At 39.7% G+C, this 288,358-nt stretch overlaps 4 protein-coding genes and 2 long non-coding RNA genes across 52 annotated transcripts; 2 read left to right on the plus strand and 4 right to left on the minus strand.

Moving 5' to 3' along the window:
* Positions 1-5,936: 5,936 nt before the first annotated feature.
* TANC1 (tetratricopeptide repeat, ankyrin repeat and coiled-coil containing 1) lies at positions 5,937-70,584 on the plus strand. 10 transcript variants are annotated; one of them, XM_069021418.1, is made up of 27 exons: positions 5,937-6,101; positions 23,647-23,721; positions 34,995-35,198; positions 41,412-41,585; positions 44,387-44,508; positions 45,448-45,637; positions 47,850-48,107; positions 48,686-48,805; positions 49,815-50,096; positions 50,967-51,121; positions 52,365-52,596; positions 53,607-53,773; positions 55,122-55,729; positions 57,075-57,183; positions 57,399-57,521; positions 57,658-57,750; positions 58,354-58,590; positions 59,194-59,379; positions 61,244-61,322; positions 62,623-62,756; positions 63,504-63,627; positions 63,748-63,923; positions 64,948-65,080; positions 65,901-65,992; positions 66,423-66,569; positions 67,065-67,165; positions 68,047-70,584. In XM_069021418.1, exons 2-27 carry the CDS (start codon positions 23,661-23,663, stop codon positions 69,401-69,403), a joined length of 5,664 nt encoding a protein of 1,887 aa, XP_068877519.1. In that variant the 5' UTR covers positions 5,937-6,101; positions 23,647-23,660; the 3' UTR covers positions 69,404-70,584. The 10 variants fall into 10 exon arrangements, with proteins under 10 accessions (XP_068877519.1, XP_068877510.1, XP_068877511.1 ...); XM_069021409.1 differs by having other exon boundaries at positions 5,937-6,007; XM_069021410.1 differs by having other exon boundaries at positions 6,021-6,101; positions 50,970-51,121.
* Positions 70,585-70,785: 201 nt separating this feature from the next.
* On the minus strand, positions 70,786-88,755 carry WDSUB1 (WD repeat, sterile alpha motif and U-box domain containing 1). 7 transcript variants are annotated; one of them, XM_069021423.1, is made up of 12 exons: positions 88,077-88,123; positions 87,637-87,687; positions 85,511-85,924; positions 82,060-82,244; positions 79,115-79,207; positions 78,316-78,409; positions 78,019-78,052; positions 76,279-76,319; positions 76,081-76,187; positions 74,976-75,155; positions 72,466-72,606; positions 70,786-71,195 (listed from the first exon to the last, which is right to left on the minus strand). In XM_069021423.1, exons 3-12 carry the CDS (start codon positions 85,906-85,908, stop codon positions 71,041-71,043), a joined length of 1,428 nt encoding a protein of 475 aa, XP_068877524.1. In that variant the 5' UTR covers positions 85,909-85,924; positions 87,637-87,687; positions 88,077-88,123; the 3' UTR covers positions 70,786-71,040. The 7 variants fall into 7 exon arrangements, with proteins under 7 accessions (XP_068877524.1, XP_068877521.1, XP_068877522.1 ...); XM_069021420.1 differs by lacking the exon at positions 87,637-87,687 and having other exon boundaries at positions 85,511-85,754; positions 88,077-88,755; XM_069021421.1 differs by lacking the exon at positions 87,637-87,687 and having other exon boundaries at positions 88,077-88,163.
* A 1,720-nt stretch (positions 88,756-90,475) lies between these two features.
* Positions 90,476-214,875, minus strand: BAZ2B (bromodomain adjacent to zinc finger domain 2B). 25 transcript variants are annotated; one of them, XM_069021385.1, is made up of 38 exons: positions 213,750-213,884; positions 184,428-184,470; positions 182,661-182,856; positions 155,730-155,885; positions 147,785-147,946; positions 147,220-147,413; positions 143,150-143,353; positions 142,070-142,468; positions 139,239-139,848; positions 137,778-138,074; positions 135,392-135,452; positions 134,723-134,831; positions 134,356-134,457; positions 129,378-129,588; positions 126,596-126,688; positions 126,419-126,480; positions 121,050-121,115; positions 120,259-120,324; positions 119,547-119,591; positions 119,269-119,301; positions 118,021-118,086; positions 115,446-115,586; positions 114,441-114,695; positions 113,451-113,665; positions 111,970-112,044; positions 106,647-106,890; positions 104,967-105,029; positions 103,600-103,744; positions 100,296-100,957; positions 99,508-99,784; positions 99,194-99,349; positions 98,562-98,722; positions 97,350-97,660; positions 96,827-96,962; positions 94,917-95,063; positions 93,926-94,188; positions 93,100-93,243; positions 90,476-91,935 (listed from the first exon to the last, which is right to left on the minus strand). In XM_069021385.1, the coding sequence occupies exons 4-38, from the start codon at positions 155,881-155,883 to the stop codon at positions 91,782-91,784; spliced, it is 6,483 nt and encodes a 2,160-aa protein (XP_068877486.1). In that variant the 5' UTR covers positions 155,884-155,885; positions 182,661-182,856; positions 184,428-184,470; positions 213,750-213,884; the 3' UTR covers positions 90,476-91,781. The 25 variants fall into 25 exon arrangements, with proteins under 25 accessions (XP_068877486.1, XP_068877488.1, XP_068877509.1 ...); XM_069021387.1 differs by lacking the exon at positions 213,750-213,884 and adding an exon at positions 213,166-213,239; XM_069021408.1 differs by lacking the exon at positions 182,661-182,856 and having other exon boundaries at positions 139,668-139,848.
* A 2,035-nt stretch (positions 214,876-216,910) lies between these two features.
* Positions 216,911-222,044, minus strand: LOC138113270 (uncharacterized). Its single transcript, XR_011152068.1, has 4 exons — positions 221,815-222,044; positions 221,105-221,189; positions 218,152-218,196; positions 216,911-217,083 (listed from the first exon to the last, which is right to left on the minus strand). It is a non-coding gene; the product is annotated as an uncharacterized lncRNA (long non-coding RNA).
* Positions 222,045-222,541: 497 nt separating this feature from the next.
* LOC138113271 (uncharacterized) lies at positions 222,542-223,487 on the minus strand. The gene is made up of 3 exons (XR_011152069.1): positions 223,406-223,487; positions 222,806-222,875; positions 222,542-222,622 (listed from the first exon to the last, which is right to left on the minus strand). It is a non-coding gene; the product is annotated as an uncharacterized lncRNA (long non-coding RNA).
* Positions 223,488-244,690: 21,203 nt separating this feature from the next.
* Positions 244,691-270,475, plus strand: MARCHF7 (membrane associated ring-CH-type finger 7). 8 transcript variants are annotated; one of them, XM_069021429.1, is made up of 11 exons: positions 244,691-244,777; positions 250,225-250,375; positions 254,459-254,617; positions 256,719-256,890; positions 258,499-258,663; positions 260,275-261,069; positions 261,160-261,391; positions 261,650-261,819; positions 263,033-263,142; positions 264,534-264,647; positions 268,331-270,475. In XM_069021429.1, the coding sequence occupies exons 2-11, from the start codon at positions 250,235-250,237 to the stop codon at positions 268,544-268,546; spliced, it is 2,274 nt and encodes a 757-aa protein (XP_068877530.1). In that variant the 5' UTR covers positions 244,691-244,777; positions 250,225-250,234; the 3' UTR covers positions 268,547-270,475. The 8 variants fall into 8 exon arrangements, with proteins under 8 accessions (XP_068877530.1, XP_068877535.1, XP_068877534.1 ...); XM_069021434.1 differs by having other exon boundaries at positions 261,238-261,391; XM_069021433.1 differs by adding an exon at positions 266,459-266,507 and having other exon boundaries at positions 260,275-261,391; positions 268,331-268,441.
* The last annotated feature ends 17,883 nt before the right edge of the window (positions 270,476-288,358 follow it).

Genomic DNA, 288,358 nt, shown 5'->3' on the forward strand with positions numbered 1-288,358 from the left:
GTACTTGCTTTTTGTGTCAGTAGCACTTACTAGTCTTTGGAGGGTTTCTGAAAGATTTGTGTAGAGAACAAACTAAACTGTTCTGTTTAAATGTTTTTTATAATTAAGAACTTTATATACATAAGAGCACTTCCTTTTCAACCAAGGCAGTCTTTTACTCTTCTGTTGTATTTTGACAGGGGCACTGTCAGGTGCATTATTTTCTCTAATTTATTTCTGTTCATTAAGGTTTCCTTCTTATAATAGTATGAGTAATAACAAGAGCTAAGCAAGAAACAAAAACTGTATTTTGAACTTCTAAATAACAGACAACTTCGTTTTTCATCCTGTTGGTGCCTTCCATTCTGTATCATTTCAGTTTGTGTTTGCACCGTCATTGATGATACTGTGATGAGGCTGTTGTGCCTTCTGTTGCAGGGAGTTTGTTTTATTTAGTTCAAGCCTTAATACTTTGCTTTCATTATTTAAATATGAATTGCCACCAAATTCAGAACATAAAGAACAAATACAGTAGGTTTGCTAGAAAAATCAAACCCCTGCAGAAAGACTGTTTCCAGGCTTCCCATGGACTATTTCAAACAATGCAGGCATTCAGTGAGAAGGACATGATTTCAGGAAAAGTATTTCTGCGGCTGATCTTCATTTCACCATGTTGGAGGACACAATGTTGGTTAATATGCAGTTGTTTTTAGCTGTAGCCCTCAAAACACCTTACAAAGACGGGAAGCCAAGGGATGATAAAAGCTGTGAAAAGAGATTTTGGTGCATGTTGGTTGGCTTAATGTCTTTGTCAGCTTGGTAATGTTACATGTGCTGTTTGATGGCCTGAGACATGCATGTTCTGTTGGACTTCTCTGCAGGGAGGAGTTTCCTCTGGGGCAAGGAAGAGTCTCTGCCCTTAAGCTCTTGGCCCTCCTAGGTTGGGTGGTGCTTGACAGAGCTGCTTGGGAATTTGGGAGTGCGCAGCTTGTAACATGTCCAGCAGGAGCTACAGTATGTGCTGTTCAGTGCACAGACCAAGGCCTGAATTGAGATGATGGGATTCCTTACTCTTGTGTGAAACTGCAGCAGATGAAATGGCAAAGAAATTACACATGGCAAGACTGGGAAGTTGCAATAAAAGAGAACTATACAAGACTTAATGTCAATAAACAAATATTAGCTGTTGTTTAAAGCCTTTGTGCCTTCCAGGATGTACTTGTTCAGCCTGTTCCTAAGTGGTATGCATAAATCTGCAAATCATTTCAAGCACAGTAACCTCTGCCTAGCATATAAGCCCCAGAAGTCCTGGTAAGTGGTGCATGCATAAGCCAGATAATTTCCTGAGTTCACCTTTACTTCCAGCAGTAGAAGACTATATTCCTACAGTGTAAAAAAAAAAAAAAAAAAAAATCAGGGGTCTAATCAGTGTCATCTGCCATACTCGTATGTTCCTGTTGTGTCCAGCTCCCACACCATGTTCCCAGGAAGACCCCTCTTGGTTTTGAAAATCTTGCTGTTGTTGAGGACCCTTGTTTCCACGTGTTGCCATTCTTCCTCTTCCTTCCCTACACCTTCTTGCTGCCCTTTCCTCCTCAGCCTGCACAGGACAAGTATTTGCAGCTGATCAGGTGGCTGGAGGAATGTGTACCTTTATAGTATGTTTATGGTTCTTGTCATATATGGCCACAGATTCTACTCCTGGCCATTATGCCACACTTGCTTAATTATAATGAAAAACTTCTATATTATATTATTAGCAGAAATTTCAGTCTGACACTTCATTTATAATGGGCTACCAATGTTTAATTCATTCCAGAATTGAAGAGAAGGACTATTACAGCTCTGAAGTCTGAGTCTTGCTGAGTGTCCAGCAAACAGAGACTCTCCAATTCTCCAGTTGTTTGTTAAAGCAATTTTATAGAGGTTTATAACTCATATCAAGAGTAGCTTATGCAGTTTCAAAGGTTATAAATTATTACATGTGTACTGGATTTGCCACAAGAGGTTGCTGTATGCCTACAGTTTGTTCCAGCTCTGCTAGCTGAGCTGCCCTCAGAAATGCAGCTGTTTTCTGCCAAGGAGGTATATTTTAATCTGCTGGAAAATTTTCAAAGAAAAAGAACAGATAAGTTTATGAAAACATCATTTGGTATTTCATGGGGGACATGACTACCTAGAAGCTGTGAAGATACAAAGGGCATAATTCCATGGTAACAAAAAGACTCCCTACCCTTCCTCCGGTCTCTGGGTTCCCTGCTGGAGTCAGGTACAAGTGAGACTGATGCCTTAGATTTTAACTTTCATATTTTTCAAATCCTGTACTGCCTAGTGTGTAACTCTGAAGTTTCTTGTAGCCTGTTAATTTCTGCTCTCTCATGCTAGGTAGACATAACAAAGCCTCTCCAGGCTTGCTCTTCAAGGACACCCAGACTGTCCTAGGCCCACAAAGTATAAACCAAAAGCCTCTGAGAGGGGGTAAGCTGAGGGGAAATTACATCATTAAACTGAAGCTTTAATTGGAGAATTAACCCTGATATGCAAATGAACTTATAAAAGTGTGGAGAACTCGTGACCTGTTGTCCATCTTGGGGTCCATTCTGAGGATAGCCTCTGGCTCCCCAGGGTGTACCTTTGAAGGCCTTTCGAATAAATACCTACCATTATTCCCTTACTCCTGTCTAGTCTCTGTTTTTAGGTGGCTTCTCAAGGCATCAAGACAGCACAAGGAACAGAGGTACCCAGAAGGGCCTGTCTAGGTTCAGGAAGGGGGTGGGTCTGGCATCATTCAGCCGATGGTGAGGAATTGCATTGTGCATCACTTGTTTTTTCCCTTTTTATTATTTACCATTATTATTGTATTTTACTTTATTTTCAATTATTAAACTGTTATCTCAGTCAATTGTTTTTATTATCGATTATTAAACTTGTATCTCAACATACAAGTTTTACTTTGATTCTCCTCCCCATTCCACTGGGCTGCTGTTTCATCTCCAGGTGGGTTTAAAACTATGACAATCTACTACTTAAAATCTGTAAATTAAGGATTTTTCTACCAAATTATTATGTTGCATGAGAATGAATCTGGTGGGATAAAAGCAGCTACATTGAATGGAAGCTTCTAAAATTTACAAATTGCCTTCCTTGAAGGCACCCTCCAAAACCAAGAATTGGAATAGTAGGTTAAGATGAGAAGCCTGAACTAACATAAACAACACTGAAGCTGAGCTGAAAAAGGGAGAAGTCTGATTTCTAATTTCTCTAGCCCCCAGAATATATGTTAATACAGTGAACACTGCTGCCATTATATTTCAGTGTGGTCTGATTCCTGTTTTCCAAAATAAAAAAGCTACTAGAAGCTTGCATGGTAAGTGTGAGACTGAGGAGAGCCATAACCTTTGTGAGAAGAAAGAAGGAAAAGCGGAAGAATTTCAGTGGCTAGGAATGGATAAATCATCTGAACAAATGAGTGGGAGGAGCAGAGGGCAGAACACTTAAAGTAGAGTAACAGCTGTGAGCTAAATTATTCCCAAAAGGAAGAATTGATGATGAGATGCTGATGAGAGCAAAAATCTTTACATTCCTGATATCAAAAGCATTGCTCTACTGAGACAAATAGGGAAGCACCAGAATCAATTGTGAGCTTTACTGTGAAGCAACAGGAGCAGGACCTAAATCCAACTGACTGTAAATACTATTTCAAAACTTTTGGGTTCATATCTAGAGGACAAGAGTGCAAGCACTGGACCTGCTGAGGAATAGATCCCACAATGGTGGAGTCATAGCTCTGTTTCTTGTCTCAGATTTCAGAGACAAAGACAAAATCATAAAATGTTGCCCAAACTTTGACATTTCCTCTGAGAAGGAAAATTCCTTTATTTCCAGATATAGGCCTCATCACATTGGCAAAGTGTAGGGAAGAGAAGGTGATTAAGAGGATTCTCCATTGGAGAAAAGACACTGGGCTGCTGGCGGCTGAGGTGCACACAGCATTCTCCCCTTGTTTTGGAACCAATCTTCAGCTACCAAGCTGCAGAAGTGATGGTGAAAGAAGAGTAATGTCACTAATTGCTGTTGCTGTTGTCACCCTGAGGGCTTTGTCTTCGGTTCCTCTGCTCTTCTGACACCGGGCAAGGCAGTTATGGCCAATGTTCTGTAGAGAATGTGCTGCTTGTGTATCAGCCTGTCACTTCTTTCTGAACACATACATGGATTGTCTTGTGCCCCTTACAGACACATTGGAAGACATTCTGTGAAATGCTCACATAATGTAGAAAATGTTCTAGAATACTCTGGCACTGTAATTTTGCAGTTAAATTCAGATTTAGTTTTTCATGATGAATTACATATGAAAATCAGTCAGAGTTTGTACAGAAAGCAGCAAATCCTTATTTATCCATTTATAAGTGTGTTTTAGATTGTCCCTACATTTTCTTTTTTTTGGTGTGAGGAAGATTCATTTTTGTATTTAATTATGTGAAATTGTAGAGGTTGTGCGTAGCAAGGCTAAGCACTTTGTCCTCTATGCAGGGAATAGCTGCAGTATTGGACACTTGGGGTGGAAGAAGCAAGCAGCTTCAGGCTGGGAGAGAAAAACATGTCAGCTGACTGTTTCTGCCGAAATTTTTGATTGATGTGCTCATAACAATGGCATGCAGATCACCACTGGTAAACCTATGTTGTACTTAACATAGTTAATACTTAAAACCACCAGGCACTTCAGTGCTAACCCCATTGATGGGAGACTGTAATCTACGTGTGACATTCCCAGCCAGAGATAATGCCCTTTGGTGGCTACTTTGGGGTTACCATGGGTGCCTCACAGTAAAATTACCAGTACCTTGGGTGTTTTCTCATAAGCTGCCATCTGAGCTTTTTGAGGAGTTAAATGTTTTAACACTCTTGCTGCCTGGCATAATCTTCAGCCTTCAGACCAGTTTTGTGGATTTCTTCTGCACTCTCTCATTTTTCAGTATCTTGGAAAAGATGGATGGATAAACTGAGAACAGCGTTCACTGCTGTATTCAGAGGTAATGCCACCTCTACACATGCTTGCTGATCTCTCGTTTGTACAGGTAAAGAACGCACTGGCTTTTTTTGGAGCAGCAGCATTGATGTCGTGTGGCTTTGCCATGGCAGCCCCAAAACCCTTTCAAAGGTGCTGCTTTCCAGGACCCAGTTTGTCTTTTTCTGTGTTGTGGGCAGGGCCACACTCCTTGTGCCTACACCTGGCATTTCTAATCCGGCTGTCTGAAATGTCTCGTGTGGTCCAGTTCAGAAAGTAACTTGGATCAGTCTGAGATCTTCACAGAATCGGTCAGTTTGAAAAGGACTACAGTGGTTCATCTGGTCCAACCTCCCTGCTCAAGCAGGGTCATCCCAGAGCACGTGACACAGGATTGTGTCCAGACGGTTGTTGAATTTCTTGAATACCAGCACCTGTGGAGGGAGACTCAACAACCTCCCTGGGCAGTCTGTTCCAGATCTGTCGTTATTATTGACAGTATTTATATTATTTTTATTCCGCTCATCTTTTGCCGTGAGCAGCTTTTATAAGCTCCGATGCGATTACTTTCATATTCCTGATGGAAGGCTGCTTTGGTGGAAGTGGATGGCCTCCGGTGCGGGGCTCGGGGCAGGAGCCCCCAGCCCCGAGCTGTGCCTGTGGGCTCTCAGGAGCGGAGCTCAGCCGGGCAGAGCCCACGGATGGTGGGGCGCTCCGAGCAGCACACGATCCCCGGACCTGGGCCCGGCTCTGCGGGGCTTTGCGGCCGGTGTTTGTGGAGCGGGACCTCGGCTCGCTGAGGGGCGGCCCGACCAAGCGGGCGCTGCCCTGTTCTCTCACTGCACGCTCCGGCCCGGCCCAGCCCCGCTCCGCCCCAGCCCGTCCCGCGGGGGGCGGGCGCTGCCGCCGCCCCTCCCGTGAGCTCATCCCGCCGACGCGCCTGCCCAGCCCGGAGGAGCCCGGAGCAGCCCGGGCTGGGCCGCGCCGCGGAGCCCGAGGCGAGGGGTTGGGCCCCTCCGCTGGGTGAGACCTCCCTGTCTCTCCCTCTCCTTCCTTCCTCTGCCCCGCGCCCGGCCGGGCCGGGGGCTGCGCGGGGTCGGCGAGCGCGGAACCGCCGGTAAAACTTTCTGACGGAGGAGCGTGTGCGGGCATGTCGGGCAGGCCGGGGCCGGGGCCCGGGGGCGGGGGGCAGGGCAGGGCGCGGAGGGGTGCGGCCTGGGGCCAGCGGGGGCGGCCCACGGCCCTTGAGTGGCCCGGGGTGGCCGGGGCTGGTCCGGTTCGGGGGAGGCGCTGCCGGGGCGAGGCCCGGCCGGGATTTCCGCCTCCCCGCCCTACACTGTCACATTTCGTTGACTGGGGCGGTTTTCGATCCTTTAACAGTAAAGATTTGGGGGAAAAAAAAAAAAAAAAAAAAAGCTGCTTTCTGGAAAACTTGGTTTCTTGGTGGTGTTTGGTTTTGGTATTAGAAGGTGAGGAAGAGCCGCTTGGAACAGGCACACGCCCGGGCAGAGCCGGGGTGCGCGTTCGGCCGTGCGCGGGCTGAGGCGGGAATGGGTGCGCGACACGTGCGTGTCTGTAGCCAACGACCTTGTTTTGACGGCTGGAACAGAAAGTCCTGCCCTAGAGGTCATCGGTGTTCCTGCTGTGGTCTCAAGCATAAAATGATAAAACGATAACTTAATTCGTTTTTAATATGTGAGTTACTAATAGTATATAGTAACAGTGTATTTTAAATCATGCTTTCTAAAGCTTTCAGATTTCTCAGTACTTGTTTGCCGTAGCCTCATAATGTCTATTTGTTGGATAGGGGACTGGGTCCTGAATTACTGTTTTCAGAAATAGAGTGTGACTGGAGACATCTTTGTGTGAGGGTGAGCCCCCGGGGGAAGAAGGAGGTTTCGATCCACTTCAGTGTGCTGCGGAATGTGTCCCCTGCCCGTGTTCCATGTTCTGTAGCCCCGCGGGGCAGGGTGGCAGTGATACTCGCCTGCTCTGCCTCACATGATGCTGCTGCACCATTTGGAAAGCCGGCAGCTGAGGATGTGGGAGGTTTACTTTGGGCTTCTGTGACTACTGGGTGTAAAAACAGTTGGCAAGAGGTTCATTCACTGGTGTGGAGTATTTTAAATGTTTTACTCACCCAGCCTACTTCAGAGTTTTGCAGGATTATTCAGTACATGCAGAAGTCCTATGTTACCGTGTATTTTTGATAGATGTTGCTTAAAAATAACCTGATACTTACAAAATTGAAAATATCAGGGAATAAAGGAAATAAATGTGATACCTGAGATCCTAGAAAGTTTTCTCCCACTGTTGTTTAATATACAGTGGCCAAAAATGAACCTTTCCCATTTGTTCTGATCTGCTGTTTAAGTGCTGTTTAAGTGAAAAATGGTAATACACTATTAAATAATGCCAGTGAGCAAGGTAAACAAAAATACTGTTTCTTTTTGCCACTGCTCAGGTAGTGTATTTAGAGCTTCATTTACATGGATGCTCTAAAGTGCTGGTTGCCTTGCTTTCTCAGTGTAGCTAACCATTGGAATGTCCAAATGGTGATGAATTATATCTGCTTTAGAGCCAAAACATATTTGGTTCATGGCCAAAGTTGCTCAGCTTCCCGTAAGAGTCTGTAGGAAAAAGACATTTTGTGTGTCTGACCACAATCCTGAAGTTGATGCCATGGCAACTTTGTGATCTGAATTATATGTTGGAAGGCAGCTGAGCAGTCTTAGCAGAGGTGTTTGTTTTTCTTTAGCTGAACTTCTTCGTCTTATGAAGATTAAACCTTTCTTTGAAGGTGAAAGATTATTTAGCAAGACTTCAAACTCTTGTGCATATGAGAACATCAGCCTGATCTGTTAGTGATTTGTAATGACATCCATAAATATGTAAATTGTAGTTTATATCCATGATTTTAAAAGTAAGGTTTATCTGTAGAGATGCTGTTTTGACTAAAAAGTGGTATTTCAAGCTCTGTCAGGAGCTAGATCTTCATGTTTTCCAGAAAAATAGAGAAAGGTCAGCTTTAGGTTTTGTGTGTGGGAAAGTTTGAGAAAACTGGGTTAGTTCGTGTCTTTTGATTGCTTTCAGCTCCAAAGGCTTGATGTGGAGGTTGGTGAGTTTTTTTATCACAAAGCTGTGGTAATGGAAAAAAAATCTCAGCATATGGCCTAACAAATGTGTAAGGTCTTACTTCTTAACAATACATTTGTGTATAGGAAGCACCACTGTTAGAAAAGTGTTTTCTGAATGTATTGAAGGCATAGTGTAACACCAGACTGAAGAAACCCCAGAAGCAACCTCTGAAACATTACGTGATCCTCACTGCATTTGGTTTTGTGTTTTAGTTTGATAAGTGCCTCTTTTTTTTTTTTTTTAATAAGTTTGTTTCTGTGGAGCCTTGACCTCTCTGATCTTATCCTGAAGGGAAGTAAATAAAGGGATCAGTTGCTCATTAATGCAGAATATCTACTGTGTGGTCTAATGTTAATGTGTCTGCTTGCTCTACTGTCTCCTACTATCCTTTCCTTTTAAAATTCTTTGTTTAGCATGACTGAATTAATCCTTCAGTATTCATTGTACTTGAGAAGTTCTGTAAAGCTATTTCAGCATGCTTAATGGACTAGATTATTTATCTAAGTATAAAACTCTAGAGCTTGTGGGATGATCTCTGTGCTGTATTTGGGCTCTCCACAGACATGTCAGAGTCTCCTGTGGTGTCCGTCTCCTGCTCACAGGGATGCAGGAGAGTCTGAACTGGAGCACAGGTTTTCTTTCACTCAGTTTTGTGCTTCAGTCAGACAGGGTGCTTTTGGTCTCCTTTCTTAGCTAATATGTCCTCTTGCTCCCCCTCGCTGTCTTTCAGCTTCATAAACCTTCGGAGGTTTATCCAGCGTAGTGATTTCAGATTTCTGTGCTGTGTAGGTGATACATCACTGTGTAGGCTTTTTTCGTCCATCATTGTCACTCCTGCTTCTTGAAGTGTATGCATTCTAGTTCATGTTCATGGAATTACCTTAACTTTTGAAAGTCCTGTTTCTCTTGCTGTGCTTCAGGAATTCTGTTTTTGCTCTCCCCCTCACCGAGAGGATGCCTGCTAAGCTGTAGGCTTATTCTGTAAAGGTACTTTGTTACTAGAATGTTCAGCTGTGCAATATCTTAGCTTCAGTGCTTGGCTTCCCTGTGTAAAGTATGGAGATACTCCTGTACCTGAGGGTTGTTCATTAGAGTGTAGAAGCAAAGGGCCAGGCAACTGTGCCTGCAGGAGTTATTTTTATACTGCGTGACTGGGAGCATTGCTGGGACATGGACTGAAGTAGTATCACCAATTTAGTATTTTGCATCTTTTCTCCTCTTGATCTGGAATTCTAATTTCTGATGAGGATGCCGATTTGAAAGCAGAAGTTCCTCTGGCTTTCAGAATGAACAGCTGTGCAGATCAGCCAGCTTGGCAGATGTGAGGTGTTTCATTGGTGTCCTGTCCCACGGGATGTCAGTCCTTGGCTGTTGGCAGAGAACAGTTTGTTCTCAGCCTCACAGGCGGTGTAATGCCTCAGCTTGGGATTCTTGCTGGGCTGCAAAAGTGATGTTCAGTGATGGCAGTGGCGAGTTCTGCCACAGCCCTTAGCAGAAATTTAAATGTTTGCAGTCAAATCAAGAGCTGCCTTTACAGTCTTGATGCTGTTGCAGTTGGTGGCAATGCTCACTGAATTATGCCTATCTGACCTTCTTCTGTAAATACTCTGTGTCAACAGGTGCAGGGCTTATGGTTTGCAGTGTTTGTGAGGTGATTGACTTGGTGAGGCACTCTTTGTGAAGCACTTCTCAGGCACTTTTGCAGTCTAAATGGCCAAAATAATTTTGGGAATGCAGCTGATCGTGAAGTCATCTAGTTCTTCCTCATGTGCATTAAGGAATTCAGCTGTATCTAGATGTGTATGAAATTGGAAAACTACATGCAGTTTAGAGGTCTAGTGATCTTAAATATTATAACTATGTAATAAATATATACAATATATAAAATAGATACAAAGTTACAGGTCTGTATTTTGAATATCTGAGTATTTTTTATCAACTGCCTTTAATTCATAGTGATGTTTTAAAGTTAGAACTTGTGAATTATCATTACATACAGATTTCCTCCATGTTTTAGATTTCTATAATATAAGGTGGTGTTAAAAGAGAAAAAAACCTCCACAGCCTACAGTAGAATTGTTTGCAGTGTCATTTTGCTCTGCCGCAGAATTTCCCCCTGATTAGTGATCCAAGCGTTACTCGAATTTATCACCTTTTTATTTTTAAGAAAAGATGCCTGGTGGCCCAGCTCTGTCAGAATTAACCCGTGTAGAGGGTGTGCCAGGTGACAGTGGCACGTATCTGGCCTGGCACACAGGTGTCACAGCTGTGCGGAGGCCCAGGGATGTTCCTGAGGGTGACTCAGGACAAGCTGTTGGCACGCAGAACATAGGGCAGTGGTGGAGTGTGTATATGGGAGCTTGTGGCCTTGCAGACAGGAGCCTGAATGCTGAAGCTCCTTGTCTCTGGGTTGTTTGTTACCCTTCTACCTACATACACCCCTATCTAGCTCAGACAAATCTGTAATTAAAATATTCAAGAATTAGCATGTTTGCAGCAGAGCCTGAAGACTTCGTAAGGAACCTTTTTGGCTTGATGCAGGCTGTGGTGCATCCTCTCATTCTGATGGCCTGGCACCCTTGGCCACCGTGGAACCTCTGCCTGCCCAGTGGAGGTCACTAGCTGTTGCATACACCTACTGAACAGTGGGAGCTGGTGTCACCTGTGTCTCGGAGCCCTTCAAGTGCAGTTTCTGAAGTGTGTAGGATGAGAGGGTGAGGGGCTGCTGCATGTTTGCTGCCTATTTCATATATTTGATAGTTAACCGCTTTAAGACCAAAGGGTTCTGTAGAATGTTTGCTGCATTATGCTGAAGTTGTGTAAATGGTGTGGGTTGGTTTTTTTGTGTCGTTTCTGTTTGTTAGTGGGGTTTTTTTGGCTGGCTTGTTTTTTTTTTTAAGGCTCAATCTTAGTCTTGGTTAAATTTAGCTCCAGCAGGAGAGAAGCTGGAACTTGTTAGTGCACAGGAAATGCCCTGACAGGAGGTTTTTGATGTGTGTGTTTGTGTGTAAATGTGAACTCTGCAGCTCCATGATGGAGTTAGACCTGGGGACCTTTGGGTAGGTCACAATGGTTTTACATCTTTAAATGTTGTCTTAGTTTCTGGTGGAACTTTGCTACCTTAAGTATTAAATATCTCTTAACTTGTCAAAAGCTGGTAGTTTTAAGTTAAATCCAAAGCTATTGCTCTTAAAACAGCAGAGGTGTTTAATTGCTGAAAAGACAGTTCAGATTGAACTGCTTCAGCTCTGTGTGGAAAAATACTAGAATTTGTGTAGTCTAAAGATTGTGCTTTTTTCTTTTCAGTCATTTACAATTAAACGAATCCATTTCTATCTTAGCAGACGTCTCTTCTTTAGAATCTATATTTCTGACCATACTTTAACAATTAAGTATTTGAACAATATCCAAGTAAGAGTAAACAGAAGCACAATATGACCTTTGCTTTTTGAAGTTTAAATCAGGTGGAAGTTGGTAGATACTTTAATGTGTGGGCTGGATTTGATTCTTTTTCTGTGTTGTGTGGGGTTTTTTGTTGCTTGTTTGTTTTTGTTGTTGCTTTTGAACAGGAATGACAAAACACAAAATATTCTTAGTGTGAGTTTTAGAGGGAGACTGGTTTTGTGTTTTATACCAGAAATGCCTTTGAGTTCAGTTGATTACTTTGTTAATATGCTTCAAGATCTGTTTTACACTGGGCTGAATACCAATGATGTCACAAAGGGATTTTTTTTGTGTTAGTAAGGACTGAATTCCTGGATTTTTTTTTTACGAAATTTGCCAGCAGCTGAAAGTTTGAAGAAGCATATTACTGCCACAAAGTGTAGGCATGGTAAAGTAAAATTTTCAGCACTTCCCAACTGCTGATACAGAATGTTTGTGTTCATGCAAGAATTGCTTTGAAAAGTTAGGAGACAATGTGACAAGACATAAGGGGAAAACTTTGCTTTACCCTCAGATAAATTATACTTGGCAAAGGTAGACTGGAGTATAGGAGCATTGTGCCTTCTAGCATCATGTACTAATCTGTTGTGCAGTTTCAGAATTCATTGGTGTATTCAAAATTCTAGGAATACAGAGCTAGTGTGTATGTTTTTATTTATTCTCTTTCTAGGCCATTCTTTGTGCCACTGTGGTATGTCACCAGATATTTTCTGCAAGTTTGCAATAAGTCACACAGTGATTGATGGGAGCAGCTTATAAAGTGTTTTACACTCATTTTGAGTGTAGTTTAAAAGTCTGAGGGAAAAAAGACCTAATTAATATTGGGTGTTTTCCCTGACCAAAAATGCTACACTTTGTCCTTAAAAGACAATAAGGAAAGGAGAACAAAAGTAACATTAAATTATTTTGTTCTCCTGGAGTTCAAAGCTTTCTAAAAGTCAGCACCAGAGGAGTATGCTGAATGGTTTGTCAGAGAGGACTTTTTTCTCTTTTGCTTCCCCCATGCCCGTGCAGAAGGTTGTCCCAAGGCTCTTGCACCCTCCATGCAGTGTGTGCCACCAGGACTGCCTTGAGTCACATTGGGGATCTGGGCTTCTCAGAAAGCTCCTTTTGTGCGTCCCAGGCATCTGCCTAGCTGGCATCTGAAGAATCTCACACTGTCCCTCAATCTGGTAGAAACAAGTTTATTTTCTACCTGTTTTCATCATCTGCTAATAGGAAAAACAAGTGCTTTTCTTCTTAGTAAGTCTTGCTTGAGCCTCCTTTCTTCAGTTCTCAGCCCTCCCCAGGAGAAAATCTGAATTTTGTTTCTTTGCAGTTTTTATTCTGTTGGCAGGATTTTGAGCTGAGTGAGTTCTTGTTGGTGTTGCATCTCTTCTCTTTGTATATCAGTGAACTTGACTCATGTGATGTACAGTGGGCTTGTGAGCATTTCAGGAACAGGTTAAGGGGAGGCAGTATATGCTGCCTTGGCAAACTTGTAAAGATTTACACAGACTTAAGATTTTAATGAATAATTACTTTTTTTTTTTTTAAGTATAAAAGTTTGTATTCCACTAGTAGTCAAATTCTGGTTGTGAGGATTTAAATATATTTATTTTGGACACTTGCCTGTGGAACGAATGCTTTCTGGCATCTGAGTTAGAAGCTTTAGTGGTGCTTGGCTGTTTAATTACTGAAAACAACAGGACAACTGTAAAATTTTAATAAATATGGGCTTGCTGGGTATTTCATATTTTTGGTAAGAGCATGTAGGATCTTGTCTACACCAGGGAGTTATTGCAGGATGGGGGAGGGCGTGAATGTGAAGCACTTTCCCCCTTGTATAGACAAACCTTTAGTTTTTCTTGAGTGAACTCTGGGATGTTCTGGGTATTCCATGTTCTTGTCCCTGATTTGAGCTCTGCAGTGGCTGACAAGGAATTATACCTAAAGCGCATGTCTAGTTCATGTGAATAATCTCCCTGGTTTGGGGTCTGTGTGTGTAAAGAGTCCATGCATGCCAGGTTGGGGCTAGGGGGGAGTCCTAGGCTGAGGTGTGTGATCCCATTGGGGCAGGTGTTGCCTGTCAGGAATGTGCAGACAGCTGATACTAATGCTGTAACAAGGTCTCTTGATGTGACTGCATTGTACGTTAAAATGAAAAGTGCTTCAAGGGAAAACTAATTGGGAGAACATGGGTGTTAGAGTGTTCTCTTGTAGTTTACACTACCAGAAGAATGCCTGAGTCTGGTCCATAAAATAACACAAAGCAGGTAATTAAAAACAGAAGATTTACATTTCACAAGAGACAGAAAAAGGCAGCATCCTAGGATCTGAGGTGGAAAGCAGGGAGAGTAATGTTTTTGTTTTGCCACATTCCGATGAGTGAGATTTCAGGAAATAGCCAAGCTAATCTAACAGTTTGTTGTGATTCAGGGGAGTGGTTTTCCTTCCTTCTGTACCTGCTGTGAGATCCTTCTTTTTTCCTATGTCATCTCCTCTGTAAGCACAGAGGAGATGAATCGCAGCTGGCACAATGCAGCAGGACCAGAGGGCTGACCCCACTGGCCGTCTCGTAAAGGCTCCACCAGTATGACCTTGAGAAAACTGGGCTTTGCTCTTCCTAGGTGAAGTGGAAATAAGATTGCTTCCCTTCCTGCAGGCTGCTGTGAGCTGGCATATGTTCTGAGATGCGCTGAGGTTGAAGAGGCTATATATATAGATACCCAACATACCTTCTGGAGTATGTGACTTAAATGATTGTTCTTTAGGCATCATCAAAAAAATGTTTAATTCCAAAGTTTGCTAATTTATTTTGTCCACAAAGATATATACCCTTCTTTTTGTGTGTGTCTATGTGTGCGCATGTAGTTGTGCAATTGCGCTAATGTGTCCTGGATAGTCCAGTATGTTTGAGCTTTGTGTTCCTTGTGTTCCTGCTCATTCCCACATTTTAGGGTCACTCAGCACTTTCATCTTTTATTTTTTTGAGGAGGTTACAGGAAGTTGTCATGTTATATTAACTGTCTCATCCAAAACCAGCACAGGGATCCATTTAAGAGCTACGTTCTCTGAAGGAAATAAATTTGGTTTGTATTTTTAGTAGAGGTTTCCAAGATTTTCTTGAGTGACTTGCCCTGACCAGGGGGCTGGACCAGATGACCTCCAGAGGTCCTTTCCAACCTCAGCCATTCTGTGACTCTGCCCTAATCAAAGATGTCCTAATGAGTGTGTTTCCTTTCTGTCACTTTGGATATCTCAAGTTGTTGTTGCACACATACCTCTACCTCTAGTAACTAAAGCTAATTATAGTTATTCCAAGGAAGAAAACATCAATATCAGTTTGACATCAGACTAGTATATTTTAAAAACCACATTAAAACCTTCAAAAGTGTTTATTTAGTAATAAATACGTTCATCTCTGCCTGTGAAGCAGGAAGTAAGCAATGTGTTCTTTGTACTGATTTTGGATGGAGCTCTGCATTTGATTTCTAGCAAAAGTGAGTGGCTGTGGTTCCCAGCCATTTCAAGATCAGGTATTTTATGATTAGGGTTTATAGAAAACATACTGTGCCAGAATCTCTCAGGGTAGCTGACATTGGGGAGAAAAGATAGACCAGAACATGCACCCGTATTTGGTGTCAATGTTTAAATAGTAGTTATAGGAGAAAACTGTTAGTAAAATAGGAGGAAAATTCCATGAAAAAGCAGAGAATAAAGTCCTGAAAATACCTGATAAGAAGGGTGAAGAATGCAGGAGATTTGGAACTAGATATGATAAGGAACTATAATAGAAATAAGCTTTGAGTTTTATCAGCACCATCTTATATTATCATTCAAGGAAATACAGCTGTCTGTGTTAGTGTGATGTTTCTTTAAAAAAAATAAAAATCTCAGGCATACTATATTAATTGAAGAACTGGAAAGTAGCTGTGATGATGAAAAAAGTCACCTCTTCTGTGTTCTGGACATAATACTGACGTGGTCTGGGGTTTTGTTTGGTTTAGTTTGTTTTCATTTTGTTTTCTAAGTCATAACTGAAGAAAGGGAAAACTCTGTAGAAAAGGGTAGATGGCTGTGGTCTTGGCATTTTCTCTGGAGGGTCTCAGCAGAATGGGAATAAGAAGGCTAAAACACCTCCGCTGTGGTCAGATATTTTCCATACAAGAAAAAGTTGTGAACGGTTATGGTTTTAAGGTTGTGTTGACAGCTGCTGCTCTTCTTCCCCAGTGTAGACAGACAGCTGATTCCACTTGCGATTCTCCATCTGCATGATTGCCGAATCCTTTCGGTTGGTTCAAACAGGTGCTTAGGACCGTTGAAGTGAATAGTTTTGGCTTCTGAGTGTTCTCCGTCTGCTTCTGTGAGGATCAGTATCCTCAGTGCTTCAGGGTAGTAACAAGTAGCTGGGGGACAGTAATCTCTGAAATAGTGAGAAGGAGTCATTTTTGCAGTGTCTGGCACCTGCCCAAGATTTTTGGACAGCAGTCAAGTGAAGAGACCAGTTTTTCCCCTGTGTTGGCAGTCCTCAGGGACACTGGCTATAATAATCAGCAATTTGGTAAAAGTGTAAAGTAGCAGAAAACTGGGTGATTGCAAGGCAGAATAGTTACATCTGTGGCATCTGGGAAATGAAATCTAGATCCAGGCTGGTGGGAAAAAAACTACTGGAAAAGCACATTCTAACAGCTAGCATGATAATGAGGTTATTCTCACACTTCCTCATCTTTCACCTCTTATTGTATTTTAATAGTGCTTCAGGGCATAATTCTACTTCAGAAGTTAACAGCAAACTGGGAACCTTGCTGTTCTTTTGCAGTTACCTGTTAAACTGCTGCATAGCTTTCACGGGGTCAGATGAGAGGGAGAAAATGTGCAGTATCTCATAGGTGATTTTAATAATAATTAGATGATTGAGTGAGGAGCAAATGACACAGATGCAATATAGCTTGTCAGTTTTGTATCTGTATTGATCTTTCTGCATGAGAAACACCTACAAAGGGTAAAGACCATAGTTGCTCAGGGTATTGTATAAAAATATTTCAATAATAACTATTTAACTTTAGTGGGTCTGGCTAAATATAGCCTCTTGGAAATATATATGCCATTTGGTTGTAGGGACAAAGGGTCAGGGACAGACCTCTCCAGTGTATGCTTTACCATTTTCATTCATGCATTTGAATCAGAATAACACAAATATATCTCACTGGAAGTTGTATCTTAAAAAAAAAAGTAAAAACACTATTCTCTTCAAATGTCTGTTCATTTATGAATTGGTAGTCTTGTATCTGGGGATATGCCCTCTGTTTATTACAAAATGCTACATACTGATGGCCCAAAATGTAGTGATTTGAAAGGATTTTTTACTTACTGTCTTGATTTGTTACATCAGTAATACCTTGCTCCTTTATGTATTGTTTATTGCTGTATATTCCTCTTGTTTGAAATCTACAGTTCAGCTAAAGGAGTTTGAATTTGCCAGAAAGGGGTAATGTCGAAACATTTCTGTGTGACACATAGAATGACACTCTGAATGCGTTTGAAGAGAGTGAAAGCAGTTCTGACTAAATGAAGTTTTCTTTTGAAGCTTAGGATTTTGAGATTCAAATGTTTGAATCTTCGGATTCAAAAATGCAAAATACACTTTAAAAAATACAGATTATTTGAAGTATGTGTTTAATAAATCCCACACTGAAAGGTGGCAAATCCTTAAGTACTTCTGTGCAGACAGTAGACTAAGATGTTCTACCCTTTATTTCTTTGCAAATAAATGCTAAAGTGGTTTTCAGGATCTAAATATGGAAGCTTGAACATAACTGTGGGTATTATATAAATGTCAGGAGTTCACGGGCATTAGCTCAGGTGCTTATGTACCATGTGGGATTAGTTTATTTGACCTCTGCAGTAGTGATAAACTGTGGGTAGATCTTTGAAAATAACCCTCTCTGAAAGGTAAGGGAGGTGGAACAAGAGCTGTGAATCATCTTCTTCCTGATGTTGGTGTCTTCAATAGTAGCTTTATGTGGAAAACATGCCCTTGCAAGGAAGTTGCTGGGTTTAAAGAGAGGCTTGTGGGCTGAGTGAACATGTGGAGAGATTTTTCCACCTCTGCTTTTCAGAGGGGATTCTTCAGGTAATGAAGTACTTAACTTGTAAAGGTTGAGAACTTAACTGTTGTGTATGCCTGTGCTCCCAACTCTTTCCATGACCTAAGATTTGTGTTTTATAAAGCTGACAATGTTTTGGAGTCACTAATAAAGAAGCTGATCATTATAAATTCTTGATCAAGGGACTTTCTGCCCTTTCCCTTCATGCTCTGAGCAGGAAGCAGTTGTATGGAGTGTCTTTTGCATCAGAAGACAAACAGTTGAACTGGTGGGAGAACAGCATCCAGTTGAAAATGCTTTTGGTGTTGTCAGCAGCTGACAGGGTCTTCAATTCAACAAGCAGAAGAGTTCCGTTGGGACATCATTATTAGCACTCTGGGATAACAAGTCTGCATCTAATATCCATTTTGAAATGGAAATGATAGTTTTTAAATCTTAAAAAAACCCAACAAACAAGTAAAACCAAACCAAACAACAAACAAGTGGTTTCATGGCAGAATTTAAAAATTGGAATGAAGAAAATGTAAACGGGAATTATTTGCCAAAGTGAAGCAATTGCAGTAGCTGAAAGGGTTCCTGAAGTCTGAGTCAGGGAGTGATTCTGCTTAAGCTTAGCTGTGAGGAGAGAGAAAGTACAATCTGCTTAGAAGGACAATGTGCCAGCATTACTGGAAAATATCCTAGTAATATAGATATCATTGAAACAAAACAAGATCTAATATCCTCTGCCTGGTTCAAGGGATGAGGAGCTATAAATGCACACTCTTGCTGTTCACTTTAATCAGTGTTCCTGAGGTGTGAACAATGTGTATGAAGAAATACATTACCTGAAGTGCTTTTGGATGTATGTCAATAAGTGTCACAGTAGGTGTAAATAACTTAGGTATATCTTTTGGGTTTGTTTTTTTATTTTTTAAATAACACTGTCTGTAGTATTTCTAAGCTGTAGTATTTGGTTTGTTTCCTCAGTGTTCACCTGCATGCTCTGGAATGTGAATGATGTTATACTGGACCTAAGGTGGTGGTTTTAGCATTACTTCAGAAGACGGTTTATTTTTTGTACCTTTCAGCTTGCAAACAGAGAGCACTGCTATTGCTTTGCTGTTGCAGCCCCTAGGGTTAGATCTGTCCACATAACTCCATAACTCACATAGCAAAGGTGAGTCGCTTTGGAAGTGCTTATCTTTCATTTTTGCATTTCATTTTACAGGGGAAAAGGAAGGAAGTGGACTTTATTTCCAGGTAGTAGGCACTTTTTATATCTACATTGAATGTGGTCTGAGTAAGAAACCATCTTGCATGCCGTTTCTGTTCTTTGTTGGACTAGATCCTTGAAGAACTGTTTGCACAGTAAGGAAATTTGCCTCAATTCCAAGAAGAGAAAATCTAGGATGGAATTGTCCTTGATTCCTTTTATTTGATCTCTCATTAACCCTTATCTATATTCTAAGAATAGGAATGACATATACTGTAAAGTTTCAGTTCTATATCAAGCCTGTCTGTTCTGGTTAATATAAAATTCATACTTGTCGTATTCACAAAATAAGAAAGTTAAATATAATATGTGGCTTTTCAGGTCTTCCTTTTTTTTTTTTTTTCTTTCCCCTGCCACTCTATTCTAGCTATGTATGTAAAATACCTTTCTTAGATTCTGAAATTCATTAATAGCTTCAGATCCTACCATTGCATAATGCAGGATTTCTGACATGGCAGATGGTTTTTGTATGGTAAAAGAAAAATTATTTATTTAAAAAGTAGTGCATAACAAATACATTGACACTTCTATTTTGTTTGATGTCTGTGAGGAATGAGACAACTCTTAGTAGAAATTAAAACAATTTATTAAAACAGAAAAATTGAAAAATTGCAAAAATTAGCAAAATATAAAAATTTTGGGATCCTAGTGGCTCAGGAGGTATGCCCCAGGAGCGCAGGGATTTGAGATCTTCAGGCTTAGACAGCACTGGACCTCAGGTAGAGAAAAAAAAAGGCTTGCAGTGCTAGGCTGGTCAAAAAGAAATATATATTTCTAAAGGCCCCTGAAGAGGGGTAGGTTTCTCCAGCACTGAACTTAGCAAGCTGGAGAGGAAGGGAAAAATGAGAGGGCGTGTCTTTCTTTTGCTCTCTTTTATAGCTTTTGCTCCGCCCACAGCCCGCCCCTTTGGTTTAAGGTGATTGGTGTTTTCCCTTTGACAGATTATCTCTGTCCACCAATGGCTCCTCCTTGTCAGAGGGGTGGTATTAGTTGAGATAAGAGTCATGGAGCTTACGGGGGTATGGCTATGGGGGCTGGGCTGTTTGTTGCAACTGGGGTTTTTTAAATCTGCCTTGAAACCAAGGTACAAGTAAAACATAAAAAAAAATACATCCAACACATCTTAAAACACTTGTAAAAGTATACAGTAAACACAGGAAGACCATAAAAACTTGATCTGTGTACCTGGGCTGATGGGTTAATTTTAACATTCAATTTAAAAATATTAAGCTCAAATTAATTAAAGCACTTAATATGCAAAGACCAAGCACAAATAGGGATTTCATGTATGACATGTCTTAGCTTAGGAGGTTATCTGGTGAGGGTGTTTGTGCATCTTTAGAAGAGATGCTTGGAGTTGGTTTTCTTTCCTTTTGGAATCTGATAATTAGGATTTTTAGATCTTGTACTAGGCGGCATATGGTACATAAAGTAAGATGCAGTGAGTTAGAATGCGCTTTCTACTGCAGTACAGTAGGCTTTTGGAATGTCTTTATTCTGGTGTGTGCCAGGATGTTTGCTTCAGAGGAGAAGGTGCCCTGAGCTGGTTGTTGACAGCCCCTGCTTGGAGTTTAGTCCAAGATGAGTTGTGTTGGGGAAAGGGAATGTATCTGAACCGACCAAAGAGAGCCACAGTTTAGTTTCATGCTGTTCCATCACCTTCCCTCAGTATGTTAGATACATTTCAAGACACTTCTCTGGGTGTGGGTTATCTCTTGAAAGCTGTGCATCCCTACGTGCTGTGCATTGACCTCCCAGATGGACAGACTGCAAGGGAACAGTGTACCCTATGTGGTGCCACGTGAAACCAGGTGCAAGACATGGTCAGTGGCACAAAGTCCAGTGGAAAGTCAGGAACTTGTGGTGTACCCCAGGGACCCATACGAGGGCAGTCCTGCTCAGCCTCTTCCTGAATCACTGAGTGGTTGAGGTTGGAAGGGTCCATGGGAAGTTGCTTTGTCCAGCCCTGCTCAGGAAGGGTTTTCTACAGCCAGTTGGCCAGGACTGTCCAGATGGCTCTTGAGTACTTCCAAGGCGGGAAGCTCCGGAGCCTGTCTGGGCACCCCATGCCCGTGTGAGGAAATGTTCCTGATGTTCAGAGGGAACCTCCTGTGTTTGTTGGTGCCTGTGGCCTCTTTGTCCATTGGATCCCTATCTGCACCCATTTTTAACACTGGCTTTTTTTAAGCTCACATTTCTTCTCTCTCTGAGCTGCTGCAGCGGGTTTCTTTTAGCACTGCACCTGTTTGAGGCCCTGTAAATGTTCTTTTATTATTACCATATTTGTCTTAAGAGCCAGTTCTCCTTGCAACAATGTCATTGTCATCACTTGCAGTAAGGCTCCCTGTGAAGATCTGCTCTGTAAAACTAAATTATTTCCTAATTACCCTCTTGTATTTTTTGTTCTGGTTGCACCATTAAGCTGTATCACTTGTGGAGAAAAAAAAAAAAATTTAAAAATGCATCTGGTGGTCAGATCTCAGGGCAGAGCTTGATGGGACCCACTCTGTGAACATTAACAAGAGTTCAGATAGACTATTTCTTCCATGTTCATGTGGTGATTGGTGATACAAACAGAATTTTAATGAAGTCAATATTGTTCTGCATGACTTAAGAGATTTTTAACATGCCTGTAAGTAAAATTTATCATGCAGAATACCAACAATATACAATACTAAGTGTTTTTAGGGGAAACAATGTTCTGAAGCTAGGCAGAAGTTAGGGAATATCACATTAAGAATGTTTCTGCAGCTGTAATTAGACTTCCCATTTTTCTACATATGCATTATGTTTCAGCCTTGAATTATATGATTGAGCACTGTTTTCTTCACTAAATGTGTCTGATTGTCAGGGCTGTGTCTTGATCTCAGAAAATTCTTTGCTGTTGTGGATTATGCCTGTATCTAGCTCATGCAGACAAGAGAGGAGGGGAGCCTAGCCGGTAAAAGAGGGGAGAGTGTTTCCTCGTGTTGGATTTAATTGTTTCTTCTCATGATCTTGTGTTTGAATTTTAGGAGACATTTCCTTATTTAAAAAAACCTTGAGCAGTGTTCAGGGGGCTGTCATTAACCGTGTTATTTCAGTCCAGCCTTTTGGACATTGCTGGATGTGTTGAGAACTAGCACATAGCCTTTGCCTGTAGGACATGGCTGGTACCCAGTCACTGAGATTGTAAACACATAGAGTATATGTTTTTTAAAAAAAAAAAAAAGCTTCACCTTCCCCAGCTGGCATTCAACATTCTAGTGTAGTATAGTGATGCTTATTTTGATAAATTTATTTGTGCTTTAATAATCATAATTTGCTTCCTTTCAGTGCATTTCTTTTTTCGGTTAGATGATCCAATTTTGGGGGTGTGTTTGTGAGCTTTTTCAATTTTCTTGATGCTGAAATTAAAGAGGGCTGAATAATTTATATCCTTTGGGAAACACCTGAAAGTGTTGCAGAACCTGTTTGCTCTGGCAGCGAGCAGGGACAGCAGTAGTGGTGTCTCTCCTGTGTGTGCCGGCAGGAGCCCACAGCGTGTGCTGCCTGGTGCCCGTGTGTGGTACCAGGGAGTGCCACTCCTCAGCACAGCTTCTGGCGATGTTCCTTGGCTGGGTGGGAACCAGCCGTTGGTGTGCCTGGCTGTTACCTGTGTGAAGCTGTCAGAGAGCTGCATGTGGAGTATGATCCAGGCTCTGGAAACCTTCCAGTCTTCTGATTAGTGTTAGTTGTATGTGCTTCAGATTATTCATAGGAGCTGAAGAATTCTGTTGTACTGATTTCTCTTTCTCTGCTTTATTTCATCAAATGAAGAGAACTTTCTGAGGAATCCGTAGTTTTTGGATGGGAGACATTTGCTTTTCCTGTTGATTTCATGTGGGGTTTATGGCTGTCTGTTAAAGAAGACAGCATAGTCAAATTGCTTTTTCCCCCCCTTCTTGTTGCATATTCTGTACTGCAAAATTTCTAATATTAGATACCTTTCGAATTTTTCAGTAGAGAAAGCAAATGAAATTACAATTCATAGATGCTCCCAGAAAGCTTTTTGAAAAAGAAGTGCTCTTCATAATACCTTCCATTCTGTTTTCCTTGCTCTGTAACTGAAGTTACTTACGTGAAACAACTTAACTGTCTTTCAGCCCAAATACATTTTTTTTATACTTAATACTGCTCTGAAATCTGCAGCTGGTGCTCACTTGAGGTTGATTGTTAAGTGTGCCATGTGGCAGGCAGAAAGCGTTGCGGGAATGCAGGAGTTTGTTCTTCTGTCGCTCTGTGTGCTGTGTGCAGGGACAGAACGGGGGTGGTACCATGTCCTGCTGCTATCCGTTTTACAGTCTTGCAGCTGGCATTCCCAACTGACACCACGCTGCTCCCATTGCTCCCAGTCAGGCTGCTGAACTCCCGTCAGGAGTTAGAGCTTGATTTTAGCTTATTTTTGCTGGAGTGTCTTACAGCAACTTACTCAGGTTTAGCCCTGTAACTGTAATTGGATGTGGAATGTGGAGAATGCTGCATTATTTTTCTGTACCGGAAGACAGCAAACTCTTAGTTGCTTAGTTCTAGTATTAAAACATTCCTTGTGCATCAGTACTTTGCTTAACCAAGTGATGTTGTAAGAAATAAATGTGGCTGCCAAAAAGTTTCTGCTAATTACCTCACTGTTTTATTTGTATTGATCCTGTCTGTATTTTGTTTCGACTTGTGGGCATGGACGTTGCATTTATTTTTGTTTCTCTCCATTACTGTAGGAGCAACATTTAAAATGTTAAAGGCCGTTCTAAAAAAGAGCCGAGAGGGTGGAAAAGGGACCAAGAAAGACCCAGGTATGAATATTAATGCAATGTTTTATACCCCAGATGAGTTGTGCACAGCAAACCCAGGACTGTCCATTCTGTGGTGCAGCGATGCCCATCCCTGGGGCAGCTCTCTGCCCACCTCCCCCAGCTGCTGCCTGCAGAGCAGGTGCTGCAGGTCTCAGCCTGCCTGGAAGGCGGATCCAGTGCACTTATTCCTGCATCACCACCGGGCAGGACGGGTGAGAGCAGTTGTTCTTGGTTGTTGCCCTAGAAATACTGAGAGCAGGCTGTGTGTACTATGCTGCCAGCTCCTACACAGCCCGGGGCCAGGCCTGCCGAACCCTCAACTACAGAAATGCAGTTTAAACTGCTTATTCATTACAATATAAAAAACCTCAAAACTGGTTATGTATTATGGGCAATAGAATTTTTATTATGTATGTCTTTTGAAAAAAAAATACTTGAATTAGTGAGAAGTTATTAAGCTGGTTATCAGGTTTCTACTATGTTCTAGTTTTTGCTTTAACTACAGAGATTTTTTTGAAGGTCAAGTTAATCATTATCAACAAATCTTACTTAAAATAAAACTTATATTACTATTAAACATAAATTTAGTAGACCACTACTTACCTGCATTACTTTCCAGGAAGAAGGGTAACTAAGAGCTCCCATTGCTATTTTCAAGGGCAGAGAAGGCCCAGCAATGCTTGTTGAGGAGGAGCAGTAGTTGTAGATGTGCCAGGCGTTGGTGAGTGGTGTGAACCTGCCTGCTCTGTGCCAGGCATGCTGAAGTCTTTGCTGCAGTGGATGCAAAGCTCATGGGCCTGAGTGAAAGTTACTTGTTTTTCAGAGTTTTATTTTTAACTTCAAATTATTAATGTAGACTAACATTCCCGATTGTCTGATGAGTTTGATCCTAAATTATCCCTAAGAGTAAATTTATGCTCTTTAGCAACACGAACTTCTTACTCCCAGAGTAAAATATAAGTAAATCCAAATATTTTTTAAACGTATAAAGAACAGAGCATAATAATAAAGCTGCCACATCCTTATTTATTGGAACTTGTAAAACAACATAGTCCTATTTTTTTGGAAAGCAAGTTATATGTGTGTCTTGCATTTCAGCTTCTAGAACTATACAGTTACACTGAGCCCTACAAGGGGGGAGGGTATTTTCACTGTTCTTTTGCAAAAACTGGTTCTGAGTTCATCTGGCAGGTAATGTGTTGTTCTTCGGGAAATTTTTGTGGTATTGTGAAGTTTGCACTCTGCCACAGTTCCTTTCTAAGTGATTGAATGATGGGAGCTATGCTGACTAGAAAAAACATTGACACGAGATCAGAGATGCACAGAAATGGTCACAGAGCAAGACGAAAGGCATCCTGTTAATTTTGTGTGTGCTGCTGACTTGAAGTTACCAGCTGGGGTTGTTTAAACAGAGTGGGCTAAAGATTCCTGTGGTGAGGCTTTCACTGGTACATTTTTTCTTAAAATACTACATGGGAGTTGGTTTAAGCTCAGAAGGAAGGGAGCTCTGACCAGGCTTTGATTAAAATCTGAAGCTTGGAAAAGCCTTTTTCCTGTAGGTCAGAAAGCATGTTTTTTTATTTTAGGATCTCATGACATCTGTCTGGATTAATGTGTACAAAAGAGGATTTTTCTCTCTGTTTTTGCAAATATATTGTTGCTGTATTTCTGAGCAGTGAGGGAAGAGTTAGAGCGTGGGAAGTTTTTTGGTTTAATTTTTGGTTTGGTGCGTTTGTTTGGGGTTTTTTGGGTTTTTTTAAGCAGAGATCTGGAGTTTTGTGTATTAATTAGATGTTATGGAAACCAAGTATTGAGAAAAATTGGTGAATAATGCCTGACTGGTGAGAGCTAGAGCAAGGAGGAGTTCAGGAGCAGCTTTTTAAAAGAAAGTAAATAATTTTTACATAGGATTTCAGAAATTTTGGCTTATTTTGCATTTGAAGATGATGTGAAAAGTTTGGAAAGAGATGTGTGCATTTTGTTCTGTTCTGTGTTACATCCAGGACTTCCTGTAAAGTTATGTCCAGTTTATTAGCTTTCTCTGTTGTTCCAGAGGACATTCCAGTTCTTTCAGCTGTAACACATTTGTCCACTTTTAGAAAAGATGTGAAGCAAGGCAAAGAACATTGGTCTTTGTAGAGCTTATTTTTGCTCACTTGTCTCCCTGGTCTTTAAACTGAAAACAGTGAGAAATTGAAGGGGTTTTTTGATTGTAGAGTTGTCCCACTTCAGGGCCCTTTGGATATGGAATAGGAACAACAGCTTAAAATTTCCTGCTCTCTAAAGAGAGTTGAAATGCACCCCAGCAATGGGAGCTGACTAGAGAGATAGGACAGTTAATGCAGATATGGCCATTCTTCAAACTGCTGTTGGAGAGAGGAACGTGATAGTAAATTTAGGTGCTTCTCTCAGCTCTGTGGGCACATGGACTTGATTTTTTGCTTATGAAGTTTTGAAAAAGTTTTCAGGTTTTTCAGAGCTTCTGGTGTGGAAGGAAGGAGACAGCGCATCCTAGTAGGGCCACCCTGAACACAACTGGAAAGACTGCCATGGTCTTTTTTCAGTATAGTCATGGTTTAGGAGTGATGCTGAGGAGCTAGAAGGTAGTAAAATCCATGTGGGTCATAGTGGGCAGCCCAGCCGGCATAGGAGGGACACCAGGGTGATGAGTTGCAGCTGTGCCTTGACCACATGTGACCATTTGGAGTCAAATTGGAAGGGGTTTAGGCTAAACTGCAGCAGCTTACTCTTAAACTGAAGTAACCCCAGTTGTCCCATGGGTTACATGAAAGGAACGCCTGGAAGTGTGCATAATTCAGATCTGAGCGGGATGATTCCTGTTTGACTGAATAGAACTTCCTGTTTGTGTGTTAACTCTATTTTATGGGTTTTACAGCTGGATAGGCTTGTGGAACTAGTGCAAGTAGGAATGGTGGTGCTTTTTTCTAGATTGAAGGCAGGCGCAGCTGTAATATTTAAAAATGTAAAAGGGTTAAAGGACAAAAAGAAATTAGGACTTTTCTTAACAGTAGCTTGTGTGGATTTTAATGTTAGAATTTCTCATTTGCCCTGACTTAAGGGCTTAAGAGCTGAAGCTGTGCATAACATTTTTGAAATAGCTGCTGGGAATGTTGATTGCAGTTTTTAATAGATTTTTAAATTCAGGGTTACCTTGAAAAACAGGGTTGCAAGAATTTGTATTGATGCTTTGAGAGAGAGACTGAAGTGCTCTGCTGAAGGGTTGTAGAACATCTTTGTAGAAATAGTTTCTGCCTTGATCAGGTGGAAGGCTGTCATGTGGGAACGTCACTTTTGGGAAAATGATGCCTCAGGAAGCACCAAAAGCAGTAATTAGGGGTACATAGTTGGGCTCAGACCCTGCAGTTGCTTCAGTAGAAATTCTTCTACAGTCATTTTGTTGAAAAGGGCTTTATTTAGATGTGGCTGGGAGACGTTGATAGCTAAGCAGTGGCTATTGTAGAATTAGGTAAAATCTAAATGAAGCAAAATTAGTGTGTTTAAACACGCACATATGTAATTATCAGTTTGTGCAAACATACGTGAACACAGGTGAAAAGAGCTGTGTTCAGCAAGTTATGTGTAGAATAGCTTTAGAAAGCAAAACTTACGGAATGTATTTCTAAATGTGAATTTGAAGACAAGGTGGTTGGTATCCTACTTAGGTAAACAGATGTGCCAAACAGACAAAATTTCAAACAACCCAGACATACAACTTCTTCTGCATACAGATTTTTTCTGGTTTTCTGCAGCATGAAGCAACCTGTCTTTACAGCCCTTCAGACACAGTTATTTCCATACAACAGAGATAGCTGTCTGTGAGTTGATTTTTCTTTTGTCTTGTCCTTCCTTGCATTAGTGATGTACATACTTCATAAAGGACAGAACCTGAGGGGGAAAAACCCACAGTCTGCACCTGTAATCTTAAAGAAACAGAAAACTATTTTGGGAATGTTTGAAACCAAGCAGGAAGAGGGTAAACAGGAAGATTAATTTTTGTGTCCCAGAAAGTAATAGGTAGGTTTATGTGTCTCACATACATTGAGCTGGAAATGTACAGCAGTTACTCACACAGTTTCCCCTTGTTTCTCAAGTTTTTTAGTCAGTCCCAGAAACAAAGTAAAAAGTGGTACTTTCTCCTCTTTGTCAGTTTATTGTTGTCAAATAAATATTTTCTCTTTAAACTCTTGCAAAGTTTCCAAGTCCTCTAGACATTCCCTGGGAGGTGTTCCCAGTGGGATGTGGCAGAGATACCTCATCTTGTGACCTCTGCTGAGGGTGTGTGTTCTCGTTCCTTGCTCTTTGCCTTTTGCTTTGTTAATGGACCTTATTTTCTAGATTTAAGGTAATCTCAGTTCTTTGTCTTTTTCTGCTGTGTGTTTCTTTCTACCTACTGTAGAACTGTGTCTTTATGCGCTCTCTCCTGTGTGTCCATTGTTGAGGTTTACTTGTTGTCCAGTTTATTTCCTTGAGGTTTTTGACTTGACCTCTGTAACCACAAAGAGATTTTGTGCCTTTGGCCTCAGCTGAAAGGAGCTGGCTGTTTTTATTTTAATATAGCACAGAAATTGTTTATGTTAGTGACACAGTTCAAGCAATCAGATCCAGAAGACTGTTGTTCAAATTAAAGTTCTACCAGGTTAACTCTAAGTCCTGTCTGTGTCTGCAGTGAGGTGAAAAAGAATATACATAAGAAGCTTCAGAATATAAACAAAAAATACTTCTTAATTATTATATGGTTTAGGAATTCTACAGAGCTACTCATTCTTAAGTGCTTAAAAATACTTCAGAGATAAATTTGTATTAGTAATTCCTGTTGGGTTTCTGTACTGCCAGCTGTTTTCCAGTATATAATTACAGTTGTTTTCTTTAACTGTCCCAAAGTCAGCAGCTTGCTTGCATTTGAGAATCTGCCTTTTTTTTTTTTTTACTTACTAAGCAAAAGCTTATTCAGTATAAAATACATGTAATGTATTTTAATTTAAAAAGAAAAGAAAATCCTGTATATTAAATTTCTGTGGAACATAGTTATTTCAGATGGCTTTCTAGTAGCATGAGCATTGTCATTCTGTTGACCCAATATCAGGCCTGAAGGAACACGAATAATGGCAGCATTGTGCTTAGTTTGCAGTGTTCTTCCTGCGCTAAATCCCATCAGAAGTTGAACATCAAATGTAGTACATGGTATGCATGAAAACTTCATTGATGTCAATAGAAATTCAATGTGGTAAGTAGTTGGAACTTTTAGGTTTTCCAGTTTCAAGGCTTATTAGACATTAATAGTAGTGCTCAAATAACAAGGGACAGATTATTATGTCAACAAAAAGGTAATGTTTAGAATGTAGCAACATAGTGCTTTAAAGGCAGAGAATCCGGAGAAACAAGATGGGTGGTTTTGATTTCTGAAATAAAAATTACTGAAGTACTTATGGATTTGTATGCATCAGACTTTCAGTGATTGCCTGAATATTTGGATTTTTAAAATTTGGTCTGCAAAAAGGGTCCATATGAATAAATCTTTCTTGTGTCTTGTTTGATTCAGATCTGGTAGATCAATACTCTTTAAGACCTAGTTTACATTTGCATTAGTTTCCTTCTTCTTATATTCAGGTGTCTTTGTGTAAGTATCTTTGACTTAAATACGCGTGTACAGAGTGTTGAATGTTTGTAGAGTGGATGCTTTACTTCTGAATTATATTCCATTGTAGACTGGCATATCGTTAGTTACTTTTGTTTGTCTGCCGTTCCCTTTAGGAATATTGTATACTGATCAAGTTGGATGAAATCTGTGAATTTGAAATTTCCTCTCTTTTATTCACGTCAGTTACAATTAAAAAATTGAGATTATACTTAGTATTCTTTTTCATAAGTAAAATGTCTTTCAAAGGCATGAGCTGTGATCACTCATATGAGGTTCCACCATCCCTGTTTTACTTTCTCTCTTTCATTTCAGCCAGGGCCCCTGTTAAAAGCCTGACGTGCAGCACTGGGGCAGCACTTGGAATGATAAACAGAAATTTGCTGAAATTCACTGTCACTGGGTTTTGAGTGTTGGTTTTTTTGGGTTTTGGTTTGTTTTTTTGATTTTTGTGGTTTGGGGTTTTTTATTATTTGTTTGTTGTTTTTATTGCTAGTGGCCACTAAATTGCTACTCTCAAAGAAAAGTGAAGTTGCTATGCAGAAAAGCCTAACATTTTGTTAAGACCCAGACCCACTATTTAATCCTTATTTTAAAACTGAGTGTTTTAAGAATTACTTCCCTGTAGCAGTAAAGGTTTGATTCTCAGCTGACCATGGTCAGCTAAATGCGTGTTTGAACTCCCCTGTCTTGCATAACATCTCACTCAGCATTTCTGACTAATACACTCTGAACCCAGCTGAGAGCATCAAGATTTCAGGTACCATTCTGGAAAATTGAAAGGCCATTAAATAAAATAAGTTTGCCTTTTAAAATCTAAACATGCAAATCCAATTGGTTTTTTCTGTCCAAATTAGGCTTTGAATTTTAAGAGCAAAGGGCATTTGTGGTGCATAAAGTACACATCCACTGTCTGGAAAATTGAACTTGGAATGGAATACTTTTAAGTTTCAGTTTGACTTTTTGTTGTTACTCTAAAAATACCTTGCAACAGAAGAAGCATTGTTTCATGCTTAAAATATGAAGCTGTTTTTGATTATCCTGTGTTGCTTTGCCCACTTTCGGCTGCTCTTGTCAGTTATTTAAGAGCTTAAGCTTTTTGGTGAGCATTGAGTATTTAATGTGGTGAATGTCTTTTCAGAAGCTAATTCCAGTGATGTATCCCATGTGCCTATAAACACCTCCCCTCAAAAAAAGATCCTGCCCTTGAAACACGTATGCAAATTACTTCAGTGGTCTGAATAACCTCTATTTTTCACTGTTTTCTTTAGAAATTGATTGGTTTTTTTAAGAGATACAGGAGAACATTAATATTTTGTGGACTGCTAAAGTAATCCAGGGTGCAGAAATAAATGCCAGAAAGTGATCAAATAATCTCAAGTATGAGCAGAGTTGGCAAAGGTTCACCATTTAAACCATTTATTCTAATTTTGCCTGGGTTGTTTCTCACTCAGTGCACTTCACTGCTTCTTTTACTCAGGCTGTAATGTGTTTTCTTCCCATTCCTTGCTAGTTTCTCTCTTTTTCTGGTCTTTCCAGAGTCTCAAGAGCAAAAGAATTAAATGTTGCTCTTCCCTCATGCATGTATTTTCCATGCCAGCAGCCTGTGTCCTGTCCCAGAAGGCTGGCTATGGATGGCTCCACTTGGCAGGAATGGTTCTGCAGCTCCTGGTAGGTGTTGGTAGTGGTGTGACTGGATTGCCTTGTCCTAATTGGACAGACTGGGACACTGGGCTCCCCAGGCCCTCCTGGATTGCCCTCTCCCGAAGCTGGACTGGCTGTGTATGTACAAGCACACACACGTAAGCTTTTCAATTTTGAAAGACACAGAACCTCTAAAGGGCAATGGTCAGTGTTTTACAATAAAAATGAAGCACCTTATACTCAGTCACTGAGCCCTGTTACAGAGTTCTGTGTACACTTGCCTGTCAGTTCTATTGAAAGAACATTAAACCCACTGGGTTTGGTAATCCTTAAACAGTTTCTTACTACGTAGACATAGAGAAGATGCCTTTGTCTGGAAGGGGCTTTCCAGTTTGGATGTCTTTCTTTGTTCTTACAACTGTTTTCTTTTTCCCACATGTAGTTTCCTTCTGAGCTTATCTGTAAGGTCATATCTTTTCTTAATATTTGTTAGGGTGAAGCACATCTTATGAAGCAGAATGGAGTTTGTTAAGACTGTCAGTAGTAACGTGTGAGCACATTGAAGTGTTGGATTTGGTGGTGCTCTTCACTCTGTAGGGACTCACAGGGAGCCTTGGTCAGCAACAGCGTCCTGCAGTGTTAGCACTTTTTTTTTCTTTTTAAAACATCTTAAGCAGAACTGCAGAACTTAAGATTTCTTCTGTTGTAGCACAATTTTATATCAGGTATTTTTCTTAAGGGGATTGAGAGTCTTGTTTCACTTTCGTCAAAAGGTTAAGGGAGAGAAAGACGAAACAGGCTATCCCAGAAGGGCCTGTTGAGGGAATTCATGGAACAGAGTTTGCTCGGTGGCTGCTCTCAGTATCCAGGATCAAGGAGGCTGCATGTTCATTGTTTTAGCTCTCATTGTTGCAAAAGTTGTGGTCCTATTCCCTCATGTTAAAATGATCTGAATTTCCACATCAACATCAAACTCAGTTTACACGTATTTTGGTAACGTAGTTGCCATTCTTCTGGTTTCTAAGCAACTTACATTGAGTGAAGAATTAGATGCATTTTATTATGTTTAATACTGATATAGACTCTGTGAAGGTTTCCATTTTAGTTATCCTCCCTATTCAGTAGGACTAGTTTAATCTTAAAGTTCAAGTTCTCTTTTAGAATATTAAGCTCTGCAAAATCATTGCTGTAGTCAGCCATCCTTGTATCTTCTCGTATCTAAAGGAAAAAAAAGTAGTTTATTAATCAGATTATGCCATTCAGTTGCATCCTTAGGTGCAGCTAAATTGGGATTTGATTTTTGTTCTCCGAGCTTTTTGTGTGTGGTTTTAAAAGCTTTTAAGTTGTTTCTGTGGTTACTTTAACTACTGAGTAAGAACTCCAGCGTTGATTGATGCTTATGAAAGGTTTTTGTCCAGAGGCTGCTTGGCAGTGGAAAATGTACAGCTCGGAGGTTTTAAAAAAATGAAAGTGGGGTTTCACGGCACCTTGCCTTATGTGTTTGTTTGACACTAATAAACTTGCGAGAGGTCATCTTCCACTCCAGAACTGACGTAGCCAGCTTTATACTCTGGTAGACACCAGGCAATGTCATGTAATTTTAAAGTATTGTTCTGGTAGCTAAAATATTTTAAATTACTAACCTTTAAGTTAGTGACAAGTAATTTTGGGGTTTTGTGTTTATCAGTGTGTGGCATCTGCTAGTATCTCAGCATTGTAACAAATTGTATTTTGACAGGTATTTCTCATGCATTTTTCTAGTATTGTTTCCCTAATGTTAAATTGCTGTGTGGGAAGCATAATCTATTACCAGGTGGATCCCACAAGCTTGGTAACTTTGGGTCTGTCTTGTCATGTGTAGATCCACGTATGTTGTGGGAATTTTCTGTTATTTGGATGAAATGTGGAGATTCATCATCAGTCCAATTTACACAAAATAGAAAGTGCAGGATTAGGATAAATAAAATCTACAGGATAGATTTAGAGGCTTAGGAAAGGATGATCTAAGCATGTAAAAAGCTTGCCACACTTCATTATCCCACATGTAATTGAACTGGAGGCAGCCATAAATGAGGTTCCTCTTGCTGATATGGACGCTGCACTGCGGGGGCCACACGTTTGTGGGTCCACCTGAGATGATGCTGCAGGCTTGGCTCTGTGCTGCGGAGCCAGGAGCCCCTCGCTGAGGCCGCGCTGCCCTGGGCAGGGCCACCGCAGTGGGAGCCCCTGGCAGCTTGGCCCGGGCATGGAGCTGGCCCTGCTGCCGTGCCCCCTGTGTGCTGAGCAAAGGAGAGCCTCGGCCAGAGTCAGCGAGGGACAGGGGCTGCACCAGGCTTCCACTGGAGCTGCACTTGGGCCATGAGGGGAGTTCTAGTGGAAGAGCTGCTTTGTGCCTAGCATTCCAGGGACTATGGTGTACATGCTCTGCTGGTTCTCTGCTATTCCTGGTCTGCATGGTTTCTGAGCTCCCAAGTGTGGGGTTGGTCTTTTACCTTGAGTTAACAGCTTTTTAGAAAGGGCCTGGAGAAGCAGGGTTCTGTTCCTCCTTTTTGGAATGATATTTGTCTAGTAGGTGTCTGCTGTTCCCTAGTATCGTAACTGTTTTACATTTATAACAGGAGTTTTCCTGCTTCAGCAGAACACAGTACTGTTCAAACACATTTACCATCACTGAGGATACAACACCTTTAGGCTGAAGCCAGTATGGTTGGGTTTTCTCAAGGTATGGGTTTTGCTCCAAAGAGCTGTTCTGTCTGAACACCATGGGGATATGAGTGGTAATGTGCAAAGGCTTATTGTAAAATTAGGAAATTAAGTGATTGAAAAGGGGAATTTCTGTGGTACACATTTTAGATTTTTGTCTTTTAGGTCATACTGCTCTCAGAATCTTGAGTCATGGGAGTCTGCTCTCCACAGCATCAGAAAAAAGAAAAATCAGAGTACTGCTGGAACAAAAATTGCTAACATGCAGTAGTGTCTCTGTATATTGACTGTATAATATCTTTGCAGTTGCTGTCATGATCAAATACTCTAAACTTACTGATTAGAGCTATTTAGCTCCATCCAGCTCTCTTCCGTGTTGTAATGTTTCATATACAATAGAGAAGGATAAATTAATTCAAATTTCAAAAGTGTACTAAGGTGGCAATGAATTACACAGATTGTGCCATCATAAAAGGGAAAATAGAAATGAAGGAAGTGCAGGTGGATGAGTCAGCAGTCCTCCTGAAATACGTACAAATTCCAAACTACAGCCTGGATATGTATCTAGTAAAAAGACAAGAATCCCAGTATTTTCTAGTTATATTTAGCTGCATTACCATTCTACTGTGTTTTCAATACCTTTTGAAGCTAACTCACATATTCTATATTGAAGAATAAAGAATAATGTCCCCAACATTAAATCTGTGTTTAAATTGGTTGTTGTTAAAGTTTAATTTTCAGAAGAACAGAGAAAGAAAATCCTTAGCCTCTTTATTCCCACTAAAACTGGAAAAACAAATCTTAAGACTGCCCACTTCTGAGTGTGTCTATTAGTAATCTACCTTTTCATTGCATGTAAGGGGTAGCCCAACCCTCCTTTAACTAGTTCAGTAAACAATATTTCAGGTGGTCCTGACTTTCAGGCTATTACAGTGGCGCTAAAACACCTTTTTAGCTTGAAAAATACTTTTATCTTCATAGGAAACTTGATGTTAACCCTAAGGACGAAATCTGAGAAGTAGACTGTTGAAAGTGAGGTTTTTCTTCCCCCTTTTTGTCTTCATTACATTAAATTAAACTGTTGCTTACTTGTGTATTTACATTTTCCCAGTGGTTATCTGGATTCTGCAGTGGAGGGAGCACAGTAGGGCAAGTCATGCTCAACTGTTACTATCAGATGTTTTCCTGTGTTAAATACTTTAATTTCAATGCAACTCTAGGCTGTTTATTTTGGCACATCACCTAATGGATGACAAAATTTTATTTTTAGCAGGTGACTGCTGCCCAGAGAATTCCTTGCAGGTTACATCAACATCTGGCCACAATGCAGATTTCCCCACTGGTGACCAGCCAGGCTCCCAGGACACTTACAGAACGAACTTGGCCAAAGGAGTCTCAATGTCGCTGCCGTCCTCGCCTCTGCTGCCACGCCAGTCCTATCTGATGCAGGCAAGAGCAAACAAGAAGTCTCCAGGTAAGATGAAACAATGAGCACCTAAAATCTTCATAACATGTTAACTCAGTTATTGATAAATGTTGCATAAAATAACATAGTAAAATCCTATTAAACTTTTGCAGCAAGAGCAGTGCAGTTTCCAGGCTAAAAAAGTAATTGGTTATTAAATAGAATGTATTATTTCATGTGGCAAAAATTTATTCTAATTGGTGTTGTAAGTACTTACACTGAAGTGTCTGAATATGATTACAACTGGTTATTTATGGTTAGTGTATCAGGTAGAGGACTGCTGCAGAAACCTTTGTTTGTGCATGTGTTAGTGACTGTGTAAGAGTGAGTGTTGTTTGCGACTTTTACAGTTCATTTATTTTACTTGTATCTCCATACACAAATGTGTTAATAGATAAATTGCTGTGGAAGTGACAAGAAAGTTGCTCGTTTTCAGCAGTTGTGTCCTCAGTGGGGCCTACACACTGGTGTGTGACCCAGGCTAAATATGGGGCTCCATCAGGCTCCTTTTATCAGCATTCTGTGCATAGAAATCATTCCAGCACAGTGGGATCACTTGGGTTCACTTGAGTCAGAGTGGGAGAGGCAAGTGAAACTGTCCATATTCCTATTGCCTGTGGAGACACTCAACAGGTTTGAGTTTTTAAGGTCTGGGAACTGCGTGTCAAAAGCTGGGATTTGTCAGCACAGAAAATGCTGAACAGTTGATAAGTCATGACCGAAGAACCATATTCCTGATGACTGCGAAGTCATTCCACTGTGATCCACAGCCAAGGGAAAAGACTTTCCTGAGATGCTACAGTGCTGGGAATGCCCTGGCATTTATGTGTCATTATTTTGTACAAAGACCTAACCAGGTGGTAGGAGGTTGACAGAAACATTGTGCTATTCCTTTGACTTTCACCAAACTCTAGCTAATAGAAGATGATTTAATATAAATTAGCTGTCTGGTATCTGGGACAAGGGTAGTAACAAGATTATACTAATGTCCTGGTTTCAAAGCTCTCTGTTTCAGTAGCATGACAGTAAGTTACAGATCTTTCAGGATATGGTGAGTGAAAGAAGAAAGGATTGCACAGGAAGCTGAAGTAGTGTTCTGAAGTCGGGTTATAGTGATAAAGTTGTCTAACAATAGTAGAACAAAATTCTAATTTCAGTCCTCTCAGTTTACAGGTGAAGACAAAGCAACTACTTAGAGATGTGGTTTTTGGTGTAGATTAATATCGTTAATATTTTTTTGAAGTCTTTGAAACTGTAATAGGGCAGAAGAAAAGATTGTCCCTTGCCACATGGTTATTGATTCTGCCTTTGTTCTGTTCATACAACTCTGGCTTGTTGATGGTCAGGTATATATCAGGTGATATCCTTGCATAATTTATTTCCCTGAAATAAAATTCTATTTAGTGGCTATTAGACTGAAACAATACACTGTATGTATTCTCAATGGTAATGATTAAAGAGTATGCTCACTATGAGCTACTCAGATTTTAGTGAAGAGTTCATGGTTTTTTTCTTGAGTCTGAGTTGTTCTAGTTACAATTTTTGATTAGTAAATTAAAAATGGATTTTTCTGATATTGTGTTTCACAGTTACAAATTAAAAACTAAAAGTTGTAGTTAATTAATACTTACTTGCACTAATGTTCATGAAAACATTTGTGTTTGAGGGCTTCATTCTCAGTACATTCCTGCTTTTCCAGGAAATTTGTCTGCTCTGGCTGATGTTTATCTGCTCCTGCATCTCTGTTTGCTGATCTTATGTTTGTATGATGCGTGGATAAAAATTGGTTTTCATGGTTAAATAATGCATGGAAGAACATTCTGCAGTAAAAAATGCACTGTTTAGTATTTTATGGTTTTGGGTAACTGGTGTTGGCATTCAGACTGTTTCACAGACTTAGACTCAAGTTGGTGATGTCTAGTGCAGAAAAATCCTACATGTAAGGTAATTTAGTTACAAGTTGTTCTTACTGCTCTTCCTTTCATTGCCCTTTCTGCATTTTTCCAAGTGTGTGTTGCTCTGTAGCTTCAGAGGTGTAACTTTGGGTTTGCTTTTTTGTTCTGATGTCAATTCTGCTTGGCTTTGCTCCTGTGTGAACCACAAGTATTGCTGTCCTTTGTCATTTCTTTAAAATGTGTTAGTATTTTTCTTGGGACTGGAGTAAATTTATTTCTTCTATTAATGCTTCATTCACTCTCCATCTGGTTATCTATCACATCAAACTGTTGGAAAACCAGCAGTCCACCAAAAGTGATCTATCTAATGATGAAAGTATGTTTTAGACTTAATTTTCTTATCTTTTTAGAAAGTTGCACATTCATCGATAGATGGGGCTTAAAAGAATCTTAGACTGTGTCATGTTAAGCAGAAGGTATTGCAAACATTTTGAACAATGTAGTAAATTCCAGTAATTTACCATTTAGCAGTAGGACCATATGAAAAACAGCAACAACAGCAATAGACAAATTGTAAGGCCAGTTTGTAAATTTACATTCAAGCAGTATATAAGTCCAAACAGAAACTGTTCAATTTAAAATAATGGAAGGGTACTTCCCCCCCGTCCTGTCAGACACATTTTTACTCATATGACTTTTGCTAATTTTGAAGGTTGTTTTACATTCTAGGTTGCTTCAGGTTTTTTTTTAGTTTCTCTTCTTTAATTAAAATTTCAGTGATGGGAAAAGAATGTTATGCTTGGAATGATTTCTTCTGTGAGAGTTGTATACTTGTGTAGTTTTCCACTCCAGATGACTCAGGAGGATGCTTTTGCGGGTGTGGATTAGCTGCAGAAGTACTGTGGGGAGAGCAGTGTTTTCATTCTGTCTCTTTGGATTAAAAGGATTTTGTTCAATCATAGGCATATTTGTTCTGTGAATAATTATCAATTCTCAGGTGGCCCATGAGAAAAGTACTCAGGTACCTTAACGCTTAGCAAGTTCTCAAGAGTCTGTTGGGAACACACAGATTGATTGGGAAGTGGCTGGTCCAGGACAGCACTCTGGGTTTGGTGTCTCTTGAAACTGCTGCTCAGAGCTCTGGTGTCCCATCCTGATCCCCTCGCTCTGGCCTGCTGGCCCCGGGTCATCTCCAGGCTGAAGCCTGAGCTTCTCAGTCCCTCCATGCTGGGAGCACAGCCTGTCCCCACTGGTACCAGTGAGTGTCCCTGGCCTGATGTGTGGGCTCACCAGGACTGCAGCGTGAGAGCAGGTGTGTGCACAGCTCGTGGGGACAGGGAGAGCTGCACAGTCCTTGGGTCAGGGACAGACAGACAGACATACACTGTGCTTTATCTGTTTGCATAGGAGGTGGGAGCTTTGCTCTGTGAGGAGAGCTCGGCATTTACGAGTGTTTCTGGCCCCAGTTCAGTGCTCAACTCTAGCTATAAAAAAGGCAAGGAGAGAAATTACATCTGAAATCACTAGGGAGCCTGAAATCATTGGCATACTAAACCTGTCAGTTCATTTGGAATCAGAAACTTCCTTAACAAATAGTTAGTTGAGGAAAAGGTGGATAAAAGAGCAGAAACAAACAGAACTAAGAAAAAGTTGTCAGCAGGACAACCCTGGGCAGGGGAGCGGTACATGAAAAACTGTCACAGTAAGTTGAGTATCTTCTACTACAAAGCTAGAATGGAACATTGTTTGGATTGGTAATCTTACAGGTGTGCAGCTAAATTGGTATTTGTTGTCTTAAAGGGGTAATAATTGATTATAGTCTGATTTAGGAGGCTGAACGAAAAGAATGAAAATACTGATTTATAAGGGATATTCCAAAAAAAAGGATTGTGGAGTTTAAGATCTGAGTGAAAGATGTTGCTCCTGCACTTGAGAAAAATGTTTGCTGCCTTAGGTTAATGATACAATAATGCTTGAACAGAGAAAGGTTTCCTTTGAAATCAATGAATTTTCATCAGTGAATACCAGAGGTGACTGCTGGGAGAGTCTTGCATAAACGTACAACAGAACTTTAGTACATTTTGAAATTAAACTTCAATTAAAACTTCTAATTAATAAGCAAATTAATCCTGATTCTTGAGGCTAGACTAGGTCAGAGAACTGGTTTCATCTCAGGCTGCAGTTCTGTGCCCTACCCTTGGGAGCTGTGGGGGGCTGTTCCTCCTGTGTGCACTAAGCTGTCTGAGCTCCAAGGTCCTGCACCTGCATTGGGCAATCCCCAGGATCAGTACAGCTACAGATCCACTTAGTGCTGATGGGAGGGAAAGGATGGAGGTGCACAAGTTACAGCGATCTTCTGAGGAATCAGCTCTTCTGCAGTCAAAAAAGCATTAAGAATTACGAACAAAGCAATAGATGACTTTAAAAATATATAGTTATGGAGTTGTATAAATTGTAGTTTGTCCTCTTTGGGAGGAGACTGGTGTAACTCTGGTGATACCAACTTTAAAAATCTGCAATAGATTTAGGACAGAGCTAAAACAGGCTGCAGGAGTGACGGTCTGTGTGGAATGGCATTGAAGGAGAAGTCATGGTAATAGACTGGACTGGTATTGTCCACCTGGAAAAAAGGCAATTGCATTGAAGTGAAGACAATGTAGTTACTGTGTCCAGCAGTGTTGTGTTCACCTGCAGATATTGCAGGTTGTGAAAGAAAGGCTGGGGTTAGCTCTTGGGAGAAAAATCCATCTAGAACTCTTAAAGAGCAAGTGACCACTTCTGCCTCCGGAAATGATAAGGCACTTAGCAGCAGTCACGAGAGCATAGCAGGGAGTGTGTTTTCCCTTACTTAGATTCCTCTGCAATTTGCTGCTGATAAAGCCCTGTCCTGGATGAACCTTCCGTCAGACCTGATTCAGCCATCTTACACTTCTGGAAAAGAGCTGCTGTTCCTGCAGATGCAGTTCACATTTAAATGGGTCCTTTTCATCCAAGGATTAATTCATGTGTCCTGATTTAGATTAGTGCATGAAAATAAATTTACCAAGAATTCTCCTACTTGTTCCAATGTTGTATATCAGGTTTGTAGGCACTGTAAGTCACTTCCACAGCAGTTTGTGAGGATCAAAATTCAGTAAAGGGTCTCGTCCACAGCTTAAAGCACAAGTGTTAAACATAGATCCTGAAGATATTTCCCTGCTGATCTAATTTTACAACTGCTACACGTTTTGGGGTTTTTTTGTTCTTTGAGAATGAGTGCTTTTTGTTGTCCAACCTGGATATGTTGGATTATGCTTACAGATGACAGGCGTGGACTATTGCCTCCTTAAAGAATGTGATTTTGTTTCAAGAGAATGTATTTTTAGCTGCTTTTGCCAGGACCAATGCCCCATATTTTTGTTAGACAGTAGCATTGGAAGAGCCCCCTCTGGTGTTGGTGCCGAGCTGTTGGTGTAAAAAGTGAAATCGACTCAAGAATCTCTACTAGAGATGCAAATATGTGTTCGTGTAGGACTGACACTTCCTGCCCAGTATTTCTTAGCTTAGAAATTAGGTTGTCACCATGTTCCCATATTGCACTTCTAGGTGGAAATCTGAAAGAGCAGATGGGTCCACCCAGATTGTTCTGGGCAAATGATGCATGTTACCCTGTGATGGGGTGGCCAGGCCTTCCCAGCCCTGTGACCCTGGGAGCCTGAGATCACAGAGGAGAGATGCAACTTGTCTTTAAAAGCAGTCATGAGTCTTAAAGTGCTCAGGAAAATGAGCAAGAAATCAATGTAGTTTTCAGAGATGTATGTAGCATCTGAGGCTGCTGCCAAAAGGAAAGATAGGATGCTTAATGTGCCACAGCCTACATATAGGGCGAGGTTTTAATAAACAAAGTGTGAGAGAGCTTTGGTGTGCCCTTGAATTCTGAGCCAAGGAGAAGGATGCATTTTGAAGACCCTAACTGCAGAAGGAGAAAGCCCCTTTATCAAGGGCAATGTGGGACAGCTGGCATCAGGCCCACAGTCCCTCTGCAATGCTCCCTGAAGGGGTTTTGCTCTGTTAGTGTGGGAAGTGCAGAAAGGTGTAGAACAGTTGAGAGCCTGAGGTGTAGTCCTGAGTTACACATCAGCACTGAGGGGGGAGACCAGCTACTGGGGTAACATGCAGTATGCAGTTTAGATACCACATACATTGGGTTTGTTTTCCAGCAGACTTTGTGTTCTGAAAAGCCCAGAGCATGTGTTCCTCACAAGAGTGGAAGTGCAGCAGCTCGCTGATCTTTGTGATACCAGCTGTGTGTGTAAGAAGTAATTTCTCTGGTTTTTTTACATCACAGAGGATACAGGACATAGGAAGCTTGTGGTCCATCTGGAAAGGGTTAGATACGCTCAGCTCATTCCCATTGCAGGTCCGGTCAGGAAGCCCAAGTATGTGGAAAGCCCCAGAGTGCCAGGTGAGGCAGTCCTGCCACTGCGGAAGGGGTCGGAGCCAGGAGAGGCCGGCACGAACGGTGAGTGTCTGCTCGGCTGTCCTGCCACATCAGCGTCGCTGCCGCTTCACACAGTGTGCATTAATGAGCTGTAGGATGAGAAATTCCATTCTGTGTTGGGAACAGTGTTTTGCAAGGAGGAGGTGGTTGCTGTTACACCTACATTATCTTCAGAGCTGTCTGAGTTCTTGGGGCTGGTCATGCACTGCAGGCAAAGTGATGTCCTGGTGTTGGTGACTGCCACATAGAGCAAAGGCCTTCTGGCATTTTTCTGACGTTGTTTTTAATTATAATTTGACTCAAGTGTGTAGCATTGCATTCCTTGCAGTGCTTCATTTTAGAAGTTTTGTAAAAATTTGCTGACTAAGGCGGTAACAGTTAACTCCTGTGTTGGCAAAGCTGGGAGAAGCCACCTCCCTAGAGTTAATTGGCATTCTTGGAAAGTTTCATGTTGGTTTAATCTGACTAGTGTGTGACAGAGCATGGCTTTTACAGTGAATGTCATGACACATATGTCAGTATGTGTCACGTATTTTTAGATTAATTTTTCAGTTTAACTAACCACATTAAGGTCAGTGGATATAACTGATGATGTTCCGGGTGAAAATTCTTTTGTTTTCCTTTTGTTTCAGTTTTAAAGGAAACTACGGTTTAAAAAGCCAGTGTTTTCTTTCTAAAATATAGGTGCTTTGTAGCAAAAAATAGAACTATTTCAAATTGTTTTCACCATCCATTTGATATGGTATAGTTACCCTGGTCACTCTTGTGCCTTCATCTTCACAGCCATCTTGTAGTGCTGGCATTAAATTTGTAGGTCCAGCTGGGAAAACATGTAGTCTTTGTCCCCCTAGTCTGAAGGTGACCATGTTGTGATTTTCCTCCTCTCACAGAGCTGTGCTCCCAGATGGTGAGGCTGCTGGAGATCAGCACCAGGTTCTGGTGTTTAAGGAACAGTGGATGCTGGGTTGAACACCTTAGGCTCTTAGCTTTGATCTCTGTTACTGACTGAATTTGGTACTCTGCCTGACATTTACTCAGACTTGTCAAATATTATAATTTAATAATAATAATAATAAGGTTTGTAATTTTGAGAGAAGATTGAAGATGTTGATTTCACAAACTGTAGTTTCCACGATTGTGACTTAAAGATTAATTGTAATCTTTAAAATGGCTATTTTTAAGAGGAAATGTATTTTCCAGGCAAATATTTGAAGGCCTAGCAATTTGTAAAAATTCTGAGATAAAAAAACTTTTGCTATCTACTTTCATAGACTTCTTTCTTTTGGGATTAAGTGAGAATCTGTCTTGAAGAGTAAAACCTCAAGCTGTCCGCAAAATTAAGAAATACATGCATTCAAGTAGGCATTGAGCTGGAGTGAAATAAAGACAGAGGACTGACTAGTAAACTGCTCATGTTTCCAAACATTGGGGTTTATGTCACTCATAAAATTAGGCCATTGTTGAAGTGGTGCTATGGTCAGGCCGTTCAGTTACAGTTGTTATTTTCTGTATTTCTCTTCGAGTCTGCAGCTTGGGGAAAGATGTGCTGTTTGCAGGTACCACTGAGTGTCAGCTGTGTCTTACATGGTTAGGGACCCACATGCTCCTCACAGAGAGTAAAGATTGTCCTGACACTGATCTGGCTCAGTGACACTGTGAAGGGAAGGCCAAGGGACAGTTCAGCTGGGATTTTTTGTGGGTTCCCCCCTCACCCCAGCTCGCTTGGTGGTGGTGCAGAAGGTGCTGCAGCTGAGGGTCTTGTTTCTCCTCTCCTAAAATTCATCTGTAAGTCTGGGCACCTACTTCTCTTGCCCGCTGAGGCGCTCTATAGCAATTGGGAATCATTTGTTGCACAACATCTCCGAAAGTTGAAGTGCTAGAGCTGTTTGGGTGTCCTTGCTGACTCCCAGCAGTGTGGGGTGGCACCAGCAGCCCCGGTGTGCTGGCTGGGAAGTGGCCGTGCAGCTGCTCCTCAGTGTCCCCCTTGGCAGTTCTGGGGATAACAGCTCCTGCTGGGAGCTGGTTCTCCAAGTGGTACAGAGATGCTCCTTATTTAATTAGCTGTTTATACCTGAGGATGGGACAGGCTATATATTTTCTTTTATAATAATGGACAAAAGAAATAAATGCCCTGTAAATGTTCCTGTCAGAGCAGATGGTCACAGGTTGGTGGATGAGGCCAGACTTCTGGCATCAGAGAAGGAAAATGGCTGGAAATGCTTGTTTGTGAGATTCCATTAGCAAGAGTATGTGCCAGGGCAGAGCTGTGCTTGGCTGCTTTTTTTGCAAGTTGCTTCATTTTGAATTGTTTGTTGTTCTGTCTGTTGGATGTCAGAAGACATTTCAAAGCACTGTACTGATAAAATTAAATATCTTTGCAGCAGAAGAGCTGGGACGTTTAGAACTGGTGTCACATCTTTTGCATAGCAAGCAAAACAAAAATGTATGGTACTAGTTCTAGTGTTAACTGTGAGATTACAAAACATCTGTGTTATTAACTACTCTCCAGGTTTTTTATATGACAGAAATAGAATTTCGGCTTGCCACTAAGCTTTTAGAGCATTGAGCTTAATACTGCTATTAGAAGAATTGTTGTGTTATGTCACTCATCAGTCCAATGATGAACTGATTGCACTTAAACATTTCTGGTTTGACTGGCAGGTGGGTTTTTCCTCCCCTAGATTTGTGCGGTTATACAGAGGATCCATGACCCACCAGCAATTAAAAGTCTGATGGACAATTTTGTTGTACTCTTACCACCTCTTTTAACAGTTTCCAAATATAAGACTCTAACCTTCAACTTTTTTCCTCCCAATCCAAAGCAAAGCCTGACAAAGATTCAAGCTGTTCTCCTGCAGCACAAGAATTGATGACAAGACTGGGGTTTTTACTGGGGGAAGGGATCTCGACTTCTGCTCACATGGAAGAGAAAAGCGAAGTTATGGTAGGATAATGGAGTATAATATACTTAATGTTCATCCTGTTTCAGAGAGGACTAGTTATTTCCTCTATTTGGTAGTTGCAGTCACTTGATGCCTGCCTAAATACCATCCCTTTTAATAGAGATATAGCAATAGAACTGGACTTTAATTTTAACAAGTGTTTGTTTTCAAGAATGCAAGATAAATTTGCAGTTTCAAAAAACACAAACTGAATAGACTTACCATTTCTGGAGGTTAACTCTAATCTGCTGTGAATGTGAATAGCTTCTAGAATTCTCTCTGCTTTTAGTATTTAGGAGAAATTTTTGCCTTCTGTTTTCAGTGATTTCCAGCAATGGAGAAGGCCAGTGTTTTGTTAAAATGGGAGTATGCCTGGGGAGAGGGGTGTGTTTGTTTCTCCCTGAGAAGTTCTATCAGACAGTCCTTCTCTGTCATTTGGGACTGGAGAGAAGCAAGCAGCTACTATCCACATGAAACTCACCTGCTAACTAAAACTTCACAGTAACTACCAACCTCTGCTCCTTCCCCTTACTCTCTCCACTTTTAGTCTCAGCCCTCCTAAACCTTAGTGCATCAGTTTGGGTCTTCACACTGATAGTGAAAAAATAATAAGACTGCAGTTCCAGATTTTTTCAACTCAAAGAGTAAATACAAGAGTTGGAGGGGAGGAGTATCCAGTAAAGTTTTAAATAGAAATCTGCCTGACTGCAGCTCTTTCACTGAACTGTGAAATTCCCTTTTTTCTTCAGCGGTTACTTTTTAAGAGTAATGTGAAAGATTAAGATTCCCAGTCTAGACAAGGCTTTACTTCTTGACGTTTTTACTTGAAAAATGGGTTCTTCACTTTGTTCTTATTCTACCTCACCTCAAGGTCTCTAGTTTTCAGCCCAACAGTGTCCAGCCTGGTGTGCAGTAAGTGTTTCTTGTTCTTCCCACGGCAGTGTGCGGTTGCCAGCCAAGGAGTGAGTCCCTGTTCCACCCTCACCAGCAGCACGACATCGCCCAGCACCGACAGTCCCTGCTCAACCCTCAACAGCTGCACTGGCAAAGCAGCAGCCAACAAGGGCAGTCCCTGCGGCACCATCAGCACCCCCAGCTCCACCCTGGAGAGCAAGGACAGTGGGATTATAGGTGAGCATTTTCATTAGCAGTACAGGTAGTAGAAATTACTTTCCTCTTAATTGTACAAGTCTGAACAGCTGCTTTATGTCACTGTGTTCTGTTTACACTGTCTGTGGATCCCATTTTGAAAGATCGAAATCCTGTTCTTGGCTATAACAGCTGCTGTTGTTAGGTGTGCATTTCGTTTCTTTTGTTTTCCTGGTGCAGTTCTAATTTCTCCCCTTTTTCCTTTGAAATAATTAATTTCCTCTGGTTTTCTCCATTCCTTGTTTTCTCATGCCTTTTTTCTTTTCCATTCTAGAGGTCTTAACAGTGCTTTTCATAATGGTGAAGCACAGCAGAGCTTGAAGTTGGTTTAATTTCCAGTTTAGGAAACGATAATTGATGTGATTTCTTATGAGAATAGCCTAAATGAAACTATTTGAAAACACTGCACACTTTTGAGTAACTGGCATGAAAATGAAGCTTATATGGGACATTATGGAAGAGATGAAATTGTGTGATCCTCCGTTAAAAGATGGATGAGTTGAGGGTATATGTGCATCTTGTGTGGGGAGTCACTGACCATTGGAGGCAGCCACCCTCTCAGGACAACTGTCACAAGCTCCTTGTACCAACCAGCTCAGTATAAATAATTTTTACTGATCAGTTACCTAAGAGACATTGTTTGTCATGGGTCAAAAGACTCCTGTATAAAACTTCAGTGTTTCAGTTGAAGAAAATGATTCTGTGTACTCCTTCCATGTCAGATTGATATGTGATCAGCTTTGTGTAGGATCTAGTTTTGAGATAGCATGAACATCTTGACGCAAAGGAAAGGATATAGCAGAATCGTTATTTCTGGGAAAAGAGCACAAATGTAGATACTGATATGAACATACTAGCCATGGTTGACAAGCTTGAAATAGTCCAAGGGTATGTCCATGTTCTCAATAAGGTCAGAATGACCTCATGTTTGTTTAAAATAGTGTACTGGCATGACAACATCATTATTGTATAACCTTGTAAGTACCAGTATTTTAAAGAAGGTATTTTAGAACAGTGATAAAAGTTGCTTATTGACCTACTGAAAAGGAAGGATGAGTGTATGAGTGCAAGAGCAGGGGGAACTTCCTTGTGTTCCTTCAGTCAAGTACGTGCGGTTCATGGCTGCAGGACTGTGAAAATCATCTGCTGCTCTTCTGCAGAGCTCCTGTTCATGTCTCAAATTCCAGGAAAATTTGAACACCCCCTGTCTCTTGGCTACCCAGGGCAGCATCCGTTATATCTCTAAAGGCATGAAACCAAGAAGGGAAGGAAGAAGCACCTTTCTGCTAAGTGACCTGTGCTTTTGGTTTTTATATACAAGTATGTTTGTGCATTCAAATCTCTTATTAGCACATGTGCATTTTAAATTACACTTAGCAAGTATATGTTTTCTAATGTCTTTGACAGGGTTCATCCACCCATGAAAATATCTAGCACTTTCATGCTAGTTATGTGGGCCTCCTTTGTATTTCTACTCCCACTATTTTTTCCAGACCAGCAGACTGATGGGAAATCAGTCTTTTCTCCATTTTCTTCTTCTTTACTTACAGTTCAGGTTTCCTTTAGTTTTCCAGTGTTTTACTGCTGTAACTGAATTCTTCTTTGCTTCTATTGAGTTTGACATAATAGTAGTAAAGGCAGGTTTTAATCCTCAGCAAGGAGCTAAGTAGGAGAAAAGATTGGGCTGCTGGCCAAAATTAATGCTTTGCTGGATCCTTGCTGCTGTGTCAGCATGGAAATCTTGAGTACCCAGGTTTCCTTTCGCTGCATTTCCCTCCAAGAGGAATCAGAGTTCTAAAGATTTAATGCTTCAGGAGGAGGCAGATTTTTTTGATGCAACAATAAAAATGAAATAAATTTGTTATATGGAAGTACAATCTTAAGTGTGTGCAGAGATGGAGTGCCTGAAAAGTTCGGTTTTTTCTTCTACTGCCTCTAAATTGTATGTCCGTATTATTAGTATTTCTTAGAATACAAGCTGTTGAATTGAAGCATCCAATCTTATATTTCTTATGAGTGTGAGCCTAAGCTGGAAGAATTCAGAGTTGTATGAGTACCTCACCATCCTGCAAGGCTGAAGCTGCAGACCTCTGAACAACACTGAAATTTTGTCATTTATGTTTCACAGTGCCATTTGAGAATGAAAATTCTAATTTTCTTCTGACTTTACTTGGGTTTTTTTCCTCTTTTTCAGCCACTATAACAAGTTCATCAGAAAATGATGATCGTAGTGGATCCAGTTTAGAATGGAGTAAGGATGGGAGTCTCAGAGCTGGAAAACATCAAGGCATCAGTCATGACCGAAGAACAGATAATTGTTCACCAGTTGCAGAAGAGGAAGCCATTGGATCTTCTGAGAATTTGCCAAAGGAAGTACCAACAGGAGAGGGTCCCCTTCCTTATGCTCAGAGTTCTGCCTCTTTAATAATGCCTCGTCCAAACTCTGTTGCAGGTAAAGTCCTGAGGTCAAAACCAAGGATTTTCTTAATGATAGGACATTTCTTTTGAATCTTTGTCGTTAGTATAAAAGTATCTCTATAGGATAAAAACAAAAAAGCCTATGTTCTAAACTGAATAGATGAGCATTACCTAAGTTGTTTAAAACCCTCATCCAGAGGGCTTGTAACTGTGCTTTCTGGTAGGTATTGATTAGGTCAGGACTTTTGAAACACTTCAAAAGTCTACCAGTTATTCCAGGACTCTGCCTGGTGACACGTAGTGTTATCAGCAGGTATTACCTGAACCTGTTCTAACGCTTCTGACGTCGCTGATGTGGTTGTTCCCACAGTAAAAAAGGAAACTGTCTCAATGGGAGAACTGAGTGCCATTTAAATGGGGAAAAACCCAATTAAATCTTAGTGAACTTGATTGAAATGCATTTTGTAAATGTTACAACATGAATGACTTTGTTGCTATTGTCTAGAAAAACTTCTCTGTAAGTTACATGTGGATGAAGAACTGTAATAAATAATAACACTCTTTGTAACTTGTGTTGAGATAAAAATAAGCTTCAGTTCTTTAATACTCTAGCAACAAGTTCAACCAAATTGGAAGATTTGAGTTATTTGGATGGACAAAGAAATACTCCTTTACGAACTTCAATTCGCTTGCCTTGGCACAACACCGCTGGTGGAAAAGTGCAGCAGGAAGGTAAAGGCAGAGATATTTACACCTGCATCTGTCTGGCACAGTCATACAGTCCTTCAGTAGTTTGGAATGTGAATGGTCTGTGATCAGGTCAGCCCTGTCCCACAATGTTACTGTAGAATGCTCCTGACAAGTCACTGCATATCTGCGAATAAGATGCTTACTTACTCTTTTTCCTGCATTATGCTATGGTTTCGAGACTGAATTTGTGTGCATCTGTTACAACCAACAATAAAACCAGAAAAATTTAAGTAAACTCCTAGTAAAACTGATCTTGAGGATTGTATGTAAATACTATGCTGCCCTCTTTGATTTATGGCTTTTCACGGTCATAGGTTAATGCTGAAACAGCAGTTGTGTAACAGTACATTTGACTAATGAATCTTTAGAGCATTTTATTGGTGAATATTATTATCCCTGTAAATTTTAATGTATTTTATGCAATCAAACCGGAATTTTTCCCCAAGTCATCAGGTGTTTCCCAGATGTATAGATCAAAGTAATCAAAGGTGTAACTTCTGATCCTGTGACTTGAAAAGTACAGAAAAACAAGGTAGTAGGTTTTTTTGTATTACTTTAAGGGGTTTTTTTAAACAGAAAATTATGTTATTCTCTGTACCTTTTTCTGTTTCTCCGTAAATGTCTTTACGGATTTGAAGACCTAACACTGAGATGCTCAGCACATAGTTCACTCTAAAAAATGCTTCCCCATTTGTAGAATTATTAATGCATTTTTAAGAAAACTTTGGATTCTACAACTTACTATCAAGTTCAATTGTAAAAAAATAATCAGATTATACCTGTAGCTTCTTTCCTCTACAATTTAATTCATGCAAAAATTATGGAGATTACCTGAACTGAGGCAATCAGACATTATTGTTTTTGTGATGAAATGTCTGATTATGACTGATAGTAACAAGGCTTCTAAATGATGTTACCTTCTGAAACCATGCTGCTTGGTTGCATGTCAAGTTTCTTCTAATAAACTTTCCTCCCTGACATGTCTTTTCAGCTCGTTTCATCCCTTATAAGCCTCAGGACATTTTGCTGAAGCCGCTGTTGTTTGAGGTGCCAAGCATAACCACAGACTCGGTGTTTGTTGGAAGAGAATGGCTGTTTCATGCCATTGAAGAAAAACTGCAGAATCCTGACCCAGCAGAGAACAAGGGAGCTGTCATTACTGGAAATGTGGGATTTGGGAAGACTGCAATCATTTCACGGCTGGTGGCACTCAGCTGCCATGGAAGTCGCATGAGACAAATAGCTTCCAACAGCCCTAGTTCATCTCCAAAAAGTATGTTCCTTTTCTGAGTAATGGTCTGGGTTACTGTGCTGACGTCAGGAGTCACATGTTTGCTTTTTTGGCTTAAGGTAGTCAGGCCTCATCAAGTCTTTGGGAAACATTTTTTTCTTCCAATGAGCAAAGGAAGGAGTTAAAATTTTGTGTTCTGACAAATACCTTCAACGTGATACAATGTGGGTTCAGCCCATCAGAGAGGTGGTATCACAGAGGCAGTGTGCAGGATCTCTTCTTCTTGTCAGGCAGTGTGTACATCTCTGAGGATATGACTGCAGCATCTTTGTCTCTTATGAGTTTGGAAAGGGAGCAGTGAGTGTTTCTTTTCTGCTGTGTATCCGCTTTGTATGCTTTCCATAGAATTTTTGTAGAGGTGAGAATAAAGCTATGGAGAAACCCCTTGTGTCTTCTACTGGGATCCAAAGCATCCTGTCACCAGACCAGTCCAGTGCCTACATTAACTGGACGGATGATGAGACTGTTATTACTGCTACTTTCCCTACTGACACGTCAAATATCATTATTACTAATAATAACAATGATAAATTTCCCAAGAGTTCAGTCATTTATTAACTACTAGTTTAAATGAGGCATTGTATGTGTAATTTTCTGAAGGAAACTCTGCACATCAGCATGGCTGTGCTTTCAGTAATTCTATAGTTTTGATCTAAAAGTCAGTTGAGTTGTTTTAAAATTGTAAAGTTGCAAATGTGTGCCTGTATTTATCAGACTAGTTGCAGGCTTCCTTTAATGGTATTGCTCAGTTTCAATTTTTACTCCAGCAGTAAGATAAGCTGTGGTGTTTTCCTAAAAAGCAATCTGCTTTCAGCAAATTTGGTCTCTCTTGTATTTGTTGTCTTTTAAAAGCAGGTGGTGACTCCTGTCAGGAGATTCCCTTAAGCCAGTTATCCCCATGTGCCCCTCCGTCAGGTGACACCAATACAATGAAGACTCTGACTTGTCCTGGTACTCCTGACTACAAACCCCAAACAGGGGATTCTGTGAGATGCCTCGCTTCAAAGGTGAGTTTTCACTTCCTAGTAGATGTTCAGTGTGTTAGAACTCTCTAACATGGGGGTCAGTTTGCTTTGCAGAGCCCCCCGGAAGGCAGCGGGCAGTGCTGGAAGAGGGGCAGCACCTGGGCACCTCTGCATGATGGCTCTGTTTGGCTGGTGAAACCAGCTACCTGCCTCTTGTACCCATCAGGTGATCACCTGAATCCTGCTTGGTCCTAGGAAGAGTTACCTTAACAATTTCTCATCAGTTTTGTGTGGGTATGGGAGGTTGGGATCCTTTTCTTGCCAAAGGGGCTATATGTTCTCTACAGGGAGCTGCTCAGTGCTTCCAAAAGCAAAATTCGGGGTGGGGGGGAGATAAAATGTTTGGGCTTTGTATAATCCATCTATATGGTATGATACAGGTTGAGTCTGAATGTAGTTTTATTTTCCATAGTCTGAGAGTCTGAAGTCTTTTTGTATTAGATTACTGTGTTAGGTGTTTTATTTTTTGCCAAAATAGTAAAATCAATGATCATCTGAATTGCGTCTTTTATATGAATAATTGTAGGGAAAACATGAGATCTTTATGCAGTATTTAAAGTGATATATATTCATTTGAAGCAGTGTTATGAAAACCACTGAAGTACAGGCTTTTTATTCACTGTGAACACCATGTTTTCCTTGTGGTTTGTTTTGGGGTTTGTTTTTTTTTTTTTCCCCAAAGAAATATGGGTTATGTCCTGGTTTATTTTTAAGTAATACACAGCTTTGGAATAAAGCCACTTGTTGTGTTTCTCCATTTGCTTATGTAAGCATGTCTTTCTTTAATAGCTGTCTGTCATTTACTTTTGCCTGATGATGATCAAATTAGTCCTTAGGGCGTTACAGTGTGGGACATAGTGTTGTTAAATTACAGCTGCTAGGTTACCTAGTCAAACGTTCAGGTTACTTTTCTTGTGCTCCTTAGTTAATCAGCTGCTTAGCCACTGTATCAAATGTCCCAAACTCAAATTGTTAACATTTTCCTGTCAGAATCTGACACTGATTTCTTCTCCTCTCTGTGTGTCCCACAAGGTCAAAAACATAATTCATTGCCTTCGTCCCTGTGTTTGACACGGCCATCACAGATTGTTACAGCGTGGGATCTAACACTGAAAACTATTTTGTAGTTGAGAGGGAAATTTAATAGCACTCTATCATAACTGCACTAACTAGTAATCAACCGAAATACTGAAAGGGTAGTGCTTTTTATTTTTCAATTCTGCAGGTCGTTGCTTATCACTACTGCCAGGCTGACAACACGTACACATGTCTTGTCCCTGAATTTGTACACAGTGTGGCAGCTTTGCTTTGCCGCTCACATCAGTTAACAGCATACAGAGATCTCCTCATCAAAGAGCCTCACCTGCAGAGCATGCTGAGCCTGAGGTCTTGTGTCCAGGATCCAGCAGCAGCTTTTAAAAGGGGAGTGTTGGAACCACTTTCAAACCTCAGGAGAGGTACGTTAAAAAGGAAGTGACTTGGAAATGGAATCTAAACTGCATAAAGAGTGGAGAAAAGTATTAAAAATAAATAAAGCAGAGCATTCCTGGAGAAAGGGATTCCTTAATTGTGCTAGTTGTTTGTAACAATAATAGATAGATTTTGAACAGTTGATTCATGTTTTAATTAAAATTCTGTGAAACTTATTAAAGGTCATGGAAACCTTACTTTTTTGCCAGAATACTGAAAGATAGCTATCAGCTTGAAGTTAAGGCTGGCACATTCACATTAAAGGATTTTGTTTTAAGATGCATTTAAGTTTTGTCATATACTTTCTCTTTTAATTTTCTGGGCCTGAACATCTGCAAAGTGGATGTGGGTTTTGCTTGCTTTTAAAATGGATGTGGCAGTTTTCCAAGAATCACAGAATCTCCTGAGCTGAAAAGGACCCACCAGGATAATCCGTCCAGCTCCTGGCCCTGACAAGGACACCCCAACAATCCCACCCTCTGCCTGAGAGCGCTGCCCAAATGCTCCTGGAGCTCTGGCAGCCTCAGGGCAGTGCCCATTCCCTGGGGAGCCTGGGCAGTGCCCAGCACCCTCTGGGGGAAGAACCTTTCCTGATATCCAACATAACCCTCCCCTGATACAGGTGCAGCTATTCCCTCGATTATGGTGTGTAAAAGAAAGCATGTAGAAACATGATGTTTGTATTTAAAAAAAACCCTAGCAAACTCCTTTTGGAAACAGCTGCTTCCCAGCATATGCCAGCTTGAGCAGATACCTGATCTGTGGCAGAATGGGGGGTTGCCTACATATGAACAGAGCACATCATTCCTGTTAAAACTGTTTTTAATCTCCCCAGTGTTGTTTTTAATCTCCTAAGTAATGCTTAAATGCTGTAAGATGTATTGGTGTGCATAAAGATACATTTTTGTTACTTGACATTCAGAATTTGAGGAGAAAGATGTGTCACTTAATAGGAGAATGTGTTTTTATCCTTTCCTTTTTTATTTTCAAATTTCAGAGCAGAAGATTCCTGAGGAAGACTACATAATTTTGGTAGATGGTTTAAATGATGCTGAATTTCATAAACCTGATTATGGTGACACCATTTCTTCATTTATCACAAGTATAATCTGTAAATTTCCTCCCTGGCTGAAGCTCATTGTGACTGTAAGAACTAATTTCCAGGTAAAAACACCTTTCAAATTTTTCTTGCCCTCATAAACCAAATGATCATTTATATTGGTGCAACTTAAAGTCTCTTGCCTTCCTTCCTTCCGAATTCCTTCCTTCCGAATTCCTTCCTTCCGAATTCCTTCCTCCCTCCCTCCCTCCCTCCTTCCCTCCCTCCCTCCCTCCCAGATACAATATTGGAGGCCTTTTCCATTGTCAGTCACCTCATTGCATCTGTCAGTAGAGTTGTTAATACAAGAAATTACGGAATTTGAGTCTGATCCCTTGTACCTCAGGAGTGCAATGTTAAGGTGCAGGTGTGCTTCAGTACAGCCTCTGAGAGTTTATTTCTTCTCTGCCTGCTTGCCACTAGCACTCATAGTGTTTAACTGGCTTAAGACTATTTCTGAACTAAATCTTTGCATTTAAGAAGGGATTTCTGTAGGAAGGGATTTCTGTAGCAGGGACTGTTCCATCTCTGGAGACTGGAGAAGTGTGTCTTTGCTTAAAACATCTCACTAGTCTGAAAGTGCAGGTTTCTGAAATCCATTTAATTACATAAAGTGGAATAGAGTTCCTTTTTGTGTTGTGAAAGTCTGGAGATGTTTGTTAAACCCTTCTAATATATGATTCTATGTAAGAAGTTTCTGGTTCTCAAACTTTAATTTTTGAAAATTTAATGTTAACTTTAGAAGTTTTACTTTATGAAGTTTAAGTTAGAAGTAGTAAAAGAGTTTCTTTTAAATAAAGGTCTTTTGGATCTTTATTTACATAAACATAAAAGTGTTCTGTGTTACAGAAACATGAAAATATGTTCAGGTGAACCTGCTGAAGTGTCTGTGCTTGGTACTTGCCTTCAGGCACGTGGGGCTGGGGATGCGTGCACGCCACCTTTCTGGTACATTGTTACTGGAAGGTGAAATGATAAGGGGAGTCTTTTCCCTCCTGTCATTTGTGATACTTCTTAATAAAACATTCCTGCCTAATAGATCATTCCTTTTGCCTTCCCCTTTCCCTGGCCTGTCTCAAGGTCCAATTCTGATAACTGTTTTCCATTTCCTTAACTTCAAAGTGGTTATTTCTTGTCCCCTTCAATTGTTGAGTTTGGTCAGTGAAATATTTGAGACCTTCCTATGAAAAATGATAAAATGTAGAAATACTGTTCTACCTCTTACGAAGGGGCAATATTTGCAAAACCATCTCAGGGATACTGAATTCCTTTTTAATCTGGTACTCACTACAGAAGGGGAATGTAGCAGAGATGCATCATTGAGTTCTCAGTGCTGGAATACTGTAATGTCTTTGGTTTTTTGTTTTGTTTTGTTGTTTTCTTTCTTTTTTTCCCCCCCTCTCTCCCTCACAGGAAGTGGTAAGTTCACTACCATTTATCGCAATATCCCTGGACAATTTTCCAGACAACAAAGAAATTCACAATGATTTGAATGCTTATATTCAGTACAGAATTAATAACAGTCAGGAAATTATAAACAACATGTCTTTAAATGGAAAAGCTGATGCAGCTACTATTGGGAAAGTGAGTAACCACCTGATCATGAGAAGCCTGGGATCTTATCTCTATTTGAAACTCACTCTGGATCTTTTCCAAAAAGGTCATTTAGTAATCAAAAGTGCAAGCTACAAAGTTGTTCCTGTGTCTCTGTCAGAGCTGTACTTACTGCAGTGCAATATGAAGTTCATGACAAACTCTGCTTTTGAGCGAGCTCAGCCCATACTGAATGTGGCACTGGCATCCCTGCATCCCATGACAGATGACCAGATTTTCCAGGCTATTAATGCAGGACAAATAAATGGTGAACAACAATGGGAAGACTTCAGCCAGAGGATGGAAGCCCTGTCGTGTTTTCTAATCAAAAGACGTGACAAAACACGCATGTTCTGCCATCCTTCCTTCAGGGAATGGCTTGTCTGGAGAGCAGAAGGTGAAAATACTGACTTCTTATGTGAGCCAAGGTAAATAAAAACTGCAGTAATTCATGTTCAAATATCCAACGTTAGGTTTTGTATAATTGATTGCAACAATTGGTGAGAGGAAAGAGTAATGTTAAATATAAGTACAAATAATTTTTTCCAAAATGAAAACTTTTATATATTTAGGTGTAGATGTGACTCAAGATTCAAAGTTTACAATGCATAATTGACTCTGTAGAAGTCAGAAGTTTGCATCTGACTTTGCTACCTTCATGGAGAAATGAGAGTGCTATAGTGTTACTAATACTGCAAAATTGTTGAGAATCCTGTGCAGCAGCACCTTGTCTATGTAACGTAGAGTGCGGGAATAGAAGGAGCAGATTGTTTGGGCTTTTTTAAAAATAAAAATATTAAGACATTTTGTGCTGTAATTATATCCTGCTGGCATTGTTTCAGCTTATTCCAGCTCACTTTCTGTGACTTGGAGAGCAGGAGTTGGTTGAGTTGGAGACAGTGGCTGTTCCTGTTTGTCATGTCCTCACAGTTGGCTCCCCAGTATTTTTTTTTCATGTTCTTTGGGGTTTACAGTTTTTGGTTTTTACAGAAGAATAAATAATGCTGGTATTTAAAATTATTACTAACCCAAGACTTTCCAAGAGCTTTCAAGTGGCTGTAACAGAACCAGTTCTGTAGGTGGGACTGGGGGGTTGCAGCCTCATGGACCCCTGGTCCCGCCATGCTGGGAACTCCTGGCACTTGCCTCAGCAGCAGTGGGGGCTGCCTGGGCCCAGGTAAAGCTTCTGATTTTGGAAGGTTTTGTTCAGAAATGTCTGACAATGGGGTGAGAAGTCCCTTCCCACAACTTCCCCCCTCAACTGAAGAGTCCAGTTAGCATATGGCTAATTGCCCGGTTCCAATGTATAGTCTGATTAACGAATAGTATATGGTAACTTGTTTTCTCAAGGTTATGCCACTCTCACTGTTTCCTAGAACACTGACCACCTATAATGTAGGTGTAGAATTACTTAATACACATTTCATCTCAAATTTCACAAGTATTCAGATCTTATGCTTCTAAAAGGATTGGCTTCTGTCTTAGATGCCTGCAGTTCCTGGCTCTGAGAATGCAAAAAGGAGCAGTACGTAAACCAGTTCAAAGCTGACACAGGCCCCTTCTGAAGGGACAGCACAGAAATACCAGGAGTGTGTTTCATATTCAAAATTTGCCATTTTTAATTTTGCATTATTTTGTTATGGAAAGAATTCTGTTTAGATGTGATGGTATGTTTCAATAGTCTGACAAAGTTGAGCTGTTAGGAATAAAGATGTGTTAGAATATTTACTGAAATACAGTTATAAAAGTGGTTCTCTCAATCCTTTTTATTAGGAATGGACATGCTCTACTGGCTTTCATGTTTTCTCGACAGGAGGGAAAGTTAAACCGCCAACAAACCATGGAACTTGGCCATCATATACTTAAAGCTCACATTTTTAAGGTAAAGCTTGCAGCTTAGTAGGCTTTATGACCTTTATCACCTGAATGTGTTGTAGATATTCTCCTCTGACTTGCTTGAATAATTTGTTTGAATCTTATGCAAAATACTTGGTAGTGCTATCAATCCAGATTTTACTGCTTTTTAATATTGAGTTGTAGATTAAAATAGGATTTCTAATTCTATAGAGAGATTTCCTCTTATATCATTTCTGTTAGGGTCTCAGTAAAAGGACCGGAATTTCTTCCAGTCATCTCCAAGCCTTGTGGATTGGCTATAGTACTGATGGACTGTCTACAGCCCTGGCTTCTCTAAGAAACATCTACACACCCAACGTGAAGGTAAGAGCATCAGCACGGCTGTAGTCAGCTCTTTGTCTGGCACTGCTGCCGGCACTCGGCTGGTGAATGTTGAAGTCAGTGTAAACCTTCAGCAGAAAAGCATCTGGACCTGAACTCCTTTGTGTACTTTTGTAAGGTGTTGCTCAAGTTGAAATCAGTTTTCCTCGATAGTTTTGATGGAAAGAAGCGTTTTGCCTTTTTTCTGCTGCAGCTGTGCTCTGTAGCACAGGTGAGTGTGTTGGGTGCATTTTTGGGGGTTGGATGGCCCACGTGGCCTTGCTGGGCAGAGCTCATCGCTCTTTGCTTCTATGGGAAAGTGTCAGCTGTAAAAGGGGGAATACTGTGAGAGGAAAGGATTTAAAATACCACAACTTTGCGCTATTTGAATCCCCAGATGATGGATAGCAAAATCCAAGTCGGTCAGTTGGAATTTGAGCCAACTGCTAAGGCTTTTGATTGGAAATTTGTGTGTACATAAATGCACACATGCATGCTCTGGCCGGTTTTTTTTGAGATTTGCTTTTTATGCAGTCTGGTTCTCTCTTAACAGAGGTAGTTGCAGAGTAGTAGCAAATTACACACGCGATTGTGATGAGAGCATTGAGTTTCAGGGGAGAGACAAGTCTTTTCTTGGGAGTGCAGTGGTCAGTAATACAATATTATATTTACTCAGAGAAGATTTTAAACTGGTATGTTGCTATATATGTGTTAACATTGATGTCTGCCAGTAAAATCTGCATCAAAATTAGGGAGTAACAAATGAGTACCTGATCAAGATACCAAATTCAGACAAATCTGAGGAAAACACTGTTTTGTTTAAATTAAATTTTAGGTGAGTCGGCTGCTGATTTTGGCAGGAGCAAATGTGAATTACAGGACTGAAGTACTGAATAATGCTCCAGTGCTGTGTGTTCAGTCGCACCTTGGACACGAAGAAGTGGTCACTCTTTTACTAGAATTTGGAGCTGCTATTGATGGAACTTCAGAAAATGGCATGACAGCCCTTAGTTACGCAGCCGCTGCAGGTCACATGAATATCGTATCACTGCTGTGCAGAAAAGGTGCAAAGGTAAGCTGGTGCACAAAGATTGCAAACCCTGCAGCCAGAAGAGTCATACAAAGGTGTAAGAAAGCTGTTACTGATTACTTAAGTATATAATTATCAGGCATAGGCTTGAGTCCAGACTTCAATGAAGCATTTTCCACGCACCACTGATCACAACCCTCTGGCAGAGCCGTTCAGCCAGTTTTGAGTGCACCTCACTGTGCACTTCTACAACCTGCTGTCATCAGCTTGTCAGTGACTGTTACTGAGAGTGCTGGAGCCCTCTAAAGTCGAGGTCAAGGGCATCCCCAGCTCTCTTGACCCACCCTCTGGTCCCCTCAGAGCTGTCCTGCAGGCTAAGCATGATCTCCCCTTGGCAAGCCCATGCTGGCTGGTCTTGCTTACCTTGTCCTTCCTGTGTTTGGCAGTGCTCTCCAGGATTAGTTTTTCCATCACCTTCCCAGCTGCTCAGGTGAGGCTGTTGGGCCTGTAATTCCCCAGATGTTCCTCCTTGCCCTGGAAGTCAGGAGCGAGAGCTGCTCTCCCACAGCACTCTAGAGCGTCTCCTCTCCACAGCCTTTCACTGCACCCTTTCACCTCAGACGTTCTTTTTTCCCCCCGCTTCAGGCTGACTTTGCAGACAAGAAGGGCCAGTGTGCTTTGGTCCATAGTGCGCTGAGAGGACACTGCGAAATCCTTGAGTTCTTGCTCGGCTTGGTTTGGGTGAGTCCCTCCCGAGAACAGGATTCACTGAGGAAGCGCCAGGCACTGCAACAAGCTCTCACAGCAGCTGCCAGCATGGGGCACTGCCAGGTGGGTTGGGAATTCAGGTACTTCCAGATCTGTTTGAAATCATCAGAACTGTACACCAGTGCTTGCAGCTGTTCTTGAAAGAGGCTGGGAAAGAACTGTTGAAACTTCTGATATTTATTGTAGTATGTATTAGCAGCTGGTTGAAATGCTCTAGCTGAGTATCCTGTAATAGTTTGCTTCAGGATTTGTTTATATGTAATTTTCTGTCTACTTTTTCCTCTCTGTTCTTGGAAGTTGTGCTAAATCTCTAGTGGTGGTGATGATTTTCTGTATCACTGATCCACCCAAGTATGTTTCTACTTCAGGTTGAATATTTTCTTCCAATTTTTCATTGCATGCAATCACACAGGCTTTAGTTTTTAGTTTGATGCACATGTCAAGTTACAGACTTCAGCTCAGTGTCACTTTAGACAGAAATTTGGAAAGGAGCACTAAAAGTAAACACATAAGAAGTACTAAAAATGCTTTACATATTTAGGTAATACAAGTATGTCTTCTGCTCATTGGGAAAATAAACTGTAACCTTCATAGAAAAGTAATTGGTAAGTAAAGATACTTGAATAAAGATCACACTAGGCTAGAGGAACTTGTTACATAATAAGTGATGTACCAAAGTGGAAACAATCTCTTCAATAAAGCTGTTTGGATATTTACTTCTTTTAAATCTACTTTTAAATTCTTATAAGATCAAGAGTCTTATCTTTGAAGTTATTTAGATGATCCAAATATAGAAATGTCTATGTGCAGTTAATTTATTATGTGGTATATAAGCTGTCACTGTCTTGCGATACAAAGTTGAGGATTCTGAACTATGGTTAACTTGGATGAATGGGTAATTCCTTCACTCTCATGAAAGTTCTTGTTTGCTGTCCACTGATTAAATGAAAGCAATCAACTCCTGAATATCAGCAAAACAGATCAATTTAATCATAAATACATACCTGAAAATGTCCATCTTTCTCTATTTTTAAGACATTAAGAAGCTTTATTCTTCTTAGCTAGAAAAAAGATCTGTGTGTTTCATGAATTTTAATAAATTATGGCCTAGCATTTTGAATTCTGGGATTTTCCATACATTGTATACAACAGTTTTCAGACAGCCTGAAAACACCCAGATCGTTTCTCCTTTCCTGCCTTTTTTCCTGTAGCATCCAAACATTGTTAGTGTGATTCTCCTCCCTCACCTGTTGACTGCAGCCTCTGTGACCATGTGCCCAATTAGAAAATCTGTTAAAACAACCACTAGAAAAGGTTTTAATTTAATAATTTTTAACAGGTGGTTTCAAACCACAGATTTCCTTAATATAATAGAAACACAGCAAAACTTAATTTAAAGCTTATTTCAGCTTTAAAAATTACCATTTATCAACATATGCTTAGACCATTCTGGGAAGAAATTTAGAAAAACAGTTAAGGTATAACCAATGTGGAAGGAAAAACTAGGTATCACCATTTTACAAAATCCAGGCAAATATTCTCATTTTTGCTCTCTTGTTTTAGATTATATGGAATTTCATCACTGAACTGGGATGCTTTATTTTTGGCATTGTTTGATTATTCTGTTATATATAAGTCACATGGGAGCTCATTAAATCATACTCATGCTGAACAACCGATTCACAGAAGGGCAGTAGGCTTTTTTTAAATAATTAAAAATGTTTTTCAGTAACATTCACTTGCCTTCAAGTCATTCTAAAATCCTACTGAACTTGTTGTGAGTGATACCGATTTTCTTTTCTATTGATTATATGCATTGAGAGGGAAGCACTCTCACTTATTTTACGTCGTTTATCTCTTGCTGTATCGTATAGTGACAACTGATGCTCTTGTGGCTCAGCACATCTCTGCTCACTGTTTTTGGCAGGTGGTTCGTTACATCTTGACAGTTGAAAGGGACCATGACATGGACATCAATGACACTGATGCCTTGTGGGGAGAAACAGGTATTTCCCTTCTCGTATGTTTCCTAATTAGGGTTGCTGATTTAAGAATAAGGAGTTTTTAATCTTACTTTTTAAATTTAATTTTCTATAATAAAAATAATGGAAAATACCAGTTTTAATAATAAAATGCAGTTTTATGAGTACAGAGTTTGAACTTACTGAATCTATTAATCTCAAGTATTGGAGAACTATTTTATATTAAAGCTACTGTAAATTACTGACTTTTTAACTAGATGAAAAATTGTGGAAATACAGTGCTTATGTTTCAGTGTGGGTTTATTCTAATTAGGCAGTGGAAGAAAAGACCTGCCTTTGGACATCTGGGAGAGGCCAAATGTAGTTTTTAAGGCAGACTGTAATCCCTGCACTGGCAGTTCCCTGCTGTGCCTTGTGAGGGGCATCTCCATTCCATGCAAACAGCTGAGGGTGGGGAAGCAGCATTGGGAGGATGATCAGTGGCCTCTCACATTCTAGAGAAGCAGACGTGCTTCACTCCTACACATGTACAAAACCCTTGTTGCAAATCCAGTGAACTCCAAAAGACCTTCATCTGTTTCTAAATTATTTTTGTTCTTCAATATTTTTCTGTCAGTGTTTTTAATTGAAATCCTTGCATAATGCATTGGGAATCTTTACTCATTCAGGAAGCGAACTCCCTGAAAGGGGGATTTTTGCACAAGACTTGACTCTTTTGCTTGTAATGCTGATATCCGTAACATTTACCTTCCAGTTGTTCGGCTCTAAACAACACAGTGAAGTTTCATTGAGTGAGGAGGGAATGCTAAAAAAAAGAAAAATTTACTTCTTCCTGCAGTGTTTGTGATTTCTTATACTTCCAGTGTTCATTGGAATTTTAAAAAAAAATACTGCTTGATGATGTTTGAAAATGCTAAAAAATGGGTAAAGGTTCACAATTCACAATTTGACCCACTTCTTACTACTTCTTAGTAGAAAATGCAAGTTATTAGGCTTTAGAAACTGGAGGGGCAAGTCCTTTGCTATTCTTGCATAAGTCACACATGGACTCATTTTCTAAACATTGTTGGCATGACTGGTGAGGCTTCAACACAAATAACAAAATTTAAATTTCAAGTTCTGTTTAAAACACGATATGAGCAAAACAGAAGAGGGGGGGAAAAATCATGATGGGGAAAGGATTTTCTTTTTTTTGTTCTTTCCAGCTTTCAGTAAGTGTCACAATTAAAAGCTGAAAGAATGGGGATTCAGTAACACGTATTGTGCATGTGTCCAAAGGCCAAATAAGCCAAAGAGCTGATGTTGATGCAAATACTTTCTCTAGCCCTGACAGCTGCTGCAGGAAGAGGGAAGCTGGAAGTGTGCAAGTTACTTCTTGGGCATGGAGCGGCCGTGACAAGAGCCAGCAGGAGGGGCGTTCCCCCGCTACTCTGCGCAGTCCGGCAGGGCCACTGGCAGGTCTGGCACAGCTTTGGGGATCCTTTGGGATGTGGTCCCTAATTCCTCCCATCTCTAGTTTTGAAAATAATTAGTGTCAATTTTCTAATATGTGTTTGCATCAGCTTCAGAGGGATGTGCTCAGAAGCTTCATTTCCAAACCCTTTGTATCCCTTGAAATAACTTAAAAAGCACATTGGCTTCACAACAGTCTCAGTTATAATGTACTTGAAAAATAATGTGAGTTAAAATACTTTATTTCCTAGACGAAGATCAGAGGTGATTTCAGATCTTTTATACTGCTGCTGTGAAGAGAGAGAACCTTGGATTCAGAAGCCTTCCTCATGCTGGCCTCTCCTGTCAGGAGAAGGCCTTGAACTGCAGTCAGGGCTTGAGCTACATACAATTTCTCAGTGGTTGCCATAAATACCACCTTAGTCCACTTTCTTAAAAGTTCATGATATTATGGCTGAAATCTAAATCTGCTGATTTCATGAAGTCATAGAGTCGGTAAGATGGGAAAAGCCCTCCAAGACCATCAAGTACAATTGTTCCCCTGTACTGCCGAGGCCAAACTAACCCATGTCCTGAAGTGTTACACCCCATGGAGCTTTTGAATCCATTCAGGGATGTGGCAGATGGGAATTCCACCCCTGCCCCTTGTGCCAGGGATGGACAGCACTTTCTGAGAAGAAATTCTCCTAATACCCAATCTAAACCCCCTCTGGTGTAAGGAATGTATTTTTAAATTGCTATTTTCTGTTTCAGATTGCTAAACTTCTAGTGGAGCATGGGGCTGATGTGAATTTAAGTGACAAGCAAGGCCGGACACCACTGATGGTGGCTTCTTGTGAAGGACATCTGAGCACTGTGGAATTTCTCCTTTCTGAAGGTAGAAGATAAATAATGGATTACAGCGGCACAGATGCACCAGGATTGCATCTGGGTGAGTTATGCAATTTTTCCGTTTAAATAGATAATCTTCATAACAAAGTTCATTTTCATTTTTCAGGTGCAACTATTTCATCTCTGGACAAGGAAGGACTGACGGCTCTGAGCTGGGCATGTTTGAAAGGCCACAAGGAAGTGGTTCAGTATTTAGTAGAGAAAGGTGCAACAACTGATCAGACAGACAAAAATGGACGAACACCCCTAGACTTGGCAGCTTTTTATGGAGATGCTGATATTGTAAGTGTAACAAAACAGAAAATTGAAGAAAAAGTTACAAAAATTTAGAATTTAGAAGAACTATTGCCTACCAAAATAGGAAATTTGGGGAAATAGCCAAGATGGTTACACTGCTCTCATCTTGACTTCAGTGCAAATGTTTGCTCAGGAAAGCGTTTTCTAGATGAAATAGAAGCCCAGAATTATGCAGCAAACCCTCAGAGGTCCCTTCTCAGGGTCCTGGTCAGTTGGTGCCCTCAAAGAGCAAAGACATCAAGAAGTGGTATAAGAAGAGGAAGGGCATACACAGGTTTGCATACACTGTGGACAGATCCAAAGGTCAGCAAGGAACTAGACAGAACAGCAGCACATGCAGCCTCTCACACTCACAGCTGTGTTTCTGCAGCTTGCATAGACAAGGTCTGTTTCAGGTGCTGCTGTGGCATGTAACTCGCTGTAGCACTTTGTCCCATTCAGCCTTTGCCTGAATTAACTTGAAAATAAGCCCTTGGGTTCCATAGTGACTTTGGTAGTTTTCAGATACTGTGTGTGTTTTTGCAGGTGACTGGGTACTCAAGACTGTTGGGGAATGAGGGGTGTCCAGGCTCCTTCCTGTCCCTGCATTTGCTGTAGGTCATTGTTCTGGCATGGTGCCAGCTTCCATTTCCATGGCCACATTGGTCCCTTCAGTAGGTCTGTGCTCAGCCACTGGCCAGGCTGGGACAGGGGCAGTGCCAGTGAAGAGGTCCTTGAGTATGGCTGTGGGTCGTGGGGCCTGTCCATGGGCAGGACTGTTGGTGCCTCTTCCCTTACAAGATCCCTGCTGGTCTCACTTGGGCAAGTAATGGTTACAGGAAAGAACTACTACTTCCCTCCAACCTGCCCATGCTACGATGCCCTCAGTGGACTTTAGATGGCTGTACTGTACTCTGCACCATATGCTCACTGTGTTTCAAAGAAGATTACATAGTACCTAAAATACTTAATTGGTCTGCCTTTCCTACCAAAAACCATGTTACACGGCATGTCTTGCTTCTTCTCCCAGGTGCAGTATTTGGTGGAGAAAGGAGCAATGATTGAGCACATGGATCACAGTGGCATGAGGCCGCTGGACAGAGCAATTGGCTGCCGCAATACCTCAGTCGTGGTCATGCTGCTGAGAAAAGGAGCTAAGCTAGGTTAGTGAAACTGTCCTGCACCAGGAGAAAGAACTGGATTCTGCTCTGCCAGAGTTAGTTATCTCTGTAAAACAGGTTAAATAACTCAAAACACCAGATTTTTGCAGGCTGTCTGGTTTGCAGATGCCCACTCAAGGGAAACTATCTCCTCCCCTTTAAAGGCAGACACGCAAGACTTGCTTTAGAAGTGAGGAAATGCAAGGACTTTTATTCTGCTCCTTCTTTGATGTGTGCTGATGGTGAGGTCTGGAGGAGTCACTGTATATGGTTACCCTGCTTAATATATTTAAATAAGAAAATTATGATTATGCTATTACTGATAAATAATTCTGACACTATTAATGATTTAAATAACATTCTTCTAATAAACTATAGAATTGTGTATTTTTGCACAGGGTGGGCCAAAAAAATATAAGTCCTGTATTATCAGTAGGCAAGTACATGGTCAAGTTGTGTATGTGATAATTATTGAATATTTAGTACCTTTGAATCACTATTTCATATTATTTGGGTAGTAAGTATGATCAAATACAGGTCTCTACTTGGGCCTGAATTTAATTGTGACTTCTATACATTCCTACACAGGGGTGAAATGTATCAGACCATTTAATACCTGGCTGCTGTCCAGGTGGTGTTGGCGGGGGCAGGTGGGGGCATAGATGTATTTTAAATGTGTACACCCTAATTATGATGACAATAGTAATACTGTTTCCATGTAGGTGGAATATATACTGAAGTAGGACCAGGCTTTCTACTGTGGTAGATAGCAGAAACGCACTTCCTTCCCTTTTGTCAGAGACCCTTAAAATTTAACTTGCAGGAAATGCAGCATGGGCAATGGCCACCTCCAAACCTGATATTCTCCTGATTCTTCTGCAGAAACTGATGGACGAAGGAAATGCACTGTATAAAGTAGGTAGATTTTTATTTTTTTCTGACAGCAGAACATTGGACTTCTGCCTGAAGGTAGACGGAATGCCTTTATGCCTCCTTTTAAACTATATAATCTGATATATTACTACTCTGTTCAAAACAAAACAAGAATCATACGTGATTATTTTTTGGTACTAGTAGTACATATTAGGGCAAGTATTATCTACATCACATACCATTAAGCATTTGAGTTCAGAAAGAAACACAAATTCTGGTTAACATGCAGGTTCTCTCACTGTGCTTGTCTGTCAGTATAGTTCATACTGTGTATATTTATTAAAAAACCTGTCTGTGTGTCTTCTACTTGAAGAGCACCTCTTGGTAGATGTCAAATATAAATACGCTTTTTTGCAACAGTATTGAAATATTAAAAGTTTGTGAAAAACCTCTTGTTCCCTAAAATTTACAGAAAGGCAAGATGAAGGAAGCAGCACAGCGCTATCAGTATGCACTGAGGAAGTTCCCAAGGGAAGGGTTTGGTGAGGAAACGAAAGCCTTCACTGAGCTGAGAGTTTCGTTATATCTGAACTTGTCACGATGTCGCCGCAAAACAAATGTAAGCTCATGCTGTTAGTCTGCTGCCTCTCTGGCATTGGGAATCTGAGACTTACATCCTACTCCATTACTGGGGTTGTACGTGGACATCTATCTGTGCTATTTTAGAATCCTTTTCACTATATCCTGATTTTGGGCTTTATTATGTCAATCAATGGGTGGCTTATAAGATGAGGGCATGTTGCTGTGGGGGATCTATTACAGCTGGTCTCACATCATGCAGTTATTTTGGAATGATGAACTGTCGGACCTCTGTGGTACTACTTTTAAGACTGAATGGAAAACACCGCCACCACCCTTTGTTATCAGATAGCAGCACAACCAGGTGCCATGGTTGTGCTCATGTGTGCTTTGAGAAAATACCTGCTCTTGCTGACTGGGGCAGGAGCCTCTGCCACATGCACTGGCTGTGCTCCTGGAGCCAGAGCACGACCCCAGAGCTTGCAGCTTGCTTTGACTGTTGCTGTGTAACGAGCATGTTTGATTCCATTATCAGGATTTTGGTATGGCTGAAGAGTTTGCTACCAAAGCCTTGGATCTGAAACCTAAGTGTTATGAAGCCTATTATGCCAGAGCACGAGCCAAGAGGAACAGCAGGTACTGTTTGATTCTGTGCATCTGTCTGCACAGATTTTTTTTTTTTTTTTTTAACTTAGCATTTTTAATAACTTGTTCTTTTCTGCTAGTTATATTTCAAATGTGCAAATAAAATATTATTTTTAGTGCACTTTGCATCTGTACTAGGTCTCTGTATCAGATAACGCCAACCACATTCAAATAGCAATATTGAATACTCTGTAAGTACTTACAAGGCAGTCCAGAAAGTAACAAATTGACTTGAAGAGGGATTATTTTAACAGTGAGTGGGTCTGCTGCTCCACCTGACACAGCAGCATGTGGCCAGCAGTGTGCCACCCAACTCCAGCATTTCATTATTTATTGCCAAGTTTATGATTTTTTACCCACTGCTTTGATAGACAGAATATGATGAATCATTAGCAGTTGAAGATAAAAAACAAGGGGAGAGAGGACGTCTCTCTTTAGGTTGGAAGAATAACAAACTGTAGTGGTGTAGGTGAAGTACAGGAAGAGGTGCCTTTTTGATTCACCATGTTTTTTCTAAACGTGGCAATAAATGGTCACAAAGCAGAGTTCAGCAGGTTCCCTACTCTGGAGGTAACTGTGAAGAGCTTCTGAGACAAAGTGTCAGTTCCTGGTGTTCCCAGCAGAGAGTTCTCCTGCCTGCCTTCATGGGGTGTCAGGATACTGGAGAGAAGGGCTTAGGGTTGGGCCTTTACTTCCACCCTAGTTATGAATTTCCTGAGGTGGAAAACTTGTAGTTCTTATTTGTCACCACCTGCAGCAGGAAACAACAAATCAGGATATTTCACTGCAAGGGGGGAGTTGGATTGGGACAAACCTGGCTGGGACTCGGATTTGCCCCAATTTTCACTGTTGACTTACTTCTTCCTGAACAGAAAACTACTTGCTGCTCTCGCTGATCTACGGGAAGCCACTCAGCTGTGTCCCAGCAATCAGGAGATAAAACGTCTCCTGGCTCGGGTGGAAGAGGAATGCAAACAGTTCCAGAGAACACAGCAACAGAAGCATCACTCTCCACAGCTACTTGAGCAAGCCAACAACTCTGATAATGAGGAGGAGGGCATTGTACCAGGTGTGAATGATAATTTTAATCTTCAAGACAGGGACGATGAGCTGCCACACCCCAACGAATCTGTTTCCCCTCCACAAAGGCTGCAGTGTTCCTCAGCTGCTTCATTATTTAGCAGGACCCTTCAAGAAGATGTTCAGAAAGCTCAGTCTGTGTCCCCTCAAAGCAGAACAAGCAGCAAGTACCTGAGAGAGCCAGGCTTGATCATGCAGCCAACAAAGCAGGCACAGATTGTAAAAACTAATCAGCATTTGAGCTCCATCCAGCCTGGATCTAAACCAGGAAGCAGTCAATGTAGCACCAAGACACAATCGTCTTTGCAGCGTCTTCCCCACAGTCCCTTGCCCATCCGGCAATCTAGAAGTCAACATGCGGATGGGACAAGCACGTCGTCATCTGGAAGCATTTCCACAGATCCCACTGCTGAACTGTACAATGAGAAGTTTGTGTCGGGCCAGCATTTGCATCCACAGCATCATGAGACTCTCTCTTCTTGTTCTTTTGCCAGTAAATCTAAACCTGCTGATACATCAACAGCCTCTGCTCTGATGCATTTCAGTGACTCAAGGCAGCAAAGCCCTGTACCCAGTGGTGGCTCTTCTCCATCCAGTAGTGTGATTCTTGCCAGCTCAACAAGCAGTTTCACTTCAGCCAGCAGTTTTTCAGGGACTGTTAAGGGGCTGGGCCCAGAGGTTCGACTCAAGGAGACAAACATCAGTCAAGCTCAGGGTACTGAGCACCGACCTCGCAATACGCCATTTATGGGAATCATGGACAAGACTGCAAGGTTTCAGCAGCAAAACACACAATCTAGTCGCACTTGGCACTCTCAGGCATCAGATGGATTGTCCACATACATTGCTTCTGCAGGCATTCAGCCCTCAAACTTCGAGCAGTTCTCAGTTAAACACTACTCAACTAAAGCATCCTCTGCAAGTGCTGCCCCGGGAGACGGCAGCCAGAGCAGCAAGCAAGTGAAAGAACGTGAGGAGCTCACATGCCAAATCCCTCCCCACTGTACAGACAGCAGATCATCCAGCCAAGGTTCTCATTTACATCCTGATGCTGTAGCCAAACTGCCATCCCACAGCACTCAGGACGGCCACCTCAGTCACGTCACCAAGGCAAAACCAAAGCGATCATTCATTGAATCAAATGTATAAATACTATTCTGTACATTGACAGGGTAGACCTGGGTCACAACATCACAGGGTCTGACTGCTCTACAACACACTGACTGTCTGGGCCCCAGGGAGCAGTCTTTAATGGGATACAACCACTTCCAACTGTTCCTACCATCACAGGGCAGTGACAGTAACTGGAATAACGTATTTGTGTAGAAAGACTCAATTAGGGGTTGTCCTAGGAGCTTGAGCAGAGAAATCCTTTCCATTACCTTTTACCATTAAATAAGCATTTCCTTTCACATAGGGCTTCAGTCTTGGCTTTTGGTTCTCTTGCATCTCACACACAGTACTCATGCCTCTCAAATGCTTAAGTGCTTATGTCTCACAGCAGCGCTGAGGGAGATAATCTGCTGCAGAATGCTGAGATCTGTACATGCATGCTTTTTTTTTAAAAATCAAAGTATTTTATCACTTTTCTAGCGGGATCTAATTTGGGTTGCATGATGTACATTTAGGAAGCATAAATAATTTGTGTATGAGTAAACTATAAGCAGCCACGCTTTGACATGTAAATATAACTATTTTTAGTAACTAGAAGAAATCAAATAAAGTGAGTGACATTTGCATGTGTATTGAGAGGCTTTGACCATATTGGTTATTGCACTGAAGAACACAATATTATGGCCTATTAACAATAATCGCACTTTATATAGGGTATCTAATCACCTTTGGGTGCTATCTTAAAGCAAAATGATTTATTATTTGTGAAAAGGTACAACAACTAAATGCTTAGTAAATGTTTTTATGGGAAACCCAAGAAAGGGACGGAGTGAACGTGAAGGTGTGAAGAAAGTGTATGTGCAGTTGCATGACGGGATGAAGTTGAGAAGGGTTTTTTTTGAGGAAATAAGGTTTTTTATTGGCAAGAACATTATGAAAATGAACGGCTGCAGTGACATTCCTATGAGTGCAATTCAGTTGGAGTGCTCAGCTTTATACTCTTCTCATCATGTTTGATCACAGTGTTCTGTGTACATTGTAAACAGCTGTACCCAGCTCTACAAATCCTTTTGGAGTTTGCATTATTACACTTTAGCTTATTTATTGTTTACTGTTTCTTTGATATTTTGTACAAGTCCTATATTAGTCTTGTCCTGTAGTTCTATTTTTGCACAGCTACTGTACTCTTTCCATACAAAATAAAGATTATTAATATACCTGTGGGATGAGATGCAGTTCCTGACAGTTACAGGAGAAACACTCTCCCAGCTTTTCCAACTACATGTCCACTAATGGGGAACAGAGAAAAATACATTTTGGTTTGTTAGAATAGAAAAAGAAATACAGATCCTACACTTCGCTATTTCTTACCTTCTGAAAGACTGACTTGGCAAGGTGAAGACTCAAAAACTCATAAATGTAGTAAAAATTTTAAGAAAACTTTATTTGAAAAACTGAGTTTGAGTACTTCATTCTTTAACAGAAGTACCACAAAGTAGAACTACCAAGAACTTTAGAAAGTTTTCCTAGGAGTTTCATGAAGCTTGAATGAGCCACAAATCAAAACAGAAACACAACTTTTTCTTTCCATTTGTTTCTGATACAATTAATTCCTTTAGCTCCATAAAATTTCAATTCATTTTAAGAAACAATTTCAAAATTCAGTGGTTTAACTACTTCTGCTGAGTCTCTAGCCAGCGACTAATGGCCATTTTTAGTGTCCTGTTTGGTGTGAGCATAAGAGAGTGGAGAGGAAGATTCGTCATGGGACTAGATCGTCTATTGCTGATCCAGTTTTCCATTGCTTCCCTTTCATAGGAATAGCCATCTGCAAAGAAACCAACAACAAAAGCTCATATTACAGAGGCTGTGGCACTGTGCAGATGTTAGCTTTTTAAATGTAAGAGGGAAGAAAGGAAATATGTCCAAACAGGAAAATTGAGATCTAGAGTAAGTACATTGTATGTGAAATCTTTACTGTGGGTATAAACACTTCAGGCTAGTTTTATGTATCTATCGCTGCCTGCAAAGTACCAAAATAAATAAGACTTTCTTTTCAGTTTGAATGATCCATAATGTGAAGTAAAAGCTCATTACCATCAATTGTGTAACACAGCTAAAGGTGCCTGCTGCTCTGCTGAACAGGGGGCTTGCCCACCTGGCTGAGCCTCTACAGAGCCCTCACAACCTGGCCAGGTTCAGGACTTTGGCTCTTAAGAGTTGGTAGCTGAACAAGCTGTTCCTCAAAGAACAGAAATTAGGCCCCACCTACGTGTCAGCTGGCACAGTCACCCAGGAGTATTGCTGGTGAAATATAAACCTGTGCCCTATGCCCCTCCTCTAATGCAGGGCTATACTCTGTCTCCTTACTCTTTATTGAATAAAGCCATCACTCCAGCAGTTAGCAAATGTCTTCATATTTTGACCATTTTAATTCTCAGTAGTCTGCCCTAATACCTCAGACCTGGATGAAGTCAGTCACTATTTACAGAGCAACACAAATAATACACTGATCTTCTGATGATTGTATGCTCCTCCTTCCCTGTCCCCCCCAAGAACAGAGCTACAAAACACTAGTTCTTCATAAAATGTTTTCACTACATATCTTACACTCCTGGCATATTACAGTTCTAAGGGTTTGGTGAATTTAAAGGAATCTCATTCTGTACAAACCTTTACGTAAGTGCCCTAGAGATAGTGTGCTATGCATAGTAACAAGCCTGGGGTTTTGGTGGGCGGGGTGGGGAAATTGGGTGGGTTGGTTGGTTTGTTTGCTTGCTTTTTGTCCCACTGAATGCAAAATTTCATTTTGCACTTACTGAGCCAACGCTGTAATTAGGCTTGTAATTATATTGACAAAGGCACATAAAGGGAGGCACTTTAAAAAAAGGAAAAAGTTGCTTGATACGGTATTTCTCTCTGTATCAGAGATGTAATTCAGCAAACTAAACATTTACCATAATTCTGGTTTGTTGCAACAGCTATTTGAAGTAGTTTATCTTTCTAAGCCTGATGATAAGATAGGTGTGGGAACACAAAAAGAGGCCTATCTTTACCCTCAAGTAATTAGTTTTAATCCATGTCATGTAAAGACATACCTGTGGCAATGACAGGATCGTTCATAAGCTCTCTTGTTATAGGACATAGGAACTCATCAGGAACAGGAACAGAAACTGAGATCATTGTCATCCTCAGTTCTTCAATTTTCTGGAGAACTTTACTGCGCTGGCCTAGAGACTCTGAAAAATTATTTGTACATGAAGTGAGCAGCACAGACAGGTAAGACAAAGAGGTCAGGTCTTGGAATAGTCAGCAGCTGTGTCACAGGAGACATTGCTCCATCTCACCACTCCCCTAAAGCAAAAGCCTGCAGCCAGGCCTGGCCCCCACTCCAGTCAGCTCTGCCATAGGCTGTCTGTGCAACAGAACTTGGAGGAGTAATGAAAGCAACCAGTAAAACCAGTGCAAGTGCAGCAGAGCCATGGCAGAGCAGTGGTCTGGTGGCCACGCACTTGACACACAGTGCAAGTGCAGCGCTGCCCTGCAGCCACACCCTGGCACGGGACACTGCAGTGCTGGCCCTTGGGATGGGACAAAGCAGTACCAGTGGGAAGGTACAGCTGTGCACAAGTGCTGCCAGCACCTCCAAAGAGACTGGATTTCCCTTCAGCCCCTTCACTTTAGCGTTTGATACACCTGGCAATGTCCACCTCTGTTACACTACACCTGCTGTACAGTACTGCTGTCTAGGGCTTACAAAGGCACAACTGAAAGACACCTGAGCCTGTGTTTTTTAAAAGAACACTGATGTCCTCCAAACTGCAGAGACTGTACTTGTAGAGTTCTTTAGCAAGATCTTAGGTCACATTCTTAGAGCAAAGGAAACAGGTTATCAAGGGGAGAAAGGACATGCTCATTCAAGCATTTGTAGACTCCTAAAATTTAGTTGAACAAGAATTTGAGTAACACTGAAAATCTTGTTCATTTTAGGCAGACAGTATTTTCCTACTTTGTAAATGCTTGAGCTATGGCAGATAGAGAGCAATTTTTCAAGTCAGATACATGAGGCCATCATTCCTATACCTTTGTTGATTTCTTTCCCCAGAGAACTCTCTTTGTAGCATGTCATTGGTCACACTACATTCAATTCTCACAGAACTTTCTAGTCAGCATTATCTGATTAGCCTCAGCTGGCAACTGCTGCAACAAGCTTTAGGCTATTTCAATGCTAAGGAAATGTTTGCATAAATTGAGGAAGCCAAGTGTCTTTCATGGATGACAATTCCTGACAAATTCCCAGCATCTCTGTTATTTCTAGACTTCAACAAAGCCAGCTGGTACCCAGAGATAACATGATCCAATGTAGACCAATTCCACACACACACAAAACAAAAAAGGAAGGGAGCAGTCTTTCTACAATGAATACCCAACTGTACTTTTTAAAAGGTTTCTTACTTCATTCAGCCTTTTCTTATACTTGTCCTCGCTTTGACAAACGTATTAGCACCTAATTTACACCTGAATCTGGCCATCAAAATTAATAGAGAACTTGTATTTTGAAAGCTTCAGTGCAGTTCACTATCCCTAAATTTCTTATTTCATAATAACCACTGTGGAATCATTACTAATACGGTGCTTCCTTGTGATTCCTTCTAAAATGTAATCAGTTTTGCAATAAAGTGTAGATACAAAAATGCTGCTAGCGAGGATTTTCTTGTTATTTTCTAAGTCCGTGAGAGACTTTTCTCTCTCACAGAAGAGGTAGCAGGGAATGTAAACAACCCAGACACCTGCAACCTTGAAAAGTCTTGTTTATGGTATAGTAGAAAAATATTTTGACAATGAATGTTTTAGGATATTAGCCAATCACCCCCAAGGGGTGGCTGGCCCTTTGTCCAATTAGGCTATGAAGAAAAAAGTCTATAAAATAGTTTGTAAAATAATTAAATAAATCAATCTTGCTGCACAACTCCTGCCTGCTGGATCTTCTCCTCCTCCTCCTCCCTATGGCTGCGGGACACGGTGCTATACCGTAGGAACCAGGCCTGCGGTAATAATAAAGCAACAGGACAATGTATTAACTTGATGTATTAGAAAGCTTTTCTTGATCCTTACCAAAAGTCATCATCAAATGCACACTTCAGAATTTCACTGTTCGATTCAAGGCTGGTGAACACACGTTATTCTAAATGTGGTACTTTTGCAGGCTGATAGGAAAAACTATAGACCACCCGATTTACCAAAGTGAGAAACATGAATTATAGAGAAAAACTGAAATTCCTTTTCCACAGCTTAATAATACAAGATCAAGAAAGGAAAATAGAAACAAAATCAGGTAAGACTATTTAACAGCATCATTAGTAGAAGTGCACTGTATGTCTCCAGGGATGAGTGAACACACACACACACACACACACACACACACACACACACAAAGGAATACTGCAGACAATGTAACACTAAGGGATTTTTAACAGCCCTGGAAATGAAATTAAAAAGGCATTTCAGGGAGAAAAAAAATCCATGTATGGAACTCCTAACCTGCTTTCATTCCAACGTTTCAAAGTGCTCTAGAGATTAAAAACTATTTGGATTTCAGTACTCTTACCAATTTTTAATTCATTAGCAAGACTTTCCTTAGTAAGATTCAGTAGTTCCTTGCCGTCAATATTATTCATTTTGAAAAGGCCAACAAAGTCTGCTAAATCCTGTGCACAGAGCCAGGCTGAAACATCATCCTCTGACCAGTCCTCAACAGCCACCTTTGATTCATTTTCTATAGTATCTCCTTTGGAAATGGAGAAGAGTTAAAAAACAAAACAAACAAAAAACCAAATTAAAACCAAACAAACAACACCTTCCCGCCCCCGCAAAAAAAAAACACCTCACCACAACCCCCAAAAAACAACCAATAATGAAATTCTCAGTTCAAAGAAACAATGTCATTAATGGACCCTATTTTTAAGAGTTCTCAGTGCTATACATTCTTCATCTAATGAAAAAAATGTTACACATTACTTTGGGAGGGGAGGGCATTAATTTGGGTTTGCCTTTTACCTTTCAATTTTCAAAGTTTAGCGGAATTTAATCTCTTAGATGCCTATATTTCTGTCAAATTTGAATTGAACAACCAACCAAAGTGTTAGCAGACACTGGAATCAACTCGTACCTCCTTAGAAGGCACACTGAAGTCCAAACCTCCTGTTGTGCTTTGAACAAAGACATGTTCCTTTGTTCCACAAATTTTAGGTGCTTATGCAATTTCTACCATTAGTTATCCTATACTAATGGTACTAACATCATTTGTACAATTAGTTTTTCACCTGTAACAACTGGTAAGGTACATTTCTAATTGACAATTACGCTTGCAATTAGCGGATTTTCAACTCGTCACAAATTATAGGTGTTGAAGAAGTCTTTCAGCACTCTGACAATAATATTCATCTCTTAAATACTGTCCAGAGTAATTGCAAATATCAGAAAAAAAGATACAGCAAATTACTAAAATTAAGATACATCTAGGATATTTTTCTTTACAAAATAACAAAAAAGAGAATACCTCTTTTGGGCATTGATCAGGTCAACTAGAAGATAAAAAACATGCACACAATCCTGAGATTACACATCAAGTGCAGATCAGAATGTGGGATTTTTGCATCTCCAAACAGTATTTTGAATTTAAAGAACAGATTACAAATACTTCACACACTGACCTGTGCAGGGTTGCATAAAGTCAAGCTGCCATATGTGCACAGTTTTATCCATTGAACCTGTGGCAAGTAAGGGACTATGTGGTGCAAAAGCACAAGTTGTAACGTATCTACAAATTAAAAAAAAAAAAGTGTGAAAATTTGAGAAAAGGATTTAATTTATTTTATTTTTGAAACAGAATAATCATGCTGATTTCTTACCTGGTATGCTGAGACAAAGTATGAAGGGTATTGCCAGTACTCTGTAAAAGAGTTTTTTGTGATTTTAAATCTTAAAGAATAAAAAAAAGTTTCTTCACTTCTATGCTTCCTTTCAAAATAAGGAATATTGCTTCTTGAAAGGTGACAGAAGTTACCTTCAGAAAAGTTACACAACCTTGACAAAGCTGATCAGCACCAGAGTCAGAAATGCAACCTGAATTTCCTGCTTGAACCCCCCGTTCAATTCCCTGGAGCACTGCTACCCTGCACAGCCAGCATGGAACATGCAGGGAGAGCCGTGCCAAAAACACTAACTGAATTAAATCCATATTGGCTGGTTGGTTGTGTAGATAAAGACATTTCTTCTACAAATCTTGTATTAGAGATGACCAAAAGGGTCAGTGTGAGGGTCAACCCACAATCATTCAACTGGACCAATAATTAACCACACCTATTCAGCCTATTCTCCTATTTGACCACTAAATGCCACTAAAAAACCAAGTTCCTGAATTTTGGCAGTTTAACTTACTATTGAAAGATTTTCTCTCCAATGGAAAATACCATTTCTTTGACAGGTACAGACAGGTTGGAAGAATGATGAGCAAAGTTATTCTGAATCACTAATTGATCAATCAGTACTCCGGTATTTTCAACTGTCCAACATGATCGAAATGCCCTAATATTGGTTGAAATCTCTCTCCCTCCCACAAAGGTTTATTGTCACCACTTTTCCCCAGACAATCACAGGATGGTTGAGGACCTCTGGAGATCATCTAGCCCAACCCCCCTGCTAAAGCAGCATCACCTAGAGCAGGTGTCCAGGCAGGTTTTGAGTATCTCCAAAGGAGAATCTTACAACTAGAAAAGTTATTGTCCCATTTGATAAAAACCTAAGGCCACAAAAGTTGATGAACAGTATTAAGAAATACTTAGGCTGTGGTTTCCTTCATCTTTCAATTTTCTGAGGCTCCAAAACTCTAGAGGACTTAGCTACCTGTCTAAACTTCAAATCACTAAAATAACTGGGCCAAAAACTGTGCAGGTATCATATCAGTGATTTTGGTGAAAAACTTTAATGCAAATTTAAAAATTGTATCAATACAATAGGTATGTGCAGAGCAAGCTGAAGAAGCTTAAAACTTGTTCATCCTTCATTTTCAGCAAAATTATTATTTTTAATACTATAAAGTACTAAAGATATATACCACTTAGAGATGACTCACTAAGGATGTAACAACATTATTACAGAAAATGCTTCAACAATATGTTTTAAAGACATTGTATTACTATAAAAATTTCTTGAATTCTTTATTATGCTTCTATTTTATGTGCACTTTACATATAACTACAGAATTTCTATGATCACCATTCCTGATTTTATGGTACAGTCCTTCTTGCTTTGGAAGCTAAGCTAAAGTTAGGATAACAAAAAAATCCTTCCGCTTCAATATGAAACTCGTAATATTTATAAGTATGGAATTAATTGAGTAATACCCTACTGCAGAGAAATCAACTGACAAATCCTCACAATGTAAATAAAAAGTGAGAAAGACTGATCAGCTCTCAGGAGACATTTTTCCTTAGACTCCTTCCCCTCCAACCCCCAAATGCACGGTAAATATTTTGGCTTAATATCATTTGTATTCTTTAATATTTTTTCATTTATAAGACCCTGCAGAAGCAGTGCTGATATTTAAAGACAATAACCCAAGATATGGTCTTGTATTATGCTGTACTTACAGTTTCATAGATTATGACACACTTGTCCACAGACCTTAAAAAAAACACACTGACATTAAAATGATGCAGAGGGAAAAGGAAACTGTTTCATTAAGCTTTTCCACAACCCGAGATTTCAAACTCAATCACCTACTAGATACAGACTGATTGTAAAGACACTTCAACAGCTCTAGAGGTCACAGAACTATTCCTTAATTACTGATATTAAATATTTAGAAATCTTTTGAAATTTCTGTTTTAAAATACTGAAGTGTGAACCTGTGTGACAGACAGACATTTCAACAAGGTGTTGCTTACCCTGAGACTATCATCTGTCCATCACAGGAAAATGCACAAGCCAGAACTGGGGCAGAGTGCCCATTCAATGTGCATTTATATTTTAACTCAACACCTAAAAATACAAAAAGTAAATCGTTACATATGGCCATATTTGACAAGGTATAACACAAGCTGCTTTAAGAAGCCCAAAGCTCCACCAAGATGTGACTCTGTGACATACTGTTTACAAAAAAGGGGATAAAAAGACCGTGGAGACAACTTCCCTTTTAATATCTCCAACTTTCTCACTTTGTAGTCCTAACACGTCTCACAAGATTTTAGATAATTAAATGTTTATCTGTACACACAGTATTAATCCTTACATACTTTTATATAAAAGAGAGTACAAAAAGTACCCACTGAAGATATTTTTGGCAATTTACCTAGTCTCTACATTGCAGTTTTTGCAGGAGCCAACACTGGTTTCTCCAGCTCTTATTCAAGGCCCAGGATATACTGAAATCTGAAAACAAAGCTCTCCCTGGCCAGGCAGATTAAGAGATTTCAACCTATCAACCTGTTGAAATGCCACAGTATAATTTTTTTTTAATCTTTTCTTTCACTACTTGTTGATAAATAGAACGCTAAATAAAATCTACATGGCACAGCATCACAAAGTGCTGAATGCCTTAGCTGTTCTCCAGCTAATAATTAAAAGAAAACTTTCAACTTGTGGTTAGTTTGACTGTGAATCCAGCAGTATAAATTTGATTTTCAATTTAAATTGTCACTGAAGACCTAAGACACTGGTATATTCAAAAAACATTTCTATACAAACCTAAGAAATCTGCAAACAAAATAAGCCAGAGTTTGATCTGATTATCTTGTCCACAAGAAGCCATCTGGAAGTATTTGAATCCATTTTCACTATCTGATAAAATTAAAATATATAAATGGGAGTCAGAAACACTGAAAATAACAGCAGGTCAGTAAACCATATCAGCAGAAAAATCATTGCAGAAATTCTAAAACCTTTGGACTTAAGAAATAGGTATCATTATACTCTTTCCTGAGTAAGTAGATAAAGACCCGAGCTGTGCTCATATTTTAAGTTTTCTTGATGGTAAATGCTTCATTCCTCTGACTACACCGCTAGAGTCTTTTAACCTAAATTATATGGTTATATCCATTTTTTCTACAGTTCAGTAATTCTCAAAATTAACCACATATGCATGTACAAAATTTGAGAGTATCTGACAGGGAATTTTCATACTTTTACATGTTCAACTTTTCATTTTTATAAATTGACATTTCGTGACTGCAGCCCAGCCAAACACTCAGTAAATACTGCATTAAATATTAAATACAACAATAATCGTTTAATAGCTTTCCCCTCTTGATTCAGTGGCTATGAACATTTCTGAATTATCATGTTCCATGAATGGACTGTTAGATGCCTAAGAAAGTGGTTGGATGGTTGCAACCTGAAGGTAGTGGTCAATGGCTCAGAGTGCCAATGGAGCAGTGGTGTCCCTCAGGGCTCTATACTGGGACCAGTGCTATTTAGTATCTTCATTAATGACACAGAAGGGAGCAAGTGCACCCTCAGCAAATGTGCAGATAACACCAAGCTGAGTGGTGCAGGTGACACACCAGAAGGACAAGGACCTGGGAGAACCCCAGAGGGGCCTGGACAAGCTCAAGCGCTGGCCCATGGGAACCTCAAGTGCTGGTGCAGCACGTGGATTGGGGCAACCCTCAGTAACAATCCAGGCTGGGGGGTGAACAGGTGGAGAGCAGCCCTGCCAAAAAGGACTTGGGGGTGTTAGTGAGTGAGAGGCTGTGAACACTGCACCCCTTGCCAGGTTCAATTCCAGCTTCACCTTGGCCTTCCTCACCCCCTCCCTACACAATCATAATTCATGTCTATACTTTTATCAGGTGACATGTCCTTGTTCCCACTTCCCGTGCATTTGCTTCTTGCCTTTTAGCGTGACCAGCAGTTCCTGACTCAGCCATGCCAATCTCTTGCCTTCCTTGCCCAGTTTCTTGCTCCTGGGGATCACTGACTCTTGTGCTCAGTAGAAGACTTCCCTAAAGATCTCCCTTGTCCCCGAGGGCAGACTCCCAGGGGATCCCACTGACAACCTCCCTGAAGAGCTGGAAGTCTGCCGTCCTAAATTTCAGGAGCCTGACTTTATTCCTTACCTGACCTATATTCCTTAAGATGGCAAACTCTTCCAAACTCCACTACAACTGCTCTAGATCTCATGAGGCAACTGTGACTGAATCCACTTCAAAGGCAGAAGAACCACCTGTTACAGCCTGAAGCGCAAAGAACCTATCAGACACTCTGGGTCAAAACTTGCTCTGAATTAAGCAGCTAAAGAGAGTCTCAATTTAAAACTATCTCTAATTTTACTGGATAAGCACTACTTGTATGCATTTCATAATGTGTTAAATCTGCCAAAAATCCCAGAAGGTTCAACCACTGATGATTAAACAGAAACACACGAAAGGAAATATGTTGACATTCAATAATATATGGATTAAAAAAAAAATCAAGGATGATCATAAATCAGCTGAAACAAATCTCCAGTGTAGGAAATACCTGCTTCATTGCCTGTTTCACTTTATCTTGGCAGAAGGCTGAAGGGTTGGTAATGTAATTTTTAAACCAAGAGAATAATCTCAATATGAAATGGAGTGGTGGAAATTACACTCTGATCTGTTTCAGCTGCAACATGCTTTTTTGCCCTCAGATGCAATTCTTAGTTCACAATGGAGTTATTTGTGTAGTATTTTCACCAAGAAAGGTCCTACACCTTTCAGTGGACACACATTTGTTTGATTTGGTACTGTCAATCACTAATTCTCTGTTCTGAAGTGTATGCTCACATCCTAATTCCTCAGCTTCCTCCTGCTTCTGTCCTGCTTTCTTCCCAACTGCTTCTCCTGTTTTCTTCCTACTCTGCACCACCTCCTTAGACAATGTGGTACACAGACAGCAGTACTTACTGCTGGGTTCAGCACTTGAAGATCCAAGTGGCTGCTCAGCTATAACTTTTGGGGCCTTTGAAAGGGCAGCTTGTGTATTCTGAAAACAAGAGCCTAAATATCTTGATGAAGATCACTTTGTCTCAACAGTAGATCTGGAAAGCATGAAAGTATACACACAGGGTTGTTAAGTCAAGTTGCTGCATTACTTCCTAAAGCTGATAATGAAGCTTCTGCCCAATTTCCTAACCTTCATTAGAAGCAAATGACTGTGTGGTCAAATGCTAAAACAGCTCTAAGATTTCTGAACATCTTAGTGGAATGCAGGAGATTCTGGGCTCATTACTCTCCCAAATTCCTCTAAGTGAGAAAGTCAGGTGCAGGAAAACAGTGTATCTATTAATATTCCACAGCTCAAGCATTTAGCTGATTAGGTTTACAGCTCTCTGCATTATTTTAATACAGCCCTGTTCCTTGGGAACCAAAGTATGAAAGAGTCAAGGGTGAATGGTAATCTAGCACTGCATCTCCTAAAATCCTTGTCTGCCACGGGGTAATTAGCTACTCAAAGTTATCATCTTGTTTGTTGACCTAGTACATTCCTTGCCACCAACCTGACCACGACCTTTACTTAAGAATATTCAGAATATTCTGAAACATCAGCTCTTCACAAGGTCATTTGTATCTTGAGCACCAATGGCAAAAAGAATATGAAAACAAGGGCTAGGGAGAAATCAAGTATCTCTTTTTTTATATGTTCCTCCCCTGAAGAGTTGAGAAACTAACCAGATACTGGATGTGAAGAAATATCACAGCAGGTAACGCCAAGATCATGTGCTTTTTCATTATACAGGCATCTCATTTTATCATCCCAAATGGTTAAATCGCCACTTGATGATCCAGTGACAAAGAAATTTCCATTGGGAGAAAATGCACAAGCCACCAAAGAACCACCTTTAACATTCCCAGATCTGAAAAGCAAGAGTACACAGGATTTGAATTTAGAGTAGGTAAAGGTCTACAGAAGTGACGTCTCAAATGCAGTCTGATGCAATAAGCCAAACTCTGCTAAGTTTTGCACTTTGGAACTATCTAAGAGAGGAAAGAGAAACTCAAACCAACTATGAAAAGAGAGCAATATAAGCTCTGCAGCAGGGACCAGACCTGCTCTTTGACTGCAGGAGGAAAAACATGAGATGGCAGCCCAAGGCAATAATTTTAACTGAATGATAAAATAATTTTCAAACTAAAGACAATTTGCATGGATTTAACATTTATAAGGCACAATGCACTGTTAAAATTTTATGGCAGTATACATTTTAAAAGTCAAGGATAAATACACAACTACCATTAACACAGATTTACATGTACACAAACGAGGGGAAAAAAGACTGACAATTCTTCTGTTTTTAGAGACAAAAGAGAACACGTACTAACCCATATGATAAGCTGTAGCTGAGTAGAATACTTTGTGATTTATGATGTGGGGTTAATTTTGAATAACTTGTACACAAGAAAAAGCAATGCGGAAGAGAAATTCTGTATCTTAACTATGCCAGCTGAAGCACTTTAAAAAACTGATCTTTAAAGAAAATTTCTAGCAGATATGGAAGTGTGGCCAACCCTCAGGAAAGAAGTGGGGTCAACCTGACATCCTTTACATTATCTGATAACCTAAAATTAATCAAAAGAGTCTCGCTCCTTTTAATGGACACCAGATCCAGCCAAGCATGCATAGCTGAGTCTTTAAGTGCAGGGAGAAAATCACAGCCATAAGAAACAGTCACGTGGCCAAAAATGTCAGTCCTATTTATTCTGTCATCGTTTTTTGTAGAACAGCTGCTAATTCTCTTTTACTGATAGAAATTTTATTTACTGCCAGGGGTGTCAAACTTAATGCCACAGAAGACAAGTCAATAAATTTTCCTCAGTGTCACACTGATCAGAACGAGGACCTTCTAAAAAGTATGGTCTCCCTTAATTCTATCACTTAGAATACTATCAAATCCACTACAGTGCTTCCCATTTTTAAATGTACAATCCTTTTTCTTTAGTGCAGCTTTTAAAACTTGCCTTCTTTCACACAAAAAGCTGCAGATTCTGCTCTGGAAACAACAGTAAAATAAATACCATTGTACATGTTCAGACCATGCATTTAAGACTTGTTCAGAGCAGGCATTTAAGACTTGTTCAGAGCATGGCCAAACACCAGCTTTGTAACTTAATTACTGAACAGGAAATAGAGAACACTAAGAAATACACACAAGTCAACTTGCTTTCATGTTGTTCACATCCATCATTGAAATTATTTAAATAGCCATCTTACTTCACTATCTGAAGAGTCAATTACAACAGCTGAGCAGATAAGGAGCAAATATTATGTATTTTATTATAAATACCATCCATATATTTAGTAAAGTGACAAAACAGCGTGGTACAATGTTTTCTTCAGCACCAACACAATCAACTGTTTCAAAAGAAACAGAGGACCACACACTGACATTAGACAGTTAACTAAGTTCCTCTGACATAATTTTTAAGTACCTTGATGATTTCTATGTGATATTGATCTCAGCTTTTAAAAATAGGACATGTGCATTTTTCTATCTGCAATTACAAATGACAATAAAAAAATTCATCAGCTGAAAATACATACACACATACATATCCCAAAATAGATAAAAAGTTAAGCTGACTACTGCTGGCCTGTTAACACTCTGAAATGAACTTTTAATAGTTGAAGGGGACAGGATGGGAATGTTCAAGTTTTTTCTTATGTCTCTACAGTGAAAACACCAAAGCAGAATAATTTCTGCTTGTAACAACAATATACCTTCTACATAGTTATTATACACATTCACCATTCAACTAGAAGAAAATTAGGACGTAGGTCTAAAACATGCATCACTGCATGAATTAACAGCATACAGTTGTAAGAAATGATGTTTTCATATTTCTGGGTTTTTCCCTTCAGCAACAAGCATTCTGAATAAAACAAATATAACCTCTTCGCTAGCAATGTCTCAAAACAGATAAACCCTCAGACTTCAGAATACTATTGACTGAGTTGCCCTATTTTTCTTAAAGGAGGAAAAAAGAGGTTATCAGTATCTCTTTACTGTCTGAAAACAAAACCACCATTTCAGTGGTTTTTTATGTATTACAAAAAACATGGTGGCAAAAATCTGTAAGAATTCTGTTCATGGACAAATTTTCAGATTTCAAGTACCTATAATCAATCATTTTTAAACCTGTACAGTTCTGACATAAATCACTACTGTGGAAGGCAAAAGGCAAAGAGGCCACATAAGGAGGGACATGCTTGACAGGGGACTACCAACATCAAACAACTTTGTCTTTCAGAAATAGCTGCTCCCTCAATCCTGAGCACAACATCAGTTCCTCAAATTCTCAACTACTTTTCTAACTTTAGAGAGTAATGTAGTTGTGTAATAGAGCCCTAAAACCTAGATAATGTCCGGCTCAAGTACAGATTACAACAACTGGCCTGAAGAATTCACTGAAAGACAGATACGTGGAAGAGGACTTTGAAGATAGCTCTAAGGTTCATGCCTTTAACGGTTCAACACCAATAAATATGCTCATCTGCTTTGTTTCAAATGTTTCTTGGAAACCTATGAGAAATGTTGACTGTCATGCTTAACTTATTTAGTTAGCTCCAATTCTTTCTGTTGCTTTATGTCTTAAACTATTAGTTTCAGGACAGGTCCACAGTTTCCAAACTGATTGCTGGATTATTATCAAGCTTCCAGGACCTTCCTAGGCTCCAAACTCCCAGTAATAAAACATTTAATTTATACTACTATGTATAATGCAATATAAAACACGCAGTACAGTCAGGCTCCACTAACTATATTATGTATCACAATCTGCTGACTCACTGTTTAGAAACCAGATGCATGCAGTATGCAATGCATCCTGATCTCATGTTATATCAATGAAATGAACTTTTAAAAAAACAGGATTTAGGTGCAAGACAACTTTGTAAAAATTAAAGCTTCTTGAGTTCGCGTTGTTTAACTTAAAAAACCAAAAAGCTACTCAGCACTTCTCCCTCTCCTACTGATAAATCTCTTGGTCATCTAAAACCTATCCCCGTTTCTTTGCGCTATCCATCAGTGGTGTAAGTCTGCGTATCTTGTATACAGTACAGCATACTACCTGAACTATATTAACTTCAAAACAGAGTATTTGTCAAAAATTTTTTGGCACTCACCGGTAGAGTTTCAACGACTGCATGTTCCAAAGAACCACACTGCCATCCGCTGCCCCTGACAACAGATAGGTGGCCTCAGGAGAGAAGCGGCAGACCCTGACGGGGCTAGCCCCGGGCTGCTGCAGCACCGCCAGCCTGCGGCCGTCGCGCGCGTCCCACAGCGCCGTGGTGCCGTCCGTGGAGCACGAGGCCAACACGCGTCCCGACGGGGAGAAGCAGCAGCAGTGCACAGCGTACGTGTGACCTTTCAAAGGCGAGTACGGAAGCTCAGTAAAGTTGCTCAAAGAATAAACACGAATTGTTTTGTCCAGGGAACAAGTAGCCAAGCACGATGATGAGAAGGCGCAGTAGTTGACATCATCACTATGATCGGCTAAAGTGTGAATTAATGTCGCCATTTAAAAAAATAAAAATCTGAAAAAGAGTTCAACAGCTAGACTTAATTTCCTATTTCATAAATATACTACAAGAGCAAGAAATTATTAGCAAGACAAATTCTGAAGGAAAAAAAGAAAGAAAAACTCATTTGCAAAGGCATATTTTTCACCTATCATTAAGCACAGAATTGTGAAATCACAGACTAGTTTGCGTTGGAAGGGATGTTAAAGTTCATCCAGTTTCACCCTCTGCCATGGGCAGGGACACCTTCCACTATCCCAGGGTGCTCCAAGCCCCATCCAACCTGGCCTTGGACACTTCCAGGGATGGGGCAGCCACAGCTTCTCTGGGCAGCCTGTGCCAGGGCCTCACCTCCCACACAGACAAGAACTTCTTCTGAATCTCTAATCTAAACCTACTCTTGGTTTAAATCCATTCCCGTTTTTATCACCGCATGCCCTTATAAAAAGTCTCTCTCCAGCCTTCTTGTAGCGTGGCTAGAGCACGTTCCAGTGAAGACCGAGACAAAAAAAAAAAAGTCATTAAGTACCTCAGCCTCCTCCATGTCTTGGGTAACCAGGTCTACTGCTTCCTTTCAGAGAGGGCCCACATTTTTCCTAATCTTCTTTTTATCACCAACATAACTATGTAAGCTTTTCTTATTGCCCCTGACATCCTGTCTGGATTTAATTCCATCAGGACTTTAGCTTTCCCAACCTAATCCCTGACTGCTCAAACAATCTCTCTGTATTCCTCCCAGGCAACCTGTCCTTGCTTGCATCCTCTTCTGTTTTGTTTGAATTTGTCCAAGAGCTTCCTTGTGCTTATTTTCACAGATAGCAACAGTAGTGATGGCAAAACATCAGAGCAATAACATTTACTTGTGTTGCCAATCCAAGGTTTGACCAGACTGACTAAAACATTTAAGTCAAAATGTGAACGTTAATTAGGTGATCAGAATCAGAACCTCTCCAGAAATTGCATTTGTTATTACACAGAACAACAAAAGACAATATGAACTTCACATGCATTTTCCCAGGACTTAAAACTGCTGGAACCAGTTTAAATTACATCAGACAAGTGATTTATACTGTTGAGGTCCAGCAAATCCCCGAAGAGGTACATTCCAACCAGTTACTTCCCATGCTGCAGATCACAGACAAGTTTCCTGAGAATAAGGAAGCACCGAGCCAAAATGAAGTGCCTACAACTCTTAAAAGCTGTTTATAATGAAAAAAAGCTGTAATACTATTTATATTGAGTTAACTTAAATAACAGTCTGCTATTAGGTAAGTGCTTCATTCTGAATAATAATTTCAGTGCTGAGGCATCTATGAACAAAATCATATATACTCACACTTTTTTTAACATATAAACATACACACACATATGTTTGTATGTATGTGGACATGCAAGTATGTATAAATGTATGCACACGTGCATGCATGTATGCATACATACAGACACAAAGGTGCATAGGTAAGGGCAAAATACTTGTTCTCTTCAGACAGTGTATGGCACACCAGTTCAGTTAAAGACCAGATCATTGAATACTATCTGTTTTAGTCTCAGGATGCTCTGAAGTAGTAGTAGTTTTACTACTACTCTCTTTAAAACCATTAAGCAGATGAAGTAATATCAATAACACGTCTTAGCTGCAGAAAGAAAACAAACAACTTTCTTCAACTACGAGAAACTGAAGAGTCAGACAAAGCTTGACATCTGGAAAGATGAGCTGAAAAAGGCACCTTGATCTCACTGTCAGGAGACTTTCAGGAGCTCACTGCAGGAAAGCAAACCTAAGAACAAGACGTTTCAGTATCAATAAACCGACTGAGGGAGCGAGGAGCAGCGGGAGCATGCGTCACCAGAGAGATGTTCACCACCAGAGCATCATCTCCTCTGGCAATTACGTATTTTTTTCATAAACCAGCAGCACCTGCTCACAGAAAGAGCTACAGCAATTCTCGACGCGGCTGGCAGTCCCTTCCCTATTGCTCTTTCCGCCAGCCTAGCCCCACCCACCCATCGCGCTGGCGGCGCGGCCGGGACACTCTCGGGAGGTCGGCGGAGTCACCCCGAGCTCCAGTGGCAGGTGTCGGGTGAACAACACTGCCCCAGCTGCGCGGGGGCCCCGCGGCCACCAGGCACGGCCGCCCGTCCGGCCGTGAAGGCACCGCGCCCGCACCTTCCGCACTCCAACCGCGACACCTCCTGCCTCGGCCGCCTCCTGCCTCCGCTGCCTCGGCCGCCTCCTGCCTCCGCTGCCTCGGCCGCCTCCTGCCTCCGCCGCCTCCGCCGCCTCCGCCCGGCCCAGGGAGCTGCGCATGCGCGGTACCCCCACGGCCTCCCGGCATGGTGCGGCCCAGGCCGACCCACCCCGCTCCGGGCCGCGCCACTGCGCGCCGGCTGCGGGGGAGCCGGCGCTGTTTTACCCGCTATCACCGCCGCCACTGGTCCCGGCCGTGAGGCACCGCGGCCGCGGATCGTGCGACTTTCAGCTCTCCGCGCCCTCAGCTCCGGCCCGGAGCCGCACATCTGCCGGCGCTATGGCTGCGTTGGCACGGACCCAGCGTGGGTGCGGGCGGTGCCGGCGCTCGTGACATGTCGGCGGGGCCGGACGCTGCCGGCCACTACCGCGCCCTCATAGCCGCGGCACTACCGGACGCCGTCCCTGTCCGAGCGGGCAGCGGGGCCACACTCCGCCGCTGAGATCGACACGGTGACCGTCTCACCCCGGCCCCCGCCCTCCACAGGCGCGGGCCTCGAGCAGAGCGAAGGTGAGTTCCAACAAAAAAGAGTGCTCCCTCACTCTCAGCGTCCGCCAGGAAATGTGCACCATCGTCCTCTTCCCCCTCCACATACACGCTCAGCAACTCATGCAAAATAAATGGTTTAGCCGGCACCTACGTGTTTTGAGGAAGACAAAGTCACTTTCTCGGAGTCACTGTGCCCAGGAAGCATTCCCTAAATGACTGGCCTTCCGTGTTTAGTCTGTACCATCTCACGCTCTGTTTTATAGCACGTTATTTGATTGCACACTCTGTGATCGACGGCTGAAGCCTGGCCTTTCATTGTTCTGAATCCTAGGTGACAGCCAGTATTAAAAAAAAAGCTTTAGACCTCCTTTTAAAGATACATATTTTGTCCAAGACAACTTTTCAGCTGCTTTTGTATCATCACATTTTTTTCAAAGAGCTGACGAGACAAAAGAGAACCCACACTCAACCAAAACACTCTTCATTGAGCACCATTACAGTACTTATAATAAGTTTGAAAGTTTTGGAATAAATTCTCTAAGACTGGCAGACTTTGTTCAGAAAGGATGAGAGCACACCAGAAAACTTCCTCTTAAGAAAACATACAACATCAACAGGAGAGAAAATTAGCAAAGAAGAAACGTTACATTTTTCTAGTGGTTAAATCCCTGCTCTTTTCTATGGAGATAGGAGGGTATATGCATGATTCAAGCTTGCCATTCAAATATAATATTTCCTGTATATTTAATTTTACTGCAATAGTAATGACACTGGCTGTTAGCAAGCAAAGCAATACATTGGCCATGTCAAGTTAGAGGTGATGCTTGTCTCACTGTCATCACTATAGTAGCTGTTGCCACCTTCAACTTCCCAGCTGTTCAGCTGAATTGGGATACAAGCTGAAAACAATGCAACTTTTACTATAGATATTGTACGTAGTGTAGCTGGTAACCTGTCTGACATTTCAGAAAACTAACAGTTCTACTATTACAGACAAAGCACTAACCAGTACAGAATCTGAAAAAAAAATTTTTTTCATTGAAGAACTAGATTTCTCAATAATCTAAGCATATTTATAATACCTTCTTACAAGCTTACCATCATACATTCAAAACTGATTAATATTCACATCTCTGGTACATGTCAGCAAACCTCTTTACTGAAGTCTTCAGAAAGGTCATGAAAAGGAAAGGCATGGAGCAGTCAGTGTAGGAGCTCACGTTAACATGCAAGACTGTGACACCCAAATGTGATTATTTTATTCAAAGTAATAACAGATTATTCTAACAGGATTTTGGAATAAAGAAAAATATTACTGGACAAGATATTCTGGGGAGGGCAATGGAAACATTAATTTAAAAATAGGCACTAAGACTCAAACATGGCAGACCTGGTTTAAAAGCAAAAACCAATACCCTCCCAAAATTATTTTGTGAGAGAACTACAGGTATTGTGGTTTCACAATATCTGTTTGTAATTCCTGTATTTTCTTCAGTCAAAGCAAGGATTATGACTAATGTCCCTCCTACAGGCCAAAAAACCTTACATGGACAGTGGTTTTCAGAAACATAATCCACTGTGTGCATTTCCAAGTCCGTAAGGACAGTGATCAGCCTGGCAGCACCTCAGTTATTTACAGATAGGGAACTGCTCTTTGCTTGGCAGTTGCTTCCTTTTGAACTACCATTAAAAGCTCAAGAGAATTAGATGCATCATAAGAAGAACTGAATGTTAAATGCAAGACTTCCAAGATATTATCTAAAAAAAAAAACCCCAAACCAAAAAACCTGTATACACAGGACCTGAAGTATTAAAATTGCCAAGAAAATCTGGTTTGCAAAACAGTCTTTTATTGTATCCGTGCCACACATACTAGTGAAAAATAACACTCCTAAAAAAAGGAAAAGAAAAAGAATGCTACCTTTCCACAACATTTCTTTTAAATAAAACTTCAAGTACTCTTACATTAGTACAAAAAAAATTCCGATCTATCTGCCCCAACAGGCCACCACAACACACAGTAGATAAAACACAGTGGTTACAAATGTCTTCTTTTGTTATCCTGTGGCAAGGCAAATGGAGGGAAATGTTTCTATGAAAAAATACTGTGTGCGTAGGAAATTGTCACGATTTTTTTCCACATGAATACAAATGATTATACTTGAATTTGAGGCCGTGGTGGCTTGAAATTATATAACAAAATAGAAAAATGGAAAACTAATATCCCCTACACCCTGTTGTAAAGGCAGGCACTACCAAGATTAAGGAGACTCCACAGTGTTGGTAGAGGATAATTACTGTACAAGCCATAGATCTGTAATTACCTTAAGACTAAAATAAAATGCTACTGTCCTCCTAAGGCATAAACAATAATGTCTGCAAACAATATGTACACATCATACATATTTAAAACAAGACTTAATATAAACAATAATGAACAGTATATACATGTCTGAATTCTTCTTCACTGTCTTGAAATACAATTTAACTACACAAGTGATGCAGCAACATATATATAAATGTACTTGTAACTCTACAGTAAAGTTTAATTTTTAGTGCCTTCACAGCACATCAGTGTAAACAGTTTTACTTGGCTTTGTTTTATATTTTAAAACATTCCTTGTATTTTCAACATTTAAAGCAATTTTGTAGTTCTTCCTTTTCACAGAAAACGAAGATTCTGAATGCTGTATAATCATAAATAATTCATAAAATTAAATACATTCACTAAAAAATAAACTACAAAGTAAAAAAAAATGAAAAATAGATATTTATTGAAAGGGAAAAGAGAACCATTTCCCCAAGTAGAGCTCTGGTGGTTGAATATTCAGTGCGTTTTGATAAATTGCTATTGCACTATAACACCCCTTTCTTTGAAATTCTTTGGGTGTGCTTCCCTGTTCTACCTAAATTAGTTTGTTAAAACACACAAACCAATAACCAAGGGGCCATGGTTGCTGTAGGAGTGAAGCCTTTAAAACTAGTATCACAACTCTGTGATATTTTAAAGGAAAAAATTAGTTACATATGTGCCTTGCACTTCCATGTAAATATAGTTCACATTGCTGGTCTTATCAGTCCTCATTTAATGCAAAAAAAAAAAAAAAAGAAAAGAAAAATGAGTTCTAGTAGCTTCAGCTCACTTTGAAAATCTCTGTCCATTTTTTTTCAAAATACTTCCTCATGTTGTGGCCAGCCCTGCCTATGTCAGAATCATCTTCATTGAAAGTTTCACAGTTGTCAAAAACAAGCCTGACATCCAGCGAAAATGCTTCAAGATTAGGGTACCTGAAAGAAGCAAGAAGTGAATGATTTTTGGAACATAGAGAATCAAAGCAGAAAAACATTTCAACTACATAAGAAAATATTTAAATAAGAATTTAAATTAGAATTTCTAACAAGAAAATGAACATCAGTGAAAGGAAATATTCTCTTGTCCCTGTTTTGTTGTTTTCCTCAGAAGTTTTGTAAAGTAGAATTTCATGCCTGTACTAGAAAACAAACTATTAAAAAACTAATTCCTCCTTCTCTTCAACAGCTTTCTAGTTAAAATGCTATGGCTGTTTTCCATTTATGCATCTATTCTTGGGCTCAGTGTCCTTTCAAAGTGTTGAATAGAGCTGAATTTATCTAAAAGAGGAAACAAATGGGTACAGAAAAAGGCTGCCTGTGACACTGTCTTTGCTAATTCTTTTTATTACCCTGAACATACTCCTGAATGGCCCAAAGAGTGTTCCCATATGCCTATGAATTATTAAAAATAAGAATAAAAGAATTACAAGTCTACTGATACGAGCACATGGGGAACATTTAAATTTCATATTCATGGGAGAAAAAGCCTGAAGAGGTTAAAAAGCTCCTTGTGCTATCTGAGGGAAGTTGCTCTGTGAAGACACTGCAGCAGGTCCATCTTTACAGCTTCATTAGAGCACAGGGATATTAACAAGGAGGGAAGGTAAACAGAGGCATATAGTGTGGTCTTCTTTTTAAAAAATCCGTGCAGCCAAATTGTAGGACTATAAAATTATTAACCACCTTTACAAGAGTGTTACCACCACAGAGCTGGCAATTCACTCCACAGCCACATCATTTACAAGGACTCCACTAGCTTAAAGCCTGTAAAACAGTTGGTTCTCTCTAACATGCAGTAACACTAAGATGTCTCCATGAAAAAAGATGAGGAAAAAAAGCTTTCCTGTTGATTGTTTTGGTGCATTTGACCTGGCAGTTTTATTGTTTTTCAGCCAGTTCCACACATTCTCCCATACAACATGCTTTTTCACTTGGATATGGCAAAGATGAAAGCATACAATTAAGAATTTTTATTTTGACGGTGAAAGTAATCACAGAGGTGTCAGACCAGAACAATACAGTTTAGCTAATTTTAAAAATGTGTTGTATTTCAGTGCTTAAATATTTTTAAAATGTAAAATTTACAGTATGTTTACTTACTGTCCACTACTTAGCTTGTCTCTAATGGTAGAAAAGTCCATAGGTTTTTTAATAACTTTCTTATAACCAGGAACAAGTTTCAAGTTTACAGGAAGTAAGAAAGGCCAGGCATCTTCATGAGTTTCCAATTCTGAGAGAATCATGCTGAATAAAATAAGGTTTCAAAAGTATTTTTAAACCGGTCATACGTTCACAGAGTGTTTTCACTATTACATAAATTCCTTATGAACTGCCAAACTATTCACTTTACAAAAGGAAAACACTTTATTCTGCACTCTGTTGCAAGGCTGAGAACAATGTATATAGAGACAGACAACTGAGTAACTAAAATAGCATTAAGTTCCCTCCAGGCAACCTATGCAAGACGAAAATCTAATGATCAACATTCCAAAAGAAAACATGTCCTGCAACTTTGATCCTCAATGTAAACCATTTGCAAACCAGGTGCTAACGCCGACTTTCCAAAACTGTGACAAGGCTAAACTACGTCTCTTTTGACTGAGTAGCAGTGCTACCAGAGCAGATGATTTATGTGCACCCCTCTGTAATGCAACGCCCTCAGACATAGTGGAGAATTATCCTTGATACACTTGAGAAAGGTGTCAGTGCCACTGCTACTGGGGTTCATTCTTCCCAGTCTTGAAAGAAGCACTCTCCCAGCAGACACACGTGTGTGTACATATACATATACACACACACATTATGTGCATATATACATACATATGACAAAGAATAGCATTCCTGTTCCCCAGAACAGAGATGAAAAGGATCAAGTACTACTTGTTTCAACAAGACTTACCCCTAAATTTAGCATCTGACACTTTACCTGCATAAAGCCAGGTCCTTAGAGTCTCCATCTCTCTTAGGTTTCTTAACAGCAGTGCAATTTTCTTGCTTTAACTGGCTTACAGAAACATTTTCATCCATTTTTCTTTTCTTAGGATCTGTTTTTCCTCTTTTTAAGGCAGCGCTTGTAGTTGCAGAGTCTTCATCCTCTGTTTCTCCTGCTAATTTCCTGCTTCTCTTTTGTTCATTACTTTTTTTACCTTTAATTTGAAGTTTTTTTATCTTTAGAGTTTGACCACTTGCCTACAATAGAGAGATGTGAAATAAGTAATAACCTAGAAATTACAGAAACCTCTGTTATCATCAACAGCAATGAATATCAGAAACAGAAGCACCAAAACATATGAAATATTTAATATTAGAGATTATTCACTTTTTGCTCTTCTCGGAAGGCAAATTAAGACTGCAGAAATTCCTGGTATGAGTGACTTAGGTTCTCAGCTTGTGACAATACAAAAGCACCTGACATTCAAATTGGTAAAACAGTACCTCCTAACAAACCAAGCTGGCATAGTTTTGGACAAACATCAGTCCATTCCTAAATGACCGATACAAACATACTAAAAAAAAACCAAACCAAAACAAAAAAAACCACTAAGTTTTTTCTCTGCTTTTTCTTTTAAAACAGGATCTGAGACATTGGTCTGTCAACACTTAATGATGAAATTTGAAAGACAAATACTGAATAAATTTTAAAAGAGAAATTAAAAATTATGGTATGGAATTAGCATGAAAATTCTGTATCTACTTATATTAAAAAGCCCACAGTTTAGAACAAATAAGACCATAGCCCTTACTGCCACTAAAATACAAGTTAAATAAAACTACTAATCTCATCATTTAATGGGAGCCCCCCATAAAACATACAGACCATTATTTTTGTTGAAGAAAGCACTGGTAGACCTGTAAATCTACCACATATAATAAACTAGTCACTTGCTCCAGTCCCTTCATCCTGACAGGAGTGTTACCTTTGCTATGCAGGCAGGACAGAACCAGTCCCCATCCGGGATGGTGCTGATCTTGGGTCTATGGCAGTAGGTGTGACAGCCTTTATCACAACCATCACAAAGGAGCAGCAGTTCCTCATTATCTCCCTTTCGACAAATTTGGCAGTACTGTAATTCATGAAAAATGGGTTTAATTCCATTTTTTAAAATTTGAAACACATAAATGGTACCTAAACTACCCTTCTCCTTCAAACACACAAATTCACTCTCAAAATTACTTTCATTTTACTCCAATCAGGATCTGCTAATGATAGTACCCATGGAAGAATATATGGAGCATGTAAGGAACTCATTTAAAGGCTACATTTGGGGAACATTTTGGAAAAGCAATTCATTTATTATAAGACAGGTGTCCCTACAGCACACAAAACGATGAGCACTTTTTATAATTTATTAATGTCTGTGAGAAGTAAAAGTATACCTATCAAACCGTCTTGGCCCAAACACACTGTCTCAGAAATGTTCTCTTCATTTATGCCAAAACTGCATATGTACCTTGCTACTTAATAAAGAAAATTTATATTTTACAAGACTATTTCCAAATAATAATTGGTAAGGATCTTATCCAAGGGCCACCATGAACAACTTCAGTAAAGCAAAACAAATGATCCCAGGACTTCGTAAAATTCATACTAACTTAAAAACATCTAAAGGACTGCCATTTTCTTACATACATTGTGTGATTTTGCTAATCCCTTATTTCTAGACATCCAGGAACTTAAAAAATTTCCAAATATTGTCACCAGATACGTATGTTTACTTATATCACAGAATATTCTGAGTTGGAAGGGACCCACAAGGATCATCGAGGCCACCTCTTAAGTGAATGGCCCATACAGGGATCAAATCCATGACCCTGGCATTATGAGCACCCTGCTCTAACCAACCGTGTGTAATTAAATGCAGAGAATATTTAAAACAAATTGAGAGTGATATATTTTTTTCTGAATAATAAATTACTTCATCTTGAAATGTTCCAGTGCCTTTTCAGGTGCTCCTACCAAATTCGTAAGCTTTTTGCTCTAAAGATACTGCTTTAAACTAACAGCTATATAAACTCAAAAGTACAGCCTGACATTACAGCTTTTATTTAAATCATCCTTTAATTGTCCAGATACAATCAGAATCTGTATAGGACTGACAGAAATTTAAAAATCAGGAAAAGGACCACAGATGGAAGAGTCAATTTGCCACCCACTACACAACAACACTGGACATACTTGATCACATCATAGTCACTACTGCTCTACTAATAGGTTTTGTTTTTAGAAATTTGAGGCCCAGAGGTCCATGCAAAGTTTGACATAACCCCTTTACATGCTTTTTTAATATATGTAGTTAACATAGATTGACTTGCTAAGTGTACAAGGAAATGGATATATTTCAGCCTGTCTGCTCACACACTTGCCTAATTTGTATGTTCAGTTGTGAGAACTCTGCATGCAAAGAAGCCACATATTTGGAGCATCTCCACTTTCTGAAAAATGAAATCCTTAATGAAGGATATATGATGTTGAACCTCCATAAAACTTGTGTCACAGATGAGACACAAGATTTTCCACTAGAAAGTGTATCTTTCATCAGATGGAGCAAGAAATTACTCTCTTTTACCTTGATGTCGTCATCAAAGAATAATTACCATCTTAAAGAACGCAACCATTTAAAGAGCTTTTTATCTGAGCAAGTTCAGGATGCTGAATTTGGCAAGCAAGGGACAGTCTTTTCCATTAGGCTTATTCATCTGTGCACAATGTACAGTTTAACTGTGTGAGGTTTTATGTGAAGTAGTAAGAAATGCATTATTCACCATGGCAATTTAAAACGCCTGAAGTCGGAAAATGGGATATAGCAAAAACAGTTTAGATACTTACAACTTTCATAATGGATTTTTCCCATGCTATTGATTTCTGTAACTGCTGAATGCACAGAGCTACCTGGGCAGCACTGCGCGCTTCTGACAATGCCCTTCTCCACACCCTTAGCCCTGGAGCAATATCCTCTTCAGTTCTGCATTAAAATACAGGGAAATTAAATAGGTCAACACCCATGTTTGCTCATGTTTAAATGTGGAACAATCATTATCACATTGAAAGCCAAGCAATGACAAAACGTACACAGCCAATAAGTATAAGGTTTAAGCAACTAAATTTCATGTAGTGCACAGACTGTGGCTACGTGCCTCAAAGCTTAGTCACAACCAGTTAAATGTAAGATAACTTTGCAAGATTATTAACAAACATAACAAAAAAAATCTTTACAAAGCACCATGCAGAATAACATGATCCATATGGATCACAGACATACAAGAAAGTACATAGATAACAGGCAATAAGAAAATAGGCTCCAATTAGCAAAGAAGCACAATAATTTTTCAAGTTAATCTCAATAACCTACCCGTCACCATCACCACTAATAGATGGTGCAGGAGCAGGGACAGTAACTGTGCCCACATTATCCAGTTTGATCTGAATGGTGGTACTTAAGGGGCTCTTCAGATACCTTCGCTCTATGTTCCGCTCCAAGTCAGCGAGCCTGGTTACAGCTATATCTAGAGGGTTGTCACTCCTCCGCTCTAGAGAGCTGGCATTGCCTTCTCCGCCTCCAGCACAATCTCCATCGTGCTTCTTGTGCAATCTAGTAATTGACTTATGTTCACGATATACCAAGTCGTCTCTCTCTGATGCAGGTTCAGGACACAGCCAACCCTATGTCAATAGAAAGGTTTGTGCATTTATTGCTTGCTGTTAACTCAGTGTGTAAACAGAGGAACTGTTCTATGGAATCAAACTAAGTAATTGAAGCGCTGTTTCCAGTAGATCTTGGTTACTTGTAATCCATCTGTAAAGACATTTTCCAAAATATCCAGAGAACTAAAATAATTAATCAAGAAATACAAGCATTACCAGACTTTCTGAAGGGACCTTTCTGCAACAGTGTGCATTCGTATCCCCTTGTGAATATCCTGTTCTATTGGTCAAAACATCAGAACAGGTCTATCTGTTTAGCAGCCTCAGGAGACAGTATCAGGACACAGGAAAATAACATTCATCTCATGCCAAAAACTAGATCCCAAACAGTGCACCTGTACTATAACCAAGCATATGCAATTTGATACCCTTATACCCAACACTGGAAAAATTCCAAAATCCAGAGAATTCTTAACTCTACCACACTCATAACCATTACATGTTCTCCATGTCTGCACAATACTCAAGCAAATTATTCTGATGCACTTGTAGGCATTTCTGAAAGCATTAACAGCAACAACCACACAAACCAGGCAGAACTGTGGCAAACGCCCTGAGAGTTAAGCAGTCTATATGAAATACAATCTTTGCATTCAGAAAAGGTTAACAAAGCGTGCACCGAACTGCACTGTAGGAGAACACTCTCCAGGAACTGCCATTCTGAGCATCTTCAGCTGAAGACTGAACTGCAATAAAATGTTTCAAACACGAATCTCCAGGATACTGCACAGTGTATTTGTTTCATTTGTAGGCAATTAAGATGGAGTAAGAAGGCACTTACCAACACACAAGGATTGCTATCTGCTTTAAATTCTTACCATTTGTTTTAAAGAGACATTTTACTGAAAGTTGGTTTTACCTTAACTTGTAAACTAGCTGATGCAACTCTCCTCTCTAGATCTTCCACCTGCTGAAGAATAGCAAGATCCATCTCCATAGCTTGTTCTTCTACTGACCAGTTTTCCACAACATCCCGAGTTACCTGGTTATCTTCATTTTCATTGATATCAATAATTGCAACTGTATTTGAGAATCACATTTTTATTATTTTAATTAGCATTACAACTGCACTGGTAAATTCAAGCTGATTTACCTGTCACTCCAGTTAAATGCTGAAGAACTGTTGTAAAAGTATATTATTCTTAAGATACCCAATATGGACAACAAATTCTGTATGCTTTCAAACTTGCAATTTAAAGGCAAGAAGGGGAAGGAGAGGCTGAGTGTTACAAAGATGGAAAGAGCTTCAGAAGGTTACCAGAGCTTAAGAAGGTTACTTATATCACTAGAACTATTTATATTAAATGACATTTCTCCAATCCAGTGACTTTCCAGAACAAGGCTGGTGAAAAGGCAACTACAGATAAGGAGACATTTACCTTTTTTATCCAACCATTTACTTTAACTCTCCTGCTAAACACATCTCAAAGAGCTCTATGCCAGTTATCTGGCGCCCCAACACAACGTGTAACATAAATACCAACTACATACCATCCTTGTTTTTGATGCAGGCCAGAGTGATATAATCCATGTGTTTCTGTATTTGCTTCTGTAAGGCCTTTTCTCTTATTCCCCTGAGATGCAGCACTTTAAGCAAAGATTTTAGGTCCTCTGGATCAGTAATCCTCCACCACCCATACTGCATTTCTAAATCAAGACAAGCATATAAACACTTTGCAGGTGCTTTTTTTATGTGATCACACATGATCAGATTAGAAAATCAATAGGCAAATCATTTAAAAAAATAATGATAACATCATAGAGGCACCGCAGAAATTATCATCTTATTGTTGCATTACACTTACCTTCTGGTATAGGCTTTGGGTTAGGATAATCTACAGGTTTGGCTACTTCAGCTGCTGTAGAAGGGGCAGAAGCTATTTTTTCAGCTTGTAGTGCTGGTGATTCACTTTTACTTGCAGGAACACTAGATGCCAAGAATGAGTTACCATTCACTTCTGATAATCCCAACCCTGATCCAAGGGCAGGTAAAGGAGATGGAAATGGAACATTTGAAGTAAGAACTCCTGTAGTCCATCCACAAAACTGAAGTCCCATTATAGGTAGTCCTGTCTTCATCTGCTACAGAGCACAACTACCATTACTATAACCAAGAAACCTGAACTATGATAAGGATGCTATTTGTCAAACAATAATCAAAACACAAAGAAAGCCTTTACTCAGTACTTCAATTAGTTTCAGAAAAACTAATATAACACTGACATGTAATACTTCTATTAGGGCCCAGTTAATGCTAAAAACCAATAGTTTTTAGAAGTAGGGTTTGGTGTGTTACACTTCCAAAAACTAGTTTTTATTTACTTGCTTTTCATTTAATACCAGCAGCCAACACCCTAAAAGCCAAATTAAACTGCCGAAATACACATACAAAATATCATACATTGGCTTACTTGACACATTGTAACCTAGCATTATAAAACTTCTGTAGTCAGTTACAAACACTTCGAAATAGAATAAAAAATAAAGAAATGCAGATATAATGATCACAGGTCTGTGAAATAATTTGTCTAAAGAGACGTCCTGCCCAAGTAAGCTCTGCAAATTCAAGCTATTCAAAAATTAATTTATTTACCTGCAGTGGTGACAATGCAAAAGGACTTAATCCCATAGGGCTCTGTGCAGAGGTCGAGCCCAGAAGAGGAGACGGAACAGGTGATGGTGACTTTGATCGTGGATGTGACTGAGGAGTGAGTGGAGCTGTACTAGCTGCTGTGTCCACGTGGGTCACTGAGGTGTCATCGCAGGGCACCCGTGGTAACAGGCTGAACCACTGCCTGCTCTTCTCAGTAAGAGTCTTTAACAACTGATCATTTGGAATTAGTGGAGAACTGTAAAACTTTCCTGTCCCACTTGCATTAGGACTGAAAAGACTATTAGAATCAGACTTCTCAATGGAGCTTTGTGATGCAGGGGGCTGCAGACTGCAGAGAGAGTTTTTTGAGTTACTTGGGTAAGATAACGTGCAGCCATTTGCTGCACTGCCATTAGGTTTTGGGGACATAGTGTCAGACTCAGGTGGCATTTTTGCTACCTCTAACAATTTACTTAATTTTGAAAATGATCCAGGCTTTTGTAAGAACAGGTTAGTACTGTCCTTTTCTTTCAAATTTTCTTTTTGCTCATAGTGAGTTGTAGTTAAACAATGTAATTTTTCTTCTGTTTCAAATTCTTCTTTGATATGCATACTTTCTTCCTTTTTTAACTTCTCTTTTTCTTTTGCAATTTCTTCTAGACCTAACAAGGTACAAGAAGCAGAAATATATATACCTATAACAGATCGACTATTTTACAAAGTTTTTAGAATCATAGTTTAAATTAAAAATGACTTCATTTTTGGCTCAACGTATGTTAGATTCCCATGTCTTTGCCACTGTTGTTAATGAAATCCCTTCTCACTTTACAGTGCACTGTGCAGAGGGAAACAAGTTTCTAGGGATACACATTTAAACACTACTGAACACCTCAAGGAAAAATCACCTTGACATGGCTAACAGGCTAACAGGCTTCACACATCTGAAGCAGTATGCCCGTGCCAAGTCTCTGAAAGGGACAAAATTTTGCCAGCTTTCTTTTTGCAAGACTCCGCATGGCTCATTGAAAAGCCCCTCTGGTGATATCAAGGGAGTCCAGCGTTGACAGCCTTAAGTTTATTTTTGCAACTGATCGTTTCATTAAGCATACATCCAACTACAAAATGGAGAACCAAAATTCCTGTTACAAAATCAAATCTTCCCCAAACACTGAGATAACATTAAACATTTTACTTCTTTTAATACAAATCATGAACAACTTTGACTGTGAAACAATGTTAACAGTCTGTGAAGTTTAATACTCTTTCAAGAGCCACCCAACATGACGACTGGACCTCTCCATACAACTAAGCAGACAGCTAACATCTAAGCAATTTAAAGTACAGGAAGCAGAAGGTGATTAAAAAAAGAAGTTTCTTCAAACATAGGAGGTGCAAAAGATCTGAAGATCTACCTTTTACAAAAAGAAAAACCTTTTTTTTGTCTTCTTTGGTCTACTAGTCTTTCTTAACCATTTCTCTTCTACCCTTATACTGACTGCCAACTTAGACAAAGAGTAAGTAAAAAATGCTTATAAATAAAGAACTGTTAGCATAAGGGGAAGGAGGTAGAAAATCCAACTCCTTATTTTATGCTCATCAGATACTGCAGTCACAAATAAACACATGGCTTACAGTTCATGGCAGGCACATCTATAAGTGTTTACTTGCTCCTGAAAAACCGTAATTTCTACAAAGAAAAGTACATTCCTTCCTATTAAAACTTCAAAATGCGTTTACACATTTTGGTGTAAACACAAGCCAGTGTACAGTTACGGTCTGTATCAAGATATAAATAATTTAAGTATCAGCATAAGCACGAAAACGGCTGCACAAAAGGGATAGAGAAGAATTGTTTAAATGGACAGATCATTCAACACTTTATGTCTCCTATTTCCAAGGTTCAGGTAAAGGAATTAGAAACAGATAAACTGCAGAATTTACAGAAAGAGGGCAAACTAAGAGCTATGGGGAAGAAGAGGTAGGGGAGAATTTAAGAACACAACTGTTTTCCTTTTCAGGGAGATGAAACTTTCACTAAGACAACATTAAAAATAGAGGTTTGCCCTACGGCTCTTGGCTAAAACTTTTGTGTGGGTTTGTTTGTGTGGGGTTTTTTACTATTTTAAGACAGGTAAGTGTATGTCAATTATTTTCTTTGTGTGCCACTTCCAAAGCATTTGGGGATTCATCTGGTTAAAATATAATGAAATACAGCAAACCAAGGAAATGCAAAGAACACCTTCTGGATGCAGCTACTCATGAGCAAAGCAGTTCCTAACATAGAGCATAAGTTAATGCAGAGCAGGAGACAGAGAAGAAAGTACTTTTTATGCTACCCATTTCAGAAAGATGATGATCAAGATTACATATGGGGAAGTTCTGTGGCTTATTTCTGGGCCCAAAACCAGGCTCAAATTTCCTACTGTGCCATACAGTAACAGTTAATTAAACAGCTCTCTAGAATGATGCCATTCTCATGAGATCATGCAATTCTGATGCGCATCAGAATTTTTCTGGTTACTTTTTGAGGGGAAAAATGTGAAAGTAATGATGTTTTGGTTCATCTATATGAAAATTAGAAAGGGTTTTTCTGTGCCCAGAATGAAGGTTTATGTTTAAAAATTCTAATACCAACAAAGAAGTCAGATTAATACACAATTTCTGCATCTATCCAATTTAAAGTGTGTGAAAAAATCAACCACAGTTAATATACAACTGTCACAACCCCAAAATTACATTTTAGTCTTGGCTAAGTAATTTCAGCAAATGCTGGTTAAAGAAAGATCAATTGGTAAAATACAGACACTGAATCATGTGGTTGATTAGAAAACAAGGTACTTCACTGCATGAAAATAATTGTCGTATTTTTGCAGACATCTATCATAACTTCATGCACAGAATAATCCGTGCATTTGCAGAAAACGTAACAACTGAGAATGAAAATTTTTTTCTGCATTCTATGGTCCTCCTAATTTTCATACACAGAGGTCACTGCCATAGGGAAAGCTGAAACAGTTCAGAAAAAGTAAAAAAACTTTGCAAGTAGGTAAATGTGAAAATGCATAACATGTAGAAGTATAACAGCTGAAAACTTCCAAAATACCAATCCTCATTTTGAAAGGTATTACCTGCTCTTTCCTAACCAGAAAGAGATACCAGAGAAACATATGAGTGGAGAGGTCTATTGACAGCAGTCTGTTGAGCATCTAGTTGAGGGTGAAGATCTTGCTGCACAATGCCAGCGCCTCTGGAGATGGGCAGCATGTCTTGGCCTTATGTGCCACCATTACTTTATGGCTCTTACCTTCACCACTTTCCATGCCTTCTACAAAAATACCACCACACTGGGGCAGAATCCAGTACCGGCGCCTGTAACGATCCTGACCAAACATCATGGAACGCAAACAGTGCGAAGCTTCAAATAATTTCTTTCTGTACTGGCTTTGTTGCTATTTAAAAAAGGGAGAGCATTATAAATCAGTGGGTGGAAAAAAAATCTCATTATTACAGAAAACATCTGGCTGCCAAACTGAAAGAAGTTCAAAGGTCAGACAAGGATGTCCTCTCAGAGATTTGGGATAGTGGTGTGTCTGTGTGTTGTGCTGTTCTATTCACAACTGCTGCCTTGATGATTTTACTTTAAAAGCTTCCTTAAAAAAAAAAATCATTTAAAGTACTCCATGGCTCAGCCTAAGTTTATCAGTTTTCCTCTAAAAACACAATGCATTGGTGAACCCTGTCTTTTTAACCCTGACTCTCAAAAAGCAGTGGATCAAAGATTTCATTGCATGAGAACAGCTGAAATCCTAACGGTTAGACAGCATCAGCAAATGGTAAACAGAGGCCCAAAGACAGCTGATAGTGCAACTGCTGATGGGAGAGTAAAGAGATATTTTAGCTGTTCATAAAAGAATGAGAACAACAATTCACAAAAATAAATTCTGTCTTTGAACATAACACAGCTCTTTGAGGGGGGCCAACAAGAACTTCAGTTTGTTTATTCAGTTCTTGCTCTGCTAAATTTGACACTGCTGGGAGTCAGGTGGAATCCTGGACTGCTAATTTACTGCAATTTGGAACATGAGAGAAACCAACACACAAAGTCTTAAATGACAAATTTTCTAATAGGAACAATAAAAACATGGGCCATGAGTACCCCCGATTACAGCATTACATCTTTCTCATTTACACTTCTCTTCCTATTCTACTGCTGCTTCTTTCAAAATGTGAAGCCCAGACAGGTCTGTATTAGCTTGGAGCACAACTGCAGAAATCAGCATGCAAAGGATGGCATGAGAACCACAATCCATTGTATAACTGAAGCCATTGCTTCTCATATACAGAATTTGTCATCACTTTCTAAGATCAACAAACAGGAATATATCAAGCAGATCTGGATAAAGATTACATTGCTTTTTAGTCTCAGAAGTGGAAATATATTATCAACTATTATTATTAACTGCCTTTTGAGTGACATCCACTTAGGGCCACCAGACTGAACTCAAAATTCAGGTGTCATGAATTGGAGCATCATTCATACTTTCACAAAACTAGAGTAGATACTTATTCCAATTTATATTAAGTTGGAGCATTGAAAATTATGTTTAATATACTAACTCCTCACATCCAGTAACAACATTTGTAGAAGAAAAAACACTAATGGTCTCTCACCTTTGTCAGTTTTTCGATCTGCTTCTCTAGTTCTTCAACACTTGCTGTCTGGTCCCCATCATCCTGTAATCACCAAATCTACTGTCACACCAAATTTATTTCAGGATAAAATCATACTACTATGTCTTATCATTATTACAGGAAAAAGATGTAACAGAAAATGAGAGGAAAATACTAAAGAGAACAAAAAGTTCAAATTGTGTGCTTGTGCAATATATTTCACTAGCAAAAACATAAATGAGGATACACCTTGAATCTTTTCAAACCACCCCAGATGTGGACAAAGGACAAAGCTCATGGCCAATTGTTTGCTGAAAACTGGAAGTAACTCAGTTTGTGCATGAACACAACACTGTAGAATTTAATCTTCATTTCTGTGAAGCTTTTTAGATAGTAAAGATAATTTTAAGTGTTTCTCATGCATTAAATAATGGCATGTCTTAAATCTTATCAGTAAGTCTTTGGTCAGTCCACATTTGTATTTTATTACAATGTCTACATGAAATTGTAGAGCCACTTTAAATTACAACTCTGCTATAAAAGTCACAGCATCAATCCTGCTGATTTTTGAAGAGAAATGCACTCATGATGAAGTCCGTGGTTGCCTTCTTCTTGACTGTTTAAAAATGGGATTCTTTTCCATGAGAAGAGTTTTAATTTAGTTGAAGAAAATCTTTGGAGATAACAGTAAATTTCCAAAAGAATATGGCCAAAATCATCTGCACCATAAGATACAAGTCTTGTATTACTTGGCTCCATAAAAGTGTGAATGAAGCCTTCTGAAATACCACATAGAACACAAATGCAATGGAACTCCTGGTAGATCAGAAAATGAATTTCTGTCCAGTTACTGGAATTCTGTCTATGAAACACCCAGTGCACCAACACAGGAGATTATACAAGAGGGAAAAGGATTAAGGGATGGGCTTGAGATTAGAAATCTAAATATTACTTATTTTTAATTCTGAATTATTTTTAAGAACTCTGGGCTGCTCCTTTAAGGTATTCTCTTAAATTCATACAAATTCTAGTACTTGAAAAAAATCCAGAATAACATCACAAAGGGCTATTCCTACTCTAGAAATTAGCTATGTTTCTAATAAAGGGTGTATGCAAAGATCTGAGTTCAGGTATGTTGGATATATGCACTGTTCAAGCAGTCTTAAAAATCTTCAAACCTTGCATGAATGGATCATTTTCTGGCAAACAGAAAACACCCAGTGCAGCACCAAGTGCACTAAAACGTAGTTCTATTGCTTGTGCCTTGTATCAGGTTCCATCCAGCGGAAGCCTGTGCACTTCCATTAAAAATCAGTTCAGCAAGCTAAAAATCATTCAGTGATCCTTCCTGTATTGTATCTGACACTGACTAACAGAATTTACTATCTTGTGATCAAATACAGTCAGGCAGTGATTACCTGGGAGAAGCTGTGAAAAAATACACAGGAAGGTCACTCAAGCTTCACAATAGAGAATGTTAAACATAACTTTACTCTTCTGTTTTTTAGTTAACAAAATAATAAAAACTAATAAAAATTTAAAAACATTGGAGGTAAGTTATTCTTCCCTCCTTTTCATGGCAACATTTTGGGGAAACAGTACCATATTACAGAAAAACAGAAGGAAAACAAGTTTTAGTTTATTGGCAAATAAAATTTCACTATACTAAAAATTCCCTACCTCATCCTCACAAACTTCTGTCTTCTTTCCTTTTTTATCGTCTTTGTCTTCTTCATCCTCATCATCCTCATCTGCCTGATCATCACTGTCATCATCATCATCATCATCATAGTCACTGTCCCCTCCCTTCCGCCGGCGCTTGCGGCCAGGTGTGGGTGTCTCCAAGGAATGGGGTTCCTCGCCTCCATCCCCACTGCCTGCAGCATCTCTTTTACCAGTTTTCTTGGCATGAATGATTCTAAGCCTTAGAACACATGAGAAAGGGAGAAGTTATGGATTATGTCAGTAGCATAAACATACCTCTCCTCCTATGAGATTGAAAGAAAATCATAGATGCCAGATTTAAATTAGAGCTTCTGTTCTATCATGACACTGTATTTTCTCAAGATTCATTGTCACTAGTCAACAAGAAAAACTGAGGTTATAAAACCCCTTACGACTCTTGGTTCCATTCTGAATAGACTTTGTTTCTCGCAGGTCAATTTTATTGTGTAACTGTCCAGAAGAAAGGAAACACCAGAGGGATTTTGAGAAGTCAGGAAAGACGATATAGAAGAAAGAACCATTTCAACTTCTTTATCTTTTATTTAATGCATTTAAAAACTTGATGACAAAATACCTGTGTCTGAGGGAGTGGGGGGAAAGGCAAAAATCCTCACTTGGAAGTACGAAATTATATACATTGCATGGCAATGGCAATGTTGGTTTAATTTTTTTCTTTTTTTTCAGATTTTTGTGAACTTTAAATATTATTTGACTTTAGGCCTTTAGCTGATCTTTTTATTCTAGATATACTTATTTTCTGGGGAATTTTAGTTACCTTAATCACTAAAGATTACTCAAACTGTCAATTTTCCTTTTATGAAAGAAAAGGGAAACTTACATACCAGTTATTACGATTGTAGTAGACCTCCTTCTTCTATAAAACCCCTATAAGACAAGATTCCACACAGCAAAAATTACAGTTCCACCTATCAGGGAGCTTGCAGGCAAACATGCTGAACCACAGGAGGTGTAAATAGCCAGGCTGAACCAGTCACTTATCACGCAGACCAAAAACGCAACTGACTTAGAAGAGATTCATAAACGTGTAGAAAAGACAAAGATTTTGTAAGAGATGACTGAAGAAGGTAGGATGGGAAAAGCAGAACGGTAACGACAAACACAATTACCAGGACGTAATTTTTCCTTGTCGTACTCCTCTCTCTTCCCATCCTACAGAACAATATTCCATACAGCAAGTGGCTACAAGTACAATGAGTGCTGTCCAAGTACTGGCTCCAGGGAATACTGACAAATGTATTAGCCTTCTAAAATGCCGATAACCAGAGCCAGTTCTCAACAGCACAGACTGAAATGAAGGTGTCACTGTTCAACTGGGAGCAGCACTTCTTTTAGAAAAAGACTGTTAGCCAAGAAATCATCAAGGGGACTTGAAAACTGCTGGGCTTTGGTTTTGTTGTTTTGGTTTGGGTTGGGTTTTTATGCACTGGTTAATCCACTGGAGAATTTATATAGTTTTATACATTTATTTTTCCAAATCAAGTGGATGTTTACCTGTTTTAGTGATTTAAAATACCTTTAAAAAAAAAAAAAAATCTCAGGCCTCTCAGTGAATTTAGAACCAAGTAACATTTTCATGTGTGGTGCAGAAACCCTTAGTGTCACTGAGCATCAATACCACTCAGGCGATTGAACTAAATTTTTTAGAAAACTAATTTCCTTTTTACGAGGATAACTTCAAGCCATCAAACCCTCTTCGTGTGGACTGGAAATTCCTGCCCATACACAGGAAGTAACTACCAAAATCACTAGTCAATGACTGGATTGACTGCTGCAGCACTGGACAAATTTAGAGACAATTTACACTAAGATATAAAGACAATTCAGTAATAAAACTGGCAAGTGAATGTTCAATGACGTGCCAACACCTCTTTCATATACCTAAGGGGAGTGAAAAGAAACAAAGAAGGCTACCTGTATTGAAAGCAAAACTAAAGATGTAATGCTGTCAAGCATTAAAGGAAGCTTCCACGATACTGCAAATTATCAAGGATGCAAATGAACCAAAGATGCTCTCCTTTGGTAGCACCACAAGCATAAGAAGGCAGCAGTCCGTACCCAAAGCAGAGGCAGAAACCAATGCCAGTGTAACTTTTAAAATGTTCGGTTATTTCAAGAAGCAGCATAATTTTTCTGTTGCTACCTACACATGGTTCACTAAGAGAAGAAAACCCTCACTTAGGAAACTGTTCTATCTTTCTCACCTTCAGGTATGGACCAAACCTGCATCTGCAACTGCTGAGAGAATTATAAAGTCTACTGTCCTATAATAAGAGTGGGTGGCCCATCAGAGAATCATATGACTGATTTAAGCCTGCTCTAATCTGATCAATTATGTTTACTAGATCACAGAAGGAAAATTCACCTTCTGACTTAGCTTTCATGCCTTCCCCATAATTTTTGCATGTAAGTAATAGGTAGTACCAAGGCAAAGAAATTCTGAACATTTTACTTTTAATATACTTTTAACATATTTCACCTTGCATCTCAAAAAATGGAAGTTTTGCAAATCAGCATTAGCATCTCCTACCCAAAATCAGGGTGTAATTTCTCCCTTTAGTGATGCTGCTTTTCATATACCATCATCATTTACAGTTGAAATGGTTTCATTCAACAGAAATTAACTTAGAGCATACCATAACACTGGCATGTTAAAAGAACATTGCTGCACAAGTGAAAAACTTGCTTCAAGTCTTGTAAAAAACCAAATTATTACCTAATTCTTTAAGAGGATGTATTTAATTTTTCTTCTGTTTTATATTGATCTGGCTACAAAAGAGATGCCAAAGAGAAGACATGTAATAGAAAAGGAGATGCTGAGACTTTGATTATCTAGTTTAAAAAAAAAAAAAAATCACAGAATCATCTCAGGTGAGACAGTCTTCTGACCACAGCTGCCACACAGAAAGCACAAAGAAAGATCAGTTGACTGTATGAGATAGGTGCCTTTACAAAGAAAGAGATTAGTAGCAAGATTCACATCTAAATGTGATAGAGAAGGAATTAGATGCAACCTCTCATTGACCATCAGCTAAGCAGAAACAGCCCAGGCAATTCAGAATTCAATTTCTAACCACATATATTACACTTATTAAGATCCTTGAGGGAAGGAGGAGAAGGGAAGAGCGGGGAGAGGGAAAGCATCCCTTAAAACAAAATACAGCGATTCCCTTTTCCAACCTGGGATTTTATTGTTGCTTATTTGTATCCGTCAAGCACAGGCTTTTGTATTTATTTTTGCCCTCCTCCCCAGCTGAGAAGCTTATGTCATTAAAAAGTGAGAACATAAGCACAAAAAATATCCCTAATTGAACATATCTGATGCAGATAGAATCTTTTCTCATCCTACTTGAATATACTTCCAGGCAGCCTGGACACAGAGGTTTGAAGATTAACATCTGCAAACACTGGCAAGCCAGGCTGAGATCAAATAAACCCATTCCTCAGCCTCCATTATTCATCCCCTACAAGAGGGGCATGTGTGCTGAGGGGCACATAAAGGTCTGTAGGCATGTGAAAAGAGGCCACAGCTGCTGATCACACAGTGAGTACTTGACTAACCAGGTATTCCCATGCAAAACTGTTCGGGACTGTGACGCTTAAAAATTAGACCGAGATGTGAATGGATGGGGAAGGTAACATGCTAGAATGAAGTGTGGAAGTAGAAAAAAATAGCAAAAAGAAGACTGAGGTTTAGGGATTTCTTTTCAGAGAAGCCCCAGAACAGCTGTAAGGGTTTATGGAAAACACAATTGACATAATAAAGAAGAAAACATTGTTTAAAACTGATAAAAGAAGGCTCTTCTAAAACCTTCTTGGAATTCATCAGAAAAACAGTGGAAAATTCAAAAATTTTGAATCAAAGATGAAAGAGATGAATCACGCCCAGTGAATTCAAAGAAGCAGAAGAGCAACACTTCTGAGCTTTGCTGCGATACTTGCACTCAAAAATAGGGAGAGCACTACTGGAACCTGAAATCCACACATGATGGAAAAAAAACAAGAAATGATTGTAGCAAGCAGGAGGAGCTTGGAACTTCAGGGTATTATGCTCACTATTTGAAAGGAAAGAAATTAGAGATTATAAGGAAAAGAGAAGATCCTACATCTACAAGTACTTACAGTTTGATGGAGGGAGAGAAAGACTAAGCAGGCCCTAAGAAGACAAGGACAGGGAAGGGTCCCATTTTGCTAATGGTAACCTGTGGCTACATCAGAACTTCAAAAAAACTTTTTAAACTATATCCCATCGAGAGGATACAGATGAAGACAGGAAAAAAGTATCTGGGTTATCCTAAAGGATAAAATACATTAACTCTGTGCAGACTGGGATTTGCAGTATTAGTAGAGAATTTCTTTTTATTGGTCTAATTTTTTCCTCTACCTCCCTCTTGTCCTTCTTCTTTACTTCTTTCCTTCTTCCTTCTGAGATACATTAAAGGGAAAAAATGGAGACATAAGATTAGAAACACAAGTACCTAAAGCAAGGACTAAGAAAGGATTTACCATTCCTAGCAAGAGGTAAAGATGACAAAGAAAAAAAAAAAAAGCAGAGTCTGGCTATGCATTTTTACCCCCTGTGATTCATTAACTTTATGCCGTCCAGCTTCCTGATGGTTGGAGCCAGTATGCTTGCTGTATGGAATTTTGTCTTGTAGGATGGGAGAACAGTGAATATGAAACTGACAACCCTTAAGAAATTCCAATTTTACCTTAAATAGAAATATAAAAAATATCTCAAAGTTTGCATTCTACATATGATCCCTAGCTACAGGGAACAACGTGACACTGACAGATGAGAAACACTAAGATAACATAAATTAGCAAAATTCGATTGGCAATTGCTGTATGAAAAATCACGTTGTCTTAAAATGCCTTTCAGAACGAACACTGGGAATTATGGTAGGCTCAAATAAACTTTGATTGTCAATAGCAATTTTACGGCTCCTTTAATATTCCTCTTAAAAAGTTTTTACTTTCCTCCAAAGAATACAAACTAGACTTGACTTTGCTCCAATTCTGAGGGACACTAACCCTCTGAATCTCATGCATCTTTAACAGATGTAAAAGACTGGTGTTGCAACATTCTAAATCCACATCTGCCTTAATTAAGCAGTTTGATTACTAATTTCTTGGTAAACCTGTAACTTCATCAACTGATTTTGTGCTTAGAGCCAATTCCCTATACAGCAGCGTACATGAACAAAGACAATATACAAAAAAAGCAATATATTGTAATATTTAAGGAAATGAAACTTACTTCCGAAGTTTGCCTTCAACCATCCATTTATCTCTCCTTAAGTTTGACATATAATCAATGTTTTTATCAATTTCACTGTCAAAGATGAAAATAATCCATTAACTGTGAACTTATGTATCTTTTTCTGACAGACATTTATGTATAAACACTTTCCCCTCAAATAACTGTCTTGGAGAAATCATTAAAATTCAAAATAAATCATTTTCAAGCTGGGAAATCACAATACTAGGAATGCCAATGCAGCACAACTGCTGTACGTATGTCAGTCTTTATCCACAGTATCGCCTCAGCTTTCTTTCCACAAGAAGCACGGCATTCAACATTTATTTTTGTAGCTCTAGTTCAGTGTCAAGCTTCCAAATGTCTTTGCCACAAAGCATGTAGCCCTGTGCTGAAAAAACAGTTACCACTGGTACATCTGAGGTATTCTGCCTAGGATCCCTGGGATCTACAATCCAACATTGACTTTTCACTGAAGAACCAAAAAAAGGGCTTTGGTACAGTCACCATCTGTGAGCCCACTTCTGAGACATCATGACCTCAACAATTCAGTAGATTACAGTTGTTTCTATGATCAAAATATAGAAACTCAAGTTCTGACTGATCACTTCTACAAATAAGACTTCACAGTCATCTGCAACAAGAGGAAGTTTCTTTCTACGATGAATTTGATTGATATGCATGAACTTTCTTGCACAGCTGATGCACAGCACTTGCACTACCCACTTCTGCTATTCTTCAACTTTGGAAAACTTGAAGCATCTCTCCCATTCCTGCCTTACACAACCCCAATTAACTTTTGCAGCACAGTGTACCAAACCCAGCAGAATACACCAGGAAACAAAGCAGCACTCAATTAGGCGATGAAAGACTTTACCACAGGAAGTCAGTCTGTGGAAGAACAGGCACCCTAGAAACTGGCCTTTCCTAACTTTTTATTGCACATTGGTGGGTTTTGACAAGTTGTTGAACATAGGGGGGATTTAAAATTATGAAATGCTATACACTACTGACCACAAATGCAATATACACTTCCTTGAATTATTATGATGATACATCAAGTTTGCCACTCACCTTATGACCCTACTTAAAGTATTTGGACAACAAACATCTTCAAAAACAAAAGGGAAAAAGGGAAAACAGTGTACTGCAGAAGCCTCGAATAACTCTTCTAAATTATTCCCTAGAATACCTAGTAAATTTCTTTGTAATCAACCTCATCTTTTATTCCAAAAATTGTTAGAGAAATTTTGGTTCAAGCTTTGAAAACAAAATTACAGACCAAACATGGAAAAGTTCTATTCTTCCATCATATCAACAGTACATAAAGGTAAGAAGCAGTAACTCAACCAATTTCAGCTTTCATTTTAAGAAGAACATCAGTAGTCTTCCTGTAACAGAACACAGTGAATACACAGCATTTCTGAACTACAACATTTTTATAATTTTATTTTTACACACCTGTTTGGGAAAAATCTTACCTTACTACACTTTTGCTGCATGCTAACTCATTGACCAGGAAAGCAAGTACTGATGCTTTCTGAGCTGGAGAATGTGCCTGAAAAGCTTTTGTCTTCAAGCTCTCTGTCAGCTCCGTTTGCCCACAGTGAGCCTCCATGAAAATCTGCAGAATCTCAGACACATTATCTCGATTGATACCAACATTCAGTAAGTGCTCCCCGAGAATAGTTTTAGCCTAGAAAGAACAAAGACATTTCAAACAATCATGTTTAAAAAATATTGTTTTCCTTTGTAGGCTATATTATTGTTTATAGAAGATGGTATGGGTTTGTTTGCATTTTTACATAAGGACATAAACATGATTATTCTTTGAAACTATGCAAGCAAATGTAAATCATAAATGCAGTAACAAATCAGAATATCTTCATCTCTACATTTTTAAAAACAGAGATAACATTAATAATAATTAAATGGATTACATGTAAAAAGGCATGGTCCAACTGAAACTTGATGAATGCTGCTTTGTTCAATGATGCTATGTAGAGCTCTAGAGTAGAAAAAAGCTATATTGGCTTGAAAAAGAAAGCCAATAAGAAAGAGAGCCATGAATGAATTAGGGTTTTGATTAAGTGACCTAGACAGCAGACCTTAGGGAAAGAAATGGCAAAATTCACTGAGAATATAACATGAGGGTAAGAATGCAATGGAATGGACGGAAAGCAGTTAAAAGACATGGCCACAAATGTGAAAGTGTCCTACAAAAGGTCCAAATAACAATGGGATGTGTGTTTGTCTGTAGAGAAAATGCACAGAAGTACATCACTTCTGGAAAATGGAAGGCTGATGGGACACAAAGTTTTGGAGTAACATTAGAATTGTGACACTGAAGAAATGAATTAGGAAAGAGAATGTAAATCCATAAGATAGAGGCGCCAGAGATGCATTATGAAGAATACATTCATACATACAGAGTGTTTAATATGGATTTTTTCCTTTTTTTTTCTTTTTACCTTGTATCCTGTACCAAGTCCTGGATCACACACAGCTGCGGAGACAAGCTTCACAAGCAAGTCCTGTACTTCTCCCATGCTGTCCCCTATGTTGAGCAAACCCTCTTGAAGAACACTCAGGGAGGGAACATCTGCGGTCACATCAAAGCCAAGAACTTTACCAAAGTTACGCAGGAACTGCACTACCATGAGACAATCTGAAAACGTGCTTCCATCAAGAACGAGGCCTGGGATGCGAGGCAACTCTGGGAAAGGCTGGAAAGTAAAGAAAAAATGTAAAAGATTCAGTAGCAAATTTCAAAAGAAAACTTTTTTGATACCAGCTGGGAAAACTGATCAACACTTCCTTCTGACCCACAGCACGACAATGCTGGAAGGTACAGGCGATAGGGAAACTGCACCCCTCATCCACTCAATGCTGAAACATGTTTAACTTTTCACGAATTATAGGAGGGAAGAGATTAGGAAATACTTCCCTTTTTGGCCAGGAGACACTGTCAGGATCTATTCGGAGCCAAACTACTGTAAAAGGTGGTGTAAAATTATTTATGGGAAAAAAGGAAGGGATTTCTTTGGAACAGAGACTTTGAACCCGACTTTTGTCAAGTCCTTAAGGACAAGAACTAAGAACCTGGAAGACTGGGAGAGTAATTTTTTTTGAGCAACAGCTTGTAAGAGTTCTCTAGATGACTATCTACTTAGTGCCTGTGTACTGAGACATGATGCATTTTCCTGACGTAAAAATAACTTGAATAAAGAATTTTTTTGAAGCAATTGTGCTCTTTGGGAAGCAGGCCTCTTTTAAACAAAAGGCTTTTTATTAACTAAACGTATGCTACTGTGTAGTGTCCTAGTATCTTGTATATGTATGTATTTCAAATAGTTCTCTAATTACCTCGATTAAAACTTGAATGCTTTGAGTCTGGCTGCAAGAAAAAAGTTATTGGCAGAATATAAAATACACAAACAAGAAGCAAGAAAGTAAGTTTATGTTGCTGTGATTACCTTCTGGTCTGCTAAGCACATATCTTCATTAGGCTTCTTTAGCTCCTTTGCCATTTCTAATTCCAATCGTCGCTGTTCCAGTTTACGTTCTTTATTTAATCTTTTTTCATCACGTTTCTCTTGCTTTAGCCGCTCTTTTTCCTTAAGACAATTAAAAGGGAAAAAAATAAACCCCACAATTTAAGCTTACAAAGGAACAATCTAAGAACTTGAAAGGCACTATCTCTGTAACCTCAGTAATCACCACATCAATCAAAGAATCTTCATTAAAGCAAAGGGGAGGGGAAAATGAGAACAAAATCACTGAATTTGTAAAATTATCTAAGATTCATTTTTTCTCTCCTGTCCATGCAGACACTGGTTTTAAGTATGTTTGCACTGAGAAACTCTTTGAAGTACCATTTCAGAAAGATGACTGAGTGAAAATATGGCAAAGAATTGCCATGCAAGGCATCTGATTTTGAAGGCTCTGCTTACACACCAGTATCATTAATCTGCACCTGCTACAGCAGAGACCACTCAAGAAAGGTCTCCAAACAATACATGGTTTAATAAGTCCCATAATACATAAACTAGATATGAATCTTATAAAACACAACTCATCTGTTCAAACACAGGTAGCTTCTGGCCTTGAATTACCATGCACTTTGCATGCAACCTGAAACTGAACAGTCCTTTATGTGTTATCTGCACAACCAGAACATAGGAATCATCAAGTGAGAAGCCAAGCACCTATTATTTGTCTCAAACACCCTCCACAGTGGAGTCACACCAATACTACACTAACTCTGTCTGTAACACACCAAGACTGACTCTGAACCTGGAGCTCCCGTGGCCTTTCCCATCTCCGGTGCCAGGAGTTCTACTGCCACATGTTCAACACCAATCCATTGTCCTGATGCCACAAGTCCCTACACACCACTGTGCAACCAGTATCGAGTGCAAAATGTATGGAATCTGCCACATTCAATGCCATCTCTTCAGGGTACAGAACTGGGCATTTAAACAAACACATGTATGTGTGTGTGAGCCACTACTTAAGAACTTGATACAATACAAAATTGAAGACACTGTATGTGCTTTTCACCTGTGGACACCAAAGGGCTAAAGAACCGAGTCAAACTGCTTCCCATTACTCAGAACCACGCCCTACTATTTTGTTAATTTAAGAGGTCATTCTAGTCTCGTCCATTTACTATCACCATATTTTGCAACAATGAGAGTATGGGCAATACTAAGTCAGGGCTCAGATGCATTTGTAGGTCAGTATCAACCACTGACTTCTCTGTAGAGTTCTGGCAGGCCCTATGACTTTTTATTCTTCCTTTTCATTCTATATGGAATATAGAATGTATGGTATACCAGACCACTGGTGACATCTAGGGATAACCACTGTGAGTGCACAGAGATCATGACTTCTACTACTACAATCTTTAGTGGATTTTATGCAAGATCAAGTTTCACACTGGACACAAAGAACATGTTTGGACCAATAAATTTACACTGGCAGAAAAAAAAGCAGTGACATTCAGAACTACCCACCTGCTTGCTGCTCTACAACTGTGTAAGCATCCTCTGTACTGCCAACACAGGCTCTCTTTATCTATGCTGAGTTCATAAGGGACATCTTGTACGGAAAAATCATAATATGCTAAAGCAGCACAAAATGTCCAACTTGATTTTAAAATGGAAAATACTCTTTGATTTGTTTTTTGAAAATGTTTTATTGCCTTTTATCTTAGCCTATGTCAATGTCTCAAGGCCAACTGGCATTTCCTACAACTTATTTTTGCCAATTTGAAACACTATGACAGCAAAAGTAGTATATATGGATATTTACATGGCAACACAGTAATTTACAGTTGTTATTAAAACTGTACACTTTAACTGCACTAAGTTTCATAATCTATTTTAAGTTTACTTTTATTGATTGAAATAAACACTGTTCTATTTCTATTAGAGTAAGAGTATAATTACAGAACTGGATCAGACTAAGTGACCACTTAGCCTGTGGAATGGGTGCTTAGGGTAACATCTTCCTCTATTTCCTTGCACTGAAGTATTATTCAGTTTTTCTTGGTTTTGGTCAGTCACTTTTATCTAAATTTGTAAATACATTATAGAGAAAAGTTGTAACAATTTCCTTAACAACTACTTGCTATAATGATGCTTATCTTATTTCAGTATCTTAGTTATCTGTACTTTGTTTACAAAAGTCTCAGGATACAGACATAAGAAGAGTCTCAGGATATGGAGAAATACATAAAAAGTAAAACAAAAAGTAAGTTAGTAATTATGGGGCTTTTGCATTTTACTTATGTTTCTGCTCAAAAACATCCAGAACTCTCAAAACTGGGCAATTTGTGCCAGTGTTCAACCATCTCCCTCCAAGTAAACCAGTTTTTTTAACTTTGAACAGAATTTCCTGTATTTCAATTTGTGCCTAATGGCTCTTGTCCTACTGCTGCAACGTACACATATTAAATTATACATAATGTACAAAGACACGGCTCTTCTACAGATGACTGCAGAATGAAACCATGAAAACTTCAAACTTTTAGAGGTTAATACTCACTTCTGCTTTTTTCCGTGCTTCCATGGCTTTCATAAGCATCATATGTTGTCTTCTCCGTTCTCGTTCCTATTGAAGCAGGTAATATTAGAACAAAACTAAACCACATTTTCAAATCAGTAAAAAAGCAAAGTAACAAACTTAGCATTAATAGACAAGTCACAGTAAATACTAAATATAGGACAAGAATGGCCAAGTCTGTGCATGTTTTAGTTCAGGTTTAGAAAGCAAATACAAGAACAATCAAAAGCAAAAAGGTAAAGCAATGAACATGGAGACAGTGTAAAAAAGAAGCATACAGATTTACTTATGGTCAGTTGTGATGCTCCTTCATAAGCTGGCAGAACAAAAAGCATAATGGTTGGCTGGAACAGGTCAGTTACCTTACATCTGCTATGACGGAACTTGCAATTTACTTCTTCAATAGCCAATTCAGCATAAATTTTAAACTGGTCTTTTTCAAACATTGCAAATATTAACATTTTTGTAACCAAGCAACAAATTAACATGATTAATTTTATCAGCTCTAGATCAGTTTTAATCAAGCCAGTGGTGGTTCATATATGTACGCAACAACGCTTGCATTTACTGATGCCTGTCCCTCAGTAAGTTATGTCAGTATCTTCAAAAGCATTAAGGAGCACTGTTCTAGGGCACCAAGTACCAGGGTTTTGCCTTAACAGCTGTAGAGCAAATCTTGGCCCCCATAAAGGCTATAGGAATTTTATCATCTAATTTGGTGAGGCTAGGATTACATTGTAATGTTTAACTGTATACTTATAACATTATGTATTTACCACCAACTGAAAGCTAATTTCCTCAGTATCTTACAACGGGAAGACATCATCCTGATTTCTAAAACAGGTTAAATCAAATTGTATTTAAAATGTCTAGATTCATTCCCAGTGAATGGGACAAGGCTTGCAAAAATCAACCAAGTGACTACCTATTAATTTTGCATCAATCCCTGATTTTATATACTAGTCAATGTTTTACTGGGACATCAGTAACATAGATCCCTGGCTAAAAACCACATTTAGTTACTGCCACATTCAATTTATACACATGTTCAAGACATGTCTTTTTTTCCTTAACAGACAAGACAAGCAGATGTATGCAATGCACTGTGCTGTAAAGCCATGCAGCAGTATGTAATATGACAGCAGCCAGTGCTACATTTTATGCATTGCTATGACAACCATATCACAACCAAATCACAATGCGGTGTTAGATGTACAAAAATAAACATACCCATACCATATCTAGTCTATGCCTCTCCAACTCCTGGTAGAAAGAGTTGGCACAACATTATGAAACAGAAATCACAAAGTCATAAAACCACTTTATAATCCCCCAAAAGACCCCAATACCAAAGCAAAGCAAAAAAATCATAAGGCGAAAGAAAATCTGTGCAGGAGTCAAACCCAGAAGTTTAAAAAGGGCGTATTTTGAGGATTCCACCCCCCCATATAACTTAAAGTAGTAGCTCACAATTGGCATTGTCTATTTGGTCAACCAAACATACCAACCTGGTGCTTCAGAAGAACAGCCTGCTGCCTTCTCATCTCTTTCTCCTTCAACAGAAGAACAAAAGTGTATTTAAAACATCAGTCAAAATTTACTTACCAAATTGCACAGTTCTGCCACACTAAAACAGCACATCTGAGTTAAATTCTAACTTCCCTGACCTCCATGAACAGAGCACAGAGAAGTACACAGAGTATACAATGACAGTAAGTCTGGTGAGTTGGGAGTTCCATGTTAGAACATACCTAGAATGCCAAAGCAGCAACAGAAGTACATCTATACACACACACACACGCACTATTTTCCAGTATTTGTAAGAGAGTTCTGTGGTCTTGTATGCATTACAGCCTAGAAAAGACTATGCTTGCTGAGAAACAACACAGTTTTTTGATACAGTGTGCTTAAAAGAATATTGTAAATAATGTTACTGCAGGAACATTTTGTTATGCATACCAGGTGTCATATAAGCAAAACTCATGGTAATGCCACATAAAAAAGTAGTCTCTATGTATTTGTGTGTGTGCATCACACATACACAAACTCTTCTGCATATGCTTCATGCCTTTTTATAACCATAAGTACGTGTTATTATACGCTGTCTCTATGTACAGCTTCATCATCAATGAACAGCATCCCAGATTTATTGCTTTTATACATCAACATACATTATGTACAATAACACAGCTCTTGTTTTTGGAGGTCCTCCAAACTAACCTTTATTCGTTTTTCCGCTTCCAATAATTTGGCATTTGCTGCTTCTTCCTTCTTTTTCTTTTTTGCCTGTGCATGCAAAACAGGTCACACAACAGCACCATCACAACTTGAAAATAATCTGACTAGAAACAAAGTTATGTACCTTTAAAAGTTAAGAACATCATCACTTACTCTGTACATTGCAAGGAATCTCTGATGCAGCTTTCATGATCAATCAATTTACATTTCAGTTACTTTATAAAAATTAAACCAGAATTTCAAGTCGCACTCAAAATTGCTTCCCCTGGCTATTTTAAGAAAGCAAGTATACACAGAAACAATATCAATGGCAAAGAGATTACTATTAATTTTTCTGTCAGCGGAGACTTGAAAACTAGCAATCTATCTTTGCTAGTACACTAGCAAACCTGTAGAGTATACTCTAATACAGACATAGTATTTTTAAACCCACTGCACTTCATACAGAGCAGAGCATTATACTGTTTTAACATCCTGTTACTGCAAACTTGTTCTCTAGCACAGGAATTGCTCTGGTGTTATCTTAAGTACACACAAGACTATTCTGGTAGAAAATTGTGAGCCCGAGTGAATACTTGTAAAATTAGGGATTACAGTTAATGCTGATCTTTAAAGAAAAATGTTTTAAGAGACATTTTTGAACTGGCCTTTGGAAGTCCAGGTTGTTAGAGCTGTTATATTTAGTTACATTCCCAACTACATGTGTGACTATTAAAATACAACATTCTTTAAATTGGCAACAGAAAAATTACATTTCAGCCATTATTTTTTACCTCTAAAATTTGCTGAGCTCGAAGTTCTTTCTCCATTCTAATTTGTTGGATTCGCTTAATTTTTTCCTACAAGGGTAACAAAGTTATCTCTTTTAAAAATATATATTAAGGAAATTTATTTTTACATTTGAAAAATGACAAAGTTTATACATACTTCTTTGTTATTGAGTTTCACCCATTTTAGTCAACTGTTCCCATAGAACAAGATACGGTTAGAATTTTTACTAGTATTAGATGATGTCTGGTACAACCCTGAAGGAAGCCACACCTAGTTATGCACAGGTGCTCACGTTTAAGCTGTCAAAGTTTGTTTGTTTTTTTTTATCAGCTTCAAGAGGACCAGATTAATGACCAAGTAAGCAAACTAGAGCATTCAAATTCCAGCTGACAGTGGTGGAGCTAGTTAGGAATGAACAGAAGAGTGAGCTATGCCATGAAATACACAATGTTTTGAAGTGATCTCCCTGAACAAGAAATAGCGAGATCTGTCAAAGCACTGTTTGTGCCTAAGTTCTTGCAGCCTCTCTCAGGCCATTACGGTCCCAAGGGCAGCATGGAGAGCTGAGCTCAGCAAAACCGAAAGCACATGCTCTGTCAGCCAGTAACACTCACCTACATGCCACCTGGGTAACATGTTAAGTACCCTTCAGTTTCTCCAGATTTTTGAAGCACTCAGGTAATTGATGCTATTTTTGGAAGCCTTAATATGTAGTTTAGGGGATGGAATTGTATACATGCCGTAACAAAACAAGTAATTGGAACAGGAACAATGGGTAGTACAACACATTTAAGCATGTTTCATATCATGGTGAGAAGAAAATGATCAAGTTATGCACTCCACAGATGGGTGCTGGGCAACCATATTCTAATTTTTTCTTTCTCATGAATTAGTTCCTAAAATCTGAACGCTTATTACATTGATTGAGAAATGTAACCATTGCAAACACTGGGATTATTTCACATTACCTGAGCTGCATAGGTTTGTCTGTTAAATTAGCATTAAAAATTCCCTAGCACGTTATTTAAGATTTTATTATCTCAAAAGAGCTGGTTGAGCCACAGTGACTAGGAAGGACCATTCTGAAGAAAATGCATACATCCAGCTGGACTTGCTGTAAAGTTTTAATAGCAAAACCCAGACCACGGAAAAGCCCTGCAAGCTGGGAGGCCTAGATCAGAAGCTTGAAAAGGAGCTCAATGATCTTCTCTGGAATAGCAGATGTTTTCCCAACAGTGAGGATAAATCCCATCTGTACAGAATACATTGTTTTCTTGTGAGCTGGCCTGAGACTCTAGAACATGGACCACTCTAAAATTTTACTCTCTGGAGAACACATAGTGATGCATATACTTTATCAAAAAATAACTAAAACCAAAACCAAGTCCCTAAGAAAAGATAATGTAAAATATTTAACAGCAAAGGAGCAATCACAGATGAAAAAGACATGCAAAATTTTCTGACAAATAGAGCTCCAATACATGAAGACTTATAAACTCCAGGCAAATCCTACCAGCTCCTTAAACTGTTCAGAAGTCCAACATAATACAACCTTATCAAGCAGAGGCCTTGTTCAGACAGTGCTGAACATTTTTCACCATGTAAAGCTCACAGCACGGACCTTAAATCTCTATCACCCATTATACTTTAAAACAAAACAAAAACAAAAGTTGAAAGCATGTACTACACCCTCCCAACTCCACAAAGGTTAGAGTTAATGCAGAACAAACTTTTCAGCAGAGATCACTATCTCAGAGAAAAAGTACTCTGCATATTGAAATCATAAAAATGTTATCAGGTTACACATCAAAAAGGAATATGATGATGACAAACAAGGTGTGGATTTGAAGTATCTGACAATTAAAAAATTCTTGCTTCCTGGACCCTTCTACATTACATGGATAATGTAAGGACCATTTCAAAATCATAGTGTGCTCCTTATCTTTAACAAGTATGGGATGTCTTGAGAAGTGGACACATTGAAACTGTCACAATATACAGAAGTTCAGACTAGCTGAGGTTGGGAGGGAAATCTGGAAGTCACCTTGTCCAAACACCCCTACCCTCGAAGGGTCACCTAGAGCCAGTTAACCCAGGATGACATCCAGGCTGCTATTGAAAATCTATGTGGGAGGCACCACAGCCTCCCTGGGCCACCTGCTCCAATTCTCAGTTGCCATTTTGGTGACAAAGTGTTTCCCAACATTCAGAAGGAACCTCCTATCACTGGGCACTTCTGAGAGGAGTCACCTCTTTGCAGCCTCCCTTCAGGTATTTAGCTATATTAGCAAGATCCTCCTGAGCCTCCTGTTCTCCAGGCTGAACAGTCCCAGCTCTCTCAGCCTGTTCTACTGTAACTCATAGATGGTAGAGTGACAACTCCTAGCTCACTCTCTACTACACTGAGCACTTTCTTAATGGAAAAATTTAAACAGTTACCAACAAGAATTAATTGTTATCTCTTACAAAGATATTTAAGGTAGTAACACCAATTTTGGTTTACTACTTGAAAAAAAAAAAGTATGTCAGGATTTAATATCTAGATTTCAAAGGTGTGGAAGGGTTTCATATTTTTATTGGCTTGTTTAACACCTCAAGATATCACAAAATCGTAGAGTATGCTGAGTTGGAAGGGACCCATCAGGATCATCAAATCAGTACCTGGCCCTGCACAGGACACCCCAAAAATCCCACCCTGTGCCTGAGAGCATTGTCCAAATGTTCCTAGAGCTCTGGCAGCCTTGGGGCCGTGACCATTCCCTGGGGAGCCTGTCAATGCCTGACCACCCTCTGGTGGTCAATCTTTTCTTGATATCTAGCCTAAACCTCCTGACTCAGCTCCAGTCATTCTCCCAAGTCCTGTCACCGGTCTGTCACAGGTTAGCAAGCATAGTCCCGGAAGGGATGTCCTTGCAAAGGGGTGCTTACAGCTTCCTCTGGGACCTGATAGAACCCATCAGCTGGCCAGTTTGAATATGGACAATTCTTTAAGCCACTTAAAGTTGTGACCACCTTTGTGATCCACATTTAAGAATAGACAGACTCCCCCCCAGCTCTCTCTCTCGTTTCCAGCGCAGGGACAGGTGGCTGCAGGCCCCGTGTGGGGGCCAGCGGGCCCAGCCAGGCCCTGCTTGGGCCAGGCTGGGCCGGGCCATGGCCATCCTGGAGTCGATGGACCTGTTCCAGCTGTGGAACCCCCCCTCCTCCCCACCACTGCCTTGCTGTGGGCAGCTGAAGCATCTCGGCTCTGCCCCCTCTCCACTCCGATAAGAAAATTCAACATTCCAGCTGCAAAGCTGCAATGAGAGAGGTGAGATTAACCCTTTTATTGCTGTGAAGAGCTGAAAACCTGAGGGAAGAGAGAGAGGAGTTGCTTAAAGCTGAAATTCTGTTGTGAAGCTATGATATATCAGAGTATCCCATTGTAATTTCATGAAGATATGGGGGGTGGAGTGTTCAACTCGTAAGCTGTAATTTCATGAGAAGTTTGGACAGGGAGAGATGGACCAAATGAGGACTTTTGTTCCAAACGGGAAAGGAGAAAACCTCAGTCCCTAGAGATGAACCAGATGAGGACTTCTGCTCCAAATGGGAAAGGAGAAAACCTCAGTTCCTAGAGATGCTCCCAGAGATAGTCCTAACGATGAAGATGAGGAAGACCCTTTGCTCCCAGGGAAGGAGAAGGGCCTCTGTTTTTTGTTTCTGAATGGCTCAACCTTAAAATTGTACCCCAAAAAACTTCAAGAGTGGACCCCCAAAAGCAGTTGCGGGAAAAGCTGTAAGTCGGGGGAAGGGACTCGCATGCAAGCAGAGAGACTCCTCTTCCTAAATGGACTGAACAATATTTGGAAGTGGGTGGCTCTCTCGTTGTGATAATGTTTTCATAGCACGAGCAAGAAGAGACTTCTCTTTCTAAATGGACTGAACAAGGTTATTATGGAAGTGGTAAACAGACTGAACATCTTTTTACATTGTCAGTGGGAGAAGGGAGGAAGGGGGAGGAGGAGAGTCCTGAAGGTGGTATAACTTTTTTTCCCCTTCTTTTAGGTCTGTTAATAAACTTCTTTATATTCCTTCAAGTTTGGTGCCTGCTTTGTGTTTCTCCTAATTCTTATCTCACAGAAGATAAACAGTAATGAGTATTTTAGACCAAACCACTACACGGTCAGAGAGCACAGATCAGAGCTGCCCCTCCTGAGTATGTTGAAGGCCACAGTGAGTCTCCCCTCAGTCTCTTCTTTTCCAAGCTGAACAAACCAAGTGCCCTCAGCCGCTCCTCTTAAGACTTCCCCTCCAGTCCTTTCCCCACCCTCATGGCCTTCTTTGCATAGCCTCTAATGGTTTAATGTCCTTTTTATATTGTGGTGCCCAAAACTGTCCCCAGGACTCAAGGTGAGGCCACCCCAGTGCAGAACAGAGTCCAGACAATCCCCTCCTTGCCTGGCCATCAATGCTGGGCCTAATGCCCTCCAGGGCAAAGATATCCCTCCTGGGTGCCAGGGCACTGCTGACAGATACCCAACTTGCCATGAACCAGGACCCCCAGGTCCCTTCCCACCGCTGCTCTTCAGCCCCTCATTTCCTAATTTATACACACAAGCAGGGTTGCCATTAATATATTTGAAAATACTCTTTTCCATTGTCCCCCACATTTCTGGCAGCTCCAACTTCAACTGAGCTTTGGCCGCATGAACTCTCTCCCTACACTAGCAAGCAGCATATCTGTCTTCTTCCCATATCACCGATGTCACTTATAGGCAAACTAATACTAGTACTTTAAGTGTTGGGATGCTGAGATCATATACAGACATTGAGATGCTGGAGCGTGTCTGGAGAAGAAGGGCAATAGAGCTGGGGAAGCAGCTGGAGCACCAGGAACAGCTGAGGGAGCTGGGAAAGGGGCTCAGCTCAGAAAAAAGGAAGCTCGGGGGGCCTTCTCAGTTTCTTAAACTCCCTGAACAGGAGGGTGATGCCAGGTGGGGGTCAGGTGCTGCTCCCAGGGAACAAGGAACAGGACAAGAGGAAACTGCCTCAAATTGTACCAAGGGAGGTTTAACTTGGATATTAGGTAACATTTCTTCATGGAAAGGGTTGTCTAGCCCTGGCACAGGCTGCCCAGGGCAGCGGTGGAGTCACTGTCCCTGGCGGGATTTGAAAGCCATGTTGATGTGGCACCTGGGAACATGGGTTAGTGGTAGATTTAATAGAGTTTAGAATTCTAAGTAACACACACAGTGTGCTCTTTAAAATTAGATTTAAAACATACACTTTGTAATCAGCATACTTAGTAATTTACTAAATATTTGAAATACACCAAACTGAATTATTTAAAACATAATTTAAAGAGATATTTAGCAATTGCATAGTTTACCTGTTGCTTCATTATCTTTATCTGCTCCTTTTGCTTTCGCTTTTCTTCAGCTGCCATAATAGCTAACAAACAAAAGCAAACAATATCAGCAGAACATGGCAAGAGACACGTAACTTTTCATTAACACTTTTCAAAATAATCTACTAACATGCACAAACTTCAACAAGTAATACTTACCTTGCTGTTTTTTTGCTTCTTTGGCAGCTCGCGCTTGCTCCTGCTTCTGAAGCTTTCTCAGTAACTTTATTTGTGCTGCTTGCCTAGCTATTTCTGTTACAAAAAGAAAATATTATGTTCATAAAAACAGTGCTGTCCAACACTAAAGATATAGTTTGTCGTAAAGACGGAGAAAACAGAAGATTTGTTTGCACACACAGATTTTTACAAAATTTTTCTATCAACTATCATTAATGGCATGTCATGTATCAGTAACTACATCAACAGTGCAAATGAACATGGATACTTTACCTTATTCCATGCCCCACCATGGGCAGGGACACCTTCCACTAGACCAGGCCACTCCAAGCCCCATTAAACCTGACATGGAATACTTACAGGGATGAGGAGTCCACAACCTCTCTGAGCCACCTTTACCAGGGCCTCAAGACCCTTGAAGTAAAGAATTTTTTCCTAATCTCTAATATAAACCTGCCCTCCTTCAACCTAAGGCCGTTCCCCTTTGTCATATCACTCCAGGTCTTGTGAAAAGTCCATCTCCAGCTTTCTTGGAAGGGGCTCTAAGGCCTCCTCAGAGCATTCTCTTCTCCAGGCTGAACTACACCAGCTCTCTCAGCCTGTCTTCATAGGAGAGGTGTTCCACACACATTATTAATAAAACTGAGCTGTTAGGTCAGTGAAGAAAAGCTCCAAACTAAAAAAGCTCTTTAGATGACACCAGGCAAAAGAGTGATCAGCAGTCAGCTTTAGTGAAGGGTTGGTAGAAGATTTCTTTACAAATCAGTATTAGAACCTGTAAAGGCAACTGCAAAGTTAAATCTCAAAATGTGAAGATGATATTAAGCATTCTGGAAAATCCGAGGTTTTGCTAACAGCAAGGAACTCTGGAAGAGCCCTGCAAAACCCTGGGATTGGCTCGGTTTGTTAGAGCAGTGCACTAGTAACACCAAGGTCACTGAGTTCAATCCCCACACAGGCCATTCACATGAGAGCTGGACTTGATGATCCTTGTGGGTCCCTTCCAACTCAGAATATTCTGTGACACTGTGAAAACAGTGGGCAAAGATAGCAGAGGACCTTCCTCATATAGTAAATGTAAGCTAATACACCCAGAAAAGAAATACTAAAATTAAAGGACACATAAGAGGATCAAAGGGATGGAACTACTACTTTCTGAGAAAAAACTGAAAACACTTGTGCTGTTCAGTTTGGAGAGAAGGCTAAGGACAGAGAGAATCAAGGTGTGCAAAATCATCAAGGAGGTGGATAACATAAATTGGAGAACTGTTATTCTCCAACCCCTGGAATAACGAAATTAAGGAACAACCACTGACAGTAATAGAACATCATTTGTTAAAAATGACAATGTTCCAGTAGTTAGCAGACTTCTGGAACTTGTTGCCACATGAGGCTGGTAGAAAAAACACTCTGAAGAGGTTAAAAAACAAAGAACAGGCTAATTCATGGGCAACAGTTTAATAAACAGAAAATAAAGGAATAAGAAAAAAATGTGCTCTACAACATCACTCATTAAATATCTCAGCATGCCAGGGTTCATATATGAGGAAAAACTGATCAAGAAGGGATAAGGTTCATGCAGTTTCTCCAAGCAGCATCTCCTATGGCCACTACGGCAGATAGAGCTCTGCTCTAGATGAACCCCTGGCCTGAGCCACTGAGGTATTTCTTATGTTTTCACAGGACAAAAAAAGCAGCAAGGAAGATATGAACATACGTAATATCAAAAATTACACGTTCTAAATATTTTGTATATACAGACCAGAGGTTTTGTTCTATTTAATAAGTACTACAGTATGTAGAGGGAAAAAAGACATTTGTGAGTCCTCCTAAGTATTTCTCCTCCACCCCTTGAAGTGCCCAATACGGGGAAAGGAAGGACACAAAATGAAGCAAAATGGCACAGTGAGAGGGCTTATCTTTTCCCACTGATGGCACTTCCAGAATTAGTTACTGTGTCTCAGCAATAACTACAAAGCCTCTCAGCAAATGCTAGACGCTTCATTACACTATGTAAAAATGCTACAGTATGCAAAATACAAAGCTGCTACCCAAACACATCCATGCTTGGGACATGAAAGAACACTTAAGTTAAATGTCCTGACTTATGGGCTGTAAAATTTTTTTCATATTGAATTGGATGCATCCCAAAAACATGATACAGCTATGGACTACAGAACTGATATTCAAAAGGATGTACCTGATAGTTATTTTAAAGCAGCTATTGATACACGGTAGTACTTGATACCATGGAAGTTCTACTGTCAATGTTGGCACTAATTATTGAAATTAACAGGCATTTAAATCTTGTGACTATCAGGGATTTCATACGAAAAAGTGTTTTCCCTGGAACAGCCAACACTTTACAGAAATGCTAATTTCAGTGGGTTTTAATTTCAGTTTCTAGATCCACTGCTGTTTGAGCTGATACAGAGGAAAACAAAGATCTGTTGATTTTGGCTATTAAAGACTTCAGTGATCACCAGATTTCTGGATGTCTGGTTTTTTAGGTTTTATACACTGAAATAAAGTAACTACAGAGTAAGCTTTTAGACATGTCTTTAAACATGCACATCCTTCTTTAAAACCTATATGCGTGTACCGATTTTCAAAAAGTCTTCAATAAGAGCATGTAAAAAATATCCAAAATAAAATGCTGTATACTAGTATCCTAGCGAGACAAATCACTCTCTCCTATAGGAAAAACATTAACTCTTTATATACTGATGCCCTCTCTCTGTGAAAATATTAATACAGTTCTTACCTTGAGCCTGGAGCTTTCTCAAAAGCTTTGTGTCGGCATTGTCCAGAAATTCATTGCTTCCAACATTTGGAGGTCGGCCTTTGCGGCGTCTTGTTCTTGACTCCTCTCTTGAGTGCTGTCTATCTGGATTTGGTGGTCGTCCTCTACGCCCTTCCATAGCTCTGATACGGGGAATGACTTCCTCTTCCTTCAGAAGACACCACTGCACACCCTTTTAATTGACACATTTCACAGAGGGGTATTACAAACACAGATTAAAAAAAAAAAGAAATCTAAGATGAGAACATGAACAGCAAGAAATTCTTTCCCTCCCCAAATAAATTGTAGATATAAAACATGCAAGTCTTGTGATGTACTATTTGAGCAGGACAATTTCTTGATGATGCACAGAAACTATATATTGAGAGGCTATCACTAAGAATTTTTGTAAATTGTACCACTAGGAAAGATTTGGAGACTACTAAATCACATACAAAGTTTTTACCTAGTAGATATGCCATTACCATGTTATTTTTTATTATTTCTCATCAAATTAAATTGTTCAACCCTTTCTAAAAGGCAAAACATATCCTTCCTTACTATGTAAACTCAACAACAACTATGCTGCTTTCACATAACCCACTGCTCGACATGAATGAAAAAGTGTGTCAAGCTATGAGATGCTGTGCTCCAACAGAGAGTGTTTACAGAAATTCTAGTATACATAACAAGCAAAGGCAGCAACGTATTTTCAAATACTGCTTTCGAGTGCTGTAGAGCTCAACAACTGAGCTGAAAAAACACAGATGCATTTTAATCTTCAAGTTTTAGTTAGTACAATTGAGTTCTCCCCCAACCACTGCAAAACAATTTCTGTGCCAACTTGAATCAATCAAAAGTAACTTCTAAGCATGCATGAATCTAAACTAAAGTTACGTTAACTATATTCTCTAACCAAACAAAGCATGCACTATAGTATTTCGTGGCATCACAAAAGCAGATTCTGAAATACTTTGTTAATAAAAACACCCAAATTATTTCTCATGAAGAAATAGCTTTACTTTAACTGGTTAATGAAAAGTAGAGTTTATTGCATCTACTGAGCAGAAAAGGAGCACAGTCTAGGTGGTCCTGTTTAATTAAACACCAGTATTTCAAAATTTTAACATCTTTCCCCCAAGTTTTTGAGAAATGCAGGGGAAAATCTGCAAGCTAAGTATGCTTCAGGACTTCTTCATAACTTGCCTTAAAAAGGTTTGTAAAAAATTTTGAAAATGTCTGCTAAAGCAAGAAGGAAAGTTGGTAACTTAAAAACGTCATTAAATATCAGTTCAGCAAAACTATATTTAGAATGCTTTAGTTTTCACATTTATATGTACATAAACCCTAAAATCAAATTTACTGTACCACAACATAAATGGTTTTTGCTTATTCTGGTAATTTGTCTTTTAATTATTTCTGCTCATTCTTCACAATTACAAAGGTTTTTACAAAGGTTTTCTTCAGCAAAAGAAATGGCAGTTTGCTAATGAGACATTCAGATTTCAAGGGAGTTACCAGAATCTGCAAAGATAGTTTCCTAAAGTCTGAATCATTCCCAGAGTACAAGTCACACTTGGTTTGCATACATTCCAAAGGGCTCTTTTATTAGCGATGTTCTGAAAATGCACTGTTCAGAACCATGACCCTATCATTAATGTGTACCACATCATCATGCATCACCCCTAAGGACTTTTTAATCCAAATCCAAATATTTAATCCAAAATATTTACCTCTACCACTTGACTAGAAGTTAATTCTCTTACTATCTTTAAGAGTATTACTTAGGTGTAAGCTTTGTTTCTCTGCCTAGTACTTGAATTGCAGTTTATCACAGGTTCAGTTAGTTGAGGTAGATTTAATACTTGCACTTGCTACCTACACCAACTTCCAACCTAGAAAATCTAATCTCATAAAATGTACATGCCGGGGAGGCAAAACAGAAATTAAAGAAAAGGAGGAGAAGCCGCCATAGTTCAAAAATCATCTTAGAACAGCAATGGAGATTGCTCTTGCTCTGTATTTGTACTTTCTGCAGTTAATGATACTAACAATAATAAACACGCATCAAAGAAAAGTAGAGGTCTACAAGATCATTAGTACCAGAGACCATGTTGGATATTACACTTCCCTAATGCTGCCTAAAAAAGAAACTAGAGGCCATCAAATGAAGTGAATAATGGTTCAATAAGCAAAAGGACCAGGTGCTTCAAGGGATGGGAGAAGACTGTATAGTCTTGTCAAAGGACATTGTGGATGCACAAGTTTTCACAAGTTTAAGAGCGGACAAGACAAAAATAGTCCAGAACAAAGCCATTAAGGGTTAAGCAAGAGTTGATTGACCATCTATATTTTGTGCTCAAACATCTTTTAAAATCTCATCCAAAATACATTTCTATTAAAGGAATGTACAGTCTGATCCTCTGAGTTTTTGATATTCCAAGGACAAAAGACAGGGGCTGCGCTCTAACACAGGAGAATCGTGGGTTTCCATAAAATGGAAGCTTTGCTACTCAAACATTAGAGAAAAAATGGGAAGAACACTGTGAAACGTTGTGGTTTATTGTTCAAACTAATCAAAATAATAACTTTATTCAATTTCTCACCTTCAAGTATCTACCATGTACTGCAATACTGTGATGTAATCAGGACATTTGCCAAAAAGACACCAGACAACTATGCATGAAAGCAGCATCAAGCTCAAATCCTGTTAATCAAGCTAATGAACAAAACCATAGGCACTTTGCAAGAAGCAAAAATCCACTTTAATTTCAGATTAGATTTGTGGGGAAAAGTTAACAACATAGCTTTCCAAATTGAATTGCAGAGCTCGGAATAGGACAAAAACTCCTGTACATATTGCTTAAACTCATGAGGACGCATGTCCTTTCCATTACCCTAAATCACATTCGCACAAAACTTTCTAAATCACAGCAGTTTAAAGCTTCCAGGTCCAGTCACTGAATTTTCACATTTGCCAAACTTCAAACATTCTTCTAATCCTACTCCTTCATGGCCCACTTCTGCCAGATAGGCTTCTGTTACAGCATTCAAATGCTGCTTTGAATAACCCATAATATTTGGCAGTTTGCATACCACAAGAGAGAAACACGGGCACTATCAGAAGCAGGTAATCCATGTACTTTTGGCTTGCTATAGGTAAACCTTTAATACAACTGATTTAGCCTTAAGATAATTTTCTTTGCATCTTGTTCCATCTCAGAGCTTTGTGAAACTTACCCCAGCACATGCTGCATGTCTCAAAAGATGACAGAAAGATATAACGAAGGAATGGAAGAATAACCACAAAAGGCTACACAGAATAATCGAAATTACCACAAAAGCAGAAATAAAATTTCTCGAATTACCTCCAGACACCCATGAAGATATGATTATCACACATTATTTTGAATCTGGATGATTCAAAAAACTTAAGTAAAAAGGGTGCAAACTCATAAAGTACCAGTACCACATACTGTTTTACAAGGCATATATTACCAGCCTGAGTGTAGCTCCACTGTTTTGTAACCTCTCATTTACACATAAAATGTAAACACATCTTAGCACATCTGATACAGCTGCCCTCAGTCTCTTTTCCTAATAAGAAAACTTACTTTATCTACCCAAGTCTCACTGAAACCTATCAAAAACCACATCAGTACAAAGTACAGTGATGATATGTACATCAAACTAATGTTCACATCACCAGTCTTGCCTGTAGAAATCTGTCCCTCACACTGCCTTCATTCTCAAGTTTTATAGATCAGAGGGCAAACTGAAAACCAGCTAAAGGGAGAAGACAGATACAACTAAAGGGGACAAGACTAATGAAGTAATACGGGCAACAGACACAAAAAAGGGAACAGGGCAAAAAGAGAGCAGATACCCTGCCATTACATTACATCACAGTAGAATTATTTCTTTCAGTCAAGACATGCAGGTACATAATGAAGTTCATAACTACAGGAACTTTTAACTGTTGTTTTCTGAAGGCCAAACACGAATCAAGTTTAGCAATATTTTACCCTGTAAGCCAGGAAGCACCACCTAGAAGTAACTGCTTACCAGTTACTTCAGTCTTTAATGCTTTTAAATTTATACCATGCAAACATTACACATTTCTATAAGGTATCACAAGAACATAAGGCTTAACTCGAGCCTGAACTCAAGACTGTTGAGAGCTAGTAACATGTTCAGAACACTTATCTTTTAAAGAAGCAAATACCTTCACTGACAAAAGTCCAAAAATTTTCATGCACCTCCGGAAGAAATAGCAACATGGCCAAAATACAGTAACACAGCATGGCACAAACACAGTAACAATTTCCTTAAAATTTTGGGTTTACTTATCCTTGTGTGGTTTATCTACACACCGTCTAACAATTTTACCACTATAAAGCACAACTGGTATAGTTCGGCATGCCCCTCCATAAAAGTGTCACGCTTCAGGATGCTCAGACAGTATTCTTGACACAGGAGACACTTGTATATAAACATGCAATTTACATATACATACAAACACACACATACATACATACATATATTATGCACAGGAACACATGAACAGAGTGGGATTTAACATGTACACATAAATTACTATTGACATGAGGTTGTATACAATAAAAGAAGAAACAGAGTTTTAAGTCAGAAATACCTGAACGCTAAGATAAAATACGTAGCTCCGAGTTTTCAAACTAAACCAACCCAGGCTCAGAGCTGATCATTAAAGCATGCTGAACTCCTGCACCCTCTGAGCAAAGCCACCGAAGGGAGTGGTTTTCAACACAGCCCAAGATCAAGCTCTCCACATCTCAATCTAACTACTGTTAAGAACATGTGCAGCTTTTAGAAATGATTAGCTAAAAACAGATAATGCTTCAGATCGTACCAAAACTTACTTCACCTAAACTTAAGTTAATGCTCCTTGGATCAGAAACTTTACTTTTTAAAAAGTGGATACCTGCGGTCCATCTCTGGCTTCATAGAAGTCACCCACTCCTATTTTTGCACTGAAGCTGAAATTGTCCCTTGAGATATCCATTATTCCATTTCTGCTGAGATACTGAAAAAATCACATATTTTTCCACTTCAGCTTGTAAACAATTACAACCCAGCTTTGATGTACAGCTAACTTTGTGAGTGTAATGTTTTGCACATTCTGTCAAAGGGATACACATTTATAAGACATCAAATCAGTAACAGACCAAGATACATTACACCTCACATCACAGAAAATAAGTATCTCTATTGGAGAGAAAAAAATTATGTATTTTAACTGCAAGCATGCTTACTAGCATTAGAATACAGAAGTTAAAAAATGAATGTACCTTTACTACTTCAGGATACTGTCTCAGCTTCTTTCCACAAGGTGCAAAATATGCTACTTCTCCTTGAACACGACCACCAAAGTTTCTTATTCGGGTTTCTCTTTGCCAGCTAGAGTAATATGAAATAGTTGTATACAACAATACACTTTTTAAAAAACAAGCAATTTGTGTCAATTTAATAATTCTACAAAAAAAAGGGAAGAGGAAAATGTGACTAGAGCATCATAAATCAAAAAGACCACATCAGAAAAGTGTATCATGTAGATTGTCCAAACTGACTAAATATATTAATTTATTTACATTAAGTGACTTACATATTACCAGATTTTAAACGGCTTAGAACTATACTTCAGGGAGTTATCTGGACTCTATACTGGCTCAGCTCTAGCCATCAGGATTAATTTCTGAAGTAAAACAGCTAAGAGATGGGTCATGTTGCAAAAGAGCAAATTTAATGCACAAAAAGTAACACATGAAATATGATGACACTTTTTAAAGAGATCCACAGTCACTCGGACTGGGAGTCAGAAATCTAAATTGTTGAAGCCCTTTCCTTATTATGCAGCCCCAAAAGTTTTAAACTCATTTAAAGTTTTAAACTCATTTTACCAACTGATTTTTGAAGGCATAATCTCTCTTTAAGGAAAGTCAAGTATATACATAACATACCCATAATCGAGAGGAACACGCAGCTCCCGTTCATCTGCTACTCTTCGTCTTTTTGAAATACCTAGAACAGAATTTCTGATTAATACCTAACAGAACTTACAAAAGAAAACATGTTCCTAAAATGTACTTTTTATGTTTATATCCCCAAAAGAGAATTGTTGTTTCATTCTCACTATTAAGTACCTCAATTACCAAGAAAATTAATGTAAGTGTTCTCCTTCTGAAATACATTTTCCTCTAAGTTTCCTGTAACCTCTTCCTCTGAAATTGTAAATGGAAAACCTAACTATCCCATACCTAGCTGCTTGTTGTGTTTAATGCTCTCAAATATTGCTAATTTAATTCCTTGCAAGCCTGTTTTTCTAGACAACACTGTATATTAATTTTTTTCAGTAGAGAAGGCGCAAATGAAAACACACTTTAAAGATCCATACAATTCTACTAGGCTGCATCTTCCTAGAGCACTGTGTATGTTATGCAGTCAAATGCCAAATGCAGAAAATTTTCAGAACTACTTCAGCTTTTCCAAGTTCAAACAGATGTTGTGTTTGGTGCTTGTCAAGCAACTGAATCAACAGTATTCCAGAGACAACTGCCAAATGTGGGGGTTTTTAGTGACAGATCCTTTCCTCAGGCCTCTCAGACAGCCACAGGACATGAACTATGTATGCAGACCAACTTTTGGAAGATGTACTTCTCAAAAAGGTAGTTTGGAACTTCTGTCAAGAATGTGACACATCTCTTCCCTGGAAACAGACACAAGTGAGTACCATTATCAGACTGACCCCCTGACACTTGCTCCAGCTTCTTACAGCCAGGAGTGTCACCCAGTACTATGGCACAGCTGCCAAGCAAGGTGCCAGCAGTTCCTTCCAGATGATGTGAAGAGTCCCCTAGAAAAAGCACCAAGGAAATGCCTGTGCTCAGATGCCAAACTTTAGACACAGGTCTGCACTCTTAACCTAACATGACTGACTATGGCATTATTTTGAATGGTCACAGTGCAGGAAGGGAGGCTGCTTTTCCAAATATAAGTGGAGTGAAAAGTCCAGTGCAAAACAGATACGGAGAAGAGACCACAAGAGCCCTTCAGTGACTGACCAACTCTAGGTAAACGGTTCACAGTATCTTATTAGGTGATTCTTAGGTGTGATATTATTACATCTAAAGCAAAGACATAAAACTTATTCTACCTCCTACTCCTGTAAACAGAAAAATCTGCTAGCACACTTTTCAAAGCATCACAAATCAATACAGATTCCTGAGGAAAAAAATTAACTTTTTAATTTACCCATTTGGATTACTCTTAATCCATATGAAATCTTTCATAAACGATACAATTAACAAGCCTGTTTCTGGGATAAATGTTGGATAGATCACATTATACCGCTTCAATGCTAATGCCCATGTATGACATGGAATGAAGCTCCTATTGCACTGAAACCAAATATAAAAAACCTATTTACAAGCAGATGTCCCCATTTAAAAATCTGCTTACATGCATGCTAATAAACATCAAGTCTCTAATTCCAAGTAGAAAACATGTGATTTCATTTCATTGTTACCATGCAAATTAAGAAATGTGACTTTCAAAAATGCATTCTTTACTGTATCCATAGTAATTACTAAATTTTACAGATTAAGTCACCAAATGAAGGATTATAAGCACTATATAGTATCAGGCAAATGCTAAATGCCCTTCCCGTGAACTTTTTAAAAATGAATTCTTGCGCATAATCCATAAATTCTACTGAGAATTCTGAAAGAATTACTAGAAAATTGTATTCTAACAAAATATGGCTACAAAGTTTGTCGAGGAAGGGGCAAAAAATTGAAGATTCAGAAAGCAAACTAGAATGTAGAGAAACAAGAAGTAAGAATAACTAGTTTAGAATAAAATGGAAAATTCCAAAGACTAAATAATGAAGAGTTTTAATGTAATAAATATCAACTCTGGATATTTAATTCTATCATCTCTCAAATAATTACATGAGTTAAAATGTCCTGGTCTAAGTGTAATGTTCTAGTCTGGAGAACCTGCAATTTGGCTGACAGATCTTAATGACTGCTGCAAATACCCATGAAAAGATCACAGAGTCACCTAACAGCCAAAGTCAAAACGGACGTCAAAAGTCACCAGCTCCAACCTTCCTTGGGAAAGGCAGCTTTGCCAAGATTGCCTCGCACCCTGACCAACTGGCATCTGAAAACCTCAGGGGGACTCTGCCACATCCCTGGGGCAGCTGTTCAGTGAATCACTGTTTTTACAGTAAAAAATTTCTTGAGCTGTCACTTGATACCAGCACCTGGACTATTTTTGTAACTACTTTTACAACACATGGATCTTAGATACCACATGGTAGTGTAACAGAAGACTTTGAGATACCACAGTGTGTACTTGGTGTGAGGGTGGAGGGTCCTGTCCCAAGGAACACCGCAGGCTGGGACTCAGGACATAAGGCAGCTGGTGCCGAGCTGGGCGTCTTTGCTACTTGGAGATTAAGCGGGGTGGAATGAGCTGTAAGACCAATGGAAGAGCTCTTCACAGAGGATGACGTTTTATTCAGTTTCAGCGGAGTTTTTTCTCCCTCAGTGTCGGTATCTGATTCATCTTGGTCTTTATCATCCTCATCATCTTCCTCCTCAGACCCTTCAGTATCTGACTCAGAATTACTGTCAGACTCTGTTTAAACAAAGTGTGGCAAAAGACACATTATGACTTGGAAACTACTGGCAAGTACATTAAAGTTCTAACAGTTGGCAAAGTCTTTTATCTTATTATATATGCTTTTTAATAACATCTCTTGAGTATAAATAGGAGGTTCTAATTAAATACCTAAACTTTTAAATTACTACAAATATGACAGCATTAAGTAATTCCACATTAAGTAATTCCTTTGAATGAAAAGAGATGAGTGACAGAAACTGCAGTATTTCAAGACTGTTTACCCCAGAAATGAGCTACAGCTACATCATTCCCCTGTTAGCCAGGCAGTGGCTGGGCACTACCCCAGGAAGGGCTTTTCACAGGGTGCGAAATCCATCGTGAACAGGAAGAAAACAACAGAACTGGATACGGGCTGAAAGGTGTCAGAATCGAAAGTATGGCGATCCGCGCAAAGGAAGAGTTAGAATAGAGGACAGCCAGGGTAAGGAACAAGGAGGGTGAGATACAGTCCTGAGATAAAAAGATTAGTACAGGGTGTGTGGATGAGAGGGGGAAGAGAATGATGAAGGTGGAAGCTGGACATTAGGGATATCAGCACATGGGAGAAAGAAGTGACTGTGAATACAGCCAACTCTTTAAAACAGGCCTTGCCACTCCAAATTGCATAGCCTGGTCTGCAGCTCTTAAAACAGTCCAATTACTTACTCATGGACTACTCTGCGCCTGAATGAGGCATAGAAACATGCTTTTCTTACCACTCTTGACAAATTGAAGGCCCTTGTGTCCCTCTCTGGCTAGAAAACCTGTTTTGCAGCTGGGCTCTGTCCGCCAGAATCATTAACCATCAATCAGCGTTAATGTCAATCCCTTCCTGAGCACTTTGTCACATCAAGCTACAGGCTGGGTGACTAATGTGGAAGGCAGGTCTCTGACAGCCTTTCCAAAAGGCTATGGAGCCACCTTACCAGGACAGCTGACCAAGTATCAAAACACCCGAAACATGATTTTGGATATGATACAATGGAGAATGGAAAATCATTTCAAGGATATGTGTAGAACACTGTGTGGGCCATGCTGGCCCAGTATTTCTTGCCCCTATTTATAATATGGTGGGAAATGCAAGTTTTCAAAATGCAAAAAATTAAGTTTCTGCTTTTCCTATTAAAAAGGTTAAACCACCTGATTGGCTATCATCAGAATCATCATCTTCATCGTCCTCATCTTCATCTTCATCATCGTCGTCATCATCATTTGAGTCGTCAGAGTCTTTACTGCTGAGGGCATCTGAGTCTACCCCTCTGAACTGCTCCACCACCAGTTTTGCAGAATGAAGGCGGTGTTGTGGTTTTACTGCATTTACTGCATTATTGCTGACTGTTTTATCCTTTCCTGAACCGGGTAACACAGGAGAGGTAGAGGGCATAACAGCTGTCCGGTTACCGGTTGTCTTTTTCCCACACGCACTCAAGTTTATTGGCAAAGAAAAGGGGGCGTTACTAGGAATGGCTACACTTTCATTGATCTTGGTCTGGGGTTTCGGTTTCGTAGTGAGTGCAAGAGGAGCCTCCTGGATGACGCTCTGAATAACTCCATTGGGTTGGTGATTACCTAAAAGTGCATTTGTCAGGAATGGGTTAGAATGGTTGTTTTCCAAGGATGTGAGTTTTTGATGAGCTGGTGAACTAGATGTCGGTTTGGGGCTTGACAAAGCTGCGATAACCTTCTTCAGATTCTTAGACGACTCCTGTTTCTTTAGCTGTGCTGCTGGGAATGTCTGTTTATATTGTTCCTAAAGAAATAAGAAGACAGGAATAAAATGTGGAGGTGTTTGTTTTGGCTTTCTTTGGTACTCAGGGAGGTGAACTCTAGGAAATTTTAAACATCTGCTAACCTATTTTCAGAAAGTCAAAAGCAGATACTAGCTACAACAGAAGAGATTAGTAACTACTAGTTACGCAAGTCTTGCATGATTTTCACTGTAAATCAAGTAGGGAAAGACAAATTGAACTCAAGATGAAGTTGATCCAAATTATGCAGGGAAGCTTTCTCACCTGCTACAATGCTCTAGACAGACTTTCATAAAGGTATTAATCATTCTGAAAGAGCCATTCTTAGAAAGATACTACTCTTGTGTACCAGCACAGGAAAACCTCTCCTTATTACTTAATTCAGGACACAAAAATCCCATTAGTGAATGTACAGCTACTTTTAATTATTTGTTCACTTTAAAGCACAAGGTAAATACAACACACTCATGACCACAATACAAAAAAAACAATAGAGGACACCTGGTGTAGAGAAATTTTATTACAAAAAAAAAAAAAAAAAGGGAAAAGGTACTACTCAGAAATGCTGTGATATGTTAATTGTTTAACTGAAAAAGTAGTATTTGAAAGTTCTTCACCTAAAACTCAGTCAGTAACGGCTAAGAAATGCATGTAAAGCTTACAGTGTCTTTAGCCTAAAGGTTGTTCCAAAGAAAAGAACCCCACATCATCTTCAACAGAAAATATAATAAAATGGATAAAGACGGTACAGTTTAAAATAAATTTTTAAAAATTAAGTCAAACACAATACATTTTTGGAAGTTACTAACATTTAAATCTGAATATAAAATTATGAAGACCTCTAAAATAAATATTCACACAGTGCATACCTCCAGTAAAAGTTTTAGAGAAATCAAACTACTAAATGTGTGATCTATCACCAGCTAAAGACTCGTAACCTAAATTTGAAAGCAGAAGCCTCTTTCAATAGCAAAGATGTATGTTTTCACAATTATAATTTAGTTAGCTACTCCCGGTAAGTGAGAAGCTTATTTGAATTTCACCAAGTAACAGGAAATTGGAAAGGAAAAAGAGTTTATATCTTCTAGTCTAGCAATAAAAATGAAGTACTTTTCAGTCCTCACTGAGGGCCTGTGAGTTATCTGTGAATCAGAATTCAGTTTACTACTCCTGAATACTACTTAGTTTAAAACAAAATTTGAAAATAATAAAATAATAATAATGAGAGTTGCCTTTGTAAATGTATCTTCTATATATTTATTTTTGTATACCCTAAGCCCCAGTGTTCGTAAAATGCTAGATTTTTATTATCTTCTAATCCCCATTCAAATCTCACTGAATAAAAAATTCACCAGCAGTCACTGTAATCACTATAAACAAAATAAATAAACTGAGGATCTAAAAATTTTAGAAACTGCAGAACTGTTAAGACAGACATATAAGCTTATTGTACAGTCCTGACCAGTAAAAAAGGAGATAAATTGAGGGAGGATGCTGAGGCCCTGGCACAGGTTGCCCAGAGCAGCTGCAGCTGCCCCACTCCTGGAAGTGCTCAAGGCCAGGTTGGACGGGACTTGGAGCACTCTGGGATAGTGGAAGGTGCCCCAGCCCATTTCAGGGGGTGGGATGGGATAGAGCTTTAAGGTTCCCTCCAACACAAGCCATTCTTTGATTCTAAAAAAACTATTGAAATGGCCATACTGAGTTTTTACAGCTATCAGTGCATGAATACATCTCTTTAAAGAGCAAACAAAACTCAACATTACATTGACCATTTTTTTTAAAAAATGGCTTTCAGCTTCTTTGTTTAAAATCATGGTTATAATAGGTGATTTCAATTACTTTGACTTAAAACTATCTACTTGAAAGAAAGTGAAGCCATGCTTACACACTAGGTATGTGAAGCATTAAATCACCATTTTGACTGAAACTAGAAGCATAAGAAAAATATCCAGGCCACACAATTTACCTAGGAGTACTTTTCTTATTTTGATTTTGATTTTAAATGCACACTGTCCTTAAGAGATGCATGACCCACACAATCTAGTTCATTTACACCATTCAGAAATCCAGATCAACTCTAACAACACATAAACCCCCATGATTATGAAAATATATATACTTATAATTTTAATATACTATATTTAAAAAAGCTTGATGGCACAATGGTACATCTTTTTAAGCAGAAGACACAGGTTATAAATAATCAAAAACTTCACTCACCCGTTTTGATCTAACATCGCTGGTCAAACTGATAGATTCTTCAGAGGTATTTTTATTCCCTGCTTTGAGTAGATCAGGGGAAGGAACTATGAGTTTTAAATAGGTCTCCTTTTTGGCTTGATGTACCAAAGACAAAGGTTTCACATTAGGAACCAATCCCGTAGACTGTATTACACTTGTGTGTTTGTTCACAGATTCCTCCTTTGCCTGAGAGCTTTGAAAAATAAACGGAAGCTGCTGTGACATAACCTGAGGCTGCTTCTGCTGGGACTGGAATGATGAGTGAGTCTGGGAATCAGACACAAGAGGTATCTGCTGGTGGGTTCTTTTTTCTTGAGACTTTTCCTGTGATTTCTGTCCATCGGTTTTCATATCTGTTATACCACTATGCATTAGCACCTGCAAAATATTTATTTTTGACTGTTCATTATGTAAGTTAAAAATCCTTTTAAAAAGACTAAGCATATATGATACATGAAACAATTACACTAGTCTTGGCAGAGGATGAACAATAATAATTTTTAAATCAGTCTTGTAATATAGTTATTGTTCACTTTGGGTTTTTTTCCCCAGATAGTTTCAGCATGTGAAGACAACGTTTACTAGAGAAGGAGTATTAAACCATGGTTGTTCTTAAATGTATTTCTGACTGTAAACCTAACAAGATACCAAAGACTCCAATCTTGTTCTACTACTAGGGAAAGTAACCACTCTACTAGGAAAAAAGCAACTGCCAAAGCAATATCCATAATGATATCTTTTCAATTCATCACCTGCACACAGTACTTAATTTCTTTGTATTTCCTACTTTACAACAAAATTAACAGTCTACCAACTGTAAACTCCTAGCCTGTGAAGAACAGCAATACAGACATGCACGCACACAAAAGAACCAACAAATCCCCTCCCAAAGACCCCACAAACAGAAAACCCTGAAGCAAACCTAAAAAGAGTATTCTTAGCTTTTATTAATGTGCAGTTAAGTAATTGTTGATTATTTGTTCACAGACATGAGTAGGTCAATTTGTCACAAACAGCTTGCAGCAACAAGACTGTGCGCAGCACAGTGAGGTGTTATACCTTGTTCTTGCTTTTGTGATGTGCTTCATTTTCAGAATCAGATTCATCATCTTCACTCTCTTCAGCACTCTGGTCCTCCTCCTCTTCATCCTCCTCTAGGTCATCAGAGTCACTACTGCTTATACCTTCACTTGAGGTATCTGAAGAGGAGCCTGAGTCACTGTCGCTGTTACTAGAGCTTTCCACTGCTTTTTTTCTGGGCTTCTACCGGGAAGATAAATTCTCTGTTAATGCTTCAGTTTTAATCTGTTATATAATGTTTTTATTAAACATAATTTTTGAAACAAAGAAGATTAAGACTTTGGAGTAAAGTGATCTGCAATACTTAAAGAGAAAGTGCTTCACAAGATGATGAAAATTAAAGACTGGTCACAAAGTTCCACTGAAATATTTTTCTGACCATTGTGGACATCACTACATCACAAAGCAAAATGCCAGATTTAGGCTTAGAACATTGACCTAGAATTTGGGTCTAGTAAACCTCCGCAGAATGTGCTGATTCCAAAAAAATTCATACCCAAAACTTGTATTGCAAATTAGCACAGAAAGAACAACAAATAATAAGTTTATCAAAGTTTCAGTGGCACATTCATTTAACCACATTTCTTAACCTTCAATTTCACAGTATGAGCTCTACAGCAATGTACAGTTTTGAGGACAGAAAAGAGTATGTTCATCAAATTGCTTCTGGGATTTGCTTCTGAAAAATGGACCAAAATCTGCTGAAATACTCTGACAACTATATTCTATTGAAATTTTTATAAAGCACACATTTGCAGACTAGAATGAGAAAACAAAAGAAGCAACAAACAAGAATGCAGAAAAAAAGGAAAGGTGTCAAAAATTGCAGGAACCCTAAAATGCTGACAGTCCAAGACTACATTTTTAATGTGCAGTGGATGAAGAAAGTTAGATTTTTGGGGAGCTAAGTAAACCAAATGCATATTTACAAACCCATCTGAAGGATGTATGTGTGGACTCAAGTGCTATGATAGTGGCCGTGTAAAAGAGACGTGAAAGTACATATTACTGCACTAAAGTATATCGAATCATTAAAGGGAGTTTGCAGAATTATGTTGGGAGGTAGAGAAACATGTGAAACAAAGAATTTGGATATCAAGCAGCAACAACAAGAGTTATGTACCATTTAAACAGGGCATGTAAAGCCACTGAGGGGACTGTAAGGTTAAAACTAGTCCCAAGGAAGACAGATGCACAGCAAACGAGGTGACTGGAAGGCAAAATAATGCTGCAGCAATTTGAAATAACAAGGCAGACAGGAACATGAGAGAGAGTGCCTTAAAAATACTCTAAACATAACCTTCTCTGAAAGGTTACCTTTTGTATGTAAGAAGTAAGCCACTGACAGTGTACCAAATTAGCACAAGGACATCTATCTTCAACACTGTTATGTTTAACAGACATAACGTGATACAAATATTTGGTACAGTTTTGAAGACCAGCCTTTGAACAGGTTTTGGTTTATCATTGTTATGTAAGCCCTTTGAATGATCAACTACACACTCAAGACAAAAGAAACCAGATGACAACTTAGGACTACAGCTCTGAGGATCAGATGCTTCTATCAACTCAGAAGTTATTTTTCCAACACTACAGGCAAAAAAAATCATAGCATATGAGTTACCATCAGACTGCACTCTGTACTTCAGGATTCCCTAAAATGGTAGGACAACAGGACTAGAATTCAACCAGAAAGAAAACACTGCAGCAAAAGTAGCTCTTTAGATTTTCATCAACTGTAAAAACAGTTTGAATCCAGCTTTGCCTTTTTCTTTTTTTCCTAAAAATAAACAAATTTTTTAACAATTTTTTTAGATACCATCCTCAAAAAGAAATTACAACTAAGGAGATGACTGAAGAAATCCGAAGATGAACGCTAAAAAAACCAAAACCCTAAAGAAAACAGCCTTTAGAAAAGTATATTAAAATGTTTTAAAATAAGACATGCTTTTAAGAAGAGGCAAGTGTTACAATTTGAAATTTAAAAACATAACATCACTTGTACAAAGCCCAGCACAAAATACTCCTATCTGCCCACATACTTATTCCTCAGACTTCAGTTCCTACTGTGGCTTCATTTTAACATACTGAAATATGGGGGGGGAGGGAATCATCATCCTCATATTGGGAGTTCTCATTTAGAGTACTTTCGATGTTTTGATACAAAAGGTTGTTCAAATAATTACATTGACAAATACCAATTACCTCAAAAAAAGTTTCAAAGGAAAAGAAGTTATGAACATCAGCATATCAAGTAAGATTAGGAAAAACAAACTTCATTTCAGTATTAAAAAATTTACTACAGGAACTTAGGAAACAAACAACCTGAAATTTATCTGCATGAGACAGAGGACTTAAAAGTTAAGATACAGAACACAACATTCTTAAGAAAGGTACTTGTACATCAAATCCATGCTTTTACAGCAACTCAGTACTTAGTCAAGTGAAACTGGAGTTTGAAATCAGTGCCCACATCAAAAAATCTATCAACAGTACCAAATTTATATCTAAAGACAAATGGTAACACAAAGGAAAAAGATAACAATGCTGACAAACATCCTGACAGAAATTGGGGGAGGGGGAAATAAACCCCAACAGGCAAAAAGAGGTAAAATTTTTCAGTGATATTCAAACTAGCAGGTTACTAGCTTAACCAGCTCAATTTTCTGAATAAAGCCAAGAGCCAAAAAGTACCTTTTGGGAAGGTATTTACAGATATTAAAAGAGAAATTTATTTGGTATTCTGCCTAACTGAAGTAATAGTCAGAACTACAGAAACACCATGTGGAAAAGGCTTTACCTCTGCACCACAGAAAGAAAGCCAAATTTCACACGTAGATACCCAGGATAAAAGCAGAATTTTGGAAAGAGCCATTTTTAGTATTTAAGCCTGAAGAAAGTCAAAGCCTTCCCAAATACCTTTAACTAGCTTAGTACTTTCAAAAGCTGTCAACTGTTGAACCCATGAGGAATGTTTTGAGGAAAAATATTCTTTCTTAATAATTTCCTTACTGTCCATATACTAAACATTGTATTTCACTGCACAATTACAAGTAATCATTTCAGTGCTAACTCCTGCTTTTATGCAGATACATCAAGCACCAGCTGTCCTTTGAAAATGCCAACCTCTCACCTAAGAACATTCAGATTTGGTAGCTGAATGTAGTTCAGTTAACAGAAAGAAAGCAAGAGACCCAATTCACTCACAAAACAAAAATATAAATAGATATAAAGAAAAAAAAATATTTTAGCCTAGATGGCTGTCAGTAGAGAATTACTCCCTTTAGCTTCTACTCTGACAGTAACCACCTACCCAGTATACCATTTTCTGTATTTTGCTTCAATAGTTTAGCTTCCAAGAGTAGTTCTAAGAGTTCTTAAGAGTGCTTAGGTCAGTATATAAGGTTTACTAACTCACTGAGACTACTCATGTCTTTCATATTAGATGGCTAAGATTATTGCTGAAACAAAGCAGTTAATAGTAGTTCTTTCTTCTAATAAATAGGAAATTACTTCCAGAAAAGCATTTTTCTTTTAACATTTAAAAATTTCATTTTGTTTTCATAAGATACGTGAAAACATAATTAAATTCACAGAAATAATCTAGAATGTTGTAACTGTAATACCAGTGTGTATATATATATATATCTCTCTCTATATCTATCTATATGTATATATCTATATATCTACACTGTCACATAATAATACCAAATTTTGGTGTAAAATATACATATTTTAAAAAATTAGATAAATTAAATAAAACAAGGTGTTGGATGCAACTATTAACTTATTAACTAGTGAAATTAGTACTAATAGTAACTTTTAGTTCATAAGTATATCAAAGAAACCCCAAACAATTACAAAAATTCCAAAAGCCAATGCACACAAAAAATCCCTACAGAGACAAGTGTACAGATCTTGCTCTAATAAATCAGAAGAACCCCAAACATTCTGTACTCAGAAAGAACACTTAAAAATGCTCCCATGTGCAGAATCCTTATCGTGTCAATTGTTTTGTCCAAATCTTCCATTTCTTTTTGTGTAATTACCTTATCTTTGATTTTATCAGCCCTGGTGTCCAAAAGCTGAACTTTGCTTTGCTCCTGGTTGTATCTGCGTCCTCCTGCTCCTGAGGTTGCAGTTTTCACTGGTCCTGCTGATGTTGCAACACTACTGGAGAGCACGGATGTGCTGAGAGCTGACACTGCAGTAGTACTGTTGCCATTCAGTGATCCATTTACACCTAAAGACAACAGATTTACAAAGTGCCATTTAAAATAAATCTGAAGTAACTGATACTTTCTTTGAGATGCCCCAGTCACACTAACATTCCGTAGACAAGATACTAGACTACTTACAGGTTACTCGCCACATATGCTAAAATTTGTCATCGAAGTGTCACTCTGATTTGCAGTTATTTTAGTTTAAACATACAGAGCACACATGATTTAAAGGCCAAACACATACTTGGTATGTATCATCCTTACCTAACAAAACTATTTTTTATAGAACTGTTTAGGAATGGGAAAAATGACAAAAGTAAAGCTCAAATTCCACATCTTTCTGCACGTGCAGAAGTTCAGTATGATTATTTCCAACAACTTCAGCCATTACCTTTTTCTGTATTGCTCCGACTACTTTTTCCTGCAGCTCTTGAGTGGAATGAAGCAGAATCATGATTCTGTGCAGGAGGAGCAAATAGTGTGGGAATTCCCAAGAGTGGTGGGAAAAAAGCTGCCCCAGGACGAGAGTGTGTGTCTGCTGTTCGCCACCATTCTGAACCGCAAAGGAAATAAAAAAAAAACGTCAGTTGTTCTAATACTGTATTTAAGTATTTCAGTAAGCATATTGCTGTGCATAATCCAGAGCAGATTTACTAAATCTAGAAGTAAGAACAAAACGTTTAGGAACTTCTGCACAACACACATTTCCTGCAGCAACTCTGGTCTTAAGTCATTAAAGCCATTCTGATAAAGATTGCAATGCAGTTTTATTTAAATGCACTCTGAAAATAAATATTTAATAGAAAGCTATGTGACACTGATCACCCCAAAATGAAACTGCTAGTCTTAAAAACTGAATCAGGATTCACAGATCACCCTTTAACATTTATTATTATCTCAGCAGTCTTCCTACATCAGAACTATGAAGTAACACAATAGCTTTTGGTCACCTCTACAATCTCAGTCTTTGAATACTCCAAGGCCTCCACCACAAAACCACATCTGAAGCTGTTCCGCATGAAAAGACCTATTATACAGAGGAATTGCTAGTTACCCAACGGTAACTCTACAGCCACTGCAAGATGTCTCTATCCTTGAGTTTGACACTCCATCACAAAAAAAGTAGCCTCTATTTTATTTCCTGTAACAACTCTATTCAAATGCCCTAGTTTCAACTGGTGACCCTGCTTCTAACTTCAATATCAGTGTCTTGGGGTGACTTTATGATGTGTATCCCCTATCCCCCAATGCTATCTCTCAGACTGGGAGGTTGGCAGACAAGATAAAGATGAGACACGATGAAGAGGTGTCCTGGTTCCAGCCAGGACAGGGTAAATTTTTGCAGTAGTTGGGAGGGGGCATGGCCCAGAGGTTATTCAAATAAATCTCACACCACTGGCAGGGGAAAGGGACTCTCTTCCAGGGAGAAGGGCTCTCTTCCCAGTTGGCACACTGTGGCAGAGGTCAGGAACTATCTATCATCGGGAGGGGAAGGGGGAGGTGTCTGTTTGAATAGTTTGTTCTTCTACCCTCTGTCAGTATTGCTGCTGTTAATATTTATTTTCTTATCTCATCTCTGTTTCCAGTAAATTGTTCTTATCTCAACCTGTGACTTCTGCCTTTTGTGCCTTCAATTCTCCGCTCCAGCCCTCTGTGAGGGTGGTGAGGGGTAGGGGAGAAGTGAGTGGCAGTATGGTCTCAGTGGGGGCACTAAATTGGAGAGTACCATTCCTGAACCATGACAAGTAGGGGGAAAAGAAACAACACAGCTAGATGAACCAGACTGCAAAAATTATAGGTAAAATGTTAAGCATAGCTGGAGCTGTGCTCACCTTAAACAATAAGGAGACTGAATCTAATACAGAAAGGAAAATATGTGAAAAGGATAATAAACAGGGGAAGTGACCGGAAAAAAGTAAATAAAGAAGTTATTTGAGTCACTACACACATGTAAGGTTGGGGAAGGGCAGCACGGAAGAGAGCAGGCACAGTACAGCAAGCCAACATGTACTCATATGGTAGGATAAGGTAAGAATTTATAATAGCAAAGATGAGAGACAAAAATCAAAGGACCAGTAATTCTGTAATTGTAGAAGAAATCTCATAGGCATTTCAGAGCTAATCTCAACTTTAGAGATAGCCTGAATGCAAGAATCGGTAACAAATCATTGAATTCTGAGACTGTAAAAGCATCCATAACCAGAAGAACAATGTAGTCCCTACTGGAGAGAAAAAGCAGGAAAAGACTGACATCAAAGAACATTAAATTCATTTGTGCCATGCTTTAATATAAAGAGCATCACATCAAAAAGGACAGTATGAGAAAGACCAAGCATTCCCTGTTTTCCAGGAGACTCACATTATCAGCAAAGGCCTCTGCACACTGACCAGGCTTCTGGTGGACTTCTACACAGAAACCATTAATTTGTTTGTTAATCCTACTTCTCCCTCTAAAGGTTTTAAACACTATTACTGTGTCTGTGTATATAAGGAAGAATTCTGGAACAAGTTCTTGACTGCAATAACTCATCCTATTAGGTGTTAGGAACACAAGGGCATTCACTAGGATTTTTTATTTATTAGCAACTACAGGGCAACAAAATGGGAATATTACATACACAGTGCAGGGAAATTCCTCTTACTGATTTCAGAATTCTGGGTCAGGTACCTTTTTCTCCTTCCCCCAAGACAAGAAGGGATTTGCACATCATCGATGCTAACTACTGCAGGTGATAGGCAGAGTATTTCTCTAAACTTCTGACATGAGTTTAAAAGCATCATGTTCCAGGTTTTATATTTGCTGAACTTAGTTCAAATGTCTTTAACATCGCTTCGTAAATTATCACAAAAAAGACCCAAAAAACAGCCATAACCAACTCAAATCCAATTTGTGTATTTTTTTCCACGATGCCTCTCTCTCACAGACCACAGTGGTGATTCTTAATGATGCTGATGAGCAACACTGCACTGCAAGGTTTCATAATAATTTGAAGACATTCTAAGGTGAAAGAACCTTTGAGATTGTTCATCAACTTTCTTCATCATATAGAAAGAGTAGGTAACTGTACACTATATTACACAGTATTATGGCCTTGAAAAAAGACATACTAAGTGTGTTATCTAAGCCATTACCTAACATATCTAGAAAAGAGAAGCCATCCATTTTTAAATATGCATTTAAACACATGGAAGAAATAAAACACAGACCAAAAAATGGTAGAAGTCTTGTAATAATAAACTTAACTGTAATGACATTTCCTCTCTTTCTTATCTGATGAAAATACTAACAGTCTGCTTAGCAATTAATTCTAGTATTCCCTTAATTTTCCTATTTTAGTGCTCGCTCTTCAAGTTACTAACTTACCTTACACATGCTCCACATAGCTAAATTTCATATTAAATCTCACTCCTTAACATTCTTGGCTTACTTTCAAATAGGTTAAATATTTTTGAGCACAGTTTTTGAAATTCTATTAACCACTGCACAGATAAATGATTGAAAGCATTATTCCAAAGGGCGACACACATTTCAACAATGCTGGTCTCTTAGTAACAAAGAATGATAACTATGAGTGCCTTTCTTAATATTGATGAACTTCATGGTAAAATACAAGCTTTTCAAAAGAGCTAGAAAGGAATAAATACTTAAATAATACTTTAAAACACAAAGCATCAATGTGCCAACCAGCAGAAATACAAACATAACATGGCATTTAAGGGCATTCCACCTTACACACCAAATCTGAGAACCACTTGGGGTGACAGAAATTACAATATATTTTTCTCCTTTCTCTGTTGTCTTTTAATCATTACAGTGGTAGCAAAGTTTGCCTTCTACATGCCTCCCAACACCAGCAGGTCTTCCTAATTTCTTGCATGTGTGATTCCAAACTACTTACATGTGGGATTTCCTAGTACAGGTCTTTCAGTACAAAAAGCTGAAAAGCATGGAAACGGCTGGAAATGGTTTATAAATACATAACTAACATCACCCATTCCTATCATTGGTTGGAAAAACGAAAGTCCTCATATGAATAGAGAAACATCAAAATCACCTGTTCATTTAATTGAAAAGCACTGCCTATTTCATTCAAGCACTTGGAAAAAAGGCATTTTAATAACTCTGAACATGCTCTGAACATGGATGCATTCTTTAGCTTTCCTTCATAAATCATAGGCTAAAAAAACCTAGACTTAGAATAATTTTATTTTAAAAAAAGAGAAAAGAAATTTTAAAAAGGGATTGTCAAAAGGCATTTTTTTAAAAAAATTCAAATTTTAAAAAGGGATTGCTGAGAAAGTTGATACGTAATTGAGGCACAAACATATGATTAAATCTGAGGAGTAAGAATATAATGAACCTACACAGAGCACAGACCTACCAAGCTGTATTTTCAAAAGTATCAATCTCATAATAACTCTGAATGAGGCTTCCTTTAATGCAAGAACTACCAGGCGCTTGATAGTCTTTGAAATAAAAATATTTAGGTGCTCAAATGCAACAGTTTCCTTTAATGTCTAATATCCAAAATCAATGCACTTGAAACTGTCTCTCCTTCAATGTTGTTTCTACGAAGTCTATTCCTTAAAATGAAAGGTAAAATTTCCTTATCCAAACAATACTTAAAATTATTCACTCATCTGTGTAATCCCCGTAAGACATACTGAAGGAAACAGAATTTTGAAACATGAAAGTACTCAAGTTATGCTTAATAAAATATCCCACTCCCCTTTTTTCCTCCATATTCTTGCTTTTACATTCTTCAATAACCTTGAAAAATAGATGGTGGGTTTATTTTTTTTTTTTTTTTAGTTCTAGTTCTGGCTTACTATCACACTCTTGTCTTTAAAAAACAGTTTAGCTAGTGCCTGGACTAGTTTGCACTGTGCAGTCCAAACACTGAGAAAGAAATCAGGTAATAACTTGAAGCAGGAAATCTAAACGAAGTTGGTATCATGTTTAAAAGAATGAGCTTAAAGACTGTTTCTTAATGATAGGTATAAAAAGAGATTAAAATTAAGATGTAATGAAAATCTTAACACTGATTTCCAAAACTAGAGAAACTGATCTAGATTGTATAACACCATGGGCACTCCGTTATTATGAGAGTTGGCAATTAATTGTACTGTACTCTTGTTCACATACTTAAAGCACCTGCATCTCTTTTAATACTACCATCCCATTCTCCCTCAGCATTTCATTGTACATTCCACAAAGTGGAATCACCACTTTGTGTTTATACATCCATTTCAATTTTGCTATTGTCACTCAGCATCTAGAATATTTAAAATCTCCAGAAGTCAACAACTATCTACAAGCCTAAGATGAAAAATTTGACAAACCAAGGACTATGTAATAGACTTACCAAAAAAAGAAAACTATTCATACAGTTTTACGTTTTAGGCATTAAACTTGATCTTTCCAACATTTATTTGAGAAGCCACAGTGTCATTTTTATATAAATACTGAGACTCCAAAAAATAGCCAGCATTTAAAAAAAAATCTTTGCTACTGTAAATCAGAACACCAAATGTAGAATTACAGATTTTCCAATTTTAAAAATCCTGTCACTTTGTGCATTTATGTACACAATTTCAAAATTGTTCTGGATCTCATTTAAGGAGAAATAGGGAGCTCCAAAAAGACTAAAAGATTTTTGTTTTGACAAAAACAGCTTCTGGTTTGAGAAAAAAAAAATTGGTAGGCTTTTGTTTGTTGTGTTTTGTTATTTAATAAAAAGTTAATGAACTTTCTTTTTTTGAAAATTAAAAATAAAGAACCTTCCAGATCTGATAACATCAAAACAACACAACTCTGTTGTTCAGCTTAGAATGGTTTCACACACTAATATTATTGTCCTTCATAAAGACAAAACACTGAATTATGGTTTTATTTAGAGAAAAAGCTATGGATTTATATTCATGTAAGTTGCTAACATTCTCATGAGGGTGAATGTAAACCTCTTTCCAGAGGCAATTTACTTTTCCAATGCACCTTCTTATTTTCAGCAATGGGTGAGTAAGAAGAAAGCAAATAAAATACCTGTTTACTTGATTAGAATGCTTTAATTATTCAAGAACAACTGCCATATTAACCAATTAAACTAACAGTATGTGATATATTCCATAATGGTTTCATACAGGGGCTTTGTCATTTTGACCTGGGAATATGCCAAAATAATTTACTTGTAGTTTAATCTTCCTGGCAAAGTATAAAGATTCCCCGTCCTAACTTGCTATGTATTGTGGGTGTGGGCACCTGACAGAGTACGCAATCAAGTTTATTGTGGAGACTACTTAATGGACTATTGATTGCTGCTAAGAAAATTAAGAGATTAATTGGAATAAAAAGGACTCTCTCTAATCTCATGCATGCATTAAGATGCATTAGTAAGAATAATTGCTCATTCTTCAAAAATTATTTTATTAGATACTAGGAAAACGCATTTTTAAATTTGAAGATAATTCAATTATCTGTTCGACAGACATTGTTGAGTTTTTTTAAATATCGCAGGAGTGAAGAACATCTCAATTCAGAACTGGCTAGTAGACTAGTCTATCTTGGCTACAGAGTATCTTGTAAATTCAGGACACGCCAGAGGTCATTCAAAGGAGAAGAGTCTTCAGCTGGCTGGCAGCATAAACGCTTCCCTGGAATTTCTCTAGGACAGTGTACACCTTTTCAGAGTGGATACAACAGTAACCACAGTGCACTGTCATCAGCAGAGAAACAGACATACTCATAAATAAAACTGATGGGACAGTAGTGATAGTAAACTACATTTCAGCTTGGTTTTGGGAAGACAAAGTGTCCTTGAAAAAATACGTACATTCCTTAACATCAGATGCAGCCAGGCAAATGATCTGACCATCAAAAAACATGAACACTGGTAATTACTATCAGTCTTTTTAACTATTAGCTATCAGAGAGAAATGAAACTTTTTTTTAATAAAATATGAGAACAGAATTTTTAAAAGGCCTTTAGTAAAGAACTACCTGTGTTTTCTAATGAAGAACAAAACTGACAGTTTAGTACCTTTATTATATTATTCATCTACTTAAGTCTTACTGTATTTTGGTAGACCAAATATATATCCTATAAATGCACAGAACATTTAACAGGAGTTACAGTTAACAGGAGATACAGAATTACATGATGTAATATGTACACAGCAAAAGCAGCAAGGAGAGGTAAATGGGTCACAGAAATCCTCAGGTTAGGACCATACATTCATAGCCATACAGAAATTAACTCCTGCTACATTCTGGGAACCACCACAGAAAACCATTTCAAGTGGCATAGACTAATGAACATAGACAAAAATTCTTTTGGAGATTAATTTTTAGTGGGGTACTGAAAAATGAAATGCTTTGTTATTTACTCCAGAAGAGTTTTAGTTTAGAATTTTCTGGCTGATTTTAGAGAAATTAAAATAAATAGAGACATAACTCTAGGTCTGCAGACATTCTCGTTTCAGCTTCTTGCGGCAGCTGCAAACAAACAAATGCAGGACGAAGTCACGGACTTGGAATCTACTCATGTATTATCAGGGCTGTAAAGTTTTTCAGTTTGGAGAATATACTTTTGCTCACTCTGCTCCAAGAACAGAGTTTGTTCTGAAAACAGGGGACTACCATGGATTTAAGATTAAAAAACTTCCTATTTACAGGCTAACAGAAACAATGTTCTCCAAAAAAAGATCTGTTTTCCTAAAGTTAAGTGAGAAATAGCAGGGAAGAGTTTACCATTTCTTGTCCTGTGGATGCCGTATGCACCATTCAGCTGAAATACGAGTTTCATTCACAAAAATTAGATTCTTGCATGGAGGAATCTTCCATTTATACTTCTGATTCAAGGTAAAGTATTTCACTCTAGTATCCAAGACCGTGACGTTGTGAAATTCATCTTTTCAATTTCAAGCTCCATTGGAAAAAAATATTCCTCCAAATGTAAAACTACAGTATGGGCTGGGCTTAAATGCTGAGAACATGATGTACGTTCAAGAAGCTGATTATTACAACTTAATCTGAAAGTGGCACAGCGTTTGCTAGATGAACCCTTTATTTGATCCTCGCTTTCAAGACAGCCTTGCAAACTGATTTTTTTTTCCCACATTTTAAACAGGCAATTTTTAATTAATTTCATTCCTTCAATAAGTTAGTACTATGTAAAATGTATTCACAGCAAATGAATGTCACATGGCAAATACAAAAACCCTCCAATATTTTTCTCGGATTTATCTGTGCAACCTTATTACACTTGACTTGTAGTAGTAATTACAAGTGCTGACAAACACTAAAATTACATTGCTATATAGAATTGAGTCATTTTTACCACATGTGTTGATTGTGGAGCTCAGCGTTGCAGCTCCGGTGGAAAGGCCACCTTTCGATACTTCTGAAGCTACCGATGGTGTCGAAGATGCTGGAGTGGAAGCAGCTGCAGTAGAAGAGACTGATGATGACGTTAACCGTTCTCCAGTCTCCATATCTGGAAGAGAGAAAATAAACGTCTGTCTTCTATGGCAGCAAAGGAAATTGCAAGGGACTACGGGACTGTCTGTGCTGACTGTGTCTCAGGATCTGCACTAAATTCTCAAGAGGTTCCTATGAGACCTTCACATGTGAGGTACATCCCATTAACAGCACCCATCCATCAGAGAACTCAGCAGAGCTGCAGCACTATGGGAATATGGTACTGCTGTTCAGAGTTCACTACATTTCAACTTGAACACCTCTACCACACCCTGTGCTCAGGAGCTCCATTTCAGCTCAGGCTGGAGCCTTCAGCCCTTGCCAGAACCAGCCCATCGCTCTTGCAGCCTGCCTGTGCCCCTGCCTCTTGGCTACATTCCATGTTCTAGCTTCCCTCTAGGATGGCATCAGCTCCCATCTTCTGCTACTTCTGATCAGACAACCAGATGGACGCTGGGCCTGACAGATTCCACTATTTTGTCTAACGCTGTGACCAGCACTGTTCAGATTGCACGGGACTGTGCCGGAGTTGGGAAAAGCCCTGCCTCTACATAACCCTCAACTACCAGCTTATCCCTCCTTGCAGAGCAACCCTGCTCTTTGTTGCTCCCTGACAGACAACTTTAAAGAACCTTTGGTGCATGCCAAAACATCCATATCTAGACTTCTTAATTTAAGGAAAGACCCAGCAATTATGGTGAGATAGTATAAATACAAGAACTCCTGTTAAGTTGCTAGGGGCTTTTTGTTGTTGTCGGTGTTATTTCCGGGAGAGCTTTTCATACAAAATAAGACATTTTTATATGTGCCATGAATTGTCTAAATCAAAACTCACTCACAAAGACTTACTTCACTGAACAAGTATATGTATTTTAAGGAAAACAGACAATAATATTATTAAGAACACTAGAAGAAGTTTGGACAATACTCTCAGGCACATGGTGTGGCTCTTCGGGATGGTCTGATCACTGAGTTAGACTCAGTGATCTTTGTGGGTCCCTTCCAACTCAGCATATTCTGTGTTTCTGTGAAGTAGTTTCTCAAATACTTCAGAAATGCAACCAAGACGATGTCTTTGCAGAGTGGTAAGCAGCATCAACAGACTGTCTGACTCAATCTGCCAGAGCAGCAGTTGACAGTGAGTCAGGATCACAGTATAGGTAAGGTGAGGAAAAATTTCAAAGTCCCTGTACTATTAAAAATGCCATGAGACTAAGCACATTGAACTCGTAACAGGGAAACTTCTAAGAAACCCATTCCTGTTGTGAAGTCTCTCTCATGGACAGAGGCAACACACTTTCTCAGATTTACTCCTGAAATCTGAGGGGGATAAGTACTGAACCTAAATCAAACCACTGTTATAAAACCTCACTCCCAGTACTTGTAAAGCAGAACGCCAAGTACACAAGAAAGACCCACTTTTCCAAATGCTATTTTAGACAATTTAGAAAACTGGTATGTTAAACAGCACTTCTGATCCAAAGTTGTATTAAACAGTTACTTCCCAAATGCACACTTGGAAAGACAGCATAAAACCTGTTATCTGCTTCTCCAGAAAGTAGATCCTTGGTTTGCCTCAGCCAGTAAAAATGAAACTTAAAAAGCTACAGCAAATACAAAAACAAAATCAATGGAGAAACACAAAATATTGTGAAGATGCATTGTGTCCATTTTAACTAAATTGTTCATTCCTTGTCACTAATAGTTTTTATACATTGCCATTTCTATGTATGGGGAAAGTCTCCAGGCTTTGCAAGCTAGCAGAACAAAGCATACTACTTTGGGAAAGTGAAAACTGTTAACACAGGAGGTACAGTCTGTCATACAGAACTGCCTACCCTTTGTACCAACTGCAAACAGCCTCTCCACTCTCAACAGCACCTAAAGACTTCACTGCTTTTATTCTTTACAGCCCAATTTATCATGCATCATTTTCATACATACAGAAAAAAACACAGAAAAATCAGCTACTTACACTGATATGGCAACAAAAAAAGTATCTACTACTATACTGAATATAGGCGGTATGACCTCTTCCTTCAGAACAATAGTAGAAATAACAAAGCTACTTCCTTCAGAAAATTTATGAAGGAAAAATATTACTCAACATTTTAATTTTTTCATTCAGGACTCTTGAATACATACTCCAGCTAAACATTTTCCATCCACAGTTAAAGAATACCTCATTTTTTTTTAGCAATCTGTGACTATAATCAATCTAATGTGCTAATCAGTGGAGGTAGGTGATTGGAAAATACTGTATACAGTGTTTATTACATATATATGTCCACTAAATTTTACAACTACTCTGAAGGATAATAATTAATAAAAATCCCATTCATAAGAGATTATGGTTTTAGTTTGCATCTACAGGCTTAAGTCCACAGCATTCGCAGACACACAGTAAAAAGATTTACTATCTTTAGTATACAGACATCGATAGACACAAATTATTACAACAAAGTACTTTTTTAGTCACTATGAATGACTGAACTTACTTGAGGCCAACAAATATTCCTTGTACAAATAAAAATTTGTTGTATTTTGGCATTCATTGTTTTCATTATGGCTACAGAGAAGTCACTATATTTACAGAGAGCATAAGGGAAGTCAGAAACAAATCAAAATGGTATTATTACAGTATTTCCTTGTAAAAGAAAAGGTACGTCTAAACTTTAACACACTCCATTTGAAACTCAGGATTAAAATTTCATATTTTATGTTCCCTCACAAAAACTCTCAAATTTCTAAAAAAAAGGAACTGTAATAAAAAGAAGCTGTGTGTAATAATAAAACACTAAAATAAGTCTTTACCACAGAATCATGAAATCCAACCTAAATATGTGGAAAAGACCTTCAAGATCATCAAGTCCAACCTGTGCCTGATCCCCACCTTGTCATCCAGCCCACAGCACTGAGTGCCATGTCCAGTCATTCCTGGAACACCTCCAGGGGTGGGGACTCCACCACCTCCCCTGGCAGCCCCTGCCAACGCCTGACCACCCTTTCCATGAAGAAATTCCTCTGATGTCCAACCTGACCCTCCCCTGGCACAGCTTGAGGCCATTCCTTCTTGTCCTGTCCCTGTTCCCTGGGAGCAGAGCCTGACTCCCTCCCCTCCCATCAGGGAGTTGGAGACAGGGAGAAGGTCCCCAGGAACCTCCTTTTCTCCAGGCTGAGCCCTCCCTCAGCTGCTCCTACTGCTCCAGCCCCTTCTCCAGCTCTGTTCCAGTCTCTGGACTTGCTCCAGCCCCTCAGTGTCCATCCTCCTCTTCCTGATGGACCCAGAACTGGGCACAGCACCCGAGTTGCCTCAGCAGTGCCAGCTACATGTCATTGCCCTGGTCCTGCTGCCACACTAGGGCTGATACAAGCCAGGTGCCCTTGGCCCTCTTGCCCACCTGGGCACACCCGGGCTCACGTACAGCCACTTTCACCAGCACCCCCATGGCCTTTTCCATCTTACCAGCCACTCTGTCCCCAGCCTGGAGCACTGCAGGGGGTTGTTGTGATCCAAACACAGGACCCAGCACTTCACATTACTGAACCTCATTTAGTTGTCCTTGGCCCATCAATCCAGCCTCTCCAGATCCCTCTGCACAGCCTTCCTAACCTTCCTACCTGCAAGCAGATCAACAATCCCGCCCAACTTGGCGTCATCCGCAAATTTACTGAGGGTGCACTCAATCCCCTCATCCCAATCACTGATAAAGATATTGAACAGGACTGGCCCCAATACTGAGCCCTGGGGACACCACTGGTGGCCTACCCCAGCTGGAAGTAATTCCATTCACCATCACACCCTCTGGGCCTGGCCACGCAGCCAGCTCTGAACCCAGCAAAGAGTGCACCTGTCCAAGCCATGGGCTGCCTTTTTCTCCGGGAGAATGTTGTGGGAGACAGTATCAAAGGCTCTGCTGAAATCCAGGCAGACACATCCACAGCCTTGCCCTCATCTGCTGAGTGGGTTCACCTTGCCATAGCAGGAGATCAGGTTGCTCAAGCAGGATCTGCTCTTCCTAAACCCATTCTGGCTATGCCCCATCCCCTGCCTGTCCTGTATGTGCCGGGTGACCGCACTCAAGACGATCTGCTCTATGACCTACCTTGGCATCAAAGTCAGACAGGCCCAGAGTTCCTCAGATGTGAGCATCTAATGTATTTTATAAATAAGCATAGTTAAGAACCACCTACAAGCAATCCATGTTTGAATCATAAATAAGAATATATCCTTAGCAAATCAATACTTTTTTAAAACAGAAAAGTAAATTTAGCTACGCTTGCAAGCTTTTAACCAACATAAGCCATCTGTTTGATCAAATAAGAACTGGGAGAACAGTAATAAGCTGACCTTTTAAGGTTCCCCTCTCTTTCCCACCCCCACCCTGCTCCTTTTATTTCAGTTTCCAGGGGTCTGGGAAGTGTTTTTGAGAGGGTGCTTTTTCAGCCTTTAATTTAGCTGCTTGTCTTAATGTCTTTAATTGAGAACTGGAATATTGGTATTTCTGAATTATTCTGAATGTAAGAAATTATATTCTTTTCCTAGAGACATACATACTTTTGATTTCAAACTAAGTCAACCCTTAATTATATTTAGTTAATTACTCTAACCACAACAGATGGCTAACTCCAAAAGAGATAATCCCCAAAACAGTCATTAGACAGGATCAGCAATAATTACACTGTATATCTAATGTGTTCTGTGACTAAAAAAGTCTGTACCAGTTACAGCAGATCCATATTCTTTTTAACCTCAAGTATACGTGAGATATTTGTTGCATTGGAGTTATTTTGTCCGTCAATACTTATGAACTTTCATGACTGTTTTTTAATCTCTCAAATTTGTAAAACAGAAAAATCAGTAAGTAAAACTAGGAAAAAAACCCTGATTTTTAAAATTTTCCAGGTGTAGTGATTTATGTAGTTCCTCTCAATGGTTTGCCCAGAACTCCAGCTATTTTCCAAGAATTTCCCATGGTGAATAGTAATCCTTAATGCAACTGAACTCAGCGAAAACAGAAAGTAAGCTGTCAGTAAAAAGGAACAAAGAAGGGAAGTATGCGAAGCTTTACGCAAGAAATTGTTGTCCTTTTGGGAAAAAAAATTGTTAATGTTTAATAAAAATAGAAACACTAAAAAAAGATAAAGGTTTGCTAAAGGAAACAGCAATCAAATCACTTTCAAATACATCAAGTTAAAGTTTCTTTACAGTCAATCACCTACCTATTCTGTGCTCAAAATCTTCATTGAAATGTACCCTAATGCAGAAGAAAAACCCCTTTCTTAAACAGGTACAAATGAGTAATTCCCTTCACAGGATAGTGTCCTGGATACAGTATCCTATCAGTGTTAGCTGGGATGTGTGAATACCATTAAGTATGTTTTGAAGACATCTAAACACTAGACAAACTCATCTTAAAATTCCAGTTTAACTTCTACACTCCCATGTGCTGCTTCATTATTTCAGTTATTACCTCTAACACAGCGAAAAAGAAGTTGGGTCAAAATATGCTTCAGTTTTTCTCAATGACCAAGTGAAATTTGTAACAACTTTATGACTGCAAACTATAGAACTAGAGTCCCATAATATTGTGCTCTTGCCTTTCAGCAATATTTCATTGTATCATATCATAACATTGTTAGTCTGCCACTGGTTCTTGTGTCAATGAGTGTTCTGATGCCAGAAATCTTGCAGCTGATGAAGAGAAGTACATCAGAGTCTCTCAGAACACGCAGTCCAGCACATCACAAATACAAAATGCATTGTCCAAAGAGGTCATGCTCAGAAGGTAAATGCAGAGCATGGGTGCTAGCTCAGAGGTGACTCAGCAGGCCAAGCAGTACCTGTGGGTTCCACACCTTCCACAGAGGCCACAGAACCAGGGAGGGAGGAGTGGGTTTAAAACCAGTGGTGTGACAAAAAAACCCACAAAACAAGCAAGCGCACTGACCAAACCTCAGGTGAGAAGGAAGTGAGGTACCCACAGGAATGGGTGCAGTTCCCTATAGACAAACTATGGACACCAGAGGCTCCCAGTGATGCTCCCTGCTCTGGAAACAAGGTCTGGTCACAGGCCTTCCAACACACGGTCTACTACTGCTATGATGTTTTATACACTGAGATTTTTAAACTCACATACAAGTGCCCATATAATTAATGAGATCCACTTTACTTGTCTGAAATACTGTACAAACCATGAAAGCCAAGTTAGCAGCTAAATATTGCGAATTTTGCAGAATGTCACTGTAATTATGGCACTTTCGATAATTTATTCTAAGTACTTTATGTAAAGCTCTCTAGGAAAAAAAGTCATCACAACAAAACTTTTACTAAATCAATCACCACAATAAAACCTCTTTTTGTGAGTCAACAGCAAGACTGGCTTGAGTTTCAAAGATATCATACAAAGACACTTCTATGCACCAATACACACAGTACGTTACTGACAGTTGTACTGTGTGAGACAGACTGTACGTTCCTGCATGACATTCGAAATGGGCTTTATAGCCTTCCTCTGACTCATATCAGGCCACATTCAATTAGTGATACAACAACTCACTGTTTATTGCATCAGAATCCACAGCAGTGAAAACATTCATAAAATCACAAATATATCACAATTCCATAAATATTTGTTTTAACAGTCTTTACCCACATATGGTGACTTACTAAAAGCCACTTCAAAACAGATCTAACTCTTAAATTCGGTATAACTGAGTCATAACTGGGCTGCCAAAAACAGAAACAGAGAGAAGAATCAGTTGCCATTCTACTGTTTAGTAATACATAGTGGCCATTTTAAATAGACTTAGGATAAAATGACATTTTAAACAATGCATCTATTTTGACTCTATCCAACAGGATAAACTCATCATTGAATATGCAAATATACAAAATAAGTTGCAACTCAAAACCTTATTTTCTCCTATTTTACAAGTAACTGTGTTGCTTTCCATTAGAAATAAGGATCACTTTGAATATTTCTGCATTCACACATTTCATGATCTTCGTAATTATGGTAAAGAAAGAATACTTACAGATGACAGAGGGCATTATAATTCACTTACGTTACATGCCATGGAGGGAGGAGGGGCACGCAGGTCAGGCTAAACTACAATCCTCCATAAGCCTCGCATCTGGACAAAACTCAGAATACATCTCTGAAGGCTCCATAATGCTGGGCACGAAATCTAATCTATCCAATTTGTACCACAAAAAGTGCACGGCCACACTAAGTACCCATGAGGCAACACAGCACTGCAGAGAGGCACTTAATGTTGAAGTGACCCAAGTCTACTCAAATGTTTCAAACCCAGAATAACAACACTAAGAGTCTGGTTTAAACAAATATATAAACAGAATCATAGAATGGTTTGGGTTGGAAGGGACCTTAAAAGCTCATTTTCATTACACACACACCCCACCATGGGCAGGGATACCTTTCACTGGATGAGGCTGCCCACACAGACCCATCCAACCCAGCCTTGAACAGTGCCAGGGATGGGGAGTCCACAATCTCTCTGGTCAACCTGTGCCAGTGTCTTACCACCCTTAATTTCTTCCTAACATCTAATCTAAACCTACCCTCCTAAAATCAAATCTATCTGCATTATCTGTTATACTGTATGAGGTTATTAACTTTATACGTCTATGTTTAGCAGTTACGACTTTTATTAAGAACACACATCCCTTCACCTTATTTTCACTTCTATGATAGGTTAGGAAAGGAAAGGTTGACACAACTACCCTCAAAACACAGAAGCAGATGGGTGGGGATAGCTTCTTACATGGATGTACACACTTTCAGTCAGGAACGCTCACCCTACAGAAGCAGCTGCCCAATCCATTTCTTGCAGCACAGCGAATTCCACGTGACAAGAAAGCAACCATCCTGTAAGTTGCTTTTACCAATGGAAAAGCTATGTAATTCATCCAGCTCAAGAAGAGGAACAGTCACGATTTAGATACCAGGGTGGCAATGGTACAGTGCAACTCTGCACAGACATTAAGGCTTTATGGAGACTTCGCTCATGCAGTGGAGATGACAGCATTACATGCCTGTATTCCAATGCTTCTAAGCAGATTCTAAACAGCAAATAAATAGTGGTATCACATAAAATTGATGCAAACCCTGAGCTCTTGTCATAACTGCAGAGGCTGAAATAACAGCATCTGAAGAACATTCAAATGCAAAGATTCTCTAGCATCAGTTTGGTAAATGCCCCAAAGAGGCACGTTCACCAGATTTTGTCATCAAACCAAAACAAAGGATTTATCATTTCAGAACTGAGGTTTTACAGAGCTTTCTGTTCCTAAAAAAACCCCAAACCAACAAATAAACGGATCACTGCAATATTTTATCCTATCTTGGGATGAATACGAGTTTTTAATTTCATGCCTAATAGTTCAGCTTAAAGACATGTTTCCAATTTCTATGTAAAAGCCCAATTTTTCATTCCCAACATACCTTTTGGGGTTTCTTTAACATTTTGTTTATGAAACTTCAATAACTTCAGGTTCATTTGCACTAGATTCTAGTACTGCTACATTTTGTTCTACAGAAGCAAGACTTAGCATTTTATACTATTACTTCAGTTTGTGAGGGCACTGAGCAAACTTTCTGAAACTACCTCTATAATTTTAAAATTATGAAGTATTATTAAATCTTTGCATATTGATAATCAATACAACATTTTTTAAATATACAGCAAAAATGCTTGCTTAGGATGGCTCTGAACCACCCTAAGACCACTAGAAATCCTATGCAACAGTAGTTCAAAAATCAGTAAAAAACACTGGGACAGCTGAAGTCAATGCCTTTTTTTTTCTTTTTTTTCTTTTTCCTGTACTGTTCAAAAACCTGAGTTTCACTCTGTCAGAGGCAAATTTTCTGCTTTTCTGCTGGTATTCCACCACTCAGAAACTTAGCTCCTGGTTTAGCCATCCTATCGTACACCTCTTCCCATGGTTCAAAAGCCAGACTTGATCTCAAGCTCAAAATTGAGGCTTAGCTCCAATTACAGAGCTGGAGAAAACACCTACAGAGGAAGTGCCCTGCTGAACCTCTGATGGCAAAAGCTGCCCCAGGCTTGTCTAGGAATTGTTAAAATTCAACAGCGCTTGCGCCAAACATGCTTTTTTAGTACTTCTGTAACTGAGTCTTGCCTAATTTTGCCAAATAATAATAGAAGGCATTAAACCAACAGCTAACTTTGTGAAGCCTAAAGTATCTGCTTTAATATATATATATATATATATATATATATATATATATACAAAAACTCTCAAAAGGACTCAGTACAAACAATGTGGTTTGCCCACTTGGTATTATTTTGCTTCATGCTGGAAAAAAAGACACAAAGAAATGACTGCATAGAGAAAACTTCATATAAATCTTTAAAAGCATAAGCTAAAGTAATTTGGAGAAGAAATAACTACAAATCAAGTATCTTTTTGGGTGTATGAACTCCACATGTGTCAAAATAACAAGCTCAGAACTAGTCCATGGGCACTGCCCTGCAAGAAAAAAAGACACTGAGAAAAGGGTTCTTTTACCCTGGAGTCCTTAACTTACAGACCACCTATGTCTAACAAGTAACAAAGGGGAAGGATGGTAGTCAAAGTCCTCCTTATCAATGACCTAAAGATTTTTTGGGGGGTTTTTGTTTGTTGGGAGTTTTTTGAGTTTTTCATCCTAACAATTTAAGTTACTATTCTAGTCCTTCAAATATTGCTAAAAACTATAACCACCAGCATATTCTGATGAGCAATGAATTATAGATACCAAGAGTTCCAGAAAAGCATTCAGGAGAAACAAATCTTTTCAATGTGTTCCTGTACCAGCCTGAGGCTTTGCAAAGGGTGTTGAGTTTGATTCAGAATAGCACCAAACTTCAGTCTCATTATTCTAACATTAATATCATTTTATGTTAAAACAAAAAGAGAAGAAGTCAAACATCTGAATTGTACATTAGGTTCTCCAAAGCTAGCAAAAACTAGTTTTAGCCCACGGGAGAGCAAAGAAGTCTATCAGCCTCTCATGTCACTGACTGAGTTTTGGCACCTTGACTAAAAAACTTATCATTGAGGAATGCTAATTCCTCAGGTTTGAACTCTTAAAAGCACCTTGCAGTGTAATCTAGCAGGAATGTAGTAGTTCCCACTAACAGGCTGAGACACAGATAAATGGTTTCCACATTTTCATGCAGTTGCACTCTCATGGTTCTTTGGAAACCCAGAACCAGTTCTTGAAGGAAGTGTTACGTGCCATAACAGCCATTGTTTTGAGTCAGCTTCATCATTGGCATCCATCCCCTTTTGCAAAACATCTTTCTTAGCTTGTTTGTTAACTGTTTCTTCCAATTTTAAAGGTATCATGATCTTTTTAAAAACTGAGACATTTAAGCAAAACAAAACCCCCACAAAACAACGAGTCCACTAAAGTTTAGGTAAACAGAATAACTAGAAGGAAAAGTAATGAGGGTCTTAAGATACAAAGAAATAAAATTAAGCCTCAACAGAAGCCGCAGTAGGTATTACCATGTCAGAAGACTATTCTGGCTGATTCCATTCACAACTTTATTTTTACAAAACAAGCAGATGCAAATCTGACATCTTGATGTTATTTACAAACTAAAGAAGTGGTTAGACACAAAAAAACCCTGCCAAAATCGCACTTTTATTTCCACAAACCGGAAAGAAAGAAGATAATAAACCATCCGTACTTCCATCTTCAAAACAAAAGTACTGTATCTAGATTTCAGGCTCTAACAAAGCCACATGCTAAACATTACATCTTCCTACAAGATTAAAGAACATTGGTTAAAACACAGGAGGCCATTTTTTGCTGTACCAGATGTTGTTTGCTTGCAAGCTTGAAAACTTTTTAAAGATTAACAGTGATACACATTGCAATAAACCATTCTTTCAAAATTTAAAGGCACTCTGCAAAGCCAAGCAGTCAATGATGGTCATATCTGACAGATAAAACTGGGGTTCTCTTGTGGGATGTTGGAGCAGAAGCCTAAGCAGTCCCAACTCCAGCCACCCAGCATTCAATTCAAGGGGTCCATGAGGGCCTATGGCTGGGCCCAGGGTTAGGATCTGCCCTTCCTTGCACAGCAAAAACAGCTGTATCCCTTGGCCACTGCTGCCTCACACACTTCCCTTCCCCCAGGCAGCCCAGGTAATGCAGCTCCTACAGCTTCCATCAGGGCTGTTCTGCCTGTTCTGCAGGAACCAGGTTCTGTAAATTAGGCTGAAGCTTGAGCCAACAAGGTCAGCTGTGAGGCACCCAGCTTTAAGAGTCCCTATAGAGGCAGAATATGAAAAAGCATTACAAATAGCAAGGGAAACATTTTCAAACCACCTGGCTCAAAGGACATTGGAAAGAACGGAGCAGGGGTACAAGAAGATGGCTGGACAGCAAGGAAGTCTGCTGGAAGACAACACACATGTTTTGCTGGTACCCAAACTAGGACATTTCATAGACAGTCAATATTAAGCACTACTGTAACTTATCTGGAATATCTGACTATATGAAGTTTATCAGTTTATCTGTTAACAGCAGCAATTCAGTATTCTGTTAAAAAAAAAAATCAACATACTCTTGTTTTGTAAGAGACATTAGTATAGAATAGTGCTCCAGGTCACTGGGCTTCCAAATTAAATACCAACATTAAAGGGCTTGTAAGGGAGGCAGCATGTGTATAAAACCTGCAGCTATCCTGAGAAATCTTTATCTTTCAGTTAATGTTCCCAAGATGAAAAAGTCAGAGTTTCATAGAGAATGGCACTCATTCTTCAGTAATCCTCAGAATACAGTGTAAATATTTTGGGGAAAGAAGAATTCAAATCAATAGCTTCCAAATAACAGGTCTTTGCCAATTCATGAGAAGAAAACCCTTCAAAAAAGTAATATACCTTGACTCCCTCTTCCTTTCTTCCCCATGGCATTTTTCCTGCCTTGTTCTCCTTAAAATAGGCCTGTATCTACATGCTCTAGCCACTCCATTGTCCACACCCTTTTCTCCATAGCTAACAACTCGTGTGAACTAATAGATCAAACATGTCCAAAAATATTTTTATACCCCAAGCTGGAGGAACACTGTTCCTCACCTACTTATTTTTCTCACAGTGCGAACAAAACAGATTTCTCATATATGCTGTCTACTTCACAATTTTTTTAATAACAGCTGTTTAATTCAGTATCTATTTTTTAATCATCTATTATAAAAACATTTCTTTCTTTTAACTGAATCATACTTTTTCTCCATGTTTCACTTTTGGTTCCAGTTTCTGTTAACATAGTGGATATGTCCTGTTGCTAAATGAAACTGTACATCATTTTATTTCCACGTAAGATACGATAATAGAAAAAGCACACCTTTGAAAAGCAACAATGATTTTGGCTAGGAATTCACTACAAGGTTTTTTATACTCTAGTTTACAAAGGGAAAAAAGAAAGTCTTTTGTACCAAGAACACAATATTATTTTATTATTAATTTATATTAGAACTGCAAAATTTAATTCAGCACTTTTCTAAACTTCCACAAAATAACCATGAACACGCATTGGTATTATATACTATAGAACTTCAGTAACACTTGTCGTGATAGGTATAGCACTACTGCAAATGCTATGCTATTTTTACCAGCACAACAGAAGACCAACCTTAAGAAAAATAAAATCATTGTAGACCCATTTAACAAGCCGTGTAAGACCAAAAACACACTGTAACCATTGTTTTACAATATGAAATCTGTTAGAATGATACTCTTGAGAAAAATAAAACCACACCTGTGCACTGAGTGATAGCTCACACTCACCTGGTCCTCACCAGAAGGAGCCGAGAAATTACTTGAAGTAAAAATAACACATCAACTGAAATAAAGATAGAAACAGCATTTACACGGTCATATAAAAAAGGTGACCAAAACACTCTTTTGTTTTATTTGAAGACTATGTTTGTTAGACAGGAAACAGTTCTGGAAGTGATAAAAATATTATGAAAATACCAATACTTCAGAATTTGCATGACACAAATTCACATTCTATGTCACTGTATTTGTCCAGTGAATATGCATCAGAATTTTTCATAAAGTTAGTACCAGTTGTCTAAAACCTAAATAGACTTCAATAGTTTGGGGGTTTTCAATCTCATGAAAACCAGATTTTTTGCTCATCACTACTGTCAGATAAACATTACAAGAAGCCGTAGTTGTCCTGGAATTTAAAAAAAAAAAAATGCTACTCTACATACTCTTTTTGTATTCTTCTTTAATCTATAAACATTTCAAACTATTAACCCAGGGAAGGCTGGGGGGAAGGGTGGGCAGGCAGGGGGAAAAGAAGGGGGAAGGAAGCACAGAAGAAAAGCACTGAACACTTGGCATTACAGGAAAATAGACAGAGAACATGAACAGCTTACTGTGGAGAGGGGTTTAATCAGGAAGTAGCCATTATCCTGTCGCTACAGAGCAGTGACAGCACTCCAAAACAAGCCGAGGGTTTGGTCTTGGAGGTTTTTGTTGTTTGCTTTCTTTTTCAGTCAAGTAGGAAGAAAGCACACATGCTATCATGTCCGAGTTTGCTGAGCCCAAAGGTCGCCAGATGCTTATTGTCAAAAGCTATCCTGAAAATTAAATCCAAGCAAGCGCTGACAAAGCTGTACTTAAGGAAGCATCTAAAATCTACCACAAGCTCCCTCTGTGTTACACACAAAACATGGCTGTCTTATTCAGAGATTAGCAATTATTGTAATGAGATACTGTCGGAGAGGGTCAAACAGTGCTTCCTGCAGTTTACACATCTTGATTTCCTGGTAAACAAACCGAAAGGCAGGCGGAGCACTTGGATCACCAGTAACACAGCTGCTCGCTGAAAAACCAGCTCAAGTGAAGTATGCAGCTTCATCTTAATTACACGAGGGGAAAAGGTAGCAGAAAAACATAAACCCAACTGAACTATGAGGAAATTTTTCCCACAATGTTACGTAAGCATCAGTGCCAGGCTGCATTGTTTTCTTTTTTTATGCCAAGCCCCCAAAAAACATCTTTATTTTCTTGTAAATTATACTTATGTGTACACACACACACACACACTCTCTCTCTCTCTCTCTCTCCCTCTCTCTCTCTCTCTCTCTCTCTCTCTCTCTCCAGAACAAACTGCTCCCCAAGTTGTTCTGGAATGTAAAAGTGCTATGAAACCATAACCTGAAACAACCCTGGAAAAATCTGGAACTGAGAAAACAAACTCTAATCACTGCATGTGAATTTAGGCATCAACCTCAAAAAAAAAAGCACAATTAAAGAAATCTACTCACAATATTCAGAAATCATAATAATTATTTAATTAACACAATTTTAAAAGAAAAAAAATCAACCGCCAAACACCTTTCCTCCACAAAAAAATATAACCGCATATGGACTGAACGCATGGCAATGATTCAATGAGAAGAGATTACAGGTTGTTCCCTACCTATAATCATTCCAAAAATTAATTTCTACAAGCTCCAGTTTAAAAATCGTATTTTCATGGTGGAACTGAAGAGGGTCCTAGGTTACGGCGAAAGTTAAAAGGGGAAAAAAAAGAAAAAGCAACCCCCAACAAATAAACAAGAACACTCCCCCCAAAATAAAAACCTTGACTAACAGAACAAAAAGCTCAGTTCCCCTAAACAACTAGAATAAAGTATTTGGTCCAAAAACAGAATACAGAATTTCTGCAAGTTAGCTTATTAGACAACCTGTTGATACAAGTGAAACTGTTACAGTGACCTAAAATAACAGCACAAGGGCTTGAACCACAACATGCAATCCAAGAAAAATTATTTGTAAAGCAGAAGAGATATGCAAGGGCACTTGATCCAACTTCAAAATTGTTGCAAGAAACAACATATTACTTCATAGCTGAAATACTTGCTCAAAATAGCAAACATTTATGAATACAGACCCAATACCTAAATCCAGCATCACCTGTGAAGACAACCTGCATTAATGGTGTTGGAGAGCATAAACTTCCTGCAGTTTATTAAATCAATATATTTATTTATAAAAGTTTCAGATGCAGTATTAGTCTGTCTTTCGCTTCTAGCAATTTTAGCTGGAATCCTCTGACACTAACTGCATGGACCCATAAGGAGGAGACAAAAGGGACAATTCATTACTTAAGGAGTAACAGATACATTTTCTTTTTATTCAAGAAAAACTAACAAGTTAAGAGAAGTGACCTCCAGCTAAAATATAAAAGATTGGAAGGAGGAGGGGTGTGTCCACAAAGGATGGACCCAACAACCGACTTTCTTCCCCACATTCAGCCTGTGACAAAAGTCTCAACCACCTTTTACTCCTCAGAGACCTTCATGCTATGGCACACCAAACCAAGTCCTACTTGTGTCCCTATAAATTCAGGCTCTCTGACAACATTTACAAGCCTCAGTACTATTTTTTCCCTACATATGCTACTGTACAGAGCCTATTCTTGAGTTCCACTGTTACACTGGATTGGTCTAAAGTGGTTTCCACAACTGAAAACAAAGTTGCATCACGAGACAGATTACCTTATTTCAAATAGTTTCTCACCACCAAGAACAACTACATCAACCAATCTTTAAAACCCATCAGCTGACAGTAAGTCGTCTGCATCCTTACATTGGTTTTAGCCTACCAAAGCCAAGGGAAAGAGAGGCAACAATCTTCTCTTTGTTCTACGTCCCACATATCCTGGTCACATTTATGGGTCATATTGCTCATGATTTAGCTTTATTCTAAAGGCCTTTTGATCCTCACTGAATTGTTTACAAAATGCATGAACACTGCATCTGTTGATTTGATCCTTAAAATGGTATCTTGGATTTGGAATAAACACAGTAGCTACCAGTGAACCATCACTCAGAAAGAGCCAGATTCTACTCTTATTAAACACATCTCTACCAAAAGCCTAATAACTACAGAATTGTTTCAGGGCACATAGAAGTCACATAAAAACCCAGAAAACCAGCTTATTCTTTACATTACTTCAGTGCCCAAAATCATTATTCATGCAGGCTCATTACCTAAAACCAATCACAGAACTACTAAAAATCTCAAACCATCACTTATTTAGTAGCATTTCAAACATTTGCCACTAGATTACAACCCTACAAAGTATATATACATGGAATAAATACCCAAAGAGCATAGAAAAATAACTGAATTAAATAATTTCAGTACATTTTAATTTTCCTGCATCAAAACCTTCTTGTATGTTCCTTTAAATTTTTCACATTTTGATTATCAAAATGTCTTAGTATTACTGAATGGTTTTAACTAGCAACTTGGAAACAAAACAAACTAAAGCATATCAGGATCTCAAGGAACACACTGTCCTATGTACTAAAACATGCCATTTCATAATAAAGTTGATATATCTTACCATAAAATTTTGCTAATATTTTTCAATACAACCTATCAAAATATAGTCATTTGAGTTTTATGAGATTTGACACCAAGATGACATTTATTTACATGTTCTGCATATACTACTATCATCCATTTTAAAAAGCATTAAAGAAATCAATATTCTTAATTTTCTTTATATGTATGTATGGGGTGGCAGGGGACAAACTCAGTATTAACTGCTATTTGGTCAAACAAGATTTTGGAGAAAAGATTACATAGGTAGTAAGCACAGCAGAGAAATGCACATAGAAGGAGGGTTAAACTGCTATTTTCCACAAAAATAACCATTAATTTACCACATTCCTTGAAAGTTAAAATTAAATTATTTTGAAACTATAAAGATATTTCAGAAGTTTTAAAAGCTTGGAACAACAATAAATATATTCTTTATCTATCATCAAAGTACACATGCACAGACCCTCTGAGAATACAATATTCATTTTGCTGCAGAAGAACAGACATTGCATAACAATGAGATTTGCTAATGAAATCAGCCATCAACCTGGAATACCTTTGTATTAAACCAAGACCTCAGTGTCATTTTCTTTTTGCATCATTTGTTCTTTCTCTCATTTTCCGACCTTTCAAGTATCCTGTCCTCCTGGTTTCACTGCTTCAAGTACAGCAATACCGCAAAATATTTTAACACTGTATGTACAGCACTTTTTATGTTACAAAATTTCTTTCTCTGCTTACTGCTAAATGTCAATTCTAATTGCATAGTTTCTATCAGCATTGTTAACACAGCCTTGAAAGAAAAATCAATAGGTACTACTATAGAAACAAAGGAGTTTTATTTCCTCTGTAAAACTGCAGGAACATCTAATAAAAACTGGCTGTTGCTTGGAACAAACTACAGTTTCGCAGCTCAAGTTGCATGCCCCTTAATACAAGAATTTACCAGAACACCACATTTTAGAAAAATACTCTCTCTATTTATCTAATGATTAAACAGGACAGAATTTAGCATCATTAAATTAATACAAGTGTGTTTTCTTTGCCTGAACATGCAAGATCATCACGAAAAAAAGTTAAACAATCCAGCAAGTTCAGTGACAGTATGTTAAAGTACGCACTATACATAACAGGTACATAAAACACTTTACTGAAGAAGAGATGAATACAGAATGGAATTATTTATTCTACTACTCTAAGCTGACCATAAAAATTTTTAAATTACAAAGGTATTTTAAAAGACATTTTTCTCTCATTATACTAATACCATATTTTAGTTTTGCGGGTTATATGCTGTCTTATAGTTTATAGATAAAAAGCAACTTGTTTGCAACCCTAGCTCCAAAAGTATGAAACCTATGTTTTGAAATCACCCCAAAACTATTAAAACGAGAATACAGCACACTATTTTTTTCTACTGTTCTCATTTTACAGATTTTTTTTCAATTGAATTAATTGAAATAACACATGGTTACTATAAGTTAGCATTATTGTTGATAAGCTCCAAAGTCATACCAAAATGTAATACAAAACAAGAGAGAATAAATGTTTGCTGACTTGTATGGTAGGGTTGGCTTTTTTTAGCAGAAGCAGGGGAGAGGAGGGGGTCACACATGTGACATGGTGTTCGCTTGTTTTTCTCCTTTTTTTTTTCCATTGACACTACAAAACCCTACTTCATGAAAAGGAAAGGAAAAACAGTTACTTACTCTAGTATACAAAAATTGCACACAGAACTCTCACAGAATAAATGGAAGAAATTTGTAATTTATTTTTTCTGGGGGATGTAAGGAAGCCATTCAGTCATTCTATAGTTACAACAACCACCACAACATCAAAAAAAAAAAAACAAAAACAGAAGGCATAAAAGACCCCTGAAAAAACTGAGGAGAAAAAAAAATACGTCAGAATATGGAGTTAAGCATCCCTGAAGCCAGTCATATCAAATGGTGTCTACACAATCCAGGAAGAATACCATCAAGATATTGGACATAATGAACTAGTTAAGTAACTGAAAGCATTAAAATTTCCATAAACTGTCTTCGTATGTGCTCCACTGCTACGTTAACAAGCACCTATGTCATTAAGAGCCTTTGAAAGCTAAAAGCATAAAACATCACCTTATTTTTTCTTCCATTTCTCTCACTTTTAAAGATATGTGGCTACAGGATACAAACATCCAGGCATATGCTGTATGAAGAGGTCTTACTCTCATTCATGCATTACCACGTCCTAATGAAAAGATGTATGAAGACTATCACACGCTATCAAAAATGCTTCTTTCAATTATGAAGCATTTGTCTTTCTGCAACAAAGCCATCCACATTACATCTCAAAACAACTGAAGCTGAAGAGATAGAGGAGGCATGATTAATATAAAAGCAAGAACTATATGACCTCCAGGCTCTGGAATAAAGAAGCTCTAATGCAACAACCTTGACCCTTGAAAGTGATAGGTCATTTTCTTTTGTGATAAACAGTAATTGCTTTCTGTAACTCCAACAATTGTCAAGTAGGCTAAAGAGTATGGCTGGCAGATGATGGTTGTGAAAAGCTTACACTTTTAACAATGACTTACTGCCATGTAGTATAGATCAACAGTCCAATTGAGCATCTTCTCTAAGATGTTACAGGCTCTTGAAGCCATAAACTACAGCAACTTATATCCCTAGTTTTACTAGGGATCAATCTAGTGGATATGGAACCTAAGAATATAGAAAACTGTTAAATGATACAGCTTTAATGCAGATGATTAAATGAGAAAGACTAACATAGGCAAATTTGCTGTACATATGAAATATGTGATTCTGGTACATCGCTGTTCACACTAGGCAATCATGCATATCCCTTAGGCACACAACACAAAACTTCACAACTCACACAACCTGGCATAAATTTCATAGGCATAAGAATACAGAAACCAGTCATTCTACTAATAAAAGTGAACCCTTATTGTAAAAATATAGACAAGAATACAGATGAAACCATATCAACATCCCACAGAATAAGATAATGCCAGGTGCTAAAACATATTTGAATTTTTATCAGTAAGAAAAAGCATGAACTCAGAAATTAGTCTGAATTAATCAACTGTATTTATTCTCTCTGAACTAACCAGAAATAGCTACTTCAGTATATAGTCTAAAATTCTGTATTTTGCTGCAATAAATCAGAGATTTATTACAGATGCTTGCAGTACGAACGTATTTCAAAAATTAACACTGTCCATTTTATAGTGTTTCAAATATTCCAGAGACTATTCATAAACATATACACATGTTCACATACAGAATATACACATATGCATATCCAGTTTGCATATACAGATTTTGTATTGTGCTGTACTACCAGTCATACACTAACACCTTTACTTTCAGTATTACACAATGCTTAGTAAAACGCTATTACTGGCACTCCAATGGAGAAATTGTAAGCATCCTTCAAAGCTTACTTTTAATACCTAGCAATAAAGCAGGCTTATGTTTTTTTCACCATGAAATACCACAAATTGCACTGAATTATAATGACTACTATTTATCTACTTTTAGGGAGTAAAAATGGAGGACAGTTTATTAAAGCACAAAAGGAACTCCTGAACACTGGAAGGTCACAGGCTATGTGCTGAGCTGCTAAGCAGAAGCATCTATGATGCTGCAGAGCTGCCATTTTTCTTCCTTGACAAAGCCTCCATCTGCCACAGAGCCATTTACAGCCTCAGAGTCAGAATATCAATGATTTCCAACCATTCTGCAAGTCTGCTTTCACCTTGACATCACCTCTGTAAAATATCTAACACAGATGATATATATAGCCCTCAACTAGCTCTAAGCCTATGCTTTATTCAACTGATATGCATTTAAGCTGTACTCTAAAACACCATTTCTTTACTTCTTCTGAATTGTCCAAGAATACTAAAACTCCAAGTTGTACATCCTTTTCACTGTTGTGTTTGCCTTAAAGAAATTACCTTTGGAAAACCTAAAAAGAAAACCTCTGAATATTGACAAAACATGTAAAAAGAATTAGAAAGCATCTGTATTTACAGAATCTACATGCACACCATCACAATTTACTTTATTCTTTTCCAAATAAACAAACCACGCCTGGTATGACACTTACTACACAGTATAAACTATCACAGCCTCACTGAAACCAGCAAAACTACTTTCAGCTCTTGATGTATATGCAAACTGATTTTTTAAAAAAAAAACAGATTACAGATAGGTCAGAAGAGGAAAGAAAATCTTGACTTACTGAAAGAGAACCTAAAGAACTAGGTCCTCAGACAAACAGATTATACCTGGACTGATAAAACCTATCATATATACATACACACGCATATATATTGATAAACATTAATATATATATATATACATACACACACGTATATGCACACATGTTCTCTCTCAAGTATGAGAATATACTCTCCATCATCAAGCTCATTACAATATGACGCTAATGAAGGCATTCACAGATAGCAACTTTCAGAGTCTCGAAATGCAGATTAATGTCGGTACTCTAGACTAATTTTAAAACATGCAAAGGTGTAGCTTGATTTTATACTGAAACCGAGCTACAGAAGAAACAATTTTGTATTACAAATATGTATGTAATCACATACGATCACATCACCAGAACTTCAACTACTGACATACAAGCCCTCATGATGTTAAGTACACAGGAGCAAAATATTTGAACACTAGATGAAGCTTGCAAGCACCTTTATGAAAAAACTACTTCATAACACCTGTAAAGTACATCTTTTACAATCTCAACTGTACCTCCCACCCTTTCTTTCCATTGCTTAGGTCTTTACTTCTTCCTGTTACAAAACTTAGTATCAGCAACTCGATAAATTGAATCTGTTCTATTTCTATTTGCCCTCTGCCCACTATTCACCTTGTTCAGGCTGCTTTTAACATTCCAAAAATAAGCAGAATTTAAACCTAGAATACTTTTCTAAATCAGTATGGGAAAAAACATCTCTTCATCATGCAAAAGACATTGCCCTTAGAATTTCTCTGGCTAAATCACACAAGGCTTAGGTAAACTGTAATATAAGGTTGAACTAATTCAGGTGTTACCTTTGTGCCCACCTTAGAAAGGGTCAGATCAGACATACGCAGATATATACCCAACGTGTTTATTTTATGAGCTGTAGGCATTCACCTCACACTCTCATATCCCACCTCTCACCCAAAAAAACACAAAACCAACCAACCAAAAAAACCCCCACCTAATTTGTTCAATTTTCCACCTGCTATGAATATACATTTCACTACTTATCTCATTTGCAATGCAACTACCCCTACCAACCTTGCCACTAGCTAACGCTTTGGTTTTTTAACAGTGGCAAAGTGGACTGGCAAACTATAGAACACAAGGGAGCACCTGCATGAAAAACATGCTTGTTCCAAGATCAATAGAGACCAGCACTTCAGTGCTCACTGTATTTTGCACCTAAAGAAGGACACGATGCTGCATGCAAATTTAAGACAACTGTTCCCAAACTGAGGAAAAACAGGCCCAACACAAAAGCAGAGTAACACATCTTTGAGAGGATATACAACAAGGCAGTAGAGCTAAGGAGGAGAACAAGATAAGGTATTCAGGCATAGCCAGATCGGGGCGACAGCATTACACTAAGAAAGATCCCACTGAAGACATGGAAGGACAGCAGTACAAACAAGAATCAGTCACTCTTAGAAATCCAATACCTCTAAGCCTTACACAACGGCAGCTCCCTACCACCACATACTCCTTGCAATGAAGCACTGGTCAGACTCATCAATTTTTTATATACTGCCTCTTTAATTCTCCCTTCCTCCTTTGAAAATCCTAGGACAAAAGAGACAAAGGGGAAGAAAAGGATTACAGTTAGGAATTCTGTAGTTCTGTATGATAGAAGCATAAAGTTGTGTAGATTGGAAAGATCTTACAGGGGTCATCTGGTCCCATCGACTGCTCAAAGCCCAATTAACTTTGAAGTTACATCAACTTGTTCAGAGCCCTGTCAATAAAGAAGATACATCTTTTGCAAGCTCTCTGAGCACCCATTTCAGTGTTTCATAGAACCACAGACTGGTTTGGATTGAAAGGGACCTTCAAAGACAATTTATTCCAACCTCCTGCCATGGGCAGGGACATTTTTTACTAGGCCAGGTTGTTCAAAGCCCCATCCAGACTCTGACCACTTCCTAGGGATTGGGCATTCTGCTACTGCTTCAACCTGTCCTTTGCTTGGCAAAAATTTTTGGGCAGGGGGCAGAAATCTTCTTATTTAGCCAGAATTAAGATAAATTAGTTTAAGGACTACTGATGCTACAAAGCAGTGGAAAAATAGACCTAAAACCACAACTTAAGAACAAGGTAAGGCCTTGTACCTACCTTTCACACATGGCTGAAGAGAGGTTCTGATCAGCACAAGACTGCCACTTACCAACCTCTTCTGTTTCCACATCAGTTTCCTCATAAAACATACATTTAAGCTCTTCCAGTTGTCAGGTTAAAAGAACTCTATTTAATCAGTTGCATTCTAAGCTTTTAATCTTTTGATTCCACTATTTAAATTTTTCTTTATTATCACAACACTTTCTACCTACCTTAAAATAACAAAAGACATAAAGTAATGCTAATTTAGCTCTGCATAATTTTACATTTGAATAATCAAATGTAAAATTATCGATGGTAGTATTATGAATTTTGGTATATAGCAAAAAAAACCCCACATACAATATACCTCCCTCCTTGAACTCATAGCCCTAACAAAGACCAGACTTTTAGGAGCTTCCCTGTGGTGAACTGGACAAGTCCTATAAAAAGAGGCTTTCTAGATGAAACAGGGACACAGTACTCAAGAAATGTTACCAGCAGAAAAGTTCCTGAAGACTTAGATTCAAAATATAAGGTGGTGACAATTTACATATGAAAAATTACCTTTTCAATAGTCGACTAGAAATGCCTTCTTAACCTGAATATCTAAATTTCAGAGCTACTGTATACTAAGACTCTGAAATTTAATTAGAAAAAATATTCCTCATTTCCTCTAAGTGGGAAAAGCTTTATATTTAAGTGCTAAGAACACTCCTTCTGTAAGAAAGCCAAAGCAAACAAAGTGAAAACTCTAATCTAATCACGTGTACTTGGAAAGATTTCTGAACTTTTAAACTTTTGAAGGAACTGTAAACAACTAAAACACTTTCTTGTGCAAATGGAATGTTGCTATTGCAAAGAGAAATCAGCTGGTCTAAACAACACAGTGATGCTACCAAAAACTGAATTTACATCTGAGCTCCTCCAGTTGTCATCTGTAGTTTAACAAACCACTTATTCCTCCTAGCGGTGGATTTACAATACTAAATCAGAATCTGCCCTTCAACACTCTCAGCAAACAACCATTACTAAATCTGGTTTGCAGCAGAAGCATTAACACAGTTGGGAGTACATCCTACAGAAGTTGTGTCAGTAAAGGGGTTTTATGTTTTGTTTTTTTAACTGCCTTCCTATTATAATTTACAACACATCAAATGTAGACTATTAGTTTAAAACAAAACTATAAAAAAAATAGGTATTTCACAGAGAAATATACAGTTCATTAATTCTTTCCTTGAAACTTTCAGTCCTCTTGTAACTTTACTTTGTAATTTTAGTTGTTAGATCTAGCATGTTGTTTTCCTCAACAAAGGCATCTAAATACACACAAGCAAGGATACACAAGTACATAGACACTAACCATATTTGCAGACAACACACAGCAATAAACTACTTTCAATTTTTTAATAATACGATTTTCTAAAAATAACTACACAGAAACAAGTAGAAAAAAAGGCACAATCACCCTCTGTTTCATTTACACTCTGTATAATTACTGCAAGGACTAAAATTGTTACAATCATACTATCTTTAGTTTCTTAGTCAATGTTAATTGCTAGCATACTAAAGTGAAGATGTAAGTAAATCTGCAGGTGTTACACGTGTATGAAGAAAGTAAATTTTCATGGTTTTTTGGGGGGATGGCCTGTTTAGGAAGCTTTTAAATTTCTTCTGAGCTTGCTAAGTGTATATCCACCTACACTGTCAAACAGCTACTTTTCAAACATTATTACTACAAACCATGAACAGCCTCCTTTTATAGTCACAGAATGATTCTGCTTAGAAGAGACCATAAAGTTCATTTATCCCACCCCATGACATGGGTGCTCACCCTTCCACTATCCCAGGGTGCTCTAAGCCCCCTCCAACCTGGCCTTGGACACTGCCAGGGATCCAGGGGCAGCCACAGCTGCCCTGGGCAACATCTGCCAGGGCCTCCCCACCCTCCCAGGGAACAATTCCTTCCCAATATCCCATCCATCCCTGCCCTCTGGCACTGGGAGGCCATTCCCCTTGTCCTGTCCCTCCATTCCTTGTCCCCAGTCCCTCTCCAGCTCTCCTGGAGCCCCCTTAGGCACTGGAAGGGGCTCTAAGGTGCCCCCTGGAACGTTCTCTTCTCCAGGTGAAAACCCGCAGATTTCCCAGCCTGGCTCCAGAGCAGATCACTGTTGTGGCCTCCTCTGGACCTACTTTAGCAGCTCCACATCTTCCTTGTACCGTAGGCACCAGAATTGTTTTGAGGGGAATATAGAAACAGCGATACCTTTTCCATAACCAAATGCATCCTTCCAGGAATTCTCTGCATCCTTTTGAGTAGTTACATGATGTAAAAAGGCAAATACAGCTGTGTATCTAGATGCTTAAGCTAATTTTGACGAGAAGGGGAACAGCTGTGGAGAGCGAGCTACCAATACACTCAAATTGCCATAAAAGCATAGAACTACTTCTGTTAGCCCGAGTTCACCAATTTTTCCTTTTTTCTTTCCCCCTTACTTCTCCATAGTATGTGTTCCAACTCATTATCAATAGTTTCTCATTAGCTGCCAGTTTCCAGATTTATCAAATTTAACTTCCGGTTCAACAATCCCATTTTTTGTTAATTTTCTTTTGTTCTGAGATATAGAAGCTGCAAGAGATAAAGCAGATGGTTTTATAAAAATAAAATAAAAACTGTTTGCCTAATTCGCTTGCTTCTGCAAGTCTTCTGTGTTTTAATTTAGCTGCAAACAGGCTATTATTTATCTATGTTTAAATGTCAAGTAAGAAAAGGGGTTTTCTTGGCAATTTGATTCCATATTTTAGAACCAGTAACTGAAATACACAAAATCTTTCATGGGTGTGACTCGCACTCATTTTTTGTTGCCATTTACTTTCACACTCCTAGATGCCAATTCCAAGTAGGCCACTGAATACTCTGTTACTGTGAAAAGAAATTGGGTAGTTTTCAAAACCTGTTAAAATCCCTACTTAAACATTCTGTAGAACTCTTGATTTCTGAATCTTCTATCTTGCTCTTATTTGCTTTTTTAATTCCCCTCCTCCCTCCCCTCCAAAAAAAATGGAAAAAAAAATCCTTACGTGTCGATCTCACCTATGAAGATGCTTTTGCTCATTGCCATACTCACCCAACACTAGTATTCCTGTAATGGCAACATCTCTCACAAATGTGCCTTGTCATCACAGTTTCTGTGAAAGAGACCTCTCTTCTTAATTTCCTAATTTTACTCCAGAAAATTTTGTTCAGCCTTCTGCTGAGCTAATCTTCTACTTTTAACTCATTTCTTTTACTACAGCCATTAAGAACTTGTTTAGTTACAACCATACAGAAAATTTTTAGGACATATTACCTGCATAACTTTCAAGTACTGTGTCAACATTCTAAATTAGCTGTTTCCACAAATAAATTGGGACTGTTAGAATTCACCACCATCGCCTTTTGTAACAAATAAAAAGAGCCATGATTAGGAATTAAAATAATTTTGTATTTGGGGAGTAGAAATTAGTATCCGCAAGAACTTCGTATCTAAAATGGCATCGTTTTAACATGAAGAATAAAAAAACATCCCACCAAACAGACAGGCGAACCATCAACACCACAACTGAAAACACAGAAGGAATTATTACTTGCCATGGTTCCTAATCTTTTCAAGCTCTCCCTTCATCAACCTATTTGTTACAACCAAAGGCACACTGAAGTTCCGTTTCTTTGTTTGGATGCAAGGGTTATTATTGCTTCATAGCGAAGAATGTCCTGTAGGCTAAAAAAATTGACTGTACTCACAAAAATGTTAGATATGATTAGGGATACATTTTTGATTATTATTCAGAGATTTGATATTTTTCCTCTCTCAGAAAAGAATTAAATATAGTTGGACAAACACACAAAAACTGGCACACTGAGTTGGTACTGACAGACAGCATTAAAATTAAGTTTGTTGAAAGAAAGAAATCTACACCTGGCTATTGTTTCTCTTGTATTTTTAATTGCCTACAAGAAAACTCATCAAAAAGCATAAATCTTACTGTAAATTCCTTCTGTTCTCCTCCAGTTGCACACTTAAGGGGAGGAAATTCATGCATGTCAACTTGAGCATTTATGGACCATTTTTCCCATTTTCCTGAGTAAGGCACTCTTTTCTTTAGCATTCATCCTGATGGTTCCACAGAGTAACAGTGGTCAGCGGCTGCCAGCAGCAGTTCTCATTCCACGCTTGCAGGTCTAGGAAAAAGTGCCCCACAGAGTAGGACTTGTTTGCAGATAGTAACTCCCAAAACATTAAGGAGGAAGTAGCCCTTGTAAGTCTTGAGTGTTCAGAAGTCAGGACAAATTTTTAACTCAAGCAATGCACCTGTATTCTTAGTGGAACTGTATCTCCTTCCTAAGGTAAATGACTTTTTTTCAAAAAAAGGTTCCACAACTCAGAAAGTTAGCAGGCTTAGCTTTTCAAAGCCAAACATACAGGTGATATTTCATACCAATTATGTATTTCATCCCCTTATCCCCCGCAAAACTGGAAGCTTCTTCTAGCAAGTTTCTACATCCTTCTTCAGTCACTGGAGGCTGGGAAAGTAGCAGTCTCAGTACGTCCCAGCAAAAAATGTTACCTCATTACCAAAAAAAACAACAGGGTTAAAGCTTTTACCAAATGAAGGCTTTTTCATTAAAGCCGGCTCACACTACAGAAGCTGGCAGTATACTACAGCATTACAGGAAGTTTCACAATATGATTCTGCAGTAAATATTAAATACTAGATAAAGCCTTCCTATTTCTGTCCGTTACTGCAAATTACTTAATGACTTGCCTAGTTCTGCTTTTTAATTTTTTTAATGGTTCAGAATACTGCTCAGAATAGCAAGCTATCATACCTCCCACCCTTACCTGCTCTCCTATCACTGCCTGAGCAATATGTTCACTAGAAAACTGCTCTTTTGAACTTTAATTCACTTGACCCCTCCTATTTAATACATCTGCTCTCTTCTCTTAACCTATTCGTTCTTTGAATTTAGCAGCTGCTGGTGGTGCGCTTGCCACTCTCATAAACATTGTATTAAGTCACATGTAGTGGCTGTAACAGCTTCTCCTTCTACATTGTACAGAAAGCACTTATGAAACCTGAGCCTTTTAACTTTAATCTTATAAATTATTTTAACCAGCATGCAAAAAATGATTGATTTAGGCTTTTCTTTCCTACTGTAAGTGCAAATTTCACCTCTATTGACTGTAAAGTTACATCTGGGATGAGGGCCAGAAGGTTGCTATTGAGACCTGAGACTCCACTGTATCACCCAGCCTAGTAAAACAAGAAAACTCACACTCAACATCTAGCAAAATAGCATGTATTCTCTCTGACTCTGCAAAATGCCTTCCGAAGTTGCTAAAACCGATTTTGGAATTAAACTCCCAGTACAAACTCTCAACTAGTTTTAAATACTCTGTAAACTGTACAATAGACATCAAAACTACCAAAGGTATACGCTTAAATTACATGCTATCAAATTCATATTTCAAGCCTACATACAAAGTAATCCAGAAAGAATGGTAACAGTATGATGGATGTTAATTGTTAAAGACCATCTCAAGAGCTAAACCTGAAGTCACGAAAATAACTGCACGCATGGACTAAGAATCTGTAAGTTTTAGCTAAGGCTGTACTTAATGTCTGGCTGAAATCAGGACCTGGACCCAGAATTTAGCACTAAGCCATTCAGTATGTAATATTTTTCTTTTCCCTGCATGAGTCATGCTTCTCAGAGAACTATCAGAATGCTTACTGCTACAGCTTACTTACTGTGACCAACGTGGTCAGTTCTGTGACATTGCTGTTCTGCAACCTGGAAACAGAAAACAACTGATGATGAACTGAGTCGTCAAGTAACTTTTACAAGGACAAAGAAAGACACATCAAACAGAACAGCAAAATTTATCAAAAAAAAGTATGTGAGGTATTTCCAGCACATTGAAAGCACCTTGTTTCCCACTGCCAGATATGAAGCCATTACAAGAGGAACAGTTGAAGATAAATGTTATATAATAACACTTGATTTGTTTGCAACCGTCTGTTTAAATACTCGTACCCCTTTTACCATAACTAAATTGTGAATGATACAGTACAACGTGCACCCCTTTGATAAACACAGTAAGCCAAAGGAATCTGTCAAAATGCAAAAAAAAATCCCAAAAATGAAAGGAAAATCGTAATTTTTTTATAATGAAACTAGAGTTTCATTCCATTAGTGATGCTCTCTAAAGCACGCAGATTTCAAATTCTCTTCACGCTATGAGAATTCAGAAGCATCTGTGCATCAGTACACAATCCACACATAATTCACTGAAAATTTAAAACTCAAAGTAATTTTGAACACTTGTTTGCATTGTTTACTTCCCAGATTTTTTCCTCCCTGGGTAGATCAAGTTTTTCTAAACACCTAGTTCACACACACTGTATAGGACACCAAAAACAGCACAACAGATGCAACATTTCCATTTCAGAAAAATGTTACTTGCTATAGCAGTAGAAATCCAATACTGTTGGGGTTTTCTAATGTATATTTTTTCTCTGAAGACATGTAAAGATTCAGTGAAACTTTACAGCTTGGTACTTTAAAAATACTGTCTCTAGCATTAAACATGGACTTGCTTTACAAAGCTTAGAGGTGCTCTCTTCAGCTACACTGATAGACGATTTTAACTAAGCAAATGGGCAAAATTGCCTACATATCAAAAATGCTAGAGTAAAATGGCATTTCAGGATTTTTCTTTGGGTTTGCCTTGATTGGGGCTTTTACGCTGAATACTTTTTAGAAAACAAATGTGCAGAAAAACAGGTATTTTTACTCTAGATCCTTTTCTACAGCATCACACGGCTGTGTGACCATAAAGCTCACCTATCTCACAGTGGCACAGACAAGAAAGCACACTAATAAGTTTACACAAACAAAACTTCAATCATCTACATGAGCAAGAACTTCTTTTAGAGTTAGGCAAGCTACATAATTTAAATCTAGGAAGGCAGTTGCATCAACAGCAGCCAGAGTTTTTCTTTAATTCAATCTTAAATTACAACCTCTAAATTAATTCAAACTGCTTTTTTTGTTTGTTATGGCCACCAATGTCATGCTACACTCCCAGGCCTGCCAGGAAAGCAACAGGTATTTTTCTCCCTTGACAAAGGACAGCCAGGAACAAAACATTCCTCACAACAGTCAGTGGCAACATCATCAGCCTACAAAGGAAGGGTATCTTGTTTATTCTCCCAAGGGGAAATCTAAACATTCATCATCTCCTTCTGTACCCTACTGCCATACTTTGACACCACCAAAAAACCCCAACCTACTGGAATCAAAACAAGAGAGGAGACAGAAGATACCACACAGTAATTACACTATTTAAACAGCGGGAGCAAAACATTTGAGAGAGGGGAAGCTTAAAAATTATGTACTTTGCTACACCCCCAATCATCCTGCTGGCTGACCAGAGCCCTGAATTTTCTTCCAGAAAGCAGAAAACAAAGTCATATTTCTTAAGTTGGAAACGTGGCAGTTCCTGCACTAACCGAAGCTCAAAGCTCAAGTACTTGCTTCTCAGCTAAGATTCTACACAAATGTTGTACTTCTGACTACATATATTCCTATGGCACTGCTAAGTTTGGGGTGTGGGATCAGTCCTGAAGGCACTGAACAGTCCCCCAAAACCTGAACTTTGGGACAAAGGTTAGACGTTCAGCAGAGGGCAGTGAAAAGAGCTCTTCAGGTGCTTGCTTGCCACTTGCCAAGACTGATAACCAGCTACTTAAGAACCTGGCAGGCAGGGATACTACACAGTCACACCTTGCTCAGCCTTGAATAAAGTCATGAAGTATTTTTAAAAACAGGCTTTACTATGGCTCCCTGATTAAACACACACAGACTGGTTGTAGCCCCAGTGTCCAATGCACAGAGTCAAGAGGTGCCTTAAATGGAAAACCAAGGTAAAACTCAATAGCAAAGGCATGATTTGGCATGAACAGAAGGAAATTACACAACACCAACTTCTCCGCACAATAAAAGAAAAAAATACTTTAAAGGACCAAAGAACATTGTTTCAGACTAAATATTCTCTTTCTTGACATAACCGCACACACACAAACATGAAAAGCTCAGGATTTACCATTTCACTGTGCAATACTGGAAGTCCTTGAAACTAGTTTCTTCTTCCTTTCAGTACTCCCAGTTATTCTATTAAAGCCCTACAGAGAAGCATTTTTTGTGGTTTATTTTTTAGATTTGCTTTTAGAACAAATTATTAGAAAGTGTAAAACAAAGTATCCTCAGACACAAACAAAATCCTAATGCAACTTAAGAATAAAAGGCCAGAAATAGCCAACATTCCACACTCAATGGAGAGAGGTGGAAGTTGAATATTTAAAACAAAAGAAAGAACAGAAAAACAAACGTGGTCAATGGAAAATGGGACAGTAAACATGGAGAAGAGTGATTTTATTGTTTCTTTTCAAATCTCATTATGGACTGTGCAACATTAATGTAACCTAATCAGGCTTCCCTGCACTATTTCCTTACTGTGTAAAAAGTAAAGACAAAGGAAGCTTCATGTGTTTAATATTAGCATATAAATGGAGCTAGTTAAGGTTTGACTTCAGTGGGAAGACAGGGTGAGGTGAATTCCCACCTTTGTTACTCTTATCACTTTGCAAGCTGGGTTTTTAAGAAAGACTAGAATAACTGGTTTACATTCTGGCAATGGCATCTTCTCAGCTAAATCAAAACTTAGTATCTGAAAGCACTGCAGAATGCAGCAAAATGTGCAACGTTTTCATAAAACTTCGAGGGAAGACATTTTCTATCTTGATGGCAATTTGCTTATTTCTCCAATGCAAACACACTACAAAAAATATGCCCGTCTTTTAAAAACTTTGTGCCCTTTTTAATTATATTGCAAACGAAGACTGAAAGAACATTGTTTTCAGGTTACGCTCTTCCTGTTTTTCCTTATCGGGACTTGTCTGCTCCAAAAGTTGACTCTGACGGCAAAGCTAACGGAGTTGTAGCATTTATAAAAGACTGAGAAGGTGAGATTAGGGAGCTTTATCAATCTGTTTCATACTTCTATTAATATTTGTAACCAGTAGTTCTTGAAAACCCTATAGAAAGAACACTTGATAAAATGGGGGGCCCTTATTCCTTTAAACTTACCTGAACATTTGAAAGAAACTGAAGCAAGTTTCTCTATGCATAAATACAAGATATGCCAGTTTTGGTAGTTTTAAAAGGCTTAGCAGAAAAGTCATCAATACCTAATAAAGACTAGCACATGACAATGCATTTATTGAAAACCCTTTCTACTGGAAAAGTCAAAAGGAAAAGAGAAGTCATGGGCCTAAAATACAGTTTAAGTTAAGTACTCTGATTTAAAAAATCCCACACACATATTTTTATAGCTTTCTTAAAGACTTCTCTCCTGTGATGAACTAATATTGGAGAAGTGATCATCCAAAAAAATGGATTAAGAACAAAAGATCAACCAAAAAAAAATCTCAGAAAATGTTTAATCTGCCAAAGCAAAATTAGCCCTTATGATTTTGAAAACTGATAATTCAACAGGAGTTCAGTATTTCATTGTCATATTTATGCATCAGTCGCTATGAAGAACATACAAGTAACAGAAATAAATTGTTTTCTCTAAGAGTTTGGGTTCTCGGTTTTATTTCATTTAGAAGATTTATGAAGTTGAGTTTTGCCTGCTTGAAATTCTCCCCCTGCCCCCTTCTACAAATCCGTGAACTAATATGGAAAGAGCACACAACTGAAAATGACTTCTGGATCAAATTTACTTCCTTCCTATCCCACATCAGGCAATTCTTCTCAAAATGGAGCAAGTGCCACCCTCAAATTTGGTTTTCTTCTCCAATCTTTACATTCTTCAGGTTTTCAGCCTAAAATTGTTCTTCATCAGCTTGACCCCATTTGCTTGAATCCTGCAATTTCTATGTTCTTTACACTGTTTTTCTTGGGAGCTTGTGGACCATGGGGCCGGAGTGTGCAAGGAGTATATAAGGTTTTAATTTGGCTAAACTAAAGCAGCCTAAATTCATTCAAATCCTTCTGTAAGTCTCCAGATTACCCTCAGAATCCCAGTGTATGTACCCTTCACCTATTAAAAATATGCTTCTTGAATATGAATAATCCTCCTGAAACAAAACAGAAATCAACTGTATTCCAGATGAGGACTTACCAGGACATTCCCAATGTAACGATCACGTCAGAGAATCACTAAAGTCACTGCACAAAAAGGCTCCCATCTAGAGACATATTTACCTCAGCTACTCACTCAAGTATTGTTCCATGAAGACTCAGTGGTCACATGCTTCCCTGCTGTGCAGAATCCTTCACTGGATAAGCTCTTTATAGCTCTTGCTGCACCTTCTAAACAGAAACAATGCAACTGAGGGGGCGGGAAGCGGGGATCCACCAAAAAAACTCCCACACTAAACCATCTTTGATATGATCTAGTTACACTAGGTCTCATTTCTTTAAGATCTTCTCATTTTTTCCAGTTATTTGCAATTGGACATTTCTCAGGTTAAGTATTTGAAAGGAGAAACACAAGCGTAAATTCTTCTGCTCCCAAATGCCCAATTTTCTCACACTACTATTTTATCAGTCCTCAAAAAACTACATTAGACAAAATTCTAGAAGTGGTAGGAAAACTAAGGCCTCTACCCACATTTTAACTTCATACAAACAGAATGAAGATAAGGGATGTTAATTCAGTTTCACTGTACTAAGAAATCATCTTTTCAGCAGCAAAAAAATGGAAGCTATCCATTTTTAGGACGCATGTCCTAAGCGCAAGAAGCTGGATTCTCCCGCGCAAGAAGCTGGATTCTCCCAGTGAGTATGGCAGCACTGCTTTATGGAAGTAGAAGCCACACAAAGTAAGGTAAGCCACACAAAGCCTTAGGTAAGTACCTGCTTCTGCAGTGGGCAGACTATATCTCTCTGTTGTAGAGGAAATACAGAAGTTAGTTAGCTGCTAGAACACTGCACACAGGACCTATGAATTGGCTCCAAAATGCCTGAGGCTCGCACATAGTTCCACTGTATTTTTTTATCCAAGCAATTTGATCTATGCAGCTGGAGACTTCTCTCATATTCAATTCCTGTGTACAGAGATCCACTTACACAGAACTGTTAGGTTGGAAAAGCTTTTCAAGACTATTGAGTCCAACTGTTCCCCCAACACTGCCAAGGCCACTGCTAATCCATGTCCCCAGGTGCCACACCCACATGGCTTTTAAACACCCCTAGGGATAGCGACTCCACTACTGCCCTGAGCAGCCTGTGCCAGGGTTTAACAACCCCCTCCAGAGAAGAAATTGCTTCTAATATTCAATATCTAAGCCTTCCCTGGCACAAAACTGTACGATCACACCAAAGTAAATACCTTCTAGACAGAGTCCTTACTATCCTCTGAATTGTCATATTTCCTTAAGTCTCCATTAATCTAAACTTGTTTATTTGACCATTTTCAAATACTTTAAAAATATTACTAATTCTCATGCTAAAGCAATTATTCATTATTTGACCTCCAAATGCCGAAAAATCACTATATACACTGTGTGAAGAACAAAGAATCTTCCTTTGTGCTTATTTCTGTTTCAATGCAACAGACCACAAAAGCATAACAATCGATCAGAGGCTTTATTTAGTTCAGTAGTATTAAAAAACAAATTCAACTTCTAAGTCCTTTTTGTATTTTTCAGGTAAAGCATGTCTGCAAAACAGGCCACTTTTTTGCATCACTATCCTCTCCCTAAAATAGATCAAGCTAAAGAGCAGTAAAGTTCAGAATGCTGAGCTATGGGGGTTTATTCACATTGTTGACCATTTTGTGCAGCTGGACAAGGTGAGATTCTGACACTTGGCTATTCAGAAAAAAAAATCACTGTAGAAGAAACAAAAGCTGTCAAAGCTCTGTCAGCACACTGGACACACTTATGCCATGAACCTTTCCACATCAGGACCTTTCACTGTTATGATGGCTGAAAGCAATGATGTCAGCTATGACATGATCTACATCATAATTAGGTATTTAGATCAAGATTCAAGACCTGTGAAAAAACGATCTTTTAGCAAAGCTTGCCCAAAAGTGCTGAAAGGCTTTTGCATCGCTTTAATTAGTTTTAATCGACTCCCACATTCTACAGACATGACAGAAATTTTCTCTGACTCAGCACTTAGAGGGATCAGCAAGCACACTTTAGGACTAAAAAGCGTGGCCATTCTATATAACCTCCCTAAGTGCCACTTCCGTACATTTGAGAAACAAGAATTGTGTCAAGGCTATTCTCTAACAAGTGAGGACATGTTGGTTAACAACTTTATCATGCCAGTGAAAGAAAAGGAAAGTGAAGAAAGGAACACTGTCAGTAAAAATTCAAAACTGCTCCTCTTCCTGTCGTCGCCTTCAGTGGAAGATAAAAAAATGTGAAAATAATTTTTTCTTCTAGCAAAGTGCCAATTCAGCCTTTAACATCCATTTTGAGCTAAAGAGTAAGAGAAAGCCTGAGAATTACTGCACCAGCAGGACTTGATCCTCTCTTTGAAGACTGCATATCTGCTCTGCAATGTTTTAAGCTCTTGCAAACAAGAGGGGAGCAGCAAGACATAGCTTCAGCATTCACACAGCTGCACTAGTCTGCCAAAAAGACACAATTATTGTTTTGCATAGTGCCCCAATCACAAACAAAACTTCACTACATTGTACATCATTCAGAAAATCCTAGACAGCATTATAAAAGCAATAACCACACAGACACAAACATAGCTGAGGAAAAGACAGAGAAAGCAAGAATGAAAAAATCAGCCAAAGGAAGAAAATAAGAATAAAACAAAGCTATTAGAAAGTTTAAAAAGCCTTTTTTTTTTTCCATTAATACTATGGCTTACTTAAGAACCAAAATGCAATGCAACCGTAAAGCCTCACAAGAATTAAGTGAGACTGTTAGGATGATGATGAAAAGTACAAATAATTTTAAGTTCTTTGATATTTTGGAAAGTCTCACCTCTATTAGGAATGTGTTTAGTCACACAGGCAGCACATAGTTGAGACATATCTAAAATGTCAGTAAGTCACTTTTAATTAAGTCTCCCAGCACTGAAGTCTGGTAACACATGGTTAGAAGAGGTGTGAAATATAGGTTTGATTCACAATTAGATCATATTGAGTACACAAGATAATATAAGAGTTCTACTCTGAAAACTGTAACAAGAAGATAACTCTTTCCATGTAAAGATATTATTAACCCAGGTCCTTAAAAAAAAGTTTGATCTCCAAAACTTTGACACGCTCTGATGTGACAAATAGTAAACAGCTTGTATCCTCTCCAATAAAAGCAATTACTAGCTGCAAGCTAAAGCATTTCAACCAAATGGTTACCAAGCACAGCTACATTTAAACATCCTTTCTATCAGATCTTCTGTCTTTATATGTCCACATCAATCACAGAAACATCGCCCTACCTGACTACAAAACCAATTAATCCAACTTTTAAAAGTAACTTTTTAAAAAAATGTATGTATATACATATGCGTGTATATACAGGAACACCTTCCACCAGCCCAGGTTGCTCCAAGCCCTGTCCAACCTGGCCTTGGACACTTCCAGGGATGGGGCAGCCGCAGCTTCTGCAGGCAACCTGTGCCAGGGCCTCAGCACCCTCATGGGGAAGAATTCCTTCCCAATATCCTGTCTAAATCTCCCCTACCAATCACCTGGCATTTAGAGCCCAAAATACCATGAGAGAAAAAAAAAAACAAACATGTTCTGTGACACTGAAGAGTTAATTTAAACATAATGTAGAAGCAGCACTTTTGAGGCAGAAACACAGGTACTGTTTACAGTTACGTGTAATTATTCTCTTGATGGGCTATACATACAAAAAAGAATTTTTCAAAGTATACAAGAAACCACATAACCTGAAGCAGGTAGGATATAATGTATTTTCATAAAGCAGAACTCAGAAATTAAAATCTGGGGAAAAATAATCCTAAGTAATGTATTGGAAGGTGTATTTGGCAGAGAAGTACCGGAAGCCAAGAACAAAACCATTTCCAGAAAAAATAACTTAGATAATGCCAGGATCAAATCATTTACTACATATCATTACTTATATTTTATAGGCACATCAGATAAAACTGGAACAGATTTAACAAATAAGAGCATTTTAGCAATGAAGACAGCTTTTACCTATAAATACATATTATGGAAAAACAATGATCTACTGCAATTCTAATTTGCTCTTGCCCAAGATAGCAGTACCTTCCTTATACACATGTGTAACACTTTTAGGCACTGGAATATTCTCACAGGGACCTACAGTTTCCATCTGTCCACAAACCAAGACAACATAATACAATATTCAAACACACACACACCACTTCATTTCAGTAGGGCAAACTCCTACAATTTTAGGCTCTCACTCTTTCTTCCAAGACAACAATCACAGGCTCCTACATGGGCAGCTGTCATACAAAACAATCAGAGTAACACTTACTCCACATATCGCATAGTCCTTAGACAGTAATACCACATTCCCTCTTCTGTATTTCCCAATGCATACTCCTCCATTCTGCTCTTGAAAACCACAGCCTGCTGATTTTATGCTCCTACAGAAGAGGCACACATTCAAATCTGACTTACACAGCCTTGTATTGAAAGATGCCAATAACAAATATCTAGCAATATAACTAGCACAATACATAAGGAAAATATATCAGGATTCAAAGAAGCTGTGATAATAAAATACCTCATATCTCATTCGATTATTGTATCTTCATTTTACAGTGTTTAGTAAAATATTTTATTTACATTAAAAATCCTGTTGTCATCTTTATCAGTTTACATTACTACTACATTTAGATCAGAACACTGATCTTATTAATCCCAACAAAAACTACAAGCTAATGAATCATACAGTATGTTTCCTAGTTACATGTCTAGTACTAGGCAGCATTACTTTTCAAAACAACCACTAAAAATAAAAAAATAGGGGGTTTTATTAAAATGGGGGGGGGGGGGGGTTGTTTTTTAACATTTGTTAAACTTCTGAATTTTACTGCCTTACCAAAAAAAGGCACTACAGCCAGTAAACTAACTTTAGCACTGCAAAGACCAAAGGGAAACAGAGGTTTTCTTAATTTTAAAAATCACAATATATTTTTATATATATATAGATACATACACACACCCCCCTTTTATGTCTTCATATTTGCAGAAATGTTATTAAAAGGCAGGAATTACAACCATTAAAAAAATAAACCAGTGAACAGATTTTATCAAATTAATACAGTAACTTTAATCTATTACTCCTCTGGAACAACCAAAGGCTTTAAATTGGTCCATGTGCAAATAATCGTATCAAAGGTGATAAAAAAGCCTGTATCACAAAAAAACCCAACAGTACTCTTGCTAGTCCAGTTTACAATTTACAGGATGGCAGTGAATCTACTAGATCACTGGAATCCAGTCCACAATACATGGCAGGAGTTGGGGGGAGGGGATGGGGGAGGGTGAAGGAGGGCAGACACTTCACTTGCATTAAAAAATAGCTATGACTATATCTTCTAAATTCTTGTATTTTTCACTTACATTTGACTACATAAAATAGCATGTCCTGATTTTATTAATGAAAACAGCAATCAGCTGTCTGCAAGCCATCCATGTGACACATCCACACAATCCATTCCACAGGGCACTGGTAAGCACACAGACTTCGGTTCTGAAAAACGCTCAACTAAATGAAAGCTCTGGAAAACTGTGTATTATTATGTGCATGCATTTCAGAAAGGCAAGTTTTCATTTCTCGTATCAATGCAAATGTTTGTTCTCTCACATAATACTGGAATGGAAAGATAACAAGTCAGCATGACTTGTGCTAGACTATCTGTGTGCCCCCAATAAGAAATAATGCGCACATGGAAATGATTTTAAGGTATTTTCACCAAAATAAATTATTGAATTACTTATTGCTTGTAGTTACAGATGTAAACATCATTCTAGTCACGTTACTTAAAAGTGACCAACGTTTTCTAATTGAAATCATACTGAATTTATTCTGAAAACAAAATTTTGATCCAAGAAAGTAAAATTTAGTATCCACTATCCACATTCCACTGTGCACAAAACCCATGTAGATGGTACTACGCAGAAGCTTTTTACTACAGGTTTCCTCATGTGCTACTTTTGAAGTGACTGAAAAAATGCTCCTGTGAGTGGTGCTCCTAGGATTCCTGCATTTTCCTACTGCCATAAACCAGACCCCATGAGACAAGTCCACTTCAACAACCCACTTGACAAGGACAGTGCTGACAGCATATATACTTGTTGGACAGCGGGCACACACTGAGGAATCAGAGAACTGCTTGGGGCAGTGGTGAAGTAACACTAATACTGGCCTACCACTTCCTCAGCTGGCAGGCCTGATCTGTCCATCATCTTCAATACAGTGATTAATTTTCAGAAAACTGTAGAACTTTACTGTTGAATGCCTAGCCTACTTTCAGTTATGGCTGAAAAGAAATGACAAACAAAAGTTATGGCATAGAATGGACAGGCATATGGACAAACAGGTGAGCAGAAAGCACAGTCATAAAATTTTACATGTTGATAACAGCTACTTAAAGGGAAAGAGGCACAAAGGAACCTCCTGCTTAATTAGGAGTATTCAGAAGCATTATGGTACCAGTTGCGCTTCATCAAAAATTGCTTGTTCCATTCCATAAACAGCATTTGAGTTCAATCTCTATTCATAATAAAGTCACAAATAAAAGTAAATCTGCAGCTCCATGGCTAACAAGCTCTGGATCCATGACAATAACTACTTTAGCATTATCAAAAATCTACATTATATAGAATCCGTATTCAAAAGTGTTTCATTTTTTAACTAATGTCATTCTATGCACCATAGGCAGCTTCTTCACTGGAATGGCATGTCACCTGATTAAAAACTACACGTTAATAGTGTACATGCATCAAAGCCAAACTTTCAAGTACAAAAAAGTATTATATTCACCAGATTAGCAGTCACATGTATTAGTTCCCTTATTTCTCTGATGATTGTGTCTAGACAAGGCATTTATCTTCAAAAAACAAAACCAAAACCGGCCAAGTTTGCAATCTGCCCAGAGAAAAACACCCTGGATTTTTACAGCCTACATTCTTCTGACTTCTGTGATTCAGTCCAAGAGGGCTAAACATTTTTCATAGTAGAGAAGGTATCAGTTAATGAAATGAGAAGGTTGTTGAAACATGGCAAATAATTTTGATGAGAAAAAGTCTATATTGCTACGTTTTAAAGAAAAAATTATTAAAGGTATTAAAATACCATTAAGGTTACTACCGAAATCATGAAAAGAGACCAGTCACTAATTTAAGGTTAAGATTCTGCAGAACAGTTTTACATGCTTAGCTCCTGTAAGTGTCAGTAGGTCAATGCCTGTTTATGAAGGCACACACGTAAAACTACTCAGGATTAAGATGTGTTGACCTAATCTAACTGCATCTGAGTCACGATACATGCCCTACATGTAGTGGCAAACTTGTGCACTGGCAAACCCTGAGATCTACTTCAGTCTCCTTCTGAGCAGACAGAGGCAGATGCAGGCTCCGACTCAACTAAACAACTACAACTTTATGATATGATGACATGAGACGACAACTAAACAAGCACATTTATAGAATCATCTAGATTGGAAAAGTCCTTTGAGATCATAGACTTCATCCACTAACCTACCACTGCCAAGTTCACAACTAAACGATGTCCCCAAATATCACCTATACGCTTTTATCTGAATTCCTCCACCACTGTGAACACTCCCATTGCCCTGCACAGCCTGGGCTGGGGCTTGACAGGTAGGAAATTTCTCCTCAGGTAAGAAACTTTCCCTAACATCCAATCTAAACCTGCCCTGGCACAGCTTGAGGCCACTTCCTCTGGTTCCCTGGGAGTAGAGCCTGACCCCCCACAGGGCTCCATCCTCCCATCAGAGAGTTGGAGACAGGGAGAAGGTCCCCAGGAACCTCCTTTTCTCCAGGCTGAGCCCTCCCTCAGCTGCTCCTGCTGCTCCAGCCCCTTCTCCAGCTCTGTTCCAGTCTCTGGACTTGTTCCAGCCCCTCAGTGTCCATCCTCCTCTTCCTGATGGACCCAGAACTGGGCACAGCACCCGAGTTGCCTCAGCAGTGCCAGCTACATGTCATTGCCCTGGTCCTGCTGCCACACTAGGGCTGATACAAGCCAGGTGCCCTTGGCCCTCTTGCCCACCTGGGCACACCCGGGCTCACGTACAGCCACTTTCACCAGCACCCCCATGGCCTTTTCCATCTTACCAGCCACTCTGTCCCCAGCCTGGAGCACTGCAGGGGGTTGTTGTGATCCAAACACAGGACCCAGCACTTCACATTACTGAACCTCATTTAGTTGTCCTTGGCCCATCAATCCAGCCTCTCCAGATCCCTCTGCACAGCCTTCCTAACCTTCCTACCTGCAAGCAGATCAACAATCCCGCCCAACTTGGCGTCATCCGCAAATTTACTGAGGGTGCACTCAATCCCCTCATCCCAATCACTGATAAAGATATTGAACAGGACTGGCCCCAATACTGAGCCCTGGGGACACCACTGGTGGCCTACCCCAGCTGGAAGTAATTCCATTCACCATCACACCCTCTGGGCCTGGCCATGCAGCCAGCTCTGAACCCAGCAAAGAGTGCACCTGTCCAAGCCATGGGCTGCCTTTTTCTCTGGGAGAATGTTGTGGGAGACAGTATCAAAGGCTCTGCTGAAATCCAGGCAGACACATCCACAGCCTTGCCCTCATCTGCTGAGTGGGTTCACCTTGCCATAGCAGGAGATCAGGTTGCTCAAGCAGGATCTGCTCTTCCTAAACCCATTCTGGCTATGCCCCATCCCCTGCCTGTCCTGTATGTGCCGGGTGACCGCACTCAAGACGATCTGCTCTATGACCTACCTTGGCATCAAAGTCAGATTGACAGGCCTGTAGTTTCTCAAATCTTCCTTCTGGCTGTTCACAAGATAGCAGAACATTTGCAACCTTTCAGTCCACCCTAACCGTAACCCTCCCTAGTTAGTCAGAAGTGCTGTTAAATGATGAAAGGGGCTCAATGAGCACTTCTGCCAGCTCCCTCAGTGCCTTCGGTTGAATCCAAGACGCATAGACTTGTGCATCTTTAAGTGGCATAGCAGGTTGCTGACCATTCTTCCTGGACTATGGGGATTTCATTCTGCTCCCTGCCTGTGTCTTCCAGCTCAGGTATCCCGAGAACAACGGATCTTACTATTAACAGCCTATGCAAAGAAGTCACTAAGTAACTGAGCCTCTTCCTCATCCTTTGTCACTATGTTTCTTCCCCCCTCCTACCCCCATCCAATAAAAGTTGGACATTCTCCCTGGCCCTCCTTTTGTTGCTAATGTATTTATTGTCTTTTATGGCACTAGCTGCATTAAGTTCTAGCTGGGTTGCGGCCCTAATTTTCTCCCTGCATAACCTCATAACATTCTCAAGTCCTCCTGAGTTGCCTGCCCCTTCTTCAAAAAGGTCATGGACTTTCCTTTTTCCCTTGAACTCCAGCCAAAGCTCTCTGCTCAGCTAGACCACTGCTCTTCCCTGCCAGCTCATCTTTGGGCACACCTGAACAGCCTGCTTCTGTTCCTGTGTTCCTGTGACTCTGTCATCCAGTCTGCCCTCCAGCAGACCAGGGCAGCCATTCTGCTGACCCACCTCCTTATTTCTCCAAAAATCAAAAACTCTTCTCGTGATTGCTATGCCCAAGCCAGCCTCTATTACGTCACCCACAAGTCCTTCTCTGCTTGCAAATAGTAAGTCCAGGGGAGCACCTTCCCTTGTTTATCTCCGCTACTGACACAGACTTTGGGAATAAATGCATACCTTCTTGTTGAACCAAGATTCACAACTGATGTTAACCCAGCACAGTACTCTTAATGAGCACACTGGATCAGGCCACTTCAACTTCACAGTCTTCTGCATTAGATCAGTTTTGTTTCAACTGTATGAATTCTACTGAGAAGATAAGCATATCTGACCAACTGGAGGCCTTAATTTTCACAATACATATGAATTACAGATAAACTCGTGAGCAGACTTCTTTAATTCAGCCTCACAGAATCCTTTAAAATATCACTGTGATACTAAAGCCACCAACCAGTCTTTAAAAAGCATTAAAAAACCCACTATAACTAAAAGCTTTGCTGCACTAGAATGAAGTATATTTTGGTACTTTAGAATTAGCTACCCATCTATCACATACAGTCTTTCAAATTCTTAGTACTACTATTTCTCTAATTCTTGTAATGAAAATCAAACACAATATATCCATGTGCCAACCTAATAGTTACACCCGTTTGTGACAATACAGTCAGGCTTCTATGTTTAAAAGTAAAGTTGTTTGCTATTAGGAGCAATACTATAACAAGTATAATTTCAAGATGTTCTTAATTTAAAAGCTGTATTTCAGAGAGCTGATGCTCTGCTTATTAGTACTATGCTGTTCACATTGACAGCACTGATCAGTTACCCGCTGCACTCAAAAAAAGACCAAACCAACAAAAAGAGCAACACATTTACACTACTTTATGATATGGTCCTAATCTTCTCTTTTCACAGGTGATCCTGAGGAAAAGTCCAAGAACTGTATGTAGCAGGATGCCCTTTTTACCCTTCTTTTATGTATATGTTACAAGTAAACCAAATGTGAACTCTATGCCTCGGAGTACTACTACAAGCCCCACAGGACAGATGTAGTTTCAACTTTTTTATTTACTATTCCAATGAAACACATTAACCCAAATTTAACTACAACTTACTTGCAATATTGAGCAAAGTCTTTAGGAAAGGTCATTTTAACTTCCATTTAATATAATGTCAATAACACCTATAATGACTGAATTTATGAATATCCCATTTTACATATCTGAAGACTAAAATTCCCACACAGGAACAGGGAAAGAAAGCGATATGGGAAAAAGCCCTAAGGTTGAAGTTAGAGTACATAAAACTATTCTCTATTACATTATGTTAATAGAGTAATGCACATTAACAAACTCAGTGCAAAAAGAGTCCACTAAGGAACCAAGAACAAAGGACAGGATAATCAGTGAAGACTGGAAAACCATAATTAACAGGAACTTATTCAGAACAAAGGTCCATCTACACAAGTAATAAACATTTCAAGAAAGAATAAAGGTATATATTCTTCTTCCAAAATCAGAAATAGGAAGATTTAACAAACCTAACACTGCAACTCAATCACCACGTTCAGCAGCACATGATAAACACATCTTCCACTCATCACTCTATGTGTAATTTTCTCTCCATGGCAGCCAAGGATGATTCCACAACCTAACGCAGCATCACTGGGTTTTGTTTCACCGGGTTATTTTAGTTCCACTACTACATGACCCAAAAATGTTTTCTATTTACTTTACTACTTCAGGCATGACTTTCTAGCTGAAGACTTCTATGTACTCTCATCTCATATGGAAAGTGTTCCAAAACTGATGACCCCTTTCATTTTTATTTGCTTTTTATTCTACTTGACAGGGTGACCTGAATTAATATACTGTTCCAGATGTTTTCTGGTTTGTCCTTTGTTTTCTCCTCCCAGTAAGATGTCAAACTGATGTTTTTGACAGAAGTATGTGTTATGACTCCAGTATCTCTACCTTATAGCACGTAATTAATCTAGAAACTATCACTATTTAGTTCATGTTATACTCCCTGCTTCCCTCTGCTCCATGTGCATTATTCCAATTTACAGAATCAAGGCTGGCAGTCCAACCATCAACCCATGACCACCATAACCACCCCTAAACCATATCCCCAGCTGCCACAGCCAGACGCCTCTTAAACACTTCCAGAGACGGTGACTCCACCACTTCCCTGGGCAACTTATTCCAGTGCCTGACCACTCTTTCAGTGAAAAGTTTTTTTTTTTCTAGTAACTACTCTGTAACTCCCCGGTGCAACTCTTGGTTTGTTCTGGCTGGAGAAAAGGAGACTGAGGGGAGACCTCACTGCAGTCTTGAACATCCTCCTGAGGGGAAGCCGGGGGGCAGGTACCCATGCCTTGTGACCAGCAACAAGACCCGAGGGAATGGCTGGAGCTGTGTCAGGGGTGGGTTTAGGTGAATATCAGGAAAAGGTTCTTCCCCCAGAGGGTGGTGGGGCACTGGACAGGATCCCCATGGAATGGTCACAGCCCCAAGGCTGCCAGAGCTCCAGGATTGTTTGGACAATGCTCTCAAGGACAGGGTGGAATTGTTGGGGTATCCTGGGCAGGGCCGGGGTTGAATTCCATGATCCTTGTGGGTCCCTTCCAACTCAGCATATTCCATGATTCTATGAACTGAAGACCATTTCCTCTTGTTCTTTCACTAGAGACGTGGCAGAAGAGACTGACACCCATCTCACTGCGCCCACCTTTCAGGTGATTGTAGACAGCAATGAGGTCCCCCCCCAAGCCTCTTTTTCCCCAGACTAAACATCCCCAGTTCCCTCAGCCACTCTTTCCTGCAAACAATAAGACTCTTCCAATTCAGTTTGACTTTGTGGTTTTTCACCATGGCAAAATGGTGGGGTTTTGTTATCAGATAAACTCAGCCTGTACTCTACAAGATCCTCTAAATCACATCCTATTAAAAAAAAAAAAATCCTGCAACATAACCAAGCCATCAAAAATCTGACATCACTCATTATAAAGACAAGCTACCCAGGAGCAGAAATCAATTCGGGACTCAAGAATTTGAAGCACATTGTTTGTAAACATCGTTTGAAAGGGCTTAGCTATTGTGAGGTCTTAACTTACTCTTAGTCTGCATGCAGCTGCTGTTTTTTCAGAATAAAACTTAATAAATAAGTCTGAGTTTCAGCAAACAAAAATCTATAAACTATCTGGTGAATTCATCCTGAAAGTGAAATTTTCTTACAAAATTGGGTACATACATGAAGTACATCTGCTGCCCTTTTGCCTACATAATGCAACATTTTAGAATCAGTTTTGCATTTTTTCTTTCTGTAAACACTAACAAGGATGTTCAATAAACAAGTAGTATCTTCACTCATTATATATTGCAACAGGATAGGCAACAGTGGATGGGCTTGGGGCTACATAGACCCTATCACCACACCAGCAGAAAAAGAAGCAACTGCCTTTTTAAGAATTGAAGACACCAAAATGAAAGGCCAATTATATCCTTTTTCAGGGCAGCAGTTTAGGTTTGAATAGTTTTGACATGACGAATGTGCATTAACCGATTCTGTGAATGTCTTTCTATGGCTAGTAAGCCAGGCAAACAGCTCCCAAGTACCCAGTCACTCATCATCCTTCTTTTTTCTCCAAGTAAACCATCACAGACTTTAGAATTAAAAAATATGAATGAAAAAAGAGTGACAATTAGTCATACCAGCAACTATCACTTCTCACCAAGCCAGAGAAACCTTTCAACACAGTATTGGATCACTGTATATCCCAAATCAGTACATGAATCTTTGTTTCTACCCTTGACATTCTGTAAGCAACGTAAGTAACTCAGGTTAACTTCTCTAAACTCTTCCTGTATTTGTTAGTTCTCATCAGCCTATCTACCAATCTGTCTAATGCTACACTTAAAATGGGGTCACCGTACATTTTCTGTAGGCTGACTAAATCCTAACATAAAAAATGCAACTTTTCCTTCCAAGAATCAGATACTACATACCTAAAACATTATTCCAAAATATCTCTTAAAAAGAAAAAAGAGTATTTAAGTGTTTGTCACTGCATTCCACAACGAACAGTTTTCACTTAATGTATTACAACTTGCAGCGCTATTTTTGGCCAACAATTCCGATTTACTGTTTCTGGATTGCCTTCTCTGTCATGGGTCTCTCCCATAAGGTAGCATATGACATTCTTCTAAAAAATCTAAAATTACTATTATAAGGAATCAGACTGAAAATCTGACACTCAAATAGCTCATTAAAATGAAAGCTAACTTTTACAGAAAACTGCAAATTATATATTGATTTATAAATCGCTCAATTTATGTATTTTGAAACCAACATTTGTAATGGGCTGCTAAGTAAAGAATAAGATTCTGTGTTTACGTTAAATAGAATGTAATTAACATGAAGAATTATACACATCACCTACCTATCTCCTAGCACTCAAACCATCTATATTATTGTCTATGCTGCTGGAAGCAACAGAGACAACAAATATTGAAGAATGAACCCTTCCCTCAGTCCAAGTTTTCTCAAAATTAATATAATGCAGGCCAGTTCTGTTGAGGTCAATGTATGAAGCAAAAAAAGTAACTCAGCTTTACCAAGAGATCCCAATGCATTTCAAAGTCCCCTAGAACACATAATACAAATCATTCCTTAAGATGATTGCTTGTCTATTTATTTCAAACACATTGCAAGATACAAAAATGACCACAATTACAAAAATTAAGCATTTAGATGCCAAGAAATCTTTAAAAAGTGATTGTCCCTGCTACATGCCTGTTTTAACATAAAGTCTTTACACTATTTACGGATGTCTCAGAACACGCAATTCATTTCCATGACCACAAAAAGACTGCAGGCTACATTTAAACACTGCTCTGTATAAACCACTTACATCAACACAATAAACTTTGCAATATGCTGTATATCTATAACACCTTAACTGCTAACACTGAAAATTTACTGGCATCTGCAAGAGTCAAAAGACTATAAATTTACCTCAGTGACAATCAGAAACAGGTTGACATAGACAAAAGATCTCCCAAAAAACAGGCCAAGTGTTTCAAGCTGCTCTGTATCTTTCTCACCTACAAAAAAAAAGGAAAATGACCTAGCATAATCTGTTCCTTTCAGTTCCTAACACCAGGTGAAAAAAGGGCATTTTATAACTGACTGCACTTACTGGTGCACTTAACATTAGTTTTAACCTAAAGTGAGAGCGAGTTCCTTCCCCGCATGCACTTTGACTGTTTCCTTGTACAATGAACACACTTCTTTTTGCAAATCATAAAAAACTAGTTCAAAACTAACCCTCTGGATAAGGCTCAACTATGGAATCAATACGTCCCACTCTTGTTCAAAAATACATTTAGTTCCATGAAGACAACTTGCTATACCTCTTAAGCCTTAAAGGGGGAAAATCAGGCCTGAAAAGCACTTTTAGAAAAGAACTGCAGAAAAATATAGTGCTAATATCACAGTTAAATGCCAAACAATAAAGGACCCTTACTAAGTTTGTTGTCATTTTAGTAATATAGTCTTTCCATATGCATTTTTTCTCTTTTCTGAAATTTACTCCTCTGAACACTCTTACATGCAAACTGTACAAACTCTTCAGTATATTTTTTATTTGGCAAGTCGTTGGCAAGTTAAAACAAACAAAAAAGACATGAAAAACACCAAACAGAAGGACTACAGTATGTCATCAAAATGGGGCATACCTGTTTTGTGTTCAAATGTTCAAATATACACCCATTCTAAAACCCTGTCCTCCAAATCCCTCTCCACTACATTTAAGGTATGACTAAATCCAAGTGCACTCTCTACTAAGCGGCCAGAAAAATAGTAATTGTTGGAATGTATTGCTGTGATTTTTTTCAGTAATCCACAGTATTTCACTGCCTTTAGTCAAGACTTGGGATCTCAACTTTCTTCCCATTTCTCACACTTTCTTTGGGACAGTAGCTTTTTAACATGGTCTCTGTTGACAATGCAGTGAAAAAAATTCAATCACTGTCTGCTGTTAACCATGTGTCAGTGATTACTAAGAGGAGGGTGGATGTGTAATCACCTAAAATCAGAATATCCTGCACTGAAAGAGACCCACAAGGATCATGGAATTCAACCCCGGCCCTGCCCAGGATACCCCAACAATTCCACCATTGTCCAAACAGTCCTGGAGCTCTGGCAGCCTTGGGGCTGTGACTATTCCTTGGGGGGCCTGTCCAGTGCCCCACCACCCTCTGGGGGAAGAACCTTTTCCTGATATTCACCTAAACCCACCCCTGACACAGCTCCAGCCATTCCCTCGGGTCCTGTCCCTGATCACAGAGAGCAGAAAATAGAGCTGCCCCTTCGCTTCCCTACATGAGGAAGCTATAGACCCCAATGAGGTCTCCCCTCAGTCTCCTTTTCTCCAGCCAGAACAAACCAAGTGACCTCCGCCATTCTTCACATGACTTCCCCTCCAGACCCTTAACAATTTACTTCTTTAGACTCCTGTCTAAGGCAATTTCACTGAAAGAGAAAAAATGGGAGTGTCTATTGTTTCTAATATTAGACTTCCTAACTAAAACAACCCAAACAGGAATTCTCCTTGCTGCTTCGAAAGCTTCTACAATCGTGCTATAAAGAAATTGTTTCTGGCACTACAACTGTTGTAGAGGTTGGGTCCCCCAGGGACCTACTGAGCACTCTTCCACCTCACTTTTCTCCTAAACCACACATCTGTAGTCTCAATGGTTCTCTCTGATCTAGCTCTTTCTTCAATATTGAAAAGAAGCAGTGAGGTGCTAAGGGTAACTCTAAGGAAGAAAAATTATCAGAGACGCAATGGAAAAATACTGTTTTGTATTTCTCACAGTTTATCCTTTTTTCAATTGCTATAACTACTCAGACAAGACCAGAGCTGTAAAGAGTGATAACATCTTCTATTAAATCAACTGATACATCTTGAAAAACTAGACTCTTTCAGGCACGTATGTTTGATATTTCTATCTTGCTAACATAGTAAGAAAACTCCCTCAAAGGCTTCCCATTTTCCTGGATCCATACACACGAAGTAAGAATTTATTTACAACTTTCCTCAGCAATACTTTCTATTTACGTGCCAGGTTACAAGTTAGTAACTTACAACATATTGGATCAAAAGATGTATGGAGGGCAGAAATTTTGGGCTCCCTTTTATTCCCGCAAGAACTAAGGATGTTAGGAAAACTGACTTTTGTAGTGAAAAATATATTACTCCTTATAAAAGTTCCAGTCACTAGGGCAAACAAAAATACAGAAAAGTTATCAAACTTTTCTATATAAGCTTGAGTTCTAACTAAACAACGAAACTGAAGGGGGGCAGATCAACCTTACATCACAGCTTATCTACATTAATAACTAATATTTCTAAGTATGTACCTTTCACTTTATAATGATAGAAACACATACCTTTGTAAGAGTACAGTCATTCCTAATACATCCATTATTTTCCTCCATGGGCTACTCAACAAGGCTACTCACTTCTGTTTTACTACACCTTCATTTTGTGTAATACAATCACATTTTATACTCCTTCGTGTCCCTCCAAAAGCACTGAATATACAATGGATGAAAACCACAAACTTCAGCAACTACAATGTTAGCAAGGCAACATTGGGTAAATCTAACAAGGATTTCTTCTTCAGAACAACAAATGTTACAAAAGGACTACAAAGCTTGGCTGATGTCGCTTTTTTAGTCTTTACATAACAAGATTTCATATTTCAGATGTATGCCACTGCTCACCCTTACACCTTGTTTCTTAGAAGCTCAGTTTAACATTTTATTCAGCATTTAGTTAAAAATAAGTATTTAATACTGAGGTTGTTCTGTGATGCAAGCACAGCTAAAATGAAGGGCCTCTGTGGCTGCAGCGACCAGATTTCAAATGCAGGTAGATCAATAAAAAAAGAGCTCAAGCACGAGCTCAAGTCTCCATGTGTGAGTAGAATGGTTTATAATAGCTTGCAAATGACTACATACTTGCTGTAACCAGCTGTTCTTAAATTATGAATATGCAGCCAAGGCATGTTAAAGCCAAATCACAGCACCTTTTTTACAGGGAAATCCTAATAGTTTATTTTGCTTGTTCCACATGTTAGTTCCGTTAAGGATACGAACAGCAATAACTTTGGAACAAATAGGACCAAACTATGGGCATTTCATCACTAAGTCCATTAGTACAGAAAGGGTTGTCAGTCTTTAGAACTCTCCTACAACAGCTCAGGCAATACAACAATGATCTCCAAGCCAAAAGCATACACGCAAGCCCTTTTGCCAAGCTTTTGCTTCAGCCAATCAGCCAGTCCGCTCTGACCTGCTTGAAGACTCGCATCAAGCTTCAAACATTTAAAAACATCAATCATAAAAACAAAGACAGGACACTGAATTATACAGTATTAACCTCCAGGGTTTGCATACAAAGACCTACAATTTATTTATGTCCTAGCACGTTAAGAGCTTCAGCACGCTGTTCTTTACACCAAACTAGCTGCCAGTTTGATGAACCTCTCTGCCCTCAGCAGTACAGTGTCTTTGATTAATGAGTGCATGCTTGTGGAAAAGTGCAAGAACAAAAAACAGGGCAAAATCCACACAATTATGTCCCTGTGCACTGACAGACCACAGCAATAATTTTTGTCCAACTGGCTTCCTGTTGTAGAAAGACTGTGGGCTGAGGAAGGTGTTCTGGGATTATTTTGCTAATTATACTTGGATACTACACATCACTTCTAAAATAGGTATCTGGTAAATGCACTGAATTGCTTATTAAAGAAACTTTCAGCATTCGAAAAACATTAATTCATTAACACAAATCAATTAATAAATAGGGTCCCAATCCAAAAACATTATCTATGTACTCAGTGAAGAAAAAATACTCTCTAGAAGATTTCAAGGTTTTAGCTTCTCATCCAACAGACTTAGGACTGAGGTTCAAGCTCAAGAACAGCTAGGCAGATTATTTTCTGCTTTTAAATCACTGTATTAAATACTCTGAAGAAAATCTACCCTACACTTCCTGTAATTTACAGGAATAAGAATACACTGGTAGGGTTCACCATTATTCAAAAAATGAAAAGTCATTATTCTTTCCAACAATTCCAGAGCAGAACTAAGTTCTGTGTGAAGCTCCAAAAAGTCAACAGCATTTTCTGACGGTCACTGTATTATTTTTAAGTTTACCTTTTTTCCCAGGGCTTTATACTGCAAACATTACCCGTGAGAAATACTTAAACTTAGCAGTCCCACTGATTTCAGTGGGACCATTACTAATGTAAAGAGTCCATCAGGTAGAATAATTTTTCAGGTAGTTTTTCTGTACATTTTTAGTAGTTTGAATTTTAAGATTTTGAGTGATTCCTCCCTCAGCAGCTAGAAAAATCTATGCAATCTCTTTTTGCAAACTACCAAGGCTTAACTCATTCAGCTCTTTACAATGCCTGACCTACATCAAGTGAAAGGGGTCTTACGTCCTTTACATACAGTAAACAAGACACTCAGGAGGCCCTAAAGGGTGTGAGTAGCAAGGTAAAGGGAGAGAATTCACATTAAAGGCAACATGTATCATACAGACACTGAGAAGCCCAGCACACCTTTTCTTAAGTCCATACTTTCAGAGACTATGTTTGAAAGATCATCTGTCACTAAGCAAGGTTTCAAAATGCATACTTGTTTTGATATATCGGTCTTTTTTCCAGTGATCTGAAAGATATTCACATAAAAAGAGAAGGAACTGGTATTAGGAATTCTGTCAAATTCATAAATTAATTCTGTTAAACTAAGCCGGGAAAACCCTTGTATCCTTTGTTCCTTGTTGCTACATTAAAAGAAATTGAAACAAGCGTTAAGACTTCCTCACGCTCCAAGAGTGTTTCTTTCACCTAGTGTCTCATGAAATGCTAGTATCGCAATAAAATAAATCACAGTTTCTCCTCCCCCAAAAATGAAATAAAAATCTAATTGATACCATAAAATTATTACTTTTATTTTTATTACTTATTTCCATTTAAATCTCAAAGGAAGTTCTGTCTTGGACTTTAATAAAGTATATTTGTTTTTTTCTATTTAAGGAATGGCTCAAGACCATGGCACTACATAATGGTAAATTTAGGACAGTAAAGAGCTTAAACACTAAAGAACTTGGATAAGAACTTAACACAGCTAATAGGTGAAACTGTGCGCTAACTGGATTGTATGTTCTACATACCTTTTTTCCACTTAAAATTGTACAATTAAGAAATAAAATAATGGCAAAATACTGCATCTTGCCTGGCCGTTCTGAAGAGGCTGAATGAATACATGGTCCCAGTTTTGTTTAATGACTACGTGCATTCTGCTTACCTACCCTACCTACCATAGCAATTACTCTGTGGAATAACAAACCACGCATTTCCGTTTTCAAGGAAACAACTACCCAGCACACTACAGATTAAAGTCAGTGAAGACAGCTCTTTTTTCATCCCCTACCACCTTGTGATGTTGGCAAAAGACAAAACCCTTTCGGAGTCCTTATCTCTGTAACAGTGAAACTAATACTGTCTCGCCTTTACATAAAGTCCTAAGAAAGACAAACTAAAAAATTAATGTGAAGCTACTATTTTCCTAACACAAATCTTTTGGTGGTTTCTTGTTGATTTTTTTTGTTGCTATTTACAATAAAAATGGTTTTAAAGTAAGAAAGTAGTAGTATAACAAAAAAAATTTTTGACGCATAGATGTTAAAAGGATGCTTCATTTCCTTCTGTGATGCAGTGGGGAAGATCACCTGTACCTAAATTCCGAATACTGCATAATGTTCTTCAATACAAACTTCTTGTTTCTATAAAATACATTGACCAACATATACTTACTACATTTTGTCTACATTCAGAATGTTGTAAATTATCAAAGAATCACAAAAATCACTGCTAACCTCGACAACTGTTTCAGTGTTTCTTGTGGTGGCAATTAACAATCACAAACCAGTCTATAATCTGGTATGACATAATTTACTGAATATACTGTAGTAAAACTAAATTAACTCAAAGGTTGAACCACACTTGGGAGAAAACTGGTAGACTGTGGGAATCTTCCTTGGACCAAATTATCTAAGTGATGAGAACACTAAGTACCACTCTTATGTACTCTATTGGAATAGTCTGTTTATTAAAAAAAAATCCACCATTAGTTACACTACTTAGTTTTATTTGAAGATACCTATACATTAGAGTCTGGGAGACAGATCACAGTGAAGGGATGTGAACACAGAGTGTTCATACAGTGAAACTCTTAATGTACCGGAGGGAGAGAGGGGAGGAAGGGTGTAGGAAACTGCATTGTTGGTTGTACCTCCCAACAGTCAAGATCTCCTATTCCCAAATACGCCATTATAAGAAAATTATAGAACTAACAGCAGTTAGGTAGTCCTTTCTCTCATTCTGGGATGTGAGACTGGGTGCACAAGCTTCTTTTTATTTGCAACTCTGATATTCCAAGTCTTGCACAGGAATAGAAAAGTAGCAACAAAGACCTTAACAATTGCAGTTCAAGCTGGGAGGGACTGTTCTACTTGAATTCAATGACACCACTAACGGCTTCTTAGCAGTTTCATGAAATCAACCGGCTGTCAAATCGATGCATCAGAACGAACAGTTATGCACTCCCATAAGAAAAAGCAACACATCAGGATGTTTTGCAAAACATCTGCTCCTTTACACTGCAATTCTGCAATAAACATGCAAACAAAGAAAACATGAAAAAGGGCAACAGGACCTATAAGGAAAGGCTTCTATTACCTTCTTATTTGCATTTTAAATGTCTCTCAAAAAAGACAAAAAAAAAATCAGTCTTGTAGAACTTTCTTCTTAACATAAGGTCAATATAAAGGTTAAAGAAACATATAGAAGTCATCAAGCAATGCTTTTTCCCTCCATGATATAAAGATATTGCTAGTTTATCTTTTGAAAATGCAAAACATTTTATTACACGTTCAAGAAAATCAAGTATTTTTCACCAAAAGGTATGAAGTATGTATTTAGTTACCTTTCCTCTCACACTACTCAAAAAAATTTTATAATGGTATTGACCACCTACAATAATCTTAAAAACAATAACCTTTTTGTGGGAACACAAACCTGTAAGGAACCAAGCACATCAGAATTTAGTTTAAGAAAATAATTTGTATGAGAAATACCAGTATGTCATGGTTTAGGGATGATATTCCCCAGTTCAGTGCTCCCACTGAAACCATGTGCTGCTCATTCACTCCCACCCCTTCTTCAGGATGGAGAGGAGAATTGGAGGCACAAAAGGTAAAGGTCACAGGCTGAGACAGGGAGCATTTACCGGAAACAGCAATGAGATAAGAAAATGAATAGTAATAGCAACAATACCAATGATAGTACAAAAAAGAGTCCAAAGATTCACACGGAAACAACAATACCCTAGGTTCACTTGGAAGAGAGCCCTTCTCTCCCCAAAAAGAAGAGAGTGCCTTGCCTGCCTTTCCCACCCCCAACTGACAGGGGTAAGGTGGCCAGAACTACTGGGTCCTGGCCATGCCCCTCTTGGCTACTGCAAAAATCAACCCTGTCCTGGGTGGAACTAGAACAAGGTATCAGAATTCCAGTTTATTTTCAATACATAATAGTCACAAAACCTTATACTGTGCCATCCAGAACAGACTTTGGATCAGGAACGAAAAGGAAACAATACCTGATCCTCTGAAGAAATACTTTTTACTCTCCAAAGAGTTCTGTTTATCAACAACTTCATCATAACATGATTTGAATACTACCCTTGCTTACAGGAATTGGTACGATCTATGATTACACAAGCATCACCTGCTTGGAGTGAACATAGAATTTCTTGAATACTGAAGATTCCTGAACAATTCCTAGTGCCTTCTCTACATATACTTTACAAAAATTACCTTGGCTACCATTTTCTTAACATTATGAAGTTTATTGATTTTGCAGCATTTTGACAAAAACACATATGTAGTTTATTATGAGATGTCAAAGCTGTACCGCCATTTTTGGAAACTACTTATCCTCTGTTGCTCACCATTTATAACCTACCCAATCTTCTACACCTTCACTGCATTTATAATTTAGAATCACCTGTTGTACGTGCTTTCAACTATTTAAATGTTTTCATTTACTCAGCATTCACACAGATAGCAAACAGCAAATCCAACCACATTTTCTGATGTGTTTAGGAAAGAAAAATAAAGTAAGCATCTGACTTTTGTTCTAACATAACCTTAAGGCTGCTTTAAGTACAGCATTCAATACTGACTTGGATAGAAAGAAAGTCTTCATGCACAAACAGCTATTCCTATTAGTTTCTGTTAAGTTAACTGTTGTCAATATTTTTCCCAATCCTGGAGACAAAGAAAATGCAAATTAAATACAAGTAGTTTCATGTTCTCCATAGTGCAACTTTAAATATGCAGCAAGTCAAACAAGCATAGAAAGAAGAATGGAAAAACAGAACTCTACCTACAAGTATTCCTTATCAAGTACACCATGTTTCACTAAGTTATGCAACCAGAAAAACTTTCATGAGACTAAAAAAAAAAAATCAATTGAGAACCAAATTAACAGAACAGTACCTTTTATTGTTCTCCCTTTCACAGCAGCTGATACAAAACTTGTAGTCAGAGGAAAAGAGATTTGTTGTTGGGTTTTGGGTAAGGGGTTGTTGTGGGGTTGGTTCTTTCAATGAGTTTAGTATAGTTACTACGTTTAGCCATACACATTATACAGCACCTGGAACATAACCCAAACGACATGCAATATTTATAGGTACTTTCCAGAAGGAGCCTTTTAATAATGCAGCTTAATAAGTTTGTTGCTTCCAAACATACCTCCAAGTTTGTCATTTAAAAATGGAGGTCTGTATTGCCATGTTCCTCATGCCAAGAAGACACTGTTTATTTCTCAGGGAAGATCCTGTACCCAGTGTTTCATGTAAACTTCACATCAGATTACTACTTGCCATAAACAAAAACAATGCAGATCTCGAGATAATTTGTTATTTAACATAGTAACTTCAGAACGTTTTTTTAAATAACCGAACAGTTAGCATTACATATTAAATACTAAGGCCAGGGCAGAAAAAAAAAAAGGGGGGGGGGGGGGGGGAGGGGAAGGAATAACCCAAAAGCACGATTGTTTTCCTGTTATGAAACCAGACACCAATAAAGAAGCATATTCACAATGTCCCCTGTACGTGCACGCTCAACTAGGAACCTCTCTTTTAAAGTGCGGTTTACAACACGTTAGACCAGGAATTCTACGGGAAAGCACAGAGTCTTGGACAAAAATCCCCTTAAACTTTACATGACGTCACTATCTGTCCCTGTAACATCTCCTAAACTTTGATGCTCATCCAGAAGCGCTTTCAGGTTTTCTACTCATTCCCTCCTAGAAGAGACGGTCAGACTTTGGAATAAAAATTTGCCCAAGATGGCGAAAGGCTTGTTGTTTGGAGGGCAGAAAAATGGAGGATATTGTAATATACACAAAGGGATAAATTTCAACAACTCGGCCCAGCGCTGCAGCTGCTTGTTTCTCTTTACAAGGACGGGACACGTATAAAGCCGCGGACAGAGGGACCCGCAGCGAGCCGGGTGTGCGGAGCGGCGCCCGCTCCCGGCCCGCGCCGCGCCCCGCACCGCGCGGAAGGGAAGGAGGGAGAGAGGGAGCGCCTACTCACCCGCGCTCGGGAGCGGGGGCTACGCGGGGCCGGGGGCCGCCCGCGGAGGGGCTGCGCGTGCTCCGGCCGCTGCTCCGCGGCCGCTCCGCGCGGCCCCGCCTCGCGCCCGCCCTGACAGCCCCGACCGAGGGGAGCGGGGCAGCGCCCGCCGCCAAGAGGGGAACGGGGCGGGAGGGCCGCCGGGAGCGGAGCGTACACAGCGCCACACAAAAGAGCCGCCCGGTGGCCGCTAGCAGCTGCCGCGCCGCCCCGGAGGCTGCGGGCGTCCGTCGGCAGAGACGTGACCGGCGCCGCCCGGCCAAGGCAGGGGCGTGCGGCCATGAGTAAAGTTTAAAATCTCTCGGAACACGGCCGTCCCGTCTGCAGGCACACCGGCCCCGGCCCTTCCACGGGACTCACCTCTACGCAGCCACTCTGCCTCCCGCCCGCAGCCCTGTCCGGGCAGGGCCCCGCAGCGGGACTCGCGCTCGGCCCACACAACAAAGGGGCGATACGCACCGGCGGGGACGCGGCCGGCGAGGCGGGCGCTACCCGGGCTCGGGAGCTCCGGCGCGGCAGAACGCCATCCCACCCCAGCCACTCACCTGGGAGAAGCTCCGCCGCTCGGTGCGCGGGGTGCGCGGCTCTCACTCTCCCGCTCTCTCCCCTCCGCGGAGCGGTGCGGGCGGCGCGCGCCGGGCCGGCCCTTCCCGGCGCTCCCCGGAGCCGCGCGCAGCGCGCGGAGGGGGCGGGGGCGCGCGCGGGCGGCGGCGCGCACGGCGGCCACCCCCAGCCGGCGGGACCCTGGAGGGGGTCGTGGACCCCGCGCCCCCGGTGACGTCACCGCCGGCGGCCCCCACAATGCTGGCGGCGGAATTGTGGATTTCACTGCAGGAACGGTGCCCGCGCCCCACGTCCACCCTCGGCTTAAGAAAAGTTCTGAACAGCCCACGTTCTTTAGACGGCGACAGAAAGTTCCAGTCGGCGCTGGGTCATTTTTTAATGATGACTTTATCGGTCGAGGGAGAAACAAAGTTGCCCACTTTAAGAACCTACAGATTAAGTTCAGGTTAAAAAAAAAAATTAATAAAGCAACAATAGAATCTGTAGTCTAAACAACTGCCGTCTACGAAAAAAAAAAGGCGATCCACTTCTAAAAGAGGAGACATTTTAAAGAAGCAACGGCCAACTTTTACGTTCTTGAAGTACTAGATAAATTCAAGTAAAGCAGGCAACAAGGGTGGCGGAATTAAATTAAAATCAAGGGGAAATAGTAACATTCACCAGCTATTGACACAAGAATTAGAATAAAAAATACATCTTTTAAATACCAATGTTCTCGCCTTTCCTGAAACAACCCATAGAGATTATTTGTAGAAAACGAAAAGCTGGGCTTCCCTATACCAACCCTTCACACTACACACATGGTATCCTCCTTTTTTTTTTTTTTTCCCTTCTTTCTTTGGCATAGTCTCAAACTCAAGCAGGGTTAAAGTACACAGCAAAAGCCAAAGGACTGCTCCCTACAAACCATAACACTATGAAGTCACACCACAGTGCAAAGAAGAAAATCTAAGTGATTTCAGTATGAGCTGGTAAAAACATACTCGCAGAATTCAAGAATACGTACAGCTTGTTAACCTTGTTAAATACTACATATAAGCATTTTAAAAATCAACAATATTTCTAAATAAAGTCGATCTACGCATAAGGAAATATGCACATGTAGAAAGATGCCATTGTCTTCTGATTCCTCTTCAGCCACTGGCTGCGATTTTAATTGTGCTGGAGGATCTTCATTAGTATTAACACATGGGGAGATTTCACAAAGCTGCTTCATTAGGGAAAAAAAAAAAAAGGCCTGGCAGGCTAGCTCTTTTTGCATGCAACGAGAATGTCAGCCTTACCTCGGTCATTTGTAACATAATAAGTGCAAGCACAATGATTGCAATGCAGGAACATTGGGGGAAGGGCAAAAACACTGCCTAATACGGATATGAGAAAAGAAAGCTTCTCATTACACAGTAAAATTTATGCTAAAAATTAGTGAAGATGATGTCTCGTGAGACTCACGCTAAATACATTAATGTGCTGATATGTTTTTAAGTATTATTTTTGTACCAGGCTATTTCATTCCAAGGATTCACATCCAGCAGCAAAGGTTTCCTAGCATTTATTGATTTTTTTTTGTCCACCACATTCCCGGAATACAGATTTTAATCATTTCACTACACCACACTCAGTAATTTCATTAAAAAATGGAAGCTTCCATCCCCAGAAAGGCATTTAATTTCAATGACACACAATTTCTTTTAGCAGCAAACTGCCTCAACAGTAAAAGCTGGCCTAAGGTTCAAATGCATAATTTAGTCCCAAATTCTCCATGCTCTGCATTCCTTTGAAGCTATAATTTGACTAACTACCTAATAACTGTAATAAGGACAATGATTTCCTTATAATATGTTATTAACCCACATTTAATTAACTCAGAGGCTGAGCTCTGTACATGTTTGATTGGGTCAGTACCTCTCTAACCTCAAAACTTACTAATAATGGTCTTAAAAAAAGAGTGTGGGGTAAGAACGAGTATAGATACAATAAACAGCTGCTTTGCTCAGAATGTTATCCATCAAAAGCTCACACATTTTGCAATACAACAGCTCTGTCACTCATGAGATAACAGAATTTTGTAAGGGGAAACAAACAATGGATTCAGATAATTCACTATAAAATTTACTGGCTGTTTGGTGCATGCTTAATATTGCTGCTTGTAATAATTGCTTTAAAAGAAATTCTAGTATGCATTATTATTACAACCTCTCTAAATAACCTTTCTAAATATGTTTTTTTGTTGTTAGTAAGAGGAATTATAGTATCTTGTGACAAATAAAAGTGTGTGTGTTTGGACAATGTTATGTAATCTTTGTTTTCTGTAATGCTCAGCAGGACAGAATTTAATCAATGTGAGCACAGAACCGCAGGTCCCAACACATATTTCTCTTCTCAAAGTTCAGTCAACCATCCAAATTTATACCACTGGGTTATATTTGTCCTCAAAATAGGAACAATATCTTTCTCACTGTACTGAATATTAATTTGGCTTTCAGTCACTAATATAGTTTTAGGTAGCTATATAGTATTTTATAGTCTACACCAAAATATGTTTTAAAAGTTACAGTTTTTCCACTAGTCACAAACAAATCAGTTTTACTACTGCAAAACTTACTAAGGTTTTAAAAACATATTTACAATTCCTTTGTTTTAATATGCTTATTCAACAGAAGCTGTTGTTAGTGGATCCTACTGATGCATTTAAAGTGATTAACTATTACATCAGAAAGGTCCCTAGCTTTCAAATTTGGCTGTTCTCCCTTAGGCAATATTAAAGCCGTAATTTTCAATTTTAAAAAATGCAAATTCAAACTGCAGCACATATACTACAAAAACAGGATTCTTTTTTCTTTTGCTTCCTATTCATGATGAATTAATTACACATACAGTTAGCCTTCTCATTCTTTTCAGGCTTCCGGCATAAATACCATTTTAAAAAATATACCATGCCAGAGTTTTGTAGTTCCCTTAATATTTTCTGCTATGCTTTTTGACCCTATCATTATATATATTTTTAACTAGCTGCACGCACCAATGCATTCATAGTCTTAACTGCTGAACTGGGAGAAAACAGAATAAAATAAGCACCGTATTTACAGACATGTAACCTAACATTTGAACAATTACACTGATGTTACTAGGGCCATTTACATACCATACATAAATGTCTGGAAGGTCAAATCCAAAATTCTTGTGGGACTGCAGAGGTAGAGTTCACTGTAATCTCTCCAAAGGCACAGCCCGTTTAAAAGGTTTCTCTGTTCTGCACCTCCACTCACAGGCTATCAGCACAGGTTTACAGCCCTTCATTTGTAGCAATACAGCTGTCTGTGGGGCAACACTAAAGTTAAAACTCACACAACATTTCCAAACTCTGATCTTGTAACATGATCTGTTCTAGACAGACCTTCTTATACAACTAAACAAACAAAAAGTCTTTGAAAGTATTTTAAAAGGCTATGCGGTATTCACTAGGGACCAGAAACTATATTATATACTTCTGTTAACAGGTGTCCTGTGCAATATTTGCAAAGCATGCATTTTATTATCATAAGACATATTAAAACGGATTGGTCACAGTGTAAGGACCAGCAGGAAGTTACCAACAATCAAAAATAACAAAATTTTTACAAGGCTAGTAGGGCTAGTCCTTCCCCTGAGGAAGGGTAGAAATAGTTAGCATTTAATGAATCCTATTAATTAAAAAAATTAAAATATTCTTTTTCATAAGAACCTGAATATATCACTCAACTGAGATGTGCAATTTGTTTTTTAAAACATTACATTCAAAAACATTGCAAAACCTTTTTGCTGAATTTGCTCTGTGTTTAGGAGGTTTATTGTCATCACAGATACTTGTCAGCATTTGCAGAGGGTATGCTACCGCTCTCTGACAGCTATTTAAAAAATTTAACATGTCTAAGTACTCCTGGCTGTATGCTCTTATACATGTGGTTTTATTATGCCATCCTGGAGTGGTCAAATGAGTATCTACTTCTCTTCACTCCAATGAATGAGGGTCAAGGTACAAAAGGCCTAGGAATGCTTAAAAGCATAAATAAGTTTATAAAAAGTATAAAATGAATAAAATAGTTTTGCAGTTGGATCAATGTGTTCACCACAAAGTTGCTTTCATTAAGAAATGCTGTGCAATTATTGAAAATCAGTATGTAGGTAAATTTTCTTTTAAAGTTTTGCGAAGGTGCTGAACTAAATTAATCCCCAGAGCAGCCATAACTGGTTTGCAGAAAATTCAGACTTGAAGAACCAAAATAAGAACCTCTGAAGGATGGGAAAGAATCTAGACTGCAAGAATCTAGACTTCACACATTCTATAAAAGCCTAGAAATCTTTCCTAAGGAGTTTTTGCATCAGCTCATATTGCAGACAACTTACCAAATAAACTTCATAGAAAGTGCACTCTTCTTACAACAGATCTCACTGTGAAAGAGGTGAAAGCAGCTATGCGTTATTTCCCTTCACTCCTAAATTGTTAAAGGATACTTCTATTCATCATAAAAGATAGAGAAATCTATGATTTGTTTTGCCAATCCCATTTTAGCAGTATCTCATACCCCAACCTTGCCTTCCATAGCTCCTCCAGCATTTCTTTCATGTCTATGATGAAGAAGTCTTTTTATTAACCAATTAAATCTCTGAAGGTGAGAAATGCCAGTTCAATCGAAACAATTAAAATATTAACCCTTTGCAAGTAGAGACATAAAAGAATGTTCTTCACTAGGTCCCTTCTGTACTGGTACTCCTGTTAAATTTTACAGTTAAAATATCTGGCTCTCTCTTCTACTCAGAACCAATGTTGGATTTTAAGTATGAGGGTGCTTTCAACTGCAAGTTGTTTGGGACATATATCCAGGATGTTATATTTACCCTTGGAATGAATGAAAAACAAGGTCATTTTAAATGCTACAGTCAGGCAATAAATTACCTCTACATTAAAAAAGACTTAGATTACATTTTTTTTATTTGACTGGAAAAGCACCAACCTCACCGATAGCAATATTAGCAGATAAGGTACTGAAAATCTTTGATTACCACGACAGCTCACATTGTTCTATCAAAATCTTTGCAAATTAAAGTGACCAAAAGACATACATTAAACCAAAAGAATCAAGGATTACTTTTGTATCATTTTTCCCCTAAGCGTTTTAGAAGAACTAATGCAAGGCAATACTAACTTGCAAATTCAGTTAATTTTTATCTTCTTCCAAAAAATGGATGCTTTTTGCTATTTAGGCATATTTGGCATTCTGCTATTTAGGCATATTTGGCATTTTCCCTTCCCTATAATAAGTCTACAAAATACCTTACGTAATAACTTGGTTAATTGTCTTATGCCTACAAAGCTCTCTTTTCTTCTCGACCAAAACTAAAGTTAGTTTTCCCTGATCAAAGGATGTAGTGTGGGGGTTTTTTTCCTGTTGCTTCTTTAACCACAAGGATGCAAAAAGGCCTACCTCAAAATTTAGTGTAGATCTGTAGTAATTACACCTACAAGTGCAAAGAAGCTCTTTCAGGATGGAACACAACAGCTGTTACACAGCAGACAAGACTACACAATAGTTTAGGACAGGAAGTGATGGCATCTCTTATTAAACTATATTTAAGCAGGAAATAATCTTATGTAATTAGCCAACTTGGAACCTGGCCAGGTCACACAGATTAAGAACTCTTGCAAAAATTTCAGCACAGTCTTAGTTAATTGTCCATGAACTGAATTTAAAAGCACAGCATATTAGTACTGCATATATAGTGCTGTATGCACCAAAAAGAGCTGTGGCAAATTATTTTGTCAGTAGATACATTTTCAAGTTGCACTTAGGCTATTAATGATGTTGCCTTTAGTGTACTCTTAATATTTTTATCCATAAAGCACCATCCAGTTGGCTACCTTTAAAGCTACATCAAATTTATACATATTGTCTAGTTGATTTTTATATATTAAAACAGAATAATGCAGAACACCAACACTGTAACACAACAAAGATTTTTTTAGTGGTAGGGTTTCTGGCTTTTTCTTTTCCTTTTTTTTTTTTAAGAGACACATCCTGTTCAAGTTTTATTTAATTAAGATCTCTCATGCTTGCAAAACCTATAGTTTCAAGGCAGAAACTGGCCTTGCTTAGACAATTCAGATTCTTCAGCTTCTAGTTCTTCTCTTAGTCTATCCTTATTGTGTTTGCAATGTTGCAAAAGACATTACAATCCCATTTCTATATTTTAAGACCTTGGGGATGCATCCATAAACCAGAAAATAAGTAAAGCAGAATAAGGATTACTGCAAAAATGCTAAGCTGGAGGACAAATGCGCTGACACTTCTTTTCAGCCATTAAGATAATGACTCTCACAACAATACCACGAACTGAAGGAAATACAGAGGACATGGGTCTAATGTCCAAGAATGTCCTTAGCATAACAGAACCAACCCATTAGTATACTTAATTTCCCCCCTAACATCATAAATGCTATTCTATATGAGAGCTATATTGAAAGGTAAAATATACAAAGGCTATTAGAAGTTACATCTACTTGCTCTTTCTTCATTGCCTTACAAACAGTAACTCTTAAATTTAAAAAGTAGTAATGATTATGTCTTTTTTATAGACAAGGATTGAGGTAGACATAACTAGGAGCTGCAATCATAAGCTTGTGATTCTAAATCCTATGAATTTCCACCTTCCAAACTTTAGAAAAAAGCTTTTTAGGAATAGTTTTGTACTGAGATTAGTTGCATATGTTGGTAAAGAAATACATATTCCATAAACTGCTAGTTTTCTAGGAATTTATAATAATACAATTTGTCAGAAAGTTAAGAAGTAGTATTCCTGAATGCAATCCTATAGCCATTAAAAAAAAAAAGTTTTCCTATCTCCATGTCTGCAGAGGCTCTCGCTAATCCATTATTTCTTAATCTGAGCACATTTTCTGCATCATCTGTTTGATGTCACATCTATTTTCACTATCTTAGAACCCTCAGAACATTATTGCCACACGTCACAACATAACCCAAATAAAGATCAGGCTTCTTTCAGGGCTACAGAATGCTGAACTACGGATCTAGAGATTATTATTCCAACTATCAGAACCTGATTATTTTTAAAAAGTGTTTCTGAAAAGACTGCAACATGTAGTATGGAAATTTTATACCATTTTGTACCTAAGTAACTAACATTTCTTTGCAGGAAAGCAAGCGTGACAAGGACTTTTTCCATACTACTGAAAATTCTAAACACTCTACACTTATTGTTGTATATTTGGGGATATCTTAGGCAAAAAAACATGTAAGAAAAAGCTATTTGATGTAACTAGAATAGTAGAAAGCTGCCATACGTGTATTGATAACTCCAAACTTCCAGAGTCTTGGCCTTTCTTGTACCTTTTCCCTTCTTCTCTTCCTGCAGATTATATTAACTTCCTGTGTTGAAAGTTTAAAATGCATAAATTCATTACTATCCACTCCAGAGATCTCTATGACAAAGCCTTACTTAAATCACTTGCTGGTATGGTAAAACAACTAACTTGTGCTTCTGTGAAAGCTCATAAGAATTATAATAAGTGGAAAAGGTGTATCATGTTTGAACTTTTTATGACTATAGTAGATAGTATTCTCAAACTAAGCATGTCACTCCCAATTTTATCTTCTAAAAATTCAGTTTTCTGATCACATTTTGATCATAGAAATCAATAAAGGTTGCTTTGATGCTTCTCGTGTCATTATGTTTTAACATAAACAGAGAAATAAAAAAAAAAAGTCCAAAACATTCCAAGTGTCTACTCTTGAATGTCTACATTAACTCATACTCAGCAGATATAAATACAGCTGCATTTATGCATCTCATAAAAGATTGCATATGTTCATGAAGTGTAAGAGTTAAAAATAACTTCGATGCTTTTCCCAGTATTTTTAGCAGGCTATAAATACTTAATTCAATGTCATTTTCTGTAGTACTTTAGCAGTTTAGGAAAGACTTTAAACAGCTATAAAATAAAAATAAAAATAAAAATAAAAATAAAATTAAAAAAGGCAAATAGTGGAATACCTCTAGAGTTAATGACAAGACCCTGCATCTTTTCTCTGGCTTTACCATATTAATGGCCCTTGGCCCACATTCAGCTGTGGCTGTAATTTCCATCTGTTAAAGACAGCGCACACATTGGAGCCGACCTGAGTGTTCACAGCGTTATACCGTCAGAGGTGAAGCAGCAAGCCAGAGAGCGCCTCAGAGCCTCCATCACCGCCGAGCCCAAGGCTGGCTCCCAGTTGCGCACTCACGGCTCTGAGGACCAGGCCCGCTGGCAGCTCGCACGGCACGGCGGGAGTGTCACCGCCCGGCGCCACGAGGGGACGGGCAGCCGGCCCAGCCCTCACCGCGCCTCGGGTCCCCGGCGCCGTTCCGCACGCCCTCGGGCCTCCGTGGGCCACCTAGGCGGCCGTGGGCGGCAGGGGTCCCGTGAGGGAAGCGACGATGGCCTGTAGTGGTGGCCTGCACTGGGGCCCGGCTACGAGGGCAGCCATGGCCTCACAGCCCAGTTGCCCAGCGAGGCAGCATGGACAAGTGGCCCCAGACTGAGCAGACACTGCCTTACGGAGTTTGTGCTCCCGCTCCCAGACTAGCTGCAGAGTGACTGAAGCAGTCCCATCTTGGTTATTAAACTATAGCTCTGCTTGAAGCTGGGTTTTGCTCATATAAGTTTGACTGGAGGTGACCTCATGCTCAACTGGAGTGGTTTATTGCACAATTAAATTTTCTCACCTACTTCACTGGCAAGGATTCTTCTTCTTCAAAGGTGAGACTTACAGGCGATTTGGTGTACTTGCTTCTTAAAAGGCTGTGTTTTGTGAAAGCACTATGGAAAAGTTGGAGTAATGGCAAAAAATTATTAAAAAGGCTTGATCTCTACTAGATGTACTATCTGTCAAAAGTCAGTGTTGGTAGAGGCAGTTCATCAAGATTGTCTGTCCAGTGTTGAACATTGTTTAAGAGTTAGAACAAACTGCCAGCAACAGGCAATTTTCCATTGCAGACTAACCTGAAATGATCTCATTCTGTATAATTCAGTGCACACAGAAGGCAGAGAGGAAATCTATAGATGCTGATGACTGCAAGAAGGAAGATCAAGGTAAGTCTCAGACAATTTTAAGAAGTAACTAAATAGTATCCTTATAGTTCTTCAGTCAAGAGATCTAGAGGACGTCAAGGAAACTGCTAGCAAAGAATTCCCATAGTTGTATTTGAAACCTATCATTAAGCAAGTCCTCAATAGTCTGACTTTTCCTTCATGGGCATTTATTAAGAAAAGGTGTTTACTAAGGGTAAACAAGTTCACTGAACTTGTGAACCTATTCTTACCAAGCATTAATTTTCTGTCATAGAAAGTACAAAAGTGTATGCTTCTGCTGTTAGACCTTGAGCTATGCATTATTTTTGACTAGTATTTTTCCATTTACTCTACCAAAAAGTTCAGTTAAAAATACGGGGTTTTATTTTCCCCAGTATCAAATATATTAGTTCCATTCTCTGAGCCATCCTAACTTACACCGATTTGTCTCAAGTCAAATGAATTGACAAAAGTAATCTGAGTTTTAATTTCTTTGCCCTACTTCTGCTGAACAGTACTAATTTTACTGACCGATACGAGGTCCTTTCATAAAGTGTGAGTTCTATAAGCACACCAGAGGTATTTACTATTTGTCGGGGTCTCCTCCCCCCCGCCATGTAGCCCTGAGGGGAGGCACGGGGTTTCCCTGCCCCTGCTCAGCCTCGTTCCCCATTGGTTGGTTTGTGTTTCCTGCGCGGGCAAAGGAGCTCGGGTCCTGACCGTAGCAGTTCCTCGGCAGAGCCCGGCCATGCGGCTGGAGAAATAAACATCTCTGAAACATCTATCAAGAATCCGTCTATATATATATTTCTTTTCCACGGGACTCCTGGTTTGATATAGGCGTGTTACAGTATCGCCACTGCAACAACTATTAGCTGTTAAGTTACTTCTTGCAGTTGTCTGAGACTTTGATCTCCTCTCTTGAGGTCACCAGCATGTACAGATTTCTTGGCTATCTTCTATGTGCACTGAAGTATATGGAACCAAAATAAGTTGATGAGGGTGGGGGTGGAGTGTGCAGGTTCCTTGGCCTAGCCAGCCTAAGCTTCACACACAACAAGGAAGTTGAGAAATAAGGCTTTTTGTTCTCAAGTCCAAATATTAGTTGTATTTCAACTAGGACTAAGTTGAAAGCCCAGCATAACTGGTGCACTAACAGCTTAGGTCTTGAAAGTCTGGCTTGGTGCAGTCAGCCCTGGAAATGAAAACTTCCACACCTGTCCATGTGTTCTTAATTTGAGTGGGCATGAATTGGTGTTCATGAGATCCCCTTTAATCTGATCTGTTTGAACTGCCATCACATTCTGTAGTTTCATTTATATGAAATCACAGAATGGTTTGAGTGAAAGATCATCTCATTCCTATGAATATTAAGATGTATGCAGAATAGTAAGTGCAGCCACTCAAAATTCCGAATATCCCTCTTTCGTGAATTTTTGAAAATCCACAGCAGAGGACAGTACCGGGGTTGCTTATATGTACCAGACCCTCACAAAAGACAGCTACATATTGATGCGTACGTGTAATAACACTCTGGGGCACTAGAGATTTGGATGGCTAAGGAAGAGGTATCTGACTTCCTAAACTCTGGGTGGCAGCTATAAAACAGAAAGAAAGAGAACAGACTTTTGGAGGGGAGCAGTGAAAATTGACAACTTTGATTCATATTCTATCAGTTTAAGTTTTTTGGGAAACTGAATAGACAAAAATCTAGGATTCATCCTTCTGAAAGGGACTACAAAGTTGACAGCTAATTAAATGTCAGTCATCCATGGAGCTGAGCAGGCCTAAGGACTGAAAATTAACATATGTTATAGAAATAATCCTGTACTACTTTATGGGCCTTACATTTAACTATTATAGCAACAAATATTTTCAAGACTGCACGGACAAGCTCTCTGAGTTAAGAATAAACAGGACTAAAGCTGCATGCATGACATCAGTTTGGCCTCTTTGTTCTCATGAGCTTATTATTCTAGTGTAGTTTGGTGGGGTGTTAGGGCAGTAGACAAAGGAGGCAGTTGTCTATTCAGTTCCTGAGCCAGTTGCTGCAGAAGTTGGACCACAGAATGAATGAAATATTGAGTTGCTAGTCTTTAAGTTAAAGAAAACGAAAACCACACAGGAGAGCAGGCTTTTTGTCTCAACCTCTGACATGAAATGTTTTTTATTAAACTGAATGGTCAGTAATTAATCTATTACCTAAGCATGCAATTTGACCACCTGCTTTCTAAAAGTATAGGGTGTTCACCAACTTCAATTCACAGAAATTTTGAGCTGTTTTTTGAGCAAAGATCTTCACCAAACGCAGGTGCTTGACCTGAGCATCCAAACATGTCAAGCAAAGTTAGCAAATACATACTTTAATATGCCACGTATGAAAACTGATAAAATCCTTCATAATACATATAAACTAGCAAATCAGGACTACTTTATTCCAGAATCAACTGTCACATAAACATGGTCTCATACATGGCCTAATGGCCATATTATAAATAATTGATTTAAATTCATGTCTGCTCTTTTTCCAGATTAATTTTCACCTGTAAAAAAAATCATTACTTATAGCCTACTTCTTGTTGCTGAATTGATAAATTCCTCATGTGCCTTAGTAGTGTGTACATTACTACCATACAAGAAATAGAAGCTTGAGGTTCTTCTTCATTTTGCACCCACAAGCAACTATGACAATCTGGCTTTGTATTTGACTTCAGCTGCTTTCCAACAGAGCAATTCATTTACAGTCAATGCAATAACAAACACATGAAGATTTATGTAAAATATCTCCTTGTAATCTGATCTGTATTGCCATTGCTACAAGTACACAGCAGCAATTTGAGACCCATGAATGGAGAGGTTTCATTAAAGATTCCTTCCTGTTCTCAGAGTGCTGGCATTTTTGACAGAATGATTTCACCTATGCATCTCAATCCAAAGGTGATTTTCACTACTGTTGCTTTGTAAGCATGGCAAATTAAATCAAAAATATTTTCTCTAAGTCCTCATTCTGTGAAAGGTAGTGAATTTATTCTATTTTGTCACTAATTTCAGGAGTATTTTTGTCTCTATAAATTAAACATTTGGTCTTTCATAAGCTTAGTTCTTATTTAAAAATCCAACTTGTTCAAGGAAATTGAATTAAAAAATAGACATTTTAGTCTAAAAACTGTGTAACAACCCATGCATTGATTCTATGTCCTATCTCCTATTAACCTTCTGTTAACTATAGAAAAAGCTGTAATGTGACCTTCTGGAGAGGGAAAAGAAACTAGGCTTTGCTAGTTCCACTAGCCATGGAGCTATTTTAATTTGTGCTTATTGATGTCATTAAAAGAAATTTGAATAATTATGTTTGCACAAAATACAAGTTTTCAGTGAAAAGAACAATCAGGAAGGCATTATTTCCATGGGGTTTTGTCCTTTGACTCCTCTCTTATCACAGTAGTCCTGTTTAATCCATGATCCCTTTAGTATGCTTTCCAGGATTGGAGACAACATATGTTATGCTAATGTAAATCCATGAGAGTTGACCAGGAGGTTTGTTCCAACCAGAATATACAGCATATGCATCCTGCATTCTTTTCTTCTCTCAAAGTATTAATTTGTATTAGTCTCCTTCGTGCCTGTAAAGATCCAGCCACCAAATGTTACCTCCAATAGGTTTTCCTGCTGTCTGCTTTTACTGCTCACTCAGGATCTCCGGTTAGCATCTCTGTCGCAACAGGCAACTTCTCTCTCTGTCTGTTTAGGCTCAGATCTAATAATTTCCACTCCTACACACCCCGGGTTTATCACTCAAATGGCTACTATTATTTTGGCATTTGCCTTTGCACAGTCACTGTGCAAAGAAACTTCAGAAAACTTGCAGGGACACAGATTTCCATCCGTCTTTCGAACGGGTTGAAATTGGTCAAGACAGTAAACAATGGGACTGGCAAGGCATTTGTATGAGCCTCATTTCCTTGTGAAAGCACAATAGAATTATGTCTCTCAACCATGCTGGTGCAAGTACTGTCACTTCTGCAGGGGTCAGTGGCTCCAGATACAGGCTAACCAGAGATAAACGGTTGCTCCCTTTCAGAACACGCCTCCATCATAGTCTGTCTGTCCATCAGACCTGGGCACATCCACTGCTGGGATTTTACAAGAAGTCTGTAACAAAACACTGGAATTTATGTATGCTAAATGTTTATATTAGAAAGTGTGAAAGAAAAAGTAACTGGTGAATGGCTAACGTAATTATTCCTGTCTTTTTCAAGTCAGAAAAAAAAGGTGGCAACCAGGAATGGCAGAGGTTGAAAGTAAACCTTACTGGAAAGGCAGCAGGAGGCAGATGTGTGCAAGGAGAAAGGAAGAAAGCAGGCAAAAACACGCAGGTATTTTTGAGAGCTATGAGTTTCTGCTATGTGCAAAAGATCATTACCAATATAAACAGAGGCATGTTGCTGGGGGGAAAATTACTTAGGGCTATGAAAAGAAATATCTTACCAGAATTTGTTTCCAGTAACTTTTTAAAGTTTTACTCTGATCTTCGCTTAAATTTAATTTCCTTGGCAGGAGCAGAAGCTTGTCAAGGTGTACTTTAACACAGTGCACTTAAACTAACAGACTGGCTTAAACTGGCTTAAAACTAAGCAGGTAAATTGACTTTATACAAGACTAAGGTGTAGAACTCTTTTAGCCATCATATAGACAAAGGAAACAATTGCCACGCACGGTGAATAGTTTCGAAAAGGTTTCATTTTAAGTAGGTAATTGGTAAGAAGATGGGCTGTTGACTCCTGATATTTGCATGTTTTCCAGCAGCATGGTACTACCTGCTTTGCTGGGTCCTTAGTGGATGCATACAGACGACTGCATGTTCCTCCAAGAATGTGTATATATTGCTATTTTTTTATTGCAGATCATTGGATAAGATGCTGAGATAGATATAATTTTTAATGCAATATTTTTAGTACAAAATTGAGGCAATTTCCTCAAAATAATGAGACTTTTTTCCAATTTTTTGTATTATTCCTATGCTTTCTTCCATTAGCTTTGTTTCCATGTGATAAAGACAAGTTTCTCATGTTTATTCTTTTTACTTTGACAATTCTGGTGGTTTCTCCTGAGTCTTGATTTGTTGGTTCTAACAGGATACTCCTTTTCCTCGTTGTAAAGTACCAGTGGAAAGAAGCATTTATTTGGCAAAAGTAGGAAAAAAGTAAAAGAAATAATTGGTCTAGTGTAGTGTTAAACAAACTACCCTACTTTGTATTTGGAGGACTTCCAAATCAATCAATATGTATATACAACATAGAGGAAGCAAAGAACACAGAAAACAATTTTACTAACTTCAGAAAGAGATGTGCAACAGAAGTTGGATGGAATAACCAGAGTGTCATGAAGTGAATTACTGTATTATTGGTTATTTTTTCCCCTTGTCATAATGTCACTTTTTCTATAGGCAATGGACTTAGCTCACAGTGCAGGACATTTTTCCAAGTGCTGGATCAACAATACTGCCATGTCTTAGCGCGTGAGTGAAGGTGAGCACAGAAAGCCTCACCAATGGTTTTAGGGATCATTGTCAGCAATATCTCAGGCCAGGATAGTAACTACCCATCTGATGAAAAGTCACTGCAAAAAGCAGCAAACTTATTAGTAAACAAATCTTTGGAGAGGCATAATTTAACCTTTATTTTAGTCTGAGGCCGAACCCAGCAATTTTGATCCTTATAAAGCACTTAATATTATGCCAGTTAAATAGGCACCAGTGAGCCCAAAGCTTTGAACATCAATTTTATCTGGACTTTAAAAATCCTGTGTGAATCTTCAGGTGGCTCCAGGCTTTTAAAAGTCCGGAACTGTTGCCTAAATGAGCTCTGACAGAAATTCTGAGAAGGTGTAATGTGCAGATTCAGTTCTAATCTGGTCATCTGTGGCCGGCCTTCTCAGTCACTATTTGGATTCAGGGACATAATCAATGTTAATTGCATATATTTGTTTTGGATAATTGTTTGAATGACTCTTTATCATAAAATAAGCATTAACAGCTTGTCCATCAACTATGTTTCAACCTACTACACCTGTAACTGGTTATGTTAGAACTAGCAATGGGGAATGCAGACTGATGATTTTAAAGGAGTACACTGCATTTGTTTTCACCTCTCACTTGGAACTCGTAGAACTTGGTGATGGAACTGAAATTATGTGTTTGTTTTTCTCTTCGTTATTTCCTCATATGAAACTGGCAGTCATGCTTATTTACTAAAGCAAACAAAAGAACCTATAGTCTTGATATCTAGGATACTAAGTTATTTAACAAATTCCATGAATGTGCCTTAAATTATGAGAAATTTTGAGTATTTCTTACTATAATTGTTCTTTGTCTTATTAAATGACAATAATGCAGAGCTATATGTATGACACCTTCCAAACAAAACACGTTCTAAATTTAATTGTGCGAAGTGTAATCACAGGAATCTAAATATATTAGCATAAGAATATTTTAATTCTGCACAATAAGTAGAAGCAGGCTGGGTTATGTTACAAAAAATGTAAGATACAAACTTTTCTTTTTGTGAGACCTTTATTTTGCTCTCCAGAGCTAGATTCAAATTCCGGGATTTTAACTTCACAGATAAACAATAATCCATAATTCAATCCACTTTTTCTCAAATGTAAATATTTTTCTTACTGAATCTACATTATTTAAATTCCAGACAATATTACTTGTTCATCAATATGCTAAATTCTTGTTATAGTCTGAGATTAGAAGAGAGATATCTTGAAGAAGAAGCAGGAGACAGTTAAAAAATCCATGGCTGATTTCAAAGCCGACCAATTCTTATTTGTTTGAGACTCAGAAGGCATAAGGTGACATCAACCTTTAGGATTGCAATTGAATAGAAAGGCTCTAATATTTTATGAAAAGAATAATTGATAATGACACATAAACAAGGCCAATCAGATGTTTTTGCCTGCATTTATATGGATGCAAGTCTTATTAGCAAGGGATACAAAGAAAAGTAGTAAATTTATTAGAAGATGCAAATGCAGTGGATATTTTCAAAATTTAGAGGTTAACTTATCCCCAGTATATACACTCAGCTGTTTCAGTGATGTAATAAGTGACCTTGTCCTTCTCATATAACTACCAAAAAGTACACACAAATTGCATAATAAAGCAGCATAATGGCTTGCAACAAAGCAATTTCTCAAAGGGTATTTAAAAGCAGTTTGAGAGTATTAGGATTGGGGTGATATAGTTTGTCTCGCAGTGTGGTCTTTCCCCTCTTTGTACATCACTGGGAATCAGTTAATCGATAATAGGTCAATTATAAAATTGCTTCAATGTGTAACTTTCCAGAGCAAGAATTACTCATGTGAACAGTTTTCCTCACAGGAGAATGGAGAAATGGTGTCGTGGGATACATCAAAATCAGTTGTTACTGCATCACAAGGTTTCTGTTTCTGATTTCACCAGTCAGTGTTACTGTGTCAACTGGTGCTAATAAAAAGTTACAACAAAGGGAAAAGAAACCGTGCTCCGTCGGTGAGGAAAATGGGTACTGAGACAGAAAAAGGGGAAAAAACTCACATAATGTTATGTGATTACACAATAGAGGAATTGAGCCTGGGATAAGTTTCAGAAACCTATTTCTACCTACCTATAGGTATTTTAAAGTAAATAAAATATTGTGAAAGCCTTTTTTCTGTTTTGTTAGTGTACTATTGCTTTCTTTAGTTTTTGTACATGATATCTTGGCAGTGTATAGTTTCAGTGGTTAACTGATAAATGCCACCCCCCACAGGATTGTTTCCAACCCCACCTGCCGGTCTGAAACTCACCATTTCCATAGAGTTCTGGGAGTTGGCTCTGTATTTCGTTCTGGCTAAATTCTTCTTATTTTTGTGCTTGGAAATTCGGGTAAAGGCTAAATGCATTTTATTTACCCAGGCTTTTCAGTATTTCTATTAAAGCAGTAGATATTTTACAGATATTTAGCAATTTTCATCCTGAAGAGTCGAAGTATTTTATAACTGCGACATGCGGGCCTGGTCCCTCGGCGAGGGGGGCGCCACCGAGTGGATTGCCGAGGTACAGCCGCGATTTGCCTCCTACCGTAACCTGAGTCTCGCACCGAATCACAGAATATTCTGAGTTGGAAGCGACCCGCAAGGATCACCGAGTCCTTACGCACTTGCGTCTTAACAGTCTTTACGTTGGTCTCATGCACATAAGGATTAGGATTCAGCCTTTAAATACATTATGACCTTTTGCTGAGACCACTGTCCATCCAATGGAGAAATATGCTCTCATTGTCTCCTGTGCTGTTTCCTCACTACTTTGCCTGATATTGGGATTAAGACCATCTTTGATTTTCCTTCTATATCAGAGCAGCAGTTATCTCAAAAATATCCAATGGGTCATTATAGTTTATGTGTGCTTCATGCTACAGATAATATGAAGGAAATTATCATGAAGGCATTGGCTAAAACATGATGGATCACATAGGAAGCGTCAATAAGGCAAGAGAAATATGTTCGACGGAAAACTCTAAGTCTTAGGGAAGAAAATACAAGAGATCAGCGAAAGAAAAGTGTGATTTCAAACAGTTTTTCTATCTGGATTTTGGGTGAGGCCTTCATTTACACTCATTAACATTCCAGATAGACCCTTAATTTTTAAACAATGTCTTGGATGTGAAAATCTATATGTAAAAGTTATCTTTTTGTCCAGAAGAACAATTTGTTTCTCTTAAAACAAACTAATTTTTCATATGTGATTATGTCTGATTATGAATAGTGAAGGCAATAGTGTTTTAAAAGAAATAATCTTATTTCCTGGTTTCATGAATACTGAATTACTTTTAACTTTTTTCTGCATAACAGCTTGCAGTGACAGGACTCGCCCTCCTTATTTTCTCATACGCGTAGCCTAGCCAATAGTGTAATGCAAGGACACTAAGATAGGGAGAGTTTTCCTAGAAGGAGACTGAACTTGATTTTTACCTCTCCTAGGCAAGGGTCAGTTGACCACAAAGAGACACAGTTCTTGTATCACGTAGCAAACTCCTCTTACAGATCCAGTTATTTAAGAATGATCTGGCAGTCCTGTGTTTAGCCTCAAGGATCTGTTTCCTGAGTTTCCATCTCTGAGTATTTGCATTTGTTTTCTTCATTTACTTCTTGTATTGCAGCGTCAATGGCTGTTATACTTTCAGTTCCCAACCCGGGGTGCTGGCTGGCAGCAGCTCAGCAGGAGACAGATGATCATGAAAGGAGATGGTCCCACTGAGCTCAGCATCAGTGTGGCCTCACCGTGAGCCCCATGTGCAGTACTGGGCCCCAGCGTCGGAGAATGACACGAAGGTCCTCAGATGCCACTGGAGGAAGCAGCCGAGATGGTGAGGGGCTGGAAGGCACGTCATGCGAAGACCAGCTGAGGGCTCTGGGCCTGTCTGGTTAGGAGAAAAGGCAGCTGAGGGGTGACCTCTGGGCTTTTTACCAATTCCTGAGCAGTGGGTATGGAGAGGCAGGTGCTGCACTCTTCTCCTTGGGATCCATGGACAGACATATGGGAATGGCTCAAAGCTGCACCAGGAGAGATTCAGACTAGACATGAGGGAACATTTCTTTACCAGGAGGGTGGTCAAATATGGGAACACGTCTCCTGGAGAGGGAGTTGATGTCCCAAGTATTTAAGAGATGTTTGAGCAGTGACCATAATAACAAACTTTGACTTTTGGTCAGCCCTTGAGAAGTCAGGCTGTTGTACTAGATGATTGTTGTAGGTTTCTTCCAACTGAAATAGTCCATTCTATTTGAAACATTTTGGCTGAGTACAATACCCTTGTTTTAAAATGTCCATCCATTCTTTTTGTTTTTCATAAGTAAATTAGATGGCTGTTAATTAGTACTGAGATTTGGTGCATTTATACAAAAACAGTAGGACTATGTACACTTAAATAAAGGAAATTAAATTCCTTTCTAGTTTCTCACAGGCCTCACTGGAAACAAGAAATGCAGTATACATTATACAAGCAACCTGACTGTAGGCTTCTCAGTATTTGCAAAATAAAAAAAATTACTGTAGTTAGTCCAGAAGAGTGGTACATCTCAAGGTAATCAGTGAGTAAAAACAAAGCTGCATTTCCAAACCAGTGAAAACAGATATCCCCAAATTGTTTCCAGAGAAAACGGTATGTTTTCAATAAACTATAAAACATACATTTAATATGTGTCAGTGGTGTCCAAGTTCCTATTGCAAACTTGGAAACACAGTGCTGGTGCAGCCAGTATCTTCATATCAATTTTATTTTTTGCTTCTTTTAACACCTTGTATTATGCTAACCATTATGGTTTGTGAGATCCATAAGCCCTGTAGCATATGAGGGCTGTTGCTTGATAATCAGTCTAGAGATCTAAGAAGGAATGTCACAGGCTGTCTTATAGAGGATGTCAGTAATATTTATAAGTTTAATATTAGTCAGTTACATATACAAAGCTTATTTACTTGAGTGAAGTGTGCAGAACCACTTCCAAGATACCAGTAATCACACCGCTAGCAGATACTAGATGCAATAGTAGTTTTCACTAGAATCTGAAGAGATGTCAGTGTCTGCATAGATCTCCTGGTTTAACCTGGACAGAGTTCATTTTCTTCTCAGTAGCTGGTCCAGTGAGTGCTGTGTTTTGGATTCAGTATGAGAATGATGTTGGTATTGTGATCCTTTTGGTTGTTGCTCAGCAGTGCTCATCCTAAATCAAGGACTTTTCCATTTCTCATGCTCTATCAGCAAGGAGGTGCACAAGAAGCTGGGGAGAAGTATATCCAGGACAGCTGATCTGAACTGGCCGAACGGATACTCCATACCATAGAGCGTCACAGGACATGGTATGCCACGTTGATATGTATGAGCTACAGGTTCTGTAAATGCTTATAACTAAAAATTAAATTTACAGATTCTAAGTGTGAACTCATATGAAAGTACTCCAGTGACAAAGGGGAAACTTCCTAGAAAAAATGACACAATATCCTTTTCCTATCGGCCAGCTGATGCAAGACAAATGCTAATCTTCAGTTCTTTTCCAACAGTTGTCTGTGTCTGAATTTCAAACCCGTTTGTATGCTGGTCTTTGTTAGGAGCAGTAAATTCTTCTCAGTTGCCAAGAAAACCTTATTTTGCAGTGATTTGTCTACTTTCTTGCATTGCACATGCCTCCTGTACATAAAAGAAGTTGGAAATACTGCAAACAATTGTCTCTGGAGATCATGATCTCTGACCTTTATCTGCATTTAACAACAGCTTAAATTCCACATTTCGTTCAGCCTAGGATTCACACAAAAGTCTTCTAAATAGGCTCTACCAGCTGCTATTCAGAGCTGTTCCCATTGTAAAAGCCTTTTCTCCCACATTTCATTGTTTTAGAAGTAAAATGTTACTGGTTGTATTTTTAGAATTTTTTTATTCTTTACATTTTTAATGAGAAGTGAACATGCTAATAGTCTGCCATGCATTTTTTTTCTATGACTTTCTGCCAAACACAGCTAAACCATCAGTCAAAACACTAAAGGTTTTTATGTTAATAATAGTTTGAATAGCGGTTTGAAAAATGCAGTTGTTTCACTAACGTTTTAGTTCACATCTACTCAACAAACATATATAAAGAAAGCAGATACTTCTAGCTGCAATAATTTCTTGTTTTGACAGCTTGTGGCCAAATTCTTCTTTGGCTACTTTTGGAAGCAATAGATTTGTTAGTAGTCTCAAGCTCTAATAATGAAAAGGTTAAGAAGTGCTCCTTAACTGTACTAAGAATCTGATTTAAAATGTAAGATCTAAGTTTTCTTATTCTGTCTTATGGATGTGATGTTATATATTTGTTATTTAGGCTGTACAGTTTCGATAAAACCAATTTAGTATTTACAGAAGTCAAAAATTGTACAAAGCATCAAAATGAAAGCCTTTTATATTGCACTTGATATTTAAAATGAAGAGAAGGAGAAAAAAAACCCAAACCAGAAATAAACTAATTGAAGCTCTGGAAGACAAAGCCATTCTTGTTTCCCTAAAACGACCCACTCAAAATTATAAAGTTAAGATGCATGTGAAACTGGAGAAGCCTGCATTTAATTATTCCTGAATCTTAGATCATGATTTCCGTGATGAAGAACAGAGCCCTCTGAGTCACTGGGGTATGACCTCTAAATGGAACACAAAAAAGCAATAGGCCCTTTATTCTGTAAGGACTGTGTATTTCTCCTAAGGCTCTGACCAAAAAACCTCAAGCAAATGGTATCCCAAGGGTGGGAACATGCTACCTCACTTGCAACACTCACAACTCACAATCCCATCCTGGGTAACCTTCCCATCCTTTTCCCCTGTGCACAACTTCTCAGGCACTGGGTCAAAGCTTTTAGAACCTTTCTGGATCACACACCCATTCTGTCATGCAGGAGAGGACAAAAAGTGATCTTTGAGACTACAGATAAAAAGAAAGAAGTGCAGGTTATTAACAGCTGTCACTTCCTTTATGCATCTCAAGAAGGGCTAGATGTACTTCAATAGCACAACACAAAGTAACACATAAAAATTCCCTCTTTCCCAGATCAAGGTAATATGATCAAAAACTAATGCCTTTTTATGTAAGGCAGTGCATATGAGACACCCACTGGGTTTGGGCACAGTATTAGAAAGGAAATTATCTAATTAATTTGTTTCAGACTTGCCAAATTTCACACAAGCTTGCCTCAAATGAAAAAGCCGTATGTCACTAACCATAGACTGAGATTTCAGGTTCAGTCCTTCCAGGCAGGAAGATTCAAATTTATTTAGGGGTATGTGCATAGCAGGAATAAATGAGAGCCATCTTCCCAGTAGAGCTATCAAACTCACACGTGTGAGAGAAAAACAAGTCAGTAGTTGACAGAGATTTTAGTTTGACACATTTCCTACTTATGGAACATTCAAGGAATGTGAATAAACAGTCTACCTATACAAGATCAGAAAATGAGCATCCAAGACAGTATCTTGTTTCCAACAGTGCCTATGTGGTGGGTTAACCTTGGCTGGCTGCTGGACGCCCACTAAGCCACTCAGCCACTCCACCTCTTCAAGAGCTCAGGGGGGGAAAATAAGATGAAAAATTATGTGGCTTGAGCTAAAGACAGAGACATCACCTATTAATTACCATCGGGGCAAAATAGAACTGACTCGGGGAAGATATATTTAATTTATTGCCGATTTAAAATTGAGCAGGATGGTGAGAAACAAAGCCAAAATGAAAATCAGTCTCACTCCCCTTCCCCTTTTCCCCAGGCTCAACTTTACTGCTTTGTTCTGACTCTTCTACCTTGTCTCCCATGAGCGGCGCAGTGGGAATGGGGAATGGGGATTGCACTATGCAGCAATAAAGCATTCCTGTTATCAACACTGTTTTCATCACAAATCCAAAACAGGACCATATAAGCTACCATAAAGAAAACTATCTCAGTGAACACCAGCATGCACTTCTCTACTACACTTTCCTCTTCATGCTGTTTCCCTTCTCCAGCATGGGATTCCTTCCACAGGGTACAGTTCTTCACAAACTGCACCAGCATAGGTCCTTCCCATGAGCTGCAGTTATTTAAGAACTGCTCCAGCATGGGCCCTTTCCATGGGGTACAGTCCTCCAGGAAGAGACTGTTCCAGTGTGGATCCCCCCCAGGCCATAGATCCTGCTAGAAAACCAGCTCGGGTCACCTCTCCCTGGACCACAGTTTCTGCCAGTAGACTGTCCTGGTGCGGAGTCCTCCATAGGCCACAGGGCCTCAACACACATCAGCCTGGTCTTCCTCATGGGCTGCAGGGCAATCTCTGCTCTGGTGCCTGGAGCACCTCCTCTCCCTCCTTCACTGACCTTGGTTGTCTGCAGGATTATCTCACGTTTTTCTCACTCCACGTTCACCCAGCTGCTCCACAGTGTTGTTACACTTTCTTGCATGTTATCACAGAGGCACCACCAACATCGCTGATGGGCTCAGCTTTGGTCAACAGTGGGTCTGTCTTGGATATGGCTGGAACTGACTCTGTCGAACAAGGGGGGAACTCCCATGTTTTTTCACAGAAGCCACCCCTGCAGCCTTCCCACTACCAAATCCTTGCCACGTAAACCCAATACAAGCTAATAGCAGATGTCTGGGGAGAGTCTGGGAATAACACAAGGTACAATGAAGGCAGCTTCTCTGGCTTGCTTTAGAATCCAACATACAGAGGAGGCACTGTTCAACCCTCCTTCTGGAAAGCAGCATGAATTTCATTCCAGAATGAATCCTTAGGCACCTGTATTTCTTCACAGCCTGTAGTGATCAAAACCCCAAGTACAGCGTTACAAGTGCTTAGAAAGAGAATACAGTATAAAAACGAAGTCACCACTAAACCACTATTAATCCGTGGTGTGCCTACACCCTGAATAATCAGTTCAGTTACAGCTACTTCTGACAGAAATGATCTAGTAGGACCAAAAAACTGAAATAAAGGTTGTTCAAAGTCACAGAAGAACTCGTGGACTGAAAAATGGACTAGAATCTGTAACTCAGAAAAGGCAAAACTCAAAGTCAAGATGATAGGTATCTATAAAGTCAGAACTTGAAAAGGAAACAATTATTTGCTCTTTCTCTTATTTCAGAAATTAGGAAGTATCAAATTAAATTTTCAGATAGTGAGTTCTAAGCAAACAACAAGATAATCCTTATTTTTCATGTCACAAAGCTAAATTCTGGAATTACTACTACAGGATGTGTCTGTGAGGATAAAATAATCAGTCGTCATAAAGATGTGTGTCACTACCTGTTTTCGATCTATAGCTCTGAAATGCAAGTCTGGTATTTGGCGTTCCTTCCCACAAACTCTGCACGTGTCCAGTATCACAGTCTGTGTAACACCAACAGCACCTATCATCACATCAGTAAAAGAGGTTAAGGTGACAAAAATGCCTCTGTTGTTCAATATCCTGTGAAGTCAAAGAGCATTTTCACTTCTTGATCTGTTTCCAGCATTGGCTGCGTTGTCTTCTTGTTATTTCCTTTCTGTGTGAGGCAAAGGTGAAGATACGCTGCCTCAGTCCCATGTGAGCCTCCCTGATATAAACCTCCAAGAATATCTTATGCCAAATGCAGAGGTGTGACCTCATCTCCTTTCTTCTCCCTTCCCATCTCTGCCAACTGGTTGTTCCATATCCTTGGTCAAAACAAAATCCTTTTCTTTTCTTTTCTCCTTCAGTTTCTTTATCTTAAGCTGGTTTAAAATGGACACAGCGGAACATATAGGGCCTTTTTCATGTAAATCACTTCTCAGGAAAACTCTAACTAGGCCTTTTTTAATATTTATGTACACACCATTCATTTTAAATTAATGATGATAGATATTTTTAAATGCACCACTGTATCTACCACATCTGCACTGTAAAGCAAAAAAAAAAAAAAAAAAAAAAATCAGGCAGATGGGGAGCTGAGCAGCTTTTCCACAGCTGAAATACACTTGTAGTACATATAACAGTAGAAACAACATCTATATTCCTAGTCCTACACATTATTTATTAGGGTCAAATCTACTTGATATTTATTTTCTCATTTGTGTTAGGCCCAAGAGGAAGATATTTACTCTGGTCCTATTAAGTGCACAGCAAAATGCAGTTGTTCATTTTCATTTTTTCCCAGTTGAACCTTAAGAAAGGGTTATTAATCTATTCACTCAGAAAGCAAGAGCAAGAGAAAGGTATAGTTTCACCAACAGTTGCAAATGCTTTCTGGTTTTAATTATGTTTTAATCAGAGTCATTTGTTCCTACCCATAAAATTACTTGACATAATTAAAATTAAGGTAAATAAATAAATAAAATCAAGTAGTTTTTTTGAGACAACTCCATTGCCTGTCTTTCAATTACGAGAAAAGCAGAATGAACTCCTTGTTGCATGTACATGTAACTAGTAATTCCTTATGTTTTGCTCCTCCTACTTCCTTCTCTACTTTAACCCTGAATTAGTCACCATGTGACAATAAGAATAATTACGTTGTATCTGGATTCCAGTCCATTCTTATCAACACAGAAGTAAAACATATTGCATTCCCCACCCTACCTACATACTATCCTCAGTAGCAGAGCTCAGATAGATTTCAGTAAAACCTTACACCGCTACTATTTTTGTTCAAAAGCTTTTTTAATCCCACATGTTTATGTGCATATATATGTGTGCATGTGTGTGTGTGTGTGTGTCTGTGTGTGTGTTGGTTTTGTGCAACTATTAGATTCTTATAATAGGTATATAGAAAAATAGTTTAAGGCTACCCAAGTTTTTAGTAGCTAAAATTTCTTGCTAAAGGACAATAAACGAAGACATTTTCATCTCCAGTGGAGTAATTTCCACTGCTCTAGCCTGGGTTGAAGACATCATCCTGGATAGGAAGATAAAAGAAAATACAGATGTCTAAACACTCTCTTTTCTCTAAAGCGTATTGTGACTTCTCACTATTAGCTTTTTCTATTGCAAAAAATGGGGAAAAAATGACATGTGATTTAAGGTGAAGAATTCTTCCCATTTATTAAGATATTTGTTCACAAGGTATACAAATATTTAGATTTTTCTTTTTAAACACAAAAGCTATTGGAAAGGGAAAAGGTAGTTGTTTCAGATGTCTGCTGAAGTTCTGAGTAATTTTTTTGTTTTAACTTTATCCGTCTCTGGTTATTCCGCAGAAATGAATGAAAGGGAAGATAGGTATTCTGAGAAAACATACCAACAGAAGCATTTTGATCAGTGTTTAATTAAAATCAGCAGTAAGAGCTCCCTGGTGAATAAAACAGTACTAGAAGTAGAATTTTGTGCCTCATAGAGCTTTAGCCTTCTTCCTGACTTGGAATGTGGGAAGAAGAAAAGGAGTCAAGATTTTAAAACATTGACACTTTCTATAATATTAGAATCCCAGAAATAGTAATTATAGTAAAAAGATAACTCATCACCTTTATAAAACATAACTGAATAATTTGTAACAATTCTAATGATTTCTGTAATTTTTAAGGCACATTCTTTTAGTTTACAAAATATGAGTTTAGCCAAAACGAAAAATTTCAAAAGGTACAGGTACAGTTGGTCCATCTACCTGAGGTATAGTGATACTTACAAAATTAATCTGTTAATGTGGTTTAATTGCCTTCTACTTTACACTGTTTGAAAACAAGAACAGATGTAATTCAGAAGGCACATAGAAGCTCCTTGATTAAAATAAATTGGTAACAGGATAAAGTAAATACGTTTATGCTTAAAAAAATAATTCTCAGGAACACTGGACATTATTTTTTTTTCTGGACATTGAAAAGGAAGTATAGATTTATAAGGTAAAACAACAAGAGGGAAACCATTTTTAAGATGAGTGTGCCCCACTGTTGTGGTGACCCAACCCACTGTGAGGCTGGGGCAGCGTGATGCCAATCAATCCCAGCCCACCCCCTGGATCGAGTTTCCCGAAGAGGCAGACTCTGAGGGTGGGTCGAGGGGCGGCTCAGAAGCCTAAGCCGCACACCAGTGTTTTATCTCCTAAAACTGCGATCCACATAGGTGAAAATTATTTCAGTTTGATTTTGATAAAGTTAAAAAGTCTTCTAGTTTCAAAGCTTCCCATATCAAAACTAGGTTTTAAGTTAATTTCCTGTATCAAAAAATTTAAATGCAGTTATTTTTTACCTTGCATTTAAAAAACTACTATGTTCAAAGTACCTGCATTGTAAAGCCTATATATATTGTGATAAATTATTTATTTCTATGAGAGTTATGCAGTGTTTATCGCTGTCAGTATTACAGCAGTTTCTTTAGGGCTTAATCTGTTCTAAATTCTCTTGTCTCTGCAGTGGTTCTTTTTCTTCTTTTTTTTTTCATATCAATGCTGTTTATCTTACAGTTTGGATAGGGACAATGAGACTTTTACAGACACCACACTTACAAGATTTGTTTAAGCTGTGAATTGTGATTTGGATTTATTTTCTGAGGACATCTTTCTAGTTCACTGTCCACTTTCAGAAATCTTTCCTGTGTAATGTTTACCACAGACAGTTGAACATGAACTCTGCTTTTCTTCACATCCCGGTTTTTCCTCCTCTGTAAAACTTACATGGTACAGACCTACCGTTTAGCAAGTCAGCCAGGAGCAACCCCACAACCCCTCCTGGCAGGCTGGAAACCAGGGAGCCTCTAATACATGTAGTGTCATGCTCAGTAGCTCTAGTGCACACAGAATCACAAAATCGCCTGAAGTGGGAGGGACCCACCAGGACCATCAGTCCAACTCCTGGCCCTGCATAGGACACCCCAGCAATCCCACCTTCTGCCTGAGAGTGTTGACCAAATGCTCCTGGAGCTCTGGCAGCTTTGGGGCCATGACCGCTGCTCTGGGGAGTCTGTTCAGTGCCCAACACAACAGCCTGCTGGTTATGTATAACAGAAAGAAGAAAATGCCAGGGTTAAATTAATTAAAGACAGCACCAGGAATGTATATAGTGTCAACCATAGGGACTATCTTCTTAGTACTTATTCTAGCTGATACAGTAAAAAGAGCAAGTCCACATTTAACACTTCGGTGCAGAAAAAAACACATTAAAAGGATGATTTGAGATCGCCTTGGTTTTTGTCTCGTCTGCAAGTTCTTCAACCTATTCCTTTTCTGCTGTCTAAGCCACACACCCATGGCAGGTAGTGTATTTCAAAAACTGCGTTTCGTAGTGAATGTTGAATAAATGGACTTTTGTCTCAAGGATGCATTTTCCTTTTTCTAGGACACGATGGCTGCTATCCGTGGAGGTCTTCCTGCCTCTGCCCAGCTTCAGAAACATGGATGGTTACTGTAATATTTGGGATCATCTGTGTGATAGCATGCCATATCAAAAACCATTTTCTAGATTTGGGATCTTTTTGCTGCCATTTCTCTCTGAAAGAAGACGGTTAATCTTCTTAGAATATTGCCTGAAATCCTTCATAACAAATGAATATTCAAGATGCAGTCTAAATTGCATTTTAAAAAAATGTGCTCTCTATTAAGATTCTTGCAGTTTTGTCGGAAATTTAACAAAAAGTCTTTGTAAACTGTCCATCTCCAGATGGTTATTAAAAGTGAATTTTACTGAAGAATGACTTACTAATAGGGATAAGTAAAAACCATTCAACTAGACATCACCAATTTCTGATAATCTTAAAATTTCAGACTATGACCTATTGAAGTTAAGGATAGATGCTACAAAAAAGTTCAGCCATTTGTGGAAAAACAGCTTTTGTGAACCCCTTTCTGTGAAAGAGTGTAAGAATGGACAGTTAAGGATAGTAACTGTTAATAATTATGTGATTTAAATCTGCCTATTGCCATATCGTTGATATGGTTAAAGAACACGGTAAAGCAGATGTACTCTAAACCTACTGCTTTGCCATTTTTGAGCATACTGTTACACAGGATTGTGCCGTCGGCCATTAACACCCAGTATTAGACATTTTCCTTGAGACAAAACCCAAATCGTATCCAGGTTCATTAGGTGGTGCCATTCTAGCAATGATTCAGAATGTAGAGAAGTCTTTGTGCAACATGGTGCTATTGAACACTATGTCTTAACCTTTCCTGATTTTGTATATTTGTAATTAAACTAGTTGTTACAGAGTAGATCTTTGATCCGTTATGCAGATTAAAAAAAAAAGCAAGCTCATGAACTCAGGTGATAGTCCAATTTCTTTTTTCTATGAGCCAACAAATGGCTCACAGAGCTCATAGATTGTTCATGAAAGGTTATTGCATCAACCCCCAAGTAATACAATCTGTGCATTGCATTGAACAGGGTTAATGTAGTGAATGGTATAACACCTTAGCATTGCCAGTAAATCCTCTTCTGATGATAGCAAGACTGAGTTGAAGACCTCTGAAGTTTAGTATAGGATAGGGCTTTCCTTGCTTACCTTCTAACCTGCTTTTAAAAGCACAAGCATAATGCCCTTGATTAGTGGTGGCTGTGATCTATTCTGGCTGCAGGGAAGGCTGTACGCTTCATCCTCCACATTTACACAGGCATTTCACTAGATCTGTGAATAGCACTTGATTTGTGCATGACTAAAACACAGAATGACTCCTTTAAGGATTGAATTTATTGTAGATCCAACTCTTTCTATCAGTGCTCTTGTTTGCTAGCCAGGAAAAGGAGCAGCTGCTACTGCTGGAATCATTCGTGAATCCATTCTAGCTGTCCTCTTTCCCTGGAGATGGTTATGCCAAATAAATGGTTTTGTCTCAGCCAGTAGGCCTGCTTCTGAGTGCTATAGAGAAGATTTTCCCAAGCTGAATAAGCATTACTCTTGGCATGATGGTGAAAGGCAACATGCCCATCAGCAAAAAAAACCCCAAAAACCAACAGCCTTTCTCTCCCTATCAGTTTTTGTTCAGTTGTTCCTCTCTCTGTTTACAGCTCTTCCCAGCTCTTCATCTTTGTCTCTGATTAAATAGAACTTTGCCCACTATTTCTCTGTGGGAGTAAATGAATAAAATGCAACATAATCCAAACATATGGGAAAACATATTTAAAAGCATGAATGGAAACAGAATCAAGAGTATTGCTAAACATAGCAATAGGACTATCTACAATTTAGGTGCCACCTGGCTAGTTTCTAACTTGCCTGGCTGGACTTACATGTGTCCCAGATCTGTCAGACCTATTAGGCATGGACACATTGAATTTGTATGTGTCGTAGCCTCGTGCCGGAGTGGCTGGTTGTGTTTTCTTCCCTTTAAAAAATTTTCTTTTTCTTTCTGTTATTCCCCCCCCCCTTTTTTCCTCCCTTAAAGAATAGCCAGCCTGCTACTGTTGCACACCCCTTTATCTGACTTACAACAGTGTGATATCCCAGTATCTCACTGTGATACTGGGATTCAGGAAAGCCCTGCTGCAGACTGATGACAGATGGATGTTGGATCAGTAAAATACTGAGGCTCATTACTGCTGTGATACAAGTCTAGACTGCTTAGTAATAACATAACCTGTCTTCTCCAGGGCCTGGCTCAGAAACATAGTGTGAAGTCTCTGCTGTGTTCTGTAGTGGGCAGGGACACTGGAAATCATAATTTGTTTAGGATTGCTAATCTAAAATATCTCCGATTATGCGAAGACTTGGCATTTTAAGAATTTGGGAAGATTAACTCCTGATTTCCTTCATCATGTAACATCTTCCCCTCAAGTAAAAATGCCTGCCAATGTCTGTTACTTTCAAGAGGACAAAACTGAGGCCTCAACACAATTAAAATGAATGGCAATTCTGTTGCTTTGCCGTTGAGGGCGCTGTGTCCAGCATCCCCATCCCTCCGTGTCCTTCAGGGACAGCCTGCTGTACCTGGTCACGAGAGACGGGGGAATTCATTTACAGTACAGGGTTCAGGCAAAGAAGAGGATGTGACACAGACAGAAAACTCAAAAACCGCGTTGCAGTTTTCAGGCTGAACATGGAAGTCGATTCCGATGTCTCTGGGGATGTTGCTCCGCGGACAAAACTGAATCCCATCACTACCAGGAGGGCTTTTCAGCTCTCGCCCGCGCTCCGAGCGTGCCGCAGCTCTGCCCGCCGCACAGCGCTCGGACTTCGCTCGGGGCTCCGCCCCTGCGCGCGGTCCCGCCTCCGCCCCCGCCGCGCCTCTTCCGCTGGGCGGCCCGGGGGGCGGCCACAGTCCTCGCGAGAGCTGGGAGTGGCCGTGCTTGGCAGGCGGGCGGTCTCGCGCCGCCGCCATTGTGCTGTGGGAGCGGCGCGAGCGGGAGGTGCGGCCCGGCCTGGCCTGTCCTGTCCTGGCCTGGCCTGGCCTGGCCTGGCCTGGCCTGGCCTGTCCTAGCCTGGCCTGGCCTGCGCGGCGGCCCGGCCGAGACGGTGAGTACCGACCACCCGCGGCGGCCGGTGCGGCTCGGGCCGCGCCTGCAACGGGGCTCGGGCCGCGCCTGCAACGGGGCCCGGGCCGCCCCGGCGGTCTTACGCCAGGGTTGGGTGAACCATTTTGGGACCGGCCGACGCGCCCTTCTCTCCGCCATCGCCCCCAACGGCCGCTCGGCTCTTCGCCCGCTCTCGGAGCGAGGCCGTGTGACACCTGGTGCCCCCCCTTCCTCTCCGTCCCCCTCGCGGCCTCTGCCCGGCGGTTGGGGTCGGATGCTGCTTGGGCAGCGGGATCGGGTGCGGCCGCGGGCTCCGGCCGGGCCCGAGCCGTGCGGACCGCTTCCCGGGGCCTGGCGGGGGAGGTGCGGTGCCCTCGGCGGCTCTGCGGAGCACCCGCTGGCTCCGGACTGCGAGAACAGCCCAGCGTTAGGGCACCAGCCGCTGCAGCGTGGGCAACTATCGACATTTGTAAATATTCTTGCTCCTCACTGGACTCCTGGGAGGCTCCTGAGTTATTTGTCAATTTCACTACATTGAAGGTTGAGAAAATAACTGGAATGAAGAATTGTACCATCTGGGAGAAAGACTTGTGAGCTCCGTCTTGTTTGTCGTAAAAACGTGATTGTGAGTAAGCCCCGAGGAAGGCACGTGAGCACAAGTTGCTCGGGAGAAAATCTTACGAATAGTTTTGTGTTAAACCACACAAAAACATGTAGGCATGAGAGCTCGAGTCTTAGGTAGAAGTGTCAGTGCATAGTTCCAAGATAGAAGATTTGAATTTAGGAGCAGGCAGTGATGTGTGTGCTTCCTTCTTACGGAGGGTACAAGATTGCTTAGAACCGGTAGAAATCATGGAAGCTGGCAAAGGCTTTACTTACTCGTAGACATGACTATCTGAATTTGCTCCTCTTTTATCAGTAGAGAGGGTCAAGGCGGAAGCGAAATATTTACTCTCTGTGTTATTTTTGTCTTTTGAGATTGCATTGCTTTCCCGCAAAAACGTCTTTGATCTTCTATCTTTTTGTTATCTCTATCCATGCTCTGTTAGGTCTAGTTGATCTTTTATAATGCTGTTAGAGGGATGACAGATCAAGAAAGGCAGGACATTTGATCTTTGTGCTCAAAATAGGCTGCGCAGCTCCACCTCCTGTTTCAAGTTGGTCATGTTTCCCAGGTATGACTTGAAAGTTTTATTTCAGAACTTGGTTTCTGACCAAGCTTGAGAGGCATTGCATATATATCCCTTATTTCAGGAGTCTCTAGAGTTGTTTCCAGATTTTTTCATGAGGTTTTGATTGCTAAGTAGTGCAACATGGCATAAGCAGATGAAATATGTTGCTTTGATAAGAAGAGTGCTGCTCATCCTGCTGTACACGTTCTTGTTTCTCCATTGTTGGGTATAAGTGGGAGTAGTGCCAAAATAATGGAGAAGCCAGAAGTGTGTTTTCCCAGGTTATTGTATTGAGGGTTCTCAATGAAGGACACATCAGGTGTGATATTTGAGGAAGGTGTTCCTTTTCTTTCTGGCAACAACAGGCTTTTTAATCAGTTCAGACTGCAACCCAGTTTCTGTTACTATGATTATTGTTATTATCTCCTCAGAGAAGTAATTGAAGTATTTTGTGGTCTCACTACCTTCTGTGTAAATTGAGGTGTCTACTTTGTCATTATAGAACTCACTACCTCATGCTCATTACCACTTGGGGTTTGTTGAATTCCTGCGTGTGTAAACAAAATTCTTGAGGTTTTGAGTGTCTTTCTTCAGGAAAGATGCTGATACTGTAGAAGGGAACCGTTCTCATTCTGAAATATTGTATACAAGCACAATATTCCCCTTGCAGACAAATATTATTGTGGCTTTAATAATGTGGTTGTTTTGTTAGCATGAGACCGTTGTGTGGCTCCGTCCCGTGCTGTGTGATAGCTTAGCATGTTCACCTTATTTATGACTACCTCATTATGTTACTGGGATCAGCGTAAGCCTTGCATGTGTTTTGCTTCCTATGAAGACAGTTGCGTCTCAGGCTTTCAAGGTACAGTGCTTAAAATGGTTTTCAGAGAACTCTGGGGAAAAAAAACTCCAAACACTTCTTACTAGTGTTGATCACCAGAACTGAAATGCCTAGATCTAGTTTTGTCTATCTAGTCAATGGACATCATGGCTCCATTGACGTCAGCTGTATCTCTGTCCATCTGGGTAAGACTATGAGGAAAGGCTGAAATAATTGGGCTTGTTTGGCCTGGAGAAGAGAAGCCTCTGGGGAAACCTCATTGCAGCTTTTCAGACCCTTAAAAAGGGTCTATAAGAAAGACGGGGACAGACATGTAGTAGAGCTTGTCGTGATAAAACAAGGAGTAAATTTAAGGCATTTTTTATGGTGAGCATGGTGAAACCTGGGCACAGATTGCCCAGAGAGGTGGTGGGAGCTCTGCTCCTGGAAACATGCAAGGTCGGGTGGGATCGGACTCTGAGCCATCTGATCTGGTTGGAGATGCCCCTGCTCATTGCAGGGCAGTTGCACTAGATGGCCTTTAAAGATCCCTTCCAGTTCAAACTACTCTATGATTTCTGCTAGTTGGATTGCGAGTGTATTTTATAATGGATCCCCAGAAACTGAAGAGCTCTTGGGCAGCATATTTTAAAAAATGATTCATCTTAGTGATGTGCTTTATGTCACTGAATCTTTGTTGAAAGGTAAAGGTAAAATCCAGTTTCCTTGATCAGAAGTTCTTTGCCGAGACCATAAGGCCTTTTATTCAGCATCTTTTCACCTCTGCATCAGATATGGCCAATGTCAGATGCCTATTCTTACACGACTCTGATTGATGTTTATAGCAGATCCTTCTCATTTGCTGGCTGAAGCCAAGACTGCAAAAGAAATGTGAGGTTGTATGCAAGAAGTAAATCGTAGTGTGTGTACCTAAACTGACACATTAAATTTTGCCTTTTCTATTGTGCTGCCTTTACTTCACCTTTTTTTGGGTTTAGTTTCTGCAAGATTTCTTCACTTGGAGAAAGAAAATATTCTATAGATCGTATTATCTTGACATACTTGAGTTGAAATCACAACCTGTGCTAATTTACAAGATTAGGCTGATGGATAGCATTGTCTCTTGGGGCTACCACTGAAGGACAAAATTAGTCTTGTGCCTATTTATGTATATCTGTAGAAGCAATTTGCTAATTTTGGACTCCATTTCAGCTGCTGCAGGTAGTTGGCTCTGGTGTCCAGTCTTCCACCCTGTCTTATCTGAATGCTCTTATTTTTTTCTGTTCTGTGGATGGTGCATAAGCAATTTTATTAGTATTAGATGGTTTCTAATTTAGTCTCTGAAGTTGTCTTACACTTCTGTCTCCTCTGCTGATTCATCTGGACATTAATTCCTACTAATAGGAGCTTCCATCCCTTCTTGAACCTTTGCATTTTCTATGTACGTCCATGTCTGACTTCTGTCTATGTTATTTAATTCATCTTGTTCCATACCTGTCTGAAACAAAGTGATTCAGAAACAGAATGATCCATAATAAAGGAGATAATGCCGGCACTCTTTGTCGAGTACTTATTAGTACAGAATTGTATCCGTTATTCTGTGTGTTTGTTCCTTGTATTTTATATCAGGGTAAAACATAGACAAACAGTGCTTTGACTATCAGATCTTGTCAAGATATATGGCTGTCCTGTGTAGCCTACACTCTAGTGTATATTATTGTGATATTATTTTAGCTTCACAGTTTGCAACTTTGATGGTTACTTTTTTACACTCATTGCAGCTTCATACAAGGACTAAACTTGTAGAGCACATTATGGCAGATTACTCTGAAGGTTAAATTAACTATCATTACAGTTTAGGAATAAATACGATTGTATGTTTTATTGAACTAATGATCCACTTGAAGTGGTGTAGTTTAGATCGTTAGGCAGTTTATTAATGCAAAGTTGGGCAAGTGAGCATTTCAGATTCCTGACCAGATCTTGTTTAACCTGGTGATGGCTCTGGCAAACACGAACAGGTTACTAGTGTTGGAAGCGTGGTCTAGAAGAAGGTGTCCTCTGTAATACAAGCCAGTAGCTCTTTTGTACACAAAGGTAAACAGTGACTTAAACTTGGTATGCTTTAGAGCCCTCCTTACAAGATTAAGCATTTTGGCTACTTGGTAGGATTAGGCTACGTTTTGGCTGCTGTTGTATAGCTAACAACTCAACATGCATGAGAACAGTGGTTAAGGAAACTAACCTCAGCTGTCCTAACTGTTTGGTCAGTGGAGTTCTGTACAAACTAATTGGCTTTTACCAGGTAGAATATTTAATTCAGCATGACTTGAGCAAAGATTAAAAGTCCTGAGTGTGTGGACTCACCTTGAAACTGCAGCCAGACGTGAGGTGTGTCAAGATTGATGTAGCAGCATTTTGCAGAATGTGATACTGATGAGCATAGCTGAATTGTGGAAAAAATGTACTTTATCAATGGATAGGGTTTCTTTTTATCAATATAGCTTACTCCTACTCTCAGAAAGTTAGGCCAAAATTAAAAGTGGTTAAATAGACTGTACCACTTCTGCAAATCACCTTCTATCAGTGGGATTTTTGGCCATCTGTTTGAGCTGAGAGGTGTCATGCTACTACTCTTCATGTACCCGCACCATTGAGGACACTGCAGTTCCCTTGAATTTTTTTTATTTAAGAGCTACCATTTGTGGTCTGCTTCTGTCTCTATGATCCTGAGGAGGAAGAATCTAGCTGTCTGGAGTTTTAGATAAACGTTAAGTCAGGTACCATTTCAAGGACAGGGATGAGTATAGGAACACTTCTCATGTGGAAAAGGCACCAGCATTTCTTTTGAAATGCCTAGAAATAGCGAAAGGCAAATAAACACTCAGCAAGTGAGAAGTAAATTTATAAATACGCTTGTGAGATAGCCTGTGCTCCTTTGTGCATGTTAACTTCCATGGGAGTTGTCTTTGGAGAAGTTGAAGGCATAGACTGCAGATGTGTTTTTTCACAGGAGGGTGAAGTTTCACAATTTCAACCCTGAGGAATAAGTCTGAATATAAATTCTGCAAGTGTTGAGATGCAGTTCATTAGCAAAAATGTAATAAATGAATATAAAAAATCTGAGTAGTCTGTTCCTGACTCATTTGGTGTTAATACGACTACTGTGTGGTTCTTAAGGGACCACCCTCTTACAATTGCAAGAATACATTGTAGCAAAATGATAAAAGGGACTGTAGTTTTCTAATGAGGGATGGGAGGAGATGTAAAGAAGAGGTTACAAAAACTAGGATAAGAACTTGTTTCCCCATTTTACTGATGCACAGTCATATCAAAGCACTGTGTAAATATTTGTATGTGTGAATCATATTTATGTCACACCCGGAATGGCCTGTGCCTGTTTTGCATGAGTTCCCTGCTTCTGTGAGAAAAAATGATCAGTATGTCCTTGTACAGGATACAAAGAATGGAGTCAAAACCCTCAAGAATTCCTCGCAGGATAAATGTTCAAGCTTCCAGCTCTCCTCTAGGATCTAGGAGTGGAAACAGTTTATCTGGTGCATATAGCACGAGAGAATCTTCATGGAGATTAGAATCTGGATACCAGGTAATGTATTTTTTTTCTTTTTATAAAGTATAAATAATTTTAAAGGTGTCTTTTTTAATCAAGAAAAGCCCTAAAACTTGGACAAACAAAATTTCTAAAATGCAAGAATTTACTAACCAGGCCAATGACAGTATTTAGTGAACTGGTAGTTCTAGATTTTCTGGTTTTACCTGCTCTTGTTTGTAGCTGCACTTTTAGAAATCAACTGTTTGATGAATGAGAGGGCATCCTGATAATACGGATCTATTTTCTTATGAGTCACGGCCATCTTAAACCTGGGTAAATGGAGTTTTCTGTTGAGGGAGAGGTGAGGGTTGTGTTTGAACTTTGGTGTGTGTAGGGCATTACACTTGATGTCTTGGTGGTGCAAAAAGTACAGGACTATGTTGTCAGTTAAGGTCGTACCATTCTGCAGCACCTCCTGTGTTTGTATTTTGGAAAGGTAAGCATAAGAGCTTCAGACTCTGTTGTGGTTTGACATTGTCCAAATGCCAGGCACTCACGATAGCCGCTCACTTGGCCTCCCTTGCCACAGCTGGGCAGAGGAGGGAAAAACTTAACAAAGGGTTCATGAGTTGAGATAAGGATGGGGAGAAAACAGTCCAAGGGCAAAACAGGCTTAACTTTGAGGTACAAAGTGAATTTATTAGTAACAGAGTCAGAGGAGGATAATGAGAAGTAAAATAAGCCCTTAAAAACACCTTTTCTTCCCCCGACCACTCCCTCCTTCCCACTGACAGTGCAGGGGGACAGGGCTTGGGGGTTTTGGTCAGTTCATCACCCAAGGTTTTCTTCGACTGCTCAGGGAGAGGAGTCCTTCCCAAGGGAGACAGTTCGCCATGAACTTCTCCAGCGTGGATCCAATCTCACGAGCAGCAGTTGTCCCAAAATGGCTGCAACGCGGGTCCCTCTCACAGACAAACAGTCCTCCCAAAACTTCTGTGGTGTGGGTCACTCTTCCACGGGATATCTACAGTCCTCCAAGGACAGGCTGCTCCAGTCTGGAAGCCGGGGCCCCTCTCTCCACTGGGTTTCCCACTAGATCACAGCCTCCTCCAGGCATCCACCCGCTCCAGCGTGAGCACTTCCCTCGTGGGCTGTGGGCGGATCTCTGCATCCCCCGTGGATCCCCATGGGCTGCAAGGGTGCAGCTGCTTCACCATGGTCCTCACCGCGGCCTGCAGAGGAATCTCGACTCTGGCGCTTTGAGCACCTCCTCCCCCTCCTTCTTCCACTGACCTTGGTGTCTCCATGCTGTTTCCCTCACATGTTCTCACCTGCTACTCTGCTATGGCTGGAATTAAACCCACATCCCTACTTTTGTTTTGGTTTCTTCTTAAATCTGTTATCACAGAGGAGTTACCACCATCTCTGATTGGCCCAACCTTGGCCAGTGGCCATCTTCAGAGCTGTCAGGGATCAGCTCTGCCAAACGTGGTGGAAACTTTCAGCAGCTTCTCACAGAAGCCACCTCTGTGGCCCCCCCTGCTACCAAAAAACAGGCCGACTTCACATCACTGGGCTGCAAAACCAGCACAGACTTCACATCAGCCTGTCATGTCAGTATGTTAGTACAGCTGGACTTCGTGTGCAATACATGGGACTGAAGAAAGGCCTTTTGCTGTTTCACAAGCAGCATTTTACACTAACCAATCTACTTTTGTGGAGAGGGGGAGCTGTGCCTAAGAGAAAGTATTCACACTGTGCAAGTGCTTGCAGTTTGGGAGACTATTATGGGAAGCAGAGATTAAACTACTTTAGAAATTATTTTGGACACTTGGAAGCAACAGATAGCAGTTTGGCTCAATTATCTTAGTACTTTTTTTCTGCTCCTGTCAGCAATTCTCACCTCTATTTTGGGCCCAGAAATGTAAGCCCATTTTGGTCTTTGAAGTTGCAGAAACTTAACTCCATGATTAAATGTTCATATTTGAAAAAAAACCTGGTTAGTAGTTTGGTCCCTGCTGACCAGCTATCTGGGACATTGCATTATATAATGCCTTTTTGAGAAAGAATTTTACAAGTAATAGAACATTATTTTTAGCAATTAAATGTATGCATGTTACATTTTGGTTATCTCTAGCATGCATGTGCTTGTTATTATGTAGGCTATAGGGGATGTACAAGGGGAAGCAGTTGTCAGTTGTTTTTTGCATTTTGGAGTCCTACGTGTTTTTTGGTGTCTGGCTGCTCAACAAAAGCAGATCAAACAATCTTATTCTTTTGTAGAGATTTATGGACACAGTCCATAAATCGTGCACATATACTGAAAGCCATTGATCAGAAGAGGAATCTTCAGCTGAAGTGGTGCTGTGAAGTTCGACGTGTCACCGCCGTTAAAAGATTTTGACACAATGTACCTTACATTATTTAATTTATTACATGAACCGCAATATGTTCACTGCACTGTATGTTCTTTTGACTATTTCCTGTTGAGCAAAGTGATTCTGAGCTGAGGAATAATCTTTTAACACTTGCCAGTTAAAACAGAAGGGAAAATATTTATATAGAAGATTATGTTGTACCCCTTTTTTCCACTCCCAGTTTGTATAAGGTAGTCTGAGAGCTCATTATGCAAGACTGGTGCTTACTGATAAAACCGTAGGGAAACTCCCTCTCTTGACTAACCTTTGGTAGTTACAGAGCTGGTAGGAACAAATTGCATTGTTGCTTGTAGGTTAAGATTACAGAGACTGGAGCAAGAAGGTTTAAGTCCAGTTAGATAGGAATGCAAAGGACAGGCATTTTCACTTTGTTAATCCATTCAGAAACCTACCTTAAAGTATTTAAGATCTAGTTCAGTTACAAGTAATTTAAAATGCGTCATTTAGAAGAAAAAAAATTATGATTCTCGGTAATGCTTTAGTTATAAAGAGGACTTGGATTTTTAATACAGAATTTCCATGGAGAGAACACTTGATTATAGGTTAACTCAAAAACTTCTGGGACAGAGCAGTCAAATTTGTATTTGGTTTTGATTAGGGCTAATGAATTAGAAAGGTTTCTATCGGGTGGGTTTTTTGTCTTTACGTTTTTGGTTTTTTTTCATATAGATATGAAATTCTTGTGTCTCATGCACTTTTGAGATTGATCCAGGGACTAACCCCTGCTTATCTGAGGAGGCATAACAAAGACTTTAAAATACAAAAACTGAACTGGTGTCATGGTATGAGAAAAATATTTCTATCCTTTATGATACAATATAGTAAACATTTTATGATAAATGAATTATAAGTTTTGGGGTTTTTTTCAGTGGAGGAATACAATCAAGTTTAGTTTATGGAATTGTTTTGAATGTTTTCCTGATCACATTTTTCAGCTACTGAAAATATACACCAAAACCAGAATACCTTATGTAGGGCTTTAACTGTTACATTCTGACAAATGTCAGATGTTAAATAGTCTTAAGCTGAACTGAAGGAAGAAAACAAGCTGAGATTTTCATATTGCTTTGGTTTGATTTTGAGTGCTTTGTTGTCACTTTTAAGAAATGGTGATGGGAGCTACTGTGTCGGTGGTACTAATAGTTCATAGAAAGAGAATGGACAAATAATCACTTGAAAGTGCTGCTTAGTGTTAATAAAATGGTTGCATTTCTGTTATTTCTATTATGGAGCAAATTAAATTGCAGTCTCGTTCCTCAGTTGTAATCTATTCATTGAAATTCAGCTTGTTTTAGTGGCCAGAGGTGCTTTGTTGTCATGGAGACCCTTTCTACACCTGTGAGGTTTTCTGCATAACACTTGAAAGTGAGGCCTTTACTTCTGCCCTGTTGCTGCAGTATCTAAGTCAGGGTAATGCCTCAAAAGCCTTAGACTTCACCTTTTTTTTGTCCTAGGTCAAATGAGAGGACACATGAGGGAGCTGCTATAAAGTACTTTAAAAAAGCCCAAAACAACCAAACTTTCCTTTTACAGTGGTTCGCTCTAAGCCTGTTTCATTTCTTGGCTATCCCTCGAGGTTTCTTATTAAAGGTTTCCAGATTTGTTACTGCCTCCACTTCCCTATATTTTCAATATTCAGATCAGATACTGCGTTATTTTTGAGTTACAAGATGCATATGATAAGCATGTTGTTCTTCAGGAATCCAGTGTATTGAATAGTTCCAGTAGAGACTGGAGAATTGGAGAAAGAGACACCCGTGAAACTCCTTGGAAGCTTACAGCGTCGTCTCCAACTCGCTACTCAGGGACAATTGATCATCCACATTCTGGAACATTTTTGGGAAGCAGAAGCAGATTGGTGAGAACTGTTAATGTGTGATAATTGGAAAAAAATATTGAAACCCCAGGGTTTTACTTAACTTTCCCAATCTGAAAAGCTGCCAGCAGGTGCTCACTGTAGAGTTTCTAGAGAAGTAGATCTTAGTAGATTCAAGGTGGAACAAAAGCTAGAAGATAGCAGTGTAAAAAAAACAGAGGATGAAAATAGTGATGTATATTAGTTTTACTAAGAGTTAAGAAATACATTTGAAGTCAGTAGCTCTGTAAAAGTTCATTTAAAAAGGGAAAAGGAGGGGGTGGTTAGAATCTCATACATGTTTTAGTTCTGTAGATGGCAAAGTTGGTAATATTTATACTTGTTCCATCATGTATTTCCAGGGGGGATGTTTTTGGGATGGCACTACCTTTGTGAGTTAACACAAAGTTCATGAGTTTGGAGACCTGCTTTAGGAAATTTAATTGTGAGGTGTAGTTCATAGTCTGCTTGTTCTTACTGTGAAAGAATGGTTACCTGAGATTCAAAACTCAGGCCCTAATAGCTTGTCTTAACTGGGTTCTAGAATGTGCCTTTGTAACTCCGGGAATAAAGTGGTTCGCTTGTGATGTGCTCATGCATTCTAGAGTGACAGTAAAACACTTTGAAGCGCAGTATAAATACTAAGATAGGAAAAGCAGAAAACTGTGAACAGGTTTGGTGGGACAACAGTGAAGTAAAAATTCTGCTCACTTTGAAAGGGAAAGATGTTTGGGTTCATAAGAGTGCTCTCATTGTTAAAGAGGTGTTGGTTTTCTTAGGTGACTTGAAAGTGAAGACACTGAGATATTGGGGGGTGAGAAGGCAGGAACTAGTGTGCACACGCTGGCCTTCAGAGGAAGTTATGGTAGATGTCTACATACAGTTTAAATGCAAGTAGAATCTGTGGTTCTAAGTGGTCTACATATCTAGTTAAATTGGTGCTGTAAAGTTTTCAAGATGAAAACCCTTTTTTTCCCCATTTAGGTTAATTATTCTCTTAAAGTAAATTCTAATGCAAGTGAACCTTGCAGAAGACACTGAAAATTCCGCATGTCAAATAGTAAATGATTAACAGACAAGTGATATGTTAAATAGAAGATTAGTGAGAGAAAGTAACCTGGCTTCGTACTTGGTTTCTGATGTTAGTTTCTGTCTCCTTATCTGGTTTTTTTTTATGATGGGATGAGGGAAATACTTAGCGACTTCTTAGTTTGAAAGAGTCAGAAGTTGTGCCTTAAACTTAGTAAATGCAGTAACTAAGTAGAAATAAAATGCAGATATAACATACTCTAATTTGGTTGATTTTTAAAGGATCTTGGTTGTAGATAGTTTCTGGGAAGGCAAATAATTCAGCTTTTTGATTGAGCTCAACTGTTTCTTTTTTATATGAAAAAATAAACCCAAAGCATTTCAAATAGAAAATAAATGCCTTGACTGTAAGTAACCAGATGAACAGCTTTGTAGGCTATTTCAAACTATTTTTCTAAGTCCTATAGTACTAGTTTCTGAAAACTGTTTTGGTTCAGTGCTGTACACTGCAAAAATTGTTTTGTACCTGTTCCGTACTCGGAACTCCTTCAGTTGCATTTGAGCTTATTGTAACCAAAATATATTTGTTTCAAAGAGTTTTCCTGAAGCTCACTCCTTAGCTAATTATATTTTACGTTGATGAAAAATAAGTTGGATTAGTTAAACTGTTAAATAAAATAATGTAGCTCTTCAGTTTTGGCCATTTCTGGACAGCAAAATATGTTCCTGTGGGGATCTGTAAAGCTATATTTGATTGTGCTTATAGCATCTTACAAGCCAGGAATATAATTTTTTTCCCCCTTTTTACAACAATTTTTTGTTGTAAGCCACATCTATCTGTAAAGGAAATATAATGTTGAATGTTATAGAAACTGACTTTGATTGGCAGGGGGCTGTATTGAGTAAACCTGATACTAATCAAGAGCACAAGCCTAATTCCTACGTTATTTTTAAAGAAAAGGTCTTGTATCTAAAGTTATTCTTTACAATTTATGTGAGTTTTACAGTATGTACACTTTTGTGCTGTGTAAGTGCATCTGGTATACTATGTAATTTATTTTTTATGTTATTTCAGTCTACATCTTCTTCCTCTCATTTTACATCTGGGCGTTACGGTGAGTCTGAGAGAACTCAGGGAGCATATTCAAGACTGCATAGCCAGCAGCAAGATAGCGATTCAAAGAGACCTAAGCTATCTTGTACATCTACCTCTTCTGTGAGAAGTAATGGCTTGACTGCCTTTTCAGGTGAGAGGTTGATTACTTGAGCTGAGTTACATCATAATTGTCTGAGTAGTAAGATCAGGTTTTACCAAGTTTTGAAAGACTCGCTTCAAATATTATGCTTATATCTTTCCTAAATAATGAAAATTTATGCCTGTCTGAAGAGTATGTTCACAATGATAGCAGTATCCAAAGTTCTGAGTATGCTGTTAACATGGTCTTTTGAAAATCCAATTGTACTCGTTCGTTTCAGAATTATTACCTGTACCTATTCCATTTGTGGTCAAGCTGAACTTGATGGCTCAAACACATCTTAATTGGTTAAGATTTCAAGAAAAGAATGAGTGCAGCTGCTCTTATTTCATGAGTCAAATTGTGTTGATACATCAGTGTGTACCAAGGACAGCAGAAAGGAAATCTTTACCATACTTAGCAATATGTTCAAGCACAGTGTCATGGCTGGTTAGAGCCCTGTAGTTAGCGGTCGGGGAAGAAAGTGCTCCTTTTTTAGCAGGGCCTGAACTCATTCTTTAGGTCCCATTGTAAAGAAACGCTCTACACTAAGAGCTCTTTCATGAAAACCTGAGATTTTCCTTAAAGCTGTGAGTAAGTTCATGAAAGTTGGATAGACAGAATTTATGCAATGTGCCAACAAAAGTCCAAAACTCAGGAAGTAATGGTCAAAACCTTACACTGAAAATTTTTCTAAACTGTTTTGATACAGAACATTGGATTAATTCAGATTACCCTTATGAGTATGGATTAATGGGGTTTTTTATATCCCCTTATGGAATTGCACAGCCATCCAAATAAAAATAAGTTCTTGCTCAAACCTCAGTACTATTGATACTTTCTTACTCTGTTAATAAAACGACAACCATTAACATTTCTCACTATGGTGTAGGACTGTTTATCTTTCCATTTCTACTCTGGTTGGTCGTCACACTGCTGACCAATGAGTGCTTAAATTTGGTTTGGTAAGTTAGCAGTGCAACAATATAAAGGTGAATTTTCCAGGGTCGTTGAAGAAGATTCTTTTTGGAACAAGAGTTTTGTCCACAGCTGATGTATGTACAGTTTGCTCTGCAGCTGTTAGAGCTGTTAATAAAAAACAAGATCCCTTTTTTACACTGAAGCATTTTGCTCTGTAATATGAACAGTATTAGTCATTGTTCTTAAAGTTGTGTCTAAACTGCATTTAAGCTTCATCACCTGTTTTTATGAGAAATGAAACTTCATTTTAAGTTGTGTTAAGTGGAATGGCAGCATTTGCTAAGTCTCAAGCTGCTGTTTTGCTATAATGTGAAACCTTTTTAAAAACTAGCTACCATTAGGAAGCAAGATGCTACGTCTCTTCCTCATCTGTCCTGTAAGAGTGTCTGACTCTTCCCAAAAGTATTACTACTTTTTGTTAGATTTAGCTTTCAGAACTAACTTGCTGCAAGATGAAGTAAGTGCCAGCATCAGCAGAGTGCGCTTAGCTTTATGTTGGCAGCTGGGTCCTTGGTCAGCTTAGTGGTAATGTTAAACTTGTCCTTGATAGGGATAACAAAAATGCCCGTGTAAGTGCCAGCTTTAATGGATTTTTAGATGATTACTAAAACGGGGGATTTATTTACTTTTGCTTTCCAGATTCCTCATGGAGATGCAGTAGGATTCCTAGATCTTCATCAGTAATGCTTGGCTCCCTTGGAACTGATCTGGTGAGAGAGCGAACACAGTTAGAAAGAACAGATCTATCTGTTAATAACCTGGTGGATCCCAGCTACAGAAACAGTGACTTTTCACCTTCAACATGTACGTTTTGTGTAACCAAAAGCTTGTAAACCTACAGTTTGTATGGCTTTTCGTTTCTTAACGTGTTCATAGAATCACAGAATGATTTGGTTTGGAAGGGACCTTTTGTTCCACCCCCTGCCATGGGCAGGGACACCTTCCACTGTCCCAGGTTGTTCCAAGCCCCATCCAACCTGGCCTCGAACGCTTCCAGGGCAGGGATGTCCAAAACTTCTCTGGGCATGTTCTTTTAATATTTTATTCAAAACACTAAATATATTTTAAAGTATCCTTTTAAATAAAGTTGGTTGGCCGCTTTCCATGCGTTGAACAAACCATCAAAGGATATATGAATGGTCTAGCTTGTAGATGCGTTCAGTCATGTGAAAGTGGTGTCGGTGATCGCCACTGTAACTCCGTGATTAGTCTGTAAAGCCCTTTTCTTGTTTGTATTAAAATCTCTTGGGGTTTAGGTATGGGAAAAGAAATAATGTTGATTTGACCCAGGAAAGTTTTTTCTTAAAGGTGCATATTATCTCTTTTTATTTGGGTTCTCAAATGGTTATTAGGGAAAACTGCTAGACCACTGAAAATAAAAATGGATAGACACACACTTTACATGAGGTGAGAGTAGAGTGTCATAGCAACTGCTAGGACTAGTAAGGACTTCTGCACTGTCATTTTCACTTTCTGTTCAGAGTGCTGTGGCCTTCTAGAGCTGTCTCAGGGGAAGCTCATCATTAGTCTTGATCTGCAAACTTTTGCAGATGCATTGGTGGTATTCTGTAATGCAGAAGTTAAAAAAAAGTACCACGTTAATAAGTATAGAAGATGAGCAGAAAAGAGAAAATCTACTTTGAGAATTTGTCCTGTAGTCTTACCTCGACAGGAGAGTGTATTTTAATGTCATCATACTCTTAACACTTTTTAATAAGTGGACAGTTCAACTACTCTGCCTGGTAGAGCCTAGTGGGAGAAGTGGATTGGTGAGCAACCTTGCTTTGTACTGTCCCTGCTGCATTTCTAGCAGTAGTGCTGTTATTATGTGCTATAAAAAGAACTCCCAGCTGTGTTCCCTGATGTGTTATCAAAAGCATATGGTAGATGCTTGGCATCTGTGCAGATGTTTTGTTAGCTGGAATCTGCCGGATAAATAAAGCTTATCTTCAGTGGTAAATGGTGATTGCAATGCAGAACCCATTAAAAGAAAGTCACCAAAACTACAAAGATGAAAGTTTTTAATTCCAGAATACATAGAGAGCTTCTGTTTCCTACCTTCATCTATCCATGCTTGTTCCTCCTTCCCCCTTTTCCTGCCCACAACCCCCCAGTGCAGCCATTTGAGAAAGGAGACTAGCCACCTCAGCTGCTTCATTTGAGCTACAGTTCATATACAGTGGAATTCTCAGTGTGTTGAGATACTCAGGCAGCATTTGCAGAAGATACGCTTTTAAGAATGATAGAGTGGACTGGGTTGGTAGAGACCTTTAAAGTCCTCTAGTCCCTGCAATGAGCAGGGACATCTTCAGCTAGGGCAGGTTGCTTAGAGCCCTGTTGAACCTGACCTTGAATGTTTCCTGATGTGTTTGAGCACATCTTGTCATGGTATTTTCCTCTGCTTTTCTGCAACAGATCTTCGAGACAGGCCTGCCTCTTCATATGCAGAGGGAGCAAGACCAAAAGAGAACTCATTAAGCACTTTGAGGCTGAATGCACCCATGAACCACCAGTTGCCTTCTGATCATCAGCCATCTTTCTTCAGCAGAGACTCTAACATGACCTCTTCAAGATCCAGCTATTCTTCAAGACAAAGGAGAAATGAATTGGAATCTCCCCAGAGGAGTGTACAGCCAGCATTTTCTCTTACTGCCATTAGAGATGAAACCCCTTCCTCCAGTGGTTCCGACAGGGTTTTATCTTCTCAGAGGTCATTGAATGAGTCTGCAGTTGACAGTGAAGGGAGGCGCACGACCAGACAGCTGCTGTCTCGTTTAGCATCTAGTATGTCATCTACATTTTTCTCTCGAAGGTCTAGCCAAGACCCATTGCATACGAGATCATTAGGCTCTGAAGAGTCAACGGTGGTCCCAAGAGTTCAAGCTACTACTCTGTCAAGTAGTAATGGAGCTGCAACTCCGGAAGTCACAGGGCTTCAGTCATCCGAAGCTTCTCAGGGGTTTAGTTTTCTTGGACGAAGATGGGGTTTATCAGGAGTTTCACAGAATCGCACCTCTGATTCTGATGGGGAAAGTTACAGACCGGACACTGAAAGTAGGAGCACGGGATCGTGGCTGTCATCCTCTTTGAGGAACAGATGTACACCTCTCTTTTCCAGAAGAAGAAGAGAAGGAAGAGATGAATCTGCAAGGATCTCTACCTCTGATACAACTGCTAGATCACAGCATGTCTTTAGAAGGAGAGAGTCAGGTGAGGAGACCTCTCTCGAAGCATCAGATAGCCCTCCTCGGGCTTCTGTTAGTGGACCACCAACACCTGCAGTATCTGTTATTTCTACAGCTACTGCCTCCCCAGCAGATTCAACCCGCAGTGGAAGAAGTTCGGGAATTCTGCCTGGTTCTCTCTTTCGCTTTGCAGTGCCTCCAACATTAGGAAGCAGTCTGTCTGACAATCTTATGATAACTGTAGATATTATTCCCTCTGGCTGGAATCAGTCTGATGGACAAGAAAGTGGCAAGTCTAAAATACCATCTTCAAGAGATCCAGAAAGGCTCCAGAAAATTAAAGAAAGGTAAGTTAGTATGTTCTTTTGTGATAGTGAAATGTACCTGTTTTAACATAAAAGGGCTTTCTGCAATCATGATTTTAAAAGAAAACTTTCCCTTGGAGGCGGCAATTGAGTCCCCTGTCACCTGTGTTCTCACTTTTGTCTTTAAAGAAACTTGTTTTAATTCTCGTAGGTTTGAGAACAGTTTGATACGTGGAATTTTCATTATAAACAGTCCTGCATGAAATGTCATAGCATTTGTTGGTATTCCGTCCTATTCAGCCTGCTTTTAGAAGATTCTGAAGATGAAGAGGGTGACTTATGTAGAATCTGTCAGATGTCCTCTGCAAGTTCTGACAACCTTTTAATAGAGCCATGCAAATGCACTGGAAGTCTGCAGTATGTTCACCAGGAGTGCATGAAAAAATGGCTGAAGTCGAAGATAAATTCAGGTAAAGCAGACTCTAGACCAAGGTAGACTTCCAGTTATATAGGGATGCTTATCAGAAGAAGGATTGCACTGAGGTCTTTAAATACTGAGGTATTTAGTTGAAAAATGAGCAGTGGGAACAAACAGTAGTATGGCATTTCCAGGCTTTTTGTGTGTCTGTGCAGCTTCTCATGTGAGTAGTTCCAAGAACTGTATTTCTTGTTCAGAGACCTACATTTTTTGGGATTGTCTACAAAGATATTAGACAAAGTATAACATTGTAGAAGTGTAGCTTTAGAATTACTCTCCCACTTCAGTGGCATTTGGGTGGCATTTTGTTCCCTATCCTTCCTTACGGAAGTGGTTGTGCTTTTTTTCAAGATTTCTATAGCTGAGCTAACTGTTAGCAGTGATAGGAACTTGAAAATCCAAACCTGATTTTGAATTGCAACTAAAGTACTTTTTTTAAAGATACTAACTCCTGTTCATGGCACTTTAAAACTCCTTGTTCAAAAATTACTTCTAAGTGCATATATAATTCTTCAAGAAACGCTTCAGATATTGCATGCTGTAGAAATACTTTCGTAACAAATTGATTGACCGTTTTGTAACTGCTATCTGCATTATTCTTAAGACTTAAAAGTAGCTTGATAGAAGACATTAAATACTTCGTACCAAAGGAAGGTGCTAGTATCTGTTGACTTTTTTACTCAGCACTAGAGGATATGCATCAGAGTAGGGATGCATTAGAAGCCTCACCCTTTAGAAGAAATTAATTTGAAGTATTTAACTGTAGATAAAGACATAAGTCCACTATCAACTTGCTATGTTCATCTTGTTTTAAAACTGGTACTTAAGACAAAATGTTACTTAACAATAACTTTGTTCTGGTATATTTAGTCTTACTTTTGTGTGTATTTGGATTACACAGTAAAATTCAGAAAGCCCAAGAAGCGATTTTATGCCAGACTTGCAGGAAGAGGCATATTATGTCCAGAGTGAATGGGAGGCAAAATAGGTGCAGCTGGACAGAGAATAAACATTCTACAGCATTTAACTTAGGACAGTAGCAGATGTCACTACATTCCTATTAGAGGCTTTCTTTTCTTCTAACCTTGCTCTGCAAAATAAAGCCAAAAATTACGTAGTTTTTTTAATGTTTATATGGGTGTGTCGTATGTTACAGATTGTTGAAACTTGACACTGAGTTTTCCCCTTGCCTGCCTCCCCACCAGGTTCTTCTTTGGAAGCAGTGACAACTTGTGAATTGTGCAAGGAGAAGTTGCATCTTAATCTGGAAGGCTTTGACGTTCATGAACTCTATAGGGCACATGCAAATGAACAAGTTAGTATGTTTTACCTAATTTGGTAAGTAAGTGTTGGTTTAGTGCTGGGAGGGCAGCCTTCTTTAGAGAAGGCAGATGCATCTCCGTTTCGGAAGGACTGTTAGGCGTATAAAGTAACGTTAATGCGGAACAGATTTTCCTCCTCAATATTCCGATTGTCTCTACCTTCCTGCTATGCTTCCTAGAGCTGAGCTTTCAGTAAGTGTAATACATCCATTTTCTTAGTCGCACATCTGTCATCTGGCTTTGTAATCCAGTGTCTCCACCACATAGGTGCAGTGTGAATTCTGGCATGATTAGATTGAATTTCACATTAAGTCAGGATTTGTCATCACTTTTAGCTGTTTTTGAACACAGTCAGCAGTTGTTTTAAACATGAAATTACAAACTTCTTTTGTTTCATTAGAGTGGTAGAAGCTAACCTCTGTTCTAGCAGTTTGTAAGTGCTCCTTCAAATAATTTCCTAAATTAAAAATAATCAAAGGCCCATTGGTATTACTCTTGTTCTTGAAAATACATTATCTTAGAACTACTAGATTGGGTACTATTTAAAAATGAGTAAATAGCACAGAGCTGTTGTTTTTTATTAACTTTATTCAGAGGGTTTTTCCCCCTTCTCTGGGTTGTATTCTGATGATATACAAAGACTAATGATACTGGCCTACCTCAGTTGTTTAAAGAAAATACCAAGTGACATCAGTTTTTTGGGGCAAAACATCAGCCTCTAATTTTTTTTACTATTTAAACTAAGTTCTTACCCTAGTACTCTAATTCATATCAATTGGGGCGGTCTCTGAAAATTCTCGAAAGTGCCATCATCTTGTTTTAGTACTAGTGCTTATTGGTTGCTGTCACAGCACTTTATTTGAAATAAGAACTTTGAAATTTTTTCCTAAAGAATTGACTAAATTATCTGTTCAGCAGTAGCACTTTTAAAGTTTTTCCTTTATCTTAGCAGGTAAAGGAATTTCTCAAATATTTATGACATCATAACATTCTTAAAATATATTCCTTTATTTTGGCTTTCTGTAAAGCCTTGGGACCACAGAGAAGAAACCAGCAATATTGGTTTTATTTTCCCAAGTGATATAATACTCTGATTTGCACATTCTTTCCTCTGAACTAATCATGCTGACTGAGATTTAATTTGTAGAACTCTGTTTACAATCTTCAAGGATAACATGTTAGATTTGGGGTAGATGGGAAGGACCAGAAGTATAAATAGCTTTTCAGTAACTTAAATTTTTAAGCATTGCATTTCCCTAATTCTTTTGGAACAACTAGAGATAGATCTGTAATGATTCCCTTAAAATCTAATTCTTGTTCTGCTTGAATCATATATGCAGGTGTATTACTGACATTCTGAATGTTTCTTCTGATCTCCTTTAAGGCAGACTATGAATTTATCAGCTCTGGTCTCTACCTTGTAGTGTTGTTACACTTATGCGAGCAGCGCTTTTCTGATATGTTAGGAACTGCAAATGAGGCCAGCACACGTGTCAGAGTAAGTATGAAGTGATTTTCTGGCAGGAATTGCTCATACAGAGAACTTGAAAGCAGATTGTTACCTCAAGTGACCTAGGACCTAGATACCCAGGAAACACTTTTTTTTAAACAAATTTAGGTCTAAAATGGGCTGGGCTTGTCAGTGTACCATGTCTGATTGGAAACTGAAGGTACTATATAATTGCAGGTACTGTGCTACAGAATGCTTTTCGTCAAGGTTGTTGGTAATTCATTAATTAGCGTATATGTTGTCATGATTATTGGGAATTTATGCAAAACTGGAAGGTTAACCTCCCTCTGTGCCAAACATGTGGTTAAGAATGCTGGACTACCTGATTTCTTTAATATTTCTCATTATGCAAGTCTATATTGCAAAGGTCGAGAACTTGAAATGCTTGTCTGCTGGAGTACGCCTGAATGTGTACTTGAATATTAATGTTCTGCAACAGCCTATAGCTTTAGTACGATTTCTCTGGTGTTAGTCAGAGAAATAATTTCTTATCAGTTCGATTTGGCTGCATTTTCATCACTTGAAAGGCCTGGCTTAGAAACGTGGTAAGTACACCTTTAACCAGTAAGAGATCAGCCTACAAAATTCTTTCTGCACAGTGATTCATTCATAAATCCAGTATTCTACATGTTTATTTGATACTAGATAATCAATCAGTGCTCTTAGTCAACTGGTCTCATGAAAACCTGATCATTTTTAGGTTTTTTCCTTACATATAAAGAAGTGACAGTATTAAGCTTATCCAATGCGCATTGGAACGGTTGACTGCTAGCAGGTACTGGGTCTTTGGAAAAGGCAGGACTATGTTCTGTCTAATCTCTTAAATGTATTAGAACAGTGCTCCTCTTTTCTGTACACATCTAATTTAGGGCTTGTATTCCATGGTCCAGTTTCTGTGCTACAAGTGTAGAGATACAGAAGACACATAATCTGATAGTAGCCAGCATCCGGCACAGGTTATTAGCTTGAGTGTATTGCAGAAGATATTTTAACTGGTTTTCCATCAGAGGAGACATTACATACTTCTGTGTGTGACACTGCATTTTAAACCAGTGGGAGCACCAATGCTGGTGTTTGATATCAAGCATATAAGTAAGCTATGGAAACTCATTTTATCTGCTGTATCTCAGTATCTGGACTTTAAACTGAAGCAATGGTGCAGCGTCAAGCAATGGCAGTGACAAAAGAAAACCACTTGTCTGAGACTTTTTATTCCCAGGAATTTTGGCTTTGGGTTTTGATACCGTGTGCTTCCGACATTAAACCGCCACCGTTGCCTAATAGTAATCCTGGTCTTAAGATTTTAATTGTAAACAAAAACTTTAAGTGTATTTATGCATTTTTCGTGAGCCATATTCAGTCAGAGCATTCTGTGTTGTCATATTAGTTGTGAATTAAATGAAATGGATTTAACTAATGCAAGTCCTTACTGCGATTATGTTTTCCCGCATTACAGTTTTTAGGAATGGTTTTCGTTAAACTGACACTTGTTTATGTTTGCTGCTTGCAAAATCGATGTCTTTTACAGACTGTAGAACATAAAAATCATGCCGAAAGCTGCTACCGCAAACATTTTACAGCTGAAATAACCGTGCAATAGCAATTTGAAGTCTAATGTGTGGGGATTTATATTAAATTTTGCATTGTTTTTTGTAAGTTGGGCACATGGGTTAGGATAACCAAGATCTGGTGTGAAGCTTCGGGATGTAAAAAAGTGAAGAAAACTTTGCTAACTTGTTGCAAATTTCTGCAGGTAACTTTGCAACTTTTAAACTACTTTCTCTCTGCCTTGTTTCTAGTTTATTAACCTTGCAAGAACTCTTCAGGCACATATGGAAGATATTGAAAGTAGGTGCTTCCCCTCTTTCCCTCCCCTCCCATTAGATCAAGTCAAAGCTAAATGAGTACAATCCTCCTTGCCAAGATTCATAATACTGAACATAATTACTGAAAACCTTACCCAGCAGTGCATTTTCCATCATCAGCAGAATTATTCTGAGGGGGAACTGAGTTTAATTCTCCATGATTAATTTCCCAACAGCACAGAGTTGTTTAGACCACAGAAGTGTTATCTGCAATTAATAACAAAATTCCTTACTAGGTACAGGTTGGTTATTGCAGTTCTGGTAATTCATAATTATAGGCTAAACGGTGACCTTCAGGTTGTTGCCTTTTACAAGAGTCTCAGTAGGAAAGAAACATTTAGAATTGAATTTTACTGCATTTAAATTAGACACTTGTATTGCCATTTTTCTTCCCTTTCTTTTTCTTGCCCTCTTCTCCTGTTTGTTTTTTCCATTCACACCCACTTTTTGGTTGTGTGGGTTCCTTGATCAGTCCTATCAGACCTCGTGAATGAAGTCTAAAGGTCGCCAATTTTGGTGAAGGATAAGCCTGCTTTTCATCTAACGGCTTTTTTACTGTGTTTTAATTCAAAGCTATATGCTGATACAGTTGCATTTCTGATAAATACACCCTGGATCTATTTCTGGGCATGTTGAATAGGCAGTAGAAGGGTAGTTGATCTACCCTTTTTTTTTCCCCTAGTGTGCGTGTGTCTGTCAACTGTATATGGATTTCAGTACACAGGAGGGTGCATTTGGAGTACTATAAGGAATGGGAGTGTGTGTGTGTGAAAGAGAGAGTTCTGGTTCAAGATGATTATTTCCGCATTCAGAGCGGTCAAAGGTGGACTCGAGTTCTGAATTCATTACTAAGTTATGTGCATCCTTACTAGAGTAAAAAGTAATGAGTATCATTTTGCACCTTAATTCAATCTGTATTTGATTCAGCCTTTAAGTTGCAGGTGAGGAATACGGAGTTCTAGATTTATTATTGATGCACTTCAGTTACACTTCTCTTCTAAGAACTGAAGAAGCAAGGAGTCAGACTTCTTCTTTCTATGTTCAGGGATGGAACAAGTTACTCCAGTATAAATACTTCCTTGCCTGCAGACCTTGCTTAAGAGGACATATTAAATTCCTGTTACAGACAAGCTAACATTTTACAAACCTAATGTAGATGTGTGTACCAACTTCTCTATCATAGTTGACAAGTGTGTATTTGTCTTTTAACTCACGTTGCAACAACAAAATCCTGTGCATATGTGGGCTTTGTGTTCATCTTGCATATGCTGAAAAGGACAGGAGTGGAGAGAGGAGCTGCTTCCAAGTAGGCCCAGGTTGCATTAAGCAACATACATGTATATATATAAAAATTTAAGGGTCTTCTTTTAGATTGCTGAATATTTGTAGGTATTTTAGTATCCAAATTGTTAACCTAGTGAGTAATTTCTTTCCCTTATATTGGGTGCTGCTGTTATGGATTGAGTATATCCTCCTCTGACTACTGCTGGAAAGAGCCACTCTTAAGCACTACATAAAAGTTGAATCTCTGGCGTAATTAAGTTTTCTTCCTCTTATTTTGAGGAAGAAGAGTAGGAGGACACTGCATATTGTATGTTCTATCGAGTTTTGATTTGAAAACGCTGTATTTTTCCGACATGAGATGCATTTAAGAATTAAGCTATGTGATTACGCAAGGTTTGGGTGGGTATTACAGTCTGCTATGTAACATTATAAAATCACCTTTATTTCCTCTAGTCATCCTAAAGTGCTTTAATTTCACAGATTTTTGTCAAGGCTTCTGATTACACTGTGTTGTTCCAACAGCTTCTGAAGATGATTCTGAGGACTGATGCTGGTAGAACTTTCATACTGCAAGAAACAAACAGAATTGCTGCAGAAATGCTGAACTGGCAAGAACATCAACATGCATTTGTTTTATTCCTCTCCTTAGTAAAAGGCGCATTGAATATTACTGTAGTTTTTGAAGCATTGTTGAATTCAAAATCAACTGCTGCACAGTGGAGCTCAGTGAGAACTTGAGAACTACTCAGCATGTGTGAGGATTAGATACACAGAAAGCAACTTCCCTTTGTAAATTATGAGGATGTTGTGCTTTGTTTTGGAAGACATCAGATTCGGAATATTCAAGGAAGCTCTATCTCCCTTTGTGTTTCCTTCTTACTGTAGTCAGACTTCTGGTTTTATCTTACTGAGTTTTGCTCCTGTGCTGGCACTAAGTGGTTATAGTGGGTTTCAGGGGGAGGGTGGGGATGCCTGTATACTTAAATAGGTTTTTTTTGCGTGTTCTTAAATGCCTCTTTTGCCACATCATGTAACCGATTGCTTCCATTGTTAATGAATGAACAGGAGGATAAGCAAGATACTGTGGAGATTGTTTGGGATTTGGCTTATTTGAAGATTATTATTTAACTCAAAAAGCAATAAGAACTTGCAGTGGTCTTTTAATACTTGGTGATGGCTTTTTTATGTACCAGTTTGGAAATTTGAGATTATATTTGATATCATGTGGCTGTTCCATTATGGAATATTGCAGGTGTAAACTCTTGCATTTCAGCATTCCTAGCAGGTATGCAACTTGATAAAGACCTAAGGTTGTTTAGTTTAATCAGAGTTTTTTTAGATCCCACCCTCACTGTTCAAAGCACTGGTTATCAATGTGTTTTCTAGTGTTGTCACTTCTTTATAAATAAAAATGAAAGAGGTATGCATCTCTTCTGGTATTGTCCATTTTATTTAAAGGTGGGTATCTACCAGAATTTACACTTGAAAACACAGAAAGCTGTAGTCTGTGGTATATTTTTACTGATGTTTATAAATTCTTATGCAGATATTTAAGATTGTTCTGACCATTTTGGATTGAAATGCTTTCTATAAATGGTGGTACAATAATTCTTCTACATGTGTTGGAGTTGTATTTCCTACAGATACATGTTCGTTTTGTAATTACCACAGTAGCCGTGTATCTGCAAAGAGTGTGCAGTATGTTGAAATGCCTTGAGTTTAGTTTGTTACAGTATGTAAAACTAACTTGTGCAGGTGAAAGGATGTGCCTTACCAGCTGAAACGAACTCGTGACTTTTAGAGTTAACTTTGCTAGCATTACATGAGTTGGCCTGTTGTCCGTAAGACTTGAAAGAAAATGGAATGCTAAGGAAATGGCGTGTCCCTGTGCCCATTCTGGTAACTTTAGACATTAGGCATTCAGTGCCAACAGTTACAAGTAGTATTCCAGTAATTAGTTTAAATACAGCTCTGGGACATTCATTTTAAAAGGGAAGGTCCAGGCATATGTGAAGATGTTTCCAACTCATTTCTGAAGAAGGTGAATTAAAGTTTTATTATAATGTTTAATCCTTGCCGAGTTAGATGGTGTAGCTTAATAAAATGTCATACAGTGAAGCAGTTGGTATTTCATATGCACTCAGTACATTTAGGGTTTCAAGCATGGGTTCTGATACCCTAATAAATGGATAACTTTAAGAATTATTAATTTTTTTTTTTTCAGTCTTTGTTGCAAACACCATTCCATGAAGGTGAGCAATGCAAACAGCTCCATGTACAAATGCAGTTAAAAGGGTAAGTCCGTTCAGTGTCCTACAGCCTTGTTGAGCTTCAGTGCGAATGAAAGAGTGACATGGGGGAATACCACGGTGGAATTGCTGAAGAGTCAAGGGTCTGAATGCACCGGTTGGGAAGAACGCTGCCACCAGACCCAGTTGCCTCCTCAGAGGAGACCTGCCTTGCAACCCTGATGCCCCACAGCTTTAGAAGTGTAAGGGCTGGGAGCAGCCAGATTAGTCTTCTATATGTACCTGTGCTGTGAGATCTCCATCCGTGGGAGCACCTATCTGTGCAAGCTCTTGTGGGTCCACGCAAGTGGAGTTTTGTTAGCACAGTGCACATGTGTGTCCATACAGGTGTCTGTCCAAACATGCATTTTGTCTCATCCGCATGTGTCCTGTTTGTTCCTGGGTTTCAAGACATAGGGAGTTACTGTGGTTCTAGCAATTCACAGGCCTACCTGATCCTCAGTGGTGGGCCCAGATCTCACTAATGCGGCCAGCGATGACAGATGCAGGTGGGACTGGGCGCAAGCTGCAGAACCGAGTGCCTCATCCCAGCCTGGGGCCAGTTAAGAGCTGTGACGTTGGCAGGATGCACAGTTGTTCAGTGCCATCGTGAGTCTTTAGGGCCGTGGCTCCTGCAGAGGTCCTTGATGCTGTGCTGGCCGTGCTTCAAGTGTCCATCCTGGTCCCCCTGTGTTGGGGGTGAGAAGGAGAGCACAGTGGTCTAAGAAATATTCAAAAGGTACTGCAGCAGGGTGGCTGCTGCCCCGTGTCACTAAAAGAGCTGCACCGCGGGACCGTCGGGACGGCGGTGCTTGTTAAAAAGAGCAGCACGGGAAAGGCTGGGAAGTGTGAGCGGACTAAAATATTGACAGTGCTCTAAGAAATACTGTAAAGGTATTGCCGCAGGAGTGGCCGCTGCCCCGTGTCACTAAAACAGCTGCACCGAGGGCCCCAGGGCGGGGCGGCGCTGCTGGGTAAAAAGAGCAGCACGGGAAAGGCTGAGAGGTGTAAAGGGAATAAAATGCTGAGCAGGGCAAAAGAGGTACAATAAAGGTACTGCAGGAGGGGTGGCCGCTGCCCCGTGTCACTAAAAGAGCTTCTCTGAGGCACCGTCGCGGCTGCGCCGTTCCCGCCTTGGGCGCTTCTGGGCGGTTTTGAGGCGGGGGGAGCCCAGCGCGGCAGTGGCGGGAAAAGGGGGGTGCGGAGTATAAAAGGGGGCACCGGCGTCGCGGCCCCTCAGTCGGGGGGCGGCGGCGGCGGCGGCAGGAGCTCTGCGGGCTGGCCCGGATGCGGGGACGCCGCCCTGTGGGGCCGAAGCCGCCGGCCCTGAGGCGCGGGGAAAGCGGCGTGGCAGCCGCGCATCGGCTCCGTCATCGGCAGCGCCGCTTCGTGCCGGTAGGCAGCGGGAGAACGCGGCGGCGGGCGGCGGGTGGCGAGCGCCGTCGGCGGGACGGGGCTTGGGCCGCCTGCGGTGTGCGATCTCCCGAGAGCAGCGGGGAGGGCCCCGGGGAGCGGCGGCGGGCGGGGCGCTGTGAGAGCCGGCGCATGTCTCCGAATGAGCCGCCCGGCGCAACGCGTGAGGTACCAATGAAATAAAATAGAACACGGTAAAGTGCCACAGAGGAGCCGCACCTAGAGGGCTCTCCGCCCCTGCCCCGTGTCACTAAGAGAGCTGCACCGAGGGACTCACGGCGGGGCGCTGCTGGTAAAAAGAGTCACGGGAAGGGCTGGGCAAGTGTGAGCGGAAGAAAATGTTGACAATGGTTCAAGAAATATTCAAAAGGTACTGCAGCAGGTATGGCCGCTGTCCCGTGTCACTAAAAGTGCTGCACCGTGGGACCCACGGCGGGGCTGCGCTGCTGGTTTTAAAGAGCAGCACGGGAAAGGCTGAGAGGTGTAAAGGGAATAAAATGCTGAGCATGGTAAAAGAAGTACAATAAAGGTACTGCAGCAGGTGTGGCCGCTGCCCCGTGTCACTAAAAGAGCTGCACCGCGGGACCTTCGGGGCAGCGCTGCTGGGTAAAAACGCCCCCCGTAGCGCCCCCGCCGACCGCGTCACGCTGCTCCGCCCCATCCTTTCGCGCACGCGCGTAATGTAGCCCCGCCCCTCACTCCGCTCTCAGCCGCGCCCGTCGCTCCACCCCACCGTGGCTGCCCGCCGCTCCACCCACCCGCCATGGCGGGTCCCCATATGGTATCCCTCGCCCGGTGCCGCCTCACGGACCCCTGCCGCCGCCCGCGGCCCCCCTCCCGCCCGGGGGAAATGCTTCAGGATTCAAAATGGTCAGAAAATAACAGTCACTAGAGCAGCCTTCGCCATTCCCCCTGCTCCCCCGAAGGGCAGGAGCTGTGCAGAGTCAGAGCACTCCTCCTTCCGAGGAGGTGAGAGGTGGAGAGGCCGGAGCTGGAGGCAGGGTTTCCCCGACGGGAAGCAGGGAGAATGTCAGCTCCCAGCAGCTCTCGGTGAGTGCTGGATGGACTCCGTGCTGGGCAGGTGGGAGATGTGGGTCATATTCATGTTCCCAGGAACTGCTGAAATGATAAGTCGCAGCAACCTCCCATGTCTGTGTGTAGAACCAGCTCTAATGCTGGCTGGCAGCCACGTGTGAGCTGGGAAATGAATATCAGGAGGCTGGGAACAAGTCCCAGAAATTGGTTAAAATGGGATGGACTTTTGCCAAGCATCTGAAAATTGCTTTTGTTTTGCTTTAGGAATTCAAAACTGAAGCGATTCTCAAGGTGTTTCTTGCAGCTGCTGTTGGCTGAACAGATTGGCACCTGATTTACCTGTAAAGTCCTGGCTTGTTCACTGCCTCTCACAGCTTGTACAGTAGCTGGAATCCCAGTGGTGCAGGGATGCACTGGAATTCCTGAGTTAATGTTAAGTCTTGCCAGATGATTTTTACGAGGTTAAATTCCAGTGAATCTGCACCAAAAAACTGGAAGCCCTGAAGCACAAGAAGCTGTGCTGCAAGACCTCAGTGTGCTCCTGGCTGTACCTGTTCAGGTGTTCCCCTGCTGTGCTGTCTGTCAGAGCCGTGGGGATGGGCAGATCCAAAGAGCCGGAGTTAAACCCCACGGAGACATTTTGGAGCAGGCGGGTGGGACCAAGGCAGAGCTGCTCAAGGACTGCAGGTAGAAACTGAAGCCCTCACAGGGAGAGCTGTGTAATCATCACAATCCTCTGCTTTTCCTATGACAGAACCTGTTCTTGGTCATTCCTGCAGTTTGCAGGGAGTAAAAATGCCCTTGGGGATTCCCTACTGGGACCAGCGATCCATATTTTGAGGGGAGTCCTTGAAATAGACCTGTGAGAAATGAGGATGCTGCAGCCAGAACAATGAGAATGGAGAGTCTGTCACTGTTATCCCCAGAGAACGGCAAATCACGACATAGGTCCAGGTTAAAAGATATGGCCAAAGCAGAGTTAAGACCTCATTTAATGAATTTCTCCTCTTTTATAGTGTAGTTTGCAATAAAGAAATTACATGATTGGCTTATTCACTCACCACCTCTCAAGGTGATAGGCCAAGCGGTAAGACACCCATCTCCAAATATTATTCTCACAAGACTGAAAACAATTCTAGTGTTCTGACAACAATAGCAGGTGTAGAAATAGTTTACATTCTTACAAACTGTTACCCGTCCAGTTCTCATGAGAACGAAAGCTCTCACAGAGAAGCTGTGAGAAGCTGGATTTCTCTGTTTCTCAGCTAAAGGATGAGAAAGGAAAAACTTCACAAACTACAGAGCTGGAAAATTTCTCTGCTCCTGCCTTTTAGCATCCACAGAGAGTCCATAGTGAATGTTGTCTGGTGAGTCTCTTGATATCTGATCTAATGCTGTGCTGTCACCAAGTGACCTCATTCTGATTTAATGGTCCCAGTGTGCTGAAAGTACACATTGAAGTACAAAATGCCCATGGGAAGGTTCATGCTCCCAAGGGATTGGTCTAGGGATGTGCAGCTTCTGAACTGCACAAATAATTCAGATTGCCACAGCTGCCTGCTGGGCCATGGTTCTGGGCCAGGAGTATCAGGAAGGCGGCATCTTTGCTGCCAGCTCAACAGTTATTTTCCTTGGAACTATCAAGACAAAACCAAAATGGTGATCATGCCCCACTTGCAAACCACAGAGCATGATCAGTGCCGTAACTGTGTATTTTTTTTCCTGCTCTCTGCAACTCTCTCAAGGATGCCCTGAAGTGCTCTGGCTCATGGCAATATAATCTGTGTGTAACAGCTTCCCGTGCCTGTCTGTGCAGCGGGGTCAGTCACAGGCTGTCCCATAGAATCCCTGAGGCTGGAAAACCCTTTGAGACCATCAGGTCCAACTGCTGCCCCAGCACTGCCAGGGCCACCCCTTACCCCTGTCCCCAACTGCCACATCAAGAACCACCCACTGACAAAAATTGGGGTGAGGGCTGCAGGCACAGACAGCGCCATTGCTCACTGGCAGGGGGTCTGGGGGTTCCCAGAGGGCATCCAAAACGCCTGGCCTTCCCAGGCAGGATGGCTGGTGTGGAGAACACAAGGTGCAGGTGGGAGCATCCCAAAGCCAGACTAGGGATCATTTCCCTGAAGTTCAAGGAACCCATGCTCAGAGCACCTTTAACTCCACTGTGCTTGGGACCTTCTTGTAGGTGTAGGTTTTTATGCACTTGGAAACAGATCTTGGGATCTGCCAGTGAATTCAGTGAATTGTCCCAGCCAGAGGCCTTTTGGCTGACCTAAAAAGTAGATTTTGAACCCTCAAGCCACAGGGTTTGTAGTGTTTTTCAACAGCAGAGCAAGACTCAATGGGTTATCCTGTTCAGCTGACCCCATGAGGGCCAGGTCAGCTGGGACAGCCCTTGCTGTCATGCGTTTTCCTCCCTCAGAGAAAGAAACCACTTGGCTTTACTCTGCAGGGTTCACTGAGGCTGTGAATTGTAATCCAGAGCATCTTCAGGCTCCCAGTGCTTGGGGCTGTGGTCTTTGGTGTGCAGAACACACCCCGATCTGTCTAATTCGGGTTTGGATGCACATTTCCAGTTACTCGGACTGGGAAGAGGCCAAGAGGGTGGTGGGAAGGGCTTTCTCCCGGGCCTGAACACCCTCAAGGCAGGGACGATTTTTAAATGTTTGTTGTCTTTTGTTTCCCAGCCCAGGGCTAAGTTGGTGTTCCCTGAATTGGATGCACAGTTAGGGCATCCAAAGGATCGTGGCAAGCGCAGCACTGAAAACATCAGGATGAAACAGTTCTCAAGAAACTCAACTTTCTAAAACATTTGTCAAGATAAAACAATACAGGAGTGACCTTGAAAGAAAAGCCCCTGTCAAGAAAAGCAGCAGGAGAACAGTTGTGAACAGAAACACTAAGGAATTGCTGCTGGCTCTCAGTCCCGGCGTCCTGTTTTTTTTCAGGCAGGTTTTGTACTGAATTGAAAGGCAGTTTTCTTGCCTCTGTGAGGCACCTGCATCCTACCTGCGGAAGGAGAAAGTGTGGAGCGGTAAGTGGGAGGAAGGACCATTTTTAGATCTACCCTTGGATTCCAGTTCCTTGTGGAGGGTCTGTGCTGCCTGAAGTACAAACGAAGTAAATCCTGGAGTACCTGTTCGTTCGCCTGCTGAGCTTGGAAGAGACACACTGGACATGAAATTCCAGGGAAGCTGCACTTGCAGTAGTGTCTGGAGCAAGAAGCAGTGGAAGCTGTTTGCTGTCTGCTTGTTCCCCACCTTCACCTCAGTTTCCTGGGGCCCCAGGTAATCATACATCACCTTTACTTTTTCCAAAGTCTTTGCTGAAGTGTTTCTAAATGCGGCAGTGAGATTTTCCATAGCTGGAATTTATTTCTGTTTTGGGAAGTCTGTCTCATTGTACAGTCTGTGATTTAACAGTTCCCATGAGAGGATAATCACTGTCAAAGAAGGCAAATGAAACCAAGAGCCTGGACTAGGCTGCCACAGGCCCCTGCCAAGCACAGGTTACAAAATAGCAACCCCCAGGTTACAAAAATACTAAACTAAAAGCCCATGTTACAAAGTACAAAAAAAACCCAGCCCACAAAAATACAAAAAAAAAAAAAAATCAGATTGCGAAATACCAGAATAACCTAGTTCCAAAATAATAGAAAACCAAGTTAAAAAATATCAGAAAACTAGGTTTCAAAATCTCAGAAAACCAAGTTTTGAAATACCAAAGTAATTCGGTTCCAAAACAGTAGAATACCGAGTCCCAAATTACAAAAGTAATCCAGTTCTGCAATACCAGAAAACCAAGTTTCAGAATAGCAAAGTAACCTACTTCCAAAATACCAGAATACCAAGTTCCAAAACACCAGAATAATTTCCTTTCAAAATACCAGAATATTAAGTTCCAAAATATCAAAATGTCCCCATTTCAAAATATCAAATTCCAAAATACCAATTTTCAGATGCCCTATATGGGCAGGATTCCCAAACACAAAAGAATGCATTATTGTCAAAATGGGATCTGTGCTATCAAAATGGATACTTTCTGTTCTGAAAAGCTTTCGCCCAATGACCATCAATACTTGTATTTATTTTGATCATTTAGCCAGATGTAATAAGAATTTTACTTTAAAAGCCAACACTTATAGCAGTTTTCTGCTTAGTTCTTGTCTGTGAGAACCAGCATTTGGGCAGGAGAGCTGCGGTCAGGAGCAAAGGATGGAGTAATCTGCTCCCTGGATGGACAGGGAAAGACTGAGTAGCAGGCAAAGGGAGTATTTATAAACTATATCAATATTTCACAGAAATTCAGGGTAGACTAGCGATGGGGGGCTCGGGTTCTGTCGGGGCCTGTCAGGATTAGCCATAAAAAACCCAGCCAAACCCTCGTCCCCTCAAGGGATGTGTCAAACACTTCCACAGAAACACAATTTAGTAATGATTGCAGAGGAAAAATTACCTGTAATCGCTTATGATCTGGGGGAAATTTCCTCGTTAATTACAAAGCTAGGACATAGGGAATTTTGGAGGCAGAATCCCAATTTTGGCCACAGGCACCTGGCTGAGAAGGCCGGTTCTTTTCCACAGAAAGGAAAGGCCGGCACCCCAGTGTTTCAGGGACAGACAACGGCCCATGTATGGGAGGGAACAACTGGCAGGATCTTTCTCCACCTCACCCCCCCGCTCCAAGGCACAGCAGGTCCAGGCATGACCAGCTGCTTTCAGAGGGGTGCCCGGGCACACCTGCACAGGGAGCTACTAGTTCACAGGGGCTGATGAAGGCATCCCGAGTGTCCCTCCAGGAATGACAGCTGGAGCATCCTAGCAGGAGCTAGGGAGCAGCCAGATGCACCTGGGCACCTGAGAATGCCGGGCAGCATGTGGGGTGCCATGGGGAAACTTTCAACTTTCCCCTTTTATCTTGTCAGTCCCTCCCCAGAGGCCCCAGAAAATAGAGGTATTATTAGGAGAAAAGGGGCTAAAATTGAGGGAAAAACTTCCTTTTCCATAATTGTCTCTATCAAAATTGAGGGGGAATCCCCTTCCCCTGCAATTTTAATAGTATCATTTGAAGGAAACCCCACCCCTTCTATGCTGTTAGGGCTATCAACTGACAGCAAATCCCCATTTCCCATTATTTTCTAGTTTAAATGGAAAGGGAAAACCTTGACTGTGCTATTTTATGGGTTTGAATTAAGGGTAACTCCTGCATTTTCATCATCCAAATGTGTAAATGGAGGGGGAAGCCCAGTTGTCCCCCCTTTTTAAGGGTTTGAGCTGAGGGAAAAATTACTCTTTCTGTATCATTTGAGAGATTTAAAGTGAGGAAACCCCCTCTTTTCCAAATATTTTAGAGGATTAAATTAAAGGGGAGAAGCCATTTATTTGCCATTGTATTAGCTTAAGTGGAGGTAAACACCCCATCTCCTCATTTTAGGGGTTCAGTTAAAGGAAGGGCTCCCTTTTCCAGCATTTTAAGGGTTTAAATCTGCATTTTAGGGCGCTTCTACCCATGCCCCGGTACCAAATATCTCATATGGGAGTAAGCCCAGCACATACATAACCCTAACAGCACCCAGGAGTCTATTAGTTTTGTTATTTTTATTTATAATGTATCTAGCCCTAATTAGAGGTCCCAATGCGAGCTTCACCATTCATATAATTACTATTCTTCTCCACCCTACTTAGCCACATGTGAAGTACTACTTACTAATCACTAAGGAACAACTGTACAAATTAATAGCTAGTTATCCCACTTAGCTATCTACACTGCCAAAATACAAAGTTTTACTTCTTACCTGGTCTCTGCCCTTTTGCTTGATGTAGCTGTAGTAAAAAAGAAGGTATCATCAATTCCCTGAAGAGCTTTTTTTCTCTCTCCAGCCCTTTACTCATTTTGAATTTACATCAGAGGAGCCAAGCAGCTATAGCTCCTTTGACAGCTTTTATACATTGTAGTAATTACCTCCTCCCTTTTCTGGGGCATGATGGGAATGAGAGGCGGACCCGGCCAGGGGTATATTAACCCCAGCCTTTGCCAAAGGGATTCATTTCCTCCCTGGGATTGCCTGGGATGGGAGATCTCCTCTCATTTCAATGAAGGGGGCCTTTCAGCTTATATCAGGTTTTTTTTCCCCCCCAGTAAATGCTTTTGGCCTCTAAAGCACCAGTGGTTTTGAAGACATTGGGAAGAAGATAGTGTTGAACACAGTGAGTATTTAGGCTCATAATTTTGGCTTGAGTGTTCAGAGGTGGTAAGGTGCTTTTCTAATTTCAGTTTTTCTTCTTGGTTTTTTTCTTTAGGAGCATTGTAACTTCCAGGTTGTATTGAGTATGAAGCTTCAAATTTTTTTAGCACATTCATTGTGTCATAAAAGGACCTTGCCCATATCAAAGATGATATCCAAAATTGTGGCTTCTGATAGGTAAATTATGGATTGCAGCTGGGAGAGTGTGAGCAGGGTAGCTGGCTTAGGAAGTGCCAGAAGGGGTTTTGAAGGCCATAGGGTGGGAAAAGGTGTCTATTTGGGCCTACCTAAGGCTTTTTTCCTAAGCACAGTAGATGCATTTATACATCTTAAAGCACACAAATGCATCCACCGCACTCATAGAAATACCATATAACTTTGCCCCTTGCTGTCTCACGTGTCTATAGAAATAATGGCCACAGCTTTTGATTCTGGGTGAAGCTAGAGACCCGAGGACCTGGATGGGCTTAGGAGGTGGTGAGTAGCCAAACTGTGGGCATTTGGCCTATATGCCACTAGATTTGTGCATTGATCTTGATTTTTTTTTTTTTTTTTTATTGTAGCTGACTATGAGGCTAACCCAGCTATTATGGGGCCTTCCAAGATGACTGAGGAGGACTCATTTCACATCCAATGTGGATTCATATTGCCGGTCATCCAAAAGATAAGTCAGGGGCTATGACCTGGTGATGGGATGGCAGCAGGGTAGTGAGTTAGAAATTCCTGGGAAAAACTTAATAATTAGTGCGGGGGTAAGGGATGCTCTCTAAGGGGCCTCTTAGGATAGCTAAAGGGAGAGGCTCCACATTTGATTGCAATTGTAGGCTATGCAGTGCAGAGCAGTTCCAGTCTCTGTTGTGTTGTCTGGTGTGTTGTGTTGTTTAGCATGTCTTCAGGATCCCTTGAATCAGATATGTCTGCCTTTTATCCTCAAGGACCTTATGGCAAGTGTCAGCCATCATCTCTAGGTTCTCAAACATTTGTACTTCTCGGCATGTCACCGATATCATTTGTTCTCTTACTGACGGGCTCAGCCGTGTCTCGGAATCGCATCTCAGAAGTGTTGAGTCAGATGTCTTTTGAGGCCTCATTCCCGGCTGTATTGCCATACATCCTTCCCAGCCGTGAGTTGTAATGTCCTGGGGCTTATAACATTGTAAGGATACAGGGAGCATTCTGAACATAGCATTGTTTTGCAGCCGTCTTGATCATTGTGACTGACAGTTCTTATAATAGGTCACTCTATTACAGTCTTTTCTTCTGCTCCTTAGAGCCGCTTCTGTCTACTGTCACTATGCCATCGGTCATCTCTTTTGGCGTCATCTCGGTCCTCACCGTCCTTCTTCTCTCCGAGAGCTGTTTTTATCATCCTTGCGTCCCACTGTTTGTAGCATAATGTGTTGTCTGAGTTTGTGTTTAGCCTGGAACTGCTCTGCCCTGTGGAATAAACTGGGGGGTAGGTGGAATAGAAAGAAGACTTTACGGGTAACCTTTACCTTTGCATAACCACCTGAGCCACACCTCAGATGGAGCAACCACGGCCGGTCTGTGCGGGGTTCGGCGGGAGCGGTATGGCGGCATCTTGCAGTTTTCTAGTCCTAAGTTATCATGCAGCCCTTTAACTTTTGTCATCACTTTCTTTCAGATGCAGATGGATTAAATCGGTGGCAGAGTGCCCCATACCGGGTGAGAGGGCTTGCACAGGAAGGTCAGTCACCATTTGTCTTTGCAGGGCAAGTGTAAATGGTGACTGTGTTCCAGCATTGTTCTTTGTCTTTATTTTTAGGAGGGAAAGCTAGATCTCAGCAGTCAAGGTCAAGTGAGCAAGGTAAGCAGTGACCGGTGGAAAGAAAAAGTTGTTATTCCTTGGGTGCCAAGTTCTGGTACAGCTCTAAGCATCCACTGTCATTTGTGTGTTTTAGGGGGTCCACTTGTATTATGCTGAGCCCCCTCACCGACTGGCCGATGTACCCGGCTCGCTGCCCTCATGAGCCCTCCCAAAGCATTATGGGACTCTGCGATGAAGCCTTTACCTTTTCCATTCAAAGATACCGTCCGGGCAGACTTTGGCAACGGCTGAGAAGTTGGGACGAGTCGGGGAGGGAGGGGGGAGGACCGAGGGTCTGCTCAAGTCTCAGCAATGCTGCATCGCCTTGTCTCCTCTTAACCCAGGTATACCCTACAATGATGGTGCCAGCCTTGGAGCGCGGCCAAAGTGTGTGGCCCCAGGACCCCGAGCTTCTTAGGAGATGGTGAGTAGCGGAATTGTTGGGTTTTGGCTAACCTGCCACTAAGTTCAAGCCTTGATATTTGGTTTTCTTTATTGTAGCTGACTGAGACAACAGGCTGGCAATGGCAGGAGCTTCCTGGATGGCAAGGCGGCCCTCTTTTGCACCCGAAGAGGATTCACATCCCTGGATGTCTGAGAGATAAGTCAACGGGATGAAAGCGGGGTGTTGGGTAGGGGGTTGCTGGGAGGGATTTTTGAGTCAGCTTTGGAGATAGGGCTACCCACAAAGGGGCCCCTTAGGCCACATAATGGGAAAGTCTCACTTTTGATCACAGTGCCGAGGTGTGCAGGGCAGAGCAGTCCCAGTGCATGTTGTGACACTTCTCTATTGTGTGTTCTGTGTCTTTTGGGCATCTTGTGTTTCATGTCTTTTGCCTTAGCCCTTTGATGTGCTTGTGGTCATTCTTCTCGTCGAGAGTTTTCTTTTCTTGTTGTGTCCCCTCCTTTGTCATCTGCTGCATGCAAATCCTGCATGGGATTTGGCCCGGAGCTGCTCTGCCCTACTGCACAGTCTGGCCTATAGGTGTAATAGGGCAAGGCTTGGGGACTTGGAATTTGTTCTGTAGGGTGTAGTTTGGCCTCTAGATGATATTCCTAGATTGACACAAGATGCCTGGAGCTGTTAAGTTATCATGCAGCACTTTGACTTTTGTCATCATTTTCTTTCAGATGCAGACGGATTAAATCAGTGGCAGAGCTCCCCACACCGTGAGGGGGTTCACACAGGAAGGTCAGTCACCATTTGTCTTTGCAAGGCAAGTGTGAATGGTGACTGTGTTCCAGCATTGTTCTTTGTCTTTATTTTTAGGAGGTAAAGCTGGATAGCAGCAGTCAAGGTCAAGTGAGCGAGGTAAGCAGTGACTAGTAGACAGAATGACTTGCTATTGCTTGGGTATCAATTTCTGGTGCATCCATTGTTATTTGTGTGCTTTAGGGGGTCCACTTGTATTATGCTGAACCTCCTTGCCAACTGGCCAACAGACCCAGTTTGCTGCCCTCATGAACCCTCCGGAAGCATTACAGGACTCTGCAATGAAGTCTTTACATTTTCCATTCGAAGCTACCATCCTGCTGCCTTTGGCAACGGCCGAGGAGTTGCAGCAAGTTGGGGATGGAGGGAGGCGGATTGAGGGTCCACTCAAGTTTCAGCTGTGCCACATCACCTTGTCTCCTTAACCCCAGTATACCCTGCAACGATGGCGTCAGCCTCGGAGTGTGGCTGAAGTGTGCGGCCCGAGAACCCCGGCCTACATAGGAGACGGTGAGTGGCAGAGTTGTCGGGTTCTGGCCGAGGTGCCACTAACTTTGTGCACTGTTGTTTGGTTTGGTTTTGTTTATTGTAGCTGACTAAGAGAGAACAGCCCGGTGATGGCAGGAGCTTCCTGGACGGTGAGGCCACCTTCTTTTATGCCTGAGGTAGATTTGCATCCCTGGATGTCCAAGAGATAAGTTGAGGGGGTGAAAGCAGAGTGTCAGGTCAGGGCTTCCCAGGAGGGAACATTGAGCCAGCTTCAGAGATGGGGATGTCTAAGAAGGGGCCCCTTAGGCCCCATAAAGGGAAAGTATCACTTTTGATTAAAACGCTTATGTGTGCAGAGCAGTCCTGGTGCGTGTCATGTCACTTGTCTGTTGTGCGTTCTGTCTCATTTAGGCATCTTGTCTCATGTATTTAGTCTTAGCCCTTCAATGTGCTTGCAGCCATTCTTCCTGCTGAGAGTTTTCTCTCCTTGTTGCATCCCCTTGTTTGTCATCTCCTGTGTCACGGGTACCTGCATGGGTTTGGCCCAGAGCTGCTATGCCCTGCTGCATAGCCTGGCCTATAGTTGTAATAGGACAGGGCCCCGGTACTTGAGATTTATTATGTAGGGTGTAGTTTGACCTCAAGATGTTATTCCTAGACTGACACAGGATGGCTGGAGCTGTGAAGTTATCATGCAGCCCTTTGACTTTTTACATCACTTTCTTTCAGATGCAGATGGGTTAAATCCATGGCAGAGCGCCCCCCCACTAGTTGAGGGGGTTCCCACAGGAAGGTCAGTCACTGTTTGTGTTTGCAGGGCAAGTGTGAATGGTGGCAATGTTCCAGCATTGTTCTTTGTTTTTAGGAGGTAAAGCTGGATAGCAGCAGTCAAGGTCAAGTGAGCATGGTAAGCAGTGACTGGTGGAAAGAAAAAGTTGTTAATCCTTGGGTGCCAAGTTCTGGTACACCTCTAAGCATCCACAATCATTTGTGTGTTTTAGGTGGTCCACTTGTATTATGCTGAAGCACCTCCATGACCGGCCAACAGACACGGTCTGCCACCCTTGTGAGCTCTTCAGAAGCATTACGGGACTCTGCGACGGAGCCTTTACCTTTTCCATTCAAAGGTGCTGTCCAGGCACCCTTTGGCAACGGCCGGGTAGTTGTGGTGAGTCAGGGAGGGAGGAAGAGTGAGGGTCTGCTCAAGTTTCAGTAATGCTGCATCACCTTGTCTCCTCTTAACCCAGGAATATGTGGCGACGATGGCGTCGGCCTCGGAGCACGGCCAAAGCGTGCGGCCCGAGAACCCTGGCCTTCTTAGGGGATGGTGAGCGGTGGAATTGTTGGGTTCTGGCCGAGGTGCCACTAAGTTTGTGCACTGATGTTTGGTTTGGTTTTGTTTATTGTAGCTGACTAAGAGAGATCAGCCCAGTGATGGCAGGAGCTTCCTGGATGGTGAGGTGGCCTTTTTTTGTGCCCGAGGAGGATTTGCATCCCTGCACGTCTGAGAGATAAGTCGAGGGGGTGAAAGCAGAGTGTCGGGTCGGGGCTTGCCGGGAGGGAATATTGAGTCTGCTTCAGAGATGGGGATGTCTAAGAAGGGGCCCCTTAGGCCCCATGAAAGGAAAGCCTCACTTTTGATCACAAGGCCGAGGTGAGCCAGGCAGAGCAGACCCAGTGCATGTCATGTCACTTGTCTATTGTGCGCCCTGTCTCTTTTGGGCATCTCATGTCTTCTGTCTTAGCTCTTCAATGTGCTTGTGGTTATTCTTCTCACTGAGAGTTTTCTCTCCTCATCCGTTCACCTCGTTTGTGATCTCCTGTGTCACAGGTGCCTGCATGGGTTTGGTCTGGAGCTGCTCTGCCCTGCTGCACAGTCTGGCCTATAGTGTGTTAGTTGTAATAGGACAGGGCCCCGGGACTTGATATTTATGTAGGGTGTAATTTGGCCTCTAGATGATATTCCTAGATTGACACAGGATGCCTGGAGCTGTTAAGTTATCATGCAGCACTTTGACTTTTGTCATCACTTTCTTTCAGATGCAGATGGGTTAAATCTGTGGCAGAGCGCCCCCCACCGGTTGAGGGGGATTCCTGCAGGAAGGTCAGTCACTGTTTGTGTTTCCTCAGCAAGTGTAAACTGGTGGCTTTGTTACAGCATTGTTCTTTGTCTTTGTTCTTAGGAGGTAAAGCCAGATCTCGGCAGTCAAGGTCAAGTGAATGAGGTAAGAAGAAAGTGGAAAGTGGAAAGAACCACTTGGTATTCCTTGGGTGCCAAGTTCTGGTACAGCTCTAAGCATCCATTGTCATTTGTGTGTTTCAGGTGGTCTGCTTGTGTTCTCTGAAACTCCATGACCGGCAGACCCGGCTCGCCACCCTTGTGAGCCCTCTGAAAGTATTATGGGACTTTTTGACCATGCCTTCACCTTTTTCCATTCGAAGGGTCTTTCTGAGCAGCCTTTAGCAATGGCTGGGGAGCTGCAGCATGTTGGGGAGGGAGGAGGAATGAGGGTCTGCTCAAGTCTCAGCAATGCCACATCACCTTATCTCCTCCTAATCCAGGTATACCCTGCAATGACAGTGTCAGCCTTGGAGCGTGGCCAGAGTGTGCAGCCCGAGGACCCTGGCCCTATTAGGAGACGGTGAGTAGCAGAATTGTCGGGTTTTGGCTGAGGTGCCACTAAGCTAATGTACTGATGTTGGGTTTGGGGTTTTTTTGTAGCTGATTGAGAGAGAACAGCCCAGTGACTGCAGGATCTTCCAGGACGGCAAGGTGGCCTTCTTTTGTGCCCGAGGCAGATTCACATCCCCAGGCGTCTGAGAGATAAGTCGAGGCTTGTGACCCACAGAGGGGGTGACATCAGGTTGTTGAGTTGGGACTCGCCGGGAGGGATTTTTGAGTCAGATTTGGAGGTGGGGATACCCAAGAAGGGGCCCCTTAGGCCAACATAAAGGGAAAATCTTGCTTTTGATCACAATGCCAAGGTATACAGGGCAGAGCAGTCCTGGTGCATGTCACTTGTCTAGTGTGTGTTCTGTCTTTTGGCCATCTTGTGTCACAGGTGTTTTGCCTTAGCCCTTTGAGATGCTTATTGCAAATGCTGGGCGTTACTCTTAGCATCTCTGTTCTTGGTGTTCCTCAGTGTGGTGCTGATACCATTGATCCTTTGACTCTTGAGCTTGGAGCTGCATCAGAATCGCATCTCTTTAGCAGTGTTGAATCAGGTGTCTTTTCAGGTCTTGTTCTGAGCTGCATTGACAGCTATGCACCACAACAATCCACTAAAGGGGATGAGGACTTGCGAAAATACAAAGATAGCTAGAGGATTCCACCCGTACAACTCAGGCATCCATTTTTGCGGTTCTTGGATAAAGCCTTTGTGTTAGCATCCTCTTCTGCCAGGGTTCTTGGAGCCCTGTTGGCTCACTGTCAGTCTCACCTAAGTCATCTCATTCCTCATTCTCTTGGTCCTTGTGATCATCTAGCCCAGAGTTTTCCCTCCTTGTTGTGTCCCTCATTTGTCATCTCCTGTGTCACGGGTGCCTGAGTGGGTTTGGCCCAGAGCTGCTCTGCCCTGATGCACACTCTGCTGTATGGGTGTAATAGAACAAGGCCTGTGGGCTTGTAATTTGTGATGTAGGGTGTAGTTTGCCCTCTAGATGGTATTCTGAGATTGTCACAAGATGGCTGGAGCTGTTAAGTTCCCATGCAGCACTTTGAATATTGTCCTCAGTTTCTTTCTGATGCAGATGGATTAAGTCCGTGGCTGAGTGCCCCTGTACCAGTTAAGGGGGCTCCCGCAGGAAGGTCAGTCACTGTTTGTCTTTGCAGTGCAAGTGTAAATGGTGGCTGTGTTACAGCATTGTTCTTTGTGTTTGTTCTTAGGAGGTAAAGCTAGATTTCAGCAGTCAAGGTCAAGTGAATAAGGTAAGAAGTCACTGGTGGTAAGAACCACTTGTTATGCCTTGGGTGCCAAGTTCTGGTACAGCTCTAAGCATCCATTGTCATTTGTGTGTTTCAGGCAGTCACCTTGTATTACATCAAAACCTCTCGCTGACCGGCTGACAGACCCGGCTTGCCACCCTTGTGACCCCTCGAGAAGTATTACGGGACTCTGCAATGAAGCCTTTACCTTCTCCATGTGAAGGTACTGTCTGGGTAGCCTTTGGCAACGGCCAAGTAGTTGCAGTGAGTTGTGGAGGGAGGGAGGAGTGAGGGCCCCCTCAAGTTTTGGCAGTATCGCATCACCTTGTCTCCTCTTAACCCCAGTATACCCTGCGACAATGGTGATGGCGTTGGCCTCGGAGCTTGGCCAAAGCGTGTGGCCCGAGGACCCCGGCCTTTTTAGGAGACGGTGAGTGGCAGAATTGACAGGTTTTGGCTGAGGTGCCTCTAAGTTCATGCACTGATGTCTGTTTTGTTTTGTTTATTGTAGTTCATCAAGAGATAAGCAGCCCGATGAAGGCGTGAGCTTCCTGCATGGTGAGGTGGCCTTCTTTTGCACCCGAGGCAGATTGACATCCTCAGACATCCAAGAGATAAGTCGTGGCCTGTGACCCACAGAGGGAGTGAAAGCTGGGCGTTGAGTTGGGACTCACCAGGAGGTATTTTTGAGTCAGATTTGGAGGTGGGGATACCCAAGAAGGGGTATCCCTTAGGCCCCATAAAGCTTAAGTCTTGCTTTTGATCACAGTGTTGAGGTGTGCAGGGCAGAGCAGGCCTGGTACATGTCACCTGTCTATTGTGCGTTCTCTGTCTTTTGTGCATCTCGTGTCACAGGTCTTTTGCCTTAGCCCTTTGAGATGCTTATCGCAAACGCTGGGCATTATTCTTAGCATCTCTGTTCTTGGTGTTCCTCAGTGTGGTGCCGATACCATTGATCCTTTGACTCGTGAGCTTGGAGTCGCATCAGAATCGCGTCTCTCTTCAGTGACGTTGAGTCGGGTGTCTTTTCAGGTCTTGTTCGGAGCTGCATCGACAGCTGTGCACTGCAACAATCCATTATAGGGCATGAGGACTTTTAATAATGTGAAGATAGCTGGAGGATTCCACCCGTCCAATTCTCGGGCATCCGTCTTTGCGGTTCTTGGAATAAGCCCTTCTGTTATCATCCTCCTCTGCCAGGGTTCTTGCAGCCTCGTTGGCTCACCGTCGGTCTCGCCGTGGTCATCTCATTCCTCATTTGCTCGGTCCTTGTGATCATCTAGCCTAGAGTTTTCTCTCCTTGTTGTGTCCCCTTGTTTTGTCATCTTCTGTGTCACGGGTGCCTGAGTGGGTTTGGCCCAGAGCTGCTCTGCCCTGATGCATACTGTGGAGTATGGGTGTAATAGAACAAGGCCTGGGGCTGTGGAATTTGTGGTGTAGGTTGTAGTTTGGCCTCAAGATGGTATTCCTAGACTGATACAGGATGGCTGGAGCTGTGAAGTTCTAATGCAGCTCTTTGACTTTTGTCATCACTTTCTTGCAGATGCAGACGGATTAAATCTGCGGCAGAGCGCCCCATACCGTGTGAGGGGGTTCCCACCTGAAGGTTGGTCACTGTTTGTCTTTGCAGGGCAAACATAAATGGTGGCTGTGTTACAGGATTGTTCTTTGTCTTTGTTCTTAGGCGGTAAAGCCAGATCTTAGCAGTCAAGGTCAAGTGAATGAGGTAAGAAGTCACTGGTGGAAAGAACCACTTGTTATGCCTTGGGTGCCAAGTTCGGGTACAGCTCTAAGCATCCATTGTCATTTGTGTGTTTCAGGTAGTACCCTTGTATTACACCGAACTACTCGCCGACTGGCTGATGGACCTGTGTTGCTGCCCTCGTGCGTCCTCTGCAAGCATCATGGGACTCTGCGATGAAGCCTTTACCTTTTCCATGTGAAGGTACCGTCCCGGTAGCCTTTGGCGACGGCCGAGGAGTTGCGGCAAGTCGGGGAGGGAGGGTGGGGGAGCGAGGGTCCACTCAAGTTTCACCAGTCCCGCATCACCTCCTCTCCTCTTAACTCAGGTATACCCTGCGGTGACGGTATCGGCCTCGGGGCGTG

Source organism: Aphelocoma coerulescens, chromosome 7 (genome assembly GCF_041296385.1).
Source record: "Aphelocoma coerulescens isolate FSJ_1873_10779 chromosome 7, UR_Acoe_1.0, whole genome shotgun sequence".
In the NCBI taxonomy this organism is placed as follows: Eukaryota; Metazoa; Chordata; class Aves; order Passeriformes; family Corvidae; genus Aphelocoma; species Aphelocoma coerulescens.

What these genes read in the sequence shown, in the direction of transcription:
- TANC1 (XM_069021418.1), top strand. Translation starts at nt 23,661, where the DNA reads ATGTTAAAGGCCGTTCTAAAAAAGAGCCGAGAGGGTGGAAAAGGGACC. An exon ending in AGGGACCAAGAAAGACCCAG is followed by an intron (nt 23,722 to 34,994) that starts GTATGAATATTA and finishes TTTTATTTTTAG; the next exon opens with CAGGTGACTGCTGCCCAGAG. An exon ending in GAGAAAAGGAGCTAAGCTAG is followed by an intron (nt 65,081 to 65,900) that starts GTTAGTGAAACT and finishes TTTAACTTGCAG; the next exon opens with GAAATGCAGCATGGGCAATG.
- WDSUB1 (XM_069021420.1), bottom strand. Translation starts at nt 88,245, where the DNA reads ATGCCGGGAGGCCGTGGGGGTACCGCGCATGCGCAGCTCCCTGGGCCG. An exon ending in TTTGTTTGCAGATTTCTTAG is followed by an intron (nt 78,410 to 79,114) that starts GTTTGTATAGAA and finishes TTGTATTTTTAG; the next exon opens with GTGTTGAGTTAAAATATAAA. An exon ending in TGCTAATGAATTAAAAATTG is followed by an intron (nt 72,607 to 74,975) that starts GTAAGAGTACTG and finishes ATAATTTTTCAG; the next exon opens with AGTCTCTAGGCCAGCGCAGT.
- BAZ2B (XM_069021390.1), bottom strand. Translation starts at nt 155,883, where the DNA reads ATGGAGACTGGAGAACGGTTAACGTCATCATCAGTCTCTTCTACTGCA. An exon ending in GCGATGTTAGATCAAAACGG is followed by an intron (nt 139,849 to 142,069) that starts GTGAGTGAAGTT and finishes TTATTTCTTTAG; the next exon opens with GAACAATATAAACAGACATT. An exon ending in CACACCAAGTACACACTGTG is followed by an intron (nt 135,453 to 137,777) that starts GTATCTCAAAGT and finishes ATTCTGTTCTAG; the next exon opens with GTATTTCAAAAAGACGAAGA.
- MARCHF7 (XM_069021428.1), top strand. Translation starts at nt 250,235, where the DNA reads ATGGAGTCAAAACCCTCAAGAATTCCTCGCAGGATAAATGTTCAAGCT. An exon ending in CTCCAGAAAATTAAAGAAAG is followed by an intron (nt 261,392 to 261,649) that starts GTAAGTTAGTAT and finishes CGTCCTATTCAG; the next exon opens with CCTGCTTTTAGAAGATTCTG. An exon ending in AGGCCAGCACACGTGTCAGA is followed by an intron (nt 264,648 to 268,330) that starts GTAAGTATGAAG and finishes TTGTTCCAACAG; the next exon opens with CTTCTGAAGATGATTCTGAG.